Raw genomic sequence first — 248,220 nt, 5'->3', positions numbered from 1 at the left:
AACGCCCCTCAGCGCTTTCCACACCGACTGTAATAAGGGCGTCTTCCCTGACGATACGATCATGCTGAAGTTTTAGATCGAGACATTGGTTAAGTGGGGTACAACGTTAATATTAGGCCAGTATTGTAAGCTCCAAGTGGTTACCTCAACTGTTGAATCGAACGTCCATAAAAAAAATATTGTTGTTGAAATATTGCTTACGTTGCCAAAAAAACGGGATCATCAAGACTAAAGCTACAGTTACTAAATTTAAAAATCGCTCCGAACCGTGTCTTATTTCAACATACCAACAAAAATAGCTCTTTCAAAATTGCGCAAAATTCTAAATTTATAAATATGTAAGACAAGCCTTAAACATGCATCATTGGTGTTTGTAAATAGAATTGTAAATAGTTATTTTTGTGTTGCAGTAAAAAAAATTGTTGGCCTCCAAAATTTTAATGTGTCTTTCCGACTGTATTAGAGTTCTAAGTGGCCATTTTGGAAAATTGTAAATAGGTAAAAAATAAAAAATTAACGTTAAATAGAATCCGATAACTTCGCTTTATTTAATTTATATATTGAGTAAGATGTAAAAACGATGGATGAGTGATTCTAGTCATTTGAATCTAGTCTATGGAACCTAGTCTTTGGATCATAGTCTGTGTCGATATAAGTTTATGTATCATAGTATTATTATAGTATTTTTATATTTACCTTTGGGTTAGGTTATCGTATGGACTCTAAGTATCCTTAGCACGGAGTGTGTACCTAATTAGTGTATTCGTCGCTTACCTAACAATGTCCTTCGATATTCGTTAGTGTGACCATTATTTAAAGTAGTTTATCGTAACGTATGTATATTTATTGTTTTAAGTATATTTATAAACAAGAACACTTGAAACAAAATTCTGTTTAATCGTTCCTTTTATACTTGTAAGTTCTGAAATATTTTCGCCAACTTTTGAAATATACATATTTATTTGAGAATCATAACCTATATTTAAAAGAACACATTCATAGCATTTTATTACCATTTATTTTAATGATACATCTTTGTAAGTTATACAAATTTATTTATACTAACCTTACACAGATAAAAACTGTTATAACAACAAGTTTATTATTTATGATGTTATTCTTTCAAGGATAAATCTCGTTTTCAATTCAACCTAATTTTGTTTGAAGTGTTCAAATACTATAGTTGTATGTGTTTCATAACTTTTAAAACAGATGGATATAAAACAAATATTTTTTATGTGAAGATATTCCATCTTTTCATTCTTCAATTTTACTTGGTTCAGAGAAATTAATAATAAGAAAGAACAACAATTTTCAGGATAAAATAAACAAAACATTTACCGAAAAACTACCTACTAAGTTGCAAATAGTTTTCATAGCATCTCCAATAACGCTCCCAGAGCGCTGTGCTTAATTTCAATCAGTATTCCTTTAAATTACCGAAGAAACGAAAAAGATTTTTCATCATGAAACCTAAGCCTTATAAAAATCGCAGTGCGAGATAAGACTAAAAAATGTATAATATTTACCATAATGTATGTAGCCGTATTATTTTTAAGCCAAATAGTATTTTATAGGAAGTTAGTCATGATTGTAGTATCCTAAACGGTTTGGGTTGGTCATTGGCTAGTCGGCAACGGTGTGATGGTAATGTCAAATGTTAGCTCGATGTTTCTCCTCAATTACTTCATTGTAGCATTGCAGTAAAGTTATTTGTTTTAAATTGTAGGGATTTTAACTTACAAAGCCACCGTTGTTTCAAGAGCGCACATTCAACGCCATCTATCTCCTCATAATGTAAAGTCATGTAATGGTGGTTTAACAGCTCAAAAATATACATACGTTTAAAAAAAGAAAACAAAAGAATTTCTTTAAGACGTCCGTTTGAATATTTCTATTTAAAAAATATTAAAGGCCTTGAAATAAAACTGCCAGCGCTGAATTTAGAATTCGAAATCTTTTTAAAATATCGAATAATACAAATAAGAACGACCAATTCAGCTCTATATCAATGAGGTATCAAATAAAAATGTATTTCTCGTATACGAAATTAGCAATGTAAGTTGCATAAATACTCAAATTAGCTTCCCCGTAGATAAGTGAGTTTTATACAAGCGTTAACGATATAAAAGTCGTAAATTGTATGATAACTCGCGGCTGATTGTTGCAGTTTTCTAGTCTGGCCTCCACAATTGCAATAAAACTACTTTAAAAGGAGCTTATTGGCTTCCTTCATCGCTGATCCATTTGGGCGATTTGTTCAGCGTTATCGCTTGTTAAAACATCACTTTTTAAAATAAGAAAGCACTGTCAATATTCCTAAATCCCTGTACATAAGGTTTATTCAGGTTGAAAGCATTGCCATGTAAATACCTCATAGTTCGTCTGTTTCGTAACAATGCTGCGGTTGTATTTGATTTGTTGCATCGAATGAACATATGGGTGTTTAGTTGTAAGGTTAAGTGTTTGTTCCACATTCAGTTTTACAGTATAAGGCATATAAATGGTAAATAAATCACATAAAAAGTTGATAATCACAACAGCTAATATTGGTGACAAAATAAAGGCCAGTGAACCGGGTGAACACCACCGACAGCACCTACCATGTGTAAAGTTCAGAGTCGATTTGTTTCATCTTATTTACTTAAAGCTGGATAATATTGATAAACAATTATATTATGATATGCATACATACTACAAAATTGTTATGCCTAATTAAAAAGAAACATGCTTGTCTTCGTCGAGATGTCGAGCCAAAAAGAAATACAGTTTGACCTTCGAAAAAAAAAACAACAATGTTCTGGTATTTTATATTTACGTTCCGTAAAACGTATCAAAACGCATCTGCAATTCAATAATACAACAACGTTACCATGAAGATTGAGTGTGGAACAAACACAGATTGAATTTACCCCAAAAACGGGGTAAGTCAGAGCACGATGGAAGTTACAAATTTGAATAGGGATAGGGTTGTATGTAAAAAAATGACGCTCAAGTGTCGAATAGGTGGGACGATAATGCAATATTGATAGTTTTATATGAGTTTTAGTTTATAATCGTAAATGTTAAAATAATGAACTTGTAGTAAACCTACCTGCTTAAGAAAATGGTTCGCCGCTACTCGTATCTTGCCAAAGATTCTGATGTAAATAGTTAAGTTACCAAACTACCAAATTCCTAGAAACATTCGGTCCATTTACAAAATCTCTGCTTTAAAATCAAGTCAATGATTGTTAGTGTATTCCGCATTTGCTAACAACTGTTTTATTTATAAGCAAACAATTCCAGTCAATAGTCAATAATTAATATGGTGTAAGTAATAGTATTATAGTAAATAGATTAACAAAGAAATTGGCTTTCAGAGTGATCTCAAAAATCTAGTCTTTAGCATGTAATATACCTACGTACATTTGTATAGTAGACGCTTAGTATAAATGTAATATATTTTCTTTTAGTTTCCTGCTTCCCATATTAATTAATCATTTCATTTTTCATACACATTTCCTACAAAAAAATGAATCAATTGCTCAGCCTGTCCAAATATTAGGATAAAAAAGTTTCCTTTTTCGAATCTCTACATAAGCTTAACACTTGCTTAGTCACACATGCTCAAATATTTTCATAAAAGCTACAGATTGGACTCCTATAGCTATACAAACAGAAGGTACTTTCGAATCTACATTTTTACTCTGTACATAAAGTTAATAGTATTCCGAACATTCCTATTTTAAAACATAATGAGTAATTTGCTCAATGTGTAATACGATAAAAGAATATGAAATAAGTTTATCTAGAGGTAATCTGATGACCTGTTTTCCCTTAGGAAATTGTAAGAAATTATCGGATTTCCTATACAACTATTGAATATATGAAGTCTCATGTAACTTTCGTATAACTATGTGTGTGTACCTACTATACTGTCATATGTATAAGCGATCTTATTTTTCTTTCATCAAAAGTCAATTATTATTTCAAACAAAATAAGGCCAGTTGCTTAAAACTAAAAATAAGTATTTATAATAATTAATTCTTAACTTAAAAAATAATAAACTTTAACTGTAAGTATTTATTATAAGTTATTTATTAATTGTACTTAAAAACCCGGTCCTGGACTGTGTTAGATTAAGCTATTCCTAATTACGGATTAAATTTTATACTTATGTAAAAAATTGCCGATGAATTGGTACACTTATTGACTAAGTAAGCAAAAGGAATTATTGTACAAACGATAGTAACTTTAGGGTTTTATCACAAAACTTTGCTTAGACTGGCAGTCCTTAGCATAAAATCATTGAGAGATAGATCAGCAAATCGGAAAAGAAAGTTGAGGACGTGCCATCACAGCGAGGCCTCTATGTCTTTTGCCTTTTATTACCAGCACAGCCTTCCAGAGTGCTTCAACTTTCTCTTGTATCTGGGACTTTACACGATTTTTACACGATTCAAATATCCGCGAACTAACTTTTTGTTACAACTTAAAACAGGTGATTTAATATAAAAAAGCCAAAAAAAAGAGGTATAATAAAAGTGTTGTGATAAAACTCTAAGTAAATATTTGGACGCTTGATTAAAGTCTGTGTTTGTACATTTTCAAAAAAAAGCTGTGATGATGATTTGTGCCCTGCCTCACAGCGGGCAGCATTTTATAACATTTTACATTATTGCTTAATTTGTACAGATTACTTTCTGAATTATTTGAGTGCGTTAGTTATAATTCAGGAATTTAGATATAAATATTAGGAGCAATAACTTATCGTCGCATATCGTAAATTGAAATTTGTAAAAATATATATTTAATGATGAATTGATGGTGATGTAAGTATTGCAAAGTAGCAAGAGTTTTGGAAATTAAAAAGAGAATAACTCATGGATTGTTCTGATTTATTTATCCTTTTCATAACAGACTTAAGTTGGTGAGACGTCAGAGGTATCAAAACCTTTGAACGTATTTTTGTTACCTCTTTGCGTTCAACCAGCTCTACCGATTTAGATGAAAATTGTTATGGAGGTAGCTGACACCTTGCATACTATGGCACGTTGCTTTTGCAGCTATAACCGACATAGTGGCAAGTAGAGCATCAGCTAGTGCAGAAAATTAAACAGCAAAAACAGTCATCTTTATTTTGGCTAGTACTCAAGACTATAACCATGCACTTAAGAACAAATTAGAGATACGTCGGACTAGAACTAACCATCGAAGCCATAGATCTAACAGCTTGTCTTTCTCTTCGCAATATCCCATTAAAAACCTTAATTCTTAGATATTCCATATTCTGAGATAAAACATGAGACTTATTACGTGTCTTTTAATCAGCTATAAATTTTGTCCCATAGGCGCCATATAATGAGCTAAGATTACGACAGTAAACTAGATCTGATATCTTTACGACTTGTTTGATCAACATTAAATACTTGGGCAAGTAGGTCCTCTTTCCATGAAATTGGATTTATGGTAACAAACAATTAGATTATAGCTCCACTTTACTAGAAGGACAGGTTTTTGATTAGTTTAAATTATCCGAGGGACCTACAGCTACAATTTTTTTTTTGTTGAAACTCTAGTGACTTCAACCCACGGGGGATATGTCAGACTTCCACCGACTAAAAACACCCCGGGCACTTATACTGCTTTAGTCAGAGTCACGGGATCGCTCGCGCATACTCTGCGCGACTCTGGCTGGCTCTAGTCCTTTAGACTCCTTCTCAAGACCGCTACGACTTAAAGGAATTTTTGTTACGGGCGTGGAAGAGGGATGCCTCTCTACCCGGTGTATTGCGCTATCTCGCTTCCACAAACAATGAACTATCATTGACTTAAAGACGTGGTGTTTGACCCTCTGATACCATATTAACTCTATAATACCACAGAAAATAAAATAGACCTAACGTAATACATTGAATTGTGTTTGAATAACTGCACGGTTAAACTAATTTTGAGTGTTAAGAAAACAAATATTCTTGGCTTACCTACACCGGCGTACATAAAAAAGATTTGAAAAAGCCGAGTTTATTAACTTATATCCTGAAGTAACGGTATAACAAAAACTGCGATTTTTATACAGACCTGACTCAGACGAAGTAAAGTTTTAAACTTGGCACCCAGTCTTCATCTATCCGTCTTCATCAACACATACAAACTTATTACTCCTAGCTATCAGAGAGTAAGATCAAAACTTAGCACCCTCCTTTAAGAAACTCATTACATTATGAATTGTTTAAAAACCTGCTTCTTACAACAGACATTGCAATTTCAACATGACAGCGAAAACAAAAAAATTACAAAAACAACAAATTTTTGACAGTTGTAATTTTACATCCTAAAAAATATGACTTTTAAATTTCAGTTTTAACAATACAATTTGAAGATCTAAATTATGTGTCTGACCAATAATTACTGTAGCTAATTACTTAAAAGTATATTGTGTTTTGTACCGTAAGTAAAACAATGAATGCTGTCATTACAATAGTAGATCCAAGTGATATTCTTATATTTATTGAATGTTTGATCTAAAAACGTGATTTAATTAAACTCCAAACAAATATTTATAGGCGTATAAACAAATACTCTTTTAAATAAGATTTTGAAGTATAGGCAAAGTGTCAATGTTGGCATTTCACTTTTGATGAACTTTTATCTTTGGACTATTTAAAGTTATTTTTGTATATTCATACGGATGGATTGAGATAAAGTAAACGTGTTCATTAAGAACGAAAATATAAAACTACTTATTAGATAGTGTAGGTACGTTGTTGTAGTTATAATTTTTAACGTCAATAAGTTTTAATGATTTGGTTAAAAAGAACTTTATGCCACATTGCAATTAAGCTAAACATTTTAAGTCTTTTTTTTTTGTTTTTTGCCTTTATTTTTATTTTTCTTTCAGACTTTTTTTTCATTTTTTCTTACAAATGGAAACGGCATGCCTAAGAATTAAGTTTGCGCCACTTTTACAAAAAAATATTAAAGACAATTCCAAATGTTGCTTGGAAATAGTGCCCGAAGTATCATGCATCCAAAACCTAGACAAATTGACGTGGAAACAAGAAACCAGTTTCATTGAATATACGATCCCAATGACATACAGAGTAATAGTGAAGAAACGTCAAGCTATAACGAATGTTAGTAAGGATGCGGTGAAGACATACCACTCGTGCGTCGACTTGCTGTTGAGTTCCTCAAAAGAAACCATCAACATAGGGTCTGGTGACGTCTCGAAGATAATAAGCGACACTTTCATATTTAGTAAACCAGTCAATAATTCAAGAGAGGAGATCATCAGGAACGCTATCGATCATGTGCCTCCTGATGCAAACCACAAGATTCCCGTCTCACACAAAACGACTAACACATCAATACGAGTCCTTGATAGCGATAATAAAGGAACCAAATCAAATGAGGACGGTACAGGTATTAGTGTGGTATATTCACAATTTATTCTAATTACATAACTTAGTAACCATACTCACATTTTTTTTTCAGTAAATACAACCCTGGGATCGAATATTGAAAGCGTCATTTTGGATAAGGCATCATTAGACAAAATTACAAGCACAGAGAGCATTTATCTAGTGAATGAAAATACCGTGATATGTGGAAACACTGTTTTTCAAGTGGATCCACCAAAGAATTCCAGTAAATACAGCCCTGAATCGCGACGCAAACTTAGTCTATCTCCAATATGTTCAGTTAGTACTCAACAATCCCCTGCGGTGGTCAAGCATGTGTCGTGTAAAGCTGTCACATGCAAAATATATGATTCACAGAAAGACTTAGTTCCTATTGGGTGTTTAAGCACAGCAAGCAATTTGTCTAACGATATTCAAGTGTCCAAAGAACTTTCCACGATTATTGACATCTCCGGCCAAAGTTCACAAAGACGATTAAGGAGCCAATCTAGAGTCCCACCAGAAATAAGAGTAGCCGAACATGTGGAGTATATGGAAAAGGAAGTTTTACCTTTGAAAGTTATGTTTAACGAAATACTTAGTAAATGTTCAATGCTTGGCATCAACTTTAGCAGTAAAAAACCTTCGAAACCCAGTTTATTGTACAAATCGTTGTCCATACAAAGTAGTGCTGTTACAGATGTAGTCAAATCTGAAGAAATTTCAAAATCAAATCGTCTTGTTTTTTCAATTGTGTTTGATGGGTAAATTTTTCTAATAAACAATATATGCCTGCGTAACTCGTTTTATTATTATTATTAAGAAGTTAATAATTATCTTCTTTTTGTTTTAAAATCTAAATTACACTTTAAAACAAACAATATTCTAGCATAATCATGAAGAATCAACAAGCAGTAGTGGACCAAATTGTTCAAAATTTAGCTTTTGAAGTAGAAGCTGTTCCTAAAGAGCCGACCCATGACTCAAGCTTATCTAAGGTTACGCCACTAAACGTAAAGATAAAAGTCAGGAAAAAACATGAAACGTATACCGACACCGAAACATCATCCGTTACTGATGAACGCAACAGGACACTTCAAAAGATCCGACTAGTCAGTAGCGATCAGACTATTATGACGTTTGATGTATTCATGGAAGCAGAGTTCGAAAGGAAGCCGTCGAAAAAATCGAAAAAGCATATATTTGATATACTGCGGCCGGGTAATAATATATTAACATAATAAGATCTTCTCATATTTACATCCTAAACTAATAACAACTATAGAGAATTAATCGATGTGAAAAATCCTGTACAGTTCTATTTGGCATTATATCACTAGCCCTATAACATGTATCAAACATGATACATTATTTATGTTACAGGTATATGTTTAAATAGATTGGACAACGATAAACAAGCTTATATGCCTGGTGCGTCATATAGCGCCAATATAAGCGAGCCAAGTGAATCAGCTAAGTCAGATGGAATTTTAAGGCAGAATTTCACACTTGCAAGAAACAATTACGATGATTATAGTGTCGCTACCTATTCCGGAGTTCAAAAATGGCCGTTTGGAAAATGTAAACCAGGTTTGTATCAATATAACTATCTGGGCTCGAGTCGAATTCAAAACATATCGTCTTAGCAGCCCACCGCATCACCTCATGATGAGACTGGTTCGGTCCAAACTTATCAAAAGATACCGATAATTATCCATGAGTAAATCATGCTTAAACAATCATTAACCAGCTTTTTTTATGTAATTAAACTAAAGTTATTTTTTGCAACTGTTAGTTGGTTTTTATTCCTTATTTATTAAAATATACCGGGTTTAAGTCGGTCGTATAGAAAATAAGTATTGTAAAGATACTTGAAAGTTTTAACGCATACTAGCTGTCCCAGCGAACTACGTACCGCCCAACAGACGATGATAACAATGCAATGCAGCCAAAGTACATTTTTGCAACTTTTCTTTCCCTTCCCTGGACTTTCACGAATAGTTCAAAAACTCGGTTCAGCCGTTCTCAAGTTTTAGTGGGATTTACCAACAGCAATTTTATCATCATTTTTATATATTAGATCATATTATTTTTAAATTCTTACTTTTTGCAGGAGGATGTTTAGATCCACCTTTTAGTGAAGATAAATATTCTTACAAACCTACTTTACCCACGGGAAACGAAAACATATTGGTGAGACCCAACATCTCGGAAGAAGAAAATAAGATTGAAGATGACAAAAATGAAAATAAAAGTAACGGAAGACGTAGCTCGATATTCGATGGAGGGCTTTTTAAGAAAAAAAGAAGATCCAGTGACAAATCTACTAACACAAGGGATTCCGAAACCATAGGAGAAAACCAATCAAATGTAAGTGTTTTGGAGTTAGAATCTGTGACGAATTCATTGAGTACACATTCAAACTCAATAATCACTTATCCACCCAAAATATCAAGTGATTTAAGAATCAGTGATGATAAAACCCCTAGAAGTAGAGGCCCTAGTGATGAAAAACAAAGGAAATCTTTTAATGAGCATTCTGAACCGTACTTTATTCCTCCAAAAGGGGTTAACAGAGAAAAAGATAATGATAATATTTTGAATCAGAAAGACTACAGAAAACCGTCTAAAGAAATCGACATAGAAACAAAGCAAGGAAGTTCGATACCAATCCCAATTCCGATCCCTATTCCAATCCCAATTAACTTTGGTAATGATAGCTTAAAGCCTGATGCTCCCCTAGAAGAACTGGATTCTAATAATTTAAGTCTCGAAGATACCGCTACGGAAAGTAAACCAATACCAGATGAAGAAGATGATGACAATGTAATAACTGCAACTAATTCTTCTGAGTTAGAATCATCACTTCAAGATATCGATAATTCTAGTTTTGGATCACTAAAGCAAATACCAGATGTTTACGATGACTCCAAAATTAGCGTCGGAAATAGGAGTGGTCAAAGCTCACAACCAGATAATGTTTATGAAGGGAGCAGAACTAATTCCTCTGAAACACCTGAAAAAGGTAAAGAATCAAAGGTTACACAAGAACCTGTACCTATACCTGTACCTGTACCATTTAATGTACCTGACAAATTAAGCAAGGATAAACGAGGTACTTCTCTAGTAAATGAAGTTATACTTGAGCACTCAGATCAATCTTTAAGCACATCGTCGGTTTCTCAAAGCAATACAGAGTCACCTAGTATAACTTCAGATGATCATAACGATAAATTCATACTACCACCGAAAAATAAGCAGCAGCCTAGTAAAAATTCTCTAAACGCAGACAATACATCTTTAGACGATAAAAAACCTAAAAGAGAAGAAGCCGCAGAACAACCTGAAATAAAAGAAGATAAAAATGACTTAGATAAAGCTAGCGACCCTGATATGACCAAAAATAGGGGTCATCGATTAAGTGAATCGCAAGAAATATCTGCCGAAAATTTAGATGAATTAAATCAAAATGGAAATGAAACTGATAGTGTAGAATTTGTCGGTACTGAAGAATCAAAGGAAGAAGATGGTGAACCACAACTACCAGATAATAATAATGAGAATGGTTTAACACCTCCTACAGATGATATTGAGGACACCTTCTCTTTCAAAAACAGTCCAACATTCATTCACAAAATTAGTAACGACATCATAGCAGTTCCAGTACTAATCGATGATAATGTCGACGATTATGGGGAGCTACATCAGATTTATAGTTCAATTGATTTGACTGATGAACCTGCTATTAAAGATGTTTACAATGCTAATGAGGTCGAACCGGCCGCTGAATATGTAGCCGTAATCCAATCACGTCACAGTCAAGATATAGACAAAATTCCATCAGTAGTTTATGATTCGGATGGCTTTATTTCTTTGGACCAAACTGCAGAAACAAAGTCCTCGGTAGATCAATCAAACACAGGTATAATAAAAACTATACTTATTAAACCCACTGATGATGACATAAAAAACAAGCTGGATAATAAAAAATACGTTAAGCATCCATCAGTATTGTCATCCACCAGCACTCTCAAAAGTGTATTGAAAAAAGACACAATATCAGTTGAACTGGGTTTCCATAGCTATATTAATGATAAAAATGAAAGAGTTGTGAAGACATTTGATGCATCACACGATCCGGTGCGAGTCCCAAACGATACGATAACGTTAATCAAATCTCAAATCCGCCTAACTTCAAACGAAATAAGGATCCCTGTAGATTCCGACCATGATTTGTCGATTCAAATTAAGAAACCTTATACCAACCAGCGTGTTTCCATTAGCGAGTCGGTTATAGACAGCGGAAAAAGGAAATCAAGAGTGTCGGCGCAAACTAGTGGTAAGATACAAATAAGAATAATAGGTCTGTCATTTTCATAGTTAATTTTAAATGTTTACTTACAAACGTTTGCTTCAGGTGCTGATCTGAAGGACTTCGACGATTTCAATAAAATTGGGAATGAAAGCGTATTAGATTTGTACGAACAAGAATTGATCCCATTACAACTGATAATAAAAAGCTTAAGAGACGAGATCGATGTTTTAGCAGCGCAACAAATGATGTGCAGAGACAAAATATTTTGTCCAAAGAAGTCTAAACTGCCAAGACTTATCCATTCAAATAAAAAGTGTGTTGGATGCCTTAAGAAATGAAACGTATCAAATATCCCAAATCTAAGATCGTATGTTTCGTAATCGTGGGTTTCTGTATAAAACGGCTTCTTATAATTATCCCACATCTACATTAAGAGAAAACTTTAAGAATTTACAGGCTAAGACTCACTTAGCCCTTACAATGCAAAAGAAAATCCGAAAGATATTCATCAGAGAGTAATTGAAATGATAATGTTTTCGGTTAGACACATCATACTTATGAAAACTATCGCATCTAATGAAAAAAAACGTCTCGTACAAGAAAATTTTTGGCTTTTCTAATGAATAGTTAGTGTCCAGCAGTATTTCTTATCAATTTCTTTTACCAAGTAGAGTATAGTTCAAGATATAACCTTTTGCGTTGGAGACAAAGGTTTTCAATACCGCAATGCAAATGCAATTTGTTATCCGGACAGACGAATTAATCACACTCTTGTCTGCCTATTGTTTACTACCTTATCATTGCTAATATTATATTACCCGAAGTATATTCGAACCCTATAAAATTCTGGGACCAACGACCGATATGATTTATGGTGTGAAAGATAAACAGAAACTCAATTACGTCACAAAATGAGTAATACAGTTAGCAACTTACGTCGGTAACAAAAACAAATTTTTGAACCCACTGCATACTGTCAGAATGAGTTGTTTTTATTTTACTCGTAAATATTAGTGCGTTCTTAATCGGATTGATTGACTTGATTCGAACTTTTTGTTGATAGTGATTAAATTGATTTTGATATCACCATTGTGATGTAGGCAGTAAGGCTCACTTTTGCTCTTTATTTTTTCGATATTGTGTATTTTTATGACGTAGATTTGTTACTAAGGTACATAGAGGCAATAAATATATGCATATTTCATAAAGCTTGACGTTTTATTATAAAAGAAGAAAGACTTAAAAGTCATATTTAACGCTTTATTTGTCCTTGTTTAGACATGATTGTTTGCTTATTCCTCGACGAACTGTATGGCAAATAAAGTATCGAGAAAGATGCAGTCAAGGCGCTAATGTCCATATTTCCATACAATTTACATTTTTCGATTTTTTGTAAAAAAAAATATGAAAACATGTTATGTTACGTTCACCGCATGACCGCATGCATTGGCCGTCAGACTGGTCATTGCACTGCATTTTTTTACTATTGTGAAGTTAATAAATGTAAGCACATTTTTTCTATAAAATAATTATTAAAATGAAATATGCTATGAATTAAAAAGTAGAAGATTTAAAAATTAAACATTGGAATATTTCATTTTTTCTTTTCAATTTATGTATAAACTGCGCTGTAAAAGTAATCTTACTGAAAACAAACCAATTTAAGTAAAAAAAAGTAAGTGTTAAAAAATATATTATTATTTTAATAACTTGTTTTTCTTGTAACTGTCGCGTTCTTTTTATTTTTATTCATTCTGTAAATATAAATGATACAAAGACTCAAATAAAAATTCAAATCTAATTTATGTCCTAACATTTATTATCGAACAATAAATTTCATTTAAACAATTTTGATCTCACCTCTATTCTGCAAAATAATATCAAACTTAAAATGTCACAACATTTAAAATAATTTTTGATATAATAAGTATTTTCTTACATGGTACTGTACTTCCGTATGAAGGATTGCAATGCATTGCCATACACGATGACGTAGCACGGCGGTTCTGGTTTGGTCAGTAAGAGTCTGACACTGTTTCTTCTAACCCGCTCCCTCCTCCACCTTACCAAAAAAATGCTGAACTTTTCCATCATTTATAAGATAGTTAATAAAAAATACTAACATTTAAAATACAGCCGTACTTAAACATTAGCATATAATTATACAAGGAAATGCGATATCAAAAGATAATGTTAGTGAAAATAATTAAATTCTGTTGCTAAAACCGTCCATTTCCCAATTTACCTTATTTGACTACTAACACACGCAAACACTTAATGTACACAGTGAATAATACGCATCGCTAATAAAGTATTTTAAAAGAAAAGAAAAAACAAGTTCAATTTACTCGGAACATAATAAAAGTACTACTTACATTTGCGATAAATTGTGTAACATCGGCTGCATCGGACATTTAACAACTGTTAAAACAAAAATACCAATGCCTGAGAAACCGTTACCTACACTGATTCGTTCAAAATATAAGCCTGTTCCTTACTTTCTTTATCCCTGGACTTGTTCTCAAGGCCACCAAGATGCGTCGTCAAGTTCAGAACTCAGTTGTTTTATCGATGCCACAGAGCGACAGACCTCGCGTTCTACGTATAAATCCAATTTATACCAATTGGGACATCACGCCATACAATGAAACACGTGTTTATTGTAAGGTGGTTCTAAGGAATTGTTAAAATGCATGACCATTTTAATCAGTAAAGGTGTATCCGTACAATCAGTGACAAAAACATTCAATGCAGTGACTCTCGGTCCAACGAAAGCTATATTGTCTTTTTAAATGAATAAAAAAATAAAAAAGGAACAAAATAACATTCGTCGCCGATCGACGTATGTTACTCGACAAGTGTTCGATCGTTCGTGAAGACATCGCACCGAGCTGTATCTCAAATTAATTCCTGATAAAGGCGCCATTCATTTATAATCCGCAGTCTTACGCTAATAATCGCTTTGTATTGTATCACTTGAACAAATCGGTCGGGTTCGTGCACTGACTACTTGTATCAAATTAATTAGAATAAGTGCTGATATTCGTACATTGAAGCTTTATCAACAGTGTTCAGTCGCTCTTCGACAATGAATAGCGATGCTTGTAAATAGTGCGTGTTGTATATAAGCTGTGTTTTTGAATGATTTTTGTTTGTGTGAAAAATGGAAAATAAAATAAATACGATAGCTGAGGATGTGGATAATAAGGAGCAATATGCGGCTGACCTGGATCAAGCTCTTGCAGTGGCAGGTAATATATTATTACAATTAATTTATTCAAAATACTTTAATTCATGATGACGCGTGTGACTAATTACGCGACCTATTTATACGTTACGTTGGCCTAGACATTGGAACACTAGCAACACTCTACAAAAATAAACACTCAATCGTAACGCATTAAATATTCTTATTCTTTAGTGATGCCCCACATGTTACTAATATCATTCGCCTGAATATAAATTAGCATAATCATAAATATTTACAAACAATGAAACAGTTTTTTTCGACAATGTTTTTGATTTACCGAATTTTATAAAACCGTAACCGTGTTATTTTGTTCTGTGTTCTTTAATGAATAATTGTATTGAAGAATACATATTGTTGATGTCTCAACAAAATAAATTCATATTCAGATATCACTGTAGTAAAAAAATATATATCTACATTTTTTGGGTAAAATACTGGAAATAGAAATATTGAACACCTACTTTTTTATTCATTAATTATATTTGTTGACTAGACATACAACATCAAATTATGCCCAGTTTAGTTCTTCCCAGAAAAATGAAAAATTATGGCTTCGTTCTACTTAAAATTTAGAATTATTGATATGTATGATACATAGCCCTACCCAAGGTCTTTAAAATCTGGATTAATATATTCATCGCTCACGCGATTTCGGACTCAGTAGAATTATTTTATCACCCCCAAATCAAATTATTGTATTTAACTTCAAGATATGTTAGCCCTAGAAATTAAACTTTGTACATAAATTAAAATACTTAACGAATAACTTAACTAACAGTAACACTAATTAGTTTAACTCTGCGGGAGTTGTTTATGTCTAAATGTGTACTTAAATAAAATGCAATAAACTTAGTCATACTGTTTGTTGCAAATATTCAACTGACGTCGTCGCATTACATGAATTATTTATTAATTGTACAAAATTGTAAATTAATTATAAACTTATGAAACTATGAACAAACTCTATATAAGGAAAAATTGGTTTATTTATTACCAGAATAGTAGTAACAATATGCTTTTTTTCTTTTTGAAGTAAATTTAACCATCACAATTAAACCATATTGGAATCTAACATAGAAATCTAAATAACAAGGTAATAGAAATGGCATACACCGCGGCGATCTATCGAAACGCATGTCGCCGGTGGGCGGGGCTTCAACACATTCACAGCAAATAACTACGCAATCACGCAAACATTAACATCGAGAAGACCAAGCAAACAACACTAGGCCGTACGTCTAATGCAATAAGATTGACTTTGTCGTTGTATGGATTCACTAACTCACACAGTCATTGCATTTTTTTGCATTAGTTGTAGTGATTACGTAAACTACACTAGGGATTGACTACGGATCCGAAATATAATGAAAGACGAAATTATGAGTGACAATGTTTTTTTTTGTATTCTTCTATGGATTACATTATAATATGTACCTACTTACAAAAATAAAAATTCGCTAATTGTCGGTTGACAAAAAAAAATATTATTAGGAAATACTTGGTACCTAGGTAGGTTTGGTTTATACGGTGACTTTTTAGTCGTCTTACAAAAGCAGCCCAGTTCATGTATCGAATGACTAGTAAACGTTCATAATAATAAAATAGGTATTTATGAGATTTGGATAAATTTAAATTGCAATTTTTATTCAATGCTATGCTATAGCGCATGGCGTACTTTTTGAAACATTCAGTTGCGAGCGCGGTCCGAGCCGTAAAAATGGAGAGGGGCGCGGGCGGCGGCGGGCGGCAAGTTATCAAGCATGCAACTAATTTCATAGTGTATATTCGGCCTAAGTTATAGGGTACCAATTTCGTTTACCCGTGGTAGTCATCTACTTGTCTTTTGTATTTATTTGCATCCTGCGGGATTCTGAAATAAAAATATATTCAATAATATGTTCAAAAAAACAAACGACTATTAAAATTGTTACTTTTCGTATACAATATTCATTTTGGATAATTTGTCCGCACTTAACCACATCACTATTTCCGACAGTTTTGTGCGGCCGTACCACTATAAATACGATCGCATTGATACATATTATTTTTCGTTATACATTTCTCTTTTTACAACGGTGCATTTCTGTAAGTCTCTTACTGCAGAGGCAATGATTAGTAAAGAATGCAATTGTTGCAGGATGGTGCGATATAAATATGGTTTATAATGAAGGTTATGTTTTGAAATTTAATTTTGCAATAACATCAATATTACTGCAATAATTTACTTACCGATAAAATGTTATTTCTTTATTTATGTTATTACACGATGCAGATGAATTTCCAGCCTGAGAAACGCCGCAAAACACCATTTTTAGTGGTTCTTGCTGTGACGACGTCCCGCGAGCGACTGAGCGCAAGTTCGCGCGCTGGTGTCGTCCAAGACACCAGTGTGGCGACAAGGTCACGCGGCGTTGGCACTTCTATTACCTTGTTATTTAGATTTCTATGGAATCTAAATAGTAACATGTTTCTTGGATTCTGAATACTTATGTCCGAAGCAGAGGGAATCGGAAAAAAAGCTCTACAGTATTTAAATACTAAATAAATATACATGTCGCATTGCACATATATAGGGGTACATTTTTCGTTATTGCCGTTCTCATTTTTTGGCGAAGCTTTAAAAATACTGCTAAATTACTACAATAATCTTCTTCCAATGCACAAGGCTAATAAAACGTACACATATTCGAAATAAATGATTAAAAAGCATGTCGAATTAAAAATAAACAAACGAAAATCAAATATTTTACGAGCTAGTTTAATTACACAATATTGGCCAACGTAACTTGGGGGGGTCGTGTGGTTTTAAATATTATTTTTTTAGATAACTGTTGGATAATTTCAATACATATAAGTGCTTATATCTTATCCTATCTAATTACTGTCGATCTTCCACTGGTCCTATCAGAAAACGAGCTCTCACTCTTTATATTGTATAAAGCGGATTTTAAGCCAATAATAGTTTTTTTTTAATTATATAATATTTGTTTCGCCATTTGAAACACATCTGAATCGGCGGAAACTATCAACATGGACTCAATTCTCATTTCAATGAAAACCTTAATTCTATCGGCAGTAAGCCTATAATTGTAAATACCGTCACGTCTCTTACTTGAGGATGTCACTTGGTCTAGAGTAGTTGGCATTTGAGATTTTCTTTCAGTAAATCACATTATACTCTTTCGAGGATAGCCGAACAGACATTTAAATCTTTGTCGCCTCCACATCATATGAGATTAATAAAAGGTCACTTAAGAGCAATACTTGATAACAAGTTCAAGGTTTAACAATATTTATAACAATGTTACTTTTATTACGTAGCAATATGAAACGTATTAATCATGTAAACGTTATTTTACAGCTAAACAAATATTCTTTAATTGCAAATCATTACACTGGCGCTAATTACTTGAGTACAAAGAAAAGATTTATCAATTTTGTTCTATACACTTTATCTTTAATTTGATAAAAATAGATTAATTTACTTTTAGTGTTTATAAACGTAATCGTTTCTGATTTAATCTTAATTAAACTCGAGAATTATTGTGTGGCATAGTTTTATTTGACAATGTAAACTTTAAATTATCATAACTATTATGCGTGAGTTAATATTTATGTAAGTAGGCGATGTGCAGAACACATACTAAACATTCATAGATAAGCTATTTTGTAACAATCTTCTTAATGGTTGCGTACAAATAAAAAAGTTTAATCAAATTGATGATAATTAAAGTAACCATGACGCAGATATAGATCAAATTTATTTCATTGTAGCAAGCTAGATTATTAGCTGTTTCATTCAGAAACGACACATAATATTATTAATACCATGAGTGATAAAGGTCGCCACGCCAAACCCACGGTGAACGACGTTCGCGGGTTCGATCCCTAAACAAATACTTACCTATTTGTGTGATTAACGAATGCTGAGTTTGAATAAATTTGTGCATTATAAATGGATTAAATTCCATATACGGGTTTAACATAAGAATGTCATTTTTCTGATAATCTGTCAGGAAAACAATTCTTTACTTTCGTAAATTTATACAAAATGTATATTGTTATGGTTTGTCGTGGTTATCTGTTGTCGGGCACATGTTTTTGATAACAATTTGTTAATTGGCTATAATAAAAATTGAACCTGTTTTTACGTCCTTGTACACTAACCAGGATAATTTGAAAAGTAAATACATGGTACACATAATCAGCCACGCTTCAACCACAACCAAATACAAATTTCTTTTTTTTTAATCAGCTCAGTCATAATAAAAATTTAACGCAAATAGGAGAAATCATATTTATAAAGATAATTGAAAAAGTTATCATCAATGAATAACAAAAACTACATATTACTTAAAAATACATAATAAACACAGATTAAAAATGAAGCTGCAGATTGAACCACATTTTCTGAGCTTTCGTTGGAATCCGCACTGCGCGATAGAATACCGCTATTTCCTTTTACAAAAAAGTGTAAAACTGACAACTAAAGTACCAAATTGCACTGTTGTATTAATAATCACTGCTGCAATTCCATGGTGTACAATAAAGAATATTCTAATCTAATCCAATCGAATTTTCTATGTTTTTTGTTAGTCGTGAGCGTTTTCTATTGTCTACTACTATTATATTATCCTTTTACGTAATTTTCTACCACTTTCCAGGTCTGGGGTGGTACAACGTAAAATACTGTTTCTGCTTGGCGTTGTTCTTGATCGCCGCCATCGTTGAACCTGTTGGCTACTCCTTCGTCCTACCAGCTGCGATGTGCGACTTGGACATGACCGATGGACAGAGAGGATTCATCGCTTCAATACCATATATAGGTGTGTATACAGGCACTGTATTTATATATGCTTTCTGTGAAGTAACTTTATCTATCTGCATCTGATTAGGATGAAATCAAAAGACCCTTGTTAGAAGTGGTTGACCAAAAGTGTGCGACTTGAATAAAGTAAATTAAAAATAAGTTTAATAATAAAATAATGAACCTATGTTGTAATCTCACTACGACAAAATTAATATTTGTATTTAAATAGCAAGTGTTCTTGTAATACACATTAATATATAAGTTAGTAACTTTACTTATAGAAAGTAAAGATGACAATTAAGAAGAGACATAAAAAAGAGCGATAGGTTTTTGTTCAGTAATATTATTTCGATCGCGTTTCACAAGTTTGATAATGGCCTTTCGGAGGTCTTATTTAAAACATAGCACCTCTGTCCATTATTATGAAAGACTTCTTTTAGAAAGCCGAACAAAATTATAATTACTTGATCATTTTCATAGCAATGTGTCTTGCCAGTGATTATAATTAGTCATCCGCATTATAACAACGAATATGAAACTTAAATTCACGAAAGAGTAGGAACTTACTAGACTTCTTACTCGACCTAAAAAACTAAACAAAATGTAAAATTACTTTAGATAGGTACCACAGTCGTAAAAAGCCTCGCCTGTTTTAAAAGGTCGTTTACCTTTAAAAAAAAACATACAAAAAAGGTTACAAATTATTCAACAGTCTTTAACACTTGTACTATTATTGGATTTTCAGTAACAACTATTGAATGCGGTTTCAAAGAAAAACTGCAGAATATTTGAGAACTACTCAAAAGTGGGCAATACGCAAAACTTCACAGTATAGGCATAGAGATCATTAATATACCTATAATCTGTAGTATAATGTAAACTGTTTTATATTAGGTACAACTATATTTTTATCTATGAATAGAACTGTAAATCACCTGCTTGGTAAGATAAGTGCTTCTGTCTCCGCCGGCAGTTGTTTTACAAGTCATTGAAAAATTTCCTCCGTAAATATAAATTGAATTTAAATGATTAAAATACCTATATAAACATATTCGAACGTCTCCCATACACACACAACATGGTGTCTTTCAAAGGAAAAAATAATTGAAAAGGTCATTGGCACTCGTTAATTAAATTCATTAAGAAGAAAAACCTACACAAGTTATCGCCAAGGCGTCTCAAAAAACTCAATGAAATAGGTTATCAGCTTACTCTTGAATTTATTCACAAAAAAAGTTAATGATACGCGTCTTTAGGTATATCCCCATGGCGCCTTTAAAACCTGCCAGATACCGTTTAATCGCGCATTTCTGGTTTGGCTCCAGTGTTAATGTTATCGTTGCTATATCAGTAGTAGTCGCTTTTTATTCTTTTGTTTTATTTTTTGGAAGAAATCGCTAATGACTTCAACCAACGCCAGCCGAACGGCGCGGCGGGTTGGGGTGTGTTGGACTTTCTCCGACTAATAATATCCCAGACCCCTTATATATACTATACAGCTGTGATATTCTAGCAGTATGACAACTAGGCTTCTAAATATATGTATAGGTAGGTCTCGGTCAAATCCCGTATTTGTAAAAATATTTCTTCTTTTCATGTCTCTTTAAGGTAAGCCTATCTATAGCGTTAATATAAAATGCAAATTGTTTGGAAACGGCATATCGTTTATCATTAAGGCTACCAATTGCCAAACTTTACTTGGCTAGAACCAAAACCTTTGACGCCCTTATCAGCCTATATAAGCGCTAGCCGTACGGCTAATGTAAATCCACTTTTTTGACGTGTATTGAAAATCGCCATTTTTGTAACATTAAATACTATTTTAGCACGACTTAAATCAATGCAAACCGTATTCTTAGTTAGGTAAGTAGGTAGATAAAGTTATCAGTTTAATTATCGTAATCACCAATCGCCTAAATATAGTCAATTTTTAACAGAGTGGCGCTAATTTGATAGCAAAATTAAACCGTGACCTGTATATTATTGGATTCGTCGACCTAGCCTTTCTCCCAACTATCTTGGGGTCGGCTTTGGTTTCATAGTTATTTATATCTCTTTTCATACAAGGGATAACTTCATGGGAACAGACCAGGACCTTTTTAGTGCACGGGACACAGGTTCAGCATCCAGAGCCCTTGTGGAGAACTTAGTTATACTTTCGTTTCCTTTGTTCCACCATTTTCCACTTATTAGTAAAGAGGCCCCTCCCTTCTCGCAGTTAGAATAGTTACTAGTTTTTCTAGGATGGTTTTGTGAGGCGGTCACTACAGCCCGAACCAATTCCTTCTAGAACATCTTCGCAGAAACCTGCCCTAGTTCGATGAGGTCTACTTGTTGAAATAAATAACTAAACAATTAGGCCATCTTAATTGAAAATGATTACAGCCAGTTTGCCTTTGGTAAAATATAGAGAAATGCATTATTAAAATGCAAATAGTTACGTCAATTATAACTAGTCCTTCTTTCTTTGACGTCAAGACCTTAATTTCGGCTGTACAAAACAACAATGCGTTATCGATTAAAACACTAGCTGCTTTATTATTCTACAAAATATTCGCTATTTTTTTTAATAAAATGTTATTCCATCACTCAAAGTCACTTTACTCGGGCGTTCTGGGGGAGAAATGCCACTCTATTCCCTCAAAGGGATGAGATCAATCTATTGCCAAGGCTACAGTGAGCAGCATCGTGCCACATTATGAGCGCAAATCCGTTGACGGTGACGCCAAATTAGCTACGTAGTACATACACAATCAATCAAATCATGTCGTCTCTATCGGATAGCCGACTGGCAATAGTCTGTGAGTCGCGTATCGTAGATTCGATCTCCGCGTAGGATAAACATTTGTGTGATCCACGAATGCTTTTTTAGGTCTGGGAGTCTTTCGAAGTGAGACCCGTTCTAAATAAAAAAAAGCTAAGTAAATATTATAAATTCGAGAGTATGCGATTTTATTTGAATGTTGGCTCTCTCTAACGGCAGAACGGTTTTCGATGAAGTTTTGCATGAAGTTAGCCGACACCTTCAGCATTAGCACATTCTAACAATACATAACAGTCAGATAGAAGTATCTGACTGTTACGTATTGTTAGCTACAATCCATAATCAGGCGGCCGTGGTAAGTAACCTCAGCCTAAGAGGAGGTCTACAGTCATCAACTGAATACATAATCGAGGCTGCAACCAGAGAGAGATTTTTTCAGGTCATTGCTTACAACTTACTGTATTTAAAAAATAATTGCATAAAATTAAGTCTAAAATAAGTTAATAATAAATTTATAATTAATCCTTCTTAACTTAAATAAATAACAATTCAAGAGAAATTATTATAAACCGTTCGTGTTTTACAATAACAATTGATAATAAAAAATAATAATCAAGAATAAAAATATCTAGGCGAAAGACAGGACATAAATAACTGCTTATCTATAATTAGCTTATAATAATTAGTAATAATTATTTATAACTAAATGGTCAATTGAAATAAATTAGCAACCTAAACGTTGCAAAAAATGAAGTACAACAGCCGTTTTTCTTTTACTACAAAAGATAAATTAAGAATGTGTTAATTCGTAAGAGTCGCGAACCAGTAACTACTAGATAAGATCTGAATGGAAATGAGAAGGATTTTATAAATATCCTAGAACTAAACGAAGAAATTCGTATAGTCACAAATGTATATTTACGAAAACAATTAAAGAATTAAAAAAGTTATTGATGCATTCACTGAGTCTGCATCAATGACCTTCAAATGAAGACTACTTGAATACATTAAAAAAATAATTTATGTGCTTATAACCATACAAGTTTTTTGGAGATCATGTTACATCGAATCTATCCTCTGCAGTTTTTAAAGGTGACCAAACGCGGACGGTTCTTGCAGAGCCATCCGCTGTTCGTAATGGCCGGCCCAGTAATTGTCCTTTATTGATAATCCAAACCTATTTGTTTACCAACATGATTTAAGATCTGTCTTAGAAGATTTAGTCGACTGTACCTCTTTTGCCCACCCTTTATGGCATGCATACGTTTGTTATTTTTCCTGTGAACAATGAGCTCCTACACCACACTAGCTCACTACGTTTTGCAGAATCCAGATTCCAATATTTGGAATCCAGCTTTCCTTCACCATTTGTCAGCGATGTCTTAAAATAATTTAGGAACAACACATAAATATACACGTTTAAGTGAATGTAAGTAATGGCTGGATAATTTTGTATGCGTTTCGGATGGTTCAGATTCACAGTCACACCAAAGTTCACTGGATTAGCCACTAATCTAGTGTGTAATACAAATATACTTTTATCTACTTCCAGGTATCGTAATCACATCATTCCCATGGGGCTACCTTGTGGACACACGGGGGCGCAAGAAGGTAGTCATATACAGTTCCCTGGCTGCCGGTCTTTTTGGCATAGCTTCCGCTTTCATGCCGAACCTTATAACCTTTGCCCTTTGCAAGTTCCTTACGGCACTATGGTAAGAACACATGACTAACAATTAATAATGTAGGTTTAATTGTTGATAGTTATCAAATTTAATAGCGTTGCGTTGGCTTAGTGAGTTTGGTGTGGAGGCTTTCTAGCAACTTTAAGGGTCGTTGCCGTTGTGAAAGGGAAAAGCCGCTTCACGCCGTGCAGTGCTCTGTCTCACTTCCTCTCACTTGAGGAAGTGAGTCAGTTCCTCTCACACAACTATAACTTGAGGTGGTCTCTATAACATCTTTTGTAAAATTATAGAATGCAAATAAATATATGAATAGGATTTGCCTAACTTTAAATATGGGGGTAGCACCTCAGATCTCTAATATTAATAAATCATTCCAAGGAGTCAGTCATATTAAAACCAGTATTTATTTGTATGTAATTTTCTGTTGGCCAGCTTAGCTTGTCCGGCAGCAGTGCCCTACACATTTATTGGAGAGATTCTACCAGGGAAATACAGAGATGTGGTGTTATCAATCACTAACGCCTTGCAAATATCTGGTTCCGCCTTAGTACCCCGTAAGTATAGACAAAAAACTTAAAATGGATACAATAACGCATAGCAAAACCTCATCTTTCGGAAGTTATGTCGTGCTGTCTTTGTTTTAATCAAGTGAAATGTAGAGACAATAAGACATTTTGTAACGTTACTTACCTAAGTAGTAATTTTTCATGCATACTGCTGTATATTTATCTACCTTACATTATTATGTGCAGATAACAAAAGCAATGCGTTTGAATTACTTATTAAAATTCGTAGTCACGGCCATAAATTTCGGTAAATGAGGCATATTCCTAATTATGCAATTTTAAGGTCTCCCGGTTTCAGAAATATTACCATATAAAAATTAAATTACATTTAGGTATCGTAGTTTGTAAAATTAATTCACCATGATTTTGTTATTCTGTTATCATATTTTTGCTTATGATACGAACAAAATACCACTCTGTTGTTCCATAATCTATATTCTCTAACATGTTAATGATAACGCATATGTAATTGGAAGAAATATATAAAAATGATAAGCTGTTGATATGGTACGTAATTTTGGCATTAACTTTGATTTCTTTGTAATTGATTTTGACTGCACTGCTCAGTCACCGTCACGTCACCACCGTAGGGTTGAGGGTTAAAACCCCGTAGGAAAAGCATTTGTATCATCCAGAGATTCTTGTTCTGAGTCTTGTTGTCTTTGTGCATGTAACTTGTATGTTTATGAAACTCCCCGCGGCATAAGGATTTAAGGCCACATAACTAACACTCAATATACCTTTGAATTGTTTTCAGTATTGGCGTGGGGTATACTGCCTCTTGATTTCCGGATAGACTTCGGATTATATGACTTCAGACCATGGAGACTTTTAACTGTGGTATACGCATGCATGTTTCTCATAAGTGCTGGACTGCTGAGTTTTGGCCCTGAAAGCCCAAAATATTTGGTTTCCGAAGGAAAATTAGATGAAGCGTTGAAAGTTCTGCAAATTATGTACGCTGGAAATAAAAAGAAGGCGCCAGAAGATTTCCCGGTAAATATTTAAGTCTATGCTATGCTATTTGAGGATAACTTAAGATACCTTAACCAAAAATCTACAAAAAAAAGTTAAGATATTTTTTCTCATAAAGAAGTTCCACTTCAACAATATTAAGCAGCTTAGTCGTCTACTTGGGTGCAAAGAGTTTAAATAATTGATATAAACTACAGATATCCCATCCCAACCTCATTAAGAACTCGGATGGTTAGATGATTGAAGTGGGATTGGTTATCATCTATCAAGGACTTAATATTTTATTTAATCACCCAACGCCCTCCAATTGGCTCCTCATGGTACCTATCTTATAATTATGTATAAGGATTGACGGAAAAAGTTATTTAATGACGTAAATGTTTACGGATTTCAGATCAAAAGACTGGACGCGGTACAAACTGACAAGCAAAAGAAGAGTTTCCTGACTTCTTTGAAAGTCCAAAGTTTGCCGTTATTGAAACCACCTTATTTGAAATGGTTTGCTCTTAATGGATTCTTGCTGTTTGGAATATTTTCAGTGTAAGTACATCAATACTGTTCCACGACTTTTGCAGAAGTTTTAAGTTATACTTATTTTTGCTTCATTAAACGAAAATATAATTTGACTCAGTTTTTTAATATGCACGAATTTCGATTCAGTACGGGATTTGTATAAGGCACTTGATGTAAACAACTGTTACATTATCGTTTTCACAACAGTGTATTTTAATTACGTAGGTATATAATTTCCCGCTCGACTCTAACCCATTTAATCTAATTTTAACATAGATTATATTTCGGGAAATACACATTGCTCATATGTGTTGATAAATACAAAAGTTTTACCTATTTATGTAATGTTTCAGACTGAATGGTTTATACATGTGGGTCCCAGATGTTTTAAACAGAGTTATGACTGGCGACGAAGGCGAAAAGACTGCGTGTGAGGTCATCTCGGATAGATTTAATCAGGTTGAGTATTTTGAAATTTCAGTTCCATAAATGTATACATATAAACACCAGAGGCTTTTTTTTTTATATATTAAAAAGAATTCAGATTTTTATCGACTATTAGGTAAGCCTTTAATTCACCGTCAGCGTTTTCTGCTAGGAAAACATATATTTAAGACTGTCTTTTTCTTATTATTTCCCTTTTACTATTATATGGAGTCAGGTCTCTTCATTCTTGTGTGTAAGACTAATCTGTCTAGTTTTCTTGTCTATCTTTAATTTGAGAACGTGTCAAATATAAACATTATTTCAATTTTCAGACGCAAGGAGAAGATGTAGAGTGCAATGACACAATTGACTCAATAACATTTGTCATCAATTCTGTGGCTAATGTAAGCTGTGCCTTAATAGCCGTAGCTGTGAGCAGCACTGTGAAAATTATAGGCAAGAAGAGGCTATTGATAGGCGTATATTTAATCATCGGAACTTTTTGCATTTTAATCAACTTTATTACACAAGACATGGTGTTTGCTGTACTCCTCTCGACATTCCCCATTATGGGTCTTGCCATTGGACCCGTGAATGCCTATGCCGTTGAAATATTCCCGACGAATTTGAGGTATGAATCCCTGATTATTTAATGTTTCATTCTATTGTTCAAATCAAGTTTGTCAATTATAATGCTAAGGTCTTATAGACGGTCACTTTTGTAAATGCGATATTTGCCGTATATATTGAAATTAATTTATCAATGTCAACCCAACAGCTTGGGTGTAATATTAGTCATGGTCGTCGAAGAACGAAAATATAAACTTTGAAAAAGTATCTATCTCCAGCGGGTGTCCGAAAGGGTCACCATGGCTCCGATACACAACTCCCATTTAATTCAACCTAAAGAGGGAGGAGTGGTCTTATGATATCCCATTCACAAAAGAAGTCCCCTATCTATTTTTTTTTGTATATTTTCAGAGGCATGGCTGTTAGTTTAACAATGATGCTTGGTCGAACTGGATCAATAGTTGGCACTAACGTAGCTGGATTACTTCTTAACGCGGCTTGTGAAGCGACCTTCTACACATTTGGAAGCTTATTAATTCGTGAGTATAATTTTATGTAAAACCTTAAAGATAAAGAACTTTTTAAGTAAGAGTGCTAATACCTACTCTATAAGTACACAATGTAAAAGGCATACATTTAACAGGTATACATTTTGCGGTGCGTTTTTTATGCAAACACACACATTTGTTTTGAATCGTGTTTTATTTTTAAACTGATTTTATATGAGGCAAAAAGACACCAAAATAGGTTACCTTTTCTTAGGTAGTATTAGGTACCTCTTTTCTTCTTTGTTACCTCTTCATTATATGCAAATAAAGCTATGAATATGAATATAAATAATATAAATAATATAATATAAGTACCTATAGATAAAAGAAACAATAAATTTCTCTCGTCTTTTAGATTGCATTTGATTTAATTTATCAATTTCCTTTTTTTCAGTTTGCGGATTACTTGCGTTCTTATTGCCAAGTGGAAATGGACCCCCAAAACCGCAGCAACAGAATCCACAACAATTAAAAGACATGACTAGATTATAAGATAATGTTATGTGTGATAATAATGTAATATAAACATCACATAGGTGATACGACCCCAGACTTGTTATTTAATTAAATTATTCTTGTTAATTTCATATTTTTTTATTATTAAACCAATTAATGTTACCCAAAAATAATTTCACCTGAAACCTATTCTAAACAGTCGCTTTTGCCTGAAACACCGTTATTTGTGGCTTGTAAATGTACCTACATAAAATAAAGAACGATTGAACCTTCTCCTTTTTGCAGTCCGTTAAAAATTCTAAGGGTAAATTTGGTCGCTAGGGCCCAATTGATATGACCAAACCTACAAATATCTTTATTATGAAACTGATAGGCTTTTGGATATTGTTGTAAGAACAAGTGTTAGTTTAGAGACTCGAGCTGTTGATATTCAAGTCATTTTTTAAGTACTTTGAGCCAGACTGAGTTATGAACTTGTGAATGTGATAAGAAATAAATAGGTGATTTTAAATCGTCATTTATATTTATTTACTGATTGAATATGAAACTTTGCAACAGTAAAGTTGCATTAAACGCAAAAAGCTGGAAAAAAGAAACACCGACTGTTCGCCAAATAAAGATATGTATTTATGTATTAAAAGACAAGAAGCCATTTAAAATAAACCTTTTTAATCCTTATCAATTTCGTGAAACAGGTAAACAAGCTCATGTCAGAATACCTTTCTGTCATTAGTGTCAACTATAATTTCTTGTTTACGAATTACGGAGGTTTGTAAAACGATAACAACTTAAGTTAGAGTAGAAAACTTAGCTAAAAATATGCATAACATAGACTCTGACAGTGAAGACGAATTACCTGCGGGTTGGGAGGAAAAATCAACACAAGATGGAAACGTTTACTACGTAAAGTGAGACCAACTCAAATAAACAACTATTTTACAAAAAATATAATTATGAAAACTCTTAAAACATATTTTTATTTTACTTTAGCACGGTTTCTAAAAAAACTCAGTTGACGCATCCAAGAACTGGGAGGAAAAAGGTTATACCATTCGAATTGCCATTCGGTTGGTCAAAATCTGTGGACGCCGAAGGAAAAACGATATACATCCAAAGAGAGACGGGTAATCGCACTTACGTAGATCCCAGGCTAGCTTTTGCTAAGGAGGCAAAGGAGCATGTCCATGACTTTCGTCAGAGGTTTGACGGATCATCCACAGCCTTCCAGGTGAATTTTTCATTCTTCAATTAGTTTCTATTACTGTACCATTAAATTATAGTAAGTAAGAACAGAACTTTTAAAATGTCAAATACATTATCTGTCTTCAGTACACAAATAAATAATAAAAATATCAGCTCCTCAATTAAATCTCATTTTAAATAAGATAAAAATTTTCGAATAAAAATCAGATCAGACAAAATACTTATTTTTACACTATCAATATCCCTTTTCACAACAGCAAAACTTTCTCACTGTCACTACAATTCACCTCTTATTGCTCAAACATTAAATTAACATTCTCAGGTTCTACATGGTGTTGACTTATCAGGAAAATATGCTCTGGTCACAGGCTCCAATTCTGGAATTGGCTATGAAACTGCAAAATCTCTTGCAAGGCATGGCTGTTCAGTCTTACTTGCAAACAGAAATATGGAGGCCACACAACAAGCCATAAAAAGAATAGTCAAGGAGACAAATGCTTCAGAAGATGATTTGAAATCTATTTACTTAGACTTGGCATCACTGCAGAGTGTTAGGAAATGTGCATTAGCTGTAAAGGCTTTGTTTTCAGAGTGAGTATTGTTTGGCCTAATTTTTAACGTACTGTTTTTAACCATACCATATTTCTGAGGCTCTGCCATCTGTGTGCCTCCTTGTTCGGCACCAGACTGTAGAACTCACTAGAGAGACTAACTCGCATAGAAACCTATGTGTTGCAACTAGGATTCTTACTTTAAATCTTGGAACAGCCCTCTAAGCATGAAGATTTAATACACAAATATTTTTTTTATAATAGTAGTGTGAAAAAAAACTTACTAAAGTTTTTGTGTCCAAGATGCCATCCAAGTGAATGTAGTTGTTATGAGGCCATATTCAATAAGGTAGATTTCGAAATTGTGTTACCAAAAAATATATTCTTATTCCTTTTGGTTATTTTCCTAAAAATACCAGTTTCAAAACAATAAGAATTAAAAAAGGAACCAGTTACACTTTGCTGATATTTAATGTTTATTGTTTGGGCTTCGACTCAAATTTATTGACCTTTGTGATATTAAAAAAGAGAAATTAAAAAATATCAAAATATTGTTAATTCATGCAAATATGTATTCAAGTTTTATTTTTTATTTTTTGAATTCTAAGTGTTGACTATTTTATTTTTCAGTCACCTGGACATGCTAATACTAAATGCTGGTGTGTTTGGGCTGCCATATACTGAAACTGAAGACAATATTGAGACCACTTGCCAAGTGAACCACCTGAGTCACATGTACTTTGCAATTTTATTGGAACCTTTGCTGAAGAAAGGTTCAAGAGTCATTTTTGTGTCATCAGAGTCACACAGGTATACCTTAATATAGTTACTTCACAAAAAATAGCAAAATAATTATTTAGATAAACTATTTGAACGCTTATGACCTGTATCACATTTAAAAGTTCGGTTTGATTGAAACTTAAGAGAAGCACTAAAGTTATCACGTAAATTTATTGTGTTATTAACATTTTCACAATTGATCAAACAAAAAAAATATTTGTTTTTTTTCTAAAGTATAATAAATATATAACGATGACTCATAAATCGCATAGACCACTGCTATACTTTTCATACCTATTTTAACAACAAATATTTTGTGTGTTTAATATAAAGTAATGTTATTGTTTCATTCATTTTCAGATTTGCTTCCCTAAAGAATGTGTTTCTACTACAAAACCTAGCATTACCAAGGGACTCATACAGTTCAATGATGGCTTACAACAATTCCAAGTTTTACAATATAGTGACAGCTAAGGTAAATATTAATATATGACTACATGGATATCTGAGTTGTTTCGTTCGTCAAAACCCAGTGCGCGAGCTTCGCCTGATCCACGAATGCTTGTCCTGAGTCTGGGTGACTTTGTGCATGTGACTTGCATGTTTGTTACACTCCCCGTAACACAAAGATTACATAAATTAGTTCTTGAGGCGTTTGTTAAAAACGATTTGTATGAAATTATATATTTTTTCCAGTGACTCTACTCTCATATTTTTTTCTACCAATTCTTAAATGATTATACAGTAGTGATATTTTTATGATTAGTAATATTTTTAGCTAGTTATTTGTGTAGCATAAATTCACATTTAAGATAATTGTTGCTAGGCTGTTTTTATATTTTTAGTAAAATGTTTGATCGTTTTGTGTTCGATTAATTTCTAATCTGATGATATGATGCTGGTTTTACACCTGTACTTATATGAATAGATAAATAGTATATTTATCAGTAATTAGGAAAAAACTCTAATATTATCATTACTAGTTGTGTAAAATCCACATATTTTTGCGCTAAACATAAGCAGGAAAGGTCAAAATAATAATGTCACTACTTAATTATCTACTTTATTCTCTCAGCTCTTAGATTCGTTTTAGTAATTCAATTTCCTTGAAATAGTCCTACATACATAATGTTATATTTGATGTTACAGGTCTTAAGTGAAGAATGGAGAGCCAAAGGTGTAACAGTGAATGCTGTTCATCCAGGGAACATGGTATTCACAAACCTTAGCAAGTCCTGGTGGCTATACAGATTAGCATTTCTTTTAGTGAGACCTTTTACTAAATCTCTGGTAAGTAAAGTTAATAAAATTACACTGAATAAAACTTTTATGAAGCTGGTTCCCAAATACATGCAGCTAGTTACAAATGCTGACCTTTTTTAAATATTCTATTGTAACTTATTCAACACCCGCAGAATACTTTTGTTGTTAATTTTTTTAAACTTGTGTTTATTTAAAAAAAAAACACAAAGAATTTTTAACCGGTTTCATTTACCTAAACAAATAGAGTGTTTATACTAAGCTGCATCAATACTTTTATTATTTCACCTTTATCAACCAAAAAACTCCACCTATTACGTGAATTACGTCATCAGCATTTTATGGAAATTATTTATCTACTTACTTCTGTAGTATTCATACTATTTCATACAATTGTTTCAGCAACAAGCGGCCGCCACCACAATATACGCAGCTACCGCCGGAGAATTAGATGATGTCACAGGTCTATATTTCAACAATTGCTTCTACTGTGAGGAGAATTTTTTGGCCAGGGACCAAAATCTGGCCCATGAACTGTTCGCTATATCGCTTAAAATGATCGCCGATCGAATGAACACGGACTATATACAACGATACATAAATAAGTATACCTATATTTGCAACGTCTAAAAGTCATGGGTAAAATAACTGGCGACATTTGGAATATTACAAGGAATTATGAAGAAAAAAGTATATTCAAACTATTTATACATAAATGAATAAAGTAATGAAATGTATTATCTAATGCTGTAAAATTTGTATTATATTACACTCAGCACTAGCTAGACAGTTTCTTTGTTTGGAATTGTCTTGTGTCTAGATGAATTGAAATGGAAGCAGTATATTCTTGCTTTAATCAATCAAATCTAAACGAGAAAGATCTTAATCCCTACTAATATTATAAATGCGAAAGTAACTCTGTCTATCTGTCTGTTACGCTTTCACGTCTAAACCACTGAACCGATTTTAATGAAATTTGGTACAGTAATAGAGTAGACCTTGAGAAAGAACATAGGATAGTTTTTATCCCGGACTTTTGAAGAGTTCTCCTGGAAACGTGATATAACCGACCTCGACGCGGGCGAAGCCGCGGGCTAAAAGGTAGTATTATCATATTTTGTTAGATAGAACTTGTTATTCTTAAGTTTCTTATTTGTAAGTGTATTATTAACCTGTAGACACTGGGTAGAATTGTCAACGGTTGCAAAATGCAAGGTTGCGACATTCCAAAATGTTATACTTTATTTAACGTGATGACCTGCCATATTATATGGTCTGAAAAAGGTGGATGTTTTATATATTTAAGAGTAACATAAATTAAAGTATTACATAAGCATTAAACTTCTTCATTTAACCTGTTTTTGTCGCCATTTTTTTTTTTGGTTCCTTTCCTAAGGGTTTAAGAGGCCCGGCCACGTGGAAACGTAGAATGTTGGGTAGCTTATCGTCCCATCAGAACCTGGCCCGTGCCGGACGGCGCGTTCGTGTTCCACGCGCCCTGGAAAGAGATGTCAGCAAGCTCTGCGGAGCCCATTAGAGCGGATACCTTCTGAGCCAGCGGGATTGGTTGAAAGCGTTACCGCGGCCAGGGGAACATAAAGGGCAAAGAAAAATCATGGTTCTGATTTAGTTAGTAAAATCTGATTAGTTTATTAATATGGTCATGTGTGTTTTGGATTATTTAAAGCATGTGCATCAAATTACGTTATGATTGGTAAATCTCTAAATCTAACATAAAATACTGTTTAATTTGAGTATTCAGTATAACCAAAACTAACATCCAATGTGGAAATGCCGTCTGGCTCTTCTTTTAAATAGAAGAATTTTCATAATTTAATTTGTGAATACTTTACATTAGATTGATTAAAAGAAATATACCTAAGATTTAATTGGCCATTGTGAAACTACAACTATATTTTATTATTTTGTTTTTATGAGTTTAAAATAGACGAGAATATCAGTGACAGAGTTGCTTTCAGACGCAGTTGTCTATGCTTTGAAATCAATTTTCATTTTCGTTATCTGTGAAAGGAAACATGGCGACTTTGACATTTTTATGTGTCAAGGTAAATTGTCAAGTGAAATAAAATAATTATACGTGTTATCTAGACAAAAAATACAAATAATTTGGTGTTTTTTTATTTAACTAGCATTCCATTGTAAATAAAATTTATGTGAAGACACAGAATAATGATAAATACGGTTAAATGTTAAAATAAGCATACGATGCTTGTTCGGACGCCCCTAACGGTCGATGAATTTCCTCTAAACTGTCGAAAATGTATTGAAAATTTTAATGGGAAATGTTGATATTTAAAATAATGATTGTGTGTGTATTAAAAACTTTGAAGAGTTAGTGACTGCTGGCTACAAAATGGGGGATAAAATGAACAGAGAATACTTCGAGCCTGGGGCCACAGCCTTCAATTACAATAATGTGGTGAGTAATTATTATTGCTTCACTTTTACCTGTAGAGACAACTAATAATTATAGCCTACTGTTATCTTCTAATTATAAACTTGGTGGTGTTCTTTCTTCATTGTAATATTTCAATTTTTATGTAGTTAGCCTTCTAAAATGTCTTGTTTTAAGTAAAGTATCAACTTATTCTAAATTAACCTTGAAACTTTTGACTTTATTCACACAAAGCTGTTGCAACAGTGTTCGAACGGGCTTAAAAATCATTGAATTATTTTACACAGTACCCTCAACAGAGTATTTTATTTGAATCTTTATGATTATACATCATAATGCAGTATATCATTACCATCCTTGTTAAATATTTTTGCTTATGTGTAACCTTGGCAACTACCTTGTTTGCTTTATTAAAAAAGATAATTTTATATGTTTTTATGTTCCTATCACAAGATTGGCAAAAACAATTCTTATATTTTATGTACAGTATCTTTTTAACCCTCACTGTCTTGGAAACTAACAATATTTGACTAATAATGTGGACATGTAAAACATGATCTTGTTGCTTTTCATTACCTTGAATGCATTACCTATAAGACAGTATTATTTTATCTTTATTGTAATTACTCATTCAATTGTTAATATATTTTTGAAGTCATAGATAACTGTGAAAGCTTAGACTGTTTGTCAACTCAAGTCTTATTTAATCTATAATGGACTTTTTTTCTAGTGTTTTTAGTTGTGACATATTTATGATTTCTGATAGAATATATTAAAATAAACCTTAAATAAGACCGTAAATGAATGGCCAAATGGCATAGTTATCACCCCAATGACCATTGCATGACTTGTTGTTGGGTTTGATCCTTGCAAGCATTCATTTGACTCATATAAAGTAAATGACAACTCACTGGCTATACATGTATAAGTTATTTGTGTAACAAACATAGTAAATACTTGAATGCATAATAATAACAGCAGTTTGATAGGTTAAAATATATTTAGTATCAAACAATTCAGCCTGTGCTATTCTTGGGGAGGTGGCTTGCCCGAGCACTTGACTGATCATGCTAGTGACCAACCCACTGGCCACCAAGAGACATTTAAGTAAAATGTTGTTATCTAGAAATATGACTCGGTTTTATTAAATAATTGCATGAAACTTAGGGTTTTAAATAAAATTTACAATGATTAGAATCATGGTTTTCAATTTCATAATAACTTGTTATCTAAATAAGATATAACTCTTTTACATCTCTACATCACAGGGCTATTAGTCTTTTTATTTAATACAGATACATAAAGATTGAGATGATTTATTTACAAATATTTAAGTGTTAATATTGTGAGTGTTAGTGAAGTTTTTACCTTGTGTGATAGTATTTTCATCAGCCATGTATACACAAATAATAGCAAATGTTTTTATAATATTCAGTATATTATAAAAATGAGAGAATATTAGACAAATTCCTTGTGCAATATAAACATAGACCAGTGTGATTAGGAAAGTAATTAAAAGTAAGTCATCAATGACACTTAGTTGTGTTTGCTAATGGAATAGCTATTATTGTCAATGAAAACCTATCTTAATGTGGTATTTAATTTAGTGCTCTCTTATCTTGAAAGTAACAAGGAACAGGTTTTAAACTTAATTCATTTAAAGAAAAATTGGTGTGCAAATGTTGAAAATACATTATAAGTTTTGCCTACTAAATTGTTATATATAATGTTGTATTTTCCCTAACTACAAACAGGCTTAATACAATACCTTACAAAAATATGGTACTGTTTTATTACAAAAGAACACCTATTATTGAAAACATTGTGTTTATATTGATTGGTATGTTGTAAATAAATTTACAACCGTCAAATGGTAGGCACTAGCTAAAACAGGAGTGTTTTATATCTCCCCTTCCCTTCTCTCTCTAGAATGCTATAGCTTTGCTCAAACCCCAATATTTATTTATATTATTTGTAGTAGCTGCAACAGTAAAAAATACATCTGTTATCTATCATGGTTCATAAGATCCGGCCTGGAGCCAACAAACAGACTGTGGCGTTTAACAAAGACAAGACGGTTCTTCCCTAAATTCTTGGGTTTTAAAAAATTTTGCCTATGCTTTAAGAGTAATTGTAGAATTAAGATGCCACTCCGCGTAGATCAATGCGCCTTTTCGCTTCCGCAACCATTCCTCCCATTATAATCTAATTAAATCTAACAGAAGTCAATCTTGTCAACATTAGATTAAAAGTTAAATATTACAGTTAATTTGCTAGTTATCTGTTTACATAACTATAAACTTATGTGTTTGCAGTATCTTCTAGCTGAGTCTGCACTTAATTGCTTACCTAAGTCTTATCATGTAACCATTTAATTATGTTGATCTTGATTCTAAGAATGTTTATTATTGTTTGAGTTATTAAACGGATAAAGTTACTTGCTATGGTTACTCTTAGTTCTGCTGACCATTTATTGTATTCCTATCATTCAATTTTTATACTTAAATACGTTTTGGATTACTACCTATTGGTAATGACGTTTTCCTGTTTATTCTATAATGTTAAATGTACATTTGAATAGGTAATGATGATGGTAACTCTTAAGGCCTGTTACAAATGATTTCCGTAATTAAAAACATATCTTTTAGATGTATTATGCGGCTGGCGATAGTATTTGCCGCGGTCTGTTGGTTGACAGTTTCCTACACATTAACCTTTGGTACTGCACATTAGGATGTAGTCAGATCGCCTACTACCTGGTTAATAGAAAACCATCTCATCAGCAGCGTTCGTAACTGATTTACTTATAATAAGGGAAACTACAAGTATAAAACCGACATTTGAAGTTATTGTAGGTATTACCTATTCAAACGATTTAAATTTCAAATAACAAATAAAAGTTTTTAAATTTAACTAACCATAAAATTCCCGAAATCTATTATATAACGTTTAAAAATTCAAATTAAACTGGATTCAAAAGTTAATAACCACTTTTAGGCATGGATTTTCCCATACTTATTGATCTGTTGCCAAATACCCAAATAATTTCTACATATTGAAATAAAACCGCTTTCACGGATTTTATCGCGGTTTAATTTTTTATTTTAGTTCCCTACGTTTCGACACCTTTGCAGGTATCATGGTCACGGGCAGACTTGAGATGATGATGAAAATCAAAAATTAAACCGCAATCCGTAAAAGTCGTTTCATGTCAATGTCTAACATTCGCGTAAACCTAAGAAACCACTAATTTCTACATATTTAATTATGACAACAATGCTTTTATTCTGCCTTCGTTGCGTTGTCGTCACTATCTTATCTTAATTAATATTTGTTGTAATAAGATTAAAACAGTGTCATTCTTTGTATTTTTGATTGTTAATTATTCTGAGATATACCAATATGTTTATTTGAAGGCATTTTGTATTAACGCTAGATAAAACTGTTTTTTCCTTTCCCAAATTAACAAATTTTATTTCACGAGAATGATCATTGGCTATTTCGCAATTTTAAATAGGAAATTCTACACTTGAAAGTATCCAATGAATGTGCTTACAAAACATAATAAATATGCAAGAATATGAATTAAATGCCTATAAACTCGTTTTAACGGAAAAGTCCGTCTCCATGTTTACCGCCACGCCAAATTCCGCAAGATTTCGCCATGATACGTCCAACAACCTGTGTATTTATCTAAAATGATTGCTGATACGCAACGTCTACATATTTAGATAAGAATAATATGTGAAGTTATCTTTAAAGCCATCGACTACGAGTGAGAAGATTATTAGATTCGCGTAGCCTGCATCCGTGATGCATACTAATACCACCTTATATTTACGGAGAGATGCAACGACGAAAGTTGTTTCGGTGAAACTAAACATTTGCTATTGTTAACTTGAACTCAAAGGCTTTAATAAGAAATTACGATTCTCTTAAACCTGATGCTAGCTTCGTGAAAGTTGGTGGTGCTTGACAAAATCATACTTCAGATGCATGCTCTTACGTACACAGGCGTTATTCTTCGCCTGGTTCCGAGTGCCTCGGCGCGGGAAGTTAAAAAATAACACTCCATTGTTCACAATTTTCTATTTTGCCAACAGTTTGCCGATGAACAATAATAGTATCTTGATCCCACGGCGAGACAATGCGATGTGGGCCAAGCAGCTGGCACAATTTTATTTGCGCAAAATACACTAAGACACCAGAGGGTATTAATTGTGCAGTAATATCTACTTTTTAGTCTCACGCTTCCACCTGTGCGATGCGATGCTATGCGCACGTATGCATGCCTTCATGTAGGTAGACCACGTACAATGTTCTTTGTAAATAACTCATTTACATAAGGATGCATGAGTCTCGCCACATAAAGAATTCGCGCAGCATCTGCCACTGCACAGCTGTCGTGTGTGTTGCAAGATGCCACTTATTTCGGAGCCTGTATAAAGAAATTACATAAATTATCGTCAATATTATTTATAAACCACCCGTATTCTAGGTAGTAAATGGTATGGCAGTACTTGTTTGTTTTCGTGCTGATTGAGTACAACGTCAATTCGTTGACCATGTACCAATGCAACGTTTTGGAATCTTGTTTAAAGCGCATGTCCAAAGAAAATGCCATCCATTTCTGAAAACACTTTTATTTAAAAACTACATGGCAATTATACTTGATTATTTCTTGAATTTCATTAGAATGGTGGTTAAAGTTATGCATTTTTCTTTAAACAAATTAAAGAAGAATGCAGAACTTGAATAATTCTGAAGAAAGTGTAGCTTTAGAGTATAACAAAGAAAAGTAATACGTTTTTTATTGCGGCTAAGGTCGCATGTTCGGAGTGTAGCTGCTGTCGGTACCAGGGTACCAGGGACGACGCTCGCGTGAACCTACCCCTCAAATGCTTACATTTGTATATATCGAATGCGTCTTAACAGCACGCCGGTCTGCACTGCTTTGGTACGAATTTGTATTTTCTTGACAGCTAAAATGTTACGCAACTTTTAAACACTTAAACACAGTCATTTACATTACGTCACAAAAGTGGATCTAATTGCATCGTAAGCGTAAATTTATTTTAAATTATGAAATTATTTATGATTACCCTGCTCTAATTTTTAATGTATTGTATTTCGAAAAAGGAGAGATTTCTCTATGCTCATCAGTCGGACGACTTAGACAAAATGTCTTTTTGCACAGTAAGCTTAATTTTACTGACTTCAGCCATCTATGTAGTTATCTATGATGAAAAACTCGACTATTGTAATATAGTCTACTCTTATTATTTTTATTAATCCATAATGGATTTCTGAATCAATTACTGAGCTTGATATAATTTATTCCTTGCGGTATCGAAATCGCAATCATCATAGATTTAAGACACTGTTTCGTGTACACTCAATATTAAAATTGTATAAGGTACGTAACTACCGATCGCGTGCTTGTGGCAAAACCTATCTACCTAGTTGGCAATGTTCGGTGTTCGGCTCTGTCAGCCAGTCTGTTTCTGAGTTGCGAAATATTTGCTGCTCGCGACCTCCACGCTTACCATTGTTTCTTTATGTTGTTTAATCTATAAACATGTGCAGTGTATCGTGAAAGGAGTACCATGAAAAAACTCGTGTATCCAAATAAGAAAGTGAGGAAAACGGTGCGTGTTATAATGCCTTGTTATAGATAACGTGTAGTGGTGCACTTAGCGAGAACATTGCACGGGTAAGCTAATCAGATACATTATCTCATATTCTTTTTTGTTCTCACATACATTGTACCTTTGTACTTGTGCCTTATGTTTCGCAATTTTATTTTGTAAGAATACTGTTATCTTGCACTTTATATTACCTCTACACGAAATGATTTTCGCAAAATATTGCAAAATTAATGTAACAAAAAAATAATAAATACGCAAGAAGGTTGTAATGTGTACTATTGAAAAAAGTCGAAACAGGAAAACAGTTTCAACAAAATCGGCAATTGCATACTTTGACCATATTTTGCTTTAAATGTAGAGGTGCAAATCATACTGCCGTCTGTGACATACCGCCATCCATTCGGCTTGCGTCATTTGTTCGTTTTAGTCGAATCGCTTTTTTGCCTTATTTCGATTACATCAACTAATTTCGCGTTACATCGATACCAGAAGCTCTGAAGATGGAAAAACTTCCATTAAAAGTAATGCTCATTTTGCGCAACGTTTTAATAACCTATTATTAACGGGTTAAGATGTCTTTCATCTAATCAGATGGTAATCTCGGGCTACTGATAGATGTTGGAAAACTGACAGTTAAGATATTGCAATTCACCTTTTGATCCACAAATAGATCATCATATCATCGGTTACTAAAGAGGACAGAAGTCGTGATGCAATACATTGTATATTCTATTATTCCGACATTTTAAAAGTATCACGTATTTTATCTGTAGGAAATCAGCTTTAGTATCTATATAACATTGTTTAATTCTGGGGTATCCCAATCATGTCATTATGACTCAAAACGACTTGCAACCAAGTTGCGGCTGATTACATATCTTAAACACTTAATCACTGTCATTACGAATGCAACAATGGAAAAGTCTATAATATTCTTTCCTCTATATGGTATCCAAGTTAAGATTTCTAACCGCTAAATTGTAGACTGTTACGGTTTATATCGATTTTGAATTTACATCGATTCTGTTTTGAATGGGTGTGTAATCGATTGCTCATTTCTGGTGTGGTATACTCTCATTAAAGGCCGTATCCAATGAATAGATGAAAGCTTTGCCACTTATATTTGGTTGCGTGTCTGGGCGTATACTGCATTATTCGCTTTACAGCGGTAATTAGTTACTTTCTCCATTTAGATTTCCGAACTGCTAATAGTTTCGACTGACAGTGAAAGAAGTTCATGTTATATGTAATGACGTGTTGACCTTCGCTTGGGTCAAAAATGTAATTAATAAACGTTTACACAAGTGGGAATATTTGTTTTAAATTTACTACTTATTGTCAAGTTTATAGCAAAAGTAGCATTTGGTTATTTATGCACATCTTATCTTCTTATGTCCTGCGTTTTGTTTTATACATGATTATTAACCTACGAGAAAGAAAGAACTTTACGAAACAGCCAATTCCATCCAACTCATATTCTGATATGATAACTCAGCATTGCCGCAGTAGCATAATAAATAGGGAATTTAGAAACTTTTGTGGCCATCAGTGGGAGTTAAAATATATCGGTTTAGCCGGATTTTTGGCGAGACCTAACAAAAGTTATCAAGCCAAAAACTGTATTCTGTCGAGACAAAGCGCATTAAAGCCTCGTGCCAGCATGGCTTCACTAAATCTGAAAGATTGACGTCAAATATACAGGCAACCTAGTGACATAACCTTTTTGTTCTTTAAAATGAATATACATAACATGTATTGTTTTGTAGCCAATAGAATTTTCTAACAATCTATCTATAATATAATTTACATAACGCGGAATTTCTAACGAGTCACTTGTTAGGCTTGCCTGTACCTTTGAAACCCTATAATTGTTATGTACTCAAGGGCGGTCCGCTATTTGTAAGAGAGAACAATTCAACGTAAATTACTTATTACCCAACTATTAATAGTTTTAATTATTAACCATTACATCCTCAAAAAATATATAATTGACTGTGATAACTCAAAGGCATTTAAGATGTCCGTGTCCTATGCTCACCATAAATTCGCCAAATCGCTTAGCAACGATCAAATGACAATGTGCGCATATGCGTACTAAATAACGCAACTGCTTTCTAAACGCAGCCCGCATTTCCGTGTCGTCATGGTCTCTGCCCGCTGTTGTCACCATGGACTAACCTAGTACTATGCGATGCGCATAATTGAGTAACATGTGAACTGACCGAGTGAATTACTGTTCGTTTCATTATATTTTTTTTGTAACGCATCTGCCTGCATAACTGTATAACGATGTTTAACTTTGCACTAGTCTGCTATTTAATTATGAACCTTATTTAAATTTTACTTAAGTGGTTTTCGCCTTCGTCCAAAGCAATTACTGTTTATTGATTAAATAGATAAGCAGATGTGTGTTGCAGTTGATTAGTTTTCACTAATAACGCTATTAAGTTCAGAGTACATGAAATGTAGGTGGCACACCTATTATTAACAGCCTATTTTACATTATAATAGTTAATTATAGAGACTACTAGAATATCCAACGTTAACAGACCTTGAGGTATATAACATGCATTAACAGATTAAGTCGCCCATAAGCTAATCACAAAACCATGTTCAGTAAAATTACTATATCTTTTAAATTCGCAACGCTTGAACGTTATCAATTATAAACTAAATGAACTAAACCTATGAAGTGCTAAAAAGTGCTTCAAAGGGTAAACTTTAATATCGTTTAAGTCATTTGACCAGAATAAAAAAAATATTCGCCAAATGCAAACATAGAAGTAATTGAATATAATAAAGTAACAAATAAATACGAATAACATTTCACACGCTTTCCCTTTCACCCTTTGACCATTTCAGTAAATGTAATAAAGATCGGAAGCTGTGTCTGATTTTGGTTTTCAAGGGGCGTGTTTAGTGCCCGTGTGCGCGCCTGGCAAGAGGTGAAGGGAGGGGCACTGTCTGCGTAGATTGATTTTTGCTCGGGTGACTGCTAATACACCCTACCAAGTCTAACACATATAGGTACTACCTGACTCACGTATCAGTGACTAATTCAATCAGCACCACCTACGTCCAACATTAATTGAGCATAGATACCTACAGACGAAAGTCATTTTAGTTTCATTATTCAGTTACTTTTGGCCTCGAGACATAAAAGCCACATTTATTGTTGTTATATGATTCCTCCCACACATGTTTTCGTTCAAAGATTTTCAAAGGCCAATCGGTATTTAGGTGTATAATGAAATAATCGTCTTACGTGCCACTCAAAGGAATTTTATATTAAAGGGCATTGTCTGAAAGAATGACAATTGTAATATTGAATAAGAAATGTTACCTATGTGATAGTTATTTCTTGATGAAGTCATTAAGTCATATCATGCCATTATAAAGGTTACGCCGAGTAATAACAGAAATAGATGGTTTTAATAACTTCTTGATTGGCAAAACAATTACATGCTACCTACAGTTTTTTGTGACGTGCTATGAAAGAAGCAAGTAATAAAACCTCTACTAAATAAATAAAACCTCTAATAAACATAATACTTTGTAGTCGTTATTTAGTAAGTCCCCTATCAACATATCCCATAATCTTTAGGCTTGCAGATCTGTGTCTATCAATGTCTAAAGTTGGCCACCTTTGCTACGCATCGTTGCCCTCGTCGTTTCCAGGGAATGATAATTTCCATGAGTTCCATATTTGCTTTTATATTAGCCAAGATTATATGAGAGTTTTTGTTTTATATCGAGTTGATATTTTTTTATGATCTCGCAGACATGATATTTACAGAAGATCCATTCAGTGATTTTACCCTATTATCAAAACAAAACTTAATTTAAATTAAATATTGCCAATACATGTTAGTAGTGTATTTATTAACACCCACCAACCAGTACTAGATAAGTAATGACATTAGATAATTTATTAAGCGATAATTCCAAGATATTCAATAACACTTACTTATAATAAGCATTTGTCATAATGAATAGCTAAACCGGTATTAAACAATAGGTTGGATAATAAACTATTATGCAATGCACTTACTGGCTGGGGTTATCTTGATATCGACTCAGCGATGATATTTAATGGACGTTCGTATTGCTACCAAAACTATCTACGTGCGACCGCGACGTACCGACCAGATCGTTAATATAGATTTAATCCGAATCAACATTCCTGTCGTTTGAAATACATCGATCATCGTGATTTGCTGTTTATTATCCGTAATTTTATTATTGTGATTTACAGAATTATTAATGGCCCGTTTTAAACGATTTTGCGATCAAGTTTTGTTGCAAAGAATTGTTTGATGGCACGTTTCTTGCCTTGCTGTAACCACTTTGCAGCTTAGAGCTAAGGCAATTTTCTTGGCATGGTAAACCAGACCCTTATCCGGAGGTTTAATCTTAACAAATTAAATTATAAATGTAGTATCTGTGTCATACTTCCATATCTAGTCCTGTTCCGATTACTTTCAGTTATCTCCTGCAATTTCTATCATCGTTTACATCAAAACAGTTTCCTATCAAGATTGGAATCGATTTAATCTAAATGTATTAATTACTGTTTTCCCATCAATGTCCAAAGTAATGATGTTGTTGCGCCTGTTAAAGTAGAAAACTGACTAGAACTAGATCGTTCTATTTTTATTCAAGTTGATCTTGAGTCGAACAAATTAGCCGCCGTGAACTCGACTGGTGTAACCAATATGCATCGAGGTGTGTACCTAGACCTACCCACAGCGGTTTTCTAATGTGATATCGTCGATCGCGTCCGGTCGGGGTTTCATTTCGCCGAGCCGACTCCATTGCTACCTTGCGACTGTCAGTGTTGTGACCAGCTTTTATGTAGGACACTTCCTACGGTACCATTGTACCCTGATAACATTGCCAATATAGCACCAGTATACAAATAACCGGTTCTTGAATTACACCTCAATATATTGAATGTCACCGAACTATTGATAAATTTAGACGTAGAATAACTAAAACAATCTAAATCAATTCTGATTGATTTATAACTGACTAATTTGCGGTCTGCATTGTTGATAACTATTTTAACTACATCGAAAGTACCTACAGAACTTTCTAGAAAACAAGTTGACATTATTGATCGAGTTTGAAATTGGAGACAAAATGGAGAGAAACTTACCTTAGGTATTGTTTGCAGTTATTTTTTAAACAAACCTGCTTCTTAGCTACGTAAATTCGCGGCTGCCTCATTTTATGATATGCTTTATGTAACTTGGTCACACTACACCACTCAAACTTTAACTAACACTGTTATTAATATTAATAGCGGCGACCACGGGTAATATTATGTTATGACTTGCCATATATCCTGTCACACCGAACTATCTATTAAGTGCTTCAAATGTTCAAATAATACGTGTTATTTTAAACCTTTCTACTATTTGTAGAATCGTTGATTGCGGAGTTTCAGTTATGTCATATTGAAATGAAAAGTATTGATGAATACTTACCGAGCGATGAAATGTTTGTGTTAAACTTAGTTGAACAGATGTTTTTGATTATGTTAATATTTAGGTCAGAGGACTTTTATGATTTGTAACGAATTGAACTGCATGCTCGAAAATAGAGTCCATAATTTCCGTTGTTCGTGCCAAAGGTGATTCCATATTTTGTTATGGAATAGGCGACGTGACACGTCGTTAACCTATTTACCAAAGATAGGTGGTTCGTGAAGCCCCACCTTGCAGGTTCGAACGCGACCAACCCTTTGGTAACACGCGAAGCACAACCGGGAATTCTAGAACAAAAAGACTATCAGTTAAAGTTTTTATGCAGTATATTTTTTGTTGTTGTGCAACGATAAAGTTTCGTATAAACTTTTTTCATAATTGAAACAAGGTCTGAAAAGCGTAACATTTATGGAATCAATTCGGTACGCAGGTAGTGTTTGTTTTGTTTTGCTAGCGAACCGAAATAATGTTTTATGTATGTTCTTGTTTTTATATTCACGTAGGTACCTACCTATTACCATTATATTGCAGCAACTCAATGTATCTGTATCGTAAGCTATCTAAAAGAAAGTTAATTGTTCTCCAACTGCGCAATGCGGTTGGTTACCCGTTATTTATTTCGATTTTAATTCTATTTGTTTACGTGATTTTTTGTTTTTATAAAGTCAAAATAAAACGTTACTATGCGGCTTAGCGTGCGACTGTCAAGTATCTTTTATACTATTATTCATCGATTTAAAAAGGGTGCACTTGCACCAGACTTTCCATTAAACGGGTCGATGGAAAGTGTTTGCTGCAGAAAGTTACAGTAAACCAAGAAAAAGATTTAAAAAATAATAAAACAAGAGTGCCCATCGCTTGATTGACAGCCGCTGCAATAAACTTTTTATTGGACGCGACTCGCTCTACTTACTTACCCAACATAGTACGCTAATTTTAAGACAAATTCGTGACAATTATCCGTAACGATGGTAGCAATTTAAAAACATCGTGACTGTATTGTTTATGGAAGATTCTTAGTTGTCTTTCATCCGTCATTAAGAGATTGTTTTGGTTACTGTCTAGCTTAATACAAGGGGTAGAAGAAACAATGCTCACCGTCCTAGTCAGACAAAGATAAAATCTCTCCAGATTACTTTTAATTATTAGATAATACTGTCTTAAAACTGACAAACGAATCACGAATGAAATCAGTCGTGTGAAATAGCTAGCATAGAATAGCCGCCTTTCTTATGATGATATTTTCTTCTGTAAGCCTGTCTTATTTTTTTCATTGATGAACACATTCCCTGAGCCACCTGAGCTTTCGCTGTTACGTAACTCTCCCTATAACAAAGTAACGTAACTTAATTATGTGCACACGAGCGTACGTAAATGTTCACGACTCGATCGCTAATGCCAATTTAGTAGTCGATAATATCTGTTAGCTGTACACATTATGTGTGCATTGCCAAATCTCATTGTCTCGAAGTTGAGTAAATAATAATTAGGGATTTATGGCTTTCGATATACCACGATGAAATTGACTTGTCGGTTTCGACAGTCCGTCGGATCTGTTACCTGCTAATGTGGGCATTGGTGGCTAATGTGGGTTTAAGACCAAGTGAAAAATTACTTATATTTCTGTTTTATTTTAAATGTGTTCATTGACAAAATTTTATCGCGGATCCCCATTTTTACAGAATATCACGCAATCATCTTTATGGACGATAAATTACTACCCAATAAGGCATTGCTACACCGCAGACTCGGAAGTACTGTACTATAATAATAATGAGTGCAGTATCAATAAAATATTTTTTTATTGCCAATTTATGTACTGCAGAGTAAGACATAAGATTTCGAAATTGCCTTTAACCGCATAACCAGGTACGAATCGATTTCTTTTCAATATTCTTATCCAATTTCACTCGATCGCCGATTGAAGTTCGTTATTTGTATGGCTTTTGATCATATGCTCATACTTTGCCCCCGGCAGCAATTTGCTTGTTAATGTTGATTTATCGACTGGTATTTTTATCGACATTAAAGGAGAAAGTGATCGTACCGGAAAGAAATCCTTAGCCATAGTTCACGGCACTCATCAATCAGTCTCCATAGACAGACGGGATTTGCCATAAAAACTAGTTTATTTGTGATAGTCTTAGTATTATTATTTTGTTTATTTTAACTTGTCACTTCTTTACATTTTAAATTGCCTTTGAATAAGATTATTTCACGTTTCTGATTAGGTTTTAATTTGCCAAACACACCTTAAAATTGGAAAGTCATGGTTGATACGTAATGATTTTTTGATAAAAGGATAATAAGTTGTAGTTTTTGTTGTCTGGAGGCCATTGCTTATAGGAACAATTTCGAACTATCCTGAATTAATTGAGAATTAGGTGAACACTTCTCAAAAAAATTTGTTTTTCTATTATTCTTTTAAATATAAATTGGGTGTTCCAAAGTATCAAATAAATTGTAATTTGTATAGATCGTGACTTACTTTCGTAATATGTAAGCGTTAAACGTCTGTCACGTACAGATCTTGAACGGCGTCGGATTTTAATCGGCGAAAGTAGTTGCGTTGCGTGTTGCGCGTGCGCAGAAGTTTGATCGGCGTCCAGCGTCTGCGCACTGGTGATAAAACGGAGAGATGCCGAAGGTCAACTTCATTACTTTATAACACTCTATTATCGAATTGCAGATACTTAAAAAAACATTTTTCAAAAATATATTTTGCATTTGCACCGTTTGTAAATTGCTCGCTAAACATTTCATAATTCTCTCTGGATGTTAACTGGTGTTGTGTCAAGTAAGATCTCTGTTTCCATCTCTTTTGCAACTGTTACAGTGTTCATAAATTAATGGCGTCAGTCTGTAGTAACTGACGCAATGGATGTTAGTAATTTGCCTTTCCTAGTGTTTAACTACTGTTTCCTTTTGATACGGTTACTTATAGATTGATTTGCTTAGTGTAGTTGTGATTGGATTAGTATAGCCTGATTGCATTTAGTGTTACATCGCAATACACCTACATAACTTTTTACATTTCTTTTAAATAATAATAAAAAATATTAAATAAGTATTAAGTACTCAGGCCACTTACGATAAGATTTGAAAAGCAAGTTAAATCTACTGACATTAGGGTCTTTCCGTAAGTGTTTCGTTTTGCTATTTCAATGCTAAAAACTAATCACATTGCAAAAAGTATTGATTGAAAATAACGTAACAAATCTATTCCGAGGGTTTAAATGTCCTGTTTCAGCTGGTGCTGTAATTTGTTACGCGATCAAACAACTTCCATAAGATTTTGTTCTGCGGGTCGAAATCACAAACGCTTTCATTACCACATTTACACAATCGAATATTGTCAGTTTGTATTGCGAAATTAGATCGTTGTTAAATTGCTTTTCGTCATATGATTCAGTAAATAACCGTCAAATTTGACAGGTGTGTTATGCGCTATAAAGGCGTAATAACATGAATTTAGGTTCCATGTTACGTATACTCCCATTGGCAGTAATTATTTTATTATTGTACCTTCAACGTATAATAGGTTTTGTGTTAATTTTTTTGCCTCTGCCTGTCGGGCGTATGTCGAGCGTGACTACTGTACATTATTCAATTGATTAAATAGCATTTTTGACGACGGCGCACCTAATTTTGGCAAACGTTCGTTTTTACGTAAATTTATCTACACGTGCTCTTGTTATTCGCTTACTTTTAATGCCTGGCTCTCACATAGACTAACTTACATTCAATTTGTTAACCCATATTTACGTGTGCGATATTAACCTAAGTGACTTGCCTTCTAATATTTAGTATCTCTAATGGTTCGGCATTCTTGTTCACCAATTTGAGCTTAGTATTTTAGGTTCTTGTCGTTGATACCGATTATATAGATAACGATTCTGGCTTACGACCTCTTGGCAGGTAATATGTGTGTCTTAAAGGTTTTGTCGTTTAAGCTTTAAGGTCAATAACCACGCCCGTTGATCTCAGACGTCATCCAATTACTCTCGCTTCTTTTGACTTGGACTCAATCGGGTCACTGTGTCACTTTCTTTCGCCGCCACTGATTTTATCCATATGATATGTTGTATATCCATATGTTATGCAAAATATATCTTAATCAAATACGCCTGTTTGTATCTGTATTGTTCGAAAATAAAACAGGAATTGAAGCTGTATTTGACAAAATTAAATTCGCTGTGTAAAATGTTTAGTTTGCAGCGTGTTTCATTTGAAATGCCAGGCCACCAGGATGTACCTTTATTAGTATATAAAGTGCTCCTGCAATATTGCTAATATTACCCAGCATTATAATAACATCCTGGTTTTAATTTTATTGAATGAACATCGCTAAATGTATCATGCCTGCAGCTTTTTCATTAATTAACGAGCGAAGCAAACACGTTTCGTTTGTTTTAATCACGTTCTGATGACTTATAACACTTTCTTTGTAAGTGCATTGTCAAATTTCTCTTGGCAAGAACGCGTGCCAGTCTCTGGGTTGTCTTCACAATGGATAAATTAGTATGCTTACATTAGCCTATTGTTCACGCATATATCAGAAAGATACCTCCCTCGACGTTTATTAAAATGCTGTTGCACTACAAAGGGCAGGATTAATCAAAAGCACATTAATAACTCCAAGTAGATAAGTATGTAGTATATCATGTTCTATCAAATAATTTCTGTTGCTGTCCAGTTATCAGATCTTCTGTCGAATGGTCTGCAAAACCCAACGCAATTACACGACTGCAATCAACACTGAAGTTTAGTGTTGATTTGTTCGGTGCCAGACAATCAGATACGATATTATTGTGTCCACGTGCAACGTTAACGTGCTAACTTAGTAGATTGTGTCTTAACGATGACAGGTTAATAAACAAACATTCTATGACATTTGTACCTATATAGATTTCAACCAAGATAATGCTTATTACGTTATTTGATTTGTGTTTCTACCGTTGCACTTATTCCGGTGTTATGAAAACTGGTATTTGTAATACTTACTAACGATAGTGTGTGTCGTTCTGGATTGGTTTAGTGACTCAATACGCACACTTAAGATAGCCAAAAGCTTATCTGTTCAATGTCATGTTGTTATGTATTTTATGATTCATTGTTGAAGATACTCTGGAAAAATCATTTCTTTACTCTTTCATTTAAGTGACGCTACTGAAAAATGGGTAAGTCAGACGCGATGCGAAGTCTTTAAAAAACTAATAAAGTAAGATTAATCTTTACCCATATTTGTAGCCACAGCTAATGAATGTATTTAAATTGTTTGTACACCAATAAAGAAGTATTACAAGTGAGGTTATAGAGCCATTTATATTCGTATTATGCGTATGTCCTTTTGCATATACCTTGTGTACCTTTAACCTTGTTCTGATGTCGTGCAAACTTGACCTAGCTGAACTGCTATATCTAGCAAATGATTGGCGTTAGATAAATGCTAAATGTCGTTTTAAACGGTGTTATCCATAAAGTCATTAATCAAGTGAGAATCACCTCTGACAGCTGTATAAATAATTTATTACACGGCTATTTTATGTAAAGAAAATACATCCGTCTTTAGTTCCTTCGTTAGTATTTTTATGTCTTCTCTTCAAGTTTTCATTTTAATTTGGATGATATGATCAAACATTCAAATGATCAAAGATTTGAATGTCAAAATGTCTTTTTATAGCACTTGAATTGGGTACTTTTTGTAAACTGAAAGCATGACGACCCACTAGACACTAATTGTCTGTGATGGAAAATAAGTATATTATATATCAATAATAATAAATGCTTCTAAAATTTTCTCAAACAGATCGACCACTGATAAATAAGTTTTTCGAGAATTAAAATTACTTAGTCTAACGTACCTTAGTGCCTAACGAGGCATTAAGAAATGGCGGACGAATCGCATTAATTCTGGATGTATGAAATATCGCAAAAAGTGACGACGCGACGGCGTGCTTCCATAAGATTTATGGTATTTTTTCTCTATCCTCATGCTTAATGATTGTGTTATTCTAGCAAAATCGCATATATCATGTCTCTCAAAAATGTAATAGGTGGAAATAATGTTGCATATGTGTCGTATTCACGTACCATTATTTCTCTAATGATCTTAATTACTAAGATTTATTTCTGGCCTGATCTAAAACATTCCAGGACGATAAAATGCGAAATGTAACCGTGGAAATAATAGTCAATTAGTAATCCCTAATGAACAGAGGGTGAAACTAATGAAACACGCCGGACATGGTTTTTAAAATTGACCTAGAAATAAAACACTTTGCCTATCAACAATATAGGTCAAAATGGGTGTGCGTGTCAAACAAGGAACTTATAAAACGGTGATATGAATTAATCTAATTATAAAAGCGCACGAATAATAAGATTAATAACGGTACCGCTGTATTACAGGTAAATTTAAGTCAAACATAAAGCTAGAATTGATATTTAATAGGTCCAAGATAAACTCATGAATACAGCTCTTTATCTTTGACAATACGCTTGAGAACATATTATAATCTGTGCCCCTATAATTAATCTCCATTATATTGGTGTTTTATTTAAAGTTCCGCTATACCCACGAAATAACCTTACCTGTCGCAATATCCACATGCTCATTATAATTATTCTTCAAGTCGAATAGTTGAGAATGTCGTTGCAATTGCAAAGCATTATGTGTGTCAATGCTAATAACTGGCGAACACCCACTCCACACTTAAGGTCGAAGTTTAGGTGTATGTTGAAAGTACTACTTCTGATGAACTTATATCTTTTTAAGTGTAATGTTCCGCCCTTGCAACTGCAAGTGGGGCACGCTGGGAGGATGGTACTGGCCAGCCACACCCACTCTGTACTGCTGACGTCATACTGCGTTCAGTGCGCTTGCCTAGAACAGCGGTCATGTCAGTATCGATGTATTCCTTGATGAAATCTAGGACAGTCATTATAAAGCGCTCCGTACGTAGTTATAATGACATTAAAGTATTTTAATTATGTTCAATACTTAAATTTTAGTTTTTGGATTTTAGTGTGTGATTAATAACCATGCCCAATATCTGTAACGCTTATGACTCCGTATAGGTACTAAAAAAGACTCCACCGTAGTGCTGAGTAAATTTTATGAATTAGTTGCTCATCGCGTAGGTATTTATTTTATTTTTTAAGGAGTTCACAACTTTGATTTAACGTCTTGTGCTTGAGATACTTTTACTGAGAAAGTCTTGCGTTATAAAGTCCACGGACGAGTAAGTATCGTCTGCAGTTTGAAGACTTTCTCATAAAGAGTATGTCGTATACCCAAATAAATAACAGTTCATCACTTCAACATATTTTTATGGTAGTAAAAACAAATAACAATTGATTGCCTTCCCATCAACAATGCAATCAACCACGCAATTTACATACAACTTAAATACTTCTCTCACAGCGCTGTGCCGTTGTCGCGACCGCGTTTTCGGGGAAACATTTTCTACTAAAATAAGACATATTTCGCTATAGCTTTCACATTATTGTTATATCATTGTCCCCCATGAATTCCCATAAAAACAGGGAAAGTATGCAATCTACGTGCCGCTGGAGGCGGTCGGCGATCGTCACGCCCATCCTACGCCGACTGTGGTCCGAAAGAAAGTGAAATTATGTTTTAGCGGACATCTCTGCCTTGCGTAATGCTGCGGGGGTAGATACTTTGAATAAGTGTTTTTCTTATGAAAATGCTTCCGCGCTTATGGCAACATTCGATAACAGTGTAAGCTGCTTAACATCCGCCACAGGACGTAATAGCCAACAGATGAAAAGTGTCGTTACTCAATACAGTAATGGACCTTTAATGTGTAATTTCGAGTGCAAGCTGATTGCTGTAAATATAGACTTTACATTTTAAGTACCCAAATGTTAAATCTTATTACGTCATTTGAGACGTAAAACGTAAATGCTTAAATGTTTATGTCCATTAAAATTGATCGGCTCAGCAGATAAAATTTACCATAAATTTGAAACTAAACGCGCTGGTACATTCTTAAAAAAACTGTTGTCGATATTTACCCTGGTAATGTTACGTCTGTGGTAACTAAATAACATTTTATCCGTGAGGTGTTTGAAGGGCAGATCGTTCGGCCACGGTCCATCGGTATCGCCCTCTCGTACAAGGCTGAAACGATTCGCACGCACGTGCACCATTAGAAAAAGTCAACAAAAAGCCGCCTCGATAACTAGTTGTTATTACAAGGAAGTAATTACCATGCCTCTGGCAGGTTGCTTGACCCCACATTTAACTTAGTAGATATTGAGAATGAGCTACAAGGTGATACTGATACTTAATGTCAATTTGGTGTTGAGATTCCTAAGAATTTGTTTTATGTGGCGTGTAAGCTTAACATTTTTAAACCTGGATTTTGAGATCGTCATACATTATATGCACTGCAATAGAAAATTCATATTGCTGTAGTTGTAACGCAGTGCATAGTTTTCTCATGATAATTTCAAAGCTAGTAAGAGTAGTTGCATTATAGTCATTATATAAGGACATTATTGACTCAATCGTGTTGCCAGCTAATAGTATAGTCGCACGTTCTAGAAGTACTATTGACGAAGTTTCATAAGCGATGTTTAATTAAAGTCTATAATGTCTATTCCATTAAAGTTTCGGATTTCAATCCAATCTCAATAAAACCTATTTTCAACATTACCAGAATTAAAGGTCCATTAAACTGTTAATTTGATGAAATGATCACGTCCTTTTCAATAATAGTGGATTTAATAGCGAAATTATTAGCGTATACTAAAATAAGTTAACCCGACTGGGTCTTAGACGAGAATTTACAGTTACAGAGTCGTAACTTACGATGTTATTTCAACCGTAAATAGATCTGTCATTTAAATAAACCTGACCTGACCCTGATGGTAAGTTCACGATAACCATAAAGAAGATTTTAATAGAATATTAACTTTATACTTTCGATAACATATAAATGCTATCTCTGAACATTCTACGAAGCCTCACGAAAATATCGTAATATCTGTAGGCGGTGACGTTGGTGGCTGGTACCGATGCGCCATAATTCACAATGCCATCTGATAACCTTACCACGATGACTGTTTTCGTCAAATATTGATTGTCTCGTGTATTCTCAGTGTTACCAACCACACGGAACAATAAACACAACTAACAGCCGATGAGCATTGACAGACAAGCAGCGTGGGATTGAGGAAGACAGACAATCAATCGTGGACTGCTAATGTGCTAATTACCATTCCATATTGTATTCCGAAAACTATTGTAAATCGCCATTATTCAGCTGACGACTTCTGTGTAATTTTTCTCCACGCATAGGCTCATTGTTATAATTTCTTAAGTTTCTTTTTATACGTTTGGCTACCAATGTTGATGGATTGTGATAACCATCATATTTCAAGCAACAAAGCTTTTTGTTTGACTCTCTGCTGGTCTGCTTAATCTCAATACATATTTATGTTAACATCTAGATAAAGCGACTAATGAGAAAAGTACCTCTGTAAGAGCTACGGAGCAAAGTGCTACGATGTCTATGTCCTAATTACATAGGTATTATAAGTCACGCGACATCGCAAGGAAAAACAAAACACGGAAATTATTTTTCACTAGCTGTTGCCCGCGACTTCGTCCCCGTGGGTAGAAGATATAAGTTACGATTTATACCCGCCCTGTTTTTTTACATTTTCCATTGTATCTTCGCTCCTATAAGTCGCAGCGTCATGGATTATAGCCTAAAGCCTTCCTCGATAATGATCTATTCCACACAAAAATATTTTTTCAATTTGGACCAGTAGTTCCTGAGATTAGCGCGTTCAAACAAACAAACAAACAAACTCTTCAGCTTTATATATTAGTATAGAGTATAGATTAGTATAGATAAGAACTCGGTGCTAAAAATAGAACCCGCTTTACTGTGAGTAAATATTATGTTTTTCACTTCTACCATCAAGATTTTAACGAATTCTAAATTGATCATCAAAATAGATGTCTAACTACATAATCAAGCTATTCAACACCCAACATTCTCATGCAACAATGCTCGTTTAAGAAAACATGATTGCTTCCTGCATCTCCCTTTCCTAGAGCCTAGTTATGTCCGGCAGTCTAATGGATATGTGGTAACAATAATAATGAGACGAGCACCGAATTTTAATGTTCTACACGCAACTTTATAGTAGATTTTCACGCATTATTTATGTTACATGTTGGCTAATAGTACTTGTCGGTGTTGCCTTCTTGCTTCTGCTTGCGCATAACAAGTGCAATTATCCGAAACTGGAGCATAACTGCCTTTGAAATGCCGCTGATGGATTGGATACCGTTGACTTAGTGATTTTAGTGGCGACAGGAAAGTGTTCTACGCATGATTATTAGAATGTAGAATGTCCAAGAGTTATTCAAATAACCATCTAAAGCTTTTTATTTTCTGCAGTTATTTTAAGTTGTTCCTTGACTAGAAAATTGTTGATTTTAAAGCGAACTCTAAAGGATTCATTTACGACACTACTCACCTACGTGGTTGAGAAAATACCTTAATGCAAAAAAGACGTTTTCAAAATGTTTTCAAACTCGTTTGTTTTAATTGTCAGTGAATATAAAGCTTCTAGAAGCTTAATAAAGATTCTATATCTATCTATTTTTACAGTAAATATTCTTGTAGTCTACATAATTACGGCTCCCCAATATTTGTACCGGATAATTCGTTTCAGTCCAAACAATAAGCGTTTTAAAACAATTTTTTGCTTTGTGTGTTATTTAACGATGTCACGCCGTTTTAAAAAATCATCAAGTTGCCCCATCCAATGTCCAGATTGAGGTTACAAATAGTGTGGTGTTTTTGGTCTGTAAATGCAACATCATAAACTTTTTTGAAACACTGATTGTTTCTTTTGCAAGTTTCGTGTCGATTGTGCTCTACATTTGTGTCAATATTGATTCAACAGTAAGTGACGCATGACAGACTTGCTTTATTTACAATTATATTTGCGGATAGCTTAAACCAATCATTTAAGTACTGTATCCAAAGTCGCTTCAAAATCTGTGCACCGAGTTGAAGCGACTCTTGAACATACATTACGTAAAATGAGAAGTGTAACAATGATTCTATCTAATCCAACAAAGACGAGCTACATAAGTTCGGTGGCGGTGTTCATACACTTACAATTACACAATCTAATTGCTTATGATGTAACTTTTTATTTAACGCCACAATTGTATGTTCTCAATATCATGAAATAAAATGGAAGTAAAGAGAATAAATTGACGCCCCGCCTCTATCATCGATTCCGTTCATCATATCTTTTGGTAAAGTGGTTACGTTCGTAAGTAGCATAACTTTATAAATACGAGTTATGTCGACACTACTCAATCATCAAAGATGATGAAATGTATATGGATCTCGATTCTACCTAGTCATTCAAAGTTCTATACAATGTTACGCGTCATGTAATTAGTTTTACAATAGCGTGGCCCCTTTTTCATCAATCGGAGTTATGTTATTATTTCAAATTGTAGGTAGGTGATAGGTAGTGTAGAGCTCAGCTGCTATCAGATTTAAGTAATTAATAAGTATTAAATGTTACAACAATTCATGAATAAGGATAGTCATCGTGCAAGGACTATTAAATCGAACAGTGAGACCTCTTGCTGATTTTATTAACCTGCTTTCCTATAAATATTCAGTTTGTCACTCATTAATAAACAATGTCGTGCATCAAAGAAACAATTCCAAGGATCTTAACATTTAAAACCATCGGTGTAAGACGTAAGTACACATGTTAGCTGTAATAAAATGTCTGTATAATTTGAGAATTCATATGAACTCCATTGTTAATATAAGTGTTGTTGGAGCAAAAACTTTGCCTGTAGCGAGCATTGAGTCATTGTGACCTTTAATATATTTTTACTTCCTAGACCAATCTAATATGAATATAAACCTTTAAATTGCCTGCAATAGTCGTTGTCCACGTGACGTCATAGATAAGTATGTTTTATAATGTTGTTTATTATAAAGTATTGTGTTCTGAGCTGTGCAGTCTTCGTGACGATAGGATGTTTGCAGTTTTGCATTACAAATAAAGAGCGTGCGCAGTGCACATCGTTAGCCGGCGGGTCACTGGCTGCCTGTCAATTGTGTTCAACATTGTCAATTCCACTCATTGCCTCCGTCGCTGAAGTAATAGTGCTGTGCGCACTTCAAGCGTCGTAACAAATGTCTGTCTCGTGATACGCTGCGTTTTTATTGGATTTCAATTGAGTCGAGGCCGCTCTAGTGTCTATTTGTTAGGTTTTAAATGATTCTACAAAATGACTCTGTGAACGTGCTCACCGTCATGTAACACATATCTTTGCTTGATATGCTCATTAAATGCTATTTGCTAATCAGGTTGCATATATTATACGAGTGCTTTTGTATGTTTATGTAAAAATGCTTTGCTTAAACCGTTTGAGATATGCTCGGCATAAATCACACACTTCGTTATTAGCGAGTCTACATATATGAATGATCTATATTCCAGCTTCGTTGAAATCGTGTTCAAAATCAAAGATCTGTCTACAATAATTTTATTCGTACTTGCTGAACACTTCTAAAGAAAGAAGACAAAAATAGCCACAAAATTCAAAATAGAAACTAAAGGTCATCATAAAAACAATAGGCAAGTATTGAAGGACTAAAAGGATCGCTCAATTAATTCGCAGCTTTCAAAATAACACCAGACGCAAATGTCGATTAAAAAATACATCGCAACCGGTCTGACGGCATTCAATGACATTTACATTAATGTTAACAAACTGGACGAGTCACCTCTGCCTCGGGATGTAAAAAGAAAGTAGTTAATCTTGCACTTCTACAAGCTAATGTAGAACTTATACCTACGCTCATTTCTTGTTAGAACTAGTAACGTCAGCTTTCGATAAAACTCCGATCTAATTTTAAAAGGATATGGGTTTTGATTTCACAAGTATAATGGCTGCAATTGATCTTCAGTCTTTTTTAACTGAGATAGGTTTGGTCAGCTTCTAGTCTAACCGGGACTGAGCTGAGTACCGTAGCAATCAATATCTTTCTTTTATATCTCGAAAAATTTAGAAATATCTAACTACATGAAAGTCCAAAATTAGACAAAAAACTGGCTCATGAAATCGATTAAATTCAAAGCAATAAACAAAAATAATAGCGCTGCCAAAAATGTTCTAAATCTTTTATACTTACGGAAGATAAAAACATAAGTCACTTTACGAATCGGGTTTTTAATTATACGTGCTAAAAAGAAAATAATAATAAGAAATGTCGCAAAAATGGTAAAAGCAAGACATAAAAAATACCATAAAAGACTGATTGCTTCCTTGCAGAGTTAGTTTAATTAGTCATCAGGTAAAACTAATCAGGAAGATTTCAAGATACATCTACATTTCGTCGACAGACCTTGTAAGAAACTACTGCCAGCTGTTTTAGGAATAGACGAGAAGGATATCACGGGGTCAAGAACCGAACTAAGAAAATGGCTGCTTTTGACGACTTAAGATTCCTTTCTTGCCATAAAATATGAGTCGTCTAGTCCTTGAAGTTCAAAGATCGTTGCCTCTTCACTCGCTATGATCCGCCTACGTTTATATTGGTTGCCGCCAAGCCTTAATTTAAACAAAATAATTTAATATGGACCATGTGGATGTGATGTCATTTGACCAGTCACATGATCCTCGCCGTTTTCGTTTAATTTTGCGTAACGATCTCTTGATAAAATCGTTATAAATCCGGTAGTATCCTCATTATTTATTCTGTGTGTTGTTTTGTATTGTTTGACAACAGGATTGTCAGTTATCGCATCCGCGATTAGGGGCAAGGTGAAGTAAGTCATATGCAACAAAACCTTATCTAACATCAATATTTGTTACCGGAATTTGACTCCGGAACTGAAGTGGAAGATTCTGTTTGCTTTTTCTAACTTTTATTTAACTGCTTTTACTGTTGCAAAGTTAGCGTGCTTAACAAAATTAAAACAAAATTGGTTTGGGTTTCGCTGTCGAACATTTACAGCCTTTTGGGTTCTGTTTAACATACCTACTAAAAGCCAACTAGTAAGTAAGTAAGACCAATTTTATCGTGGGTCCGGTACACAAAGGGCAAAAAAGCATGGGTGTTTTTAGTCAGTAAAAGTCTGACACTCCCTTCCGCTCAACTCAAAACGGGAAGAGTCATTTTATGATTTCCGGCAAAAAGGGTAATACAATTAAGGGAGAAATTTAGAATGCTGTTTAAAACGTTGATAGCAAGTACAAACACATGATATTTACAAGTCGCGGTGAGTTACTCTTTCAGTCACCTCATTAGTCAAGTAAATCCATAAACGGGTTGCATCAAAGTGAAATGTGGCGTTCAGATCAAATTCACAACATTGTTACATCTTGTAGATTATTCGCATATCTATCTTGCCACGCTCCAGCGAAAACGGATGTCGGAGGAGAAAACTTTGATGTTTTATGTGTTTTCGTATCGTATGTATCCGCGTCAACACACGACCCGACTGGGGACGTGGTACTCAATTTTACGATAAATTTATGTAAACATGAATTTTATAATTAAGGTAGAGTTAAGGTACCAATGTTACGCAATATATTTATGTAGCATGTATAAATTTATGCATAAATAAGTAATGTATAAATATCTCATTTAAGGATACGCGATTTTTTATGATTAAAAATGTAAATCCGATTTTTTTGACGTTAATATTAATTTTAAACCTAACACATACATATTTCATATCTTATACGTTTAGTGTTTTAAAAGCGCAAGAATTCTTAGATAATAAAAAGCTATTGTTTAAAGAGCTATTTATAACAAAATTACAATAACTTGTAAATAACATGACAATGGTTACGACGTGCTAATACCTATTTGCACTTGAGTTGACGTAAAATCTCAAAGATAAACAATATTATTATTGTAGTCAGCTGTTTACGTGCTGAATTTACATTAAGAATCCCATCAACGTCTTATCGGCATTAATCAGTAAATGGCATGGTCATTATCAGTCAATAGTGTGTTATCATGAGAACAATAACATTAAAGTGCTAATGAGCGACAATGATTGGCCCTTTATTTTCGACCAATTCATAACAGCTGAGTTGCTAATGAGAAATTTCATATAGTAGGAAATGTTTTGAGTAAGTTTTCATATACTTAACAAAGTGCAATAAACTACAATCGTGCACATACCTATTGTATACAGGAGGCACGTCTAGTCTCGCGAAACGTGACGTGAGTCGGCCTTGGCGGTCGGACTACGTTCGGCAAACGTCGCCAGCATTCGATATTTGCTTGTATCTCTTTTACACTCAATGACTGCGCCGCTCGATCCGTTTCGAATTTCCACACGCAACATTCGCGGAAACTGATACAGCTGTAGTCTACGTTATCAAGAATTTGCACCTTATTGCTAACGCAAGAAGGCATTTAATCCACAGACATTACAAGGCCGGTTATGGACTTGTGGCTCTTGTACGTCATAATCGTTCTTTCTCTTTTTTCCGAGCTCGCACTACTGCCTTCCAGCCAGTACGGTAAAAGCTTTGAAGAGATACGGACTGTCACGTAGTGACGTTAAGCCGAACCCGTTGCCGAAACCCGAGCAAATCGAATAATTGACGACGTGATCTGTTACGATTGCAGTAATAACTGTCCATTCCAATTATCTTACAGTGCCTATATAGTGATATAAATATTTATAGATAAGAACATTAAATTAAACTGGAATATTTTGGATCCTGTAAAACGGCTATTGTTTTCAAAACACATGATTTTGCCGACATGACATCCGAAGTGTAGCTACTGGGAGCGGTAACATTTATAATATTGTGAGTGCGTGTGTTGGATACGGCCCAGTGATCCGCCGGGCCCCTCCCGTGTGTCTCTAGTGTTGAGTTACGGCTTGCGGTCATAATTCTATTGGGGAGCAAGTGACTGATGGAGAATTGTGCACGTTGTACTAGGAAGGTGGATGTTAAGAGCGGGCGTCATGCTGGTCCGCGTGCTTGTGACTAGTGTTCGCAGACTCCGGCAAAACGGCGGGTACAGAGACAGCCCCGGTACTCGCACCACAGGTTCGCTTTCTTTATACAAACGTTTACTTAATGTATACTCGTTTATTGGCAAACGCTGATTTTCTAACTTTTGAATAATTACTTGTCGAATACGACAGTGTTCCTTAGTGCATATTTAATTTATGGACTAGTTTCAAGGTAAATTGTGAAGGGATTAATGGTTAAGTTGTTGGAGTGATAATGTATAAGTACGGGTGTAAACTGGAATTAGTAGTTTGAAACAGAATCGACAAGTAGTCCGATTATCTTGTTTATATAAATAAGTGAGCGTTAAGTAAACTAAACTAAGTATATTTAGACCAAATGTTATCGAAGAAGACGATAAGCAAGTCAGGGTAAATGTTAACGCCTTCAACGCTCATGTTTACAATAGTAACGAAACAAATGAAAGACTTCTACTATGTTTTTAAATACATATTTTACACAATAAAGTGAAACAAGGCGTATTTAGTCATTTGCAAAGTTGCTATGACTCACACTAGAAAGTAGTTTCCATAATTATTGTCTGCTATGCGTACACGCTTAAGTTGCCTTTTAACATAGTAACCACTGTCGTATTGAACATAAATGTGTGAAAACAATAGTTCGGACTCTCCAATGTAATTGATGGGCTACGTTGCTATCAACTGTGCAATTAACAGAAAGTTGTTTTGATACCAGTATCTAAACGTTGTGGACACTTGTCTATTGTTTCATCTTACGCCGACTGGTCAGAGAGTATTCTAAATCCCGTTTATCTAAACAATAATTTAGCGGTTGTGTCGTTGGGCAGGCAACTGAGTGTTTGACGGTACACTATCTTTGTCAATGACAACCTTATATTCTAAAATTCTGTAGGATCTAAAACCTATTTGGTTAGTGAAATGAAATGAAATCATTTATTCTTTAAGTAGTCATCACTTTTACATGTCTTCTTATTTTTTTGAGAACGCTGGAGTCGGCATTTCCTATCTGACTACCCTGAGAGGAAATGTCGAAACAAACTCAGGGGTCACAGTCTCTTTTGAAGTCCAGACAATTACAATGGGAATAAATATGCATAAACCAATGCACGGTCTTTCTTTGGACTGGCCTTTTGAAGAAAGTACCAGATCTATCTGAGCAAGGAAAAAAAAAACTCACTCAAATCGCCAGTTTGAGAAACTACAAATAACATATACCTGCATAAAGTTTATACTTACTTAAAAAGATGAAAAATTAAAAATTAAAAAATTAAATTAATAATTCGGTAAACATAATATGCAAAAGCACAAAACATGAAAATTATATTGCCGGTATAGTTAGCCTTATACCTGCAATATAAATAAAACTTTCTTCTTCCGGGTCGTGTTCCATGAGCCTGGTCTTTCTCCTTCGGTCAGCATTCTGTCATCTATTCATTTCTACTCCTCTCCTTTCTCCTTTCTTTGACCTTCGTCTCCTTCGTTATTCATTATTTATTGGTATAAAACATTCATCATAACTTTTACAAAAATATCACATTTGTACTGCTTTCACTTGGATTATTTACGACTGATTGATATTTGAATATTAATAATTTAATTTACGATAGGAAACAGTACATGTTAGTCTAGGTTTAACATTTTAGCCTTGACATACCAAAATAAGTACATGTTTAAAGGCTATCTAACCAGTTGTGTACCGATTATAATTTTAAGAGTTACCAATTACTAGATGATCACGATTTATCATAAGATCATCAGATAAATAGCATGCTAGCTATATGGTTATTATTTATTACGCAATATTGATGGCCAAGTAAATGTTAATAAAAATCTTATTAATGTTAATGCATCTCTAAGTACTTCGAGACATCTATGTATTTTTTTAATCTGTTTTGTTTCCTTAGAAACTAATTCGGTATAATAATAACTATCCAATCAATTTACTTACAAACATATAACAATCTGTATGGTGTTTGATATAACCAAATGCTGAGTCTTCTCATAAGGAGAAATTATAATTTTGCTTATTATCATGTCAGCGTGCTGTTTAGTGAAGTAGATCTGTGTCACTAATGGCCGAATACTGATACGGTCGGCTATAAGCAGAGATATATTTTAAAAGTATTGAAGTTAAATTGAATTTCAGTATTTACTTAGATCGCAAACAAAATTAACTAATCCATCTGAACGTCATGACAATTTCATCACAGTTTGAAAATAGTTAAAGAATGGCCCAAGTTCAGCAATAGTCATTTACGCAGTGTTCAAAATTTTGCAACTTCTCAGTTCTGTTGCATAAAGATAGATACAACTACAGCTTCTCCCATTGTGTATGTAAATTTTGACTATAGAGGGCAAGCCGAACATAAAAGAAGTTATTTCATACGCTCGAACTGCCTTCTACGTCTATTACCTTACTTGTCTAAAATAACGAACTGTATTTCGTATTACATAACACTTTTATTATTATAAGAATGTAGGTTAGGCCAGTAGCGTTTTTCAAAATAGAATTAACGACTGCGAAATTTGAACATTAGTGGTTTGATAGATTAAACCAAGTTAAGTGTCGTGCGTTAAGTTTCAAGGTAGGCAACAGAGAATTAAGGTAAATTATAGTACATTTATCTTTTGTTTTTTTGGTGCCTCTTTGCTACTGAAGGTCGAAAGCCAGTTCTCGGATTACTAAGCAGATCAGATTTACAACCACAGGTGTTACAATGAGAACATTGAATGTTCAGACTTTGATCGATTCACTTGTAAACAAGTCATACCAATATCGACTGCAATTGGTTTCAATTTAAAAATACTATACATTATTATAGCAAACACAACTTCGATAGTAAGCGCTACTTGACGTAATAAATCACAAGAAAAACTTTTATTCATACAGCTGATATTTTATAAAAACATTTTTACAAAAAATATTTCATTTGGAGCGTAAAAAACCTCGTACTGAAATTCGTGATTCGTGTTCAGACGTCTGGCTATTTTGCCTCGAAATAATTATTATATGGAACATGGCATTCTTAAAAATATTAGAAAATAGTGTTAACCACCTGTTGTAAAATACCCGACGAGTTTCTGACCTTTATGAACTTCAAGGGCTGAAATAAAATTCACGTCGTAGTTTTCAACTACTACCGAACGCAGTAGGAAAAGGGTGTTAGGAAATATAATTTTCCGTGCTTTGTCTTTTCTAACATAGTACATAGAATAATAGATACATACATAGTACATAGAAATATAGAACTCGCAGGATCCCAAGGCTTCTAAAGTACAGTTCAATGTACCATAATAAATGTATGCCATATTTATCCTTATTTATTAATTTATATATTTGTTATCATGTATTTGTAATAGAAAATATAATCAAAGAAAATTATTTTGATAACGTCTTTATCCAAAGTAAATAGCGGGTCTTTCATAGTAGGTACCTGTATTATTTTTAAAAATATGCATATGAATAAGTTGTAAGGATGAAAAACTAGTACAACTGATAAAATTATCTTCCATTATTTCTCCATCTTTCTCAACAACAATATTTTCTTAGACGTCGGACCAAGTACTGCGGAGCTTATCATTTCGAACAAGCGATGTGTTATTGTTGACTTCACCAATTCCATCCGTATCTTTGAGAGTGGTCGACTAACAGATTAGATACGACATGATGTTTAAAACGTAAACATAAAAATCTAGTGTTTAACTCACGTGTTTTGCCGTTCGATTATAATTTATTTTGTTTGAATTCCTTTAATAAATCAAACCTATTACGCAATAATTAAATCCCCTTAATATAAGTTTAGAACAGTTTTGTTTGCTTCATTTTAAATGGGAAAGTAAACTTTAAAAGTAAATAATCAGCAAAGATAATAAAACAAACGTAAATCGTTAGCCAAAGCAACGTCATCGACTTCTTTTATCTTTCCTTTTGTGAAGCAGGTGGGCGCCATGACAAAATAAATAATTTCCGGTTAACGAGTTTAAAATACATCTGCACCGGCCTAAAACGCAGCAGCAGGTTGCATGGTATAAAAACTCGGGATCGAGAGGAGCGAATGTATCAAACTGTAATTTTGTTTCTCGGGTTGGATTCGAAGTCGCCTAATTCATCAGTTATTTCATATTGGTTGTCTGAATTGGTTAAACTGTTGTTGGACATGCCATTGTAGCACGACACAAGAGGCGTCCTTGATTGCCAGATAGTTTTTTTGTACACGATTAACCTGCGTTTAGTGATATGAGTGGTTATTTTCGGCGTGACGTTAAAAATTGAGAGCGTAACACGAATAACAAGTTTCTCTCGATATTTTTTCCACCAAAATCCAATTTGGCCTATCAGAGCTTCAGTTAAACAATTTTTATGATCTACTAAAAATAATCTGATATAGATAGTTTTTAATGGCCAAGAAAGTATCACGGAAGGGTTAACTAACCTATGGAGTGCTAACTAAGAGAAAGTGTTACTAAATCGATTAGAAGCATTTTATAAATTATTATTATGCACTTAACGACTTGTAACACGTTTATGCAATACCAGTGGTTCTAACTGGCACGTGGAAGCAAGGCTCTGTCGTTTGAATCGCGATAAGCCATCGCTACACGTGATGGATTATTCACCGTTTCCATATGTAATATGTCATGTGATTTGATATTAACTTAGTTCGTTAAAGGTTGATGTCCTTATAAAACTATTTAAACATCCTGCTTATAAAACGTGTTTGCAGAAACTCAGTTGCATAAAAAGCCCGTCCCTTATAAAGTGAGCAACGCATCGGTAGCCACCCTACTGATAAATACAGGTGCGGTTATAGCCGTCGATGGCCAGGTTTTAACGGTTCGCCGTATATCCAGTTCTGCCATATCAATTTTATGTACCGATGCCATCGTGAAAATTCAAACTTAATTCGTATCCATTGCTTTGACTAACGCACCAATATCGAGCGACTATAGCTATTTCGTTGAGCGTTACGCCAACGCACGTGCTAATACAAAATGTGAGTACTTAAAAACAAATTACAGAACAATAGATGTTTCCATATACAACATGTATCCATATAAGTGCTGATGATTAGCAGTAATACTGAAAACGATCCAATTGTAGATTCGCTAGTTTTGTTAAGTCTGAACTGTTTGCGAAGGCGGCTATCGTGAGAGGCGACCTTGTGCCGTCTGACATTGGGCACTTCGATTTCAAATCGAGTTTTGTTGCCCACAGACACTTCTGCGCCCGCGCAACAACCAAAATCATTTCATAGCGTGAGCAACGCTATCTTATGAGCAATCTTGTTTTGGTGGAGGTTACTCTTTGACTTCAAATGTGGCATTAGCAAAAAGTTTATTCGAAGAACTCATCTTCACATTTACGAACGCAAAGGTTTTTGTAACCAAAGTAGTTTGTATTACTTGAACAGCATTGCACAAGCAACGGGTAACGGATTGCACCTTATTTACTGTGCGGTGGTGAGTTCCGTTTTAAATTTGCTCAGTGCGCGTAACGCGGTTGTTGTTGTTCCAACGGCTTTCTATCTGTTATCTTGAGATCACCACCAACTTAATCTCAGCAGTAGCCGATTGCGGTATGATTAGAGACTTATTGCTTAAAGGCTTCACAAATACGACTACAACGTGGGTCATTCTCATTCATCACTCTCACCTGGTTCTTGCAGTCCATTTTCTACAGCAACCAATATTAATAGGCCATCACTTTTGAATGCGGTCGAATTTAATACTATTTTTTGTGCTTAAACGGATATAGGCATAGTTGCTATTGATTTGCAAATCTGATTACTGATTATTGAGTTCATCACGATAAAGGACTAGTAAAATAGCGCATTAAATAAACCATTTAATTTTCGATGGTAGGCGTAAATGATCTTTTAAGTAAAAATACAACTTAGTAACATTTTGCCATAAATACCCATACGGTTAAGGTTTGCGATATTTTATAATTTATAGATGCAACCCATGTCACATGTCTGTGACAAGTCGTTCGTGTATTCGAACCTTATTTTGTCCCTTTCTAGGTCACGAGGACTGCTGTCGACGTTATCTTTGTTAGATTTATCTGATGGGTGTTATAGAGGTGTGCGACATCTTATATTAGAAAGTAGAAGCTCACCAAACCACTCGATATATAATGTGTCTATCGATAAAGTCACGTTATCTACCGTCTATTTTCATGTTCCAGGCTAATGCCACCAACCGCATGCGAAGAGCTGCGGTCGGTGGCCGATGATGAGCCTTAGGTACGCCTCTACTCTTGAATGACCGACAAACTCATGATTTATAATTTTACATAACCTGTTAGACCTGAATACGTTCATATTTCATGTGTTCATTTGTACAAAATGAATAAAAAGTCGGAATAGATAACTTCTTTTAAATAATTGTTTCATCTACCTGTAGAAAACAAGGTCCCATAGGATGTATTGTTATGTCACTAAATACGGCAACAGTCACGCGAGTTGACGCTCTGACAAAATTAGAAAGTGTCAAATGGTTCGTAGACGAACGTTGTGCTGAATTGCCAACAATCCTTCTGTACATTGTCCGCTACTAATTATGTCTTGTTATTCCAAATGGAGTTTGCCCCCAGCACACCTCCAATTAATTTATGCAGCTTCTGTCATTTATGTAATACGTTGAGAAAGGAACATCATCCTTATACAGACAACTCGTATTGAACACAAGGAATACAACATTTTGGTGAAGTAACAGAATTTAGGGTGAGGTCAGGCTTTTGCACCAACCGCAGAGATGTCTTGAACCTTGTAATGTGATTGTCTAGTACTTTAACGGTTACCTAAAATATAATTTTGCAGTAAAGGAATAATTTACCTACCAAAATTTTAAGATTAATACAATTTGATGCGTCGTACAAAGTAGCTAATCCAACATAATGATTCCGTCTCGAAGGGAGATTTGATTGGACATTGGTGGACGGGTCACGTTTGACTGAACGAGACGAGGATACCACTCAAGCAAAACGGACTTACACACTCAAAGCCAACCTCTGAATTTACGGTTATATTAAAGCCGCACAATATCTTACCTTCTAGTACATTCAGCATTGATTTCAATGACAACGTAACCGCATACGGTAATTCTGTGCGGCGACGCAATTTTGGTTATTAGGAGGAAACAATCTCTACAAATATGTTTTTTGATGTGGTATTGTCATGCAAAATTGATTTCCTAAACGAAGATAATATTCAATAAATGCATATTAAATTGCTTTCTAATTACATAATATATTTACATACTTGTAGAATAATTATGTAAATCTAAGAGTCTATTGATCTAGTATCTTACCCTCGTCTCACCATGTATCACGAATTCAAGAGGAAACAGCGATCAGTCCTTTCAATTACTACGATATTTAATCAGATCTCAGTTAATGATCATCTATATGCACTCGCATTGTTTTTATAAACAAGTCTTTCGTTTCAGGTAAGCATAGAGCAATATGCGCCTAATAAATACTGTCTGGCCCGGTTCACTTGCAAACAGAACGCGGCCGACGATTGTTATACTCATATACGTTATTGTTTGCTTTGAGCGCATATCGGCCGATGTTTACATGAGCGAAGCAACAATACGGTTCATGGAACAAATTGACATTGTGACTTCTGCGAACCGCTGTCATGTAAACTGCACCCAACTTATGCATGCCTTTAATACGTCGGGGTAATCGTATGCTAATGGCCACTACAAGTTTTGTGCTTGGCGTGGAAAATAAGCTTGTTATTGTTGATATTTGATGTGACGTTTTAGATCTTTCAAGGGTTTATACTTACCTTATAGAATCAAACATATTAAAAAGTAATGCATTGTTACTGTTAAAAATATACACCCGTTCGTAACCTTCCTAAAAACCTAGAATATCCCCAAAAGAGCTTTCCTGGTTATAATAGAATCCTTTGACATAACACAACACATTTCAACCAAGTACTTGATAATTGAACTAATTACGCCAAATAAAGGTTCCATTATCTAAAAGCTTACTGGATATAGATTACCATGCATACCTACGCAAACTACTAGACACATGAACCATGTTACGCCGCTCACATGATACTAATCTATGCCACACCCATTTTTTTATAAACGTAATTATTTAATTACGTTATTAATAAATGCATAAAATCCGGAGCTTTAACAAATCTTTGCTTTTGAAGGAATGAGAATCGTCTCAGTGGTCACATTTAAATTGAACATATTTTTGGCCAAAACGCACTTTAAAACTTAGGGTAGGTACCTGAGTTAAAATCTAGAACAGCGTTCCCGTTTCGAGGTAAACTAGGTCCGACCTAATCTATAAATCTGTGAATCTATCGGAACTACTATAGGCTAGCGCTGCGTGCGCAACTCCCTGGTCGCGGGGGTAAGGGAGGTACAGACCAGACCAAAGCTCCATCGCTCAGTCAGCCCAGATCGCTTATAGCTCACGGTGTATGCTGCAAAAAGTGCTAAGAAGATATGTGTTTTTTCAATTCACAATTATCTGGTAAGTGCTACCTAGGATAATACTGGTACTTCCTTCTTCCTCGAAACGAGCAAAACAATTCAAAATTCAGGTTTTTTAGAAAGCTCTGGCGATCACGCCCTATTTCCAGTTCAATCTAGTTTCAGAACCTTCCGCTCGGGGTAGAGGGAGGGGTCAAGACAAAATCAATAGCGAATGCATTTCAGTACCGTGGCGCTGCATTCTATGTTTCTATTCAAGTTTCTTAATGAAGTGTTTAATTAACATAGCCTATTTCGATTAGAATAATCATTTTATTTTTGTTTTCACTGTGATGTCTCTTCAAGCATTGGATTTCTTATGTATACAATTGTACTGGACAAAATCATTTTATAAAGCCCCAATTTATTCTTCTTTATTGGACAAAACTGATTTTTATTGTTTTCCTTTGGGCCCCATTTTTTTCTGGAATTTCTTATGTTGTTAACTCTACAGGTTGTACCTTACTCTTATTTCCGTATGGTCTGTATGTATAAAATACGCAACTATTTCGTCAATAGTTCTCAGAATTTTAGCCTTTTTTCGTTTTTATCATTCGGAAACTGCGTCACGGCCCCGCTACCTAAACCGTATCGATCCGGTGCCCAATGCGCAAGTGCAACAATTACTTTCGAAGCTTTTACAATTCACAGTGATATAATGTAATTCAAAATTTGTAAGGCCGAATAAGTTACATTAAATTATTGCTATAAATTGCGTATTGCGTAATAACTATAATAATATATTTTGATGGTATTATTAAAATAATAACCGTAAATGTAGCATTGTAGTACCTACCGTTATATAAGGCGTAGTATAATAGAATCGCGGTGATGTAAACATTTCCCATATTTTGCAACCTTAAATGAAACTATGCCATTTTAATTACTGGTATAAGCGTTTTTATCCGCTGTTAGTATTTTATATTATGTTTCAGATAATATATTTTGTATGTTGCAAGTTAAATGCAAGGTAGATTTCGTCGGATAAGCTGGTTAGATGGTGTTGGATAAAGATTAAATTATTTTGATTATGTTCTTACTTGCTCAATTACCTCGTGATTAATGGACCTCAATTCAATTTAAAAGTGATATAAGTACTTTCACTTTATTTTCTTCATTAAAATAAAATGTTAAAGATAATTGGTGATATAGCTTATGACCAAAGATCTTGAGAGATTATTTTTTAGAAGAAAAATAAATTAGACCGCCATTGTACCCTAACATTGTATGTATTAAGAATCACTGCTGTAATTCCATGGTGTACAATAAAGAATATTCTAATCTAATCTAATCTAAAACGAATATTCCTACAAAGCTACATACATAAGTAAAAAACATACTCAATCCTTTCGGTTTAAACAAAAAATCGCAAATAGAGCTCCTTTCTGATATCAGTATCGCGGTGTGCGGTGGCGCTAGCTATGATTAATGGCCACCCAGTGGACCTACCGCGATCTCCCAAACTCTAAAGTAAAACTGCTGCAGTTGTGGGAAAGAGATAACGCGCTACACGGAGTAGAGAACCGTCTCTCTTCCACAACGTTCCTACTTAAAGAGTTAGTGGTAACTTCCTCAAATCACAACATGAGAACTGAAGAACAAACAGAAAACGGATGACTATTATAAAAGTAGGAAATTATTTGGAATCTTAAGTAGTTTTTCAGTCATATTAACACGTTACAGTAATGACTCTGAGTGCACCGATACTTACATACCGATGTCATCTCTTGATCACAGAGGAGTTCCAATGGGTATATTATAGAAAGATCTAGCGTTTTCTTTAGAATTTTCTTCTTTTCCTATCGTGGTGTAGAATACAATAGTATAGGTAACATGTATTGTTCTCTGTCTTTATAAACCAATAGAAGGCGAGAAGGGCTGGACAATGGATGTCTTATCGCAAACGATGTCTTTTCTACAACTGAACAAAAGCGAACAAAACTCATTGGAAAATTTATAGATACGCCGTTCAATAACAGACTTCTGTAAAGGCAAATACCTATTAAACATCTAAGTGGATTGAAATTATTTAATCAATAGCACATCTAATAAGTTAGGAATGAACCACGAGACATAATTTATGCTCTATTAGTAAATTAACAGACAATTTTGTTTTGTTTAAGTTTGCATTTATTGTTCAAATAAAATAGAGCAGTCCTTACATAGAACACCTTGATTTTATAAAAAGTTCAATCAAATGTACAGCAAGGGTACTGAATAAACCTTAAATTGTCTTTATTTCCAAGCAATTAAGATGATTTTAGAATGTTAGTATGTACTATACTACTATTATATATAGGGTGTACAGGTTACAGGTACATTACTAAAATTTGACACGAAATGTACTAACAAAATGTTCTTTCTTTTGCAGGTAAGCACATTTAATAGCTGAATATAGAAGTATGAGTAAGTAAGAAACACTGAGATTCTTAATCATGTAAACAAACTAATTAACCTTTATGTTAGCAATAACCTCGGTTTAATTTCCTTCTAGATATTTAAAATAACCATATCGTATCACTTTTATGAACGAGGTTATCCTAATGGGCCGAGTTAATGATTACGTCCTGTTACTGTTTATGGGACTTTCACTTAAGTTCTTGGCGCCTTGTCATAAAGTCTCCATCTCGGCCGGGTTTCGTTGACTCACTGTACTGGTGGACAAAAAAATATCTTACCTAAAATTATTGTTGATATCGCAAGAAACTGTCGCGTCTTTTGTGTCAAATGGGCTACTTACTCGGGAACTGACTGCAAAAAGTCTGACTGACAATATTTTGTTTAAAAAAATGTAGCACGGCTGATTCGGTTAGCCTAAATTTCTTTTAAATTTTTGCGGCGTTTCAAAAAGCTGATGTCCATAAGTAGAGGTGATCACTGACCTACCGTCAGACTTTTAATATTAAACTTTTCTTTTATTACGAACGACAGTATATTGTAATTGTAAGCATGCAGATAGATAAATTCTCAGGATGACAATAATGGTCGAATAGGACTAACCAATAGAGCCCTCACAATAAAGTCACAAGAGTACGATTGAACGTTTCGTAGCGTCAGACGAGTGTAATTCAATTACCGCCCCGGTCGTAAATGGGTTAGTGGCCCGGCTTCCCCGCTACACGGCAATAACAGACGTCATATCATTATCACATTACCAGTTATGTTGTTTTCTCTTGCGACCCACCTCGGAAAATTTACGGATCATTCAATCAAGTCAGAGTCTGCCAGAGCTTGATATAAAGGATGTGATACAGATTAAAGACCGTTGCGTCGAGACTATTCGAGACAGATTTGTTTACAAGGCTGAGTCATGCTCGAGTTACTAATGAACGACTAACTCTTACGAAGTTACGATTACGACCTTCTTTTTATTATTTTTATATAAAAAAATAAGTGTTGGACTCGACTCTAGCTCTTGTTACAAACAACTGGCACTATTTTATACACATTTTTATTAGTTTTTCTACAGCTCTGTAATTTATTGGCTAGTTTAAGGCCATAATGTTTTTACATAATCAGGATACACACATGCGTACACAATACGTTTATAAACAGCCAATCATTTACAAGGTTGCCGCGGTCAGCACCGTGTGAAAAGATTTCTATAAATAGTGCTCTTATCAGTACTGCCTACTTGATTACGTAAATAAATATTGACGTGGAACAACAAAGAAGATTGAAATAGATTTTCCGAGGCTTTCTAAAATTAATGCGTTTTTTAAGAAGGTAACTGGCTTAAAAGTACCAAAATCCATTGCATATAAACCTCTTTAGACTATTTAATACAGACTATTGACAACCGGCTCTCAATATGTGAAATGCATGACTATGTTTGTTTAAAGAATGAATTGAGACACGTAAATAACTAAACCACTCACAAAGAGGTATCTACATTCATAGAATTAAACTTTAATTATAGTTTACGACGCGTACATAGAACGCAAACGAGATGTGCACCGGACCGTGAAGCGTAAGTACAGATTACATGGAATTCAGTTCGCTTTGACTCCTAGTTATGTAGTATGTACGTATGTACCAATATCTGAACCTCCAATCGACTTTATAAAACGCTCACAGTATCCTTTATACAAACTCTTTCGAGTATTGAGTATTATTCAACGTCAAACAAAATGCAACGGAAGGGAGTAATGTCAACCAATTCGTTCAGCCATTCATCATTCTAAGTGATATTTATTGTGAGTTCAAGGGTGTACAAATAGGGGAGCTCTTAGAGCGAGGATTTTACCTCCTTGCATGATTTAATTTCATTGAAAACAAGTTTGGAAGTCTCGTATTTCGTAGAAAAAATGCCCTTCTTAACATTGTACACATGTGTAGTGTAATATTATCTTCAAGAAATGAGAAGCTTATTTCAAGTCTCAGTTAAACCGCTTTTAAATCTTAAAAAAAAAAGCTTTTGCTCTCGTTTAATTAGTATAATTTAATCGATTCTCTGTAAAGCGAAATATTTTTGGAACGAATTACTTAATCTTAAATGGAAAGTTTAATTAAGTTATTGCTTTTTAAGTCTCTCAGATAAGATTTCAACTTTATTTAATGTCATTTTATTCAATAAATATGTTAAAAACCGATAAGTACCTATATAAGATCGGTCGCGTGGCACGACTCATTCGGGAGGAGATATGGAACGCAACGATTTGAATTCGATATAACGTGCGTTGGATGCCGTTCTCGAACGTATAACTTTCTACTTTTTTTCCTTAGAAATCGCGAGAAAGCATCTGTTTGTGCATAATTAGCTGTTTAAAAAATATTCTGTTTAAATTTTTGTCTCAATATTCCAATACTTCGATATCCATTTGTATTGTATTTGCTTTAGTTTGCTCTTGTACAGCGATTTGAAACGCAATGTATAAAGTTTCTACTTTTATATTCAGACGTGTATAAAATAAGTCATTGTTATTGTGTATAAGGTCATTTGTGCAGGTAAAGCTATTAATTCAGATCACGCGATTTCACTATGCAGGCCATGTCGAGTTATATTGTTAAAGATAAATACTTTTGGAGGAAAAAACACAGAGAAACTTGTTGACGAACGGTGGCTACTAGTAGAAATAACTCGATGCTACAAGAATCCAAATAAGCCGACTTTGAATTTCACAACACAAGGCAAGGCTTACCGGTTCTGTCATACAAATAAAGATCTTATCAATGTCGCGAATAAACTTTACTAGCCATTACAGTATTAAAGATAGTTCAAATTACCACACAATAAATAGTTAAACAAGTTGACACTTAGTCGTTTTTAATTCACTTTCCAATTTATTACAAATCCTGTTAAATACGTTATGCTGTACAAACATGAAACATCTATAGCTAAACATAGAAACCACTCATTATCACCCAGAACGCTCAAAACAACTTTTTGCTGTGGTTATTCTTTTTATAAACATCGGATGACATCGGCGGACGTTACGGAACATAATTCCGGATGCAAAAAAACGACAGTCATCTTTATTACCTGTCTTCTAAAAGTGTCAATATAATTTCAAAATAATTTAATCGATGCTCAAGGTTCTTTTTCATTTGATGCAACAAAAAATAACATCGTCAAATGATTCTATTTTGACAGGTCTTGAGTAGCACTTTTTATCTTAATGGTATCACGATTGTAATCGCCTTGAAACGCCACACGATACTCCTGTTATTTGATAAAGGAGAACTAAAAGTATCATATATTGAATTACATTTTCAACTGAATGCATGTCAGCTTTATGTCAAAAAGAATAATAATGTAAATCAAATAAAACCTGTTTGCGGCCTGTTGTAAAGTCCAGCTGGGACCCCGGCGATGACGTCATTTCATAGTGTGCGCGTGCACCGTGGACCGTGACGCCGCTTCCGCTGCTGTTTCCGCCTTCCATCACAGAATTATGTGAACTGTTCAATCGGCATTTCGTAATGAACTTTAAAAACAGTAATGTCTCCAAAAAGTAGATGCTTACTATTGACCGTATTGACTTGTCGAATCCTAGTCCTACATTATGAAGAAGGTCAAGAATACCGGCTTTGTTTATTTGATATTATAAGCTAGTGAAAAAAAAACTCATTATAATGTATTCAGAACAACCTGAACGTGATCTGTGTCAAATATAGTTTTTATTAAACGACGGTTTATATTCTAGCGCGCTGGAAGCGTTTGCATCATTACGTTTGCCGTTAGATTAATTAAAACATGAATCATGACTCGGGGAAGTCAACAGAAAGTCGATACTGGTATTACTTTATAAAACAAGACATTATTGAACCACAAGAAACCAGAGCCGGCCAGGTCGGACGGGCCTCGCCTCATGTAGTTTCGAGTGACATATTGCAACATGATACCGCATTATCGGATTTCGTCGTGCACTTTAATTAGCGCGTAGAGAAATGCTTGCTTGACTCGGGATATCACTCAATCTAAGTTATATTTCTACTCTAAATATGAATAGCTGTGAGACCCCATTTTCAGATTAACGGGGCGTTGGAACGTGCTATTGTGTTCACTCTCACGTATGCATACGTAATTGTATTAGGGAAGCTGCAGTTTCAACTTTATGTAATTTTGAATTCATTTAATTTCTATTGCGAAACTATTCTGAAACAAAGGAGAAATTCTGTAATAAAAACTGTTGGAATCCAAAAAAATAAATGTATGAAAAACATTTTTATTAACAACGGCTGTAACGACTCTTCTATTAAATATTATAAGATTATAACGCTTTAAAAATGGTTGGGGATAGTAAAAAAGGAAGCAAAATGTACTAGAACAAGTTAATTTTAATAATTTTTTATGTAAACAAACTTCAAAGATACCATTATTGTTGGATTTCAAAAATGATTTTAGTTTGTATAAAAAATCACCAAATCACCATTGGCGAGTAGCCTTGGGATCCCTGTACCGAACAAGCGACTTCCGTATTGTAAGTACATAGTATGTGACTCACTCAAAGACCTCGTATTGTATTGTTTAGTTTTCTTTACACAGGTTTACTGACCCTTTAAACCATTGGTATACGACGGGTTTATTCTAGAAATATCCAAATATTGTTTACCGTATCAAATTATCAATGGGAACATTTTTACAGCAGTGATGATGAAAAAAAAACAGCTAAAAGACTAAAATCATGAAATTTTTGAAAATAAGTTAGAGTTGTAAGTAAAGTAAATTTTCTAAATCAATTAAACTACTATGTGAACACACCCTAAACATCATTTAAAAATAGAACCACTTTAGGAAAATGTCTATAAATATAAAGTTCCTCCAATTCCTCTACTTTAAACTTATTCTAGGAAAACAGATGAATAGAAACATTTGGGCTCCTATTTTTGGATTTCCCTTAAATAGATTGCTCAATTCAAAATACCACTAATGAAAATATTATAAAACAATAGATTGACAAATTTTATTCTAAAAACAGTAAAAAAGACTTCATGAAGCAGAAAGCTACTTCGAATTAAATTTCGATATTATGTAATATCTTACTTTTAAGTTCATGGTTAATCGTGCATGTGAATCTATTTATAACCAACTCGGATTTTAATCCGCTCAATGTCGATAACAAAATTGAATTACATAGGATTCAGAATTAAAGAGGCGTGAGCCAGGGCTGCGGAGAAAGTGTCCCACTCAGCGAACAATCGATTGTCGTTCTTTGAAGTGTCACTAAGATATATGATAGATATCTAAGACTTCCTAGAAGCTTATGTTGCAATATGCACTTTCAACACATCGTGATACGTAGATCACGGCTAGCTGTAAGCTCGTATCAGACAACACATAATTTATATTTTATATGGTTAAAAAGAAAACAGATGTAATTATGTGTTTTACTGCATCTGATTACATTTGTGTTGGTGTAAATAAACGTGCGCCGGCTGTGGGAGGTGAAAGAAGAATTATGGTAAAAAGTTTTAAAGGCGACCCAGATTACCGGCCCATGGCGCCCGTCGCGGACGTTTCCTTGTTTATACGATAATGCCGTTCTACACGCGTTAAGTTTATGGTCAGACAAACAAAAACTGTTAGAGTTAATTGTCAGACGGCCCCCTCCGAGAATCATGAATATAAGCATCTTTTATAAGACAGTTGTCAATTTTAAGCGACACACAAATGCTTCTCATTTATATGCATATGGATTCATTCAACCGAAGCATCATTAAACTTTTAGTGTCAGTCTGTTGAAAGACGGTAAGGTACGACCATACACGGTATTCTAAATTTGGATGTTTCTAAGCTTGGCTTCACCTGAAACAGCTAACGCGTTGCATAGTTAACGCTGTCGGTACAACATCTATTTTCGTTTCGGGAACACCGACTGATTGTTGCATACACTTCATTTACAGCTGTGATGATTCACTGCATTGTTCGTGCCCACACTTGAGCTCCTTAGACGTCTTGCCATATGCTATCAATGTTCTTGTTTGACAGTGCCGACATTAGTTCGACCCACTTGAATAAGCCGAAAGCGATATCGAGTATGACACTCTTATTGAATCATACACTTAACTTGGCTGGGAATTGTGACACGAATTTTATCCGTGATTAAATCCCCTAAGACTGATTTGTTTTTCGAAATATATAAAATAGCTAATTAATATGACTAAGGTTGGATTATTTTAAGTCTCACCAAACGTGCTATTAGTCAAACACGTGAACGTGTTAATCCGATTTACACTTCGCACACGTTCAAATACTCAAACAGCGGCAGCAAACATGTCAAGTTAGTATACAGGGAGTTTTGGACGTTTGAACGTCGCCGTCGTTAGGATAGTTGAAGATATGTCGAGTGCAGGATTAGAGTGACACAAATAGCTGACGGAAAAGGCAGTGGCCACTGCCGTGACTGAGGGGCCGGTCTCATTAGTTCCGTTAAGGAGGTTTAAGCGTGTCACAGCAACTGTATAACTGACGCTAACGTACTAGATGTAGCAATTAAACATTAAAATTGCAGCTCCACAATCCTTGTTGACCAATCAATTGTGAATACAGTTAAAATTCAACGCACATTCTGTTAGAAACGCTTTCCGTATTTCAAGATAAAATATAGCTAATCTGTTCTCTACACAAAGCTTAAATGGATCTGTTGGCAATACATTAGGTTATCACGTGAGTTAAATGGCTTGATCTTCATTTGAATAGGTGCTGTGATCTCCGACGAGTAGACAGCTAAGCCATTAAAGGCATCTTTAAGTAGTACATTAATGATTCATACATGTACAGTTGGGCGCTCATAATATATTGCCGGCACTTATGAGTCGTTCACCGACTTCTAACATCAATTACATCAATTGGTGTTATCTCGGCTGACTGCATCTGTGGGCACATTTTGTTCGTGCAACAAACCAATGGTTCACACTACATACAATCCTTCACTGTACGATTAATATCTACACATTAAGTAACATGCGGTTACGTCGCAGTTTCCTTAATTCACACTTTCCTTTGTTTATATATTGTTGCGTAAAAAAGTATTTACTGAAGTCGGTCAGGTTTAGGTCAATATCCGTAAATATTACCCCGTTGGCCTTGCCGTTGATTAGAACGTTAAATGCAGTTTAGGTTTTAATAGGAATATTTCAATTTATCGCAGAACAATGAATAGTTCTTGTATTTGTTCCGGAAAGTGCATTTCAATTGAAAGTCCGATGTTATTGATTCTGCGCAGATTGCTTAGAAAACATCTCGATCTGAGATGAATGAAAGTGACAATATTTCCTCATTATCAATAAGTTTAGCCTTTCCGTAATTTACTGGTTCGATTATGTTCTTATACGTTAGTAAATTGTAGAGAAACTGTGCAAATAACAGATAAGAACTGTAAAATATTCCTCTTTCAATATATTGTCGCTAGTTGATTATAATAGATCATTATCAAATGAATTGTTCTTATATTAGTATCTAATTATATCGACCAAATAAAAGCGAGCGAATATAAAGAATGAGATTATCCTGAATACCTAAATTGATTTCAATGATAAGAGTTGGCATGGTAAAACATGTATTTTTTATTGTAGAAGATTTTCTTTGAGTAATAATTTGTCTAAATTAGTCGCGGGGCTTTTCCAAACATTCGATTCACATGTACACATTTAGAACACCCAGACGTATTTGCGGGTCAGACATATATTCGACACGTTTCGTGCAGTATGTATGGCGTGATGACCTATACCACTGGGCTATGCGAGTATTGTAGTTGTGACCTAAGAATGTTTTTCTCAATTCAACATAGCATACTTCGCCTTCACAACAAAAACAATACCATGTTTGTTGTTTTAACAACTGATCAATGTAATCAAACGTCTGTAAACAGATAAAATAAAAATAAAATCACTGCGCTCTTTCTTATTAGATTATTATCTGTTGTCTATTTGCAAATTCTTCACACTTACATACATCCGTATTGCCGTGAAGCGATTCCAAGTTGATTCTACCGTCATTCACAATTTATTTTTCTACGTTTTAAGTGAAAACGTTAATGGTATTTTAATCTCCTTTGTCTGCGCCTCTTTGTTTACTTTCACTTTAAATGATATGGATTTTTTGACAAGATATTAATTATCGAAGTTGCTTTGTCTTTTAATCGGACTTTCAAAAGACTAATCTTCCTATAAGGACAATTAAACGCTAAAACAACTGAATTCTCCGTAGTTGCTCTTCTTCTTATCTTTTTCCAAGAATACATTTTCAACATCCATTCCAACTCGCTCTGGATTGGATGCAGACATATTCTGATTGAAGTAAGCAATAAACACAAACATTCCGAAAGCGAATACTTCGTTATATTTCACAGGTTTTGTACATACTATTAATTCCAAAAATATTTGTTGCCTCCTGAACATGCAATATTTAAAAACGTTTGCTTAACTACACCTCACAAGCACATAACGATTTACTAAATAATTAGTATTTTTTTATGTTGGTAATACAAAGAGATGAGTCACTGCAAGTGCATTCAATGGTACCTTGTATCCCGTTAAGCGGTATGCAATTGTCTTTATGAATACAATTTGAATAATTAGTCGTATTTTTACATCGCCGCAGAGTACCTATTCTCTACCTCTCTCTGTTTATTATTCTCATCTGTTTTATAATATAGCCAAGTATTACAATGGTATTTCTCTATTACGACCGTTACTCATAAGAAGTTCGTAAAAAAACTTACCAATAATGAATTTTACCCGTTAAGTTTTGAAACATGTTTGATAACAGTTATGAATAGCTCGCGGACAGTAACCCTTACATTACATTTGCATACTTAGTTGCACGAAGCATCACTATGTAATCAATTGTGAACATCGTAATAACCGACCACAAATATACCCCACCTATATTTTGTGTAATTTTTAATAATTGATACGTTTCGTTTCGGACCATTGTGAAAGATAATCAACGTGGCGAAACGTTCCAACAATTATGCATCGTGTTTAATGGAATCTAGTTACAAAATGCCTAACGATCTCATGTTTGATGCGGCCTGTCATGTTATTAGTAATTAGTGGTTTTATTGCATACTTCAAGTGAGAATGACCCCTTGGGCAAGTTTGAGTTAATGTTGTCATTAACTTCATCATACTTGTTGATACGTAATGAAAGTAATTGAGCTTGTAGGATTTCGTGAGGGTGATTCCTGTTTTATTTCTATTGCTGCATGATCGACTCATTTATTTGATGAAAAGTAACAATTATACAATGACTTGAAACATGTGTACCTACATGTGCTTGCCATGCAAGTAAGCCACATACCTGTCAGCTTTACCTGTTAATTAAAACCAGGGACCGGCCGGATACTCATTGAAAGGGTTTTTGAAGGGGTTTTTTTAAGCGCTTCAAGAAAAAACCCTATGACATATGTTACACCTTCGAACGGATTACTGTAACCCTGTTCCGAACAGGTTACCCTTTACTACCCTGTAACACTGTAACAGGGTAACCCACTCCAACCTAAGACAATGCAATATGCACTCTTTATCATAGACATTAGTTTGAAAATAGTATAACCACGAGCGCACGTGACATCTTACCGCCCAGCGGCGCCATTGTTGCATTTACCGAGCGACTTGTAAACATGGAATAAAAATCATTGTGGATATGATCTTACAGTTTAATTTTGCTTGTCGCACTTTTCAAACGTTGTGATATATATTTTTCGTGTCTATACTTGTAGACCAGGGTCGATAATTTATAAAACCAAAAAAAAAATAGTAGGATGAAACCCATTAGAAAAGGAGGGGAATATTATAAAAATGAAAGGAAAAATAATTTACGGGTGATCTGAGGTCGGGAAGGGGGTGGGAGTGACGTTTGAAGAGTAAAAAACGGTTTTTATCGATTTCCGGCAAAACTAAAATTCGTATCGAAAAAAGTCAAATGGCAAAGTTCTAAAAGAAAAAGATCTAAACCTTTTGTGTTTACATTTTTTTCACATAACCTCAAAATTTATGTGAAAAATCTAAAAAACCAAGATTGTGGTTTTTTATTTTTATCTTTTACAAAAATTTATTTTTGTAACGAAATTTGGTGAAAACTTACTTTTTTGTGTCCCAAATACGCTGTAATTTATTTGATTAAAAATATTTATTTTTTCACCTTATTTTGAATTAATATAAAAAAACACTCTAATTTTCAATCGAAAATTCACCCGTCAAATCTTCTCAGAAAATGCAAAAAATGAAAAAAAACTTGTATTCGATTTTTTTTTAAATTATTATAAATAATTTCATCTAAAAAATTTGATCTCATTTTGTGTTCAATAGACCAATAATCGAGGAAGGTTTTAGGCTAGGTATATAAAATTACGCTGCAACTAATAGGAGCGAAGATTTAATGGAAAATGTGGCAAATACGGGGAAAAATATTAATCTTCGAGGGCTTTCGTTCAAAAATTCCTAACTTATATCTTCTAACCACGCGGACGAAGTCGCGGGCAACAGCTAGTTACCTATATGACGTTTCGCGCGTAGGTAGTTTGTCCGAGAGGCGCGAGTCGCGGCGCGACGCGTCGGCGATAGAAGAAAATAAGCTGTAGTCTTAGTAAAGCAATGAGGGGCCGCTAGGGTGCAAGTATGCAGCTCAAGTTTAGTGGGTAATTCAGGGTAACACGAATAAAAGCCTTTCGTGAAGGTAACCACTTCAAAGGGTTAAGTTATTGAAGGGGTTAACCCCTTCACGTGGTTACCATAATGAAGGTGTTAACCATTTCGCTGGGTTTCGAGGATGTATCTCGAACAAAAGGTAACACTGCGATATGAGTTACCCCGTGTACGGGTTACCCTGTCAAACGGCTTAACTCTAAAGTGGGGTTGTCCGGTCCCTGATTAAAACTGTGCCGGCAAGCTGAAAATGTTTGGCTTGGAAAACTGCACTGTTACAAAACTACTGTCGCTAAGTGTTCTACTATTAATTTATATTTTGATTTTATATTTTTTCGCAAATTAATGTTAACTAAGGTTCCATTGAAGCGCATCCGTTCCACGTTACGAGATTAATTGGGATTAATAAGTTTCGCACGTTGCAATTCATCAGGCATTCGAAATAAACGGGTGGGTGCAACAATCATGCGCCCACGCTCGCTCTGAAACAATACATCGTGAATGAGAGGCTAAACACCGCCATGTATGGCACAACGTCCTACGAGTCAATTCTACTAATTTATTGCCTTTACATCTATGTATGTAAACGACAATGTAACTGTATGATTTTGCAACTTTAGTTGTTATTTAGAAACTAAATGTTGTTCAAATATAAGGACAGTGCCACTTAGAAAAAGTGAAGTAGCAACTTGTGCTATTCATATAACAAACAACCATCAAATTATCTAATAAGTAGGTATTGATCTAAGTAGAATTTAACGTAAACAGAATCCTACGCGTTTTGCATGAAATGGAAAGTTTCCACTTCAGTTTTTGCAGCCTCATTGTAGATCGACCGCACCTACGTACTTATTTAACGAAAGGATTTATCTAAGCAATAGAAAATGTATTTCATCACGTAGGAAGTAAAATGATCGTGTTTAGTATCCAAAAAAATTGAGCTTTTGTTTCTTCTAGGCTTTCTTATTCAAGCACTTTGAAAGAAGCGAGACAGTGCACCACACTGCCAATAATGGGACCTCAAATCCACAACCATTAAGAGTTGATAGAAAGGTTTGTGTGACATGAATAGAAAAACATTCTTTGTTGACATTCTGAACATTAAGCTTCACCACGTGTCATCACATGTGCTCATCATTACTTAAGTCTTACAATTTATGTTACAGCTGCTAAATCGACCTTTAAATGTCAATATAACATGGTGTCATGTCTGGAGTGAAGATTATCGAGATAATGAGCCTAATTAGATTGCATAGAGTGTATATGAGGGCTCTGAGGCCATATTTGTTCGCGCACGTGCCTAGATATTTTGTGTACGTGAGGGGTCGGCCGTTCAATGAAAACCGATTGGTTTATAAATAGCTACAGGTGGTAGAGCTATTAGGAGTCCTTCAAAGCCTCCAGCCTCGTAAACGTTTGGCGAATGTGAAATTCTCCCATAGTTTAACAAAAACAATAATTATATTACAAAGGATCTCAAAAAGTATGCCTACCTTATTTTCATTCGACTTCAAAAAGGTTATATTTTTTTTTGTGTTTGTCACCTCAGATATTCGGACTTAACTAGATTAAACGATTTTGTTGACTCTGTTTCCATTTCAGGTAAAGTAGCTGTCATCAATGTCAGTAGTATTTTACTGGAAGTCGGTTGTATGTTTTTAACTAAATAACTAGAATAGCAATTACTTTTAATTGCTCATAGTTTCACGATTACAAGCAAAAATTTTGCTTAATCATACAGAACTAAAGTAAACAAAGGATAGATTAGTTAATTACCTTTAACAAGCTAGTCCTTAGAGACAATAAATTTATTGTCAGTTCATACCTAAAGGTTGTTTGCTAATTAATTTAATGTTAAAACACAAAGTTTGCGTCATTATGTGAACTGAATGGTTTATTTTGCAAACTCAGCGGTGCGAAATGATTGTACGTACCAATTGCATTGTTCAATTTATTATTGTGATTGGCATTATTAGTAAAAACGTACTTAACGTTTGTCTTGTCAAGATTACTTGGTTCGTTGGTTTTCTTATCTTAACGTGTACTATTGTGTAGTATATCAATAGTCTTAGTTTAATTGCAGTTCAGAAAAACATGACGAACGATTTCGATATTGGTTATATCGAAACAGTTGCTATGCTTGGGAATGAAGTCTCTATTGTACGTACATGCATCGCAATTCTTATGATTCGTTCTCATATCACGTAGTAAAAGTAATTATTCGTGTAACGATAGATCGTAATTGATGATATCCGAACAATATGATGTTCGATTAAGTCGAAAAAGGAAGTACTTTAAAATTGGTCCCTTAACATGCAATTTTTTTTTTCAATGACCGCATCCACCGGTTTATTTTCACGCATTGTGGCCGATTGGGCGGTGTTCAACCACGCTTGGCTGTTCACTGGCATGCAGGCCTTTTCCGTATGCGTGCGCTGATTTCCAACTAAAATACATGTATAATTTAATACCATGAGCGCATTCTAATGTTCTACTGTTTTATTTATTTTAGGGTTACATACAGAGGAAATGCCCTTATCGATTTAGTGCACGTTGATCGATTTGTATTGTAGCAGCAACTAAAGTATCTATTCAATTTATTCGGTGGGATAGTTGGCTTTTAAACAAGATGGTATTGTTTTATACAACCACAATTAAACGTTGTCTCAAGATTATAAGTTACACTTGAATAAAGGTAACAAACTATAGGTTAAAATGCACAATACGTGCCTCAAAACCGGTTTATTTTGTAACTAGGTAATTAAAAGACGAGCTATTAAGATTCGGACTCAAACGTTGATTATATCAGACACCAGATGGAATAATATACTTATTAAACAGGAACGTAAACCATCGATCAACCGCTACCTTTCTCAGTTTATAATAACTTTTCTTCCATTACAATCGTATTTCTTGACGTTACATAGAAATAATTTTCAAATTATACCAGAGATATATTTTCCAGTCCATAATTTTTATTGCTTCATTATCTGACTGTACTTTTTGTCCGGATCATTATCGGTCGTTATAAAAAGTTGCTGAAGATCATGTACGAGTGGTCAACGATAGTGAAATCTATTGCAACGGATCTCAATGTCTCATAGTATTGAAAATTTACCCTAAAACGATGCTGACAGGCCGAGAGTGAAAGCAAGCAACGGTTGATTGGATCACGTCGCTCCTCGCTTATTTTATTTATTGGCTAATGTCAACTGTTTAACCAACATGTATTTTAAGTCGCTCTCGTCAATTTTCTCTCGGTGACTTACAACTTATAAAAATCGATTTATGAAGATATCTGTTTCACTTTCCAACGCGTTAACTTCAATTAACTGTTTATGTATATTTTTGCTTTTATTCTAGCCTCTAACCGAAATCATAATAGACTAAAATATTTTCTACGCTGCAATTTAAGCTTACTAAACGCTAAACCATGCGTAACAGCCGCGATTTTGAACTAAAACTACTGACCTTATCCCATAAATTTCGCATATCTCAATAAAATGTAATTACAGACTAAAATCACTAATCACGTTGTTACTTGGATTTACATCGGCTTGTGCTCAATTTTATGACGTTTCATTGCAATTTCATTTGTTATTTCCAACTGTTTTTTTTTTGTATCATCAACAGTTCTAACGAAGCTGGAAATCGTGGCAAAAACTTTTCAGTGCTGCTTTGTACAGTTGTTCTTTCTATATAGTGTCATTACCCGTCTAGCGATGTTGCCTTGCCTTGTTTGAATGTGGTTGTTACCATTCTAGACTAGAACAACCACTGAGATGCGTAAACTCGAGATTTTATTCGACATTATCAAATTGGAGTATCGTGCCACTCCGTGCCGCCAACAGTTCGGCCTCAGACATGGATTTTATGCAAATCACTAGTATTTATGCTCTGGTTATCCAGCGTCGTTAGTCAGTGAGTGATAGTCGACTTATAAGTACCAAGTCATGGTGAGAATTCAGGGCAGGGCCCGCTTCTAACATAATGGTTTTGTTTGTTTCGTCCTTTGTTTCCTCGGCCAATGATTTGTTACCATTAAATAGGTTATAATCAACACTACTTATGATTATCCGGTGTTTTTGCATTTGTATAGCGTGTTCAGTATATTTATCATATTTTTTGCTCTCAACACACATAACTTTTTGCACATTTGTTTGTTCACTTTGCTATCATACGTTTGTCCCATTTTTTATACTTACCATTTGATGACTTACGCTTATTATTAATCGCGTGTTCTAACACAATTCGTGTTCACATCACGCAAAATATGGCATTACAAATTGTACTCGTTCCCTATAATTATTTCCAGTGTTTTTTCATGTAACGTGCTCTTTGGCTCGGAGCTACTTTGATCTTTCGAGTTATTAATCAACGTACTTAAATCTCACTGAACACTTAAAACACAATAGTTATATGAAGGGCTAGCGTCAAATCGGGTGGTCAATGTTAAAATTTCAAAAGAAATTCGTACTACAATTCAACATTCCTATCGCCAACTGCTATAGAACAATCAATTACATTAAAATGCATATGAAGTTGTTTTACCAGCTTCGCGTTTGCAGAATTCAGTTGTATCGTACAATTTGCATACGTTTGTTAGAGCGTGCACTAATGCGGTTTACATGTGCCTCTACAAATAGGGCACTGAATGTGTTATGTGTGCACGATTATAGTTTTTCGTAACGTCGAATTATAATATGCGTCGGTTGATCGACTAGATTGGCCAGCGACGAGACGATTGACCGGCTCAACGACCGACGAAATTGGTTTAGAGTAGTACTATTATTAAACAATTCCCCTGTACCAGGTCAATGAGCGTCATCACTGCCCGATATCGATTCACCGCAAAAGTAAAATGACACTGAAAACATGCACTATCATGAGAAGTGTTATTCCAAAAAAAAGATAAATATTACGAAACAAAAGTGCACGAAATCATTAATGTCGCATGTCATCATCTCGCTTACACGCGATTGCCAATATTCAGTGTTTCGCAAACTATCTGTGACTGTACGACGGTGTAATATCCCTGCGAAACACAAGTCTCTAGACTTAGTGTAAACCTTAACAGTGCACAAAGAATTCGTTTTGTATTGTCATGCTAATAGTGTGTACTTTCTTGTCGCTTTATTATACTTACCCATACATATTAAGCTTTCTATTTATAAAAGTCGACAGTTTTTTTTTATGATGTGACCTCTTTACTATTGTATTTGAAGTGTTTTGCATACAGATTACTTGGATGATTAATAATATTATTATTATCAGTACCGCGATGCGAATTCTGTCCACACTACTTTCTACGGCAAGCTGAACTCTGCTATTATTATGTGAATTCCAATAAAACACGTCAGTGTTGTTGTGGAATACCCTTCTGAATACGTAAATGGATTTTATCAAACTGTTTTTCCTTGTTTGTGTGAAATAACAGCCGATTAATAAAGTTTTAATGAAGATTTTATAGTGGCCAGCGGATTCGAGTTTTGATGAAACTTTTTTAATTGTTGTCTTGAAAACTGCAATTTATTATACACAAAAATCTTTCAATTATGCTAATTTTCCTAGCTTTTCTACAAAAGCACTATTTTATATGAATAAAACATTTTAAGCCCTACGAATGTACCTACTGTTTTGTTTAGATATTTGCCACATTGTTGTTATTTCCAAACAAAGAATAAACTTTTGCCATACATAGCGTGCCAACCATTAAAAACAATGACTATCGTTTCCCTAACTTATGTTATTCTAAAACACCAACTACATAATATGTATTAATAACGTTATTATGTAGGTTATTACCTGCTGTCTGCCAGAATGATCCTCGTTTGTTTTAAATTGCCGTCGAAACACGTAAACCAATTACGGTAAAGTATTTGACAATTATTTGAGGAAGTCTGAACACAAAAACTATTTTGCGTCCATGAATGTTCTAGATACTAATGCGTACAAAAAGGTATTATGCTACGTTGATAAAGTAACTAAAAACAAGTGTTTGCTTATTTTGTGAGGATGGGGAAATATGTGTGGTATTCAAGTTTCGAATTATATGACGTTATTTTTTTGTTCATTGCAACCTAATTGCAATTTTACTGAAACAATATGAATGCCTATGTAGTTCTTACAATTTCAAATGTTAGTAACATTGCATCACTACAAGCAAACACTATAAAAATAATTTAATATTCTTATAAATATTGCAAACACGGTACCTCCACTTATCAATTATTGCGACTGCCCATGTGGTACTCAAAGGAGTTCTAATGCATAAGTGCAGGAGAAATAACTATTTTTAGATCAACAGTTAAGACCACACGCATAGCTAAATATAGAGAACGTTTGTTACACATAAGTTCAAAACTAAATATAAACACTATTCCATAGCTTTCTAAACGAAAATAAACGACGCACTGTTGTCAGTTTACAAAGCATACGTTAATAAAATTAGAACAAGCGTTGATTGCCCAAATGTACCGTTGCAGTTAATCTTTCTAATTAACTATCTCAACATTTCTTTCGCTTACACTGCTATTAAAAAGCCAGAGGGCCTTCTTAATCTTAAAGTTCATAACGTTATTGTACGCGTGCGAGCGAGACAGCTCTACATCGCGTAATGCACCATCTCGCTTCCTCTAAAGTCGTAGTGGTAGGCTCCAAGAGATGTTACAATCATTTGTTTTGTGTTAATTAATTATATATAAGTATTACAAATTTATAAGTAACAGTTGAAGATAGTAATCAATTTCAAGTTATCAATTATGTGCTTTCTATTATGACATATCTCATTATTTTCTATTAGTTGATTAAAAGTGATTAGATATCATTTATAGTATTTATGTTCAAGTATTATATAAGGTGCTTTGGTATGTTGCCTTATGACTTTTCACTCACTATTCAAACTTCATCAAACTCTACAAAATTATTTTTGCAAGATATTCCTACTATGCGCTTGTATGGCTTTTGTGAAACAAACCAAATAAAAGGATAGCATCCTGTATTGCCCACTCGTTACAATTTTTGAAATACTTTAGCGATGGATCTGAAACAACGCAACGAACTCCCTAGTACCAATAAATTATTTATCAACAAAAATAAATCTGTTTACTCAATGACTATTTTCCAATTCACAAACGCTTGTACACGAACAAAACATATGCAGGAAGCGTTTTGTTGAATCATTAGACGATTACCTAATGAAACACCGGATCTTTTAAAATATTTTTCCGGCTCATTGTTTCATGCGATATCCTTGTCCCTATTCACATGTTTTTAAGACGTAATAATAACATTTATTTCAATCGATGCATATTATGGAATTACAGATCACGAACACTCGAATACATAAATGTTAGATACAGAAATGATAATAAAAAATACAGGAACAGTCTTTAACGCTTTATTTCCAAGGCATAAGATTGATTTTTGTAATACCTAATGTCATATGGCCCATTGTACTTGAACGTATGTAACGGTAAGATAATGCTGGTTGTTATTCATCTCGAAGTATGTAGAGCGGCAATCGAAACGAATTCGCATCGTAAACGTGGAGAATCTTGTCTCGTTGAAGTGTTTTGGGCCTCAATAGATAATGGCAGATGATTGTTTCCCTTTTGTTCCATACGCTTTTGTGACGAAAATCTGTTGAATCAATCAAGGGTAGCGAATCCCTTTTGTTTTGCATTCGTTCACGTTCTTTGAGCGTTTGAGATCATATAATAATAAAATAATAATACCAGATCATCTACGTCCCACTGCTAGGCAAGGCCTCTTCCCGTATACGGAAGGTTTGAGCATTGGTCACAATGATTATACTCAATTGACCAAAGTACAAATAGCCATGTAACGATCTACCCAAAGGAAGATTTGCACACACTAAACTATTAAAGTAACTATAAAACGAAATTATCGTAAATGTAAATTGATACAACCTACGAAATAAAACACTTGATTTTTACATTTATTCTAGCAATAGAGCCCAATTATTGACCATCTACGAGGTCAGTCGTGTAGTCTAAAAAATAACACATTTCAATTAATAACAGCCATGTTTATTTGAATGACCACCATCCATATACCGCAGTGTTAGAAGCAATTTGAAAAGTAATTCAGTTCATAGCGGAAAATTATCATTGAGTTTCAACAAAACCAAAAAGCAGTAAAGGAGGCTAATGGTCAAACATATTCACGTCGATCTTGCACGTCAGACTGACCACTAAAACTAACATACATATCTAATAGACGGAAACGGGAATTGCTATATTTGCTATGTTAAATAATATTTCACGTAAATGTATTGAAATGCGTATCAAACACGGACCTTGTTAGAATTCGTACATGAACTGCGTATTTCACAAACTAGTATAGAATTTGTCCTTGTACCTAGATTGCGGAATTATCTAGTTAGGCATGTATTGTTTAGAGCTATGACAATATAATTTTGGAATATTATTACCGATTCAAGTTGGTATTGCTACCTACAACGAGAAATAAGTTGCGTTGTTTTGTAAGCATCTATATTGATTTTATTTACTTTGCGTATTGTTCATACATGTGTAATATTACGAAATAGCTCTACAGAAAAATATGACATGTCATCACTCCTCTGGCCTACGTGATTTATCAATCGTCGTTATCACAAGATTCCCGCTAGACACGTTACGTCGCCTACATGTATCGAACAATGAAACATTCGCATTTTAGTTTGATTTATGTTATGTTTCCAAAGTGCTGACAGAGAAATCTTTCGCTGTACCGATCGAAATACCGTCTGCCTTCATTATTTATCCATTTGTACCTCAAACATATGCAATCTAAATACTCATCGTTACTGGCACTCATGAAAGTGTCATAATGTTATGTACATGTGTGCACGAGTCTATAATTTGCATATTGTTACGTCTCGCCGGGTGAAAATAAACAATCGACAGATCCGGCAGTAACATCTAATCACGTCGGCTGGCACGGCTTAATGTCATAACACATTAGTGAATTGCACGCAGCTGGTGTTTAATGTGGACACGGCCTTGTTCTGACGTAATTGTAAAGAAAGTGAAACTAAGAAACCGCCAAAACGTACTGTCATTGAATGAAAAGTCCGTCGATTGTTGCGGTCGTTTGTCAACAGTCTATCAGCCGGCAATTACCGCGGCAACGCTTTCACGGGACTGTACCTGCATTTACAGTGCCTTAGGACATACAACCAGTTTTAGTTAATGAACTCCAAGATATTGAAAACCATACTTCCAACTTCCAGCTAAGTAAGTGCGACTTTGTCCTTAACTTTCCATTTCTAGAGTACGGGCGTGTAACGCAATCCATTGCAAATGCAAGAGAACGTTCAGCTTCCTAATTTGGTTGGTGACACTTCGGTATTGTTAGTTGGTATGCATAACTATAGTTACTACCCATACCCTTCGCGACACAGTTTATGATAGTTCATTCACCTAACTAGTTATAAAACGTGGTTACTGGAAACAAGGATCGTTTACTGTAAATGTCAGCTAACTCAATAAGATTCACAACTTTATATGCCTGATTCATTAGTCTTGACTGTTCGTTTTTCAAGTGAAGACATGTGCGTCAATCTGTTGTCCGATAAAACAAAACATGGACTCTAATACAACGCCGATTAATGGTTAACGTTTAAAGTGACTCAGCGTAACATAATGACGGCGTAAAATCCGCAAAATGTCTGTTGTAATATTTGATATTTTTATTTTCTGACGTCTATTTACTTAGCTACTCTGTCTCCAAGTTTATCTCAAATCTCAAGTGTGTTTGATATCAATATATTCCGTCGATCGATAACAATAGCAAGGAATGTTGCAATACAATGTCGAAACAAATGTCCGTAGTGCAAATTATCAACTGAACAGAAACCACATCAACATTTCTCTTTGGCAAAGCATAAACGCTTATCGCACTGATAAAGTTACTGACAATACTGTGTTCAAACGATTTAATGAAAATAGGCCATATTACCTTTGCGACACCTAGTAGCAAGTAAACCTTGATTTGTTGTATAGAGATTGAGGAAAAGATAAAAAAAGCATACTAATTAAGCAGTAGGGTAGAAGTTTTTCATGGAGGCCTTTCAATATTATTTTATTTATAAAAAATTAAAAGTAAAATTGTAAAATGACCGATATTTAAATTAGCTAAATTATTGACAATAGTCCGTTTAGTAAACAATTCAATTGTCCTCCGTTAAAATAAGAGTCTAATCGTGGATTTAATGATTAAAAGCTAGCAATTTACAATTTAAAAATGAGGATTGCGGGCAATAACGATTATTACTGCAAGGAACATCTCTCCAAGCATTAAGTGAGTTTGCGAAACTATTTAATTTCTTCAATTTCGTACTTTTTTGTTTCGCTCTTGATTAATTTGCATTTGGATGCGTTTTCAAAAATTAAAAGCATTTGTTATAAATTGTTATTATGAGGAGACTTTTCTGTGTAAAGAAAAATTACTGTATCTCAAACAAAAATGTGGTTGCTTAATAGATACCTCTTGTTCCTGCAACCATTTGCTTTTCTTCACATGTTTATGATTGTGGTCCTACCATGATATTTGGTTTTAAGTAAGATCTATTCAAAAAGCGGTTAAGCAAGAGTTTTTACAATGGAACGAAACACAATGGTCGCGAGTCAGGAGAGTCGTGAATTGTGGACGTTGTGTCCGGGGCGAGCACTCAGCCGTAACGCAATTTTACGCTGGGGCGCACGGCGACATTATTTTGTGTTCCTTTAAAAAAATACATGCCTGCTAATGACTGTGTGATTTACCCAATTGTTACATTGGCTGGCCAGCTGTGTGTGTACTCATTGACTACAACGTTTTCACAACTTGACTACATTAACTTAATGGCAGTTACTTTATTTATGGTAGTAAGAAACTTAGCCTTTGTTTTGCCATCTTCATCAGATCAACAATTTAATGTGTTGTTTTTGTTTCCAGACGGGAGGTGCAGACAGCGCCAGCGGCGGGTCGGGTGGCTCGGGCATGGAGTGTCTGCAACTTCGCTCGCCTCCTGGACCCTTCAACTACCTCATCTCGGAGCAGGCTAAGTCCCTCGTAGCTCTACAGGTTAGAACAACGTCTCTTATTGAAACCACTTATCAAAGTTAAAAATATTTTAAGATAATATTTTAACTAATAATGTTTTTTCATCCATTAGGAACTCCAGAATGAAGTCGGAGCTTTGCTCGAGTTTCGCGACCTCGTCATCGAGACATTCCCAAACCTGCGCTCCAAGATGGCGCCATCGACGCCCGCGAGCGGTACGCGCCGCGACTGGGAGCCAGGTGTGCGTGTGCGCCGGAAGCTGGCCGCCGGCGCCGGCGACCCCAACCGCACCAAGCCGCAGCCCTCTGTGCAGGACTCCGGCTTCAGCACCGAGACCTCCTGCGGCAAAGACGCGCACTCCTCCTCGGCCTCCGCCTCCGCGTCAGCTACCCGCTCCCGTCCGCTCGAAGACGAGCTGTGGGCACTACTCGACGTTATCCAGCGCAAAGGAATCCGACTTAGAGATGAGGCGGAACAGCTTCGTGGCGAGCTCGATGACCGGCAGCCCGCAGACACCGTGGAAGAGTCGTTCACCCGCGCGCTCACGGACGCCACGTGCGCACAGTGCGCCGACACGGGGCGGCTGCGGGCCGAGCGGGACGCGCTGCTGCTGCGCGCGGCGCAGCTGGAGGCGGCGGCGGCGGCGGCCGGCGCGGCCAGCCCGCCCGCGCCCCCGCCTCGCACGCCGCTCGGCCGCCTCGACGTGGCGCTCGACACGCCCTCGCGCCCGCCGCGCGTCGCCACGCCAGACTCCAAGAAGTTCGCGGCGATTCTCCTCGAGAGCAATCCTGTCGAACTTCAGAGACAGTTGCTCACCTCCACCGTTCAAAATCAGGTATGATATACTTATTTTGTCTCTCTTTTCGCTGATAAACTTACATTTTCCAGTTAATCACTTTGAACTTTTCGAACATACCTATTGCAGTCTGAACACTAACCCACGTAATTGAATCAGATCCACGTAGATAGATTAATGAGAAGCTTGGCCTCCTTTGCCATTAATTCTTAATTATGCTGTTTAGTATACCACGAGATATTTTCTGTCGTGCGTGGATATTACGGTAAGGTATGTACACGCAACTGTACACTATTTGGCTGTTTCTCGCCTTCTAAGTCGTTAGAAATCTGTGTTGCATTAACCAAAAAGATAAAAACAGTTAAGGTTGTTAATTGCAGAACAGCTGAGGTAACGAAGTACGTGCTAGTTGTTCCTTTAAGTTGTCATTGCACTAACGAGGTGGCTGATGTTCTGACGTAATCTTGGAGATTTCGGCAGAATTACGCAGATCAGTGAAGCAAATGGAGTGTGGTCACGACCACGCGGACACAACCATTAAACAAATACCTTTTTGGTTTATGTATATTTGTGTAGTGGAGCTTCTGTGTGTGTAGTGTAATCACCGTTAATCACGTAATCAGTCACATCATAATGTTATTACGTCCGCAACTAATTCACGTGCGCATTTTCGTTTGCATTAACGTACTAAACCTATCGCAAAAACATTAAACAATACCATACCATAGGTTATTATATCAACGCATGCGTCGTAAACCTTGGCCTATTCTCAATGATTGATAGCTGTTACGTCGGTGACTTGCTAACTATTTAATTCTGTATGACACACCTTGATAACCTGTCATCACCTTCAAGAAAAAGTTTTTTATGTTGTTTATTAAAATGTTTGTCATTGTGAAAAAACATCTTTAAAAAAGTTCAACGATCAAATTACACCACTGGCCCATTGCTCATTTTGCGCTACTTTAAATTTGCCATTAGATAATAACACTGAATTACGTCCGACCATCATAGTAGTAAAGCTTTCAACGCTTGTCTTACGCATACATACCATATGTATCGAGTTAAATAACAGATAAATATTAAAAAATATATCATACCAACATGATATAACTCAATACGCAGTTATACTAATACTTTTTCTGTATATTTAACATCTAGCTAACATCACTACGTTTCGAATATGAGATATGACTAGGGGATTATGTCTACGGGATGGGTTTACTTTACACCCCGGCGACATAATTTCTGAGTTATTTCTCAATACTAAACAACGCATCGGGAATACTGGGATATGGAACTTCTACTATACTGTGTTAACTTATTAATTGTAGAAATAGTTTATTTACATCATCATTAACTTATTTGTACATATAGGATGCTTAATTATAATTTATTTATCAATAACTTATTGCCTTAAATTTGATATTTTTCAATGACTTATTACGTTTACTTAATTAAGAATGTACTGACAAATCCAAAAAGTTAATATTACCAAGTTTTATGTAATCTAAGAAATATTTATAGTTTTTCTTTCCATGGACTGACAGATTATGATGGTCTACTCAATTAAAATACCTTTATTTTTTGGGGGTTTTTATTTAATATATAATAAATTAACCGTGTCTAATATTCCTTAAAACATAAAAAAGCTGATAACATACTTAGCGCAAACAGTGCTCAAGCAAAGCTGATAGTTAGGCAGTCAAAATTATGATAGCCATTGACAACAACAGTTTAAAAGTACATTTTGAATTGGTTTGGATTTATTGCACTTTTGGTGGTATAATGAAAATTACACATGTACATATGAAAATAATACCCAATTTATAGTGATGTATAGTGTGATGTGTTTATAGTGATGTAAGAACATCAAAATAAGGCTTTGTCTTCACTACACCAAAGATAAATTACTTTCGTCACTCTTGCCTTGTTTCTTGTGAGCCATTTAAATGTGTCGTGATTGAGTATTGTAATATTTGCAAACTGCTCGTGATCTGAAGTCATGTAAACCCCCGCGTCGCTAAGACGTGCTCACAAAATGTCAATAGTTTCTACGTAACAACTATAAATCAACACGTCTATTGTATAATTTATATCTAAGTAATATGTTATTGTAATTTCATTGTTAATGAAATATATTATAGAACTATATTTAGGTTAGGTGTAATAAAGTTGAGGTATCTGAGGTATTCCTAACAATCGCTTATTACTTATAAGTATGGTAACCTAACAGCTGTATGAAAATGAACTATTTTTTTAATTTTACAAAAATACACCTAATTAACTTGGATATTCCGTGTAGGTGTCTAAGAATATATACTAATCGACGCATGTAAAAATAACTCCAGGACCTCGGTATGCTTTTGTATTCTCGGGGAACGGGATTTGGAGTCTGTCAATGTTATTGTCAGGTGATTATACTGTGGCACTTTGGCTTTGGCTCGTAAGGTGAAACTTTGCTGTCATTACTGTACACCAAGCGCAAACACAACCCTTTCAGGCTTCCGAGTTCTTTTCATCTGCGTCGGAATATATGCATTATATTGGAAATAATTTATGGCAACAAACTTAACAACTACCACTAACTAAGATCATAGATATAACTATTAGAATAAGTATATTTATATACTAAATCTTATATTAATAATAGCATATCTTATGATGCCTTTTTCGCTATATTTACCACAGTTACCAACCACATGAAATTACTAAGTATATCTATTAATTATAATAATATACCGAGGTAACTAACAGATAAAACAGTTTAAAAATACTAAATGTTGCGTTTCAATCAGGTGATACTGTAAGTTATAACTCTTAACTTTCTGTAAATAATCTTAACTCATTACTGATATCATCTTTATATTTATAATTACATGTATTAAGTAATTAACCATAATAGCTCTTATCTGCGTATGTTGTTTGTATAATACCTAACTGCTGTTTCTAGCTGCAAGGGGCACCGTTGGTGATTCTACATGCCGTTGGAGGCAACACTGGAATTATGTCTACGGGATGGGTTTTTCCTTACACCCCGGCGACATAATTTCTGAGTTGCTTCTTAACACTAACCAACAATCCGGCTTGTAACATGGTACTTTACTAACAAATCGTATTCCTTATCAAAGTCTTTAAAATGATATGCTTGATCTATGTATACTTACTCATAAACGCATTTAAGCTCCATACACTGATTTTAATCCTTAAGTCACGAGTTAAATAATTTGACGAAAATTATTTGTTTAGAGACAAATGATTTCACAGCAATATTTGTTCACATAATTGTTTTAAAAATACTAAATGGTTTGTGTTACATAATATTTATATCCCTTAATACTAATGAAGGCTGATCACAATTACAGGTATTGAGCGACCACCTGAGACGCGCCGCCGCACAGCGCACGCTACTTATAGAGAGACTGGAGCGCGCGCGAGATCTTAATGAAGACCTCAAATTTAGAGTAAGTGCATTTACTACATTGGGTCATAGCGAATTCAAATTTTTTTTTTATCTATAAAACCTATCTTTATCTTTTGAATGAGCTTATGTCAAATCGGGTATCAATAGTGTACATTCGGCTATATTTTACTAACCAAGGTCGTATTACGTCAACAGCTAGAGGAGAAAAGCATCGAGCTGGAGGGTGCGCGCGCTCTGGTACGCCAGCTGGAGGGCCGGCGGCGCAGCCCGGCGCGGGACGCGTCGCACAGCAGCATGCGCGACATGGAGCCGCTGCACATGCCGGAGTCGGGGCTGGGCGACACGCCGCGGCGCCGGCCGTCGCGCATCCCGCTGCACACGGCGCGGCCGGCGGCGCCCGCGCGGCCCGCGTCGGCGCACTCGGCGCGCTCGGCGGGCTCGGCGCGCTCGGGCGGCGCGCGCAAGGAGCCCAAGCCGGCGCTGCGCCGCTCGCCCGCCACGCCCGACCCCAAGGTGCGCCAGCGCCCCTTCTGGAACGCGTGGTTCTTTTCTAAAGATTCCGGCTCATAACCAGCGTGCAGTGCCCGCGCGCCGGACCCGCGTCCTCTTAGTATCTCGTGACGGGCCGCGTTTCGCATGCCATTATGTCGATCGTAAGTTTTGTTTCCCCGTCGTTTCGTTTCGCTTCGTTATTTTGACGCCGGGGCTCGCCCCGTTTCTGGTTTGATTTAGTTTATGTTAGAGCGAGTCGGTCCGTAGTGTAGGCGAGCATGTGCTAACGATTGTGTGTCCTCGTCACTAACTATAGAGACGGTTTCGGTGATATGAACATCTTTCCGCAATAAATAAGAACATTAAGGTTAAAGACAACATTGAAAAGTTCAATGAATATTTTATCGGATTGATTTTTACATCACTAGCCCACATACTCATGTTAATATTAATAGACACATTTTTTGTAAAAGTTGTCGTACTTCGAACCAGCGAGATTAACTTTTTCTAAACTCGCAGTTCCTCGTACGTCATCTTTAAATGGCGTGGGATTAAACATACCAACAAATCATACTATAATTATTTATAACTTAATACCATCTTAAACATAAACATTTTCGAGTGTTAATAAGTCAGTGCACATCTTAACATTTTTTGTGATTACTTCCGGACACTAATGAAGACTGGTATATGGTAAGTGCAAGATAAATATACATTTTTATGAATTGTATCATTACTTTTGCAACTACACACTATACGACACATTGTATGTTAGTTTTGTGTTATTTTATTTATATTGTTTCTTTTTGTATTTTTATTTGTTGTTTGAATTGACATAGTGGCATAATGGCACAAAATAATTGGCTAATCACTAAACGAATACCGCTCTCACGTGACCTTTACACTGGTAATCGGTTTGGTAACTAATAGAGTAGGTATCCAAAATATGCACAGGTGTTTATTCTTAAACAAATACAAATTGGTAGTTTATGTTGAAATGACACGATTGAGCTGTAGTAGTAGATATATTTACACGAAAAATACAGTATTAATCCCTCTTCTAATACATGAAGAGTTGTCCCTAGTTATCCTCACACGTACCGAAACTTGGCCAATTAACATATTCGACTTATTAACATCTTAACATGTTTTGAAAATGATCCGATATAAAAAAAAAAACATCCAAGATTGCCGGCCTATAAGCACTGTCGTAAGTTTGCTCGTTCGAGGATCACTAGCGGAGAATCGCGGGCACTTCGCGAACTCGGACACTCATTAAAGGTCAGCTCGCCGCCGGGGGAGGCACCGCGACGTTTAACGAGCGTCCGGTGTAGTGTGCGTAACCAGGGTTGGGCCTTCCGACAGAGCAACGACGATGAGGCTCGCTGGCGCGTGGCGGCGCTGGCGGCCGAGTACGTGGCGCGAGCGAGCCGCCTGGCCGGCCTGGCCCCGCTGGCCCCGCTAGCCCCGCTGGCCCCGCTGGCCCCGCTGCTGCCGCCGCACAATCTCGCGCTCGAACTGTCGCGCTCCATCCTGTACGAGAACGCGGACTCCGTCGACGCCAAGCTGCGCTCGCTAGCGTCGCAGGCGTCGCGGAGCTCCCGCGACCTCGCAGACGACTCGCTGTGGAATGGTAAGCCACAGCAGTACTTTGAGAGCATGCAGTACGGCGCGGCCGCGGCCTCGGACGACGACGCCGAGCCCCGGGAGTACGACAGCGACTCGCTGGCGCCGTGAGTACGTGAGGGCGCGGGCCCGCGACCGCTCGCTCTCGGTCCGTTATTCCGTGTGGTTGTCATTTCTTTATTAAGCATCATTCCACTTTTCCAAGAATACTATAGAATGTCTCGAGTGATCTGTGATATGTCACCGTTTTTAATGTTAACTACCATTTTTGAAATCCTTTGTTTGTATTACATGGCCTCGATGAGTGAATGAGACATTTTTTATTCTATAAAACCCGTTTTGAGTCTAGTATCTAAGTGTTGTGCATGATATGAAATTAGAATTAATTTTATTCTACCTACTATTAATACCTATATAATTTATATCCTTCTTCGGCTTTCTCTAATTAAGTCGAATTAGTAAATGTTTCATTTCAATCATAATTTAAATCTATTTACTCATTTTTATTCATGATGGGTTAATTTTATAAAAAAATGTATTAGTCTTATTTGTTCCATGTCTTGAAAGTATTACATAAAATGAGAAAGTTTACAATTAATGGTAGCTACATTATCTTTAAGTATTGTCATTCCTAAACCTTTGAGGACAGACTGTAATTATTTAAAATAAAATAAAATTGAGTGAGAGCTTGGAACGACTGTTAGCAAGGCTGTGAAACACTGAAGTGTGCTTGAAGTTGTTTCTGATGTATTCGATGAAATCAGAATCAATAAAATATAGTGCTTAGTTAACGTGTGTTGCGGTTCTATACATAATATTGTTAAACATATTCCAATCGTCCAGTGGTGTACGTCCTAATGAGACAACGCGTGACTGCCTTTGAGTTAAGATTATGATGTTAGTTCATTTTACTAGTGTACATTTCATACGGCGGTTTTAACAAATAGTAGGAGACTGATTTTGTATAAATAACAATTAGAAATGCTTTACCGAGATAGGAAACCTCCATATGAATGACCGTTATTTAGTTATTTCCTTCTCAGTTTTAAGATTAATGTGTAAAAATACTATGATATGTTAAGTCTTGAAGATTAAATACTAATAATATACCAATTCAATAATGTAAATGGCTATATTTTATGTAATTATAAGTATAAATGTCAAGATTAGCTATTTACATCGACTGTTAATTGTACAGCATTCGATATACTATTAGAATTTGTAAATTATTAAGCCATTACCTACCTATTATTAAGATACTCATAAATCTATCTAGTTAGCTTGAATCTAGTTGATGACTTATTATGTAAAGTGTACAGAAATCATATCATTATATACAGATCGTAAATAAAATTGTTCATATCATTTGATTTTTAATTTAAAACACCTTTCCTTATTTATGTATGTATTTATTTAAACCAAAGAACATTGCTTATGATATAATAAAAAATGCATTCTATATCATTCACTGGAGTTCAACTGCGGTCCCAAACTGATGTCTATTATTTCCAGTGTTTCTGGGTCTTTAGTAATATTGATAAAGCCATGTTTCTTCAGCTCTGAAAATCGGGAATTTCATAAAAAAAAGTTACTTCATCTAGAGTCTAGTCAATAAATACCAAAATGAATAGAACTTACTAAGTATTGACGTGAAGCATCGCGCTGCTATTATACACTTGTATCCCGATATGACAGGGCCTTTAGTGATGAGACTCCTTACTGTAACTGGCTGCAGTCTAGCTTTGATGTGTTTCAGAATCTTAATCATAGTTCCTTCGGTGCCCCATTGATCTCTTTAGAAAAAAGTAAGAACATGAATTAAGATTCCAACATATTTTAGTTATCATCGATTAAAAACAATGAGTAAGGTTTTTTTTAATACAAACTTACGAAATAAAAAATATATCCATACCGTATGAACCTTTTGGAATCAGTGGTTTGTTCCGAGTCGCCAAGCGATACTTTGGTTCTGTCCAGACTTCCTAAAGGTGTTTCGGAACTCTCACTGCCCGTCGTTTGGGACTTTCTATGTGACGTCGATATCGTTGGCCGCTGCGTTTGGATGAGTGGTACTTCTGTAATATTCGGTGGAGGAATGATGTCTGCAAGTCCAGCCTCTTGTAGTTTTGAAGACAGCATAATCTCTGCGTCTTGGGGTTGTGGTGGCATTATGTTGTCTGGTATATTTTCCTTGTCCGCATCTGCATCTGTAAATACAAGATAAGTGTCATAAAAGCTAAAAAATGCTTGTAGCTGAATGATTATAATATGTACCTATGGTGAAATGCGGCATTTCTTTAGCCAGCTGACTCTCACGGAATGACACATAACCAACTGAACGCTGTCTCTTTGGCTGTAAACAAAAATACATAGGTTTTATTACACAGATAGTCAAACACAAATCTAAGAGGTACGTAGATATGTATATATGTATCAATGATTAGAGTAAGCGAAGAAAGTTATTAAGACTTATCAAGCACTAGCTATTTCTACAAATCGAAACGGACATAAAATCGGGACAAAAATATCCAGGCTGTAAACTATCGCCCAAATTAGTAGTAGCTTTTGCGTGAAAGAGCAACAAACATCCACCATACATTAGTAGGATAAAGAAAAACATACATTGCCCAAATATTGATCAAGTTTAGATAACTCACACTTCCAATTGTTTCTTGTTCCGCTGTCCGCTTGCGTGATTGCGACAGAGTTTCCACTTTCTGAGTAAGCATATCTGCAATGTTCATCTCTTCATTTTCAGCGCTCACTCGCTCCGGTTGAAACATATTTTGCAAGTCTGTTGTGACATTAGCTTCCGACACTCTAGGTTGCTCTAACTGAATTTCGAGCTGCTCTTGTACCACAGGCACCTCTTGTTCTTCTTCTATCCTTTCAAGCATCGATCTCGTAAATGTTCGAGTGGATTTATGCGCAGCTGCTTCTCGTGGTAACTACAAAAATAATGAAGTAAAAGCCAAAGTTATCAAATGATTAGCAACAGAAATGTTGCAGGATAATTCTAGGCTACTGAATAGAATTTAATACTTATTTTAGCATCGCCAGCCCGCAGTAAGATAGCAAGGTGGTCAATGCTCGAACCTTCCAAATACGGGAAGAGTAGCTTTGCCCAACAGTGGGAAGGATAAGTATCATTAAGAATAGGTATCAAACGGTGCTTACGCTTTGGATTTAACTGAAAACTTATGTAGTGGACATTGGTTAAATTATCCTTGGCCAACCTTTAAGAAAATATGCCTAATGCTAAATACTTACCTCCATTTCTCTATCAACTCGAGTTTGTCCACTAACAACGCCGAGATTTCTGCGGAACATTCGCGTGATGTCGAAACCCAAGTTACTCGCAATCCTTGCTCCTCCGTGGCATGGTCGTCGGAAATATGACTCGGGTGGCACTCGGATACAAATGATGTCGTCCAAGCTGTCCTGTTTGACAAATGAGGGTAGTCTTTAATCAGAACATACAGCCTTAATGTCGGCGTTGTTTTATGTGAAGGTTAAGCTAAAGGTTTTTTTGACAGCAAGAATACAAGATGAAATACTGTTATCACCTTTATTACTATATAAATAAACGCGCCTTTGTAAAAGCAGAACCTATGAGGAAAAACTAAAAAGCCAAACTAATAAATAGCACATTTGGAATAAGTTAAATAAAAATACCTCGCATCGTAAATCCACCAATGGATTTTCTATCCTAGCCCGGAAATGGTTTGTGCTTATCTTAATCTTCTTGTCAATTATTAATTTGTTGCCGAACTTCCGCCTTTTTACTTGGGGTGCAACTTCTTCTAGTTCCTATTCCGGAATATTTATGTAATTAGCACCAATTTACCAAAGGATACACTAACATAATTATTGGAAAAAATACATGTTCTGCCAAAAAAAATACTTACAGATAAAGGCTTATAAAAAGTAGAAATAAAAAATTACAGGGTTAGGGAAAAGTGAGAGTAGGTAAAATAGGTAGGTAAGTATAGGTAACATGAGAATTCCCAGAATAATATATTTTGCCCCTTGTTTTAAAAATATTTAAGCAAAATATTCGCTGTGACATACGCCTCATGCAAATATGACTAGCATGAAGAACATCACCCACAGTGGTTATAAGGCGTGGGGATAATGGTAAGTCATAATATTGGAATGGTATTGGGTCCCTATACCTACTTAGTTACCATATTTGTTGTACACCGAAAGTGAAATACCTACCTCCAGCTCGATGTCAACTTCTGGCTCCTGTGGCTTCGTCATCTCCGCAACAGCAACATTAGTGGTGGGCTCCGGGACAGACTCCTCTAATGCTCTACATTATATATGATAAGAGATTTAAATGTACATATTCCTATTCTTAAACAATATTTTTCAGCGTTTTCTTGATATCATGATTCATGCCTGTATTGTAAAATAGTCACAACGTCTTGTGGGTTTATTGAAAGTATTCAGCTTCGCAGTTAGAGCATTAAGGAAAAGAGCCTGCTTTACGGTTGCTGCCTATGGAATGTGATTCTTTGACTTTCAAAAAGTGCTACATTGTAGCCCAACTTAAATGGATTGATTTTAATTTCGATTATGACGTAGAAAACACCCCCTTCTTGTTTATTAGGCTTTGCCTACATCTTAAATATTGAAATATACTACGTAGTTATTATAAAGATAAATACTAACTTCTCTGGTTGAGGGACGGGCAATTCAGGAGGCGGGATATCGGGTATTTCAGGAATGTCTGTGGGAACACTATATTAGTAGAGTCAAGGAAATTATTTATGGATTGATGGTAAGGATGAGGATGTGAAGTTTACGATAATTACGATGGTGCGGTGAAGGTCAAATGGGTAAAGGTACGGTTTGAGTAACTTCATGTGGCGCGTATCCCATCAATAATGAATACTATCTATAGAACTGATGATTGTCAAAATTAGATGGAGCCATAATACTCATAATTAATTAATCAACTCAATGAAAGTACTAAGTTATGTCAAGACGTAAAATGAAGTCAATGGATTTACCAGATCTTCAAGCAGTACCTATGCACTGCTTTTGAAATGTAGTCGTAAGTACTCCTAAGCCCCAGGATATAACATTTTGCTTACCTTTTTCAAATTCCGCAACTAGTTCTGCTCCGGTAGCTAAAATAATATATCAAAATTAAATGTTATAACAAGGCATAAACACGCAATCTTAAAGTCAACTTATCTTTTTCCTTCTTAACTTGAACTTGGTTAAAATTAAAACTGACAAATATTGCTTTTGATACAAAAGTAAGGAATTTAAACTACAGACATAAATAACTATGAATTCCGTAATAATGGACTGAATGAAATAAATATCTACACATGATAACAGAAGCATATTAAGCTACGTCAACTTTATAAGGTAAAAAGCTATATGTAGGTAGGTAGGTATGAATTATTAGGTAAACTTCAGTTGGCACTGTTGGCAGATCCATATAAAAAGGTGAAAGAGGGGGAAGGGATGATGGTTTGTATACCTACTCTACTGCCGCACACATGGAATAATATTATCAATAGTCTATGTAAACGACTGTAATGTGCGAGGAGACAATTAGAACATAGTAAAAAACAATAAAACAATACATTTTCTGAACAACGTGACGTCATGCTCTTCAATGCGTTCCATCTGTAGTTCATGTCCTAGCCGCGACCTCTCCGACTTGTCGAAGGAGGTGAGGTCGAGTGCGAGGCCGAGCCCGCTGTGGACGCTGGACAGTTCCGGCTGCACTAACATCATCTCCAGCGTGCGGTCTTGCAGCAAATGTAGAGCATGCTCAGGGTGTTCTTCGCCGAAACCATCCTATAGTTGTTTTAAATTTCCGTTTGAAACTAAACATTTGCATGCAAGAAGCATTTATGAAGTAATTTTTTAGGGTGGGCCTATTTTTTTATTGTTCTTTATTATAGGTAACCGGTTTTCAAAAAGAAGGGTGTATATTTTAATGGACAGAAGTTTTTTCCAAAGTATGTCTGGTTTATATTTAAAAGAAATAAGATCAACTCTACTTAAGACAAGGTAAGGTACCTACTTAACAACAGATGTTGAATCTAATTTCTTATTAAGTGTAAGTGAAAGGTGTTTTGTCTAATCAAAATTATATAATATAAAATTATAAACTATACAATGCATATACCTATGCTTTAAAAACGACACCTTTTTCCATTTTACTTACATTTGCTGGCAATAAAACATCTGTAATAGTGGCTTCTTTTAGTGTAATATCTTCTATGTTTGAGACAACATTACCACTTCTCTGCAACCAAATTATGTATTTTATTTCAACAAATTTGCAAATCTAGTTAGGTACTTAAAACAGTTACATTCATATACAAGTACTTTATTTAAGTATAGAACAGAAAATATATGTCCAAAGAAATGGACATTATTATTATATGAAATAAACATTCAATATTCTAATTTTATTTGATAGGTACATTCCATAATGAAATGAATAGTTTAATAATTCATATTATTTTATAAAGAAAAACCTGTATCAATTCTTCAAGCCTCTGTTCTTCAGGCAGTTCTTGGATTGTCTCTTGAATTTCAAGCCTTTGTACCTGTGGCTGCCTTACTCTTTGCACATCAACCTTGTGGATATGCCATCTAGAAAATATGAATTTGTAAGTCAATCAAATATTGTCATGTACTTAAGGTATATGACAAAACTATTAAGGAAGTTTTTTAAAAAATAAGCAATAATTTAAGTATATTTTACTGAATTTATTGATACTTCTGGTATGGCTACCATTTTATACTAACACACAAGACTTACTTAGTGTTTATAAAACAATATACCTACGCTTTATGTACTTAAAAAATTTTTTGGAACCTACATTAACTAGTTTTTATATAGTAGGTACCTACTTACTTCTTGTTTGTTTGTTTTATTACAGTAGCGTTGATCATGCATAGCTCCTCTGAAAAAAAAGCAATAAAGCAAAGTCGTTTTGAAACACGATTTAAGTACATATTATTATTTATCTAAGTATAATTACTCTTACCTAACAAATTCGAAGCTTTAGCGTAGTGAAGTCTGGCAACGCCTCGAAGTAACTGAGAGCTCAGGCGCAGAGAAAATCTTTTGGCGGGACGCCCGGACTCATTCCTTACAACCTCTAATAAATCCTCACTATAAAAATAAAAATCCCAAAAATTAAGATATCAAAAGTTAAGAACAGTTTAAGTTACATTATGATGATTATTATTAATTAGTTTTACCATATTCTTCGAATATCCTGAGACCAAAGCTGTCGATGTGTAATATGGGCAAAACGTAGAGGCCACGAATCCGCTACCCAACATAGATAAAAACGGCCCCCTCTTTTTAACGATTCCACAGGGTAAAACATTTTTACAACAATAAATTGGGAAAAATTCTCAAGATGACTTAAATGTACGACTTTATCTTCATGCAACAAGTCAAAGGCGCGAACTGCGATGTAAAAGAGAAGAGAATGAATTTTTGAAAAGATTCAAAAGATGTCCGCTCGATTTCTTAATTTCCCGCTAAAAATCACAAAAACTTTGACCATAGATTAAAAAAAAAACAGATGTAGTCTTTCGAACAACGGCTGCGTTTGTAAATAAATAATAGAGGGCGAAAGACTTTCCTGAAAATTGTTAAAAAAGCAAATGACTGTTATTATTTTAATAATAAGCTAATGTTTGTGCCGAAATTTTTCTTTTTTACTTATTAAAGCTGCACTATTGAGTTTTTCTAAACTTAGTCGAAGTGTCATGCTTTATTACGTAAATGAGTGTACACCCCCTACCCTGTATTAACGCTATGCTAGCACACACAGGTATATACATAGTAATTATAATGCTACAAGATAAATAAAGTGACTCGGACTAGTTTATAACAAAAAAGGATGGGGCGAAGTGTAGTTGAAGTTAGGGTACTACCATAGATGTTACATAGGAAGGTTTTTCAGACACTATTCAAGTTTGAGTAGCACATTATCTGCGGTCATTATCTATTTTGTAGTTTAGATGAGACATCTGAACGCCAGTTTTTCATTTAGGTTGGTATTCATTCGGAATTTTACAGTAGTAGGGCTTGTTGAATATTATTACGGAATATCAGTAGAAATAGAAATAAAAAAGTACTTATTAACTAATAATTTATTAATAACTAAATTTACTACTACAAAAGCAAATCAATAATCAGTTGACAATTATATTTTTGGTAAATGAACATCCCTGATATTGAACAAGACATGTCAGGCTTAGTAGTAATAAAACATAATTTGAAAATAATGTATTTCATAACAATGAGTTACTAACAACAAATAAATGGATATTGTACAATATACTACACGTAAGATACTTGTAACAATGTTTGGATGCCGATATTGAAATGCAATAAACAAAGCGACTTATTACTAATTAGAATTAGATGGAGTACTTGAACACACCACCACTTTCTTCAACTAAAGCTTTAAGTCTCGTCAAAGTGGTTTTGTTTAAGTGCTCTGTGTTCAGGCCCGATTTAAAAGCTGTGGACAAAGCATCTTCGGCTTCCTGGCGTTTGTTTTCCAAAAGATAGAAATTGATGAGGCGCGAGTAAGCATTGCCTATAGATGCATGCGTTATTGTTTTGTTTGTTTTTAGAACATTGATTAGATTTTCAATTATTTCTGGCTGTTTTCGTGAGTGACTTTCTTGGAGTAATCTCCTGAATACGACAACAGGTGACTTGTGTAGCCATTTGTTCCAAAGTGCTTCAGCCTCTTTATGTTTTCCCGAAAGAATAAGCTCCATCCATAAGAGATTTGCTGGCAAGAATTTTCCTTGTGCACCTGCTATATCGACGATTGTGTTACCTATAACAAAAAAGTACTTCATTGAAAACGATGCATCAGTGTAAGACAATCAAGGTGCTGGGATCAGGCATAATAAATATATGATGGACACTGTAGTATAAGAAAGTTTTTAGTGTCTTTGGTCTACTGCTTTTTGTATGGCTTGAAAAATGTTTACTTACATTTGGCGACAAGTTCGTTATCCTGAATGGCAGCTTCCAGAGCGCTACTTCTTGGGAACTTCCTCAGGGCATTGTCCAAATCTTCTTCCGTTTTTGCTGCCTGTACCGACTCCAGTAAGCTGTCAATATGATGATTACCAGCACCTCGTGTGAATACTGCTAAAGTCAACTTGTCATCGTAGGTTACGCGACGTTTTATCGATTCGTTTATGTAATTACCCAGTTGTTGAATCTTTTCTACATTACCCTCTTCAGCTAAGGCCTTCAGTAAAAACTTGACCACTGCTGTTTTGGGTATTACTCCATGCTCAATGGACTTGATGGCCACATCCATTGCTTGTGACAAAAGTCCATCTTTAACCATATTCTCAATTTTTTCCGAAATGTCGTTCTTGGTAGGTTTCGTAGGAACTTTTCGGTCAACTATCTTTTCTACAATGTCGGCTTGTTTGCCTGGCTTCACGTTTTTTTCTTCTGGGATAATGAAGGGTACTTCTCTGTTCTTAGATTTCAAATGCTTGCCGAGGTGTTGCAGGAATTGCTCACTGGGCACTTCTCCCTCCTCTTGTAAAAGGGTCCATAAACCAAGAGCTTTGTCAGTTTCGTCAGCCTTGCAGTATGTTTGCAGTAAATGGTAGAAGATGTTGGATCGGTCAATATGAGACAATTCCTTTGTAGCTTCTAGTAAACCCTCTAGGTACTCGGATTTACCTTCCTGCAAATGATTAAAAAATAGTTACTCTAGGTCTTTATTAACCACTGGAAAAGTTTTCAATCTGAGCCTATATAATTAAATAAGCGATGAGGAGAAATATCATCAAGCAGACACGTGTCTTGGCAAATTAGAATTTTGAATCAGCGGTGCTGGCGGCGTAAGGAAAAAATATGGTTGACTGAACTGCCTAAGGTTATTGAAACCAGACGAATAATTAATAATATCCAGAAAAGGAGAGGAAACATGGTATGCCACCTTATTCGCTATAACTCATTTCTTACTAGAGGCTTGAAGATTAAGAGGTAGGTTAAAAAAAAGCACATATACCTAAGTAAGTGAAAGAGATGGCAAAGGATAGAGAAAGATGGAAATCGCGACTCCGACAGGTGAACAGCACTTGAATTTTTTTGATGATGAAGATGAGGCAGAAGCATCCGGTTATGAACAGCTAGATAGATATGGTATCCTTGTATACCTCAACATATCTCTGGCAGGCGTCATCTAAGCGGCGGTGACGGGTTTGTAGTCCGGGAGTCTCGAGGATACGCCGAGCCTGGCGCAAGCGTCCACACTCTACAAACGCCAACACTAGATCGTGTAGAATATTCACTTCACCGTGCACCTGTGAACACATTAGTATTAAGTTTTCTACTTTTAGTATATGAGTCATAGAGATAAATAACTTATTTATAAAGAATTTCGTAAGGTTAGGTTAAACTTCTTAGCAGTTTTTTGAAGTACTTAGTTTTGGGAACAGATATTACCAATCATTAAAAAAACAATAATCATAGCAGGGTAAAACGTGTAATCATGTAGAAACTTTTCTTTGGCTGTTCTTGAAGTAGTTTTGGTGATACAAAAAGATATTGAAAGTGATATAAAAACCAGAGGTTGGCAAATTAAAAGTGATTGGTCAAATGTGTAAATACCCGATGAATACGCGTGATTAAACCGTTGCGTCCTCTAATAATGAATAATGGTCCCGCCAATATTACTTACTTGTGTACTAAGATCAGCCAACCACTGTAGTTTAGTGGCATCCTCTTTCATGATTAAAGCCTTCATAAGCTCGCCTTTCCAAGGAGTACTCCTGTACTGTTTGCAAGAGTACTCAAATTCCTTAAGAGCACTCTCTATGTCATCTTTCAGTATATGAACTTTAATTGAAGGTCCCAGTATCACATTTGAAGCTTGAATATAGTTGTTTGCTATTAGAGTGTTCGTCATTTCCTTTACCTGAGAGAAAAAGTATTTAATTAGGTTAAAATCAAAGAAATTAATAATAGCTTGATTTATTTTTTAATATAAAAAGTTTTAATGCGTAAAGTATATAAATCGTCGTTTAGAATACTGAGGGTGGGGTGAAGGTTTAGTATATTGTTACGAGTTAAATGTATTTTCATACCTGTGCATCATTTTTCTGTTCTGCTAACATGTTCAGCATTTGCCAGCATTTAGAGTTAACCATGAAGCCAGGGGTTTCATCAGCCTGTTTGTTTTGTTTTAGATATTGAATGGCTTCGTCAAACCTGTTGGCTTTTACTAAAGCATAAGCCATCACTACAAGTTTGTATTTGTTCAGTTCGAAATCGGGATTCTTCTCTGAAAGTTGCTTCTTACAGTCTTCAGCTCGCTGTATTTCACCATTTTCACAATAGCACTCAAATAGCTGTGCTAATGTAGCTGTAGTCAGTTCGAAGTTGGTCGCCTTTAATTCTTCTAAGAAACTGTTAACTTTGCTAACATTGTTGTCTTTTATATATGCTACAAGCAATTGTTTCTGAATGCGAGTTAAGTTAGCGCTACCTTTAGCCTTCAAGTTTTTGTACAGACCTTCAATCTGAGCGGTGGTACGAACTCCATTCGTCCTGCGGGAATTTTCTAATGGAACCATCTCCATGTCAGTTGTCGTCAATTTGGATAGCAACTCTGAATGATTAGTCGTCATGTTTTCTCCAAGGAATTGTTGAATAGATTCGGCAGTCTCTGTCGTTATTCTTAAGCCTTTTGAGTAAATACCTTGGAGTAGGCTTTCCACTAAGTCTGGTTTGCCCAAGCTTTTGATAGATGACAGTAAGATGCGGCTGATTTCTTGGATAGCATTGGTCTCGTCACTAACGATGTCATCAGTGGTCGCGTCATCTTCAGCCTGCGCTAAGGCTGGCGGCTTGCTACAAATAACATGGAGTATCGACACGAAAGAGTTAACATCCTTAGTTTTGTTCAAAGCATTGATAAGTGGTCTAGCCACCAAGCCGTAGTTGCCTCTTGGACGATATTGCAGAGCAATTTCTGCCGCGCTCTTGATGTTTCCTGAATCCAACAGTTCCACCATTATATTCCTTGCACAATGTATAACGGGAACATTAGCAATCTGCAGTTTGAGTATCACATTTTGTGGCGTGTCTTTTTTAATCAAGTAAGGAATTACATAATCTCTCAGAGCTTCTCCAGTGGCAGATATGCCATTGCCGACCATATTTCTAAGGATCTGCAGAAGACCCTCTTCATCATTCTCCTTTCCTTTCTGCGCTAGCAAAGGCCAATAGTAATGTGGTCTGATTTCTAGGCCTTCTTTCTTTAATTCTTGGAATAATTTTAGGGCCAGTTCAGTATGACCATGTTGAAGTGCACCTTCAGTAGCGATGAAGAAGGCATTAGGTACCAGTCCCTCGCTAATCAATTCCCTGCAGGTTTTGATGATATCATCAGCTGATTTATTAATCCTTAACAACTGTTTAACAAAGAATGCTCCCTTGAATAAAGTATCTTCAACATTAGTGGACTTGGGCATGGTCTTCATGATTTTCTTTGCAGTTTCCTCTTGTCCTTTGTTAAGCAGTCTCAAGATGAGATTGCACACATCCTGGTTATAACCTATACCTTTCTGCAGGTGTGGGATCAGCTCATCCACTTTGTCGCCATGGCCGCTGACAGCAAGGTGCTCAATAATCTCCAGAATATCCTAAAGCAAATAATTGTATACTCAGTATTGTACTGCAATGGAGTGGAATAGCGAGATTAAAACATAAAAACAGTATTTGGTTTCTCTAAGTTTGATATCTTTTGAATTCTTCATTTCAACCAATATCCATCTAAACAGCAGAAGCTCAGATAGAATACACATAATAAAACACCTTACCTTGTCAGTCATAAAGGTTTCCTTATCGTTTGCTGTTTTGATGGTGGCCTGCACCCCAGCAATATCTCCTTTCTTTCCATATCCACATGCTAGCAGCGTGTATGTACGGTTGGTAGGCTCCAGGCCTGCTCCTGCCATTGTTTCCAACACTGCTTTGGCTCCTTCAGTGTCACCGTGAAAAGCGTGGCCCATAACTAACGCGTTTAGTACAGGCTCGGAAACAGGCATGCTCAGTTCCCGCATTCTTTCTAATACTTTCGTGGCGCCTTCAACGTCACCCTCTTGGCAGTATCGCCACATCAGTCTTTGGTATGTTACCCTATATTAAAAAGATTGTATTTAAGTTGATTGTCTAATGTATAACATGAAAAATTTGAGATCCCCATGTTGTCAACCTATTATTTTTACAAGATAGTCATAGTAGTACACTAGTAATGGGGAAACCCCTGATTGTATGTGTCAATTTTCAAATAAGAATTATGGTTACGAAAATAGGTAATTCTGTATAACAATGCGGAATTAAGACAAATATGTGACAAAAACCCCAACGAGGGGATTAAAAAAATAACAATCAAATATCTTTTCACCTGTTGGGCTGCAATCCCTTCCTCTCCAGTTCTTCAAGGAACTTGGCAGGTGAGAATGGGTGCTCATTCTCAATGTACACCCTCAACAAGGCATTGTAGTGGGATATGTCCATGGGTATGCCTCTCTCTGTGAGGACACTCCATATCTTCTGGACAAGCAATGTTCTTTGTTCCGGTAGTTCTTCTGGTACCAGTTCACCTAATGAATGAGGAAATGGTAATTTATTGCATCTTTACTTATTTTCTTTTATGAAAGATAAATGCTGTCCTTTCTGCTGACCTTTAACATTGCATAATCTTAACATACTTAAATTACACACAATGACTCCTAAACTCCTTAACTGATGAGATCTAACTTGAAAGATAAAATATCTGAAGATCACAATAGTATTACATATATAGATATCTATATCTAGTCACAATATGCATGCAATTGAATAACAAAACACATGCATGCAAAAAGAATGGTACTGTGAGAGCAGATAATAGTACAGGAGACAGTACATGGGTGGCATAGAGACATTATATCTTGCTAAGATGTTAATGATATACTTCATTTTTGTCTTATTTGTTATCAGTATGAAGCTTGCTGAGTCAGTTAAATGTGTCAATCATTTTAATAAAATTTGGCATTAGGTTAAAATTCAGATTGACAGTTCTTAAATAATTACTAAAACAGAATTGTCCACTATTTCTTACTGCATAATGTGTTCAATGTATCTTGCTACTTAAAAATGAAATATTCCTGTTTTATTTAAAATCTTACCACAACACCTGATGACCAGTAGTGACTGTGAGCTTGTGATGTCATTTCTAGATCTGATTTCATCAAACACTTCATCAATGTCTTTCTTTGTGATCCTCCCAAATCTCCGCACTTCTGAATCTAGTTTTTGTAACAATGGTTCCAAGCTCTCCTTTTTCTTTGTAGCATAGTCTCTCAATAAAACACTGAAAACAGAATTACAAATAAATGAAGGCTTAGTATTATTCCAGTTAAAGTTGTAATGAAAATTTAGTTGATTACTTGTAGACTTGCAAGCTTAGAATAAACTAAGCATTTTTCTCTTATCAGTTGAATCTTTAAAAGGCAGTTTGGATTTTGGATTTCTCCTTGGCTATAGCGAAATAAATGTTTTCTGTTTACAAAAACTGTAACAGTTATAAGTTTTCATACACATAGGTACAAATTTCAATGGACACTACTCAGAAAAAATAGGACCATCCACCTGACTTAAATAGCGACTAAAATACATTTTATTTTATTAATATATTTTTATTTACTTACTTATTAGCGGCACTGAGAGCTTTGGGGTTAATGAGAGAACTGGCTTCAGCGGTCTTAGCCGAGTTTAGTATAAGCGTTCTAGCCGCACCAGTGAAGTATCGCACAAACTTTGTGGATCGTAGAAGTGACGACATTATGTTGAACTTTATTTTTAAAACATTAATAATTGAATTGGCCCTGCTCTATAATGTCAGGAAAATCTTTAAACTTCAATCAAAATTGTATGAAACCACCAAGAACTACCTCTAAAAGAACTTTGAGGTTATGTCAAGTTATGTCACTTCGTTCTATGGTTTGTTTTTTGGTTTTGCAACACTCAGGGGCCGTAGTAAAAAAGTCAAATTGAGAAATTTTAGTTCTTATATTAATTTAATTTAATATTGTCGTCATTCAACAAAAAACAATACAAGCATTTACAATAAGTATAGGCAAAACTGAAAGATTGTTTTTTAAAGCGTTAAAATTCCGACCCAGAAAATTTATTTCTGGGGTTTGTTTTAAGTTACTTTTGTTTTAAGTTTTCGTTAGAATTTGAAGTCATGTTTATTGTATGTTCCAGTAATTTAATATATTATAAGTTTTTAACGTAATTATTTTTAACTTAAGTTTACAAAAATAGGTACGCATTGATTTCAAGGTTTTGTGCCGGCTGTCAGCTGATTTGTCAAATCTGTCAACTATTCCGGCTTGGCAAGTTAACACGACGCAAAGTCGCAAATACTTCGCAAATTCACGTAGCGTAGCGCGGGATTCGGCGCAGCGGCTCTGTAGATTTCTTAGAGAAAGTTCAGCCAGTTGACGTTTAAAAGGCAAAAAATTGCCTTTACTTGTAATAAATATAAATAAGCAGTGAAAAAAACAAATAACAAATATGGTGAGGTCTTAAATTGTATATTTCCTTTGACTTTGATCTGACCTTCACTCAGAGGTGGCTCTATAATTCTTTATCAATAATTCGCTTATTATTCTAGTGAGATAAACCTATCATGTTAATATCAATATCAAAGAATATTAAGTAATTCAAAGTTATTACACAGTACTGAAACTGCATTATATCCACGACCTCTAGATATTACGATACAAAAAAAGATATAGTTTTCTGAAGTTCACTCGTTTCGTGATGCATTTTCGAAATATGCCATTTTTGTAGCTATTGCTAGTCGATAGGAAGTTTTTTCAAGCTTTATAATTATTATTTACTTATCTAGTTTGTCTGAAATAACATAAAAGTCTAATTTTGTTGAGATAACTTCTAACCATGGCAACAGACTTTCCAGTAATCTTGTTTTGTACTTATTACATAATATTATTACTGGCTTGGCTTACTAGCTCTAAGAACCATGTATATAGTGGAGGGTACTATAATAGTACAGTACGATGAGGGTATATCAACTAACAAAAATCTATGTAACAATTTTCGTCAGCTAATCAGCCACAGATCAGAGTCCAATATAATCTTTATCAAGTTACAATCATGTACAAATTTTATTGGTTTTATGGAAGCTGAATGGTCACTCTACAAAGAAAATTTGCTAGAAGTAGAATGGCTTCTAGATTTATATTAAAATCTCTATTTCAGGCTGAACCAATCAGAGTTGTTGTCACTGGGGCTGCAGGCCAGATTGCCTACTCCCTGCTGTACCAGATTGCATCAGGAGCAGTCTTCGGTCCCAATCAGCCTGTATACCTCCACCTTCTTGATATTGCCCCCATGATGGGAGTCCTTGAAGGTGTAGTCATGGAACTGGCTGACTGCGCTCTGCCTCTGCTTGCCGGAGTGCTACCTACTGCCAAGCCTGAAGAAGCATTTAAAGATGTTGTTGCTGCATTTTTAGTAGGAGCTATGCCCAGGAAAGAGGGTATGGAGAGGAAAGATCTCCTAGCTGCCAATGTTCGCATTTTCAAAGAGCAAGGTCAAGCCCTTGACAAAGTTGCACGCAAGGATGTGAAAGTCCTTGTTGTTGGTAACCCAGCTAACACCAATGCTCTTATCTGCTCTAAGTATGCTCCTTCCATCCCTAAAGAAAACTTCACAGCTATGACCCGTCTTGACCAGAACCGTGCCCAGTCTCAGTTGGCAGCTAAAATCGGTGTACCAGTGCAAAACGTAAAGAATGTCATCATTTGGGGCAACCACTCTTCCACTCAGTTCCCAGACGCGTCAAATGCCGTCGTGAATGTTGGTGGTGCTGAGAAGTCAGTACCTGCGGCTATCAATGACGATGCTTACTTGAAGTCCGCATTCGTCAACACAGTGCAAAAGCGTGGTGCCGCCGTCATTGCCGCAAGAAAAATGTCGTCAGCTCTGTCCGCCGCTAAAGCCGCCTCTGATCACATGAGGGATTGGTTCCTGGGAAGTGGTGACCGCTGGGTGAGCATGGGCGTTGTTTCCGATGGATCATACGGAACCCCCCGCGACGTTGTATTCTCCTTCCCCGTCACAACTGCCAATGGCAAATGGAAGATCGTTCAGGGTCTTACTATCTCAGACTTCGCGCGTCAAATGTTGGACAACACTGGCAAGGAGCTGTCTGAGGAGAAGCAGGAAGCTCTGGATGTCTGCAAGGATTGACCAAGCACTCATTAATTTAAAAAGCAATATAGCATTAGAGTATAAATACGAAACATTTATTAATAGTCGCTACACACTTTAATTTTATCAAAAGCAGCTATTGCTTGAATTGCAATACAATGTGATCAACTCATTTATTTTTGTCTTACAGTTACATATTATTTGAAATAAGTCATAATAAAGATATTATTGGTTAGGCCTTTTTTATCACACTATTTTGTGGTTATATTTTATATTTTCATATTAAAGTCTAAAAGCATTTATTATATAAATTACGTTATATTTTTGAGACTTTTATTATATTCTGCACTTTGATGTCGACGATTCCGTTATCACGTCATGTTACTTGTTTATAGATCGATAACATTTATTGCTAAACAAAGGTCAATGTAAATAAAGATTAGTTCGATACATGTTACTTTTATATTTAACTTGCTTACTAGTTTTCCAGCTATAACATTTTCCACCTTTACCTAATTCCTAATTATTCATGAATAATGAATTAATGAATTATGATAACGAACAATGAGACCTTGGGTTTGCCATAATGGATTGCGTAAGTTCAACTAGATAAGTAAATCTAATTATGTAGTGGAAAATTTATTGGATAGAAGGACAACTATTCCCTAAAAATATTCCTTAGTCTCAAAGTACCTATGTATGTATGTAGTATTTCTATTTATAAAATGTGACCTCCGTCACATTTTATGGACTCTCGAAAGAGTCCTGAGCACAGCAATTGGATAGACTGGTTTATGTTACAAGGAAAATGTATAAGTAGTTACAGTTTTTTTAACTACTGAACTCACTGTTGAACCCCCCTTTTTTGGTGCCGCTAAGGGATTCCATCCTCGTGTCGCGGGGGGTTAACACATACGCAAGTGTGACCGCGATTATAAAATTTGTACGTCATTTGTTTATCATTAATTGCTGATAAAAAATGTTGCTATAGGCATCCATAGATATGTCGATGCTTTATGTTGATGTATAATGTAAAATTCTTGATGTTCTGGTAGATCGCACACGGTTATTATCTGGCTTCGAACACAATAATTGTAGAAAAGACTGATTTAAATTACTGGTCATGCTTGGGTATGGACGACAAGACACTATAGCTAATATTTTATAAACATTAGCTACTCAATTGAAAACAAAAGACTGACGTAGTGTGTGTCTCAACTGAAAACAAAATACGTTCGTTACCCCCATTCGTATAAAGTGTAGGTATAAACGCCTAAAGGGGGGGCCTTTAGGCGTTTATACCTACACTTTACCTACCGTCGATCCTTTGAACTTATAAATCTTATAATAATATAGGTCGCTCTTTTTACGTTGTCGTTGAAGGGCTTATTAAAATGAAATAGCTTGGTCGCAGGCGTCGTAGCACCTTAGCTTATTGACATAATTGTTTTGAATCATTAGAATTATTATTACCTATTAGGACTCTATGTGCTACATTACACGATCACGCTTGCGACGATTGTCGAACTACAAAGAACGCATTTTTTTAAATTTTAGTTTTCTTGATGTTCAAAACGAGTGAACGGTGTTATGGTAACCGGTAAAATCAGAGTGACTGTCTTCCGCCTGCACTGACACTGACACTATTCGTATCTATTCTCCTGACATTTTTCCAACATAATAATTTTTATACTATATATTTTTTTAAATGCGGACATCACATACATTGTTCTGAACCCTAAGTGAGTTGCTAAAGCACTTGTGTTATGGAATTCAGATACTACGAAGGTACCACAAACACCCAGACCCGAGACAATGTAGAAATATGATTTTTTTTATTGACCCGTCCGGGGATCGAACCCGGGACTTCAGAGCTAGCGACACCTTGAAACCGGTGCGTACGCCACTCGGCCACGAAGGTCATTATTGGAAATACATTAGGGGGTGAAAACCTCACGGTCAATCCCTATTAATATTATAAGTTAAAGTAACTCTGTCCGTCTGTCTATCTGTCTGTCTTTCTGTCTGTTACCCTTTACGTCTTTCACTGGACTGACTTTAATGAAATTTGGTACAGAGATAGAGTTGACCTTGAGAAAGAACATAGGATAGCTTTTATCCCGGACTTTTGAAGAGTTCTCTTAGAAACGTGATATATACCGACTTCGAAGCGGGCGAAGCCACGGGCGAAAAGCTAGTACAATATAATTTATAATGTTCTGTGGTAAAAACTCTTAGGAGAACAGGCTTTGTGGGAGTTTACTAGGTACTTTATAGTAAATTCTATTAAAATTGGTCTAGCTGTAACAACGTGAAGAAGCAAAAAACTTATATGAAAAGCCTCACTTTTATAATAATTGTGTGCTTGCGAAATGTCGCTAGCGCCTTCAGAATTATTATTAGATGTAGCACATTTTAAAGCGACTCACGATAATTCTATTTTTATTGTATCTGCTATAGAGTTGCCAACCGTACCGTAGTATTCTACTATGTTCCTTGGGACTCCCTTCTATATACTGTTGAAGTAATAAATAGTACGCGATTTTTTTTAATTCCATACAATAGACGAATGGTTATATTTAGTTACACTAAAACGAATAAAAATAAATATCATGCAATTTTTTAAACTCGCCTTTTGTTCTAGTCTATTTTACTTTTATTCTAGTTATATTACCCGCCAAGCCATTGTGCTATATTTTTGACGCCTGCTGTATTTCTCATAGCATTCAAAAAAATACTGTATATCCTCACAAAAAAATTAGGAACACTGATTTGATACAAAGATACAAGCTTAAAATATAGCTTCTTCTTATCATATGGTTGATGTACTTACACCAAGTATGTGTCGTATGACAGGCAGGGAGTAGGAGTAGACACCAATCGTGAGATGAGTAATCAAGGGACACCAAACTAAGGAAAAAACAGAAAATAAATAATGATATGTGATTTGGATATCTCAGCATACTTCGAGTATTATTACCTTGTAGATCATTATCGCACGATTAATTTTAGTTGTACATCTGATACGCGAGGTATGCTAATTATAATCTTGCCGAATTTTCACAACCGCATATACCGCGTATAGGGGCAGTCCCTGACCAGCCACGGAGCAAGAGTATAAAATGCTATGGGCCCCCGCGCATCAACGCCTGTTTCACGTAATAAAAAGTTTCACCATATTTTAAAACAGATTTCTGCTCGCCCTGCTCGCACCCAAATTATTGTAGATAATGAGAATGAAATTATGACCAGGGTCATACACCACCAACCTACCGTTTGGCTGAAAAAGCGAAAACCCATTTTGAAGTCGTAAACACTATTTTTAAATGGGATTTCAAATATGAACTGGGCTAAGTATGCGGGTTTTAAATGACAAATGGACAGAACCAGTCCTAAACTACCTTAGGAAAAGGCAGGGCTGAAAAATATGTAAAAAGATATGAAGAATTTCTTAAATTAAAGGAGAGTTCCGACACTTTAACTGTCTATTTTATGTTTTGAAACAAAGTAGCGTGTGGCTGGCGGCACACTCAATAATATTGACAATCTGGGTAATATTGACAAATGTCCGCACCCGCCCAATTCTATTGGCAATGTGTAGTAAGTGTTTTGTCAATATTATTGTGTGCGCGACAAGCTTAACTACAGTGTAAGTAGGTGTAAACACAAGACAGGATGGAAGAGACATCGACGTTACAACTTCGCAAAATTACTTGAATGAAGTTGTTTCATATAAAAATAAATAATAAATCTGAAATAAAGGCTCACTATTGAGAACAATGGCATCATTTCATTAACAAGCATTTATTTGCACGTAAATTCCAAGAATCCGGGATCATGTACTGAGTCTTTTGGACGGGATAGCTTTGTTGTATCTTCCAACCCGTACTTTTACTTTTGTCCGATACCCGATACGTACTTCTTTTGTCGTCGGTATTATTTCTTGAATCCTACGTCAGAAATCCTAACTTTGTTAGCGTCTAGGATTTCGCACGGCTTCACAGCTGTCTGTCCTTCGGTTGCAAGTAATCATACTTATTAATTATGATAAGCAATTTTTCTACTCTACAAAAAGATCAATATCACTTGAACATATCTATATCCTGCTAGTTGATGCTGTCTTAGTTACCATCACACCTAGTTACCTACCATTGTATAGCAATTAGCCTTGAAAATGATTTTTGCAGAAAATTGTTTTAGAACCTGGCCAAATAGACAGGGTTAATAATATAATAATACCAACCTATAAAGGATTTCTTAATTTTGTTCATTATTCGTGTTCAGGCTTATTACACGCACCGTACGAAAAATGGTAATTTATATCATTAACGACTTGTGTATAAACTTGACTACAGATATTTCAAGAAAGACACGTAGAGAAAGCACGACATTTTTTTCAAAAGTTTCCTCAAAGATCGTGACAGATAAAACTACAAATGAAGACTACTCACACAGCGCTTAAAAGTAGATGTTAAATCGATATTTTGTTTAGTGCGCAGGTGGTTATCTAAGCTTCCTTAAATCAATATCTTTTTTTTATCTTAAAGAAGCATACTCACGATACAAAGTTTGCCGTAGTCATTCTTTGAATTCCTTTTGATGTAAGCTAAGTAAGATAACAAATATGAGATATTAACCATTTACTATAAAATATTTATTTTTTAATAGTCCCTGCATTCCTGATGGCTAACTATACCCATGACCCAGTAAATCAACACGCACTATGTTAGTGATGCGTCATCTTAATACCTGCGTGGGACAATCATGTGTAACACCTATTTAATGAAAATAATCTATTTTCTGGAGGTTTTATGGTTAATTTGTATCTTCACGAATTTATTTTTAACATGTCAATTAAGACCATCTTGTAAGGAGGGGGTCGTGGCTAAGCTATAACCGCATAAGTGAAACAATCACAGGTTAAGCTATGCTTGACGCGGTTGGTCCGTAGATGGGTGACGGCTGTTATTCTTACATCTTTGACAGTCGTTACAGGTAGTCAGAAGCTTGAAAAGTCTGTCAACCAGTCTAACCAAGTCTAACCAATCGTGTTGCCCAGGTAACTGGGTTGAGGAGGTCAGATAGGCAGTCGCTCCTTGTAAAACACTGGTACTTAGCTGAAACCGGTTAGACTGGTAGAAGACCCCAACATAGTTGGGAAAAGGCTAGGCTGAATGGATTTGAATGAAACTTTACCACAATATAGCTTATACATCAGAATAACACATAGGCTACAATTTTTGAGGTTTCTAATGTGAGGTCGTAAAAAAACACATTTTTTGCGCTTACATTGCAAACGCTGACTGAATCCTACAAGATAGATAGAAGGCAGATAGATAGATAGAAGGTCACGCGGATGAAGTCGCGGGCAACAGCTAGTAATATATATATTTGTAAGTTTCTATGTATAGTTTATTTTTTAACAGAATGACATTTCCTGTACGTGTCCTATCAAAGTTTTGTAACAGTGTGATGCAATGCAATAACCCGTAATAGATAAAGAGTATATAGAAAAAAGATAAGCATTAGATTCATTTAAGAAACAATAGGATTGCTTATGCGCCCGGAATGGGTTCCGCTCCGTATCATCAAAGTATTCTAGTGATAGAATTTAAAATTAAATAGGTCTTGTACCTATTTAATTATAAATTCTTTTTAAGTTTTCTATTTTATAGTCGAACTCATCTATTTACGGCCTGTTGGTCTAGTGGTTAGTGACCCTGACTGCTATACCGGAGGTCGTGGGTTTGATTCCCACCCAGGACAAATGTTGTGTGATGAGCATGATCATTTGTTCTGGTGTCTGGGTGTAATTTATCTATAATATGTATGTATTTAGAAATATATAAGTAAGTTTATCAGTTGTCTGGTTACCATAACACAAGCTCTGCTTAGCTTGGGATCAGAAAACCGTGTGTGAGTTGTACCAGGATATAAAAAAATATATATTAATAACTTACAATACTTATGAGTTGCGTTCAAACTCGTTGATACTGCAACGTGGTGGTACCCGGTACGGGTCTTTGCGTCTCTCCCACGGCAGAAAAATATATCAGTTTGTCACACGTCATAGCAAAAAGCAGCACACATGACTCCATGCTCAATTAAGGAAAAGATTATCTTCGAAAACTGTCGTAACTCAGTCAGTAAAACTGGAGTTATTTACGATTTCAGAAAATCGGTGGTACGAATTTGTTACTAGAATCAAAAAATATATGATAAGTTAGCTCGTAGAGTTAGGTCGTAAACAAATGTTTGTTTACTTTGCGAAACTAAGGCGCAGATACTCAAATTCTTTTTCCTTATGATTAATCAGATGCCTGTAATGATTAATGCTGTCATATGATAATACTAATTATAGGCTACGCGTACGATTTTTATCTACTCATTTCTATAATTAGTTGTCTTAGATACGATGATTCTGTGTCTTAGAGGTAATTATGACATTAGGATGAATAATAATAATATAAGGATAAATAATATAAGAAATGCAATAGTATTTTTACGCATTTTTTTATCTTATTGACTAATCCTATGACTCTTTATAAATCAGGATATACTGTTTCGCTTTTTCTGGCTTAAAGATACGTCCTACTACGATCCATGTATAAATGAGATAATTTTAACTAGTGATTAGAATGACATTCAATTGCTGTGGAAGAATAGCGTGAAGGATCATCGTGTCGATGTATGTACCTATAACTTGACTACTTACTCAGCTTTTCACAAAAACCTAAAATAATCTAGAATCATTTCTTTGGAGGAAAAGTAAAAGTTTAGAGTGGGACACTAGTTAGATCGATACACTTGCACCGTCTGATCTTCATGGTTTGTAGAGCTATGCTGGCGCTGCTGCATCGGTCGCAGAAGATCTGAAACGGGACCAAATGCTAGTTGGTAGTTACTTGTTTGGGTCGTTTTGAGCTATTTTAAAGCTTTTGGATCGTGTGGCCCGAGTGACAAAATGCTTTACAAAAATCTGGCTAGGTTTCTTGTTGCCATTTTCTGTGATCGAGAGGCTGGCTTTGAGTTTGCAAGGAGGATAAGGATAAAAAAAATAAAAATACAGTTTTTAGTGTACATAAATACAATTTAAACCAAAGATATCGGAATCTTTATTGATTAGAAAAAACAAGGAATCTGATTTGCATGAATACAAATTTGATAGGGAGTTTTATCAATCATTGTTTTCGGCCAGTGCCAGAATTATCATTGTATATTGGATCGACTAAAGACTGATTCACACTGGTGAATTAGAAAACCTTTTTTAAAGGAAATGTTACCTTTTACTAGGTCACTTGGGAGCCTGCTAATGTCTAGCTTTAAAAAGTGAAACTGTGGCAATACTAACGGTGCTATGGATTGAAGCATAAGCGGAGACTCACTAAATGGCGTAAAGCAAGTCTGTCCAAAACTGCAACAAAGCATTCTTTAAGGGGTGGTGAAAGGCCACATGTTCTAATACTTATGGGGAATTCATTCTAAGCAACCATATCTCGTGAATGAGCTAATGACCTTGTTAACCCCTGAACATTCGATTACTCTTTTTTTTTGTAACCCCCGACGCAAAAACAGTTTATTTTAAGTGTGACGTGTCTGTCTATCTGTTCTTGTGGTCATCACACAGTTTTAGGAAAAAGTATTAAAATTCTCGAAAAATGTATTTCGGCATTCAAGCATTTGAGTTCAGTTTGCCGCGCCCGTGTGTAAGCGCCTCATCATTCACTATCATAATAAGTGATTCCCTGATTTAATTTCCAGATAAATCAATTTATTATTTAAGTCCGACGCATCTGCGCATTGTTAATTATTCGATCAGTGAACAGTGTAAGAAACATAATTATGTTTGTGAATGTCTAACATAATCATGGAAGTCAAATTGATCTTAGCTTTTCTATTTGTTTCTTTTTTAAGTGTAAATTGCTTCGATTTAATTGAAAGACGAAATGGCGCTATAAATGCAAGTTATTTGGAAGAAGTAATAGATGCGCAGGAGTGTGACCGGCAAGTAAAAGTAATTAGAGAAAATGCATTGTTGTTACTCCAATGTAAGTGGAAATATAATGCGATGTTTAATTATTTTCTGAAATGTACCAAGTGTTTGATTTGTTATGATATAATTTATTTTTATAAAAGAAGGCTCAAGGCATATAAATATTTGTTTAATTTTTATTATTGCGTGTACCAGATTTCAAATAAAAAACTATTCAAGTAGGCACTGTTTAAGCGGTTAATTGCTGACTGTACTACGCGCTTCCAAAATGTCATTCTTATGGGGTGGAACTCTTAAAAAAAATTACCTAGATCTATTCATGTATATGCAAGCATCTTTTAGAATTAAAACATAGTGCTTCTCGGCATTGTGGCTCGTTGTTTCAAAAAGTGTAGGTTAACTTTTTTAAAGTCTTCGTGGCGGTTTAAGAATGCCCTTTAATGTTACACCTTTAAATATGTTCACAATTATTAGAGTCTACATTAATATATCTATTTATACTTATACTTTTTTACAGATTTTTTGTGCTTGTGTTGTACACGAACACGTTTCTGTGAAACAGATTAAGCGTACATTCAGGCTATTTCAGATTATTGGCTATTTAAAATAAGGTTTCGTAATCTCTTTGACAGTTGCCGACGCCGGGCTAAGAACACCAAGAGGTATACTCACTGGCAACACAATAGACCTTGGAAACTACCATCAATGTTTAGGAATAGATCATCAACTGGAAGAGATGCACATTCAGGGAAAGTACTGTTCGATCGAAGTTCCTTTCGACCAACAGCTCCACCTACCAAGATCTCAAGATCTGGAAGGATTGCCGTTCAATCCAAACTCTTTACGAGTGGATAATGCTACTATGAAAATGATGCAGCAATATGATGTCATGAGAAGACTGGTACGGGCCATCGGTGGAGATTTCAATGGACTGGATTTGGGAGCCAGGTAAGCCAAGTAATGAAATTGTCATTGTAATCAGAAGTGGAGTCAGCCGACTATTCAAACTTATTTACTTGCCTTATAAATAACTAGCTTTTCGCCCGTGGCTTTTCCCGCGTCGAGGTCGGTTATATCGCGTTTCCAAGAGAACTCTTCAAAAGTCCGGGATAAAAACTATCCTATGTTCTTTCTCAAGGTCGACTCTATCTCTGTACCAAATTTCATTAAAGTCAGTAAAGTAAAGTAAAAAAAAGTAGACATGAAAGCGTAACAGACAGACCGACAGAGTTACTTTTGCATTTAAAATATTAGTAGGGATTCTTGACCGTATAAATAGCTACTTGCAATTGTATGCATGTCGGTTGTATCATTTATGATATTCCTCATTTAAATCACCCAAGTCGAGCCACTAATCTCAGCGTTTACGCAGCCTACTTGTAAAAAGGGGACTTTTTATTGTTAGATATAAATCACAGATATCTATAATTGATAAGATATCTTGTACTGTGATGATCGTATATCTAAGGATGTCCAACGTTTTAAACAAGCGTGTGAATTATATTTTTCTTTTTTCAGATCGTCACCAGAAAATCCTCTATCCACCTCAGTTTTTAGTCTGTCGGTGTGTGTACCAAAACCGTGTACTACGGAGCAAGCTATTACGTCTTTATTGTTCAACGTTTCTCAAATTGGTTTCAATTATACGGATGCCTACTGTCGGCTGCCCAACGACAAGCCTTGGGTTACTGCTGATTTTGTGGCTGTGTAAGTTGTGTTACTATGAATAATAATTTAATAATATTTTTTTCACTCTCACACACCTGTTTCCGAACCGGTTAGAACCAGTAGTCAGTTCTAGGCTATGGTAATCAGAAAACTAATAAAGACACATAGTACAGTGTCTACGTCACTATATTATTCCTATAATCTACTCAATATTCAATGCATAATAACTTTATTGCTTCCATAGTATATAAAGCCCGCACGATGGTATTGCGATTGGCGGCCATCTTGGTGACGTAATCGAACTGTCACATTTATAATAATATTATGAATTACATCCTTAACCCTTACTTATTGACCTACTAAGAAAACCTAAAAAGCTCATTCAAATTTAAAATTCTAAAAGAATTATGTAAATGACTATGTAATTACATTTTTATCTGTACTTTTACGGTGAGTGACGTCACACGGCTATTATTGTGACAAAGTTCTATCGCAATATCAACGTGCGGGGCTTATACCTACACATGTTAACAGATGTAATGTTAGATTTATCTATTTTATTGGGATTGTCTTAAACCAAAATCAATGTCATTTTACAGTAACCACATGTATGCATCCGGTATTTGATTAAATTAATCAACTGTTTAATACTCTTATCTTTTCAGATCGTTCTTTGCTGTTCTTGGAGGTTTGACGTTAATAAGCACCTGCTACGATATCGGGTATCGATTTGTATTGAATAAAGGTGAGTTTTTTGTTTTTCCTCACGTGACTGTATTTTATTTTGATCTAAGGCCCATGTACATGCATGGCTTATTGAATCTCGTGATCACACATCTCACAGCATGTGTCTCAAGTGTTCTATATAAAAGTAAGATGAACACCATCTGAAGAAATTTGTGCTTTTGAAACGTTTAAATGATAGAAAAATTTAAAAGATTCATATTTTATCATCATCAAAATTTGAGCATTTGTACGTGTAGCGATTTCCATCTTCCTCTATCACTTCCAGTTGGGTTATGTTCTTCCTTTCTCTTTCTCTTCGAGCCTCTAACTGTCCTTCTATTATATTAGTTGCAAATGAGTCATGGTGAATTGGGTGGCCTATCATGCTCGCTTTTCTTTTCACAATATTATTATTATTTTGCTCTGGTCTCATTAACCTTACGCGGTAAGGAATTCTGCATAAGAAACCTTTTTAGTCCACGATATTTTGCCTGTTCTAGCCTCAAGCCCTGAACGGGCTTATTAGATCCATGTCTGTTTTTTCTTATGCCTTTATCAATTAGTGTTGTAAAAAGTAATAATAGCTTAACATTTACCTATTTGATTTTCAGATGTGAAGCAAATGAGTGTGCTTTACAGATCGTTTTCTGTATATACAAATGGAGAAATATTAACGACGTTTAAGTCAGTTCCTGGGACTATACAATGTCTTGATGGGATCAGGACACTTGCTATGTTGTGGGTCATCGTCTGTCACTCGTTCAGTTCAGAACCTTTTGTAGCAAACCCAATAGATTTATATTCTGATGTAAGTATACAGTACATATATATACATGTATAGCACGGTAATCACCGTTCTCACCGAAACCTTGTACAATAGGACACTTGTATTCATAGAATTAGGGTAGCTATACAGCATAGAGCGCCATCTCTCTTTTATAACTAGAAAACGTCGTGAGTCGTCTCTGACTCGTAGTAAAGAACAAAGATTATTATTTAGAAGTAAGTTAGTTTCTTGTGAAACAGAATTTGATTTGTAATGGTGTCATAATGTATTTTCTTACAGTGGTTATTTTCTCCAAAAGCCTTATGGATAACTGCCGGGACTATGACTGTTGACACATTCTTCACCATGGCTGGAGTTCTTTTGGTTTATACGACTGTTGGAAAGATGAATCAAAGTAAGTAGCCACTCATATTGCTAGAGAGATAAGCTGAATCGTCCCTACGATCCTTCCCTCCTTATCCTTGTTCCTAAATATTTTATGCAAGAGTTTTGATTTGTTTAAATATCAGTAAGCATTTTTTTTTCAGTGACATTTGTGAAAAACCTGCACTGGTTCTATCTAAACCGTTTTATGAGGGTGACACCAATGCTGGGTATTGCTGTACTACTCCAGGTTTCGTTCTACAACCAAATTGCCGACGGACCCTACTGGGTGACGGTGGCTGATCAGGTCGAGAGATGTCGAGAGAACTGGTTGATGACCATGCTGCATGTGCAAAACATTGTGCATCCAGAAAACATGGTAAAATAAATTAATGATATTTCTCTAAACTTTAGTAAATTATTCGAAAACCCGTAACCCTTTTTTCGTACATTATTATTTCTATCGATTCCCTGTGTTGTATTCTAACTTGTGCTTTTGTCTGTTTTATTTCAGTGTCTCCCTCACTCCTGGTACATTGCTATTGACTTCCAACTTTACGTCATCTCACCCTTCATTCTCTTCTGGGTGTTTTCTGGCAAGAGTCGTACAGCCTGGTCCAGCTTGCTTGGAGGACTTCTAGTTGTGTTGATAATTTCAACTGGTTACTGCTTCTATATAGATTTGCCGGGTGGAGCCTTAGTACCTAGGTAAGTCCTTTGTTTGCTTAAAAAGATGAAAAATGATCTGAATATAATGCGATTTTTATTAGAAGTGGAATAGTAAATTATTTTCAAGTTCACTCTTTACAGATTTGATTAGAAGAGGTCATAACAAAATAGATTTATTTTCTATTTTTTTCAGTCGACTTCCCGAGTTCCAGAGGTACTACGATTTATATTACTTCAACACACTTACCAGAGCTTCCCCATTTTTCGTTGGCCTGGTGTTTGGCTATTTACTCCACGTCTATCGTAAAAAAAGATTGAATATTCCTGTGGTAAGTTATTATTTATTCCTAAATTAGCAAACCCACCCATCAGTTATCACATCCATATAGATAATTAGAGCGCTGCATTTTTCTAAAAATGAGGCGAGACTTAGACTGCATTTATTTTTTGCAGTTTTAAATATATAATTGTATGCTTTAATCACCCTTCAAATACTCTTTTTACTGTTTTAGTTTGTTGCCATGATCTATTGGGCTTGCTCGGCTGGAATATTCGCGGGTATCTTCTACTTCAAGTACAGAATCAAACAAAACGATTGGGACAATCACTTTATGGACAATTTCATGAACTCCTTTATGAGACCATGCTACGCTTGTGCTATCTGCTGGTTGATCATTGCCTGCGTTCATGGTTATTCAGGTAAAACCATTTTGTTTACTATTTCTGCCCACGAAAGAACCATAGTTTGCGTGCATACTTACTAATAGACATGTTTTGATAAAATGCCCTTTATGCTCTGAATTTTGTATTTTTTTCTGTTGCTTAAACAAATCCTACTCGACGATTGTCTTAGATAGTTTCTCGTTCATTATGTAAATTAGTGCACTTTATAAAAAAGGACTTGTTTTTACCTTGATTACATTATACATGAATTAATTATCTTCTCATTCTACAGGTCCAATAAATTGGTTCCTTTCTCATGAATATTGGAGATTGCCGGCTCGTTTGTCATACGGAATGTACCTCTTCCACCAGCCTCTCATGTTCACCCTAAATGCTACGATGGTAGTTCCCATATACTTCACTGTCGAACGTTACGTAAGTATATATTAATAACAATGTTTTTATAGTTAGCCTTATATTTCTCCAGATATTTAGTAAGAGCTTTCATTTCAATGAACAGATCTAAGACGAACTATATAGTTTACGTGTAAAAGTCTATCATATTCAAAGTATTCGGTTTTATAACAGCCAGAAGTGTGCGAAGTCTTGCGACAAAACTCTTCTCTATCAAATGGCACACTTGCTTGTAATATCTAACTTTAAAACACAAGCGGGCAGGCAGTCTTTTGTTTTTACCGGAAAGCTTACCTTGTGTTTAATGATTTATTAAGGCTACTGATTTTTTTTAACCAGTTCTTCAAGTTCCTGGCCTACGTGGTGTGGGCAGTGGTGTATTCCTTCGTCTTTACTCTAACAGTGGACACTCCAATCAGCGTCCTCTTCAAGATGTTAATGGATGCAGGTAATTATATGAGAATAAGTTAATTTAAACTCGTACATTTGGTACTCCCAAAACTTTACGGTTTGAATGTTGTCGAATTTTAAAAGCTTGCTGTTCTTAAACGTTACGATTGCATTCTAACTTTCAGCGAAACCGAAACCTCCAGCTGTGAAGGCAGATAAAAAAGTTGACGAAGATATTCCTGAGAAACTCAGAGAAGTAAAATCTGAAGACAATGTGCCGGAAGTTATGATAGTCGACACTAAAGATGTGAAACCTAAAACAACTGAAATACATGATGAACCTCAAACCAGTAAAAATTTACAAATAGAAAGTAAAAAAGATCCAGGTGACGAGGTGGTTCGTATTGATGATACTGGTATTCTCAGAGATACTAAGAATTAAATTAAGTGCAAAGTATATATTAACGTATGCATTAGAGTGTAAGGAATCGAAATATAAATAATGAGAGAAGTAATGTACGAAGGATATTAGTGCAGCACTGGATTTAACATTAATAAAATGGATTGCGACAAGATTTTTTGTGTCTTGTAAAGGAGTTCTTTGTGAGGATTGTAGGAATCAACTACATCTGAATTCAATGACTACAGCGAGGGATATGCTGTGGAATCGATCCCTGCATGGAAGAACATTATCTGATCTACAAATACTCGTTTATAATCCAGGTATAATACAGGTGTTGCTTGAGATTTGAATGTTTGTGAAACCTTTGCGACCTCAGGAGAAAATGACATAACTATGGAGCTGTTTCAATGGAGAAGTCATAAACGTTATTCACGATTTCAGAGATTGAAAGTGTTATCAAAGTCCATGTTATTTGGAGAAACAGTAGTATCTATATTGTAATCTGTGATTTTATTATGAGTAACTGGTTGATGATTAATATAAGTTGTAAATAAAGCAATTGTGATTATAATCAGTTTTTTTTTTATGTCTGGCTACTAGAATTTAAATTCAAATTTTTATATTGAATTAGCTGTTAGTACGAAAGTCTCCTTTAGAACATATCTATACTAATATATAAAGCTGAAGAATTTGTTTGTTTGTTTGTTTGAACGCGCTAATCTCAATGGAACTACAGGTTCAAATTGAATTTTTTTTTGTGTTGCCCGAAGTCGCGGGCAACAGCTAGTACACAATAAGAATAGATTGACATTGGCTACTTATATAATTGAAAAACAAGTGCTTCTCCAATTTGCGACTTGCTTGTGACTCAACTCGTGATTCACGGCCATGTGACTAGTCCACCAATCTTACTTTAGGTTAGTTACGGTAAACTTAAAGAAAACTGATTTTTACAATCATGTAATAATACGCGATCAACATTATTTAGTATGTTATCATTATACTAAGTGTCCGTTGTATCTAAAGTCCAGTCAATTTGAATCATAAATAAAAATGATCTTATAAGGTATCTATTAAAATTTACGCAAGGTAAAGAATAGGCAGTCATAGTTTTATCAAAGATTATTTGCTTATAATTTATTTCCTCAATAGATTCTTCCTAAATCCAATCCAACAAGCATCGGAACTCCTTCTTTTGAAGTTATCCCGTGACTTATGACATAAGATAATATCGATATTCAAATAAAATAATGAATTCCATTCTTCTTTTATTTTTTCCAGACAACGTTATAAGGTACAGGCAAGCAAATGCATAAGCCCGCTGAAAACCAAAAAAAAATACTTTAGTCAGATCTATGCTATTATGGTTAGCAATTAACATCAGTTTCTCAGTTTTTAATCCTTCACTCGAACAGCATAGAACTTAAAAAGCTTTAACTTAAAGAAATTGATTTCAGTACAAAGTAACACGCAGATGCTTAAATATTATTTTCCTTATGATTCAATTCTTTCCTTATGATAATGAATTCTATAATGATAACTACTGTAAACAACTGTCACTTGTTTTCACAACAGTCATTGTATACATATTAGGTGCCTCTGATTTATATTTCTGTGCCTTAGCGATAATTATGGAATTATGAATCATTTTCCTTATTTATAGTTTTTTTTAGCTTAATGACTAACTGACTGTTTAGCACTTGTAGACGATCAATGTATTGATAAGATAATTTTCCAGCGCCCTTGAACATTTAATTTTGGTTTTTTGTTACTATTTTGTGTATTGATTTTTTTATTGACAAAAAATGAATATTTTGAAGCATATTTGCGTAAGGGGAGGGAGGGGGGTAGTAGTATGCAGAAAGCTTTTAATAAAAACTAAGAATAGGCAATCATAGACCGGAGTTTCCAATGCTTTACAAACAAGGAAATAGGCGTGATTTACATAAATACAATACTTGATAGCGAGTTTTATCAGTGATTGCTGTAGGCAAATGCCGAAATTAGTATATTTGATCGCTAAAGACTAATTTACACTGGTGCAAATGTTTTTTTTATGGCAGTTGTTTTGTACAGATTATCTGGGGGCTCCTTATATACATACATATGTGGAAGTCGCAGATGATCTCTTACCCATAAATGCGACAAAGCCTCCATTAAGGAGCTTTTGGGTAGCTAATAGGACGCAACTATAGCTCGCGGATCAGAGGAGATCAAGATGAGGAGAAGTAACATGTTTTGCAAAAATGATAAAGATGTATCAGGCGTAGATGGCGTAATGAGCTAGAATTCTACATTATAGAATGGGGAAATTCTGCCATAGACAGGGAAAAATGGGGAGGAGATGGAAGCCTTTGCCCAAGCAGTGAGACATGATGACATGAGATACAAATAATACAAATATCTTGGCTTTACATTAGTAATCGATTAGACTACGACCCGCCCGTGTGAAAACGTCTCATTATATACTATCATAATAAGTGATCCTCTGATTTAATTTCAAGATTGACTAATTTATTATTTAAGTAATGCTCATCTGCGTTTGCTAATTAGTCGATCAGTGAACAGTGTACGAAATTTTATGTATGTTAAAGTCTTACGAAATCATGGAATTTAATTTGATCTTGATTTTCTTGTTTGTTTCTTTTTTTAATGTGAATTGCGTCGATATTACTGAAAGACGAAATGACGCTATTGATTCAAGTTATTTGGAAGAAGTATTAGATGCGCAGGAGTGTGATCGGCAAGTAAATGTGATTAGAGAAAATTCACTGTTGTTACTCCAATGTAAGTATTTTTTTTTTGTGTAATCTGTTTATTCCACAAAATTGCCTAGTATTGTTTTTGGATGTTTTTAAAAATCAACCAAAAAATAATAAATCAGTGACCCTTGGAATTGTATGTAGTCTGTTTTTCAAAGAGTCCAAGTTAAGTTTTGTGTTATCTTCCAGGATAGTTTCTCTTCAATCTCAGCTTAAAATTTCTGCGAAGAAGTCTAGGCCTACGCTTAGGCAATTACAAATGATCATTTATTAGGGTTTGAAAACTTTTTTGACAGTTGCCGACTCCGGTCTCAGAACTCCAAGAGGTATTCTCACAGGCAACACAGTAGACCTCGGGAACTACCATCAATGTTTAGGAATAGATCATCAACTGGAAGAGATGCACATTCAGGGAAAGTACTGCTCGATGCTAGTACCTGTCAACCAACAGTTAGAGTTACCAACACTTCAGGATCTGGAAGGGTTACCGTTCAATCCAAGCTCTTTGCGGGTGGACAATGCTACTATAAAAAATATAGAGCAATATGATGTTATGAGACGACTGGTACGAGCCGTTGGTGGAGATTTCGATGGACTGCATTTAGAAGCTAGGTAAGTTGTACGTACGAGTCTCGTTCATTAGAGCGAGAATACGCTTTTTGTAATGAAATAGCATAAATTGAAGTTTGGAATTCTTTAACAACAATTGTCGCCAAGTATATCTTACATGTAAGCATACCGATCGTATTTCTCATTTAAATCACCCAAGTCGTTCGGCAGCTGTTCTATAAGTAGATGTCGTAAATACATACTTTGTACTATGTTCGCCAGATATGAAAAATATGTCTATAGACTATCCGCTCTACATCTGAAACAAATGTGTTCCTTATATATTTCTTTTTTTAGATCTACACCGGAGAATCCTCTGAGCAACATGGTTTTTAGACTATCGGTGTGTGTACCAAAACCCTGTACTACGGAGCAAGCTATTACGTCTTTATTGTTCAACATTTCTCAGATTGGTTTCAAGTATACGGATTCTTACTGTCGACTGCCCAACGACAAGCCTTGGGTTACTGCTGATTTTGTGGCTGTGTAAGTTGTGTTATTATAAATAATAATTATTTATATTTCCGAACGAATCAGGAGTCTGTACCACGGCAACCTTAAAATTGATAAACACATATAAATCAGTTGACGTCACAATATTATTTCTATTCATTTTATAATCTATTTAGGGCCGATTTTTCAATTGCCAGATAGCTTTTATTCGACGAATATGTTTGATGTTTAGACAGCTTTTGTATAGAAAATATGTCAAACGGCCTTATTGATTCCTCAGATAAAAGTTATCTGACGATTGAAAAATCGGGCCTTAAACAATTATTTCCGTTTACAAATTGATCTGGGTTACTGTAAAATAAAATCAATGACAATCTAGAGCAAGCACATACCACAACGCATCCGTTTCTTGATTAAATTAATTGAATGTTTAATTTTCTTATCTTTTCAGATCGTTCTTTGCTGTTTTGGGTTTTTTCACGTTAATTAGCACCTGTTACGATATCGGATATCGATTTGTATTAAAGAAAGGTGAGTTAATTGTTATTTGTACGTGACAATGTTTTATTTTGACTAAGGTCCATGCACATGGCTTTTTATACTCGCCGACGTACGTACGTAGTAGCTAGTTACTAAGATTTGTGCCACAACCAAACTTTTAGGCGTTACTCATAAAGCTACTACGTTCAAGTGGAATTGGGCTAGTCACGTCTGTCGTATGCCAAACAACCAATGGGCAAAAATTACCACCGAATGGTCCGTGACACAAAACCGACGTCAGCGTGGCAGACCCAGACGGTTACTCGCGGCTCATGACAGAGACAAGTGGATGAAGAGTGGGGAGTCCCATTAGTGGGACATTCCAGGCTAATAATAATAATACGTACGTAGTAAGCGCGTATTGAGCATGGCAGGTGTGTCATGTGTTTCTGTATCTACATACCTATGTTATGTCGACGTTGGGGTTTCGTTTGTCTTTATAAATAGTGCTTGTTAGTGGTCCCTTACGTTAGCATCTGATGAAAATTTGTTTTGTAAGGCTCTATGTTCATAATGCTCCCAAAATTATTGTTGTCTTAACATTTACCTATTTGATTTTCAGATGTGAAGCAAATGAGAGTGCTTTACAGATCATTTTCTGTATATACAAACGGAGAAATATTAACGACGTTTAAATCAGTTCCTGGGACCATACATTGCCTTGATGGGATCAGGACACTGGCTATGTTGTGGGTCATCGTCTCTCACTCGTTCAGTACAGAACCTTTTGCAGCAAACCCAGCAGATGTTAATAGTGTAAGATTTTGAAATATTATATTTGAATATTTTAATTTTATTTAAATAAAATAGTATAATTGCACAAATTGATCGATCTAGTCTTTGAGCATGTGACTTGAACATATATGCAAACCCCCGAGACACAAGGATTAAATTCGAAAAAGAAACAGCACGTGCTTCTGCGACACTATCAGATCATACAATATTCATAAATGTTTTTTTCAACAGTGGATGTTTTCTGCTCAAGCCTTATGGATAACTGCTGGGACAATGACTGTCGATACATTCTTCACCATGTCTGGAGTTCTTCTAGTTTATACGACTGTTGGAAAAATGAATCAAAGTAAGTACTACTGTTGGTAGAGAGATTAGTTTAAACCTCCCTATGATCTCTCCACTCACCTTATTATAGACTGGTTTTGTTCTCGCTTTTGTCCATATCAATAAGTTTATATGACAGTAAGTACGAATTTCTTTCAGTGACATTCGTGAAAAACCTACACTGGTTTTATCTGAACCGTTTTATGAGGGTGACACCGATGATGGGTGTTGTTGCACTGCTCCAAGCTTCGTTCTACAACCAAATTGCTGACGGACCCTACTGGGTGACGGTGGCTGAACACGTGATGAGATGTCGCGACAACTGGTTGTTGACGATGCTGCATGTCCAGAACTTTATGATTCCTGAAACCATGGTACAAAATTTTGCTTTTAATTCTCTATTTTACGGATTTTTATGAAGATCTAGCTGTTGGCCGCGACTTCGTCCACGTGCTTAGAATTTTCCCCGTCTTTTCCACATTTTCAATTATATCTTCGTTCCTATTAGTCGCAGCGTGATGTTATACAGCCTATATATATAGCCTATAGCCTTCCTTGATAAATGGTCTATTCAACACAAAAATATTTTTTCAAATCGAACCAGTAGTTCCTGAGATTAGTGTGTTCAAACAAACAAAAAACTCTTCAGCTTTATATATTAGTAATAATATAGATTTGTTCGTAATATCTTTTTCGCCGTATTTACTGATGCCAAGGATTATTACAAACAATTTTCGATGGATCATTAAGCTTTACTTAATTGTTCAAAACCCGTATTCTTGTCAAAAAGTCATTCGTTATAGATCTACATCATCATTTGTTTTGATGCGTCACTATGTTTAGTTCTAACTTGTGTTTTTGTCTGTTTTATTTCAGTGTCTCCCTCACTCCTGGTATATTGCTATTGACTTCCAACTTTACGTCATCTCACCCTTCATCCTCTTCTGGGTGTTTTCTGGCAAGAGTCGTACAGCCTGGTCCAGTTTGCTTGGGGGACTTCTAGTTGTGTTGATAATTTCAACTGGTTACTGCTTCTATATGGATTTGCCGGGTGGAGTTATAGCACCTAGGTTAGTAACCTTTATTACCAAAATTTTGTTTCGATAGCTTCAAATAACTTGATCTGATTTGTCTAACTTCATTTAAAGTTTATCTTTTAGAGGTTAGATTTTATGTTTATGGAAAACAGATTTTGTTGTAAAATACGTTTCTTTTTCAGACGCTTTGCCGAGTTTCTGAGGTACTACAATTTATATTATTTCCACACACTTGCCAGAGCTTCTCCATTTTTCGTTGGCTTAGTGTTTGGCTATTTACTTCACGTCTATCGTAAAAAAAGGTTGCATATTCCCGTGGTAAGTTAAGGTTATTATTTATATACCTATATTTTATTTCAAAATTAGCAACATATACCTATGAATTTGACACACTTGAGTTTGAGTTACAATTAATTTTATTTTCGCTGTTTCAGTTTCTTGTCATGTTGTACTGGGCTTGCTCGGCTGGAATACTTGCGGGAATCTTCTACTTCAAGTACAGAATCAAACAATTCGATTGGGACAATCACTTTATGGACAATTTTATGAACTCTTTTATGAGGCCATCGTATGCTTGTGCTATCTGCTGGTTGATCGTTGCCTGCGTTCACGGCTACGCAGGTTAACAGCCTTAATATATCTTTTTATACTATTATATTCCTGTCCTATTCCTTATTGAAGGATCCGAAGAACCATGACAAACTTGCACATAGTTATTTTGGCACCGTTTATGAGAATCTCAGTTACGAATCGATTTTTGTTATTTTCTCTGGGCATTAAACTAATCATAGCCGATGATTCTCTTGGATGTTTGAAAGTTTACTGTAAATATTTTATGATCTGATTTTGATTTGATTTTTTGAATATTTTTGAAAAAATGAACTTATTTTTACCTTGATTACTTTAAATTACATACTAATTAATTATCTTTTCAATCCACAGGTCCGATAAATTGGTTCCTTTCTCATGAATATTGGAGACTGCCGGCTCGTTTGTCATTTGGGATGTACCTTTTCCACTTTCCTCTCATGTTCTCTCTAAATGCTACGATGGTAGTTCCTATATACTTCACTGTGGAACGTTACGTAAGTATTTATTATTTACATAATTATTACGATTAATTAGTTGATATGTACTTCTAAGAAAAACGAACATTTTACGAAATAAATATGAATGCCGAAATAGTATGTATTAGAAGTTCACGATCAGTAGTCATATAAGATATGTTCGCTTGTTTATTATGTCTAACTTTACTTACATGTATACCTATGATTGAACCGCAAATGGATTTGTATTTTTTTAAGCAACTGACTTGTTTTTTCCCAGTTCTTCAAGTTCCTGTCGTACGTGGTGTGGGCAGTGGTGTATTCCTTCGTATTTACTCTAACAGTGGACACTCCAATCACCGTCCTGTTTAAGATGTTAATGGATGCAGGTAATTATTTTAGAATTAGAAGTAATTATTTTAAAAAATGGTGTTCAAGTACTCCTAAATTTAAAAATCAGGATAAGGATGTGGAAAAGTCTTAAGACATTGCAGTCCACTCATTACAAATCTTCAGCCCACTGCCGTATAATTTAAAACAATAATCGAGAAATATGGCTTGAGTTAAAATTACGATTCTATTCTTTCTTTCAGTTAAACCGAAACCTACGGCTGTGAAAGAAGATAAAAAAGTTGAAGACCTTCCTGAAAAACTCATTGAAGTAAAAGCTGAAGACGCTGTGCCGGAAGTTATGGTAGTCGATACAAAAGATGTGAAACCTCAAACAACTGAAATACATGATGAACCTCAAACAAGTAAAGATTTACAAATAGAAAGTAAAAAAAATCCAGATGACGAGGTGGTTCGTATTGATGATTCTGGTGTCCTCATAGATTCTAGAAAATTAAATTAAGTGCAAAGCACCTTCTATATTAAAGTATGAATTAGTTTGTAAGGAATTGAAACTGAAATCTATATTTTTGTTATACCTGTACAAGAAATACACGAAAAATGTTAGAACAACGCTAGAATTTTAATGGAGCTAAGTATAATAAAATGGATGGTGACAAGTGAATTGGATTGTTGATGCCTGTAAAGGTCTGTTTTATAATGATTGTGGAAGCTAACTACATCTACATTTAATGACCATAGTGTACATGCTGTTGTATCGTAAGCCACATAGGAAATCATTATCTAACCTACAAATACTCATTAATAATCCAGGTTTTACTTCTGCTTGAGGTCTGAATGTTTGTGTAGCCCTTGCGATCTGAGGATTAAATGACATTTATGGAGTCTTTTAAACAGAAAACTTATGTTTTTATTATTACTTTCGTGGGGATGATTAATAATTAAATGATGTAACTAGTTTCAAACTCGGGCCCGAAACTAGTTCGTCAGTCATGGTAGTTAATCACGTGCAAGTCGGTAATGGATGCTATAGAGGATTTAATTGGAGAAACAAGGATATTTACATTGTAATCTATGATTTGAATGTGAGTTGACTCATAATATAAGTTGTAAATAAAGCAATTGTGATTATACTCAGATTTTTTATTTGATACCTACTTTAATTCAAATTCATATTTTAAATTTGCTCTTTCTGGTCTGTTCTGAAAGAGAGTGGAAAGCAGTCGCCTCCTTCTGCGAAGCGGTCATGGTGGCAAGGACTTTCTCCTTTACCATCATTATTGAACACGTAAGATAAATAGCCTCGCGACCTAGCCAGCGCGGTAGACGCTCCGTGCGTCGGGAGCCACGTGATGACCGTAGGCGCGGGCGTGTAGGCGGTAAGTGATGAATGGCTCACCAAACATGAGGACCAGGTTCATGTTCCACGCGACAATATCGTTTGCATTTGTTTCTCGGGGCTTGCTTCTAAAAAACATAAAAAAGCCTATCATAGCTCGGAATCTCCAATTACTTAAAAAACAAGGAACTAGGCGTGATTTACATGAATACAAACCTGATAGGAGTTTTATCAACGATTGTTATAGCTAATACCAAAATTATCATTCATAGTATATTGAATAGGTAAAGACTGATTCACACTTATGAAAATGATGTTTGGCTTTAAGGGATTTATTTAAAGCTATAAGGGATTTACAAACACCCAGATTCAGGACTTTTATCCAATCATAGAAAAAGCCAGCTTTAATAGGAGGTGGTAGGCCACCGGTTTATGTGATTTTTGGTTTACCAATAGGAAGCACCCATATCCCGTAAATGTGGTAATAACCTTCTGAAGTCGGAGCTTAAACATGAGGAGTTCAGGTCAGCCTCCTAATTATGAACTAACTTAACAAGAAAATTTTGGTAAAAATTAGACTACGCTTCATCCGTGTGAAAACGTCTTATTATATCTTATCCTCTGATTTAATTTCATGATTGATTAATTTATTATTTAAGTCCTCCACATCTGCGTTTGCTAATTATAATTAGTCCATCAGAGAACCGTGTGAGAAATATAATTATGTTTGTAAAAGACTTATGTAATCATGGAACTTAATTCGATCTTAATTTTCATATGTGCTTCTATTTTAAACGTGAATTGCTACGATATCATTCAAAGACAAAATGACGCGATTAATGCAAGTTATTTGGAAGAAGTATTAGATGCGCAGGAGTGTGATCGGCAAGTAAAATTAATAAGAGGAAATGCATTGATGTTACTTCAATGTGAGTTAAAATATTTAACCAGTATTTGTTTTGTTATACCGTGGAATGTTGTTAGAAATCACACTGAATGTCAAATTTAAAACGTTATGTTACTAATTGCAGTTGCGTGGTTCCCAAGCGCCGTTTCTATGGCCAAGAAACTATTTTTTTTTAAATACGTATTTTTTTATATCGTATTTTTAAATAGAGATATTCATTCATTCTTTATTATATACGTTTCTAAAACTACTGACACTCGCATTAATATATTTTCTTAAAATAAATGCAAGTTTTCTTTCTTCAAAGTATTCGGGTAGGTTTATGTTCAACCGCTTCACGTTTTTGTAAAGCCTATATAGTCTATGTTCTATTTCAAAATGAAATTGAAATCATCATTTTTTCGTTTTGAAAATCTTTTTCGACAGTTGCCGACTCCGGCCTAAGAACACCAAGAGGTATACTCACTGGCAATACAGTAGACCTTGGAAACTACCATCAATGTTTAGGAATATATCATCAACTGGAAGAGATGCACATTCAGGGAAAGTACTGTTCGATTGAAGTCCCTTTCGACCAAAAGTTCCACTTACCAAGACCTCAGGATCTGAAAGGGTTACCGTTCAATCCAAGTTCATTACGGGTGGACAATGCTACTATAAAAAGGATGGAGAAATATGATGTTATGAGAAGACTGATGCGGGCCGTCGGTGGAAATTTTGATAGATTTGATTTAGAAGCCAGGTACGTTGTTGACACATGCTTTGATTTTATTGTTCTCTCTCTGTTGGTGTTACAACCCAAATTGCTAATCTTAGGTTGTTACATAGTTTGCTTGTACTGGTGGCAATTTTTTTACTGGTAGATATCTCTCAGACCAGCGTGATTCTCCGAAAGGGCCTAACCCGGTACAACTGGGGCAAAAAAACTCGGGTTGGTTTTAGTCGGTAAAAGTCTGACAATTCCTTTAGCTGAACCCAAAGCGCAAGGAGTCATTCGATGCTTTTCCTTCCGAAAAATAAACGAATCTCTCAGAAAACATACTTTTTAGTGCGATCATCCTGTACCCACAAAACTCGACGTCTGAAGCAAGTGTGTTCCTTATATTTTCTTTTCTTATTTTAGATCTACACCGGAAAATCCTCTGACCAACATGGTTTTTAGATTATCAGTTTGTGTACCGAAACCGTGTACTACAGAGCAAGCTATTACGTCGTTACTGTTCAACATTTCTCAAATTGGTTTCAAGTATACGGACCACTACTGTCGACTGCCCAACGACAAACCTTGGGTTACTGCTGATTTTGTAGCTGTGTAAGTTATAATCCTATGTTATAACCATTTAAAATATTTTTCTGTTCTGTGCAAAAATTGTAGTCTACTAAGGTAACCAGATTGTTGATAACACGTATTTATATGCAGCCGGCGACACTATATTAATCCTATAATCTATTGTAAAAATTATCTAATTTAATAATCCTCCCTGGATTACCATACATTAAAATCAATGCCAGTAAAGCGTCGTAAATGCATCCGGTTCTTGATTTAATCAATTATTAAATTTTCTTATCTTTTCAGATCACTCTTTGCCGTTCTGGGTTTTCTAACGTTAATGAGCACGTGTTACGACATCGGGGGTCGATTTATATTAAAGAAAGGCGAGTTTACTGTATTTTTTGATTATGCACATGGCGTTTTTGGTGTAGCAAACTTACGCACGTATCAAAAATGCTATGTTCATATTGTTCTCCTACCTATTGATAGAAAAAAACCACTCTTAACGTTTATTTCATTTTCAGATGTAAAGCAACTGAGTTTGCTTTATAGATCGTTTTCTGTATATACAAACGGAGAAATATTAACGACGTTTAAGTCAGTTCCTGGGACCATACAAAGTCTCGATGGGATCAGAACATTGGCTATGTTGTGGGTCATCCTCGGTCACACTTACGGTACAGAACCATTTGCAGCAAACCCTATGGATACTTATTCGGTAAGAATTTGAAATCCTTAACAACACATGTAGCAACTTAATGCTCAGTGCAGAGTAATGTTTATAAATTAGAAATTTGATTTTTACAGTGGATGTTTTCTGCTAAAGCCTTGTGGTTAACTGCCGCGACCATGACTGTCGATACATTCTTCACCATGTCAGGGGTTCTTTTGGTTTATACGACTGCTGGAAAAATGAATCAAAGTGAGCTTTTCTTAAATATGGTTGATCGAATAAGATGTCTAAATAATTTGACAAAAATAATTTAGGCATCATTATTATAAAGTAGTCAGTTCTCAAATAGTTTTGTAAACCCATATTTCAGTGACATTTGTGAAAAACCTGCACTGGTTCTATCTGAATCGCTTCATGAGGGTGACACCGATGTTGGGTGTTGTTGCTCTACTCCAGGCTTCGTTCTACAACCAAATTGTCGACGGGCCCTATTGGGTGACGGTGGCTGATCATGTGAAGAGATGTCGAGACAACTGGTTGATGACAATGCTACATGTGCAAAACTTTATGCGTCCTGAAACCATGGTAAGGTTTTTTCTGTATTCCGAACCGTCAATGACAGTCATTGTACAGAAATACTTAATAAAGTAAATTCATCAATAGCGTATCTGCATGACAGGTAATCCCGAAAATTTTATGTAGTTGTACGACCTTCTCCACCACCCTATAACGGTATAACGGTATAATTACTACAACCTTTTCATCTCATACCATCCTCATGACCATCACTGCCTTCTCACTTGGTACCACCTTATGTACACTATAACTACCTCCCTTGATCCGCATGATACTACTACCTTTTTGCCAGGTGTCATCTTTAATGGAGACTTCCCATCCCTTGAAGATATTTCATACGTGATAACACAACACTTTTTTTTTGCAGTGTGTCACTCACTCCTGGTACATTGCTATTGACTTCCAACTTTACGTCATCTCACCTGTCATCCTCTTCTGGGTGTTTTCTGGCAAGAGTCGCACAGCCTGGTCCAGTTTGCTTGGAGGACTTCTAGTTGTGTTGATAATTTCAACTGGTTACTGTTTCTATATGGATTTGCCGGGTGGAGTTATAGTACCCAGGTAAGTGTACTTTGCCATCAAAATTTTGCTTGAATCGATTCGGATAATTTGATTTGAATGCAATCTTAATTACATGTATGTAGGTGAATTACTTCATTTAAGATTTTGAACCAGAAGATTTTGTTTTCAAAATTACTTAAAAAGAAATGTCTTGTTTTCAGTCGTTTATCCGAATTTCGGCGTTACTACATACATTATTATTTCCACACTCTTGCAAGAGCTTCCCCGTTTTTTGTGGGCCTGGTATTTGGCTATTTACTCCATGTCTACCGTAAAAAAAGCTTGAAAATTTCTCCGGTAAGTATTATTTACACACAAAAACCGCTAAATTCTTATTTATTATGTAAGAAGACGCTACTAATAATTTGAGATATTTATCAATTCTATTAACTGGGTTTACAAAGCCGTGAAGTTGTGCATTACTATTCTATTTTTGAAACGAGAGTTGACAATGCTAGATAAAAATAAAATTATTAACTGTAGCGGCATTTAAATTGTTTTTGTCACAATTTTTTTTTTACTTTCTTTCAGTTTCTTGTTATGTTGTACTGGGCCTGCTCGGCTGGGGTACTCGCGGGCATCTTCTACTACAAGTACAGAATCAAACAGTCAGATTGGGACAATCACTTTATGGACAACTTTATGAACTCCTTTATGAGGCCAGCTTACGCTTGTGCTATCTGCTGGTTGATCGTTGCATGCGCTCACGGTTATGCAGGTAACAGCCTTAAATCAAATAAAATCCGAAGTCTTTTATTCCCATTTGGCAGCAAAGTAGTTTTATTTCCTAAGTGCTCATCTATCATTTTGTTTATTTCTGCCCTATTCTTATTGGCTTTATGATGAACGGTATTCGTAGTAAACAATTTATACAATTCTTAGTTTTGTCGTACGCCTCGAATTGTGTGGTTTTCTTTGAATTACAGGCAGCCTAGTAGTCTGCCAAGTTTTTTGGGATCTTAGGAAGTTTTGTCCCCATATTTTATATATGTCATTCATGTCCTTCATTCAAATCAAAACTTTTTTCTGTCTATTTAATTCTATTTTCATTCAACAGGTCCGATAAATTGGTTTCTTTCTCATGAATATTGGAGATTGCCGGCTCGTTTGTCATACGGAATGTACCTGTTCCACTATCCTCTCATGTACACCTTAAATGCTACGATGGTAGTTCCAATATACTTCACTGTAGAACGTTACGTAAGTATACATTATTTACACAGTTGTTTCATTACGTTAGTATGGTACTCATTTGAGATAAAACAAGTCTGAAGGCTGTCGTTTACGGTTCATACACACTTGAGTGATTGCCCCAAAACCTACAGAAGTGCATGGTGTCAATGAAAGTAAACGTCGAACTTAAAAACCTAAGCAAAAATCAGCCTTTATGGTGTATTTTTTGTTTCATAAAGCAAAATATTGCATGCATATCGCTGATATAAAATTCTAAGCAACAGTTTTATTTACCAGTTCTTCAAGTTCCTGGCCTACGTGATGTGGTCGTTGGCGTATTCTTTCGTCTTTACTCTAACAGTGGACACGCCAATCACCGTTCTGTTCAAGATGTTAATGGATGCAGGTAATTATTTTAGAAAAAGACAATATTTTTGAAGGGTAAATTTAGGTACTTCTAAAATTAACAATATTGAATTAGAAATTTGAAATGTGAATATAAAATTACAAGTTTGCTGAGACTTCAAAGTTACGATTGTATTCTATCTTTCAGTTAAACCGAAACCTTCGGCTGTGAAAGCAGATAAAAAGGTTGTCGAAGATAGTCCTGAGAAATTCAGTGAAGTAAAAGCTGAAGACAGTGTACCACAAGTTATGGTAGTCAATAATAATGACGTGAAACCTAAAACAACTGAAATAAATGATGATGCTAATGAACCTCAAACAAGTAAAGATTTACAAATACAAAGTAAAAAAGGTCCAGATTACGAGGTGGTTCGTATTGATGATACTGGTGTTCGTAGGGATTCTAAGAATTAAATTAAGCAGTAGCTTGTAAGGAATCGAAACTCAAATATGTATCTGTAATGCACATTTATGCCAGAAAATAATGTATGATAAATTTAAAGGACAATAAGAGTGCAGTAGTAGAATATGAATGGACTTAAGTGAAAAGATTTGTTTCATGAGAATTGTGAGTTAAATGCGTCTGAATAAAGCGACCGCAGTGCTGCAGCGTGCGATACAACGTGCTGTACAATCGACCCCTGCGTAGAAAAACATTATCTGGTCAACAAAAACTCATTTATAACCTAGGTGTTATTTGAATGTTTGTCAAATAAAGGGATAAAGGGATTAAATTACATTATTATTTTGGAGTAAATGAAACAGAAAAGTAATGTAGCCTTTTTTCTCGCGATGAAAGAGTTAGATAGTGTTCATCTATGCGTTTTCATAGCAATATAATAAGTATTTTTAGTGTGATCTGTAAATATTTAAGTATATATGGGTAGATATATATAAGTATTTATATAAGTTATAAATAAAACAATTGTGATTGTTATTATATTCCTATTTCAGTAACGATATTTTGGCTTTTCCTGTCTAAGAAAGATACATTTATACATTCAATGATTTGGGCCTCTCAGTAGAATAGTCTTCACTGGCCTCGGAATAATCGTTTGGAGGGTCATCAAGATTATGTTTTATTTTAAATAGCCTGTTTAAGATCCCACAGCTAGGCTAGGCCCTCTATCTTTTGCGATAATAAGTCAAACAAATAGACTCTAATTCCGCTCGGCTATTTAATGAAAACATAGACAAGCTTATCATAGATATGAATCTCTAAAACTTTAACAACAAAAACAAGGATCTTACTGTGACTTAAAAACAAACTTGATAAGGAGTTCTATCTAAGATAGGCTAGTGCCGAAATTATCATTGGTTTTCTAAAGTCCTCTTCACAATAGTGAATCCAAAAGCTTCTATGTCAGCCTCAAGACCAGGCCTCAGTGGCGACCTGAGGTCCTCTTTAATAAAATGTAGACATTTGACGAAGGACTGTGTATAGTGGAATCATTACCTACTGGTTCATGAAATGGAGTCAGTGTCCCTGTACAGAATACTTACGTAGAACCAAAAGTCTCCGGTTACCTTTAAGTTTATCTCGATTTTATTACTGACTAGCCGTCGCCCGCGACTTCGTCCGCGTGGTTAGAAGATATAAGTTATGATTTATACTTACCCTGTTTTTTCCACATTTTCCATTGTATCCTCGCTCCTATTAGTCGCAGCGTGATGATTTATAGCCTAAAACCTTCCTCGATGAATGGTCTATTCAACACAAAAAGAATTTTCAATTTGAACTAGTAGTTCCTGAGATTAGCGCGTTCAAACAAACAAACAAACAAACTCTTCAGTGGTACAAGGAATAAACATGTGGCTAAGCTGCAACTGCAAAAGTTGATCGATTACAGGTTAAGCTTCATTTGATACTTACGGTCATTCTGTGGACATGTGACTATCAGTGTACGATGACGATCTCATTATGTGATTCAGAAAGAACATTTTATTGTGGGTCCCGTCAAGTTTTTATACATCTTTGATTGTCGTAACGGGTCCTTCGAAACTAGAAAGGCTGTCAAACAGTCTGTTACTGTTTATTTCTTTATTTTATTTCTTAATTATTTCTTTAAGAAGGCATAACATATTTCTCTCAGACGGCCCTTTGCTCCCAAACTGGGCATAACGCAGTAGATAATATACACAATACTACGCCTACGTCACTTGATTATTTCCATAATCTATAGTAACAATTATAATGATCTACGCTATCTACGTTATCTGAATTACCATGGAAGTATCCGGGTTGGTTTAATGAATCAAATATTTCTAGTTCTTATCTCTTCAAAGTTCCGTCAGTCTTCTGAAGTTAATAAGCACCTTTTAAAGGAGGTTTTGTGAACTTTTTTGTTTTCGTTAAGAATATTTGTTCACATTTGTTCTGTGTCTGGGTATGTTTATTTATAACTAGGTGACCCAGCAAACGTTGTTTTGCGAAATAAATTATTTCTAGTTGTATGTATTTTTAATGCCACATTATAAAAAAATAAAATCAAAAAAAATCCAAAAAATAAAATATTTTTTTCTAGTGTGAGCAACCCTTAACACTAGGGGTATGAAAAATAGATGTTAGTCGATTCTCAGACTTACTGAATACGCATGTAAAATTTGGTAAAAATCGGTTAAGCCGTTTCGGAGGAGTACGGTAACTAACATCGTGACACGGGAATTTTATATATTAGAAGATTAGCTATGGCTCTCCGGACCACCCGCTACATACCAAAAATCCAGGGGAACATAAAATCGTTATAAAATATCCTTTATGTTAATCCAGATTATAAACTACGTATCTGTGTACCTAGATTTGTCTACATCCGTTCAGTGCTTTTGCTTGAAAGAGTAACAAAAATCCATACACAAACTTTCGCGTTTATAATATTAGTAAGATATTTAAAATGCATAATATTTATGTTTATCAGTTGTGTCAATATAAGCTACGCTTAGTTTATGTTATACTATCCTAAAGTAGCGGTCGCCCGCGGCATAGCCCGTACGGGATAACACTGTATATCACAATCTAAAAACCAATTTACATTCACATTTATAATATTAGTAGTGATATTATAGATATAAATAAAAAAGCTTGAGAGAGATTAAAATAAGTTTATTGATGTTACGGAAATTGTTCTCTGCCTGGTGGAGTACTGATTGAATAGAATATGATCAAATGCCATTGATCGGTACAATAAGAAAAAGATAGTTAACCGCTTCATTGTCATTGTATGTTAATACTTGTGAATTTTTCATCATTAATTTGCCCTTCAGATATGCAATTGATTGGACACACTTTCCATTAATGCTATGATCGCTTAAAATTAAATAAATTACCTTAAGTAGTAGCTAGAAGTACAGTTTAAATTTTAAATGTGTAATACTACAGTAGGTATTTTCGTTATTTCTAAATCATCTTTTTAAAATGGTTAATACTTTGGTAGATAATATTAGTTATACTTAAATTATACGTACGTTACACAAAAACGTTACGTTACATAAAAATTGAGACACGTAAAACTATTTTTCGTCTAAAGTTAAATGCATATTATTCCAAGATAAGAGTATTTTGTTCTTTAGTTTTATCGAGATAGATAGAGAAATGTACCATTAATATTGTTGTATGCAGAATTAAGTGTTTTATTCCTGACAGAATTACGTATAAGTTTTAATAATGGTCACAGTTGCAGTTAAAAGGAGGTCTCGCATTAAAGGTCGAATTGCAATTCATTATAATACGTTTCGGGTTTCAAACCCTCCTACCTATACCATGTTCTTTCTTAATAATTTCGACACATTATTTACAATTAATGAAGATGAAAATGGCGTTGATTCTAAATTTTAAATTTTGGAATCTAAATTCGCTGACGCTCAGGTGATAGTCAAAAGTAATAATAAATGCTACTTTAACCATGATGTTTTTTCGTATCTTCGCTTTAAGCTCTGTGTAATTTATAGAACTGTGTCGCCCAGCGACGAAGTTCTGAAAAGAACATGAAAATCTAATTTACAGTCTTTGTTATCGAGATAGTTCAAAGTGGCGTGACATTTTTTTTGAGAAAAGAATGACATTTAAGCGGGCTATTTGTAACACATAAAAAAATGAATTTTGATGTATAATTCGCTCAGGCTCAGTTTTCAGTTTAATTCAGTTCCTCTTCATGATGGAATCGAATGTTATGTGCGCGCATATCCTCCCTTAATTCACGCACCAGCTGGAGTATGGCAGCCATGACCGCCATGTTGATCTGGGCACGAGTATAGCCCATCCTTTGTAGTTCCCGAAAGCGTTTTTCGACAACTGCTCCAGTCACTGTAATAAAAAAATGGATTGTGTATCAAGCATGATGTACTATTTCAATTTATTATGTAACAAAATATTTGTAAATATAATCCTTTTAAGACCTTTCACTCTTATTTCAAAACTGAAATAATTCAAGCTCTTCATTTTTCAATTTATCTACGGCTTTTATCTGTATTTAAAGAATTTCAAAAACATAAAGGAATATTATTAACTGGGGAAGGAAATCTGGGATTTTACTATAAGAACTTGTATATGTATCAAAATTGTACGCTGTATTGTGATAAGGTCTTATTATGTCTTAATATAGGTAGGGTGTCTTGTCTGACTTGTCAAACTGGAATACTTTCTCAAGTTTGCCAATTGTTGGTAAATTAAGCACGTGGCATTCGAACCTCTTGCTTGGCCGGGCAATGGCTTTAGCAAATAATTCACATGTTTTGGTCTCCTGGGTCTGGCATTTGAAGAGCCAGAGTTATTCGGCGGAGGGTCTTGACCGGCACCTAAAAAAAAAGATATGTTCTAATTTCTCATTACAGAACTCGTTTGAATAATTTTCAGCCAGCTTGCTTAAAATTTATATGCTTGCCAGCGTTGACAAAGAAGCTCATGATATTTTTTGTGTTTTATGTTATTGTAAGTATAATTATTAATTTTAGATAATATTTGGTATATAATATTCATTCATAAGTCATTAATAAGTATTGTGTTTTATTTAGAGTTGATACTTTGCAGGTAATTGCTTGTTAAAATTGATTTTTTATTAAAAATTTACTTTTAAAGAAAGCAATATTTTCTAAAACACCGAAAGAATTTAAGACGCACTTCATTGTATTTCGCACGACAAAGCAGGAATATTTATTTGATAGCAATAAAATATTTGAACCTACCCTTCACCATTTCGCTGGACTTTTCTTGGACTTTTCCTCTATCGGCTTTAAAACCCGGTTTTCCGGTAAACGCCCGGAGCTTTTATTCTTCACCCTTCTGCAGATACATACAAATTTTCATGAATATTTTATTTATTATACAACCACTATTATACTAATTTTAAAATTCTTAACTTGAAACTAACATAGTATTCCACAATTCAAATATAATTTGCACAAAACTCTAACAGTCTCATCATTATGAATTGGTGCTAGATGCCTGTATAATAAACACCTATATGTTTTCAAATAAAATCAAATCAATGTCTCGGATGGGAATCGAATAGACCAAAAGCTCATCAGACAATACTATACTCATTATCAGACAGCAAATAAAAACTAATACACTTACAAAAACAACTGCAACAAAGCTTTTGAGTTCTCACTCAAAATGCACGTCAATCAATATTTTCGTTAATTTCAGATATTGTTCAAACTCATTGACTCTTTCACCACTAAATATATTCAAGCGATATGGAAATGGTAATGGCGTCCGGACGCTACTCCTATAATGGACTCCGGATGCGTTCCAAACGCCGTGATAGTGTTATGTTGTGTAGTTTGTAGCGTTGTTTCTTCTCCACAGGTAAAGCTTTTACGAAGCGGAGAAGGATGGGCAATAGGGATGCTGAATATTTGTTGTTTCACGTGCATAAATCAATACTTTTTAGCCTTACTTGTGAATTAATTTTGACTTGATTTGATCCGATCAAAGTGGTTAATATATACAGAAAATTTAATTTATCTACCAGTTTGTTAATAAAATGGAAACGTTTAAAAACACATGTTGTGTGTACCACAAGTAATACGAAAAATAGAAAATGAATTGTAAATATAATATTTCATAATAATTCTACTACCTATTAAAATTTACTCATGTAACTACCGATTTATGTATGGAAATATTAGGAGACTATTCACAATCAAATGTTGACAAACGCCAGCTAATTTGTGATTACAGAAACTACCAAATGAGATTTGTACTTACCGGGTCGTACACCGTAAAACTGTCTGGAAATTAAGTCAAATTGAAGTCAATTTTATCTTTTACACAATTTTAAAACGTTAAAACACTCTCACACGACGCGAGCCGCTGGTCGAAAGCAACAGTGCACCGCTATAAGCAACAAATCAATATTGACGAGTCTGCGCAAAACGAGCGAGTTATTTGAGAGAGATGTAATTACCTCGCTACCCTTTACGACCAAAACATGAAGTTAAAAAATAATAATAAGCTGGACATATGGTATATATAAAGCGCGCGTCTTTTTCCAAGTGGTTATGAAGATATTAGACGGGGTTTTTAGAAATCGGTGAAGTAGTTTTAGAGTTGTCATGAAGTAGAAGATAATAAAAACTTATAGATATAACTAAATTACAATATTTTGCAAAATCACACAACGCAGCAGCAATAATTATGTTGCTGCGAAGTTATGTTAAAAGTGTTAAAAAGTAAGAAAGCCGCCTTATCCTATTTATACCTTAAGGACAGCGAGTGAAATTAAAACTTGACCGGTTGTATTTAAAACACGATTTCAGTGTAGCATATATGAAGGGTCAAAACGGAACCCTATCATTCTTATTAATAGGGTGTCCGCTGTCTGGCCAGCTGTCTGTCTATCTATCCTTACGTCCGCCACCTGTCCGCCTTTTATCAACCGTTTTGGGTAGCTCAAAGTTTCTGATGTATTCCTATTGAGGCTAGAACAACAAACTGACTTGGCGGCCCGCGGTTGGTTCGACTCTTATGTCTCCTTCCTTGAATAATTATGAATCTACTTCGCAAGAGGTTTTATCGCGCATGATAACTTTTAAATAGATACATTTCTTCTTGCCTTCATTAGATTCGAATCTCCAAATAGCTATACAATTCTGTTCAGAGTGCTGCAAGACCAGCCGACAAGCAAAACATTGTTAATCGCAAAAATGCAACGCAAATGTGAACAGATAACATTCCAGATTGAAATAGATTAAATTATTTGTTTACTTTTAGTTGATAATCTTACATTTTTGTCGGTGAATATTTTCATTCTAATTGGATCAATTTCGGTGACGTTTCATGCTTATCAGATTATCAGATCTTTGATAGGTAAATTATGATAATTGTTACTCAACAGCTCTAATCTAGAATTAAGTGGTAATCGTCAGAGACGTTTTCACGATAAGGTCATGCTGTTATCATGAGGCCTTTTACGAAAATAATTTATGTTGTGCAATTTGATTGACTTGACACGAAAATTAAACGTGATATACTTCATTCTTCCTTACTAGATTAGAAAAACTAGAGGGCCTACCGTGTCGCCTTGTATTATATTATAACATTTATAGATATTATTAGATATTGCTCTCTACGTCGTGTATTGCATGTTAAGCTTCCACATCGATAATAATATTACTTTAAGACATGATGATAGATCTTCTGAACTATTAAGACGATGGAATATTCCCAACTGTACGATTTGAACCTATCAAAACGATTCAAATAAAAAAAAAAACCTGCTCAGGACAATATTTTTTTCAATTCAAACACTTTTTTATTTTAAGCTCTATCCTTTTAGATAATCGTTACCTTCGTAGAGGAAGAGCTTAGGATAACTAAAGTTTGTGGTTTTCAAACATGAAGTAGCCGTTCTTACTTTTCACCAGGGCAAAAATAAAAAAGGACAGTCTGTTGTGGCGCCACTAGAGGAAGGAATAGGTCTAGCATTGGATCTCGAAATCTCGATCGGATTACAAATTACCTTGTTAAATGCTTTAGATACGGCAGTGTAACCAACACCGTTCTTACATACAATTTAAAAATAGAATGTAATAACATGTTTACAGAGACACTAAAAGTGATTGATGACGGAAATATCTTAAAGTGTTAATTGTGGTAGGTAACCGGTAGCTGTGTTATTATCTTGACCATCTTTCTTTAACTTGAAATCACATTTCATCAATTCATTAAGTCATGGTTAAAGGCTAATTATAACGATAAGATAAGGATAACGTTTCAAAAGACTTTTTCAGTAACTGTTTCTATATACGACTCGCTCATTTTAATGGATTATTATTTTAGCATAATGTGCCACTAAAGAGAGTTATCACAATGTACTCAAATTTAGCTTTTTTCCATGCATTTGCAATTGTAGAGTTAACTTTACCAAATGATGCATTTGATCAGAGCCTTCATGAAGAAGTGTTAGATCAAGAATTATGTGATGGCCAAATAAGATTTATAAGGACGAATGTCTACTTAACCGCTTTCTGTGAGTACCATTTCTGAATACATGTTCTTGAGCTGACGTAAAAGCAAAAAGATGTCTCTAAACTTTTGTTTTATCAAGACTTAGAGGATCCAAATTGTTTGTCTCACACGGTACATGTGTACAATAGGAAACTAGTGTAAAATAATATAATATTTCAGCAATAGAATTTGGCAAGTTTGAAAACCTTTCTAGCCATCAGCGTCAGCAATCACACAAATTGGACTAATAAAAAAGCTATGTAGTAAACATGTTGATAGTTTCGGGGCTCTTAAGAGCAGTCAATTGCAAAAGCCTTGTAGCTTGCTTACGTAGCGTACGTCTTGCACGTTACACCTGAAACAGTTTTTTTAAGAGACGTTATGGCTCCGTACGACCTGGTATGGCTCATCATTATTCGTGGTACTAAATAAAAAAGTAGAATCTTTACCAAAGACATGGAAGTAACTATATATTTTAACAGTTGCTGATGCTGGTATAAGGATTCCAAAAGGCATTCTCCAAAGCAATACTGTCGAGATGGGCAACTACTATCAATGCATTGGTCTAAATCAACAGATACTGAATTCCGAACTCCAAGAAAAATGTTGTACTATTCAAGTTCCTTTGAATCAAAGCTTCGAATCTCCATTCCTGAGAGAAAAATTGAACATTCGTCCAGATCAGTTATATTTTGATGACAATACAGTAATTGCTCTAGAAGGATTAAAAGCTTTGAAAGCAGAAGCATTCGCATTCAATCAAAAAAGGTACTTTGAAATTAAAGTCTAATCTAGCAACTGAAGGCTCGAATTGATTTGGGTTGGGTCAGATAGCCCATTTTCGGTGATAACATTAAATCTATATGTATACCAAGACCTTGTACTACTCGGCAAGCACTAAATACATTTCTCAACACTGACATCTCGTCTCTCGGCTTCGAGTACAACGATAACTTTTGTCGATTACCCAGTGACAAACCTTGGGTAGCAGGTGATACGGTTTTTGTGTAAGCATAAAAATATTTCTTACATAAGTTTTTGTCTATTTCCTTGATTTTGCAAATTTCTTTGTGTTTCAGGGTGATACTTTCAGTTATCGGATTGATAACACTAATCAGTACCTCCTACGATATTTACCAAACAGTGATTCTGATAAATGGTAAGCATGTTATCAAAGTTGGTTATCAAACAATTTCAAGCTATTATATTGTGTCACCTCTTGCCCATGAAATGAACCATAAACTGTTTAATAAGGTTGAATAGAAGCGGTTACCAAGAGGCTGGGAAAAGTACCTAAACTAGATCAATGTGGCCTAAAAAGGTTTATACCAAGCTGTAGATCTCGTTCTTCCCATCGATAATGTTTTTTTGAGTTTCAATTAAATATTTCAAATCCCAAAACAATAAGTACCATCAGGGCCTCATTTTTAGGGTATACTAATGGGCGTCGTCTGATGACTTTTTCGCCTGGACAAGGTACCATAGAGTGTTTGGATAGCATCCGAGCATTAGCAATGGCTTGGGTCGTTCTGGGTCATACGTTTGGGGCCAAAGGATTTTGGGCAAATCCGGTGGACGGGCTTGTTAAGGTAAGGACTATACATTATATGGTATTTGTAACTTTAATATAAGATTAGGTTTAGGTAAAGTATATTTTAGATTTGTTGGGACTGGATGCAGAGCACAAGATTGTGCCTTGTGCTCTGCATCCTGTCCTGGCCGCCGGAAATGGAAGAAGCCATTCATCCAGAAATGTTCAAATATAGGCTGAAGATGATGATGATGATTGGTTTGCTTAATATTTAAATATAATAATTTATTAGTAAATATTTATTTAGCTTTTTAATGGCAAAAGTTGTAGAATGTGGTATTAAGCTTAGGGAAGTAACATCTGAATTCGAATACTTTATGTTTTCAGTGGTCGCCTACTTGGAAGTCTATATGGGTCAGGGGCGCACATATAACTGTGGACACATTTTTTACCTTAAGCGGGTTCCTCATAGTTTATACTCACCGGAAAATTGACCGGAAGTAAGTCACTTTTTATACCTAAAAAGACTTTGATATTTCTGAACAAAAGTACAAACAATTAACTTAATTTTCAAACATTATACATATCTTTTTCAAAATTTTCAGTCTTAATCATCTGTTTCGCGATCAGCACCAATCAATCATTATATAAGCTCGTGGCTAAACGGGCTCCTGTAGAGCTGGCTGGTGGACCTTGCTTCATATACAAAACTACGCAAATCCAAGTATCATGGTATGTCACAGATATTTTTTTTTAATGGGTTTTTTAATCTTCTTAACAATGGTGAATAACGTGTATTAGCACTTTTAACAGTCAGGCATATTATTTTCCGAGCGTAACGCGTATTTTTATATATGTCAGGTCCTTTGCCGACGTAGTTGTCTACATGGATCCTTATAAGTGCATACATTAAGTGCAGCTGACTTGCGGCCAAATAGTAAAACCTGACAGTTACTCTGTGTTATTAACTTTTGAATTTAGAAAGGGAATGAACTCAAAAATGATTGCCCTAATATAAATTAAACTATGAAAATTTAATTATTCGCAAGACTTTTATTACATTTTCAGTGCATCGGGCAAGAATGGTACTTAGCAATCGAAGTCCAGCTGCACGTTATATCACCAATAATCTTATTCTGGGTACTATTGGGCATCGAAGAAAATCGTATGGGGAGCACTTTTTGCTGGCCTACTCGCAATCCTAGCAGCTTCTACCACATACATAAAGGAATTTCCAGCTGTTATGATGACTAGGTAAGGAATTTTGTAAATGGTTAATTAAATGACCTTAATAGACAAATCGAATTATGACGTTGGTTTTAGAAGATGGATTGATGGAATGTTTTGGACAGATGAATCAGTAAATCATTTTCTTTTCTGTCACGGGATAAGTTCATGGGAAATCAATGGGTGAACAATAAATGATAATTTTGCAATACTTTTTCTATTTCTAGTGATATAGTGAGGAGACAGGACTATTTAACGAACTACTACATAAATACATTAACTCGAGGTTCCCCATTTGTCGTGGGTATGATCTTTGGATATCTGGTGAAGACTACGAAGCTGCGCTTGTCAGAAGTACGTACGATACAATATTATAATTGTATTGCTTGTGAGTGTGAGTGAACAGGGAGAGTTTGGTTCTTATGCGTAGCAATGGATTCCAATTTTCTATATGACATAGATCTGGCTTCTAATCACGAAAAAGAGGTATACAAACAAGTAACACTGCTGGTCGTTTTACTAATTTCATAATAATGGCCCATTTAACTGAAATCAATGGCACCAGATCTCAACATTACTCTGAATATTCATTTTCAGACGCAAGCCGTCTGCCGTTGGTTACTAGCCTTATCCGTGTCAACGTTTATCATGTATACTAACTACCCTCTGTCCCTCTGTTACCCTCAAGCCGAATTGGGATATTAGCAAACAAGTTTTGGACAGTTTCTACAATTCCTTCCTCAGACCTAGTTTCGCTGTGTTCATTGGAAGTCTAATATACTTATGCGTGAACGGGTATGGATGCAAGTAAAAATCCATATTTAGCAGTAAGAACTCCAAAACCAAAAAGTCTTTTTCTTCAAAAGTTAGTAACTTAAAGTTAGGGACTTAAAATTTTCATTAAGTCTTAAATCGTAAAAAGTATTTACATTTTCTTAACTCTTGTTTGTTTATTTTTAGTATTATTTCAATGTCTAACATTCGCGTAAACCTAAGAAACCATTTTGTTTACTTAAGTTTACTGGTGATAAGTACCGGAGTTGTTAGTCACAGGATACCCATTGGTTGTGGTTTCTTGAAACGACAAAGATATTAATTGATGTTCTTTCATGTTGAGTAAAAACAGAACACAGTATTTCAAGTAAAATTAGTATTTTTTAATTCCAGGTCCAATAAACTGGTTCTTATCTCTAAGATTTTGGAAGATCCATTCTCGTTTGTCGTACGGGATCTATTTGTTCCACTCTGCACTGCAGGTGGTCGTCAACTATACTGCTATATCACCAGTTTTGTTTTCTGTTGGCTTAATGGTAAGCATACACAATCATGCACGTCATTAAGGAAATGTGTTTAAATCTATATACAAGCTGATGTCTGCACCCGACGAAGTCGAGTTCTGCTTCAGATAAATAAAAATTGAGTTGGTAGTCTAGAACTCGACACTACCGCTGATCATACAATGGGAAACAGCAAGAGTTGAATCATGCTCGATCGGCAAAATGGATTGTAGCTCCATTTTCATCAGATACGATAGTACTATTCCAGAATATTTACAAATTCGAATCAAAATCAAAAGTAGAACCAAACCAGTTTCGGGATATGCTTTATAGTCCTATGTCAACATATACAACACATTCTCTAGACCCTAGAGACGTGTAACACTTATTGTATTTGTATGTATGTGTACAACTACGTGAGATGGTATTGTCTCTATTAAATAGAAATCAAATATTAAGCTAAAAGCTGGTCCTTTTCATAAAAGAAGGAAGCAAACAATGTAATTGAATAACGAGTAACTTCACACCATAATAATATGTTGCCTACCGACACTAGACAAATATTTAAAAAAGACGTTTTTAGGGAATTAATCATAGTGTAAACTTATTTTCTACGTCAAATGTTAGTTTCAAAGTAAAATATTTACATGTTTTATTTCTGACATTCAAGTTCCTCGGTCACTACACGATGGCGTTTATCGTTTCATTTTTGGCAACAATAATTATACATGCACCTTGTTCTACTTTGATCAAGCTACTACTAGGAGGAGGTAATTGTTTTCTAAATTCTGTAATTTGTATACCTAATTGGGCCAATGATCACTAAGTCTGGGTCTGCTGTCGTGGAAAAGAGACGCCGCCTTAAGTATTGTAGCTCGCTATCTCGCTTCTATAGCTGCATGTCTTCGTTTGAGGTCATCCCTTTTTGAATTTTCACTCTTTTTACTAAAAACCTTCAAATATTTTTCGGTGAACTATGTACAAAGCCAATCATACTAGAAACAAACAAAAAAAGACGAATTCATAACCTCCTCCTTTTTGAAAGCGGATGAAAATTAAGCAATGTAATCGTTTCTTGGAAAAAGTTGTTTCTACTCATGACTTTGGCTTGATTTTCACTACCGGAAATGTGATATTGCTTCGCCGACACACCCTGTAAGTGTATACTTAATATTTATAAATAGGTACTTAATTGTATTAATATTGAATTATGTTCATTTTTCCCAGGAGTGAAGAAACCACAGATCCCTGAAACAAATTTTGAGGCATCGAAAAAGAATGACATGAGACAATCGAACTGAGATACAAGAAGCCCATGCATTTATTAAGGAATCGACTCAAATTAGACTTATTTTGAAAAATAAATACAAAAACATTAAAAACTATGATTGTTGTTTTGTGTGTAACTTTAGTTTTTATTATAACTATGTAAATACCATAGGAAGTGAGGAATTTGCAAAAAATACCATATTAAAAAAACTTTCCTTAAACTCTTTTACGTGTGGAATTGAAATTTGCTACCATGGGTCCATCTCAACCTAACCAACAGCTAATCCAGACTGTTTATATTGAGGTGCTAGTCACTAAGACGTGTTTTTTATTTAAAAAGCATTAAGTTGTGGACAGAGGTATTACGAACATAATTAATCTAAGACTATATTTATTGGACTTCCATTAATTATGGAATTCCATTAATTATCCATAAATTACATTCTGCATATTATTATTTAACAAGTTTCTAATTTATGTTACGTAACGCCAAAGGTTCTAATGACAGTTATCGAAGTGATTTTTATCAAATGTTCGAAAACTCGCATCAGTTGAGCACATATTAATTAATGTTCATGAAATATCTCAGATACATCCACTAGTACCAGCTAATTACCGAACCGTTCAAGCTGATCGTACACAGGAGACCAGTACGAATACGTAGAGTTTTAATACGGTTTACGAACCAGGAGCAGGTCGCGTATCCCTCGGGGCTAAAAATCGAAGTTTAAGTGTCTTCGGTTTGACTCCGTTTTAAGAGCCTATACGGTCTTTCCATCTTGTTAATACCCAAAATGACACCTTAAGTAAAATTAAAAAATCAATCAAAATGAAAAATCGATAATTATAAATTAAGCTACAAAGTTGCGCTATTCGAAGTCAAAATTCACCCACTCCTTACCGCATCCTAAGTGCTCTAGCTGTGGTGCAGCAAAGTCCACAGCAAGGCGCTTTCCTCTTTCAATTTAAATACATTTCTTTTTCAAATAAAAAATAATACTATTTATTAAAAGGGCCATCTAAACTAGTTTTACTTCTAGGTCTACACAAAACACTAAGAGATTTTGAATTACAAAGTAAATGGTACCTGAATACGTCATGTCAGTATCCATTGAGCTGTTTACGCGTAATGAAGACTGATCACATTAAAAACATAAGCAGGATATGCGAGATGATTAGAATCACTATCATGATTGAAATAAAGATAATCTTGTGTTAGTTGAATATGACAGAGATAATTACAATAAACACTTGAGCATAAATGATTGATTTATAAAGCAGATTGACGTCAGTGCCTATTAAAATTGATTTTGTCGTAAAAATTGTTTACCCAATTTTGTTTGACATAAATGTATGTTTGGGAAATGCCAGTATGTATGGGGGTAAATAAATGCTACCATTGCTTGCTCACAACGACCAATTAAGACCACTTGATGGTCAAAATTAGGATAGGTTGGTTCCTGATTGACAAATCTACTATGTATTTATTACTAGCGTGTAGAGGTAGAGGGTAGAGAGATGGTAAGCGGTAGCGGTTATGACTCTGAGTCGGACTTTAAGTCAACTTAAATCGGGCAAACCAAATTAGTCCTCGAAATGGTATGGTTTTTGGTGGCCTCGGATTTAGGACTCTAAGCATTTTTTGGCTTCTTCAGGTCCCCCTAGACGCGATGACCCTGAAATTGCTTAATCTCATTAATGGTTAATCCACCACTGCTTGCAGACTTCATTATTTTGTGTGTCGGCCAGGGCCGGATCTAGGGGCCCAGAGGCCTCGAGGCCTCCAGGCAACAATGGTGTGGGGGCCCCCTTGGTTCAAGTTATTTTCATTCAGTAAAAAATTTATCGAGCTTTTTTTAGATGCATACTGTCAATAATGTGGGCTTCTACCGTGGTTTCATTTTTTCTTTTTCATCTTGAGTGCTGGGCCCCTAGTCATAGTGGTGGGCCCTTGGTCATAGTCACAGGCCTAAAGTGCCTTATGTATAATGCGGCACTGGTGTCGGCTGATAAAAACAAGAGCGTGATAAAACATGAATACCGATGTAGCTGATTGCATTTGAGCAATTAACATTGCAGACAAAAATACCTGTTAAATTCCGAAAAACAAATTCATTTTGATAATCAAATAGTTGTAGACGTCATTGATAAAATGCTGCTCACTTTGATGGAATTTTTTATTCCCATCAATCACGATTCTTTGAACGGTCCATAGGAATGTTAAAAATAATTTTGTTTCAAAACAGTAAAGAGATGTAGTACTTTCAGAAACAATATAAAGGTGTAAAACAAAACGTTTATTATTTCCTACTACGGGGTCTTTAATAACCTTCTAAATTGTCAAAGTTTGTTGAAAAAATACTTGATCAGACCATTGTTGAGATGATGGTTGAAACAATAAGAATCATTATCCGCTTTTTAATTTTAAAATACTAACAATATTTCCCAACTGGTAGATAGACACTAGAAACTTAATCCCTACTAATATTATAAATGTGAAAGTAACTCTGTCTGTCTGTCTGTCTGTCTGTTACGCTTTCTAAACCACTGAACCGATTTTAATGAAATTTGGTACAAAGATAGAGTTGACCTTAAGAAAGAACATAGGATAGGTTCCAGGTTTTTATCCTGGACTTTTGAAGAGTTCTCTTGGAAACGCGATATAACCGACGCCTCGGCGGGTGAAGCCGCGAGCGAAAAGCTAGTGAAAAATAAATCACTCCGTATTTGAACCACTTGCCAATTGCAGCCAATTTCCCTGGAAGTAGAGCTTTTTTTTAAGATTCTACTCAAAATCTCAAGGCAGGTCCACAAATTGTTGAGGCGAGGAGGCCGACGCTCTTTACACGTCGGCCTCCACACAACTCGAGAAAGTGACCTACCGGCATGCATTACTGGCCCGGTGGAAGCTCGCGGTCACAAAAACGCGGATGACGTGGCACGGCGGTTCAGGATTAGTCAGTAAAAGTCTGACACTACCCATTCCCTTCCCCGAGCGAGTGGGTCTACAGTTCATGAGGATTCCACCGCCACCTTAACTAAAAAAAGGTCCACAAATTGTATTACTTATCAGCATTAAATTGCTGCAGAACGAAAACGCTACGAGTATTTTATCTCTAATATAATCAAGTTTTAATACATTGTTACTACATTATCTGATGTGCGTAGGTATTTCTGTTATCCAAGAGAAAATTAGGAATTATACTTGATGTAAAGGCTTATTATCCGAAGGCAAATCACGAGATACGAATATTGCGATTTTTATCAGAATAACAGGAGGTTTATTCTAAACTAAGTTACAATTTAATTTAATTTTAAAGGTTAAAGATTACAGATTTTGGTAAAATATCCAGATATTTTTGAAGATCGGTTCTTTACTTGGAAATAGAAAACATTTTCTAAGAAACTCATAGCATATTCTGAACAAAACTGGTTTTCCTATGCAATTCTTGATCGGCTGATATCGATAAAGCTGCATTTTTATTATAATGCCGTAGCTTTAAATACGGACTTCATTCTGTCATGGATGTATCACTAATGGTTCTTGAGGCTTCTAAGTCGCAGCATGTTGATATACATAATAAATGCAATTTTTATATCCATATTCTGACTTTATTGAACACAAAAAAATTTGCAGAATTACACTTAATAATGATGTGAATATTCTCGATAAGCTTTTGATCAAAATTTGAAAATTACCTGCAGACAAATCAAATCGTGAGAATCAGTCTACAACGTCCACGATGGGGTGTAAAGTGGCCTTAGTGTTATTGTTAATTAGCTTAATAAATTTTAATGTATGTGCAAGGGAGGTTAGGAATAGAGCGATTAATGAAACGTTTTTGGAAGAAGTGATTGATGCGGAAGAATGTGACCGACAAATAAGTGTTATTAAAGCAAATTCCATGCTTCTATTCCAGTGTAAGTAAAATTATTCATTATATCTTAAAAGCGTTTAATAGTCTAGGAGACATTATCGCACCTTTGTCGTTTGACCCTTCGTAGACTAGTAGTTTTGTTTTTGTGGGGTTTCATAAACTTTCAAGTCACATGCCCAAGACTATCAAAATAGAACGAACGTTTTGTGGATCACACAATTGGTTGTCCTACGTGAGATCGAACCTGCGATTTTATTTAGACTTTATTAATCAAAATAGCTTGTTATTGAAATGTAATAACGATACTTAATATAATTTACAGTTTTGGATGCTGGGGCTAGGATTCCAAAAGGCATATTAACAGGCAATATGGTAGACCTGGGGAACTACCATCAGTGTTTAGGGATCGATCTTCAACTGGAACAAATGCACATTCAAGGGAAATATTGTTCGATCCTGGTTCCCTTTAGTCAGAACGTTACATTACCACTTCCGAGCAATTTGCCGTTCGATCCAAGTGCTTTACGAATTGATGAAGAAACCGCTGCTCAGATAGAAGAGTTTCATATGAGACGGAAAAATATGCGGATGTTCAGTGGAGATTTTGATGATTTTGAAGACGATTTAAGGTAAGTTGATTAATTTAATTTCATTAATTGGCATGCTTCCAATCTGGACCCAAAACATGAATCCGCCAAGACTTTCACATGTTCCCTGGAGGAACCAAATATGACCTGTTACTTTTTATACAGAATTTTTTGTACATTTACGCTATTTATAGTATAAATTGGTCTTAAAAAAATGTTTCTTGTTTATAGGAACAGAAGCTCCGTTTTCCTCCTTTATGCTTATTTTATTCTATTTTAGTTTCTCATTGTGGCTTCCTGATATTTAATAGTTTATAATCTACTACTATATTCTAACCGTATATATGTTTACACAAAACAATTAAGTTGTAAAATTTGGATTAAAAATCATTTTCTCAGTTACAGATCGACTCATCCACTAGCAAATGCTGTTTTTCGACTTGGTGTGTGTATTCCCAAGCCATGCACAACAGAACAAGCTATTACCTCATTGATCGTCAATGTCACAGAAATTGGGTTTCAATATACAGACAGCTATTGTCGTCTACTTGGAGATAAGCCATTCGTACCAGCTGATGTAGTAGCAATGTAAGTAGGCAACTAGCATATTGATTTTTGGCAAATAGGCTTTCACGAAAATAGCGCGGGTAAGGTTGGGGATGGTTCGGTCCCCGTGTAGGTCAAGCATTTGCGCGATCCACGAATGCTTGTTCTGAATCTGGGTGATTTTGTGCACGTTAATTGTATTAAATGATTTAACGGTTTACTCACGCGTATTTATCGGGGTAGCCCGACTAGTTTCGGACCAAACCGGAATCCTTAATCATGAGCAGACGCGGCGGGATCGCGAGTCGAACGTTGTGTATGTTTAATAATGAATCAGTCTCACGATAGTTATTATAAAAACGTTAATTGTATGTTTGTGGAACACCCCATGACACAAGAATTAAATTCCTTAGTACGGGAGTCGTTTTTAAATAATAAAAAAGGGTATAAGATCTTATAACTGCTTTTATTTTGAAGTATATTTTCTGGAATTCAAATAAACATCAATCACTCATAAGAGCAAATAGCAACGCTTTTGACCTTAGCATACTTTAGCAATCAGCCTAACTGGTTCCGGCTTTATCTATAAGCTTAGCAACACAGCACGTGACTCTTGGAAATTGAATTCTGATTCTTGGTTTTTGAATGGATTATGCAGATATGAAGATTACGTGTTATCTCTTATTAATGATATAATGCAGCTGAAGTGATACCCTATCGACCTTATAAACAGACTCGTAGAGAAGCAAGCAGCTTATCATCTAATATTTGTTCTAATCTTCTATTTTTCCAGATCCATTTTTGCATGCCTTGGATTTTTGACTCTGATAAGTACGTCGTATGATCTCTTCTATCGCTTCGTATTTAAAAAAGGTGACGAGTGAAATCTTTTTGACAAAGCATTATTCATAAAAAAATATTTAATCTAGTCTAATTAATCAATCATTTTATTGTTTTACAGTCAGGCGACTGAAGAACAATAAAATGATTGATGATTGATTTAGTTAAGTACATGTATAATAACTACGGCTTTAAATAAAGATAAAATTTGTTCGGCCACCTTGCATTCCGACAAATTTCTTTAAGCCAAACCTCAAAAGATAAAACGTGTTACATTTAATTCGAAAATATGAAATGAAGAGTAAAATAAAGGGTAATTTAAAATTCATTCATTCTCTTTTCGATTCTCAATAAGATCAGGTAACACGTATTTTAAGGGTGTTCACTGATTATATCTGATACTAAGCCAACTGTTACCGAGTTTACGATTCATTCATGTCTGCCAATATTGGTATCTAATATGAATATTTCTGGACTTGCTTTAAAGGATAATCTAAAAATGTTTCATTGGATTTTTTATAATTTTCAGATGTTAAACAACAGAGTGTTTTGTGTCGTTCATTCTCTGTATACACGAATGGAAAAATATTATCAACATTCAATTCGAATCCTGGTAACTTGAAGTGTCTTGATGGAATAAGAACCTTGGCCATGATATGGGTCGTTCTTGGACACTGTTTCCAAACAGAAGTATTCATAGCAAATCCAATGGATTCAAATGTGGTAGGTACTTTCGTCTTTCTTGTATATTACAAAGACCTTCACGATTCAAGGTCAAATCTATGATAATGAAAGTCGGTATTAGCTACTTTATTGTCAATTCTGATTGAAATCTAATCAGTCTATAAAAAGAATAGATAATTTATGAATGTCTATCTATATAATTGACAGTGTAGAAATCAGATTGTGATATAATAAATTAGTATAGTTTCGATGTTTTATATTCTTGTTGCATAACATTAGTAGAAGTAGCTAATGAATTCATGACTTTTAGTGGATGTTATCTGGCAAAGCATTATGGATTACTATGGCTCCGATTACCGTGGATACATTCTTCACTTTGGGTGGCATTCTCCTCGTCTATACGTCTGCTGCGAAAATGAAACAAGGTATATTTGAATTCCTTTTGGTTCATCAAACGTTATCGTTATCGTAAAACATTCAGATTGTATGGTTGCTCTTGTAATGATTGTGAACTTGTACTTAGGTCGCATAGATCTCTATACCTTAATCTTTATTTTTGGTCCAGTTTAATATCTAAATGAAATTACAATGGTCTACAAATCATCTGAGAATCAACATGTTAATTTGTATTTATGCCCAACATTCATAATTATATAAATTATTTATCTTGTGGTACCATTTACTTTTACCGTATTAGTGACATTGAAATTGTTTTACGCTTTGTAACGATAAAATATTTATTCCTTCACCTTCTCGATGGAAAAATTCATTGACAAACAATTTTATTATCATTCTTATTGATCTGATTGCTGCTATCGAATGCGTAAATTAATCGATTATGCCAGCTTCTAGTTTCGTTTGGTATCTTCCGTGTGTAGATTTATCCAACATTAAATGCTCCACTGAAGACAACATGAAATGATCTGGTAGAAAGCTCTTGATAAAGGTTCAATTCCAAGAAAATATCAATTTGCGTTGGTCAATATCTATTTAATCTTCAATTCGCGGGCTGAAGTGCATTTTAATCTCTGATTAACAGGTAATAGCGCTTATATCGTCATTAATTGTTTCTAAGGGTGGTAATCATTAATTACCATACGTACTTTCTGGTTTGATATCATTTTTATAGAGTTGTTATCGTTAGATTGTAGGTATTAACAACATGGGATTATTCCAAATTCGACATACCTTGATTTGATTTAAATTCAACACCTGCTATCAGTCAAAACGAATGTTTCGATTACCGCATGGAATGTGGATGAATGTTTCTGTTTTTTTTTTGCCTCGCGTGGAACTGAAGACTTTCTAGAGAGATTAATAGGATATTTTAACGCCATCATACTTCAAACTTAACAAAACGAGCTAAATGTCTATCTGTCATATTAACAAAAAGTCTTAAGAAGCGATATTACTTATGTGGCTTAAAGTCTTAAAAGAAAAACAACTAATTTACTACTAATTTAAATTCTAACCTCAAACGTTTTGTTTCAGGAACCTTCCTAAGAAGTCTGCACTGGTTTTATTTGAATAGATTCATGCGAGTGACACCGTTGCTCGCAGTGGTTGTTCTTCTCCAAGCCACGTACTACAACACTGTTGTAGACGGGCCTCATTGGGTCCAAGTTTCTAATTGGACAGACAGATGCAGGATCAATTGGTGGTCGACAATATTTCATGTGCAGAATATAGTGAATCCTAGGAATATGGTAAGAAGGCTGTGAATTTTGACAAGAACGACAGTAAGCTTGTGATGTCCTAAAAGTATTTTTGTCTCTACATACCTGTTGACAATAACAGAGATAGCATGACTATGACTATTGCATTGTTCATGAATACGATTGTAAGGGATGTTGAATAAGCACTGAGCAAAGATACCGCTGACATCTAGTGGATGATATCAGAACTTCGGTGCTAAGCATCGCTGTTGGTGGTGTTGTCCTAAAAGTCGCGTGAAGCGATGGCGCTGTTTTAGCATTGAGTGTTCTGGGAACCTTTTTTGATGTGTCGCTACTGTGTTTATATACTGAGTTTGTTCACGCTGTCTGTCACATAGTGGCGCTGTTACGCTTACTTCATTACCTTCCGGCCTTCCGTATGTAGTTTTGCTGTCTGTAAAAAAATAAATATGTCTGCCTTTCCTTATGGATATTGCATACATAATCAGAATCTCAAGATCAAAATCCAGATGAATTAAAAAAACACAAGTCTTATTTTTTCTTTACTATATTATCATTGTTTTTATCGTTTCAGTGTGTCCCTCATTCCTGGTACGTCGCTATTGACTTCCAGCTTTACGTATTATCTCCAATAATCCTCTACTGGGTCTTTTCTGGCAAGAAACACATGGCATGGGCGGCTCTATTAGCTGGATTACTATCGGTGATTGTAGCGTCCACTATATTTAGTTTCCATATCGCTGTACCAGCTGGTACCCTTGTTCCGAGGTAATTGAATTATTTAAAGTATCATATCTTAATCTTAATTAATATAAAATACGGGAAAGTTGATATCCCGTTTCATTTAATATACAGTGCACTTATGAAACGCTGTTAATTGGAAGGTATCCAATGTATTCTTATTATTCAGACGGTGCAACATAACAAGACATGAGTTTAAATTCTTGCAGTACTGTATTTGTATTACAGTAATAAATAAATAAATATAAATCAATCAGCCCAGCATATCAGCTAGGAATGGCGATGGTACTAACGAGTTTGTTTTTTTTTCTCTTTATAGTCGGCCTAATGACATGTGGGACTACTTAGCGTTGTATTACTTCAACACTCTCACTCGAGCTTCCCCATTCTTCGTTGGGCTTTTGTTTGGATATGTACTCCATCTCTACCGCAAGGAAAAAATGCAAATTCCTTGGGTAAGTTTGAGGTTGCAAAGTCCGAATTAATGAAAGGTGTAATTTTAAATGAATACTTGCTTATTATTAATAGGATAATAATTATAATCAGCCTTAACCTAGTGGGGCGATTTGTGATGTAAGTTAGTACAATAATATAATATTCAATGATTAAGATGAGTTCAGCACGTAAATGAGTAAAACATTTTTTTTTTTATTTAATTTATATTAACAACTCAACGATGATAGAATGTATTTTTTACAATGAGATTTCATGGAGTCGTGTCGTGTCAAAAATGAAACAACATGATGTTCTTCTGCTTCTTTACAGTTCGTGGCCATCTTTTTCTGGCTCTGCGCCGCTGGAGTAGTAGCAGGCATTGCTTACTTTACATACTGTATCAAACAAGTAGACTGGGACAATCAGCAATGGGATAACATCATGAATTCTTTCATGAGACCGGTGTATGCTGTGGCTTTATCGTGGATGATTATCGCCTGCGTTCATGGCTACGCAGGTAAGGAAAAAATAATTAAACCAAAACTCGTGCCCGCGTTCCAGACTTCTTATAAAATTTAAAATATAACGTGAATGGCCAAGTTAAAGTGTGTATTTCCAAAAGTTCAATTTAATGTCGAAAAAAAAAATTGGCCGATTTTAAGAACTAACTTAATGATGCTTTTTTATATCGGGAAACTTTCTTAAAAGTCCGTTTGTTTGTTTGTAGGACCGATCAACTGGCTGCTGTCACTTGACATGTGGAGGATGCCTGCTCGTTTGACTTACGGAATTTACGTATTCCACTTCGGTTTGATGACTACCCTCAATGCTTCTGCAATAACACCTTTCTATTTTAGTGTACCCAGAGTTGTAAGTATCTTATGTTCTTACTTATCTCTTCTTCTTCTAATATATAAAATTCCCGTGTCACTATGTTAGTTACCGTACTCCTCCGAAACGGTTCGACCGATTCTTATGAAATTTTGTATACATATGGGGTAGGACTGAGAATAGAACAACATCTATTTTTCATACCCTTGAGTGACAAGGGTTGCCCACACTAAAATTTATTATTTTATTTTTTGGACGAAAATGTTTGTTTTTTTTTTTTTTATAATGTAGCATTAAAAAATACATCCTACTAGATATAATTTATCAGGCAAAACGACGTTTGCTGGCTCAGCTAGTAAATATATACAATGACGGATTTAATGGCAGAGGCATTCTCTACCAGACAACCAAGAAATATGTAGGTATACTAACAAATATAAAAGACAGTCTATACCTACTATAATTACTTCATCTCTTTTCGGGATTCTTATATTTATTGGACGATTACATAGAGACTCAGGACCTACTCGACGAAGCTTTATTTATCTTTAATCAATGATGAGATATCACTATAATGCATTACTAATCTATCAGGCATCAATTTCACCCATTCGCGAATTTTATTTAAGTGTCTGCTTATCTTAATACGATACAATTAATTACGCTTTTATTTCAACAGGTGTTCAAGTTCCTTGCACATATGACCTTGGCAGTACTTGTGTCATATTTCTTCACACTATTAGTCGATACTCCAGTGTCAGTATTATTCAAATTGCTTATGGATGCCGCAGGTATGTAAAAAGTTATCATGATTTTACTTACTTTTAGAATATTCATTTCTATTACCAAAAAACAATCGAAATTTGGTCTTCGCAAAATCTAATTGATAAACTTGTTTCTTTTGCCTTCAGCTAAGAAGAATAAACCAGCCGCAAAAGATCAGAAAATTGAAGATAACACGAAAATCGACGAAAAACCTGCGTTGAACCAAAATATTGAAAAAATTGAAGGTTCAAATCCTGATCTCAATAAAGTAGATGAAAATAATTTAAATGATGTAGAAAGTGAGCCAGTTGCAGTTTCCAGTGATATTAAGGAAGAACCTAATGTCGTTCGTGTATCTGATACTGGAGTACATCTAGATGCCAACGTACCTGATGCTAAATAAATTTAGGATATAAGAGTGAATGAGATCTGTAAGAACTAAAACACTATTTGTAAGTATAAATTAAAAGACGAAAATAGTGAAATAGTATTATATATGATAAGTACAAATTAAATTATAACACGGATGTGGTTTTATTTTATTCAAGTTTAAGTATCAAAAACAGTCGTTTTTGAGATAAACAACTCACAAGATATCGATTATGAAGCCGTTCAATAAGTAAAACACAAAATTAATAAACTTGTATATCATTGTTAATAGGCATGTTAATAATTTAATTCATTATTATACCTATTCAAAAGAATAGTTGTTAATCTCCATGATTTTTTTGTCCGATATTTATTAGTCAATTACTGAAGTAAAAATATGATTGTGAGTCATCTTGATTTATAATATACTTGAAAATTTTTACAAAGGCGGACTCATGCCTGGTTTATTCTCTACCAGTCAACCATAGGGTGACGAAGAGATATCAAGAAGAATGAGCATTGGTAAAGTGTGAAGTACACCTATATACAAAATATGTTTTTTTAACACATACGTGTTTTGCTAATTTTGTATCAGGTTAATCCTGATACAAAATAATATATGATATAATATGTTCATCCACGATGCATAAACCTAAATATTTTTAATGTTATGGCATTTTCACTGGGCCTCATTTGATTCTCGTACCTGACTATTAGTACACCCTAATTACTTTTATATCTGGGCGACTTTTCCATACTTATGACACTACATTAACCCTAAAACTTAGACCAGAGTACTGGCATTGGAGGCAGTACTAGGTAGGTACTAGTATTGGAGGCGAGTGTCTGAATGTGGGATAAAAAGCTGTCATATAAATGTGGGACGTGGACATGGGACGCATCCTTTCATCACGTTGGCATCACGTCGTCGTTGGCTTACGGCAAGCCATATGCTTATCGAACATTTTTGTATAATTTTGATAGAAATCTGCACTGGGACTTTGATGATAACGGTTCGATAGGAATGTACTGAAATAACATTATTCCAAGTCTATTTGTCTGAGATTTTTATGGATTAGGTTTTTTCATAAGTGAGTCTTATTCCTATTCTACAAATACAAAATACACCTTTTCCAACGGACTAAATTTATCAACCATAAGTCAAGCATGGTAAAATGCATATATTTAAATACGCTTCCTTTGTTGTTGATAGTTTTTTTTACATGAACTCGTTCGGTTTTTCTGACTAATATGCATGGTGTCTTCGGCGGCAATTATTTTCAAACTATTCTGTAATATCTGAATTGACTATGATGTTATGCGTCTTTAATGGTTAGTCATAATCTGTGTCTTTGTCACTGAAATGCTTGCTTTTTTAAATAAGATCGCCATGTCTTACAGTAATATTATTGTGGGTGATAGGGAAGAGAGATGTCGCTCTACGCCGTGTACGCCGTGTGTTATACTGTCTTGCATCGACAACCAGGTCGTGTGCAAAACGTAGTTGATTCAGTTATAATTACATACCATTTTTAGGAAATATCAAACAGAAAATAGCACGAAACGGAGGCAGGGAATACATTGCAAACTGGTTTAGCCGAATTCTGGACATATACCGGTGAAGTGTAGAAAAAACCGTTCTAGATTGCTTTAGTCAATAACAGCTTATTTTGATCCGGCATACTCCTAGGCTTTTTCAAGAAGTGAAAATACAAGTTGAATATCTTCAAGAAAAAAGATAATTAATGAGGGGTATCATCAATACATCCCCACCCTGATTATATATTATGTATAATTTCATGAAAAATTAGTAAAAACAATAAATTTACCTGAGGCTTGTACAAAAAACGAACTATTAAAGTAAAAAGATATCAATATTCTCACATGAGATTGGAAGTGGACCTACTAGGTCGGGGATAGATAAAACTTGAAAAACAATTTTCATTCGGAATTATTAAATAATATTTTGAATGACTCACAATCTGAGTAATGAATTAAGAATAGATGAATGTAATAGTAAGATAAGATAGGTAATCATCAGAAATCTGTTTTGGCTTTTGTGTATATAACACGAGTTTCATTTGAATATGCATTATTTTGTAATGTGAAGCCGTAAAGATGACGACAAAAAATATTTTACTTTTAATTTTAGTTGAAATCATATCATTAACTTTAGTCAGTGGCCATCTTAATTTACCGGTAAGAAATGAAGGTTTCGATAGTGCTTTATATGAAGAAGTATTGGACGAAGAGCTATGTGAAGAACAATTAGGTTTTATCGGAAACAATACTTTATTGGCAGCGTTTTGTAAGTACTAAATTTGTGTATGTATTTAAATAAAAATGAAAACTTACTGATTTTAATACACGATGCATGTAGTAAGTAACACATAACTTAGAATCGGTAAAAATGCAATAAGCAAAATGAATTAATTAATTACATATCAGAAGCTTTCTGAAGGTCTCTGTAGTTTAAAAGTCGTGACTGTCTAATATTGAGACCAAATGTGGTTGTAACATTACAGTGCTTGGTAATATCTATGATTTTGGTGATCAGTTATTATACGATGCTCCAACAATTTTGAATTTAACATGTTTTTTTGTCCCACAGTCGCTGATGCTGGCTTTAGAATTCCGAAAGGTATTTTGGAGTTTAACAATTTAGATTTGGGAAACTATCATCAATGCATTGGTTTGAATCAGCAGCTACCAACTTCTGAACTTCAAGGGAAGTACTGTATGATACGAGTGCCTTTAGATCAAGAATTTAACTTCCCAATCAGTTATGGAGACACCAGTTTTGATCCAAAGCTGTTGTCTTCGAATGAAATGAAAAAGATTTTGGAAGAGAACGACGCAATAAGAACAGAGATGCTTGCGATGTCAGGGGTGCATAGAAGGTAATTTTCAAGCACTAAAGATTATAATGTCTTATCACTATAATATGTTCGTGATTCTTCGGTTCCTACTTAAGTGATTATTCTACCATATTGGATTGGGTGGGCGCATACTACATTTATTTTTAGACCCAGTATCAGTGTTTTCTAGCTTATTCGAAAATCAGTATCATCGTATCATCGTATAAATCGTGATCCAGATGTAGATAATGATGTTTTTGTCCAAGGTCCTATAATTGTTGTTTACATTTCAGTATTTCCCCAGAGAGCCCGTTTTCCAGTTTGGTACTCAGACTGGCTGTCTGCATTCCACAATCATGTACGACTAAGCAGGCCTTGCAACTTTTTGATGCCCTAGGTCTCCAGTATACAGACGAATACTGCCGTTTGCCTAATGATAAACCTTGGGTACCAGCCGATACAGTCGCTGTGTAAGTAAATTTAATGTTTTTGGTCTGGTTTGTCTCTTTAAAAAAATAATAATCTCTATCTGGTTGCTAATTTGTGTTTCGAATTTTAAAATAAATAATTTTGTTTTAATTGTTGTTTTAATTTTTTATTGTAATTCCGTTTTAACCTCTTTTGTAATTACAGAGTTGCATTTTCAATTATCGGGTTATTAACCATACTGAGCACCTCTTACGACGTTTGGCAAACTGTGATTCTGAAAAATGGTGAGAAAATGTTTGACTTATGAGCAATTATTTATACGAAATAATTTGACCTTCTTAAGACATTTTAAGTATCGTGTTTCATGTCTCGTTTTCGTTTCATATTTCAGATCCTAAAACAGTGAGTGTTTTGGGCACCGCTTTTTCGGTGTACACAAATGGTCGTCGCGTCATGACGTTCACTTCATCTAGTGGCAATATTGAATGTTTGGATGGAATCCGAGCCTTAGCAATGGCTTGGGTATTACTCGGCCATACATTTTCCACAGAGACGACATGGCTTAATCCAATGGACACTGGCGTGGTAAACACCTTGTTTCTTATTAATTTGTTAGCTTTTGTCATTTATTGGGGTTTTAAAGTCACTTAGGACTGTTGTTTAAGGAAGCAAATTTCGAAGATTACCTACTTACAATTTATTGTTCCATGCGTTGTATGATTATCTACATGTACTCTATTGTAATAAGAACGAATTAAAGCTTAAACCACTGCCTAAAACTCTATAAAAAAATATTTTATGAAACATATGGTAGGCAATATTTCACTACGGTTCGGTACAACTCGTTATCTGGTCAATACAGTACATAAGTGCGTACCACCTCTAAATTACCTACGCTAATTACTTACATTAATCTTATCTTATTTGCACTATAATCAGTTTGTTGTGAACTCATTGAAATGAATATCCGTTTTAATCGATTGAATTTATCTACTTTATAAAGGTTCATGAGTACTAAAATGGTGATGGAAAATATTCAATAATATTTTTACGGCTGGTGAGACAGATTTAGTCGTATTAAGAGAAATAACAATTTTTGCTGCTTTATATTATTTAAAAAAAAAACTTTATTTTTATTATCGTTATAAGATATACCTATGTATAAAAACAGATTTAATTACAGTTTAAACTAATAATGCTTTGAATAATAATGGCATCGAGAACGGTGAATTGTTGTAATTTGTGATTTTGTTTTGTAAATATAAAAAAGAAAAATTAAGCAACCTCATTGAAAGGCTTTCTTTGCTTTCACTTTATGTGGAGTGGGCCTTTTGGTGATAAACAATATATTACGTAATGTTAATACTAAAAATGATTGTTTTTGTTTGTGCAGTGGGTGTCATCATGGCAAAGCATATGGATTGTCGGCGCGCATGTAACCGTGGACACATTTTTCACTTTAAGTGGTTTCCTCGTTGTTTATACCACAGCTGGAAAGTTTACTGGAAGTAAGTTATTGCTACTTTATTCTGACGTAGCTTTCCATATGAAGTTCATTAATACGGATAATGATTATTGATATTGATTGATTTGAAATATTTTAAGCCACGCGACATGTTGGATAACATGTTGAAAGATATGGCGAAACTGTTAACGTGTTGCGCTTCTATTGCTGGTCAATGCTTGCGTAGTTTGAACATGCTGTGCAACATGCCGCGCAATGAATGTTGTATAGTGGATAAAAGGCCTTCACAGGCAAGAGAACGTGATTTTCTTCACTAAAATTAATTTATTTTACTTTTTATTTCAGAACAATTGATCAAGAACGTTCACTTGTTTTGGCTGAACAGACTACTACGCATGTTCCCGTTGCTAGCCACAGTGGCGCTATTAGAAGCTTCGTTTTTGATGCGTTTTGGTGATGGCCCACAATGGGCCATCGTGGCTGATCATGCAGAAAGATGTAGAACTAATTGGTGGTCTACACTGTTGTACATACAGAACTATATGAATCCTTTGTATACGGTAAGTAGATATTTGCAGTTCAAATATTATTACTTTTATAGTAAGAGCAAGCTAATTTGAAACAACCCTGTTTTGTCTGATTTACTTAATCATTCATCACATATTTTGTAAAAACAACACATACACAAAACCGTTTTGTGTCCAATGAGCACCGACCAAATTGGTTTAGAAGTTTTGCTTTAATTATGACTAGAGATGTGTGACTGTCAGATTTTTGATACTTGGATTAATACTAAACTAGAATGAGTTATTTTTTCAGTGCATTGGTCAGACGTGGTACTTGGCGATAGACGTCCAACTGCATATCCTATCTCCCATACTCCTTTTCTGGGTACTATTGGGGAATAGGAGGATCGCCCTGACGTCACTGTTTGGTGGTTTAGTAGCTATCCTCGCAGCTTCTACTGCATACAACTTCATCAATGATTTTCCACCTTATATGGCCGGGTAAGAAATTGAAACATATTTTCTGACAGCTCGTAGCTCTACATTATTGCATTTGGTTTGAAAGGTACTTTTACCTGAAGATAAATCTATTGTACAAGGAGAAGCTGATTGTCTGACTTACTGTCATTTAATAAATTTTATCTGATTTCCAAAGCTGTTTCAATAAATTCACATAATTATTATAGCTCCTAATAATTATGTCTTTATGACCACGCGGACGAAGTTTCGGATACAGGTTATACAATAATAATACCTTTAACAATAAATTAAGGTCACTCTGTGTTACATTATTTCTTTGTGTTTCTACCAATGTTTTGTTCCCGGTGTTTTGCGACATTTTATTAAAAACGAAATTGACTGAAAAACTGTGGTTGATAGAGATTGTGTGTTTTAAAATAATATTTGAATTTATTTCCAGGCCAAGGACGCGAGATTACTTAGTGAACTACTATGTGAACACTCTAACGAGAGCGTCAGCATTCTTTGTCGGCATGATATTTGGATACTTCGTAAGGACGATTAAAATTAAAATGCAAAAGGTGTGTATTGAATTCTGAATAATACAGGGCAATTTTCAGGCGCGTTACGAAAAAATGATATAAGAGAAAATTTTGTGATTTTTCAAATTTAAACTGAACTTTATTGACTGTGTTGACTATCCATTTCCAGTTCTATTTTATTGTAATTAATTATTCTTTGAATGCAATTGAAAACTATTTTTTAATCAAAGATGTAAAACTTCTGTCAATGTGTAATGTGAAATATGTTTAATGATGATAAATGATGATACTTACTAATAAGCATTTTTCTAAATATTTCAGTGGCAAGTAGTCTGTATCTGGGTGGCAGCGTTATCTTTGTCTACTTTCATCATGTATACTAATTACCCGACCAGACAACCCGGCTTCACTCAGACCTCATCCAACCTCTTCAACTCTTTTATCAGACCGTTATGGGCACTTTTCATTGGCAGTATTATATACATGTGCGTGAATGGCTATGGAGGTACGTGGTATTATTTAAGACTGTAGTTCGTTAGTCGAGCCTATTCTGGAGAGTTAACCTCATATTTAAAACAGGAGAATTTGCTATTGAGAATTCATTGACGAGTTAATGAGACAAATATGACGCGATAATATATTGCATGAACGTATTGCTTACGCGATATTAAACAAGCCTTTTCCATCTATAAAATCGAGAAATATAGAGCTTCTAAATGCTCCGGCTTTGGTTCGTTCTTTCTGAGGACCTACCACTAGTTATAAGTAATAAATGTTTCTATAGAGATGACACAGAGACGCCGCTCATGCTGCATAGTACGCTGATATGCTTTCACAATTGTAATAACATAACTTTAAAAGGCGCTCTTTGGGCAATAGATAGACATACATATCTAAAGCACACACAACATTCAAACAGTAAGTGCGTGCCGTGAACGCGAACTTAGGACCTTTTGACTAAGAAGTCCTGCGGTCATACCACACACAGTTTCACTGACCTTGCTTGTGATATTTTGTATTGCTCATACCTATTTATAAGACAATGTTTATGTATTTTACATATTTCTGTTTTTTTTCAGGTCCGATCAACTGGTTCTTATCGTTAAGTGTATGGAAGATACACTCTCGTCTGTCATACGGAATGTATCTTTTCCACTCTGCAATGATGTTCGCTATCAATCATAGGGCAATAACGCCAATATATTTCAGTGTTAGTGCGATGGTGAGTACCTTGAATTAGACCTTTCAATTATGTAAGGAAGTTTTGTAAAAAGTATTCTTTTGCCAGCGTCCAGAAAGTAAAATTCGTCACGTAAATTGCAGCACGTCTAGTATGTTTGCTGTCTTTCATACTTACGACGTTAATAATGCAGTAATGAGCAAAATAACTGCATACGTCCGTATCGGCAAGAGAGCGGTTGAGTTGCATCGCTGACATGCATGGCTTAAAAATTGTGTATTATTATTTAAATGGCATGGAATCTTCCTGGGTAAATATAAGGCCACAGACTTTCTCATCTTAGGTTATATTCTATTCATGAAATTTGTGTCATTCGTTAAAGAACGCGTCTTTGCTTTCAGGTGTTCAAGTTCCTGAGTCACTACACACTTTCTTTCATCGTTACGTTTATTGCAGTATTACTTATAGACGCACCGTGCTCCACTTTATTCAAACTATTATTAGGAGGAGGTAAGCATAATAAAATTGATGGATGGATGATAGTAAAACGCACGTAGAACTCTAAACATGTTTGACTAAAAATATACTTTTTTATTGTAAGATTTTTTCCTCGCGTGGTAGTTTTTTAAGAATTGTTAAACATTCTAGCGTCTTTTTATTTTATAACTTTTACGTAACGCCATCTAGTTAAAAGGTAGCAAAGCTAATATTAAAGTTCTTGACATATGAAAAAAAGATCTTTGAAAATGAAAATACCTTTGTTCTGGTTGGGAATCGAACCCACGACCTACATAGCAGCAGTCAACAGGCTAGTCGTATGTAAAAACGATATGCTCATAACAAAATGAATATTTTGTTGTGTTATATTTTGCACAAACTATTTGAAGAACTTTCAACCGATCCCACAAACGCGTAAAGTTTGAGACAAAAATGTAGGTTAACTTTCGGGGACTTTAAGTGTGAGTCGCGCATGCGTACTGAAAGCTTCAATGTTTGCCAAATTAATTACACGCTGATATTTGACGCTGGGTGACGTTGTGCATGTCACATTGATTGATGAATCATTTTTTGAAAAATATTTTCGCTAGCGAACATTAAATTTTTAATGTTGATAATAACGTTTGTAATGCATCAGAGTTAATAGCTACCTTCGATAAAAATAACGTTAGTCTTTTTAAGTTTTAAAATACTTAAGAACTGTTTTTTTTTCAGGCGTCAAGAAACCTCAAAAGCAGGAAACGGATGTTGAATCCTCGAAGAAAGAAGCCTTAGAATAAACTTTGTAAATAATTAGTATATAATAAGATGGATACTATTTAGATATTATTGTAAATATGAATAATTTATTACTTTACTCACTATATGATTGCAGGGCACAGGCCGCTACTCATGCAATCAACCTACCTCAATTAATAAACAAGTTAAAAAATATATTTTTGGTTTTATTCATTATCTAAGTATGACCTTATTAAGTAGGAAATTAATTATAACGTCTTAAGTGTTATCCCAGTATAAATATGAGACAATTTTTTTACCATTAGTTAAGTAGGTACTACACTAATAGCCGCATGGGCTTTTTAGTTTCTACCCAAGTTGTCTGAGGTCAGAAGTTCTCAATGCCGCTAATCGCGGATCCGTAATCCGTAATCGAGGATACGGAAACGCGAGTCCAAGAAACTACTAAGCGCCCGGGGCCCAATAGACTCCCGCAAATACTTTAAGATTACAGAAAATAATTTTAGAATATCTTATTATCATTCATCATATTATGTTATAAAACATGAAATTAGTGCTCAATTATTATTATTTAACAATTGTGCAGGAATTTAATTTTGCCACTAGATATTTCACAGGCGGCGTGAGGTTTTCTTTTTACATGACGCGTCATCCTGTTTGTACCAAATATGATTTTTAATCATTGTTTACAAAGTGGTTTCTTAGGTTTACGAGAATGTTTGACATTGAAATGAAACTACTTTTACGGTCATTGCTCTTATTAATAAAATTGGTCCCAAAACATATAATATGGTGGGTTGACTTACCGCCGCACTGCGGAAGCGTGGTAATGTGATCATAGGGACTTATATGAGAAATCGTCTTCAATCCCGCAATGCGTTAATTCCTATGGAATTCAATAAACAATTTTTTTTTAATTAGATGTGTTATGTTGTAGTAAATTCATCTAAGACTTCAGTAACAAATGGTTATGAAAACATTGTGATGAAAATTGGATTCGCTTGATGATTTGCTTATTCATTAATTTACTATGTAAATTAAATCTATCAAAAAAACACCATCGATAGCTTTTCGGTATTAAATTTTGGTTTAAATGTTGTTATGGGCTTACATTCAGAGTAAGGCATTTTGTAGTAATTGTTGTAGAATAATTCCCAAAAATTACGCATAGCAAAAACCAAGATAGAGAGGATTAAATGACATTATGACGTAGCTATCCATATTAAATTTAAAGTTTTCCTTCTACGATATATTTATATCTAATCGATATCAGACAACAATATTATAGACATTAAGTACTTCAACACTAATTATAGGTGTAATTTCGAAAGCAAAGTGTGACAGTCACAAGTCATTTTAAAACATTTTAACAACCAAAAATTACTCATGAATAGATAAAATAAACATTTCCTCTTTGCTATCTTTGTTTACGCATTACACTTTGATAATTTCACAACAATTAGATAAACCGGTAGACTATATTTTTGTAAAATTACAGTAAACATAATAAGGATAATTTATTCTGTCGATATCTGCAATGTCTTACGTAGAGATAGCACTTCGAGCAACTTTATCTCAAATATATTCAATGAGACAATTAATATTGATTGAATTGTAACAGTTCTAAACATTATCTATATTTAAAAAAATAAGGAGAAGCTGTCAAACTGCCCGTCGTTGCCTGAAATTTTGCATAGAGGAAAATTCGTAACATTGGGGAGCAGTTTGAGAAATTATTTTTGGGAATTTACTCCCGACAACGATGGGGCATAGTTAGCACGAAACTGTGCCGTGTTTTGAAGGTTCTGGAATGAAATTTTGTACGAAGGCTCTTTAGTAAGCGTATTCATTTCTAAAATAAGCAGGTCAAATAGGTAGTCGCTCCTTGTAAAACACTGGTACTTAGCTAATCCGGTTAGACTGGAAGCAAACCACAACATAGTTGGGGAAAGGCTACGGCGATATTGAATCCATAACAAACGATTTCAAAAAAAAAAAAAAAATCGGCATTTGTAAAGAAACCGTAGCTTAATGAATTTCGCAATAATTTTCGTAATCTTTTATATTATTTGAAAGATATCAGGTGTCTTAAACGATGATAATTCTGATCCGATAGGACTTACACCGGAAAAGCGTAATTATCATTTTCAAAAACAGACAACGAGGAAGTCTGGACCTCTTTGAAACGAAAGCCTAAGAACTACGTAAATTTTCTCAAGTTGGTAAATTGCATGTAAGGGAAGAAGTAAGACAAAAATGTCACGATTACTTCTCAAATGTCAAGTTGCGTTGAGTTGCGGTGGTCAGTGTCCAACGTCAGCAAATAAATTTAGTGCGCGTTATGTTGATGATTATGAAGACTCAAAACCAGGTCACAAATAAATAGATCACCTTCATGGATATGTTTATGCAATTAAGAGTTGAGGTTATGAAGCTTTCAAAAATTCTTAAAAAACTTTGGATTTTAAATAAAGGATAGTAAAATAAATCAAAAAAAGTTAGGAAGTTGATTGAGAAGGTACAAAGGTCAAAGTAGTTTTAAGGAAGATCTTGAATCAAAATCAAATTATTTATCATTTGTTGTTGGGACACATTCTGATTGACTAAGTAGACGATAAGATTACCTAATCATAAGTAATCTTTTGAGTTATTTATAAAATAATTAAATACATTCAAAAACTGTTAGTCACGCATTTAACTTGTCATCTTTTTAATTATTTTAGGGGTGGATTTTCCTAAAATTATTTCTTAGTATTAAGGGTTTCATTACAAAATGCAATTATGAAGAATCGCGAAAGTTTTTAACCTTCCTACAAATAAGTATTATGTATAACGTGATAAAACATACCGAGGTCATATTTTACAGACCATGTCTTCTAATCCCTATTCGATTTTTTTTATGAATTAAACTTGAGAATGCTTCATTTTGTTTTCACTTTACTAATTTTTTTGTAAGCATTTTAAATCAACCAAACGAGTCGTATGGTGTTTCATAATTTTTGGAAGTGGGTCCTGCGTAGATGATTCAAAATCAAATCAAAATCAAAAGTCATTTATTCAAATTAAGCTAAGTAGAATTTTTTGTAGGTGAAAGAGGAAAGATGTACATTGGACGGCACCCGGCTTGGCCCGCCCTTCACCGCTTCCTAAGTGTTTTTGCTGTGAGAGAAGAAATGGCGCAACAAGCTCTCCAGCAGCACGCTCTTTCCCTTCCCATTCTGATGGATGATGGATCATATTTGACAAAAACTTGTCATCTGTCAATTGTACATCTTCTGATTAAATAATCTTCAGAGTGAGTCAGAATAAAACATGATTTAAGACGATAAGATTACCTAATCGAACAAAATTCTATTTAGCTTAATTTGTATATATAATACGAGTTTTATTCAAATATGTGTTGTGTGTTCTTGCAGAGCCACGATGATGAGCACTAAACATATTGTCCTAAGTTTGGTTTACGTTACTACATTAAGCTTAGTAAGTGGTCATATTGAGTTAGATGTACCAAATTTCAGTTTTGATTATGATTTATATGAAAAAGTGTTAGACCCAGAGGTATGTAGGGAACAACTAGAATATATAAGAAATAACACCATTCTGGCGGCTTTTTGTAAGTACCATAATATTTGTTTCTTAGTTTAATTTTGGACGAGTTAGAGTCACATAAAAGTTCAGCTTCAAAAAAGATAACGAAAAATTACAATTAAAAATACTTTTATGTAACATTGTGACGATGTAAATTGATTATCGAATATCCAAAATACAAAACGTACAAATCAATTTTTGAAAACACATTATTCTAGATATCTGGATAATGTAACGAACATACAAACAAATGTTTTTTCTTAAAAATACTTGAAATGTTGATTGTTGATATTGATTAACATTTGTTTTGAGGTTCATTTCGATCCTATATGAGCAGAAAATAACACATTTAACAATCTTTGAGCCCGACTAAAATTTACCTATGGCTGATCTACTGAATACGATGAATATTTTTTTTACATTTTAGTGATTTTTTTCTTAAACTGGAATCAATAAAACTGAGCTTCGTTATTTTTCCTATGTAAAAGTTTATTCTGTTGGTCCCACAGTCGCTGACGCTGGCTTCAGGCTACCAAAAGGCATTTTTGAAGGTAACTTTGCAGATCTTGGAAACTATCATCAATGCCTCGGTTTAAATCAGCAGCTGCCAACGTCTGAACTTCAAGGGAAATATTGTATGATACATGTACCTTTAGATCAAGATTTCAACATCCCAATACCAGGTTATGAAAAGACAAGTTTTAACCCAAAATTGTTGCCTTTGGAAGAATGGAAGGAGAAATTGCAAATGTACGATGCGATGAAAACAGCGATGCTTGATATGTCCGGCATACATAGAAGGTAGACATTCAAGAAACTTATGTCAGAAATATTCTTTGTCATACAAGTTTTGACTTACTGAATTGAAATTTTAAAACGTTGAATAGTGTCTCGCGACGCCCTTACTTAGGTGACTTTTGTTTTTATTTCAGCATATCTGATTCTCCGTTTGCCTATGAGACGCTTAGACTTGCCGTCTGCATTCCTCAAACATGTACGACTCATGAAGCTTTTAATGCCTTAGGCCTTTACTATTATGAAGAATTTTGCCGTTTGCCTAATGATAAACCTTGGGTACCAGCTGATATAGTTGCTATGTAAGTACTCTTGAATTTTTTGGTCAAAATCACTTTTAAGTCTTACTTAGACGTAAAACTTCTTCCGTAACTTCCTCGAAACCCGTGGCTTTTATTCAAACGGTTTGATATAGATGTTTTTATTGTATTTATTCAGTTTAATTGAGACTCCTATTTCTTTATTACAGAGTTGTTTTTTCAATCATTGGATTACTTACCATTCTAAGTACGTCCTACGATGTTTGGCAAACAGTTATTTTGGAGAAAGGTATAATTTTGGTTTCATTCTCTTTGCCACTCTTATGTATCTTTACTACATAATTAAGGCAATTTTTCCTAATATCTTCTCAATCAAGTCCTTTATTATTTCAGATCCTAAAACAGTGAGTGTTTTGGGCACCGCTTTTTCGGTATACACAAATGGTCGTCGCGTCACGACCTTCACTTCATCTAGTGGTAATATTGAATGTTTGGATGGAATCCGAGCCTTAGCAATGGCTTGGATAGTGTTGGGTCATACGCTATCTTCTGAGAATATATTCTCTAATGAAATAGAAGCATTCGAGGTAAATCTTAACGACTAATATTATTTAATTAAGTATGTTCTATACTTATATTACAAATACATAAGTACTTATTTTTGTGCAGTGGTTGCTATCTTGGAAGAGTTTGTGGTTGACCGCGTCGCCTATAAGTGTGGACACTTTTTTCACCTTAAGTGGGTTCCTCGTAGTTTATACCACATTGGGAAAATTTACTGGAAGTAAGTAAAAAAAACAGATTTTTACAAGTTATAAATGGCTTGTCGATCAGTTAAGTTGATTTTTATTCATATGAGGACTTACATTGAATCAGATGATTTTCGAATATATTTGAAAAAGTCCCGATGTTATTTATCTAACTTTTCCTTTTAATTTTAGTAAAGCTGCTCAAGAACATTCACTTGTTTTGGCTGAACAGACTTCTGCGCTTGTTCCCGTTGCTAGCCACAGTGGCGCTAGTAGGAGCATCATTTTTGAACCGCTTCGGAGATGGCCCAGACTGGGGCATTGTGGCTTATCTTGTGGAAAAATGTAGAACCAGTTGGTGGACCACATTGACGCATACACAGAACTACATGACTCCTTTGCTTACGGTAGGTGGATGAAATGCTGTGTTTATGTTTAATTACGTTTATTTGTAACAACGGCCACTGGTGAGTAGGTCGATACACATGTAAGAATAGCTTTGCTTTTTATTCTGAAATATATCAATACAAAATCACTGGATTTTTTCCTTTTGGTTTTGAATCACAATCGAATAAAATCTTATAATACATTATTTATTTCAGTGCATTGGCCCTTCGTGGTACCTAGCGGTAGATGTCCAAATGCATATTCTATCTCCCATACTCTTATATTGGGTATTATTGGGCAGTAAGAAAATTGCCTTGTCAGCATTGTTCGGAGGCTTATTAGCTATCCTTGCAGCTGCTACAACGTACATTTTCATTAACAATTTCCAAACCTATTTAGTGCTGTAAGTAATGTATACAGAATTTTTCTACGACTGAAAATCGATAGCTCCAGGAGTATACACCTGACCATTATCTTTTAAATAGTTGTTTTCCGTTTTTTTTAATACGATCTTATTTTTGCATTTAAATTAGTTTTGTTTGCAGAATAAACCTTACTTATTAGCAACATTTAGGTAACTCTCAATCGACGAGTTAAAGACGCATTAAAAAAAAACTAAATTAAACTTTGCCTCGTATTTTTTATTTTGATTATGTTATTTATAAATATCTTCTCTTTTATCATAATTTAATTTTCATAATTTCATAATGATCAAAGAAATAAGGATTATTGAAATTGAGAGTAAACGATTCTTTTTATTTCCAGCGGAGGATCGGATTACTTTATCTACTATTATGTAAACACCCTCACAAGAGCTTCACCCTTCTTTGTCGGCATGATATTTGGGTATTTCGTGAAAACATTCAAAATAAGATTGCAAAAGGTAAATAATAATACCTAGTGATAATTAAATATGATTATTTTAAATCACATTGTGAACATATTAAACAGATGGGTTCGAAATTTGCACGACTTCAAGAATAGCCGAGTGACAGGTCGCGATCTACTGTGAGCGACATGTCGTGGGTTCGAACCCCGCGTAGGCTAATTATTTGTGTCATTTATGTGAAACAAAAATATCTTTTGAATGAAATGTGAAAAATAGTAGAATTAAATATTTATTATTCAATCCAAGTACATTTCTTTAATTATTTGTTTGAAATTGTTTGAGTCTAATATTTAAAACTTTTCTAAAAATATGAATTTAAAAAATATATTTCAATCGGATCGAGTCTTCAAAGGATGTGCTTAGGAGATGATAATGATAAATATATACTTACTTTAATATGTTATTTTTCGTTTTAGTGGCTGGTTGTATGTTACTGGGTGTTAGCCTTCTCATTATCTACGTTCATACTATACGCTGATTACGCGACAAGAGTCGACCCTGATCAAACTGTGGCCAACCTCTACAACTCTTTTATCAGACCTTTATGGGCACTTTTCATTGGCAGTATGATATATATGTGCGTCTATGGCTATGGAGGTATGTCTAACAATTATTTTGAACTTGCAATTTGTATTGATAATCTATTCTTCCAGCCAACAACAGATCAGCTGTTGTTGAACCTATTATTTAAAATCTCAAAGGACCTTATGATATGATTTGACATTTTGCTCTCAAACACGTCGGATTTTATATACACCGTGATTTTTTAGTCGTCTTACAAAAGCAGCCCAGTTCATGTATCCAATGACTAGAACACGTTCATGATAAAAAAATAGGTATTTATGAGATTTGAATAAATTTAAAATGCAAATTTTATTCAATATTATGATGCAATTCGTAGTTTTTTAGAAACACAGCTCTGTTGCGAGCGCGGTCCGAGCCTTGTAACAATGGTGAGGGGACGCGGGCGGCTGCGTTTTACCATTTAAAAGAGTATATTTCAGATTTCTCTTGTTTAATTTTTCTTCGTACTTATTATCTTAGTTGATGAAAAAAAAAAATCGCGCCTAGGGGTATTTTACGTCGGATACATGAACTGGGCTTCTTTTGTAAGACGACTAAAAAATCACCGTGTATATTTGATTAAAATTTTCGAAACAACTTTATTTTCGGAAATATTCACGTAGTTTGACGCAATCTTATAAAGTCAGACAGTATCTCCAGACGCGTTAAGTTTGAAGACATATTGGTTATCTTGGTGGCCATTGATGCTCACAAAAAAAAGAAATAACACAGTTGTTAAAACTTCATTATTATTATTTTCAGGTCCCATTAACTGGTTCTTATCCTTAAGTGTTTGGAAGATGCACTCTCGTCTGTCATACGGGATATATCTTATCCACTCAGGATTGATTTTTGCTATTAACAACAATGCAGTAACAACAATTCGATTCTCTCCTAGTACGATAGTACGTATACAAATAAAATATTTTTGACGTCCTCCCTGGTCGAGTCGCAATCACACCAGTTTCAAGGTGTCGCTCTCTGAGGTCCCGGGGTCAATGTAAAAACTCACATTTCTACATTGTCTCGGGTCTGGGTGTTTGTGGTACCTTCGTTGTATCTGAATTCCATAACACAAGTGCTTTAGCAACTTACTTTGGGTTCAGAACAATGTATGCCATGTTGTCCGCATTATATATATATATTTTAAGAAAAAAAAGGAAGAAATATATGTATAAGTATATGTGTACTGAGTGGCGGGTATTGACTGAAACCTATGATCAATTCTTAGTACTTGTATTTTAAATTAACGTTCTTTCCTTTCAGTTGTTCAAGTTTCTGGGGTACTACACGCTGTCTTTCATCGTTGCCTTTTTCGCAGTATTAATAATAGATGCGCCTTTTAGCACTTTATTCAAACTACTATTAGGAGGAGGTAAACATTTATGCTGTAGTTGTAAATTTTATAACTTAGTCTTATATAATATTTTATGTTGTTAAGTATATATTTATGCCTGAAGTACTAAGTATATTTTAAAACAGGTTGATGTTACCATTGTCAAAGCGAGTAAGCGCGCATTGTCGAGTCGTGGTGTCTCACTTTAACGACCGTCCTGTTTGAAATTCGTAAACTTTTATTTTAAATAGTATAGAGATGATCCTTATAAAACTAATATTTAACACAAGTCTATTAAGTAATACTAAATTAGGAACAGTTAATTCATGCATTGTTTTTGTTCACAGGCGCCAAAAAGCCTCAAAAACAAGAAACGGATGTTGAATCTACGACGAAAGAAGCTGTAGAATAAAATAATTATCTAGTTAGACTATGTTATGATTGTATGTTATGTTAATTTATTGTAAATATCGATATTGTTACTGTACTCATATACTTATGTTTTAGGCAAATACTCATGCAAAGCAAACTTCTCAAAGCAATAAAAAAAAATATTTTACGCATAATAAACTTTTTTTGCTTCTTTAGAAATGACTTAAGTGTGTTTACATCAACATCAAGTCCTTATAATTAACCAAAATTTGCAATCCGAAATTGTGATAACATTATCACTGATACATGATAATTGAACATATGGCTGTAATCTTTTTACACATCCAAATTGACACATGATTAATCATTCTGAAACCACAAAATTAAATTGAACAGTATAATTTGGGTGTTTTGTGCATGTGGTTTGAATGTTTGTGAAACCTCTCACGGCATAAGGATTGAAAACCAAAATTATCAAAAACTGTGTCCTGTAAGCCAAAATCGCTTTCTATTCAGCCAGTTTCCTCTAGCCTTATCAAAAACTGAAATCGTAAATCTAGTAAAATATGTATCTATAAACCTCTTTCGCGTTCAGTCTTTATAATAAAATCTCTCGCAACTTGTATTGTGCTTGAACCAAATACATTTAAAATATACCTTTGCGTCGCAGTCGGGATCGTATGCATTACGATTCCTATTCCAGTTCCATTCTTATACAAGAGGAGAATGCATTACCCTTTGTGAGTTGACATCTGAAAGCGTAAACGTTGCCTTGTTTGCATTCGCTTTTATGCTCAGTGAAAAAGTTTTCCAGCTATTATGATGGGTCGTTGACCGGTAGATGTGTTGTGTTATATTACGGATTTTGTGTTTGTGTGTCAAGTTTGTTGTGAAGCGAGGTATAGGCTTCTGTAATAATTAATTACATTAATTTTGCATGCATATTTTTTCGGCGGATCGAGGTGTTTCGTTTCGAATGGTGCAAATAGTTTATGCGCGGCTCATTTAAGTATCTATTTTGTTTCAAATGTATCGAATAATACTTTAAGATCATTATTCAAACGGGTCAAGCATACACCCATCCCTATAATATTACAACAGCTGTAAACCATAACGTCATCTATATAACAACTTTCAATTGTCGATTATTATCAGCGTCTAACATGTTTCTACGTGAATACATTTTTCTCTCCTAACAAAGTTTATGATACTGTCCACGCCCTACAACGACCACAATACGAATCACTTAGAAGTTAGAAAGTTACCTTGCTGAGTAACTTTGTCGACCAGTATAATTCTAGACTTAACTCTATAAAGGAGTTTCAAAACAGCTATAAGTAGGCACATTATTTAGGTTGAACAAAACTAACGTTGTATGTACTGATAAGGCTGCAAAACAAATGTAACGACTGTTAAAAATTATAATACTCAAATGAAACAACGTAGGTTGATCGAATATATTACAAAATAATTTAATTACAAAAAATGAGCAAACTACGCAAGAAATTAGGTTTTTTTTTCTTTTCCGAGCCGAATTCATGTAAAACAAGTTCAAGTCGCCATTTCTTAATGGTCTACCATGCGGAACGTTGAAATAAACTCTCCTTGACTTTATAGATGTCTAGAACATTCATACTGCATTGAGCTGAATGCAAGGAATGATTGTCGATTGATAATTTTTTGTGGGTCACCCAGCTTAAGATAGTATACATGACTGGCAGATTTGTAATTGTTGAACGACTGTCCAAGGTCAACGGACCCAAGATGATCAATGATAGCACGCAATATAAGAAACTATAATAGCTATTGCCTGCGACTCCATCCGCATAGATTTCAGTTTATATATTAATAGCGCACATGGTTCCCATTTCCCGTGGGAATGCTCATAAAATGTAGCCCCATTACCTTTACAAACCTTTTTTGTAGTTAAAAAGTAGCCTATGTCCTTTCTCAAGCTTAAGACTGATATAGATATTTATGCATTTAAAATAATTAAAATATTAGTATGGATACTATGGGTTTTGCCGTACACATAAATGTAGCTTAGGTGTGTGTTACCGCCGTTAAATGACTTGGCAAAATACAAAATTTCATCGAATCGGTCCAGGCGTTACAGAATGAAGGAGGAACAAACACACGCACATACAACACACTCACACTGTCGCATTTATAATATTAGTGTGATTGAAAATCTGGTTGCAAACGCGATATTGGACTCGTCCTTTGTTTGCAACACACAAAAAACATGAACCAGGAAAACCTTTACTCAAATATCATAATATATCATATCTGAAATCTCTGTAAATAATATGTTAATTATGGACTTAATAAAATGCGATTATCTTACAGAATTATGATAAAATAATATTTTTTTGTTTATAATTACGTGCTTGCTTCGATTAGATTTATCTTTGTCAATAGAAGGTTTTTTGTAAATCTATTTTATGTTGAGGAAATAGAAAAATACCTATTTGGTTTGGAAAAATATTAGAAACAATGATGAACCTTAAAATGTATTAAAGTTATACTTCAATTTATTTGTCGATGTACTAAATTAAAGGGTTAAATCCTTTCATTAAAAACAAAAAAAATATGGCTTAGAGTCAACAAAACTGTATATTTTCCAGATGATCTATCTATCTATCTGTCATCAAATCAGTTCTATAAAAATACCAGTTCTAATGGAGTCCTCACTAAAATCCAACAAAATCTATCGACAACGAAAGTTTTGCAACAAAAGTTTAATTTTAACTCGACTAAATTAGAATTTCTATTTAACTTAATTCGTTAAATGAAGCCGTTAAAGTGTTATCCGGTAAAGGATGTTGAGACGATTAACACATCGATTTTCAATTCGAGAGATTTATTGGAAATCGGTTTATTTTGTTTTGCTCTATTTTCGAAGTGGAGAGATGAGATGGGGTATTTTTGACGCGACGCTTGTAGGCTAATGGATTATCGATGTGATATGGTTATGCTCATCTTAATGGACATATTCAGGAGAGTGCATTTTAAAGGCGGAACTTTTGTGACGTCAAAATATCGGGTTGTGTATAGGGAGTCACCGGATATCCCTGTTGTGTACAACAAAGGCTGAACATGGCTAATTACGTAAGCTTTTACTAAATTCTACTCTTCTCCTCGAATATTTGTCAAAACGGATGGGTAGAATATGTCGTTGCGTTTGGTTTATAAATTCTTTGTGTTAGAGCGAAGTTAATAACACTAGTGAATATGACTTAATACAAATAAAAGAGTTTGCTTGTTACCACGGCCTGCAAAACCAAGATAATGCATGTTGTTTCTCATTTCTCGTTGTTTGTAATTCAATATAAAACAAATATTATATGTATACAGGTCCACCAATGCCTTCTAAAGACAGATTCAGAATCAAAATGAATATTAATATTATATAAATGAATTGAGTAATAGTTGGCTATTAAGTTGTTGATTTTTAATGATATCAATACTGACTACAAGTAACTCGCTTTTTAGAGACTTTATTTATTTATTTAGTTTTTGTTTTAAGGGATGCTCGCATGATCTTGTCTGCCCATGCGTTTGTCCGTGTCCTAACATTAAGAACTCTTGAAAAGCATCACTATTTTAAGAGCTAACTTGATTGTCGGGATTAAAATAGAGCTCTTTTGAATGAATGGTATCAAGATTTTTTGAATTGTAATTTCATTGTTACGATTCTTTTTGAAAATTTGTGTAGTCGAATGTTTAAAGAGAAAACAAAACTATCATTTATTTGAAAATAACATATGCTGTATGAGTAACAGGTGCAAAAAGTAACATCAGACATTTTATGACACCACTCAGCAAACCTCGAACTCTTGAAACATAAAGCAGAGCAAATGAAAAATACGTCATAAAACAGAAAGAACTATGTACTCAACCTTTTCTATAGATAACGAATAGATGGAATGAAATAGAAGTAGTAGCGTTAACTTCTTACACAACACACTCCTGACTAAGTACTCTCTAACGTGGAGACTGGTCCTTTGAATTTCTATGAAATACTCCACTGAAAACTCGGTTCCAGTTAAAAATCGCGTCGAATAAATAAAAACCGTTTCGCTGGCGCCGCAAAATATTCGCGCTCTGCTATGCAATCCGTGCTTAAATGTATGGCCCTTGTGCATGGAGCTTTAGGATTGCGTACCAAATGGAAAAAATGGTTATACACCGCAAATTATACCAGTTTCAAATTCAGCTCCAGTTTAGAAAAAAAATCGTAGGCGAGATAGACGGAAACATAGATAAAAATGATTTGTATTTTTGGATAAGTTAGTCAAGAGAGATTAATTGTAACGAATGCTTGCGGTGTTCGGAATGATTGAATTGAATGTCACAAAAATCTTCTCATGATGTAACTTTAGTTTGTAAATAATTTCCCACCACTTCTATTGCAATTTTAATACTTATGTGCAACTATTTTAATCTTTAATGCACTAGGAATAAAAGTACTTTTCATTCTTTTCTTTATATAAATAGATGGCTACTTACTGTATCAAATAGCTAGGTTCCTTTCATTCCTTCTCAATCCCCTTTTGCGCTGCTTCAAAGGCCGTTGTATTGCACTTGGCAGTTCGGTTCCAAAGTTGTTAGCTTGCCAATGCGATCTAGTTCAAAATTACGTACTATATTTTTGACGGTCACAAAGGATAGTCTTTGAAATGGAATACCGTTAATTATAATAACCGTAGAGCAACGTTACTGTTGCCAACAAGATGGAAATAAGGTAAATATTTTTCATTATGATGTTACGAATAGACATATCAGCGCATAATTTGTAATACCTACTTTCATATTAATTTCGCACTTGTTGTTTAATTTACAAATTAATATATTCCCTGACAGTATAAGAACTTAATTTATTATAGTATTTTTTTTTAATAATCACAATTTCAATACAAGAATCATAACCCTTGTACATCATTTATATATCTGTTATATTATTTTTTAAGACCTTTTGTGTATGTACTTAAATTATTAAATAAATAAATAAAAATCAAGCAAACTTTACTAGAATAGATCTGTAACTACAAGTAATTCAAAAGCAAGTTTTCGCAATCTAGCATCTACATCCTAATTCAGACAAAAGAGTTAGATTATACATGTAAAACCGTTACACTTCACTCCCGTCAGTGGTTTAACAATACGAAATTATACATATCCTTTGGGCAGGATATCTCAAACCTTATAGACACGAAGGGGGCGCATAAATCAAATAACTTTTCAAGGCACGTTTCCATGAGTTTTCAGTTTGACCAGAGATATACGAACGAATTGATATGTATAAGCCCTTATGAATTCATGTCTTGACTCCGTATAAATCTTTTAACTTTGCAGTCGGAAAAAGTAGATAAAAGACTGTAGTTTGTTTCATTTGTTTTTTGGACCTTCATTTTTAGAGTTACCATGGGTAGTTTCCATGGGGTAAAAGGGGGCTACCTATTATTAAGGAACATTAATGAGGTACCGCTGTCTGTACGGTCTGTTTCATGCAGCGTGCAATAGTTTGACAGATTTTTATAGGCGCTATAACAAGAAATACTTAAAATAAAGATCTTGGATAAGCACCGGTTCCAGTAAAATGGTCATATTTTTTTTTGATGTCAAAATTAAGTTTGACAATTCCCACTCATCCCAAATGTCCGATTCATACTTTACCTTTTTTAAACTACTTAACATAACATAACTATAAAACTATTAATACGCTGCATTGTATCGTAAATATTATAAACACAAGCATATCAGCTTACTCGCAGGTTAATTCTGTGGCAGACAGCATTTATTATATGAAAGTTAATTGAATAGGTACTCTAATTTTAAAATACGTAACTTTTATCATTAACGGAAAAAATAACTAAAGAGCTTAATAAGACTGGGTATCACAGAAACCGAAAATATTGTTCATAAAAAATCTTAATTGACAGATTTCCCTTCATGTTTGTTCCTTGTCGTATAAGTTTAAAAAAATTGTTATGAGTCCTTATGAGCAGAACAAGTCAAGAAGCAAGTAGCTGAATGTATAATCATATCGGAGTAACCCTTGTGTACCGTAAACAAGACCCTATTCCTGAAACTGCAATCATGAAAACTTATTCATCCTTATATCGCAAAAAGTTAATTCTATACAACTTATACCTATAAATTAAGGAACCGATTACTCATGCCTAATTATCGGGATCGCTCAACTTCTTTTGGACCCATCCAATAAATAGGCTTAAATAAACCGTTGTTTCATTAGGTATCAATCGAACCTATCTAGTTCAGAAAGTTTTGATAAAAAATATTATAATAATAATATCATGGGACAACTCACACACGGTTATCTGATCCCAAGCTAAGCAGAGCTTGTGTTATGGTAACCAGACAACTGATAAACTTACTTATATATTTCTAAATACATACATATTATAGATAAATTACACCCAGACACCAGGACAAATGATCATGCTCATAACACAACATTTGTCCTGGGCGGGAATCGAACCCACGACCTCCGGTATAGCAGTCAGGGTCACTAACCACTAGACCAACAGGCCCGTCGTAGTATTATACACTAACTTCACGACGTAACTTCTGGTTGATTCGGAAAATGAGGTTTAATGTCGTCGAAGCGATGGCGATAAATTGTATACAAGTTGAAGCACTAACCACTGAATGCTTTAGTCGTTCCGATGCAAAAGTTTTCTCTCAGATGTTTTCCACGGCTCGGCGGACAGGGCCGCAACAAAGCCAAAATTAGCCTGTGTAGGAAACCACGGAGCGCTCTTTGTACATTCCCTATACCAACGGTCCCACTGACCTATTTTTTGTTATAATCGCTGGGTGTTTTAATCAATCTTCAATGAATGAAAGGATTTACAGAAAGGGTGGAATGAAACTCGTGCCTTTTACGAGATCGTTCCAATTCTTATTTGTAATTTGCAATTCATCTCTGAGCGCAGTGTTTGGAATACTTTAAGTTTTAATTTATACAGTTCTAGAGGCTTGCCCGTGGTTTTGCACGCGTTGAATAAAATATACTTGCAAAATACTTTTGAAGAAGGCTTTTAATAGCGGTGGAAAGTGTTTTGTTTAAAATATACTCAGTGGCTATAATTACGCCTGCACTCTTAGTAAGTGCAGGAATATATAATGAATATTTCCTTACATCCGACTGTGATTGGTCTTTTAGCGGTTTTAGTGAATTTTGAGTTAAAAAAAGATCATAAAAGAAACACATCAGCGCTCTATATACAACTGTACCCGTGGTCACATTACAAAGACCATAGCACGAACGTCCTTAAAATAACCTCTTGCGCGTTCTAACCTAGATCGTGTATTCACATAGGTTTGTATTTTAATAATACCTTTAGTACATAAAACATCTTGAAAGAGTTATTGTTGTTAGTTACAGACCGACAATCAATCATATCACGATTTACGATTCTGTCAGTATTTCTTCGGAATATTTACAAATAAATGTGTTCCCAATATATTACTGTTGTAACAAACAAACATGCAAAAAATCAGTCAAGTGCGAGACAGAGTCGCGTCCCTGAGGGTTTCGTATAAATCAGGCTTCCGAAAGAGAATTGGTCTTTCTTGTTATAGACGCAATAGATGATACAATTCTTTGAACATTTTAACAGTCCAGTATTACAGACGAGAAGACAGTGGTGCATCAGAATAGGGTTCCATTTAGACCTTTTTGTTACGGATTCCTAAAAATCTAGGCCTTTTCGCATATATAGTGCCTTTCTTAGTACAGGATGTGCTGTCACCCTGCTTACTCATTTAAGGGTTAAAGGTTCTCCCACGTAATTTTTATTCGCTTAGCAATAATTTTATAAAAAGTGAGTGATAATCTAAAGTGACTACGCGACGGACTTGGTTCTGGTAACTAACAGATAATTTAATTTCGTTGCCGTTTATTGTAGCTTGAAGGTGTTCCTAAGTGTTGAATATTAAGCGGAATTTAATATTATAAGTCTTGAGATAACCTAACTCGTTTCCACGTCACAAATTGGGTTATAGTTCAAGGTCCTTGGAGACCAGCTACCTGCCCATATCCAGAGATCCTGCCGTTATCGCATAAGAAAAGATGTACCGGTGTGAGTGAGAAAAAAAGAGGGGCTTGTCTTCTAAAACTGAAAAGCGTCCCTATAAGGGGAATTGCTGCGCAGTTTGAGTCAATTTGGTAGGCCTGTCTGTTGTGCTATAAACCCCTTAATTGATAACTCAAAAAAGGTATAACCTTATTGTAGACACGCGGGCAAGGCAACGGTGCAAAACGAAATTGTTTTTTTTTTTTTTAAATGAGCCTATGGTACATGGTCCTAAAATTGCTCTTAATTATTCCAGCATTCATTGAATTACTGTTTTTGATCGAGAGAAAGAATGTCTTCATTTTTGATAGCCTATTGCTGACTCTTCAACTCTACAACTAACTATTGAATTACGTTGATACAGTGTTTAAGTTGAGTGCAGTGATAGATGACTTGGTGTTCTAAGTCGTAGCCTTCATAAGTTAAACAACAAAAAATAAACTAAGATTAGATTTTGAATGTATGCAACTGTTAAATGTCCATATTTTCTCGAATAAATGTGCTCATGTAGTCGATGGCACTACATAGGAAAATTATATAAAAATGCAATAACAAAAGGGAACACGAAAGAAAATTGTGTGCATAATTCTTTAAAAATTCATATCTAAAATAAGATTTCAATCCTTACTATCCTTACTAATATTATAAATGCGAATGTAACTCTGTTTGTCCGCTTTCATGTCTAAACCACTGAACCGATTTTTATGAAATTTGTTAACTACAGAGATAGAATTGACCTTGAGAAAGAACATAGGATAGTTTTTATCCCGGATTTTTGAAGAGTTCTCTTGGAAACGCGATATAACCGACGTCGACGCGGGCGAAGCCGCGAGCGAAAAGCTAGTAGAACATAATATGCAGTAAGATTTGATATTACCGACTTAATTAAACTGAGAAAAACGGGGTCAACTTACGTGAATATTAACCTGAGCGTTTACTCTGAGCTCTTAGACGACCGTGACGTTTGTGTAAGCGGGATGTTGCTACGAGCGGTGTATTGCCGTCTCTTTCACATTTGCAACACTCTTCTTTTAAAGAGTTTGTGGTACAAGCACTGGACATATGTAAATAAAATGATGCCAGCTTTCAATTTAGATAGCCAAGGATTTCCGTTAGCAGCCCACATTTAATATTGAGTTTTATAATTACAATTTTATTTAATCTTAGCATTTGAGAAAAAATATCAATTTGAAGTTTAACGATTGCTCATTCGTTATTTCAAGACTAGTAACGGTGAGTTTTGACAGTTTTGTGGGTTTAATAAGGCATTTAGAAATGATGTCGTTGTTTTCTTCGAGCTGAAGCCAAGATTCAGTGGCTCTACTGACAAGAAATTTGGATTGACTCAAAATAGCTATCTGATCATTAGGAAAATGTATTTTAATAAAAACTTGATAATGTAATATGGAATTATGATGTTTAAAATATGAACACATACTCAAATTCCAATATTTACTTATTTTAGTAAAATATTAATCTTCCTTGTTGAATCTTTAAGACCATAGCATATATTTGCCTTATGTCTTATATGTTAGAAAGACTATTTCAATTGCATTAGAAATAATCCAACGAAGTTTATTTTTAAAGCGCGGCAAAAGAACTACTTTCGTGTTTCTCAAACATTGTTCACGAAGTTATTCTAAGTTTGAGGGCTTAGGGTTTTCTATTCAAAGAAAAAAAATTAAACCCTATTAATAAGGCTCTACTGTCTGTTTAGCTATTACAGCTGGGTTGAACTGTTGAAGTTTTTACAGATGGCGCCTATTGTTGCTATATAGTTTTAATACCTTTTAGAGAGTAACGCTTTTCAGTTGCGTTAAATAGATTCGACGGCTAGCAATGAAAAAGAGTAAGTTTATCCGTCATAAAGACATTTTTTTTTATACAATTTGACGTAACGTTACACGCTTCTGACTTCCCAAAGTCGCAAAGCCCATATTCAATAAAACGTGAGGCATAAAATGTTGACTACCACTTCAATGACAACTGTTCAATAATAATATATTCAGATAGATATATAATAATAGAACTGGAAAATTTAATACATTATGTTCGCTTAACTGTCAATGTAATTGTTCTGCTCGGTATTGTGTGGGTGTAAATATGATCAGTATTTGATCACAATTTGTTAGCCGCGTTTATTGGCTGCATATGTATTTAATTGCAAACAATTTAATGAATTGTAGTAGGGTTGAATTTTGTATGTTCCCTGTTGTTAACAAATTGTTCACCATAAAAAAAACTGTCATAAAAATCACACCATAAAAATATTTTGCTTAATAGCTGCACTTCTAACTCTATACGCCCTGACATCGGTTACCCACTCAGCAACTTAGTTAAAATGTATGGTAGATTGATTATTGAAAGAACTTTCTAAATGTTTAGCTCTTCAGTTAAAGTGTAAGGGCATTTAAAAAAAAAGCACGATTTTTATAACATATGACATGTATCTGTAATTTGTATCTTAATCTAAGTCAAAATTGTCTGCACACACACAGGTACACGAAATATACAATTTATTTTATCTATGGCAGTGACTCTATTGACTCTGTGCTAGGTATTGTGTTTGTATTAATGCAAGCATTTACGTTCGCCTGAGTAAAAAAAAAATAGCTACAGCTATAAAATTGAGTCGTTGCAGTCGTTATTAGAGTTCCGAAGGCTGCAAGATAAACTGATTCGGAACTTTGTTCTCCGTGAAGTTAGTTGGGTTTCGTTCGTTGTCTCTTCCGGTGCGGAATAAAACATAGGCTGAAGCGATTTTAAGACTTTCAAACTAAGTGTGTAGTGTTTCAAAATGTTGATGTATTAATGTTTTGTTTCTATATTGAATTAAAACTTTGATCTTCGAATATTTTTAATCGTCACCACTACCAAAATTCTACGCAGCATTTTAGATTTTAGAAATTAAGGAAAATGATTTATTATTATTTCTAAATACCAGCCTCAACTTTTGGCTTTTTGTCTCCTGAATATTTTAAGAATATAAAACAATAAACTTTGATTTATTTAGATTTACAATTTATTATCTTATTCAGTTCAACTTTATTATACTCACTTAAATCGCTTTTCGTTTTTGCCTTGTGTGTATACAGTTTAGAGTTTCACTGCGAGAGGCTGGAATTAGTTCCGCATCTCTGTTTAAACTATAAAGGTTTTGGCAGTCAATTCGAGACTTGAAAAGAAATGCGATTTTGTACAATACGTATTACACAACGACTATTGTTCACGAAAGAATGCGAGACATCATTTGTGAGTTTTGGTTTCGTAGATAATGTCCACATTTTTATGGAATAATATGAAAATTGTAATGTCAATTTGTTGTTGGTTGATACCGATACTCAGCAAGTGGAACTTAGGGTTTTAAAGTGGAATAGTAAAATCTCCTTGGAAGTTTTAAAACCAACCGGCAATTTTTAGCAAGAACAGTAGCTACTGAGTAGTAGGCTTATTATGTAGGAAGATTTCTAACTCCTTGAAGTAAACTTTCTCTCCTCCTAAAAGTGTCTTAATCTGGTAATCGTGAAAGCGAGACTTCATGGCATATGAAGGCGGTATGGCGATATGGCATAATTTCTCATACCAGTGCACGTATTTTGAAAATTGGTGGTAGATCCCTAGATCTTCAAGACAGTGAAATTATAATGTCCTTACAGAAATTCAAAGTCAAAAGTCTAACACAGCTAAGTCTACATGTTTTACCTGAATACATTCTCCCTTGAAGCTACATTCATTTGAATATTCAGTTTCGTATTAAAGTGTCAAACGTCTAACGTGGCTTTGTGAGATCAAATATTAACTACATATGTCATATAGGATTCACGAGTAAAGCCACTCACACCGCTTTGTATCAATGTTCTAGCTTTCTACATTTGTCTTTACTTTGATCAAAGAGAGACAGATATATTTAGCATCTATTTACATTTAGCATGACTTGCGTTATGTTTTATATTTTTACATGAAGCTGGTAAGCGATGAAGGATAGGTGTCAGAATTTGTGTTTGTGGTAACGTGTGTACTTAAGGCGTTTTCTATGCGTGACATAACTTTGAAACGAACTAAGTGTTTTCGTTTTCTAAGGTGTGTTAAAGACCTGACAAATTGCTTAGTTCATACCTTTCGTATATTCTAACAAGAGTTCGAGCAAAGACAAACCAAATAAATATAACTGTAAAGAGAGTGTATACTTAAAATAAGTACCAATCTTACTTCAAATTCCCTTGGCATTTCGATTGTAGAATCCATACTTAAGTTATATTAGAATTTTAAGACAAGCACAAAGGTCATTGAATTCGCTTTAAGAAACAAATCGCCATGTTGTAAAACTTTACAGCTCGATCAAAGAGTATTTATTTTGAAAACGTTCGGATCGGACGAATAAAAAAGTATAAAAACTGAATCCATTTTTATCCTTGTGCTATCAGTCTGTTGATATAAAATCGATGGTTTAAAACAAAGACTTCGGATATCGCCTTGTTTTGAAAACTTTATTTTTATCTTTCAGTTTTATCGAAAATGCTTTATTGGTAGACAAGAATGTTTGACATTAGTTTTAGGTATTTGTACAGTTTGAAGATAAGTGTAAATTTATATGCTTTCAACAAATTGTTATGGTATAGCAATTCGTCTTTGTTTCTTATTTGACAGGTATCTAATTATTGGATGAATATCATACATATACATATTTACCTATTAAATAAACTCTTCAATAGCTGATTTTGATAAGATTTCTTGGCGTAAGTAGCTGCTGTTCTAGCTCTAAACAACATCGATCGAAGTTAACAGAAAACATTTTCAAAACATTGAAAAATTAGTTTCAAAGGAAACTATCAGAAAACCAATGGGCACCCATCCAATTTAAGACCCTACAGAAGTCCCTAACTTTGATTTTTTATTTCAGAATTCGTTTAAAATATCAAAGCTATCAGACGGTGACAGCAGGGCTTTAGAGTAACCATGTGATAGGATTCTGTATCTTACCCTTCAGAAATGGAACCGTTACTTTAAAAGTACGGGACCAAAGTGACTACCCTATATTTAAGTCAACTCGTCTGATTGTAATCTACCCAGTAATTCGCGGTTACGACGACAGTTTGTATGAACTACAGTATTTAAGGGGGGAAGTTGTTTTGTTTCTTATCTTAGTAGAGCGTTGAAAGGTCTGACGAGTTTTAATTTTGATTTGTTTTATTTCAGAATTTCTACGGGGATACGTATCTACGTAGTTATTTGGTATTATCTTTCTAATTGTCCGTTCATTTTGTTTTTAATTTGTTAAACTGAAGTATTCGAAGAGATTCTATTTCAAAAGAAACAAAATGGCTGAGGGGCGTGGCTTAGTTTTCCTTTAAGACAATTGACGACATGTGACACTCGAAATTTGAACATGGTTTGATATGTGATCGTCTTTCAAGTGCCATTACACGGCTGTTAGTTGGTTTGAATTAATTAGTTTACATTAACAGTTGAATAGGTTTCTGGAGGACTGATCGATTTAATGTTGTTAAATTTGCCGAGCAGGACTGTGTTTGGTTGACCGCAGCTTATAGCCAATCACAGCGCTTAAAAAAATTTGATCAACTTTTTGACGTTTTGAATCCATAGGGTAAAGTGAAACAACTATCAATCAAGTTGACTAAGAAATTGGGTAGTAGTCACTTTGTACCGACTTTAGGATGCCGTATCCAAAAGGTAAAAACCAAACGCCATTATTTAAGGCCATGCTGTCTTTTATCTCACAAACCGATTAACATAGATGTTTAAAATATTCTTAAATGGTCTATTTATGTTTCCGCTATAAATGTATAAATCCCGGTTAAGCAACGGTTGGTAACGTCATGAATTTGACGAGTGACCATTTGAGAGCGTGTTGAAAAACTTCATTTCGTAGTCATTCTTTTAGAATAGGAACATTCGGTTGGCCTTAAATATACCGCGCAAGTTTTGTGTAAACAGTAAACTGTCTATATTCACAATATTTCCACGCCATGTGCAATTGAATGTCTTCAGAGTCTACGTCACAAGGTTAGATAAGTAATTTAGCTGTCACATGTTACGTTGTCTTCTGTCGACACTTCCTTATCAGTTTGGAAGGCGTGACGTTACAAAGTTGTGACGTTATCGTGATCTAGGCTGTGTTATATGTATTTGTTAAGGAAAACTCAAATTGAATAAATAATGTATTTATTTTATACAGGAATAACGGTGTGGCAGATTGAATTCTTTAGTAAGATTTTTGAATAGAGGTCTTCTATATTTTCTACTATTTATATCTACCTACTATTTCTTGGTTCATTAACAAGCATTGTGTTCTTCTATCAATAAAGCTTGTGTATTGAAAAACAGGATTATGGAAAGTCAAACGAATAAGTACGTTCATAAACAGTCATGATGATTAGTCAACATTATTTTCTAGATATCTAATGCCGTTGCGTGTTTTCCATATATAGCAAAAGATTACATTGCACAGGTAGGTACCTATTTTACCTCTCCTATTTCATCAATTATCTGTAATATAACCAGCATACGCAGCTCGCAAATCTCTTTCTTCATCGACTATTTTCTTCAAGTCACAAATGAATTAAATGCTGACAAGAAAGGGGATTTAATTTATGTAATTGCACCCAATTAATTTTCTCACAGCTGTAAATTCTTAGCAAAGCGTACAGTTTCCGCTATTTTATTGCTATCACTAAGTAATAAATAACACTATCTGGATGAAACTGTTAGTCAGGACGGTAGTGCCAAACAAACTGATGGAGAAGCCAAGTTTGCCTCATACAGCTAAATGTGAGACTATTACTTATTATTCACTGTATGTTACTAATCTCACTGTTCTAACGTAAATGCAATATCCAGTACTACGTCATCAAATTGAGATACATCTCCTTGGATATTATAAATATACTACATACTATAAACAAATAGTATATAACGCTTTCGTGCATGGGAATTTACTTTAAGGACACAGTCAAAAAGTGTAAAATAGTACTTACCAAAATTTTTCATCAGTTGATCAAACCTGTATGGGAGGTGTGTCTTTTTTTCTGCATTGATTCCGCTTTCCTGGGGGAAATTTATTATTTCATGAATATATCGGTAGTTAAAATATGATTAGGCTTCATAAAAACAAAAGCTTAAAAAGTGAGGATCGAACAAATGATGTGCATTATTAATATAATAGATTGCTATTATTATCTATTTATTTATTTATTTTTTAAGTACTTCTTGCAAAAATCATTTATGTTATTATAGAGCCCCACAAAATTGTTTGCACTGTGTAAACTAAGTGAAAATATTAGGGTTAAGCAATAATAAAAAATAAATAATTTGAGCTTGAGAATATAAGCATTATCTTTAACAACTTCTTCTCACTTCACAAATTATATGAAAAAGGGAAAACAAAAGGCAAAACGGTTCATTTTCAAACACAAAAACAATAAAAAATTACTTACGAAATAATAAATACAATAAAAAAATAATATTAAAAAACAAATGAAATTTCTACTTTTTTTTTCCGGCTCTTCACGGTTAGTGTTGGCCAATGACAATATTTAAATTTCTACTTTTTAAGAATTTTCTTTTTAATATTTGACTTAAGGCGCGGCGCGCGGTGGCGTATAATCGGCCACATAGAAATCTAAATAACACTTGTTATTTAGATTTCTATGTGGCCGATTCGATAGAAATCTAAATAACACTTGTTATTTAGATTTCTATGATCGGCCAGTACCATGCTGAGCGCTTTTGTCCGAATGACCAAACAAAAGAGTTTGTAATAAAAAAAAAATTGGAGCAGCGAGTTATTAAAAAAAACAATTTTTATCTTTTTAATAATGTTAACAATACAAAGGTAAAAATGTATTCGTCATAAAATAATTATATTATTGTTATTACTTGCCACATTTTTCACTTATGCCTTAAATCTTAAGCCTAAGTACAGCTGCTAAAAGCGTTTTAAAAAGAACAAATGGCGGACATGATTAGAAAAATATATTCTTTAAATGGTTTTGTTAATGTCTTAATAACGTCAAAAGAATTAAAGAGACTGACGATTTACATTAACGATCCGCTTTACATGCAAAACGACTTGCTATTGTCAACATTTTTGACCTTTTCAACTAAAGGAATATTTATATAGGACTTCGCGAACGATGGCAGATGGTAATGATATTTTTAGAATTGTCACAGAACAGTTTACTTTAATTTGGGATACTTACATTATTAAAAGGCCCGTTTAATTTTTTTTTGAGAGCCAAATGTGAAAGTACGATTTTAGAAAGTATAAATCTATTCATTGTTAGTAATGAACTCAAAAAACCGAAGATACAGATAGTCAAAAAGATCTTTTAAAATGTTCTCTTTTGCTACAACTGCAAACACATCCCTCTATAAATCCGCAAAGGTGGTGACTACGTCATTACAGGAAACCTCTACAACATTCTAATAAAATCTCTACAACATTGAAATCTGTACGTTGACCTTTAATAAACCTAGGATATCCTATCTAAGCCTAATTACCCATGTAACAAGTCTTAATGACATTAGTTCGAACACTCAAAACCAAGTTCAATTACTACTTACAAGTAATAAGTGCCTCATGCAGGGGTCGCACAATAATCGTTATAACAAAGTGTATCCAACTGTCTTTGGAAAATAATGGGGTTGATAACATTCGGGATGTTATAATGATACGGTTAAGATTAGCGCTGGAGATATGTTGCTTAACGACCTTCAAGATAGCAAGGAGTTTGTATGGTGTATGGTGTCTTGGTTGGTCTTGGCTTTCCTTAGGTATCTATATAATTATTAAAAAAAAAACAGAGTACAGGTAAAAAAAAAACTTACTGTGTGTTAAGCGAATTTTAACCTTTTTGGTCTGTCTGGTTTTATGCCCTTTGAGAGCGAAAACGAGAGCCAGACTTCTACTGAGCAGAATTCACCCATGTTCCTTCTTTTGCCCTCTTTTGGACAATCCAAATTAAGAGTACTATGCTCTCAGCTATTATGTATAAGACATAACCCCTCTCCATGTTACTAGATAATAGAAATTCATTTAAATTGAAATGAAATTATTAATTATTAAGACCATATCAATTTTGTATTGCTATTTTCCTTCGCCTATATTTTACTTCAAAGTGTTAACAGATTAGTTATCGCGTATGTAGTTGGTAGGTCATTGAAGGTTGTATTTGCCCTCCTACCCTAAAACACATCCCGTAACCTTACGATACTCACGGGAACAGTAATAAAGAGGATTTATATCCCCATCGTTAATTCTTTACCAGCGAGACAACTCCAAGAAAATTAAAATATATATCTGAAGTTGCCTCATTTTAGAATAAAAAAGAGACTGAAATAAAAAAAGAAAAATAAGAAATACACTAAAGTGGCTTTTGTTCTCTAGACATAGTAAACTGAGCTTTATATTCAATAAGCCGAAGAACCAATTCGGAATTGATAGAGCGGATTATCTTTCGAACGATAGTATCAACACTGTCTTGATACAGATCGAAAAATAAAAATAAAATGCAGAAGTTTGATTCAGCTGTTGGTGCCTGTACCATGAGCACTTAAAATGCGATTGTGGATACGGTCATTATGTCACTTCACTTTCTCAACGATATTATAAGTTTGTAGAAAATAATTTTTAAGTTAAGATAATTTTGTCTAATTTATAACCTTTTCTTGAGTTTTGATCCTTGATGGGTTTTAACGGAACCCAATCCGACTGTCCTTCTGTTCACCCCCAGGTAAACCATGATAAACACAGTAATAATTTTCAAATGACGTATGTCTAATGCTGCTACAACAAAAAAAGCAAAATCGAGGTTGATAGTCATAAATATTAAAGGTGACCATGTTCTTGTGAAATTTGTTTTTTTTTTATCTTAATAACTTACAATCAGTATCGCGAGTTTAATTTGTATTTAACGAGTTTTTTTGCTTGTTAAAATATACCCACTAAAGCAGAATGAGTTTTGTAAAAGACGGCTAAGTAACACTAAAGTGCTTTAAAGAAGTGAAGATTACACTACATTCTCACACAATTTTGAAAGTTTTAAGATTTAGCATTTGACTTGCTCTAAGTTTTGTAACAACTAAAATAAATATCATAGTAAATGTTAGTTTTAAAATTGAAATGTGTGCCAGTCGTCGAGGTTGAGAAACTTTTTAGTTTAGTAGGTGAGTGAATATGTTTGCTGTGTTAGTAATGTTTGTTCTTTCTTGTACCTAAATGTTTATAAGCCTGTCAAAATAAAGGCTACCTTAACACCTGCTGTTTTAGATAACTTTTGTAAAAATTTACTATTCTACGTGTATTGCAATTATTTTCTTCTTCTTCATAAGGATATGAAGAAAAGTCGCTGCACTTTGTTCTACTAAAATTGGTTGGCGGGTAGATGAAGGTGATGATGATGAAAACATGTTAGTTCAAGGACTCAGAATTAACATCATCTTGTATCCGACATTGTTAAAGGAGGGTATATTTTTTAAGCTATAACCAGTGTCCTAGTATACAAACACCAAGTAACAATAAATATTCGTAATCTCAAGAATAATTGTAACGTTTTGGTTACATAGACAGTAATCGACTAAGGAGGTAGGTTCAATCGATTTTAGTTATCGACATCAAAAGAGCAAAACCTTTTTGCTTTTGGTAAACACTAACTTCAATATACGAACCAGCTTTATATGAAAAACAGGACATTCGTTACAATTACTTAACGGTTTAACGAAAAAAGAAGATTTAAAGCACTTGTGAAAATGGGACAAAGTTTCAGCTGCAAAGAAATTAGAAAACTTTTTATGAGGTGCTGTTTTTGTTTTATACTTTGGTCCCCTTTTAAAGTAAGTTCCTGAGTGTGTCTATAAATTCATTGCGATGTTTTTAAATAAGTAAATGAAGTAAATTGAAGAGCTTTCTGTGTATAGTAATAGTAAAGCCGTCTTTGAACGGCGCAAAAAAATTATAAGTTTAAGGAGGCGTTATATTACTTAATTATTATCCTGTACTTTTGTGGCAATTATCTGAATAAAATAATAACCATAGAATTCAGGTGACACGATTTTCTTTACGAAACTAAATTGCAGCAACTCAAGTAGCCGAAACAATGTAACAACTTGCATTTAAATCCAACCCATTAATATCTTTCGCAAGGGATAACTTCAAATTAAAGGAAAGTTGCGCCGTGCCGGAAATACTGAAAGCCGTCACCGGTCCGGCCGTCGGCGTTTGTTACAACTCTCTAACTCCACCCGGTACCGGCACGGTCCGTTTTTGGTCTGTTTACTGTGCGAGACTGCGTATAAATTGGGCAAGTTATAGGGCTATGCGAGACTTAGTAACGGTTCGGTATAAGTCCCTAAGGCTTAGATCGTGTCTACCGAAGGGCTGGTCATAGATTCTCATGATTGATGAGGAATATTGCCCTTATATTTTGAAGCGTATTCGTTATTGTCGTATTTTTTTGTATGGTAAAAGAAAATAACCTTTTAGAAGCCTTAGTTTTCCAATTGAACGCCGATCTATAAAAGTTTTCTGTCATTGTTGGATTCTACGAAAATCTCTCGCTGTCTTGGATAACAATATTATTGTAAATGATTTTAGTTTTAGTAAATTTCTGTAGGCTCAGCCCTCTAACTCTAAGGCGCATCCGAACAATCAGTTTTGGGTCAACTTACAAATTATATTATTCGTAGTTTACTATTTGTCCCGAATATTAAACACCGCCCCTTGACAATATGCTCAGTATCATAACTTATGAATTCATCATGAGGATTAGGAGATATCAACATTTGTGAAACAGATATTGTTTGAGATTCTTTATATTCTATTCTTATTTTTTTTTCATTTAATTTAATATTATCTAAATTACGTGAAAAAGCTTTTACCAAAATTTATTTGACACAAAACTGCGAAACTAGATTGTACCAATACAATAGTAACAAGAACAAGGTAAACACAAAAACAAAAAAACGAAAGCAGATCATTCTAAAATCTCTGCTACCATATCACACAAAATTATTGAGAGATATTACTGGTCCCAGATATTTTATGGCAATGGCCTCGAGAAATACGAGAGACGATACATACATATGTAAGTTTTTCAGCAAAAAAATGGAGCAAATCTAGTAAATTATCGCTACATCATAACGGTCCGATATGTCCGAGGGTCAGTCTTTTGGGATCCTCTTATCAAAGTGTCCGAAAACTTTTTCATATTTGTTTTTATCATCGGCTAGCTTTACGTGTTCTTAGGACGTATGCAATTCTACTAATCATTTGAGAACTTTTAAAAATACTAAGTTAACATTATTTAGTAAAAATAAAGTCGTTTTATGTCAGAATTCATGGTTATTTATCGGCTTCAAACATCATGCATAGTGGTCACTGACTGGTAACAAAGAGAAAGTGATGTGTTTTACACAGCGTGAATTATTTTCATGAAAAGAGCAATGTTGAAAATTTCGAAATAACATTTTGGTTAACTGTTCCCCAAAAGTTTGCTATCAAATTTAGCTGTTACTAATGGTTACAAAAATGACTAAGCGACAAAACAACAATTGGCCAAAGTAAGGTCAGACACCAAAACTCCAAACAAAGTGTCTAACGCCATTTAAAAGTTAAAAAGCTGAAAAATATCATGCTCCTCTTATTTTTACCGCTGCAAAATGAGAATCTTTCGAAAACAATGCGCTTGGCTCGCGTCTTTCAAACATTCCCCCTTTGAATTTTCACTTCAAAGCATGAACTGGAAACCGGGTTTTTTGAAATATTGTTCACAGCTACTAATGGAACATGAATTTTTAAACTACTTTGATAAAGGCGACTTCTGAGATGGAAACAGTTTAATTGAGACAAACAAAGTCTATTAATATACATTGGACTGCTGCCTTCCAGCTATTCCTTTCATTATCATCTTAAAAATACACGATCAAAAAGAGGTCAATGCTGTTTTTGATCTAATGGAAACCTTCATGGTTGTCTTTTTTCTTAGATGCGAGCAAGGAGTATCGAGTATTTTGAAATAACACCTTAGCGCATTTTAAAGACTACAAAAGGGACTGCCTTTCAAAAAATCAGATTTTTGTGAGAACTAGTGACCTAGTAACCTGATAACATGGCTATATACGACCAACCTGCTGATTAGAAATTCCTTTTTCTAAGTTTTTTTTCATTCAGGGGTTATTACTTGCTTTGCCGATTGCTAAATCTAATAAACCCGTTAAAACCAACGGAAAATTTTCCATTCTCTTTTTAATTTTAATTTTTATATCTTTTAAGGCAATCACTCCATAGTTCCCTAACAGGGGTAAAGAAGTAATCGTTATTACAAGAAAAAAGAGACATTGAGTATTTTCGTAAATAACGTGACGAAATTTTAGATAAATATAGACTATCTCTATTCAATTCAAACTGCGTTAATAGCCTTAGGGTTTTACCAAACCAATTAAATTAACGTCAATCGTTAATAACGATGCATTTTTTTATCAATTGTTAATCAATTGAATAACCCACACGTCACCATAGTGGTGTCCGCCTGTCGTTAATTTAATTATGTGGGTCTATAGCATTCTGTAGTATTACTCACATTTTCCAGTACAGTGTTCGTTCATTTTCACTTCCAAAGCCGAAACATTTGGTAATATCATTAGCAAGTTGGCGAGACATATCTATATATTAACTACGTTTAGCATAATACGTATAAGGTGGAGTAAACGTTGACAAAATTGCACTTCGTATTGGGTTGAAGCCAACTCATTGCTTCACTCGTAACTTGCTGTCGTATTTTAACGTAAGGAGTTTAGAGAATAAGGTTTTAATAAGTTTTCATACCAAAAGTCGGGATTATTGTCTATAATAGGTTAGAGAATTCTTAATTTTAACAAAAAAATAAAACTTTGATTAAATGTCGTATGTTTTTTTTTGTATGGATTGACATTAACGTCTTGTTTCTATAAAGAGGGAAAAAATACCTTGGAAAACCACAAAGTACAAATAAAATACAAACGTTACTAGAAAACTTTAATATTCAGCATCTTCAAATGTGAAGTCACTGAAATAATTTTTTTATCACTGAAAACTCAGTGCTTTAAATACGTGTAGTCAATTAAAAGAGCCTACAACGTTCTGCGTATCCAATTCAATAATGCTTTCAGAATGCTGTTGGGTTTGCCGCGGTATTGCAGCGCGTCACAAATGTTTGCAAATACGCGCGTTGACGGTTTTCACGCTATGCGTAAGAAAGTGGCGTCATTATTTCAGAGGCATTCTGAAAATTGCTTCCCACCATGACATACAGACCCATACAGGCACACTGGGTGGGAATAGTTACGGGAAGGCTGTAAAAAATAATATAATGTACTTACTAACATAAACCCTAAGAAAATTGTAACTAACACAGATATGGATTCTCTCCGAAATAAATAAATAAATAAAATAAAATAAAAAAAAGCTATCTTTCAATGTCTGTAAAAGAATCTTCTTTATTTAAATTCAAACTAATCGACCCACCACGAATAGAGAACGCTACATTTTAAAACTCAATGAATACGGATTCCGATTTCAAATTACTCTGCAAACAAGGCAATATGTATGCAAACAATTTCAAATCGTATGGAACCATGAATGGTTGTAAATTTTAACATACCATACTAAGTTTCAAGTTTTCAATGGTGTAACTTTATCTAGCTTGGAGTTTCAGTGTAGGCCCATTGTCGGTGACTTTGTTACTCAATATGCATGTTAATTTGTACTGTTTAGGCTTTTGATAAGTACAGACGTGATGTTGTATCAAGTTATGTGTTGTGTATTTGTGGGAATGCTATAAGGAGTATAGTTTTTGATGGTATTATACTACTTGTTTTTATTTTGCTAATTATTTTTGCTTAGGAGTTTGAAGGTGAATTTCAATTTCTTATAAATTAAATAAATATACTCGGGAAAATTCGATGATTATAATTAACAGCCGTTTCCATAGGGAACGCTTAGTTCAGTCACGTTTTTAATGTTAATTCGTCTTGGCATTCGTCATTATGTCCCAAAAATTACTTTTAATCCTGCAATATTCTAAGGTGCAGAATTCTCCCATTTTTGTTAAAATTTATTCCAATTTTAAACACGAGTTGCCCACACCCAATAGCCAACGGAGCGTGCAGCTGAATTCAAAAATTCAAATTTCGAATACCGAAGTAAATCTTCAGTTGGACCGTATACATTACGTATTCGGATAGCATGACTTATTCATAGTTTATGTGCCTCAGGGTGCGTAGCAATGGTCAGCGTTCAGGTGTTACGGTACTATTACATTAAAAGATGGGCGATCGGCGAATATTTATCAGGAGTTTTATTTTGCTTCCGTTGTTTAAAAGTTGGAGCGAAATGTGGAAGGATTTTAAGTTATTTGTAAGTATAATAAGTTTACTGTTATCTGCGTTTGTGGAATTTAAGAAAATAAAATACATTTTTAGTTTTTAAATTTCTGAGTTTAGCATTTACTTGAATTTATTTTTATTTTATGAATTTATAATTATTTTAGTATCGAATTAACTTAAAACGTGTTATATTTTTTGCACAAAATGTTTTGTCCATCTGGGCCAAGTGTTTTATATGTACATGGAGCTTTTTTATTTGAAGCGTGAACAAGTTGAGTAGCATTTAAGTATATCTCTCGCTTAGCTTTCGATGACCACGAGTCTTGCTTACGCACCCGCGTATGATTTAGTCCAGCCAAGTGTCTTACTGGGTGAAATGTTACCAAAGTTGACGACACACACAGAATACTAAAGACCCATGTAAATGTTGTTCTTGATATTTATATCGGCAGTTTGTGAGTTCGGTACGGCAGTTGCCAGTGTTCCCAATGTTCCCAGTTCTCTCGTAATCGTGTTGGGAATTAGCTTCGTAAATCATTCTTCGACTTTTTTGTTCCGATAAATTACTAGAGCGAGAGCATATAATACTCACCCTAGTTTTATTGATGTGGAAATTATTATGGTATTATAGCACTTATTTGCAGTAGAACCAATTAGTTTTTCGAGAATTGTTGTAACTAATATGATAATTGTTTTCTTTGCAGATATGTGCAAGTTGATGTGTACTGCTGCAGTGTCAAGGCTTAAGGTTCAATATTAAAGCTTATTCTGCAGTTTACTTGGATCTTCTAGGCTTCTAGCATGCATGCTTCCTATTAATATGTCTTTATTCAAGTTTTTTGTCGATAAAGTTATAAATAATATTATTTTACTAAAACAAGTTTCTCTCAAATATCTTAGAGTAAGGGACGAGTACAGAACAGATTTGTCAATTGTAAAATAGGACACTGAAAATAAGATATTATTTTTGTTCGACAACCAACGAAAATATTTCCAAGAAATAAAAGAATACGATCAAATAGCAAAACCCAACGTATTCAACTCGGCTCCACATTAAACCATTGATATCAACTTGAATCTCCAAACAAACCGTTTAGAAGCCCCTACGACCCAAATGCGAAAACTTGGCGTATTTAAAATATTTATTATTACCACAAATAAGCCCGCATGTTCGGCAAATACTATAGAAACTCACAATTACGTAATGTATTGTAAAACCTGACTTTTGTATCGTAAATTTTCTATAGCTCGTACGTGCTTCGCAGAATAAGAGGCACGTGAAATATTGTTAAGGATTTTCTGATTTTCCGTATAGTAGACCTTAAATTATCCATGTAACGATTTGGCAGCTGGTGGAATGCATAGTGGGATTTCCCGACCGATATGTGTATGGCAAGAGCGGGCAATAAATGGATTGCAATTGCAGTTCTATTTCTAATGTACGAATATTAGAGGATAGAGCCGCTATTCGAGTTGTGAGGGAATTCTTGATGAGAATATTAGATTCTTGTTTGAAGTATGCCGTGTCCGTCGGGATTATTTTCATTTGTGGTTTCTAGTGGGATGGGTATTTATTGATGAATGTTGGAATGTTTAGGTGATATGAGTTTTGATATTGCATTTATCAATGAATGTTATTAAAGTTCCGCTAGCTCACATATTTGTATAAGTGTTGGTGGAAATAAAACGCTCAAATAGATTATTAAAATTACATTTCGTCTTTTTTGGTCGAATTTCAATTGTGCTGTACAGCTCAAAGTTAAAGCTTTTGATTATTGATTTTTACGTAATATCAATTGATTCTCAAAAGCTTTGCCTTGGAGTTTATCAGAGCTATAGAACAGAGCATTCTTGCTGGTATTATATTACATTTCCGAATCCCAAGCTGTCTTCTTGCGAAAATTACTGACATTCTCAAAATGCCTGCCAAGCTAAAATGAAATTGGGCGGGCTTAAGTAACCATGGACAGTGACTGCTAGGCATAGCTCATCACACAATGGAAATTAACGGTATGAACGCGCGCTACCATGGTTGACCTAGGAACCAGAGGCAGGATAATTTAAAAGCATACGGCGTGGGCAGGTTCCACATGGCCGAGGATATCGAGGAGGCTTTTGCATAGCATTTGAACAATGGGCTGGATAAAAAATAAATAAATGAACTTAACATAACCAGTTTCAGAAGGTATTAACAGTACACTCAATGTATTTACGCATATATTAAGTGCTTTTAGCCTTTATAGTGATTTTTGCAGTTCGAAACCGTTCGATAAGTAATAAATGTGGTGGCTTTCTAGGTAGTAAATTCTTCTGATAATTACTGAGTTGGATAGCGCTAATGGTGTGGTCGCTCGTGTTGGTCGTGTTGGTCTGTCGGATCCGCTTTAGATGCTATTAGACCCGCTTTGTGTGAATTACATTGCATTGCAGTGCACTATTACAGGGCGGACTGGGCGATGCCTGTTTTGGCTGTGATTTGAATATTGTCGACTGATTTTAGAGTATGCATAGCACGTACGCAGGCAAAATAGTACGGATCGGAAATACAATATGAGGTCAAATAAATTATGTAGTAATGTCGATAACTATAAGCATATGCAGGATTATGAAATTTATAATAGGCATGTGTGACTTCAAAAATAAAAATTTGTGTTCATATTTATAAACCTGTAAGTAGCTGTTGCAGTAGTAAACAAAATATTTCTCACCCTGTTTCAATTTATCAGTATTTGGTTAAGGTCCGTTCCTTTGAGTTGCCAGTGTCCCAAATGTCCTGAATATCCACTACGTTCCTATCGAGCTGTATAAAGGTGTTTCGTAGTAGAAGAGGGTCGAATGTACCGATATAATATAGAGAGAGCATTGTGTGTGTAACAATGCTGTGTAATGCACTGAACGAACGCGTACCGACGTCAGACTTTGTGTGAACAAAGACGGTTTTGTGTGTATTTAAAAACATTATCACAAAGGCACATGTAGAGTGTGTGTTATACTTGTCGATAACTTATTTGTGCGGGTCTAAGTAGGTCAAATGCTGCAGATGACTGATCACTGAATTTTATACTATCCTTATAATATATATTATTTTATAATATCCTTTATGCACAACATTTACAGAGGCGGACTTAATGCCTTAGGTTTTCTCTAGCAGTCGACCTTAGAGTGATGCAGAGATAAAGCCATAGTTATATTAGTTAAGGTTATCACACTTTTTAGTCTATAAAAGACTAAAAAGTGTGACTGTCAGATTTTTCTATTTCGTTATTAAAATTTCTTTTAACAATAATCCATGCCTTATTATATGTTCATCCATTAAAGTTGGTAGTTTATGTTTATATACATATATTACAAGTTTATGCGTTACCTAGCTGTGGTTTGTTTAACTCCTACCGGCTAAAATCAATGGTTTTCTCGGTTTCGTACAGTCAATGGCTAAACGGGAAAGCTTTCCGGGCTTACAGTGAAACACTAACGATGTTCTGGATAAAGACTAAGCTGAAGAAGTTTCCAAGAACATGATAGTTGGTATGATATGGTGAACTCTGCTTAATGTTCATTTACTAGAGAGAGAGATTAACAGCGTTAAAATACAGCGGATAATTATTATATTGCTGCGAGCTTATCACAGTCGCACAGAACAGCAAAGTGCCGTCTTCCCCATGTTAACATACACCAGTATTTATGTGCGGTAATTAAGAAACTTTGAAGAACATATACCGTGCAAGTTTGGAGACAATTTGCTAAGTGAAAACATATAGTATATGCTAAGAGTGTAATGTTTCACTGTTTGTTAAGTAGATGCTACAATTTAGGGAGGAGGAGCGATTAAATTGTCTTGTTTAACAGTTTAGTGAGTTTCATCTTAGGTTACGACAGTTTTGTTTTAATTTTTTCATTTATATTTTACTCCTGACGCGGGCATTTTTCTAAAAATGCGTCGAATCGAGCTCCTTTAACATTTTCACGAAAGGTAGCTTACAACAATGATATTGGATCTTTAATTTCTTAATCACTTACAGTGGGATCAGTCTACCATATTTTACATAAAATATTTATTTTATTTTCTATAGGTACTGTAGCTTCTGCTTTGTACATTTCGTTTTCAACTCCATATTTTAAAATCAGGTTTTTACTATCTTTAATGGATGCTCTAGAGACGTATTTTCATATGTAATGAGGATTTAAACATGTTTTTCTTTGCGTGTTCCCGGTACTGTTACTTTTGCCCTAATAATACTCGCCATTTTTATTAGAATTAAATTAAAACGGAAATAAAATGAAAGCTCCATTAACTGTGATAACAAATTTACATTTATGCCCGTTGTATGTTTTGATTGCAAAAAGAATTATCATATTTTGCGGTCAAGAGTTTCTGATTTGGACAAAAATGTTTCCAAAACCGGTTTTATGATATGTTTGGGATGTATTTCATTGTGTATGCATGAACATAAAAATATGTTGAACAAAACACAGAGAAATATGCATGAAAATCCTGGGAGTCACTACACCCATGTGACACTTCAAAATTAGGACGCGACTGTCACATAAAGTTGGGATATACTGCGACGCTGGTCAGCGAGGCGACTCTTGGAGTAATGCTATCCACTGATAAAAGTGGTTTAAAGTTGTGATAATGGCTTTCAACATTAAATTTAGGTTTTTGAAGGCATGCAAATGACGTAGTCGGTTGCATTTTATGAAAATATAGTGATGCTTTTTTGTTTAGCTAATTTAAAAAGATAAAGTATCTCACATAAATGGATGCCTCAACATGAATCTACCAATACAACCGTTGCAATCTTCAAATACCAACGTAGTGTAGGACGTCCTCAGGAACGATGGAGTGATGATCTACGTAAGATGGCTGGCAGAATTTAATTGTGAGCAACGGAAGATAGATCCCGATGGCGTGCGGTTGCGGAGGCCTATGTCAAATAGTAGGCGAATATGGGCTGATGATGATGATGACGTACTTACTAATGTAACTAATTTGTTGACAACCGAAATAAATTGAGAACAGAAAACAAACATTTTTAATGTCGAGTTATCTTATGCTCATTTTACAATGAGATCAGAACACGTGGGGTCCTCACACAGCATCAATTGAGTTACTTTGAACTCAAAGCACCATTAAAACCGTTTTAAAATCCCTTTTTAAAGTGAGGTCACGGCTTAATGGGTATAAAGTAGGCTCGTGTGCGAGCATTACGTGTAAGTGCGCTATTCTTTAAGAGGTGAGGTTTTACATGTAAGTAATTTACATTTAATATTATCTGAGTCGAAATGAATATCCAACTAATTGAGTTTTGAGGATTATTTTCGGCCTTCGAACAGATGTAATTTTATTTTAATTAAAATTGTCGGGTGGTGGGGAAATTGATAAATTCAAGTTGATTTTTGTGTCCAAATTTATTTGTGGTGTAAAAATATACGAAATTAGGGTTTTAGATGAGTCATTAAGTAACTTATTCTGCTACATGGTAATACACAAAATAAAGACTCTAATTAATAATAATATAATTAGAAACATTATTTAAGGCATTTATGTAAAAGAACACTCTGTATACGTATCCTAAAATAACATAAAAAAGCAGTATTCAAAAATCCGGCAAAGGAATTCTCGTACGAAATCATTTATTCCTTAGATTATATACCTATAGATGTAACCATTAAAATGACTTTCCTTGATAGAGCGAGATCGTTAATTGTCAGACTTATGCAAAGAAACAGGACACAATATATATTTTTTGTCTTTGTCAACATGGCCGGTCTTGTTGTTTGGCAAGATCTGAGTTTGACAGATTGTGACAAACAAACTTGGCGTCTTGCGGATTTTTCTGTGATTGTGCGAATTTACAGTGTTTAGTGCGTATAAAAATTGGATGATAAAGAATATTTAGTGTAAGTGCGATGGTGGGTTGCAGTGTTTTGGGCTGTAAAAGCCGGAGTGAGCGAAAAATTGAAGGAATAACATTTCACACGTAAGTAGGCGAAATTATCATTTCTTTCGTTAATACAACGCCCTACAAGGCCAGATGATCATTGATTATGATGTTTTGTAATGAATTCAGTGACGTGAGCCAAGAATATTGAGTTGTGATACGTGTTTTCAATATCACAAAATAAAATAACCTAAAACTATGAACGGTTCAGGGTTGCCATAATAGCTACTTGAATTTACCCAAATAAATCATATTTCATTTTTGTCAGTACATACGATTGTTGGGTTGGCTCAGGTACTCATCGTAGTTATGTTATAAATTCGAGGGTTTGTATTGTTGAATGTTTGTTTGTTACTCAATCACGCAATAACGTCTGGATGGATTTCAATGATATTTTGCACACGAGTAGTTTATTACCTAGATTAACACATAGGATACTTTTCACGCGGATGAAGTCGCGGGTAAAAGCTAGTAGTTTAATATTTTTATTGAGAGGAAATTAATTCTTCTGTATGTAAATTTATATTTACTTAGATTTATTTAAGTACTTTATTGTAGTTTATTTAACTTATTACTCAATAAAGATAAACTTTCGTAGCATGTGAATAAAATGTTCTTTAAATTTCAGGTTTCCATCCAATCTTTATAAAAAGAAATGGCTGGATGCCACTGGACGAGAAAATTGGCAGCCAACAAAGTATTCAAAAATTTGTTCGATTCATTTTGATGATGATTCATTACTATATAAAAATAAACGAGTACAAGTAAAACCTCACTCAGTACCAACGAAATATATACATGTTAGTATTTAGTATTTATTATTCTATAAGTATTTAGTATTCATTCTAATAATGCAATATTGAGTCTTTCTTTTAATCATTATTTGCTTGTTTACGTATTTATTTTTAAATGTTACAGAGTCCAGCCTCAACGTATCCGTGTCCACAACAGGATAATACTCCATTACCATCTACGAGCCAGGAGAGCAAAGAGAATTTTAATTCATCTTTATCACCTCCTAATAAACGAAGAAAGTTGGTTATTTTACGAGAAGTGCAAAATATTCAACCAGAGAAGTTAACTGTGGTAAGCATACCTGCGCAAAATGAAACAATATTTACCTGACGTACTGATTCTCTGTAAAACTTACAAATATTTGATAGAAGAACTATAAAATCTACTTAATTTCATTTTAGGCCGGTCCCAGCTATGAAGTTGATGTAGAACCTGTTGTCCAGCCAGCGACTCTTAAGAAGGAAAAACGACTAGAAAATCTGCTGCAGAAAGAGAAGACAAAATCTAATAATTGTCGCAAAAAATTGCGTGCTGTACGTGAATCTAAACGACGATTAGTTAAAAAGACAGCACATTTACAAGATATTATAACAGAATTAAAATGCAAACTACAAATGCAATCTGAAGAATTAGATTTACTGTCAAATGTTGAATCTGAAAATGCAGATTTTCTTAAAAGATACCTCGATAAAACGAACTGTCCGCGAAAATATTCGCCATCGTTACGAAAATTTGCATTGTGTTTGCATTTTTTAAGCCCTAAGGCCTATGCATTTGTGAGAAAGCAATTTAACACATGCTTGCCCCATCCTAAAACATTATATAGGTGGTATAAATGTGTGGATTGTGAACCTGGATTCACAAGTGAAGCTTTTGAAGCTATCAAATTATTAGTTAGTAAGTCTAATGAAAAAATATTATGCTGCCTTAGTCTTGACGAAATGTCAATCCGACAACACCTACAGTGGGATGGCAAACGCACCGTCGGATACGTGAATGTAGGACATAATCTAGACACCGATAGTATGCCGCTAGCTAAGGATGCTTTGGTCTTTATGGTTACGGCGTTAAACTCCAGTTGGAAAATACCAGTTGGGTACTTTCTGACAAATGGTGTCAACGGGGACCAACGTAGTGAATTATTAAAAAATTGTGTACATTTGTTAATAGAATGTGGGGTACAAATAGTATCGGTGACATTTGACGGATGTCCTGCAAATTTCGCCATGACAAAAAATCTAGGCGCTCAATTTAATGACATTAACAATATCAATCCAACAATAACTATTGAAGGTCAAATCATAGTAATAATACCAGATGCATGTCACATGTTAAAACTTGTTAGAAATACACTAGCCGACAAAAAAGAGATTTTGAATGCTAATGGCGAAATAATATCCTGGAATTATATTGAAAAATTGCATAATTTACAAAAACTGGAAGAACTGCATTTAGGGAATAAGCTCAGAGCTGCTCATATTAATTACAAGAAACAAATAATGAAAGTTAGACTCGCTGCGCAAACTTTCAGCAAATCTGTCGCCGAGGCTCTTATATTATGCAAGGGTTATCTAGCCATAGAAGACTTTGTACATTCAGGAGCTACTATTGAATTTATCACAAACTTTAATGATTTGTTTGATATTCTAAATAGCCGAAGTTTATATTCATATGGTTTTAAAAAACCTATCAGTAAAGAAAATATGATGAATGCAAAATTAGAAGAGTTAGAAACTTATCTCAAAACGCTCAGGTTCATTGAAGGTGATTTAGTCATTAATTCGGGAAGAAAAACAGGGTTTCTGGGGTTTTTAATTTCTATTAAGGCGCTAAGAATTATTTTTTACAAGTACATACATATTGGAAATGCTCCTCTTCGATATTTATGTACTTATAAAATGAGCCAAGACCATTTGGAGGTTGTCTTTAGTGCCATTCGCTCTAAAGGTGGGTTTAACAATAACCCTACTGCTCTGCAGTTCGTATCGGCGTATAAGCGACTGCTGATCCATGGTGAATTAAAAAATATTACCACAGGTAATTGCATACCATTAGATAATATTAATATTTTGACGTGCAATTCAAATTCCATTTGTCGTAAAATAAACAGTAGAAGAGAAAGAATATTGGCTATGAATGACGAAAGTCTCGATGAAGATTCAATTGTTGATTTGCCCGAGGGTCATGACTATATAGGAAACTTAGAATTATCAGAATTTTCAAAGGAAGCCATAACTTATATTTCTGGATATGTAGTGCGCAATTTGAAAAAAATAATAAAATGTGATGAATGTTTAGGAGCAATATTTGCAATTGAAAAGTTTCCGAGTTTTATTGCTGTAAAGGATGTTGGCGGATTACATTATCCATCACAAGATGTTATCAAAATTTGTGTGTTTGCCGAAAAAATTCTAAGACAAACCACATCAATACACGGGAATTCCTATTTTTCACAAAAAGGCACTTTACCAAAAATGACTTGCAGTGTTTTGAAAAAATTTATTGGTACAGAAGTCTTTGCAGAAATAAAGAATCATATTAATGAACAAAGTCCTTTTGAAAATCATTTTGTATTATTAATTAAAGCTATCGCTTTTAGATATTTTGAAGTCAGGATTCATTATATAATGACGTCATTATCTCATCGAGATGAAAGAATCAGAAATATGCACACTAAGTTAATATTGTTTAAGGGTCAATAATTATGAATGTAGGTATTTCCTTATGGTTTGTAATAAATATTTTTATGATAAAGACTGGTTTTATTTCATCATTGAACGTGTCGTGTGTGTTTTATGTCGTGTCGGTCGATGGATGTCCATACGATTCTCCTTACCGCCCTTGTAAAAACGAAATATTAGACCAAGGAGGTTTTATTAAAGTATTTCGTACGACTACGACATAAGAGTTACATTATTGAAGCTAGCATATAAAATGTGCTAATTCAGAATTTTTAGTTTGCGAAGTACTTACAAGTACTTATAATGTCTGTTCGCGATCAAGTAGAATTCATAATATTTTTTACCTAATATGTGGGAATTGCCAACTTATTAGGCAACACCATAAAAATCTATTTCTGTTTCAAGTGCGGTCACGCCATGGTTACATCTATAGGTATATAATCTAAGATTTATTCACTTTTAGACGTTATCACGGGCGACACTTATGAATGTCAAATAAATTATTACGGTCGAGGCAATATCTTCATTGAGAGTAACAGATGAGAAACGGGGGCACAGATATTAAAACACGAAGATGATGATAATGTTCAAAATGCTTTGCTATGTATAGTCAGCAACACAAGTACATAAATCAACTTTAGTGTCCTTTTCGTTATCCTGATTTATAAGCGTCCAATTTATTCATTTTATAATCTGCATTTTGTTTATACATTTATGATAGTGTTTAAACAATTGTCTGGACTTTAAGAGACAACGGCAGTGAGTTTTATTTGTCAGGAAAGAAATATCGATTTCGGCGAGCTCAAAAATAAAGTGATGACTTGTCCTATTCAAATGATACAGTTCACTCATGCTTATTTATGGGGATTTTCCGACTACTTTTGGAACCGGAGTCCTTAGCTTACGATTAAGGTGGTATCCTCACAAAAGTTATTTCAGTTAGTTACGAAAGCTGCAAATAAAAATCTATTATTGTTATTCGTAGGTATTTCAGCTGAATAAAGAAATTACATTAATTAATCTACTTTCTTTTCCCATCATACATGAAAGTACGGATGTCGATCGGATCCACTGTTTTGGAGAAAATGGACCAAAAGGGGTTATTAGATCCGTATGTGTTTTGATTGAGGTAATTTCAAGGGTTAAGTTAATAAATTGCTACTGAAATGATATTGATTTTAAATTTATTTCAGAAACCGGTTCTTTTTTATGCATGAAAATAAATTCGCGCATCAAATTTTAGTACTTTTTACAAGTTCGCATTGTAGATAGAGAGAAAAAAAATAAAAATAGGGATTTATTGTAATACTTGCTTTATGTGATTCCTTTTTTTATTTCAGGCTGTTATTATTGTTACTTGTTAAATATTTTCCTTCAAGCAATTCATATAAAAATGTATTGTATTAAAATCTTTGGTATAAATAAATATTCATTTCCACTTGCGGGGTATCAAAGTAACTTAACGACTTCACGTATTTATACGTTTCCATTTTAAATTTCACGAGCTTCGTTATTTCATTTAATCGGAATATTGTACAAATAACAATATTTTCCTCTTTAACCGCTCCAATTTTCATATTTTCTTTAAATAAAAAAGTGTAGTGAAAAAGCTGAGAAAATTTAAGTTTATTTTGCATGTGGCCTACCATCATCATCATTTTTGCGATCCTGTGTCAGCCTCATTCGCTTTATGAATGTGATGATCTATCACTACTTTATAAAAAATATTGTTGAAGATGTGGATGGATGACAGGAACCTATAAGGTAAGGAGATATTAAAATGTATCTAAGGAATTTAATCCATGTGTCGCGGTGGGTTCCACAACATTCAAGTCACCAGCAATTGCGGAATCCTGGACCACACAAACACTTGGCCTAGGCGGACCCAAAACGCGCATACGGGTTTCGGCGTATATTTTTTTTATAGATGTAACTTATAGTTTATCGTTACTAGAGACTTTTTTTTAAGTAATTTATCTATTCTAGGATGTGTATCTTACAGTATTGTGATTGTTAAGTTTAGGATCTTACCACCATCTTTTACAGTGATAATATTGCACTTGTAAAAGAGCAGCAAACTATAACTTGTATAGTGGCATCTCTCTCTTATAACAGCAAAAATATTGCTCTTAAAGTTAATGGTAGGCCTTTTGTAACTGATAAACTCATGGTTGTGTGTGACGGGAACTGTGATGTAATTAATGGGGGGTGGACTAGAGTTAATGTCGTTCCCAGCTAATGTGGTCGATGTATCCAGTCGGTAATGTATGCGACGGGAACCGGAATTAAGTTAGACAAGCTCAGGTAAACTCATTTTTAAGATATATGATGATGAATGATGTTTAAGTGAATGGTAGTTGTTTTTTGAACTGTCCATATATAGTTGTATATAAAGATAATTTAGAAAATTTGCTTAACAAATACTAAGGTCGCTTTTTCGCATAGATCGATCGAATCATCAGTTCAGAATTGTCTGAAAAAAATGGGTGTTTGTTGAAAACTAACCCTGGTTATTTCCTTGCAATGACGATACCTAGTTATTTTGTATCGATAAATTAACTACGATTTAATTTTACTTCAATCTATATTTGGTTTAGCTACATTTTATTATTTTTTTACGCATACGCATTACAGTCTCCGCAGGCTTTGCGTTGACGCAGAATTACCGAGACCGAGGTCAACCAACAAAGGTCAAGGGTTGTCAGATTCAGGGATTTATGACACAAAAATATGATACCTTCCTACAATAGAAGTGACCCGAGGCAATAAAATGGGTAGCTATACGTAGACAGAGGCACTAAACCACACCCTGCATGAATGGCGAGAACAAACAACTGCGCAACGCAATATTTACGTTTTAGACTCCAAAAATACTTTTTCGGCATAGGAAAAATGTTTTTCTGTTTTGGAATAATAAAAAAAATGTAAATACAGTTTTCGGATTCATCGTTAAGGAAAATCGTCCGATAATTCAATTTCTCAACGTCCTTGTTGATGCCACGTCTTTAAATAGGACCGATAGTAAAGCTTATGTTTTTGATATTTTCCGCCTATTCATTCAGTTTTATTTTGTTTCTCGAAAATAAAGCTAGTAAAAACAAAAAATCTAACTTAATTAATGAAATAATTTTATAAATACTTGAACACTTTCAATTTTATTTCAGACAAGTCCAATGTGGTATGAACCCTATAGTCGGTAAATATTGGTCCTCAATTTTTAGGTCGAGTGGTCAAGTGAAAATATGAAGCACGAGAGAAAAAGCTAGCTAATCTGATCCGGCTACACAAACATTTGTATTGTGTTACTGATTACCCAGATAACGGATTGGTTGTAAGCCGACATTGATTCGCTCACAAAAAGGTCACAGCGAACAATAATTGGATTTATTTATCGGCTGAACGAAAAACAGGTCAGACGGAAAACAATTCCGCGTGCTGAATAGAGCTTTAAGAAGTTCTTATTTATTTCTTAAAGCAAAACTCTTTATACGTCTAAAAATAAATAATACTCTATGGGCAGAGCAGGTTTATTATCCTTACAACTTATCACCTTTGAAGGGAAGACCGTTTAAATGGTGAGAGCAGGAGGAAGCTATACGCCGTTTAGTGCTCCATCTCCCTCGCACAACTATTATAGTGTAACGTAGTCTGTGTATTTCGGTGAGTGTTACATTTGTGTAGTGGATTTTTCCTGGAAAGCCAAAGACATTATTTGACGGTTGCGTTTAATCAGTAGCGCGTAAAACATCAACTTATTCGTTTCATCTCATTTTCGATACAATAGTGAACTTATATATAGCTCCTAAGTGCTCCTCCACAAAAATAAATAATGTTTTCACCAGTATTCTGAACAGAGTCAAGGTTTGTTTATATATCTTGAAGATCACGAAAGGTCAAAAGCATGTTGTTGATGGCTTTCCATTCCAAGTGTTTGACAAGGGAAAGCTCTGGGTCCCACACGTGTAGGGAGCTATTATACCTACAGTACAATGGTGTAGTACCGTTGGAGTTAGGATGCTGAGATCTGGTATTGGTAGAGAAAGTTTAAGTATCTATTGTCGGTTCAAGTCGGACGGATAGAAAGACCGACGTCAATATAGCTAGACGGATAGACAGGGAAGAATTGGTAATAGAATTACTTTTGATATGGAACCTTAAAAAATAGGAAATACCAAATTTCAAAATTATAATACAAAACACATTAGAATACAAAACAAATTTAAAAAGAAATGCGCTCTACATGCCTTTATTCTGTGAGTTTACCAGAACATTATGCTAATTTAATACGATTTCTCTCAATCGACATTTTCGTATATTTGGTGCACGACAACTTTACGTGTTCAAACCCATTTGTTTAGCGTATTGTAATAGCTATATCCAAGTATTTAGCGTTTCCAGTGTCTGGTACAGAATAAAACGCGGTTTATGATTGCTTTCAGAGATGGCGGGAACGAGAATGCTTAGGAATATTACAAACTAGCTATTGCCCGAGACTTCGTCCACGTGGTTAGAATTCTCCCCGTTTTTTCCACTTTTTCCATTGTATCTTCGCTCCTATTAGTCGCAGTATGATGTTATATAGCCTATTGCCTTCCTTAATAAATGGTCTATTCAACACTACATTTTCGAATTTTTCAATTCGAACCAGTAGTTCCTGAGATTAGCGCGTTCAAACAATTCTCTTCTCAACAAAACTCTTCAGCTTTATATATATATTAGTAAGGATAATACTGCAGAGCAGTGAATATTTAAGTTTTGGATAACTATTACTAGCGCTTAATGTAAAACTGTAGCATTTTGCCAGCTTGCAGTTTGTCTCTATGCATTATCTCTATTGGGCTTGAATTTTTGTGAAACCCCCCACGATACAAGGATTAAATTGCTCAAGCTCCTAATCCCATTTTTTTTTTGTAAAAAATAAATATATAATTAAAAGTTAATAAGTTGCTGGTGAGAAACGATGCACTACAAGACTAAGAGCGGCATCTTTTTCCACAATAGCATCAATTTTGCTTTAAGAGCTAGCATTCGGTCCCTGAAAGAGCTTAAATAAGACTAAAAGGGTGCAGAGTATTTCGAGTCGTCGGATGAAATACTACGAAGGTTTTCACTAAGGATTGAACTTACTATGGACGTTTTCATATTAAAACAAATGCATAAATAGCCTGTGATGTATCGAATACCTAATTATATAAGAATTATGATCGATGGATGCAAATGTTATATGTTTTGTAACGAGAATTATAGCAAGGAACTCCTTTAGAATATTGTTTACTGACAAGGCGCGTTCGAAAGTATCAAATATCATTGTTAACGTGGAGTGCTAGTTCCAATTTGTTAGTATAATGGTATTGATACTGGTAATTCAGGTGTTCGTATCAATTTATTAGTAGGTATGCAATTGATAACACTTTGCACTATAGAGATATGTTTTCACTTTACACAACCTTTCCAAATGTATCGCTTGTTATTTATTTGAGATTTGTACCTCAAAAATATTAGAATCCATTATCAAAGTTTTCGTTATCAAACCCATTTTATGTTTCATTCTGATGGGTATATGTTAAAACTCTGCGACTGTATTCAAAGATATTCTATTATAACGATATATGATCTAAGTATAAATAAACTTATAATTGCTCTGTACGCTAATGTTCACGTCAACATTCCTTGCGACTTCTAGATATAGACGTCTAACAAACTTGAGACCCAGTTCTAAAAATAGTAAAAGAATCGAAGTTTCTCAGAAGTGTTTCTCTCAATCAAGTTAATCGATTGTACAGTCAGCGACAAAATTCAAATAAACACTGGCAGATTTATACGCACATTAACGAAACAATGAGTAAGTATTCAATTTTGGAATTAAGACTTAAACATCGGGATACTAGAGAAGAATTACTTGGCATCAATATTTTAGAGGTCTCAGAAAATTTCTGGCCTTCTATAAATATGTTCAAAGACTTGTGGCGCTGATTGTACACCGTAAAAGTAATGTTAGGAAAATAACAGTCTTGATGAAATTGTTTGAAGCTGTCTGAAGTGTCTGGTCTTTATTGTGATGTAGTGGTGCTACAGTTTGAACGATTAGCACATTACCAGCAAACGTTGCTTCTTCAAGTAAGTAATTTTGTAATTCAGTTGCGGATGGCAAATTTAATTTTATATTTTTATGGATTAAGTTTTAAGAGATTTGTCATGTACACTTATTAAGTAGTGAAATTCCAGCGCTTTGATTTTGCTTTTTAGAGTTTTTGTAATGGAACCTTATTTAGACTCAACAGACATTAAAAAAGAACATAGCTTAATTTTTTGTTTATATTTTAATACAGTTCCTTATACGCATCTTTATTATTCACAAAGCTTGTGTTATTATGTTTTAATATATTAATTAACGTCTGCAGTTACGTGCTCGCCCTTGGGAAAAGGCTTCACGTTTCTAACGGATGTTAATTAACCGGATTTATATTCTATAGAATTCGTAATACTTAGAAACTTATCCATCAATAGAATATCAGATAAGGTAACGGAATAAAAATGTCGGACACAAAAAAGGATCAATCAAATAGTTTTTTTTATACTTATCAACAGTTTTTTTTTATTTTTTATGGATGACAAAGATTAAAATTGTTTTTTAATGGAAAGCGTACAGTCGTTTACAAATTGTTCGTATTTATAGAGTTCGTAAAATATCTATTAACATAATATTTTTTTTTAAAAGGCACCCGCAGAAAGGTCTATAATCCTTGTGTCGCGGGGGTTTCACAAACATTCATATCACATGCACAATCACACCCTATTAATTACACTTTTTACGAATTGATAACATGTATAATGAATATCAAACGTATTATGGAATATGTTTTCCAAAAATTTAGGGACAGTTAGAAAATAAAGATTTGTTTGCGACTGTATTTATACGGGAGTACAGATAAGTACAAAATAGCTATTGATGTCGATATCAAAGGTTGGCATTGTTGTCAGTTCGGTCGTCTCGTATTGTTAGTCCTCAATTATAAGAAATAGAGTGATCTTTTGTTTTGTAAGGACCTTCAAGCAGATAGTGATGTTCAGTTGTTTCTATGGAGTGGATATATTATGTCTTTCAAGTTAATTAATTATACAAATATTTTAATACTTGAAGAAATCGTAATGTTTATCATTATTTTTCACTTTCTCGGATAAACTACGATTTATCTATACTAATATATAAAGCTGAAGAGTTTGTTTGTTTGAACTATCAGGAACTACTGGTCCAAATTGAAAAAATATTTTTGTGTTGAATAGACCATTCATCGAGGAAGGCTTTAGGTTATAAACCATCACGCTGCGACTAATACGAGCGAAGATACAATGGAAAATGCGAAAAAAACATAACTTATATCTTCTACCCACGGGGACGAAGTCGCAGGCAACAGCTAGTATTACATAATTCACATATAAAACGTTTGTGCTATTATTTCCTAAACGAATTGCTATCTACGTTATCGATGCTAAATGTGTAGAGAAGCTATTTAATGTAATATTTTTGAAAAAATAATATCCTGAATGTCAGAAGTGAATATTGTAAACAAATTAAATCAGCTGCTGTCGAGAATTTGAATGACAATTGACAATTTTAACATCTGCGACGATCCAATTTTAATTTACTGCCGCTTGTTATAGAAGCGAGGTTTTTATTTTTCTGAAAATATTACAAGATTTTGTCGGTACAATGTCAAAGGTTGCGAAATTGGCAGACAAGGTATGTGCCGTTCTTAAATTAAAACAGCTTCTATATTTTAGTATCTTCTGATAAATGTTAACATTATTAAATTATTATTTTATTCATTAACGCAATAAGGAGATTTTTATCTCGTGTTGCAGGATATGTTGTCAGAGTGGGCCTGCGGACAGTGAGTAACGAGTAGGCCAACCGTGCGACCAGCAACAGGCCCATGCCAGTAAATAAGTATGCTTCGATATAAAATTAACAACGTTTCTACAAGTTACAAAAATAAAATAGAGACAAGACGCAAAACGAACAACTACAAAACATGTAGCATAGAGAAAACCAGAATTGTTGGAAAATTAAGTCACCTATCTTTGTGAGCTTTATTTTTAGCATTCTTTCTATAACAGAAATGTATCTTCTGTATTAAACCAACCAATATTTAGGCGAACAGATAGCGCAGCCTAATAATAGGGTCCATTATTAACCGAGAACGACTTCTGCATAAGTCTGCATCCTTGCATAGCAGATTAATCGGAAGCAGCCATAGCTTCCTGAATGTAATAAAAACTAAATGGGATTGCCCACTCACATAATATGTTTTAACCAAGAGGACCAAGTCTCTCTGGGCAATACAATATTAATTGTTTACATGTTTTTAAATTCTGTGTAGTTAGGTAAAACATGTAATTGAACCTTTGTGGTTTTTAAATAAAAAAAAATATTATAATTTTATTATTATTAAATGTAATCTCAGCTTGCAAAACTTAAATCTACCTCTTAGTACTAAGCAGAGCGCATACAATGTGTTACATTAAAGGCATCGCACAAATACATACCGTTTATTCAAATATTGGCGCATATATATACTCTGTTTATTAGTGTTTATGTCGATTTGTATTTGTACACCGTTTTGTATCCGTAGTCACGTTGGCGCACTTCGTAACGGAAGGAAGCAATCTGCTGCAGACTCCTTGTTGCCGACTCTTTGCGATATCTGTGGCTTGTTAGGCGAAGATCGTGACCTTACCGAAGTAGACCGTTTGGTAAATAAATTGGTTTAGACATTAAATTAGTTCATGGTTATGCTAAGAATAAATTCGCGATGAATGATAAAAAGACCTACGGGACACGAGTTTATGTGTTTTTAGGGGTCCGTAACCGAAGGGGTAAAGCGGGGCTTCATTATTGAGGCTTTCTTGTCCGTTCATCTGTCTGTATGTCATTATTTTTTTGGTAATGTATAAATTACTGTTTTTAATTACAACTTTGCAAGGTTCTGATACATAATTAACAATCAATAAAAATGCAATTCGTTAAAGCAAACACCAGTCAATTGTGTCATAATCATTTTTACGCAGGACCTGGTGACACTCTTATCAGGTAGCCAAAATCAGACACAAACAAAAATCTGTATAAAATTGAGAGCAATGTCCCATTTTACCAAAATAAGGTAGAAAACGCGGCGTGGCGCAACTAGTACCGAATATAATGCGGTTTGCGAATGGTTTTTAAAATACGTAATTCATTTTGGCTTTCTGTACTTTGTGATATCCGATGTTAATTACATCCTGAGGGCCTACCGAGAACTTACAGTAACATTATGGGTGGGTGTGGAAGAGAGATGCCTCTCTAAAGCGTGTATTGCACCGTCGCAAACTTGATAATATTACTTTTAGACGTAGTGGCAGATCCTTTGAAGAGTTTCTACCACAACGTTATGGATTTACTTTCGTTATTGGATAACATACTATTAATAGAGTTTCATATGTTGTGGACCACGATGAGGTTATGGTTGACTTATTGAAGTTTTATTACCAAGACTGATAATCATTTGGACGCTGCTGCTGTGATGGCTCTGAGGACATGGTTGAACCTATAGGAGGTTCAAGAGGTGAGATTCCTCTCTCAAGTGAATCCAATAGATAAAACACTGCTGTAGTAATGTTTTATCTATTGAATTCACTTGAGAAATGCTTTCTACACGATCTACGCACATTAAGTAAAAAAAAGATTAAGTGTTCATTTTAAGTAAAAACTCCGTAATCCCACGTATCTTTTAACAACATCACGTACCTAATCGAACAAGCCCTAAAGTGCTGATGAAAGTACTTCGAACACTATCGTAAGTTCGTTCATCAAGGTACCAAGGCACTTCACCAAGTCCTAAAAATCCATTTTCCCGTCCAAACTTTAAGAAGCTACACTTGTTAATTTTCTCATACCCTCGAGCAGATTACAAGCGGTTACTCCAGACTCGGTCCTACGTAATCCAGTCTTCTACACTTTGTTCATAATTATGCGAAGCGTCAGTAACTGTATTAGAAAAGGAAGCGACATCGTCTTTGATTTACATTTGCACAGAATTTTCCCTGAACTAACTTTGTGACAGATTGTTGCTGCAAGCGTTGCCAGCAACGATATGGGAATTACTTGTTTATACTGGATATGGCTTTGATTTATTCGTTGAACTTTGTTTTGAATCTGGATTGAGATTGATGAATGGGTTTAAGTTGTAAGTGATATCAACTATCGGGACAGAACTAAGGCCGTTGTAAACATAACCATGTATACTAGTTTCAATATCCAAAGGTGAAGACTATGTTCCAATCTTTGTAGCTTTTAACGTTCTTTTGTAAAAACCTTCAAAAAATACACTAGCGGAACAAATACAGTGCTTAATCTTACAACATGGTCTAAAATGGTAGCAATCAATTCATCATTCTTTAATAAACTGTTTTAGTTCTTTCCTATCTAAAGAAATTTGTTCCCGAGCGAAAAAAACGCATATTGCGTGTGATATTAAAAAAAAACAGAAAAATAATAACTGAATTATTGACTTTAACAGTTCCTACTTTTGTGATTGAATAATAATGTGTGCGTATGTATGAATTCTCTTTTATCTTCACCGCTGAAGATACATCAGAAACAGTGTTACATGTCACAAAGTGAGTGACAAGAACTGTGAGCTTAAGACTCAGCTTTGGATAGGGTGATGGCTCACAAAAGGTCGACAGAGGCTCAACAACTCCTTTGATGTTTGCTAACGTTTATGGATCAGTGTTATTACTTGCCATTCGGAGTTCCAACTTATGTAGTTGAGGTACTATGGCTTCTCGTTGATTGAGACAATACCACTGTGACAAAGCTTAATGTCTGCCACATTCCTTAGGAATATTTTATTTGTTTATTACGATGGCTTGTTGTTCTATTAAAAAAACGAAATTATTCATGCAATTTTTTTTAACTCCCCAAATAACAGCGCCATCAAAAAACACATAGCTGTTACATTTAAAATAAATAAACGCCCAATTTCGCCCGTGGCTGACATTTAAATGTAAATAAAATATTAATCACAGCAAGCAAACCTGGGAACTAGCAGAACGTGTAAAATTTTTATCAACTCGTTCCGCAAAATGAAATGACGTATAATTTGGATGTTTATCAACAGTTACAAAAATAACATGTCAGTGAAACATTGATGGCTTCACAAACAATTCCTATGAAGCCGTGAAACTAACACTCAATTTGTAACAATTGGTTAACTTGGAGAAATATCATTGGATATCCAATCACACGTTTAATGGCCTAACTTTATATTTGGAACGAACTTTCCTTTTGTTATATGCTGAAGATTATTTAGACCACGTTATGACGCAATCAAAAGTTTTTGTTAACAATAGTCGATTTACTAAAGTCCATATTTAGAGTTTAGTCTATTTTTGAAGTCAGAAATTGATGTAACATTAATCTTACATAAATTATGAAGGCTGTATTAGTAAACATGACTAAGAATTTCTGCTCATTTTGATTTTTTTATATATATTTTTATTACAATTGTTATAAGATCTAAAAGGCTATAAGATCTCACAATCCGTGAACAGAGACGATACAATTAATTCGTAAATATTATAGAAAAAATCTTACTTGTCTGCCAGATAACATCGCAAGGGGCCAATACAATGTAAATTTAAAAACACTTACACAAACATATACACTTGAAACGACCAGCCCAGTAGTAATATGAGAATCACATGGAATGATATCACGATCAGTTTATAGTGAATATCAAAACAACACCAAAACCTATATTATCTTCTATGTATGAACAGTTTACTCCGAAGCCATATTCAGTATCTCTACAGCATTACAATGCCACCACAAGTTAATATTGTTACCCTTAAGTTACGCCGCTTACAAGTACATTCAGGTTCATAATTAAAATAATGTGACGTTGCCTCCAAGTCACACATATTAATTGAACATTTGCCAGCTATTTAATTTGCGGAAGATAGTTGATTAAGATTAAATAGATGTAAGCGCTGGGGACGAAATTACTTAGCTTTAATGGAACTTCTGTAGCGGAATATTATTTTTATAAATGGCTCTTTTGTTTTAGTCTTGGCAACGTGAAGTGCCTTTTTGTAGGTAAACTTCTGGACGCGACAGTTTATGGAAGAAAGGACGGGCTGAAGTAAGTAATTATGTTATACTCATAAAATAACCTAGAAATTTAGTTCTAAACACGGTCCTGGATAAACTGAAAATCTATAAAATCTGAAAATACTTACCAGAATACCTGATACCTTTTAGTTTGATCCGTATCTGATTAATTGAGATATCTAGACTGTTAAAACTTTAACAATACTTAGTTTCACGTAGAGTATGGTTTACCAGAAAATGATTTTCCCTATTATAGTTGTACACCAGTAATGAATAATCTCTTGGGTTACGTCATAGTAAAAAAAATAGATAAAGATTAATATGAAAGTACGTTGTAGTCTGAACGTTTGTTGTAACAAAATGTTACCAAAATCTAATTTCCTTCATTATTACTGTAGAACAGCTCTAGCTTACCTGTGTAGTGCTTAATTACCTGACAAACTTTATCTTCTCCGATCGTTAGCTAACTCCGCGAAGCATAATTACGAAGGTGCAACTAATCTTGATCAAATAACTGCATAGTTTGTGTTTATACACCGCCATTTATTACAGGAATAACTTTACAGAATAACATTATAACTGTTTGATAGTTAAATCATGTCAAAGGTAATGTGATTTTGGAAACAATGTGACTGAGTTATGAAAAAAGCGAACATCAAAAAACAATCATATTACTTACTGCCATTTTTAAGTAATGGCATAACATCCGAAAATGATGCTCATGCATGCATCGAAAAAAGACATATTTCAAGAAAGCAAGAAAGTATTAAAAACATGTAGGTCATTTGTTAGTAGGCCTACTTAATTTCGCAATACAGATTTGCGATCATTTATGTTACTCATTATTAATTAAATATGATAAATTGCCTGAGAGAATGAAAGAGTCAAAATATACAAGAGCAAGTAAACATCAATAACTTGTAAATCTTTTGGTACTAAAACGTTTGCTTTACCTGTGAACATACACCTCAAACACGTTTTATTTATTTCTACATTCCCTGGTCACAGCTGCAGATGTAAACCCCATCGTAAATTTTTGCCCCAAGAAACAGTAACTTAAGCCCAACATTTTCCCTTGCCATAAGACTTAATACAACACATAAAGTAAATCGGAAAAACGAACGACCATCGATTCAAGGAAAACAAGAGCCGTCAAAAATCGGTACCCATCTCAGGACGTTGGGACACAAACTCATTAAAAACTTCCCTAAAAAAGGTATAGAATTGGCAACTGGCCAAATTAAATGTTGATAAAAAAATTAAGCCCCTATTTGCGTTGCCCCATGCAATTATACAGGCGATAAGATTAAGCCCATTTCAGACAACGCCAAAGCTCATTTGCATGAATTAATTTGAGTCGACATGACGAAAAAGTAGCGAAGGCGTAAGCAGGGACCGGACAACCCCACTTTAGAGTTAAGCCGTTTGACAGGGTAACCCGTACACGGGGTAACTCATATCGCAGTGTTACCTTTTGTTCGAGTTACATCCTCGAAACCCAGCGAAATGGTTAACACCTTCATTATGGTAACCACGTGAAGGGGTTAACCCCTTCAATAACTTAACCCTTTGAAGTGGTTACCTTCATGAAAGGCTTTTATTCGTGTTACCCTTAATTACCCACTAAACTTGAGCTGCATACTTGCACCCTAGCGGCCCCTCATTGCTTTACTAAGACTACAGCTGGTTTTCTTCTATCGCCGACGCGTCGCGCCGCGACTCGCGCCTCTCGGACAAACTACCTACGCGCGAAACGTCGCGTCATGTCAGCATGATAAGAAAACCAGCCATATAGGTAACTAGCTGTTGCCCGCGACTTCGTCCGCGTGGTTAGAAGATATAAGTTAGGAATTTTTGAACGAAAGCCCTCGAAGATTAATATTTTTCCCCGTATTTGCCACATTTTCCATTAAATCTTCGCTCCTATTAGTTGCAGCGTAATTTGATATACCTAGCCTGAAACCTTCCTCGATTATTGGTCTATTGAACACTAAATGAGATCAAATTTTTTAGATGAAATTATTTATAATAATTTAAAAAAAAATCGAATACAAGTTTTTTTTTCATTCTTTGCATTTTCTGAGAAGATTTGACGGGTGAATTTTCGATTGAAAATTAGTGTTTTTTTTTTATTAATTCAAAATAAGGTGAAAAAATAAATATTTTTAATCAAATAAATTACAGCGTATTTGGGACACAAAAAAGTAAGTTTTCACCAAATTTCGTTACAAAAATAATTTTTTGTAAAGGATAAAAATAAAAAACCACAATCTTGGTTTTTTGGATTTTTCACATAAATTTTGAGGTTATGTGAAAAAAATGTAAACACAAAAGTTTTAGATCTTTTTATTACCTACAACTTTGCCATTTGACTTTTTTCGATACGAATTTTAGTTTTGCCGGAAATCGAGAAAATCCTTTTTTTACTCTTCAAACGTCACTCCCACCCCCTTCCCGACCTCAGATCGTCCGTAAATTATTTTTCCTTTCATATTTATAATATTCCCCTCCTTTTCTAATGGGTTTCATCCTACTATTTTTTTTTTGGTTTTAAAAATTATCGACCCTGGTCTACAAGTATAGACACGAAAAATATATATCACAACGTTTGAAATGTGCGACAAGCAAAATTAAACTGTAAGATCATATCCACAATGATTTTTATTCCATGTTTACAAGTCGCTCGGTAAATGCAACAATGTCGCCGCTGGGCGGTAAGATCACGTGCGCTCGTGGTTATACTATTTTCAAACTAATGTCTATGACAAAGAGTGCATATTACACTGTCTTAGGTTGGAGTGGGTTACCCTGTTACAGTGTTACAGGGTAGTGAAAGGGTAACCTGTTCGGAACAGGGTTCCAGTAATCCGTTCGAAGGTGTAACATATGTCATAGGGTTTTTTCTTGAAGCGCTTAAAAAAACCCCTTCAAAAACCCTTTCAATGAGTATCCGGCCGGTCCCTGGGCGTAAGACAGACGTGACGGGCAAACGAATTGCGAATCACTGTACCTTCTGCGTACATTAAAAATGCTTTATGATTTTAAATAAAGTTGTAGAAGGGAGCCTTTGTAATTATTCGAAGGAGCACAAGTTTTGGTAAGGGGGCTGTTTATTCACAGAGGTTTGGGCAATAGGAGAAATTTTGAGGAGAATTTATTTCTTTGTTATGACAGATTTTGGAAGGAAGGAATTAAATTAATTCAAACAGGTTGAATACCTGTTATTCCCAAAATACATTGAAATGTTATTTTTGGATCTGTCAAATACCTTCAGCCAGATTTAATATTGTTTAAAGGCAAATTACTATGGTTTCATTTGTTACACACGTTTTTCTGACCTCTTAACACCATTAATTTTAATGTGCATGGTAAATACAAGAATAAGTTGTTTTCTACAAAAATGGGGGCTTTTAATCTCGAAGTAGTCCAAATAATATATCGTTTTGGTGAAAATCCTTCAGGCTACTACTATGAAAGATATTTTTCATTTCAGGCTTCCATATACAGGACGTGTCATTATAATGTGATACCTCATTTATCATGAGTTGCAAAATTTTCTCGAATATGAATTTCATTTACAACCTCTTCCATTTTATCTACATTGTTGCTTACCACTTGCAAAGGCAGACACTAAAATGACTGACATATTATTTTGTAAATGAAATATGTATGTATGCGGTTATGGCTAAGCTATAACCGCATAAGTGATTCGATCACAGGTTAAGCTATGCTTGACGCGGTTGGTCCGTAGATGGGTGACCATCTTTGTCATAACGAGTTCCTCCGTGTTTCGGAAGGCACGTTAAATTGTGGGTCCCGGCTGTTATTCCTACATCTTTGACAGTCGTTACAGGTAGTCAGAAGCTTGAAAAAGTCTGATAGCCAGTCTAACCAAGGGGTATCGTGTTGCCCAGGTAACTGGGTTGAGGAGGTCAGATAGGCAGTCGCTCCTTGTAAAACACTGGTACTTAGCTGAAACCGGTTGGACTGGTAGCCGACCCCAACATAGTTGGGAAAAGGCTAGGCCAATGATGAAATGAAATATGTATGTAAATTATAAAACTACAGTTTTTTTAGTGTAGGCTTGACTGCATTAAACAAATTTTACTGCAGTACTTTTTTCGTGCATTCTTAAATTGTTCGGAACAGTAATGGAAATATAAACATTGTGTTGTTGTTAAGTTGTCGTGCAAAAGGGGAGGCCTGTGTCCTCTCGAATCAGACTTCGCGATACCGCGAATTCCTTACAAAGAGGCTGAAGAAATACAATATTAAAAATACAATTGGTCACCTAACACATGTACCAGCCATTGCAACTGTTGTTGTTGTCAACGACTATTTTTATTTTTCTCTTCTATTTTTTTGCTATAATCGAAAAAACAACTATGAAAATTCCATCTATTAATACTAACTGACTATTACGGTTTATGAGTTACAGCATTATGGATAGACGGACCTACAATGTTATGGGCTAATTTTTGTCCTTTTGGGCTAAATAAGAATGAACACTTTGCACTTGACTATTACATAATACCTAATTACTCTACAAATGTCGTTTTTGTAGAGTCAAAAAAATTAGGGCCAGCAAAATAACTTCCCATCGACTCGATAACAATATAGTTACATTAGACATTGCAAAATATAACAAAAAGGAAAATATAAATCTACGGTTCCTAGCACCTATTACCACGTTTGAAAATAACATGATTGTAAATATGGAAGCGTGACAACGCACTACACAGAGTAGAGCCGCGTCCCTTTTCCACAACTCAAATAAAAATAGTTTATAAGAAAGGTTACGGCTCTCTGTAGTAGTGTCCTTGAAAGCGGGTGACATCCCGGTCAGTGAGAGGGGACGTCAAACTATGAGAGGAGGCTGTGATTGATTTGAAGGACATATCTGATGACGTCACGCGTAAGTATGAGGGTGATGGCAATAAGTTACACTCAAGTATTTGCTTTGAAGTTGTTGAGTTGTGAATGGGTCTTAGTGTCTGTTTTAGCTAAAAGACATTTGTTCGATCGTTAGCGTTAGTAAAAAACGCTTAAATGTATCGCTATAATCTTTATTTTTGATAAGTCTGTGTTGAAGGTTGTCAAAATATTAATTAACTAGCTGTTGCCCGCGACTTCGTCTGCTTGGTTAGAAGAAAGTTAGGAATTTTTGAACGGAAGCCCTCGAAGATGAATAGTTTTCCCTGATTTTTCCACACTCTGTATCTTTGCTCCTATTAGTCGATGAATGGTCTGAAAAGACCACAAATAATTTTTCAATTTGAACCAGTAGTTCCTGAGATTAGCGCGTTCAAACAAACTCTTCAGCTTTATATATTAGTGTAGATTAAGAGAATAGCTCTAAAATGGTTTTTAGTTTTGATAATCCAGAACTATAAATAACGATAGTGTTTAGCAACAGAATGCCTTTTAAAGTAACTTATTTATTTGAAGTTTTATAGACGATGTCGATGTTGATGACACTGCCTAGACAACTTTAACGTTGTTATTTTCATGTTAATAAATAGTTATATCGCGGAAATCTCTTTTCAATGAAGACATAGCAACGCTTTGTAAATAGTTTTGCCTTCATATCTAAAGTTTTCTTGTTTAGTCTAAGCTTGGTTTGGCTTCTTGCTCAAAGAGTACTTTGTTCGGGATTAGGAAAAATACTTGAGAAGACTTAGTTCGGAACGAATGAAGCTCTATGTATGTTTGAAACGAATTAACGTAAAAACATATTCTAAAACAATGCAAATGAGTTGGTATACTTGGGTTATTTCACCTGGAAATTCTGCTTACACATTTTTTTTCCTTTTTTTGTATGGTCGATGTATAACCTGATTTCAGAGATTAAGCTGTTCGTAAAACTTACATGGCTTGACATACATAACAACAATAAGTTTTGCTTTTGCTGCAGGAAACCACGATGTTTTCCCTCACTGTTTTTAGCTAGTCATGCTTACTTTAAAGTGGGCAGAGTATATGGACTTAATTTGAAAAGACAACAGTATCGACCGAGATTAAATCTGCGACATTGTTTGGCAATCCAACACACATTGTCTAGTTAATCATTAAAATTTGACAAATTTAAACTTAATATGACATTTTTTTTCCATAAAATCACTGTAAACAGTCGCCAGCACCCCAATATATAGATACACCCCGATAACTCTATATTAATTTTACTGAATCATATATCACTAGTGAAAATAAACACTCAAGTGGGTTTAAAGAAATAACCAAAAAAATTGGCTTTCCAAGAACCAACCAGAATCCACATACCTTAAATTTCTAAAATGTACGTTATCAAACATCTCCCAATAAATAAAAAGGTATTTATTTCTGTATTAAGAGATAGAAAAGACGAGGGTTCTCTAGATAGAGCTTGAATGATCGGAAACAGGGATTAATATGATTTATTGGTATAAAACCGAATAAATATTTTATTATTTCCAAGACAAATTGTGCTTTAGTTGGCTATTGGGTTACTGACCCTGCTTAGAAAGGCATAGGTTTACTTCCTGAGCATTGGAAATGCGAATACACGTAATGCGAAAATGCGCTATAGCATGGGCTTCATAGGTTTTCTGCACAGACAGTAGTTTACCTTGCTAGTACGTAAAATATATGCACGTAAAGTAACTTAAAAGCTTTATTTACTTACATTTACCAATCTATACTAATATATAAAGCTGAAGAGTTTGTTAGTGAACGCGCTAATCTCAGAAACTACTGGTTCAAATTGAAAAATGCTTTTTGTGTTGAATAGACCATTCATCGAGGAAGGTTTTAGGCTATATACCATCACGCTGCGACTAAGAGGAGCGAAGATAAAATGGAAAATTTTCTAACCGCGCGGACGAAGTCGCGGGCAACAGCTAGTTAATAAAATAAGAGTGTTATTTTATGTGAGAAGCAACTTTTTGACTGGCCTGGTGGATTAGTGTCAGTGGCCTTGTTTGCTATACCTTAAATCATGGTACCAACACGGACAAATATTTGTGTGATGAGCACGGTCATTTGTTATAGGTCAGGGTGTATCTATAATATGTATGTTTTTATAAATCTATCAGTTGTTACGACTCGTGATTTTGTATCACGAGTGCTAAACAACTGATCGATTTTAGTTAAGTTACCTTAGTTCAAGACTAGATGGCGTTGTGTTAAACTTGTGGAATATTATTATAGCATTATCGTGCTGCTTTTTTATGTATTATTGCCGGGTTTTGTGTTACCATAACCACGATAATAGATTTTCGACTCCTACGTCTCGAGTTCAATGTTAAGATATGCTCAGACTTTACGAATGTTGTTATAAGATGTCTCGCGCAGCTGCCTGGTGTTCTTCTGACAGACTGGTTGCTGTCTATTAATTTTACCCCTTATGAGTTGCACAAGAGTTGATACATTAACTTCAACCTCTTGTCATCTTACATTTTCTATCATTGTTGTCTTTTTTTAATGTTTTGCGTCCATAAATTGATTAAATAAGTAACGAAACGCGTAATTTAAGGATTAGCGATTAAAACTTTTACGTTGTACATGATAGAGTGTAGTAGAGCACAAAATCGAAAAACAAAAGCTTATTTTTGTGTCCGAAACAAAACATTTAATGTTTACAAACTGTCCTGCAGCCGGGAGCACTATTTACACGAATTTACCGAAAACAAGCGACAACTTGTAACTGTATTGAAACTGTTACACAAAAAGAACAGAGTTTAGCTCCGATAATATTTACTCCTCCCGCTTAAAACGGTAAATCCATTATATTCAGTTGAACATTCAAAAACGTGTAACATTAATTGACTTCATAAAATGTTCGCAGATGACCGACTAATCGAAAGTATAAAAAATAATTGTTGCCCTTTTATTGCGATACTCACCATGTAGGTCACGTTACCGAGATATGAGATTTTTTCGTAAATGTGTCCCAAAACGGTACACCTCTCCGTTATTCGTTATCAGGACACTTTAATGGGGGTATAAAGTTCACATTACATTCCAAAATTGCGTTCACAAACGTATGTTACGATTCAAAGCCCCTCACTTAACTAAAGGGGCGTTTAGGCCAAAAGGGTTGTTAAGGAGGCCTACCTAGGTTAATAATGTAGACAGTTTTCATTAGGGCCACGCATATTTTATTTCGACCTGCCGACGCTTCGCAAATTACTCGCATAAGGGCCCAAAACCTCGTTTGTCTTGTACGAGATAATTTAAGGGGAAATAATTTTGGAAGACAGACTAATTAAACCTGAATTAATTAACTAGGTAAATATAAACAAGTGTTGAGAAGTTAAAATAGGGCTATGTGTTTAATGAACATTCCAAGAAAATATACAAGCTATTGTTTTGTTTTGTTGAATGGTCCCACTTAGTAATGCATGTAGAGGAATCACTTCGACCAAGTTAGTCGTCATAAACGAGGAACGCAAAGTTTGTCATATCAAGACACCAACAAACAAAACAGTCTATAGTAATTGTCAACAATAAGCTAATGCATAGTTTTAAAAACATGTCTCAAAACGAATACTCTGAATTATTTCGTCCGTTTCGTAGATGCAGCTGTCATGATACAGAATTAGGCACGGATTCCGTTAAAAACCCTCACCGGGAACGGTAGGTCTAATCTACACCTGGCCTCTCCGCGCTGAAGCTCAAGCTGATAATACGAAAACAACAACTCTTTAAAGGAAATGAATATAGCGAAAAACAAAGCGTGAAAAACAAAATTTTCAGGAAAATATTACGAGGCTTTAGAGCTTTGCAGTTGAAGCGAGGATGGTATCGGAGACAACAACCAGTAATTATGCTTCTGAAGTTTTGCTTACAGCTTGTTATAATAGCAGCATTGACAAAGAAAACTTATTCAATTAGGACGAAAAAAACAATATCGAGTGACGCTTAAGATCAGTGGTCTGATCGAATACTGAGAAAATGGTAACTGTGTCTTGAAACTTGTGTTTCTAGTCGATAATTACAATTAGTGATACATTAATTCTTTCGAGAGTTTTTCTTATCTCACGTCTAATGAAAATAGTTCCCCGAATAAAGCTAGATCTAGATAAGAGATAGAAAATTCTGGAGGACCCTTTGTAAGAGCAAAAAAATACGGCTACGTTTAAATCTATTTAATTCTTTGTTTAGTAGAAAATTGAAAATACCTAAAAACATTAAATGAAAGGGTAGACCAGATACAGAAAAAGAACGTGTGGTACCGAACCTAAATAAAAAAAAAATAGGGTAGGCTCGAAGAACAAGAAGAAGAATATATACGGGATATTATCGGTTAAAAATCGTTAGAAATATCATGAATGTAATTTTACTAGAAATGTAATTTAGTTCGAAATTTAATCATGTGTTATAAATATTTCATATTTTACTCTTACACAATAAAGAGAGAATTCTTGCTCCGAAGCTTTCTCAATGCAGAAAACATCATTTTTCACCAAATATGTCTTGTCACACGTGTAACTTAAAAAACAGCTCACGTGCTCCGTAAAAATAACAAATCCAGTGGATGCCTAGATTTTGGACTAGTGCCCAGTGTAAGGCGAAGCTTGCCCTGTTACAAGAAATTTGCAACGACATCGGTGAACGTGAATTTAAACTAGGAAACTGCTGATGATAGTGAACCTTAACCTATACCAGACATATGAAACTAAGATTAGCTAAAAACAAAAAGTAAAATTTTCAAAGTATACAAATAAAGGGAACAGAACAAAAATTTCCTTGGAAAACTCACTCTTTAGCTAAGTCAAAGACATCAGTCAAACCTTTGATTTTCCACAAACCTAATCGAGTAGAAAACAGCAATAGAATGTGGTCACCGTCCACATAAGCTTAGCTTCATAAATTAATAACAATTTAGGACGAAAATGCGGTCAACTCCCCATAGAATACGTTGATTGAAGATAATCAGGGCTTGTCCACCCGAGAAAGGGTCGTCCGCGTAACCTTGCAACACGGAAATACAAACACGGGACTTCCGAACATATGTTTAATCCACTGCCAACTTTTAACCACACGAGAATAATTAAATTAACAAACAGAGCGGTGTATGGGAAAAATACTGGCGATTGTTTATTCAGGATTAGGTACGTGGTTAAAGCTTTCCAAGATCTAACTACCAGCTGACTACAAGAAGTAAAGAGTAATCCTATTATGGCAGCCAACGGGATGAAAAACGGAGTAATAATTTGTCTCGGGAACTATCTCGTTATTGTATGTTTTTTTTTTTGTATTTGGAGCGAGCCGGATTTATCGCCAGTCAAGTCAGAACACTGGTACTATGATGAATTACGAACCTAGTTTTCGTAAGAGAACAACGTTCAGTGTTTGTAAACATTTTTAATCGGAACAATAGTTTTGTTTTACGGGATGCTACGGAAATTGATTGCTGTATTAAAAAAATAATATTAATTTGTATGCAGAATTGTTTGGATACGAATACCAGAGTTTTAAACTGGGGAAGGTTTATCCAGGATAGACAATAGAGGAAATTGTTTCAAAAAGGCCTTTGCCAGAAGGCTCACCTCCTTATATATATACCACTCGCTTATCAATCTTATACCTGAAATTAGGTACCACAATACACACATACACTGACAGTCGATTCAACCTCCACAACTCCCTTGACGCCGTAAGGCAGTATCTCACATTAACACTGATTGGCCGAATTGTAATACCTTACTGACCACTAAATATCAAATTATGAAGGGAGGACTAATTGCTAAGCTGCTCTTCGACGATCGAAGAGGTTTCTCTCAAATTCTACCTTTACAGAGACAAAGCTACTAAAACGGTCTTACAATAGATCAAAACAGTCCCCTCACCCAGCGACTGATTGTCTCTGTATTGCGACACGTCTTTTATGTATTAGTCACAAGGGACAGTTACTTATCTTTCTTCGTAATAACGTGAATGACCCTAAGGCCCGATTTCGTGATACAAGTAGGCAGAGCCAACTGGATCGTTCATATTTTGAGAAGGCAATACGTTTTATTGTGAGCACCATTTATGTTCAGGTGTGGGTGACGTATTTATGTATGTATTGTTATATGTTTTATTTATAAGTAGAAGGACGTAAGTTTTTGCTAAGCTGCTTGGTAACTTAGATTTGGTTGGGCACGTAACTAATAATCAATCAATTAATCAATTACAGAGGGGTAAAGATTTTTTTACGAGATTACAAGTTGAATTAAATGATTGAAAAAAAAACATGCTTCAATGCTTGCGTTTAGTCAAAGTCTTTAAAAAAATATCCTAGAGATTTTTTTATCTCGTTAAGATTATCCGGAGAACTATCTCCAAACGTTTTTATAATTTTAAGAAAAAGGATCGTTATTACTTTTAGCATACGATAATTCTTTATTCCATAAAACCCAACAAGACAAGACTCGAAAATGTAAGATAAATTATTACCAAGTATCAACTTAAAAATCCTCAACAATATTATATGAAAATAAAATCTCAAATATCAAACGTGAATCTTAATATTCAACCCCGTAGAACTTGAAACTCTTAAGTTACTCCCAATAAATATTGGAAAGGAGAAGCTGACTCGTGAGTTCAAACAAATTTATTTCAGACGTGATAACATTTAATAAGTCAACAGATACCTTGCTTTTAGTATTTTTCTCTTGCAAATTTAATGGTTTTATTTCAATATTTATTTGAGAATGGTTATGTACATGCAAAATTCTTCGTAAGTTTTTCGTTTTGTAAATTTAGTTTTAGAATTAGATTTTTGTTTTAGCTTCATATGTATTATGTTAGCAGCTGTACCTACCTGCAGACCTGCGATTGGAAAATGTTTTAAATTAGGACTTAACGTTGTTAAGCAATTTAATTGTATAAAGAAATCGGATGCCGACAGCCTAAACAAAAATGTGTTTCTAATAAAGTAAAGGCTTTTGTCACATTCATAAAACAGATAACCATGGCGTATTTATTTCGTTTATCTATTCTCCTCGTTATTTCGTCCTAACATACACAGTTACCGCCACTGATATGATAAAATGGTACTAAAAATTTCTATATCACAATAAAAACACTTTTATGTTCGTTTTATACGATTTTCGTAGTGGAAATAAAGTTCCCTTCTAGCGTACTAAATGAGCTATGATATAAAAGTCAGATCTTGTGAAATCCATTTTATGGATACATTTTTTCTTCATTATGACTTTATCAAACGTTATATTATATATGGAATGTCATTATGGTAATATTCAACTTTAAATGTAGCGTTCAAATTAATAAATAAATAAATGCGGACAACATCACATACATTGTTCTGAACCCAAAGTAAGTTGCTCAAGCACTTGTGTTATGGAATTCAGATACAACGAAGGTACCACAAACACCCAGACCCGAGACAATGTAGAAATGTGAATTTTTACATTGACCCGACCGGGGATCGAACCCGGGACCTCAGAGCTAGCGACACCTTGAAACCGGTGCGTACGCCACTCGACCATGGAGGTCGTCGGTTAAATTTGTTACTTAATCAGTCAAATGTCCAAACCATACGAAAACTATCCTTGAATAGTTTTCGTATGGTTTGTACATTTGACACTGGGATCGAATTTGCCTTGACTTAACTTTACGATTTACTATAATAGACTATCCATTATTAAACCATTTTCTATTTGTATAAATGCTTATTATTTGTATGACCGAATGAAGAAAATTAAAGAAAAAAAAAGAAAATAAGGCAGTCACTTAAACACCACACACAAGCACATTTGTCATAATATGTAAATATATATTAATGAGGATGTGATAATTTTAACTGACGATAAGTTAACTTAATCATTTTAAATGACTGTCACTTAAAAACCCAATATAAAAATTAAAAATAGTATGTAATAAATTATAATTATATGTCGGAGATGAGCATGAAAATAAATAACTTAATCATAATTAAAACCTCATTGGTGATAAATAGTTCGCAACCTCATTCATAAAACCTATATAGTTACTGTTCGCGCCAATACTGGCTGGTTGTAAAATAGAAGCGCGGGTATATTTGAATTGAGAATGAGTGAATGATGAAATGATGAAAGTATGAATGATGTCGGCTATCCTGACACCCAAAAGAGTGATATATATATTAATACGGAAGTGATAAGTTAAAGTGACGTGAGTGTTTTTACAACCTGTGACTGCCAACTGGAAACACACGCACTTATAAATTCGATAAATCCTTAATCTTACAATCTTCAATTTTTTTTGTTCTATTTTCCTTGTACTGCATTATTTGGAAAATGCAATATTGAGCAACGATGTTGGTTGCCGTCATAACCTTACATGAAGGTAACAGTTTTTGATTCAAGAAATAAAATAACATAAATTAATACATTTCTGAGGCCCAGAAGTTGAATATTTGCAGTCTGTTATCATAAAATTATTAAGCACTAGCAGCTACCCTCGGGCCCGCTACAAATCGAAGTAATCCCACGGGAGCATAAAATCTGGAAAAAACTATTCTTTATATTAATCCTGGATATTATCTATTCGTGTGCCAATTTTGTCTTAAACCGTTAAGTGGTTGTACTTTTTCGTGTATAATATTAGTAAGATCTAACCCATTCTAAAACAAACTAATAGCGGGACTACTAAGGATTCTCTCCTTGACCATTACGAGCCCATTACACCCCCGA

The 248,220-nt window shown here is 34.7% G+C and overlaps 14 protein-coding genes and 1 long non-coding RNA gene across 16 annotated transcripts in view; 11 read left to right on the top strand and 4 right to left on the bottom strand.

The window, feature by feature from the left end:
* The window catches only part of LOC113497582 (zinc finger protein 235), a 3,377-nt gene extending 3,296 nt beyond the window's left edge, over positions 1 to 81 (top strand). Inside the window, exon 8 of the mRNA XM_026877172.1 lies at positions 1 to 81. This exon is cut by the window's left edge and continues 377 nt beyond it. The gene's annotated coding sequence lies outside the window, so the exon portion shown is untranslated.
* Positions 82 to 6,273: 6,192 nt separating this feature from the next.
* On the top strand, positions 6,274 to 12,907 carry LOC113497600. The gene is made up of 5 exons (XM_026877192.1): positions 6,274 to 6,433; positions 8,276 to 8,607; positions 8,770 to 8,976; positions 9,500 to 11,725; positions 11,804 to 12,907. The coding sequence occupies exons 2-5, from the start codon at positions 8,283 to 8,285 to the stop codon at positions 12,037 to 12,039; spliced, it is 2,994 nt and encodes a 997-aa protein (XP_026732993.1). The 5' UTR covers positions 6,274 to 6,433; positions 8,276 to 8,282; the 3' UTR covers positions 12,040 to 12,907.
* A 592-nt stretch (positions 12,908 to 13,499) lies between these two features.
* On the bottom strand, positions 13,500 to 14,580 carry LOC113497307. The gene is made up of 3 exons (XR_003400887.1): positions 14,200 to 14,580; positions 14,077 to 14,122; positions 13,500 to 13,763 (listed from the first exon to the last, which is right to left on the bottom strand). It is a non-coding gene; the product is annotated as an uncharacterized LOC113497307 (long non-coding RNA).
* A 104-nt stretch (positions 14,581 to 14,684) lies between these two features.
* LOC113497305 (synaptic vesicle glycoprotein 2C-like) lies at positions 14,685 to 28,395 on the top strand. The gene is made up of 10 exons (XM_026876803.1): positions 14,685 to 14,952; positions 19,616 to 19,777; positions 24,078 to 24,240; positions 24,643 to 24,764; positions 25,534 to 25,772; positions 26,146 to 26,291; positions 26,618 to 26,723; positions 27,023 to 27,321; positions 27,672 to 27,799; positions 28,203 to 28,395. Exons 1-10 carry the CDS (start codon positions 14,865 to 14,867, stop codon positions 28,298 to 28,300), a joined length of 1,551 nt encoding a protein of 516 aa, XP_026732604.1. The 5' UTR covers positions 14,685 to 14,864; the 3' UTR covers positions 28,301 to 28,395.
* A 584-nt stretch (positions 28,396 to 28,979) lies between these two features.
* Positions 28,980 to 32,730, top strand: LOC113497306 (WW domain-containing oxidoreductase). The gene is made up of 7 exons (XM_026876804.1): positions 28,980 to 29,172; positions 29,255 to 29,492; positions 29,790 to 30,058; positions 30,649 to 30,828; positions 31,159 to 31,273; positions 31,948 to 32,088; positions 32,461 to 32,730. The coding sequence occupies exons 1-7, from the start codon at positions 29,084 to 29,086 to the stop codon at positions 32,686 to 32,688; spliced, it is 1,260 nt and encodes a 419-aa protein (XP_026732605.1). The 5' UTR covers positions 28,980 to 29,083; the 3' UTR covers positions 32,689 to 32,730.
* Positions 32,731 to 34,146: 1,416 nt separating this feature from the next.
* Positions 34,147 to 99,127, top strand: LOC113497401. The gene is made up of 6 exons (XM_026876945.1): positions 34,147 to 34,498; positions 94,230 to 94,358; positions 94,450 to 94,983; positions 95,017 to 95,172; positions 98,499 to 98,597; positions 98,753 to 99,127. Exons 1-6 carry the CDS (start codon positions 34,433 to 34,435, stop codon positions 99,125 to 99,127), a joined length of 1,359 nt encoding a protein of 452 aa, XP_026732746.1. The 5' UTR covers positions 34,147 to 34,432.
* A 2,941-nt stretch (positions 99,128 to 102,068) lies between these two features.
* Positions 102,069 to 108,100, bottom strand: LOC113497372. Its single transcript, XM_026876910.1, has 16 exons — positions 107,921 to 108,100; positions 107,704 to 107,831; positions 107,571 to 107,619; positions 107,188 to 107,305; positions 106,872 to 106,952; positions 106,282 to 106,498; positions 105,778 to 105,813; positions 105,353 to 105,410; positions 104,897 to 104,990; positions 104,351 to 104,485; positions 103,946 to 104,116; positions 103,333 to 103,623; positions 102,950 to 103,028; positions 102,588 to 102,882; positions 102,314 to 102,468; positions 102,069 to 102,234 (listed from the first exon to the last, which is right to left on the bottom strand). Exons 1-16 carry the CDS (start codon positions 108,049 to 108,051, stop codon positions 102,137 to 102,139), a joined length of 2,136 nt encoding a protein of 711 aa, XP_026732711.1. The 5' UTR covers positions 108,052 to 108,100; the 3' UTR covers positions 102,069 to 102,136.
* Positions 108,101 to 108,884: 784 nt separating this feature from the next.
* On the bottom strand, positions 108,885 to 115,710 carry LOC113497831 (leucine-rich PPR motif-containing protein, mitochondrial). The gene is made up of 9 exons (XM_026877594.1): positions 115,421 to 115,710; positions 114,899 to 115,083; positions 114,133 to 114,331; positions 113,546 to 113,864; positions 111,809 to 113,368; positions 111,403 to 111,639; positions 110,879 to 111,025; positions 109,689 to 110,403; positions 108,885 to 109,527 (listed from the first exon to the last, which is right to left on the bottom strand). Exons 1-9 carry the CDS (start codon positions 115,552 to 115,554, stop codon positions 109,097 to 109,099), a joined length of 3,927 nt encoding a protein of 1,308 aa, XP_026733395.1. The 5' UTR covers positions 115,555 to 115,710; the 3' UTR covers positions 108,885 to 109,096.
* A 397-nt stretch (positions 115,711 to 116,107) lies between these two features.
* On the top strand, positions 116,108 to 118,410 carry LOC113497832 (malate dehydrogenase, cytoplasmic). The gene is made up of 2 exons (XM_026877595.1): positions 116,108 to 116,295; positions 117,001 to 118,410. Exons 1-2 carry the CDS (start codon positions 116,292 to 116,294, stop codon positions 117,990 to 117,992), a joined length of 996 nt encoding a protein of 331 aa, XP_026733396.1. The 5' UTR covers positions 116,108 to 116,291; the 3' UTR covers positions 117,993 to 118,410.
* Positions 118,411 to 125,778: 7,368 nt separating this feature from the next.
* Positions 125,779 to 132,600, top strand: LOC113497591 (nose resistant to fluoxetine protein 6-like). The gene is made up of 13 exons (XM_026877180.1): positions 125,779 to 126,001; positions 126,579 to 126,894; positions 127,465 to 127,653; positions 128,280 to 128,359; positions 128,952 to 129,148; positions 129,407 to 129,521; positions 129,655 to 129,869; positions 130,005 to 130,198; positions 130,353 to 130,488; positions 130,672 to 130,858; positions 131,115 to 131,257; positions 131,576 to 131,684; positions 131,812 to 132,600. Exons 1-13 carry the CDS (start codon positions 125,806 to 125,808, stop codon positions 132,066 to 132,068), a joined length of 2,334 nt encoding a protein of 777 aa, XP_026732981.1. The 5' UTR covers positions 125,779 to 125,805; the 3' UTR covers positions 132,069 to 132,600.
* Positions 132,601 to 134,328: 1,728 nt separating this feature from the next.
* LOC113497400 lies at positions 134,329 to 147,360 on the top strand. Its single transcript, XM_026876944.1, has 25 exons — positions 134,329 to 134,816; positions 135,088 to 135,403; positions 135,698 to 135,886; positions 136,305 to 136,384; positions 136,956 to 137,149; positions 137,360 to 137,474; positions 137,612 to 137,826; positions 138,329 to 138,522; positions 138,672 to 138,807; positions 138,924 to 139,110; positions 139,432 to 139,574; positions 139,816 to 139,924; positions 140,129 to 140,386; positions 142,559 to 142,874; positions 143,256 to 143,444; positions 143,709 to 143,788; positions 143,930 to 144,123; positions 144,213 to 144,327; positions 144,449 to 144,663; positions 145,022 to 145,215; positions 145,377 to 145,512; positions 145,747 to 145,933; positions 146,273 to 146,415; positions 146,686 to 146,794; positions 146,942 to 147,360. The coding sequence occupies exons 1-25, from the start codon at positions 134,615 to 134,617 to the stop codon at positions 147,205 to 147,207; spliced, it is 4,482 nt and encodes a 1,493-aa protein (XP_026732745.1). The 5' UTR covers positions 134,329 to 134,614; the 3' UTR covers positions 147,208 to 147,360.
* On the top strand, positions 141,926 to 145,295 carry LOC113497592 (nose resistant to fluoxetine protein 6-like). Its single transcript, XM_026877182.1, has 8 exons — positions 141,926 to 142,154; positions 142,559 to 142,874; positions 143,256 to 143,444; positions 143,709 to 143,788; positions 143,930 to 144,123; positions 144,213 to 144,327; positions 144,449 to 144,663; positions 145,022 to 145,295. The coding sequence occupies exons 1-8, from the start codon at positions 141,974 to 141,976 to the stop codon at positions 145,217 to 145,219; spliced, it is 1,488 nt and encodes a 495-aa protein (XP_026732983.1). The 5' UTR covers positions 141,926 to 141,973; the 3' UTR covers positions 145,220 to 145,295.
* Positions 147,361 to 149,878: 2,518 nt separating the features above from the next.
* LOC113497593 lies at positions 149,879 to 154,302 on the bottom strand. Of its 2 annotated transcripts, none has more exons than XR_003400907.1 (4): positions 152,363 to 154,302; positions 151,972 to 152,068; positions 151,477 to 151,584; positions 149,879 to 151,093 (listed from the first exon to the last, which is right to left on the bottom strand). XR_003400907.1 is itself a non-coding variant. In XM_026877183.1 (4 exons), the coding sequence occupies exons 2-4, from the start codon at positions 151,979 to 151,981 to the stop codon at positions 150,924 to 150,926; spliced, it is 288 nt and encodes a 95-aa protein (XP_026732984.1). In that variant the 5' UTR covers positions 151,982 to 152,068; positions 152,999 to 153,453; the 3' UTR covers positions 149,879 to 150,923. The 2 variants fall into 2 exon arrangements, 1 of the variants encoding a protein (XP_026732984.1); XM_026877183.1 differs by having other exon boundaries at positions 152,999 to 153,453.
* Positions 154,303 to 164,269: 9,967 nt separating this feature from the next.
* On the top strand, positions 164,270 to 180,765 carry LOC113497399. The gene is made up of 26 exons (XM_026876943.1): positions 164,270 to 164,464; positions 164,744 to 165,050; positions 165,408 to 165,596; positions 166,348 to 166,427; positions 166,924 to 167,117; positions 167,389 to 167,503; positions 168,570 to 168,784; positions 169,329 to 169,522; positions 169,815 to 169,950; positions 170,261 to 170,447; positions 170,658 to 170,800; positions 171,441 to 171,552; positions 171,673 to 171,926; positions 173,999 to 174,203; positions 174,507 to 174,795; positions 175,047 to 175,223; positions 175,387 to 175,466; positions 175,574 to 175,767; positions 176,576 to 176,690; positions 176,993 to 177,207; positions 177,467 to 177,654; positions 178,073 to 178,193; positions 178,476 to 178,659; positions 179,234 to 179,376; positions 179,736 to 179,844; positions 180,547 to 180,765. The coding sequence occupies exons 1-26, from the start codon at positions 164,287 to 164,289 to the stop codon at positions 180,609 to 180,611; spliced, it is 4,389 nt and encodes a 1,462-aa protein (XP_026732744.1). The 5' UTR covers positions 164,270 to 164,286; the 3' UTR covers positions 180,612 to 180,765.
* A 4,963-nt stretch (positions 180,766 to 185,728) lies between these two features.
* LOC113497395 (O-acyltransferase like protein-like) lies at positions 185,729 to 189,550 on the top strand. The gene is made up of 7 exons (XM_026876939.1): positions 185,729 to 185,800; positions 185,883 to 185,997; positions 186,155 to 186,369; positions 187,655 to 187,835; positions 188,565 to 188,707; positions 189,069 to 189,177; positions 189,486 to 189,550. Exons 1-7 carry the CDS (start codon positions 185,729 to 185,731, stop codon positions 189,548 to 189,550), a joined length of 900 nt encoding a protein of 299 aa, XP_026732740.1.
* The last annotated feature ends 58,670 nt before the right edge of the window (positions 189,551 to 248,220 follow it).

Source organism: Trichoplusia ni, chromosome 9, assembly GCF_003590095.1.
Source record: "Trichoplusia ni isolate ovarian cell line Hi5 chromosome 9, tn1, whole genome shotgun sequence".
Classification (NCBI taxonomy): Eukaryota; Metazoa; Arthropoda; class Insecta; order Lepidoptera; family Noctuidae; genus Trichoplusia; species Trichoplusia ni.
Note: the sequence above shows the minus strand (reverse complement) of the source record. Positions and strands in the feature narration are given on the sequence as shown.

Excerpts from the sequence above, each read along its gene's own strand:
- LOC113497306 (XM_026876804.1), top strand. The coding sequence starts at position 29,084 with ATGCATAACATAGACTCTGACAGTGAAGACGAATTACCTGCGGGTTGG. Across the intron at positions 30,829-31,158 it reads GTGTCATCAGAGTCACACAG|ATTTGCTTCCCTAAAGAATG; the intron begins GTATACCTTAAT and ends ATTCATTTTCAG. Across the intron at positions 31,274-31,947 it reads ACAATATAGTGACAGCTAAG|GTCTTAAGTGAAGAATGGAG; the intron begins GTAAATATTAAT and ends TTGATGTTACAG.
- LOC113497399 (XM_026876943.1), top strand. The coding sequence starts at position 164,287 with ATGGGGTGTAAAGTGGCCTTAGTGTTATTGTTAATTAGCTTAATAAAT. Across the intron at positions 174,796-175,046 it reads ATGTCAGGGGTGCATAGAAG|TATTTCCCCAGAGAGCCCGT; the intron begins GTAATTTTCAAG and ends TTTACATTTCAG. Across the intron at positions 175,467-175,573 it reads AACTGTGATTCTGAAAAATG|ATCCTAAAACAGTGAGTGTT; the intron begins GTGAGAAAATGT and ends TTCATATTTCAG.
- LOC113497401 (XM_026876945.1), top strand. The coding sequence starts at position 34,433 with ATGGGGGATAAAATGAACAGAGAATACTTCGAGCCTGGGGCCACAGCC. Across the intron at positions 94,359-94,449 it reads AGTCCCTCGTAGCTCTACAG|GAACTCCAGAATGAAGTCGG; the intron begins GTTAGAACAACG and ends TTCATCCATTAG. Across the intron at positions 94,984-95,016 it reads TGGAGGCGGCGGCGGCGGCG|CGCACGCCGCTCGGCCGCCT; the intron begins GCCGGCGCGGCC and ends GCGCCCCCGCCT.
- LOC113497395 (XM_026876939.1), top strand. The coding sequence starts at position 185,729 with ATGGCTTGGATAGTGTTGGGTCATACGCTATCTTCTGAGAATATATTC. Across the intron at positions 187,836-188,564 it reads GTGCGTCTATGGCTATGGAG|GTCCCATTAACTGGTTCTTA; the intron begins GTATGTCTAACA and ends TATTATTTTCAG. Across the intron at positions 188,708-189,068 it reads GATTCTCTCCTAGTACGATA|TTGTTCAAGTTTCTGGGGTA; the intron begins GTACGTATACAA and ends CTTTCCTTTCAG.
- LOC113497591 (XM_026877180.1), top strand. The coding sequence starts at position 125,806 with ATGTCTAACATAATCATGGAAGTCAAATTGATCTTAGCTTTTCTATTT. Across the intron at positions 126,002-126,578 it reads TGCATTGTTGTTACTCCAAT|TTGCCGACGCCGGGCTAAGA; the intron begins GTAAGTGGAAAT and ends TCTCTTTGACAG. Across the intron at positions 131,258-131,575 it reads ACTTCACTGTCGAACGTTAC|TTCTTCAAGTTCCTGGCCTA; the intron begins GTAAGTATATAT and ends TTTTTTAACCAG.
- LOC113497372 (XM_026876910.1), bottom strand. The coding sequence starts at position 108,051 with ATGTTTTACCCTGTGGAATCGTTAAAAAGAGGGGGCCGTTTTTATCTA. Across the intron at positions 105,411-105,777 it reads AGTTGCGGAATTTGAAAAAG|ACATTCCTGAAATACCCGAT; the intron begins GTAAGCAAAATG and ends GTGTTCCCACAG. Across the intron at positions 103,624-103,945 it reads GAGTTGATAGAGAAATGGAG|TTACCACGAGAAGCAGCTGC; the intron begins GTAAGTATTTAG and ends TTATTTTTGTAG.
- LOC113497600 (XM_026877192.1), top strand. The coding sequence starts at position 8,283 with ATGAAGAATCAACAAGCAGTAGTGGACCAAATTGTTCAAAATTTAGCT. Across the intron at positions 8,977-9,499 it reads GTTTGGAAAATGTAAACCAG|GAGGATGTTTAGATCCACCT; the intron begins GTTTGTATCAAT and ends TACTTTTTGCAG. Across the intron at positions 11,726-11,803 it reads AGTGTCGGCGCAAACTAGTG|GTGCTGATCTGAAGGACTTC; the intron begins GTAAGATACAAA and ends CGTTTGCTTCAG.
- LOC113497400 (XM_026876944.1), top strand. The coding sequence starts at position 134,615 with ATGTTAAAGTCTTACGAAATCATGGAATTTAATTTGATCTTGATTTTC. Across the intron at positions 140,387-142,558 it reads AGATTCTAGAAAATTAAATT|TTGCCGACTCCGGCCTAAGA; the intron begins AAGTGCAAAGCA and ends CTTTTTCGACAG. Across the intron at positions 143,789-143,929 it reads TCGATTTATATTAAAGAAAG|ATGTAAAGCAACTGAGTTTG; the intron begins GCGAGTTTACTG and ends TTTCATTTTCAG.
- LOC113497593 (XM_026877183.1), bottom strand. Across the intron at positions 151,094-151,476 it reads ATTGCCCGGCCAAGCAAGAG|TGACTGGAGCAGTTGTCGAA; the intron begins GTTCGAATGCCA and ends TTTTTATTACAG.
- LOC113497305 (XM_026876803.1), top strand. The coding sequence starts at position 14,865 with ATGGAAAATAAAATAAATACGATAGCTGAGGATGTGGATAATAAGGAG. Across the intron at positions 19,778-24,077 it reads CGCTTCAATACCATATATAG|GTATCGTAATCACATCATTC; the intron begins GTGTGTATACAG and ends ATCTACTTCCAG. Across the intron at positions 24,241-24,642 it reads AAGTTCCTTACGGCACTATG|CTTAGCTTGTCCGGCAGCAG; the intron begins GTAAGAACACAT and ends TCTGTTGGCCAG.
- LOC113497831 (XM_026877594.1), bottom strand. The coding sequence starts at position 115,554 with ATGTCGTCACTTCTACGATCCACAAAGTTTGTGCGATACTTCACTGGT. Across the intron at positions 113,369-113,545 it reads AAACCTTTATGACTGACAAG|GATATTCTGGAGATTATTGA; the intron begins GTAAGGTGTTTT and ends TATTTGCTTTAG. Across the intron at positions 110,404-110,878 it reads CCTGCCAGAGATATGTTGAG|GAAGGTAAATCCGAGTACCT; the intron begins GTATACAAGGAT and ends AATCATTTGCAG.
- LOC113497592 (XM_026877182.1), top strand. The coding sequence starts at position 141,974 with ATGGAACTTAATTCGATCTTAATTTTCATATGTGCTTCTATTTTAAAC. Across the intron at positions 143,445-143,708 it reads ACTGCTGATTTTGTAGCTGT|ATCACTCTTTGCCGTTCTGG; the intron begins GTAAGTTATAAT and ends TTATCTTTTCAG. Across the intron at positions 144,328-144,448 it reads TGCTGGAAAAATGAATCAAA|TGACATTTGTGAAAAACCTG; the intron begins GTGAGCTTTTCT and ends CCCATATTTCAG.